Source organism: Podarcis raffonei, chromosome 5 (genome assembly GCF_027172205.1).
Source record: "Podarcis raffonei isolate rPodRaf1 chromosome 5, rPodRaf1.pri, whole genome shotgun sequence".
Classification (NCBI taxonomy): domain Eukaryota; kingdom Metazoa; phylum Chordata; class Lepidosauria; order Squamata; family Lacertidae; genus Podarcis; species Podarcis raffonei.
The window spans coordinates 15,182,125-15,466,690 of record NC_070606.1 but is presented as its reverse complement, the minus strand read 5'-3'; the positions used below and the strand labels follow the sequence as shown (position 1 = coordinate 15,466,690).

Sequence of the window (284,566 nt, the reverse complement as noted above, 5' to 3'; positions counted from 1 at the left end):
GTTTGCTTGTTCGATTAATATCTCATCTTTTATTTATTTAATATCCCAACTTTTTCTTCCCCTTCTATCCATCCTAGTTTTCCTTCCACCCCTTTTGTAGCAGTATATTGGATGTTGCTTGTAGTATGTCTTTAAAGTTTCTTAAAACAACAACCACACACGACTCACTATGTAAAAAGCATCAGGGATTTCAGGGTCTCCTGAAATGTTTTAGGTTTACTTTTTAGGTGCCAGGCAAAGTTCATCCTGTTCCCACAGTGGTTTTTAGGATCTTTTTATTGGCCTTAGGTGCTGTCCTTATCAGGCTGCTTCTTTTGCCGTTTTATCTTCTGTAGTTTTTATGAGTCTTTTTTATGATATATGTTGTTTATTATGTTTTAATACGGGGTTGTTCTGCAAGTCACTTTGCAGGCACTTGTCAAAAGGCTGGATATAAATCCTATAAGCAAGCAAAGAAGCAAATGAACGGGCAAACCAACAAACCAACAAACCAACCATGGCCTCCAAAATGGAATAGCAAATCCCAGATTCTTGGTTTACATTGGTGGCACTAAACTCCAAAGCTTGAGACTTATCTCAGTTCTCATGGCTGTATAATGTCCGCTTCTGATATACATGTCTGAAATAAAAACTGAAAAAGTGTCCAAGATCGATCAATATTTAGCTAAAGGAACTAGAATTTAGGGGCACGGAGAACCAAGAAGGTAGCTCTTCTCCACGTTCCCCCACGTTGAAAGGGTTAATTGGGAATTATTTCCCCAAAGGACTTCCAATTATAAGTCTCCTCCTTGCCAGCCTGCCACCCTCTACTGAGCTCAGGGAATCAAAGGCTGGTTATCGTGAATATTGAGCTGCTATAACCTCTGTCCCCTTTTATTAAAGTGGCACTGCCATGAATTTCTCAGTTAATCACATGTTGGCTTGCAGAGGTCAGGGAACTAAAGCAGAGCAGAGGAAGGCAAAATGGTATTATGCAAATGGACTCGGACGGGAGTCCACACAGGAAGAAGGGGATAAAGCAAATAACTCTTCGAGGGAGAGGCGTGAATCTCTGGCACAGGTTTGCTCAACTTCTTCCCGTTGGGAAGAGCAAGATCAGGGGTGAAACCAGGGCTTTGGGGACTTAGGGGAAGGCAAGAGAAGACATCCATTGGCATCCTGCGTTTTTTGATGCTCAGGCTATGCCCATCTGCGAGAATAGAATGGCAGGCAGAGAGCTTTGTGGGCTGAACAGCTTGCTGGAGGGTGCAGGATAAAACTCCTGTGCTGTTGAGGGAAGCTTTTAATGTTTAATAGATTATTGTATTTTAATATTCTGTTGGAAGCCGCCCAGAGTGGCTGGGGAAACCCAGCCAGATGGGCGGGGTATAAATTATTATTATTATTATTATTATTATTATTATTATTATTATTATTTTCAGCTGCTTACACTTTGCACAGAGGGACTTGAAGGCTATGTCTTCATCAGCTTGAATACAGTATCCCGTAACACATACCCACTGGAATTGTGGGGTGTGTTTGTGTGTGTTGAGGTTCCAGTTTTCAGCCTTTTGCCTCCCCACCCCTTCATAGTTATGGGGCAGCAAGCTGGCCAGTTTTTTCAAAAAGCCATCTCAACGTCATGTACACGAAGAGCGTCGTGTGCAAAGAGTGAAGTCCGAGACGTGGGGTTTTGTGACAAAATAAATTGCAATAATGAATACATTTCTGTCATGCCTCCCCCTCAGAAGTCTTCCCCCCTAAACTTAACTTCAGCTGTTGTAGCCTTTCCAAGCTCCAGCCCCCTGATCACTTGACTTGCGCCGTTTCTGTCTGTCTGACATGCTTTCCCCCCCAGATTGGATTGCCAGAACTCTGTACAATATTCCAAGTGTAGCAACACCATGCATAAAGACACGACGATGGTCTTATCAGCAGGAACGGAATAATAATAATAATAATAATAATAATAATAATAATAATTTATTATTTGTACCCCGCCCATCTGGCTGGGTTTCCCCAGCCACTCTGGGCGGCTTCCACAGAGACCAAAAATACACTAAAATGTCACACATTAAAAACATCCCTGAACAGGGCTGCCTTAAGATGTCTTCTGAATGTCAGGTAGTTGTTTATCGCTTTGACATCTGATGGGAGGGCGTTCCACAGGGCGGGCACCACTACCCAGAAGGCCCTCTGCCTGGTTCCCTGTAGCTTTGCTTCTCACAATGAGGGAACCGCCAGAAGGCCCTCGGCGCTGGACCTCAGCGTCCAGGCAGAACGATGGGGGTGGAGACGCTCCTTCAGGTATACTGGGCCGAGGCCGTTTAGGGCTTTAAAGGTCAACACCAACACTTTGAATTGTGCTCGGAAACGTACTGAAACGTACAATACTTGTATTGAATCTCATTTTGTTGTCCATTCATCCAGTTTGGAGAGATTCCCTTTGAAGTTCTTCAGTGTCTGCTTGGGCACCCATCATCCTGAATTATTGGGCGCCATTTGCATATTTGGCCATTTCACTGTGCACCAAACATCTCCAGATCATTAATAATCACGTCGAAAGCATTGGTTCCAAAAGATGCTCTGGGGACCACGCCACTTTTGACTTCCCTTCCTTGTGAGAAATTCCTTTTTTTATGTTCTCTGCTTCTTGTTCTTTAAGGTTTTTATTTATTTAAGCTGTTAGTTGCTTTTATCTGCCAAAGGCAACCCAAAGTGACTTACAACCAACCCAACCTAAATCGAAAAGAGGACTCACCATGACTTTTGGCCATAGACTTCTTTGGAGATCCAAATATTTTCCTGCTTGCTCACACTTCCATGACCCAAAGGAGAAATATTAAATGACATCTTCTTCTATTCCCTCAAGCTCCTGACATCCATCTTGCACAGTCTTCTTAGCATCTTCATAATAATTATTTTTATTGAATATTTTCACCGCCCTTGATCTGCAGATCACAGGTGGTATACAATATAAAAACACAAAAATGCATATTATAAAAACAAATGAAGACAATATCCACCCCCCTAGTTTAAAAGGCAATAGATTAATTATCCAAAGGCCTGGAAGAAGAAGAATTTTTTGCTTGTGATGCATACCCACCTTCATTTTTTCTGATGAAAATAGGGATGTCCTATTCAATAACAATGGGATGCGGGTGGCGCTGTGGGTTAAACCACAGAGCCTAGGACTTGCCGATCAGAAATTCGGTGGTCCGAATCCCCGCGACGGGGTGAGCTCCCGTTGCTCAGTCCCAGCTCCTGCCAACCTAGCAGTTCGAAAGCACCTCAAAGTGCAAGTAGATAAATAGGTACCACTCCGGCAGGAAGGTAAACGGCATTTCCGTGCACTGCTCTGGTTTGCCAGAAGCGGCTTAGTCATGCTGGCCACATGACCCAGAAGCTGTATGCCGGCTCCCTCGGCCAATAAAGCGAGATGAGCGCCATAACCCCAGAGTCAGACACGACTGGACCTAATGGTCAGGGGTCCCTTTACCTTTACCTATTCAATAATAACAATAACAACACCCCTCCCATCTGCATTAAACTTTAGGAAACCTTTCTATAAAGGGCTGCCTTCAGATGTCTTCTATCTATAGCGATAAAAAAAAAACCTGGGGTATGGATTTATTCCGCTGCCCAGCTCATTGAGGTGCCTCTCCCCACTGGTCTCTCCAGTCAACAAAAGGAGGAGTCTCCAGACAAGTTAAAGAAGCAAACAGCAGTCAGTAGACCTGATCTTTATTGGTTGCAACAAGCTTCAAACACACAAAGAGTAGGAACCCTGAGCATGGGGTTGTGTGAACTTTTAAGACCTCTCCCCATTTCCCATAATACATTCTCCAACAGCATCATCAATGCATCACAAATGAAATATACTCAGAGTCGAGAGTGGATTTCATGCCCTTTATTCAGCTCATAGTGGTGAGGAGGAATGGAAGTTCCCCCAGAATGTCTGCTTTATATACATCATTTACATAATGGGCCCCATGTGATTGGCTAATTCCGGGATTCTCCTGTAGGCCAATCAGGTTGCGGATTAGGTTGTGGATTCACTTCCACCTGGAGCTGGATTGGGTGGCTCCTGTGGACCAATCAGACTGCTGCATTCTGGATCCTATTGTTCTAGGGCCAATCAGACTGCTGCATTCTGAATCTGATTGTTCTAGGACCAATCAGACTGCTGCATTTTGGATCCTATTCAACTCAGTACATAACAAGAAATATGTCACAAAATAGGAGTGTCTGGCCTGTAGAAACATGAACCCATCACCCACCCCTGTCAATAACCCCAGTTCCCAACACCTTTTAACTACCCTCTTCCCCAAAGAACAATAAAAGTACTTTCACATCCCCCTAGCTACGAGGCTTTCCTGCACTTCTCTTTTGAAAGTATCAGGATTCAATCCACCATCCTGATGGATTTCTGTCTGGGGTACATGCTGCCCTTGATCGCCTCCTGCCTCCTATTGTGAGGCTAACTTCACACCTTATGGAGGGGCAAGGAGTACATGATTTCATGCTTAAGGGATTATGGAGGCAGTGGGAGCCCTGGATTCTGTAAATCTGGGACTTTCCCTGGAAAATAGGAACCCTTGGAGCAGGCTTCGTCAACCTCGGCCCTCCAGATGTTTTGAGACTACCATTCCCATCATCCCTGACCGCTGGTCCTGCTAGCTAGGGAACATGGGAATTGTAGGCCAAAAACATCTGGAGGGCCGAGGTTGAGAAAGCCTGCTTTGGAGGGTTTGGCAAAGCCATAACTTCCTTACCCCAATTCCCTCTCCCCCTGGTGTCCCCATCTTTCAAAGCTAGATACTTACATGTGGTACTGGGAGTGGAAAGTATTGCATTGCGATCACTGGATCATGCTCTCCCTTCTTGGGTCACACTTCTCACTGGCTCTGTGCCCTCCTTAGTGCTTTTGCCTGGCTGGAATTGGTGATAATGCCTCTTGTTTCCTTGGACGTAGAGAGGTACGTGTGGAAAGATTTTGTGTGGCTGGAAAAAGCATGCTGTCCAAAGGTGAGAGTCGTCTCCGTTGTCTCACACCCTTTTGCCTCTGGGCCTGCCCACCACTTCTGTGTGGCCCTCGGAAGACTCCCCATGAGGAAATGTGGCCCTCGGGCTGACAGAGTTTCTCCAGCTCTGCCCCAGCCCTGTTTTCCTTTGGTGACTGATAAGAGATATCGGGGCTATTTCACAATTATGAAGCTCAACATAAAAAAACACGAAGATCATGGCCACTGGTCCCATCACCTCCTGGCAAATAGAAGGGGAGGAAATGGAGGCAGTGAGAGATTTCACTTTCTTGGGCTCCATGATCACTGCAGATGGTGACAGCAGCCACGAAATTAAAAGACGCCTGCTTCTTGGAAGAAAAGCAATGACAAACCTAGACAGCATCTTAGAAAGCAGAGACATCACCTTGCCAACAAAGGTCCATATAGTTAAAGCTATGGTTTTCCTAGTAGTGCTGTATGGAAGTTAGAGGTGGACCATAAAGAAGGCTGATCACCGAAGAAATGATGCTTTTGAATTCTGGTGCTGGAGGAGACTCTTGAGAGTCCCATGGACTGCAAGAAGATCAAACCTCTCCATTCTGAAGGAAATCAGCCCTGAGTGCTCACTGGAAGGACAGATCCTGAAGCTGAGACTCCAGTACTTTGGCCACCTCATGAGAAGAGAAGACTCCCTGGAAAAGACCCTGATGTTGGGAAAGATGGAGGGCACAAGGAGAAGGGGACGACAGAGGACGAGATGGTTGGATACTGTTCTCGAAGCTACCAGCATGAGTTTGACCAAACTGCGGGAGGCAGTGGAAGACAGGAGTGCCTGGCGTGCTCTGGTCCATGGGGTCACGAAGAGTCGGACATGACTAAACGACTAACTAACAAAAATAGCACTTCTGACTTCTTAGTGCTTTGCCAGCACACCAGGAAAAAGAGTCAAGACAACCAAACGTGGATAAATAGGTTATATATGTTACACAGAACAACTTGAGGATCTGCAAAACAAAGTAACTAGTCAGCTTCAACCAATGGAACCTAATCAAATCAAGTCTGGGCAGGTGTTCATTAAGTGATGGGGGTAATTTCTATCTCCATCACCTGGGCAAGTTATCAGCTGTGTGCATGCAGCAAAGTTTATTGTGATTTCTGCCTCACCACTGTGTGGACCTTGGGTGTAAGAGGCAAAAGGCACCCCCCCAGGACCCGCAGGCCATGCCTGACAACAGGGATGCCCACCACACAACGCTGCCTCAGGTAAGTGTTCCATTCTTTCTGAAATCTTTTCAAATGCCCAGACTGCATGCCAGCTAACCAAACTTAAAGAACACCACTCAACAGCGTGGAGCAGGCAAAAAAAGAGAAGGCCTGGAGCCAATTAAGGTCTCCCCCCCCAAACAAAATCCTACTCAGACCCTGGAAAACAAACAACTAGCCTGTAGGCCCACACTGCAAAAGACGAATAAAGAAGAGGGAGGGAAATATTTTATTATTTATTAAATTTCTATACCACCCTTCTCCCAAAGATCACAGGGTGGTTCACAGCATAAAAATACAAAATGAAAACAGGCCGGGGAAGAGATCCTGTGCTTTTTGTTTGCGTTAAAACATGATTCTGTGTCGATATAGAGATCGCTCTTCTGCATTAGGAAGCTACTGGCAGAACCTCTGGTTAAAAGTGTGGTCTTGCAGACATATCAAGTTCACTTTTGGTGGTTACTGCGTGCTCTTGTGTATAACAAATATTTGTGCAAGCTATGTGAACAATGAGGCAGGGCTCTGCAAACTCCACTTTAGGCAGGAAGTTAACACTAGATACGCATTCATCCAGGGATACGGGTGGCGCTGAGGGTTAAACCACAGAGCCTAGGACTTGCAGATCAGAAGGTCGGCGGTTTGAATCCCTGCGACGGGGTGAGCTCCCATTGCTCGGTCCCTGCTCCTGCCAACCTAGCAGTTTGAAAGCACGTCAAAGTGCAAGTAGATAAATAGGTACCGCTCCTGCGGGAAGGTAAACGGCGTTTCCCTGCGCTGCTCTGGTTCGCCAGAAGCGGCTTAGCCATGCTGGCCACATGACCCGGAAGCTGTACGCCGGCTCCCTCGGTCAATAAAGCGAGATGAGCGCTGCAACCCCAGAGTCGGTCACAACTGGAACTAATGGTCAGGGGTCCCTTTACCTTTACCCATTCATCCTGCTAGGAAAGCCCACCAGAACAAAGATCTTCAAGCATTTCTGGTTCTGCATTTCCATTCCGGAGCAATGTAATAAAGCATCTTACTAAATCAGCAAGTTATTACAGTAGCACGGAGTACAAAACGAACGCTTGGATTTATTTACAATCTTCTTCCAGGATAGGAAGGGTGTGGCAAATTTGTTCATGGGTTGAATGGCTCCATCTGGTACACAGGCTGAGACCCTACCTGCCTGCAGACTGTCTTACCAGAGTGGTGCACGCTCTAGTTATCTCCTGCTTGGACTACTGCAATGAGCTCTATGTGGGGCTACCCTTGAAGGTGACTTGGAAACTGCAGTTAATCCAGAATGCGGCAGCTAGACTGGTGACTGGGAGTGACCGCCGAGACCATATAACACTGGTCCTGAAAGACCTACATTGGCTCCCAGTACGTTTCCAAGCACAATTCAAAGTGTTGGTGATGACCTTTAAAGCCCTAAACGGCCTCGGCTCAGTATACCTGAAAGAGCGTCTCCAACCCCATTGTTCTGCCCAGACACTGAGGAACAGCGCCGAGGGCCTTCTGGTGGTTCCCTCACTGCGAGAAGCCAAGTTACAGGGAACCAGGCAGAGGGCCTTCTCGATAGTGGCTCCCGCCCTGTGGAACGCCCTCCCACCAGATGCCAAGGAAATAAACAACTACCTGACTTTTAGAAGATATCTGAAGGCAACGCAGTTTAGGGAAGTTTTTAATGTTTGATGTTTTCTCGTGTTTTTAATATTCTGTTGGGAGCTGCCCAGAGTGGCTGGGGAAACCCAGCCAGATGATGGGGTATAAATAATAAATTATTAGTATTATTATTGAGTCTGCCCCTCACAACGGTCTCGTGAAGGGCTCAATCAATGTCGCTCCTAAGCTTTGGTAGGAAAAGTAAGGTAGAAGGCTTTGCAAAGAGTCTAAAAGTGAAACGAGAAGCCGAATGGGGTTCTGCCAGGTGGTAGAGTGGTGAGATGTTGAGGAGAGAATAAGCACAGCGGGGCCCTCCAGAACAGGCCATCTAATTAACTGCTTGCTCTCATTTTATTTCCTTCAATCTTTCCACTCCTGCATCATTTGTTCCCTTGTTTAAGTGAAACAGCAAGATACTTCTCAAAATTTTAATTCTGAAGTGCTGCAGTTGAGTCCTGTTGGGCGGGATGTCCTGGGGGCTTTGTTCTTGATGGTGTTGAGAGAGCCGGCGTTCCTGGGGTTATCGAAACTCAACAGGTTTGGGGGAAATGGAAGAACTAGGATATCTGCAAGGGACCCGAAAGGGCATTTGTGCCGCTCACAACCATGACGTTATTTGCCCTCACCCCTGGCCCTGTCAGACTTTGAATGATGTTGCCTTTCCATAGCTGGGTTGCTGCGATGGTGGTCGCCATTTTTCTTCGCTACCGAGGCCTTGTATCGAGGGCAGAAATCCAGCTTTTTCGGAGGGGAAGCTGAAATCGTAGGAAAACAAAATCTCTTGGATTTCTGCCTATGCTCACATCTACACCAGAGATTGAAAGCCCATTGTTCTCCAGCTAGATAGCTCAGCTGGTTAGAGCATGGTGCTGGTAATGCCAAGGTTGCAGGTTCAATCTCTGTATGGGACAGCTGCATATTCCTGCACTGCAGGAGGCTGGACTTAGATGATCCACAGGGTCACTTCCAACTCTACGATTCTATGATTCGGAGAATCCTGGGAGCTGTAGTTTGTTAAAAGTGCTGGGAATCAAAGCTCTGCAAGGGACACACTACAGTTTCCAGGGTTCTTTGGGGGAAGTTGTGTGTTTTCATGTAGCTCAGGCTTCCTCAAACTTGCCCCTCCAGGTGTTTTTGGCCTACAACTCCCATGACCCCTAGCTAGCAGGACCAGTGGTCAGGGATGATGAGAGTTGTAGTCCAAAAACATCTGGAGGACCAAGTCTGGATCTAATCCAACCTCCTACAATGCAGAAATACACAGCTGTCCCAAACAGGGATGAAACCTGCAGCTTTGGCACCATGCTCTAACCAACTGAGTTATCCAGGCTCATGGACTAAACAGAAATGTGGGGGAGCCCTTTGAATGTTCTTTGAACGATGGGCAGTGGGTTCAAGACTCTTCAGGACCTGCAAATAAAGGGAACTTGAAATGGCTACCAAACCAGCATGTTTCAACCAGAGTGAACATTTCACTATGGTAAAGGATGCGAGAGAGGTTATCTTGGCCTAGCAAGATCGCCCCACCTCAAATTATTAGTGCCTTAGCTTAATTTTCTGTTTTCAGGTAGGAAGTCTCTTCCATCCCTACCTGGGACCGTCTGCATACAAGGCAAATGTTCTATATACCCTCCAACATTTCTCAGATGAAAATAGGGATGTCCCATTCCATAATGATAATTTTACTATTTATACCCCACACATCTTACCAGGTTGGGGTCATGGGAGTTGTAGTCCCAAAACATCTGGAGGGCCAAGTTTGGGGGTGCCTGGATAGGTGATCTTCAGGGTCCCTTCCAATTCTACAATTTCTAGGCACAAGTCCTTTCTGTTTGCCCCACTGCAGAAAACCTGATTGATGTTCTGATTCATTTTTTAAAAAATATAATTTTATTTTTATTTTTTCAAATTAACAGCAATAACAATCAAATACAAATACATATAGTTGTTTGGACTCCCCTCCTCTCCTTCCTTGGTTCCCTATACAAGCATTTGCAAAAGTGCATCTCTTCCTTAACTCCTTTATTACACTTTATACTTCTTCCAAAGTCACCTTTTAACTTTTGTTGTTTAGTCGTTTAGTCGTGTTCGACTCTTCTTGACCCCATGGACCAGAGCACGCCAGGCACTCCTGTCTTCCACTGCCTCCCGCAGCTTGGTCAAACTCATGTTCGTAGCTTCGAGAACACTGTCCAACCATCTCGTCTTCTGTCGTCCCCTTCTCCTTGTGCCCTCCATCTTTCCCAACACCAGAGTCTTTTCCAGGGAGTCTTCTCTTCTCATCAGGTGGCCAAAGTATTGGAGTCTCAGCTTCAGGATCTGTCCTCCCAGTGAGCACTCAGGACTGATTTCCTTAAGAATGGATAGGCTTGATCTTCTTGCAGTCCATGGGACTCTCAAGAGTCTCCTCCAGCACCATAATTCAAAAGCATCAATTCTTCGGCGATCAGCCTTCTTTATGGTCCAGCTCTCACTTCCATACATCACTACTTGGAAAACCATAGCTTTTACTATACGGACCTTTGTTGGCAAGGTGATGTCTCTGCTTTTTAAGACGCTGTCTAGGTTTGCCATCGCCTTTCTCCCAAGGAGCAGGCGTCTTTTAATTTCGTGACTGCTGTCACCATCTGCAGTGATCATGGAGCCCAAGAAAGTAAAATCTCTCACTGCCTCCATTTCTACAGTGGTACCTCGGGTTAAGGACTTAATTCGTTCCGGAGGTCCGTTCTTAACCTGAAACTGTTCTTAACCTGAAGCACCACTTTAGCTAATGGGGCCTCCTGCTGCCGCCACGCCGCTGAAGCACGATTTCTGTTTTCATCCTGAAGCAAAGTTCTTAACCCAAGGTACTATTTCTGGGTTAGCGGAGTCTGTAACCTGAAACGTATGTAACCTGAAGTGTATGTAACCCGAGGTACCACAGTACTTGCTTTTAAATTAGCCCTGCTAATGTATTTAATTGTTTTCAATAATTTTTTAAATAATCCACATATCTCCCCCATTCTTTGCTGAAAGTTCTTTCTTCGTGATTTCTCAATCTTCCCGTGAGTTTTGCCATTTCCGCATAGTCCATTAGCTTTACTTGCCATTCTTCCTTTGTTGGGGCAGTACCCTCCTTCCACCTCTGGGCAAATAGCATTCTGGAGGCTGTGGTTACTTACATAAACAATTTTGCCTGGTCTTTCGGTATATGCATTCTGATTCAGCAGCAAACTGCGGGTTTTCCTGAGTTGGTTGAAAGAACCTCTTGGACCTGGGACTCAAACTCACGGGACAAAAGAGTTTGTGTGAGCCTTCAGTGCAGGCAGTTCTGAGCTTGTGGCCCAATGGTCTGACTCAGTATGAGACAGCTTCCTTTGTATGTATTTTCTGCCATGCTTGGTGAATGGTGCATGTCTTAAGCCAGGGGTCAGCAAACTTTTTCAGCAGGGGGCCGGTCCACTGTCCCTCAGACCTTGTGGGGCGGCCAGACTATTTTTTTTTTAAAGAACCAATTCCTATGCCCCACAAATAACCCAGAGATGCGTTTTAAATAAAAGGACACATTCTACTCATGTAAAAACACCAGGCAGGCCCCACAAATAACCCAGAGATGCATTTTAAATAAAAGGACACATTCTACAGTGGTACCTCGGGTTAAGTACTTAATTCGTTCCGGAGGTCTGTACTTAACCTGAAACTGTTCTTAACACGAAGCACCACTTTAGCTAATGGGGCCTCCCGCTGCCACTGCGCCGGTGGAGCCTGATTTCTGTTCTTATCCTGAAGCAAAGTTCTTAACCTGAAGCACTATTTCTGGGTTAGCGGAGTGTGTAACCTGAAGCGTATGTAACCTGAAGCGTATGTAACCCGAGGTACCACTGTACTCATGTAAAAACACCAGGCAGGCCCCACAAATAACCCAGAGATGCATTTTAAATAAAAGGACACATTCTCCTCATGTAAAAACACGCTGATTCCTGGACCATTTGCGGGCCGGATTTAGAAGGCGATTGGGCCGGATCCGGCCCCCGGGCCTTAGTTTGCCTACCCATGTCTTAAGCAAACTTAACAGGTCAAAACAAAAAATTTTTTTCCTTCCAGTAGCACCTTAAAGACCAACTAAGTTAGTTCTTGGTATGAGCTTTCGTGTGCATGCACACTTCTTCAGATACACTGAAACAGAAGTTGCCAGATCCTTCTATATAGTGAGAAGGTGGGGAGGGGTATTACTCAGAAGGGTGGTGGGAATGGGTGATTGGCAGATAGCTGTGATGAGATAAGAATCCAAGAACTAACTTAGTTGGTCTTTAAGGTGCTACTGGAAGGAAATTTTTTTTTTTGTTTTGACTATGGCAAAACCAACACGGCTACCTATCTGTAACTGGAACTATGGAAGGCACCACATTGAGCCGCATGAAATGGAAGTCCATCAACCTCACCATGGATTCTTATCTCATTATACATGACAAAGCCATTTTTCACCTTCTCACCCCTTGCTTTTTCCTGTAAGACCTATTGCAGTCGTTAAGAGTCGTCAACAGGCTCATCACAGCTATCTGCCAATCACCCATTCCCACCACCCTTCTGAGTAATACCCCTCCCCACCTTCTCACTATATAGAAGGATCTGGCAACTTCTGTTTCAGTGTATCTGAAGAAGTGTGCATGCACACGAAAGCTCATACCAAGAACTAACTTAGTTGGTCTTTAAGGTGCTACTGGAAGGAAAAAAAATTTTTGTTTTGACTATGGCAGACCAACACGGCTACCTATCTGTAACTGAAACTTAACAGGTGTTATACGGCGACGCATCGTGATAGTGAAGCTGCAAGGAATGAACTCGTGGAAGAGGAATGACTCTGTGCATCACGGATATTTTGAAATACCAGATTCAAGATGGAGCTTGAATTGGTGGCAGTAGTTTAATTGCAGCTGGGGGGCAGGGCGGCAGGCTGACATTTTTTATTTACTTTTGTTATTCTCAGGACTTTCAATATTGTGCTCCTTCAATGGAACTTTCTCCCTTTCCTCGCCTCCTGTCTTCTCCTCTGCCTTCTACTTTTCTGTCTTGAGTTTGCTGCTTCTTGATTAAAATGTTGACTTTAACTTGGAATTAACCTGATTAATGTAATTGAAAGTAAAAGTCCGCTGCTCAGCACTTTGGGTGATGAGTGGAGATGGATTGAGAAAGAAAGCTTTCAGATTGAATATACTTCTCTCCCCTGGCTGTTAATTGTCCGTTTACTGGTACCTGCCTCACTGACCGTCACTGTTTAGTCCAGTTAATGATGATACACAGTCCATACTTTCCAGAGATAATTAAAAAACATTTCAGCACATAACGGTACTGCAGGGAGTTTTCCTCTCAGTCACAGGGAAAAAAAGACCTCAAGAGGGGAGCGGTGCGCTGGGAGGGGAACATGCGCTGTCGCAATCTCTGTAGAGTTTCACCCTTTGGGAAAGAAAGAAGCATCAACTTTAAGTGCTGTTGCTAATATCTGTGCAGGTGTCTGTCTTAAGGAAGAGACAGGTAAGGAATCCGCTCTGGGGAGAAATGAGAGAGAAGTAAAAACAAATTAATGTATGGTGGAGAGCCCCTCTTCCTATCGTTGATACCAGGCACCCCCAAACTCGGCCCTCAAGATGTTTTGGGACTACAGTTCCCATCATTCCTGACCATTGGTCATGTTACCTAGGGATTATGGGAGTTGTAGTGTACTGGGGGTGCCTTTTGGGGTTAGGGGTGAGAGTCTTGCTATAGGGCAGGAGGGGAGAAGCTACTGTTGGGCTGCAGCTCCCATCAGCTCCATCCAGCATGGGTGAAAATCATAGCTGTCACCTTACAGATTTGAAAATAAGGGGCCAGCAGCCTCGGAAATAAGGGACCAGCAGCCAAAATAAGGGATTTTCCGGGCACAGGTATATTCAACTTCTGAGCCCCTCTGAGCCAAAGGCAGAAAGCCCAGCCAGCAGCCAAACGAAGCCTCATCAATAAGGGACAGCAGTGGGACATGGCGCTGGGATAAGGGACTGTCCCGGCAAATAAGGGACGCTTGACAGCTATGGGGAGAGTTGATATTCAGCAGTATCTGGAGGGCTACAGCCTCCCTGCTTCAGCTGTAGGATGTGAGAGTCCTTGGTGGAACTCTTGGAAAGCCCAGCTGGTGCGGGGATTGGATGGCTTCTTCCAGTTTCCTAAGAAGAGAGCTTTCCCTTGTTGCAGGAACCCCCCCCCAACCATTCAGTTTGTACAAACACGATACGCGCACACACTCACGACATACGCGATGTTTCTGTTATAAATTCATAGTAAATCAACTGTACATCGGATTTACACCGGTCCACTTTTATTTTACTCCATGAAGGAAGGATTATCAAAGGGGGATGGTTTGATACAGGATGGCCATAATCCCTTAACTATACCATAATAATAATAATAATAATAATAATAATAATAATAATAATTTATTATTTATACCCCGCCCATCTGGCTGAGTTTCCCCAGCCACTCTGGGCGGCTCCCAATCAGTGTTAAAAACAGTACAGCGTTACATATTAAAAACTTCCCTGAACAGGGCTGCCTTAAGATGTCTTCTGAATGACAGGTAATTATTTATCTCTTTGACATCTGATGGGAGGGCGTTCCACAGGGCGGGCGCCACTACCGAGAAGGCCCTCTGTCTGGTTCCCTGTAGCCTCACTTCTCGCAATGAGGGAACCGCCAGAAGGCCCTCGGCGCTGGACCTCAGTGTCCGGGCTGAACGATGGGGGTGGAGACGCTCCTTCAGGTATACAGGACCGAGGCCGTTTAGGGCTTTAAAGGTCAGCACCAACACTTTGAATCGTGCTCGGAAACGTACTGGGAGCCAATGCAGATCTCTCAGAACCGGTGTTATGTGGTCCTGGCGGCCACTCCCAGTCACCAGTCTAGCTGCTGCATTCTGGATTAATTGCAGTTTCCGGGTCACCTTCAAAGGTAGCCCCACGTAGAGCGCGTTGCAGTAGTCCAAGCGTGAGATAACTAGAGCATGCACCACTCTGGCGAGACAGTCCGCAGGCAGGTAGGGTCTCAGTCTGCGTACCAGGTGGAGCTGGTAGACAGCTGCCCTGGACACAGAGTTAACCTGCGCCTCCATGGACAGCTGTGAGTCCAAAATGACTCCCAGGCTGCGCACCTGGTCCTTCAGGGGCACAGTTACCCCATTCAAGACCAGGGAATCCCCCACACCAACCCGCTCCCTGTCCCCCAAAATCAGTACTTCTGTCTTGTCAGGATTCAACCTCAATCTGTTAGCCGCCATCCATCCACATACACAGAGCCCTACCCAGTTGGCATGGCAACCTTGATGGTCCCAGACAGAAGACCATCCAGGTCACAAAGGACTTGCATATGGGAGTGGATTCAACATGGACTGGAACAAAGGACAATGATCTGATCTTCCCTGGGGGGGGGGGGCAGGAAACTGCCAGCTCCCTTTTGTCCTTTGGAAATGACTCATGGGGAGGGGGAGAGGAGCAACCAGCCAGTGACAAGATACTCAGGTTACCTCCACAACTCCTCCCTCAACTCCTCCTTTTTTGTGATGTAGTTGTGATGTACTCTTAGGGGTGTAGTTTGGGGGATTAGTAACTAATAAAAGTTGGCGTCTTCTTTTGTTCTGGACTTCCATTTTGCTTCATCTTGTTGTAGGTGGGAGTCCTGTCGCGACAGTATTCAATAAAGGCCAAGCCTACAGGCTGCTGTTTTGCTCCAGGTTACCCTGGTTGGTGTCTTTGTTTTTGTCCAAGGGAGCCCTCGGATTTTTCTGTTAACACCCTCTTCCTCCTTAGCCACCCCAACACAGCGCTGCAATGAGGAAGAAACCCCCTCCACCCTTCTGCTGACCGACAAAACGTTTGTGAGAAGTGTGAGTGCAAGCGATGTGTCATGCAGTCCTTGGAGGGAACCCTCAGTGCCAGAAAAGGTTAACTACTTCTGTGCTCTCCCCATCTCATCCCCTATCTGATCACCATTGGTCTATTTGCATAAAATGCCATTTGCGTGAATCTGCAACATTTAAGGAGATGACAAAGGAGAGCCAGAGGCCTGACATGATGGTTACAAAGGAAAATAAGTACTGGATGATGAAAATCTGGTCTGAATTGGAGATTGAAGAATGGAGAGGTCTCCTTATGTGGAGATCTGAAGACCTATGGATTACAAATTTGATTAAGGTGGAAGTTGGAGCTTTCGGGACATTTGGACTTAAAAGGAGTAAGAAACAAGATTTGGGCTCCACTTTTAAGTATGGAGGTCTGGCTGGAAGAAACATGGACCCTACTGGGACAGAGCTTCTCCGAGATCTGGTGTTTAATACTAAGGACTACCAAAAAAACCGGCAGAGAGGAATTGAGAGAGAATTAAGAGCCTCGGACGTGAGGTCTCCAGGCTGATAGTAGACTAAGACTGATGGACATTTGTTGGGGATCGAAACCGGGAAAGGGTGGGGTGGGGTTTGGGAATCCAAAGGGTGTACAATTATAATCTGTTTTTTTATTTTGTTTTGTTATTAGTATGAAAATTGGGGAATTCGTGGAAGGGAATTTGGGTCGACTTTAGAAAAAAGTTTTAAGAATGAGCACTGATGTACAAATATTGATGTTTATAAGTTAAAATTGGTTTTTCTAAAATGAATTAAATATAAAAAGGTCAAAAATTGGGGATAAGAACTTGTTGAACTAACAATTTGAATTGGAATATAAGAAGGGGAGGTGTGGGGAAGTCAGGGAAATATGTTATTGAAAATACGGATTGTAAACTTTATGTGTTTTTAACTTTTTTGTTTTTTCTTTTGTGATTTTTTAATGTATTAAGGTGGAAAATCTCAATAAATATCTTTTTTAAAAAAAAAATTAAGGAGGTGCGAGCATCTAAAACAGGGTCTCCAGCTGTTTTTGGACTACAGTTCCCATCATCCCCGATCACTGGTTCTGCTAGCTAGGGATGATGGGAGTTGTAGTCTAACAACAACTGGAGAACCAAGTTTGGGAAACCCTGATCTAAAAGGATTGATGCATTAAAGAGCTACAAGTGTTTTCCATAACTGCAGAATGAGGCTCACGACTAGGAAAAAGTATATACAGTGGTACCTCAGGTTAAGTATTTAATTCATTCATTTATTTAATCAATTACATTATTTCCCTCCCTTTATTCCCCCCCTCAACCCTCCCTCTCCCCCCAAAGGACTTCTCTCAGCTCCCCTCCCTGATTTTTTTTACATATCTTGTTTTCTGCACGTTATAAAATTGTACATACTCTTACTTTATCTATCATATGTTCAACTAATAAATTTGTGAAGGTTTATTCGAAACCTGCCAAAGCATCCAGTTCGTTTTGTTGTCTTTTTAAATACAGTGGTACCTCGGGTTAAGTACTTAATTGGTTCCAAAGGTCCGTTCTTAACCTGAAACTGTTCTTAACCTGAAGCACACACTTTAGCTAATGGGGCCTCCCGCTGCTACTGCGCCGCCGGAGCACGATTTCTGTTCTCATCCTGAAGCAAATTCTTAACCCGAGGTAATATTTCTGGGTTAGCGGAGTCTGTAACCTGAAGCATATGTAACCTGAAGCATATGTAACCCGAGGTACCACTGTAATTGCATCCCTGAGTCCGTCTTCTGGAAAATAGGCTTTCACCATATCTTTCTTTTTCTCAGTATGCCATGCAAACTTTATTGAAAGGTGAGCATGATCTTTGAATACGAGGCATATGTAACAAGCATTAAAAACTGAAATTAAAATAAAGGCAACCACCTTTTTGATATGGACGTAGTGGCAGAGATACGGGGGGCATATGGGGAACTGCAACTTTTAATGGCATCTTTGTGATCAGGTTTGTTCACAGGAACCTGAAAATGAACAGACACCAGATAATCTAAAACAGCTCTATTTCGTGCAGACTAAAGATGGCTGCTTACAGTATACATCACATCAGCCACAGACAGGAAAACTTGTTGGGAGCAAAAAGAGAGTCTTAGTATTGCTTAGGAAAGCACTCCCAGGCAAGGAGAACAGCCCAGGGTTCGAGTTGGCAAAGTTAGCTCAGTGGGCCGCAGTCGCACTGAGCAAAGAGTCTCAGCTGCTGTCACATATAACTACCTCAAGCTGAGGGACTGGCCCATTGACTTTTAATGGATCCACAGTACAGAATTGCAAGCTGAATTTTGGTTCTGCCTCATACATTCTTAGCAAATGCATGAGTTAAGTTCCAGCAGTAAAGCCTTCATTGCTGATGATAATGGACAAAGTGTGAAGAAGCCAGCTGGAGCTACTCATTTCAGGTGCACTGTTTTGTGACACTGCAACCCTGTGGGAGGCAAGGAGGGAATTATCTTTTTGGCTGGTGACAGGGTAGCACCACTGGAAGGTTTCCTGAATGTCCCGGAAGGAAATCGACCCCAAACCTGTCTTTTCCCATCCCTGGGGTTCACAGGGACCAACCAAATTGGCATCTGCAGGAGATTGGTCTCTTCATTTGTTGTCGTTTAGTCGTGTCTGACTCTTCGTGACCCCATGGACCAGAGCAAGCCAGGCACTTCTGTCTTCATTTTTCAATGCTGCCCATCTGGTGATGTCCATGTGTAGAGTCGTCTCTTGTGTTGTTGGAAAAGTGTGTTTGTGATGACCAGCTTGTTCTCTTGACAGAACTCTATTAGCCTTTGTCCTGCTTCGTTTTGATCTCCAAGGCCAAACTTGCCAGTTGTTCCTTTTATCTCTTGCCTCCCTACTTTAGCATTCCAATCCCCTATAATGAGAAGAACATCCTTCTTTGGTGTCACTTCTATAAGGTGTTGTAAGTCTTCATAGACTTGGTCAATTTCAGTTTCTTCAGCACCAGTAGTTGGTGCATAAACTTGGATTACTGTGATGTTAAAAGGTCTGCCTTGGATTCGTATCGAGATCATTCTATCATTTTTGAGATTGCATCCCAGTACAGCTCTCGCCACTCTTTTGTTGACTATGAGGGCCACTCCATTTCTTTTACGGGATTCTTGCCCACAGTAGTAGATATACTATTCATGGTCTCTTCATGGTGTCCTACAACTCTTGAAAACATAAAAGGACCCTAGTGACCACCAAGAATGGCAAGGCTGGCCAATAAAACTATATTTAGTTTTATAGTTTCAGCTAGAGGTGTACATTAACCCTGAGTGGGGGCTGAATAAGGCAAATTGAGATGATTTGGGGCTCCCCCTCTCAAATCAAAGTACAATGTCAACAACCCCCTTTCTGAGTCGAAGCAGGGACAAAGTCTTTATCTGTTGCTCTATGTCTGTACTTTTCTGCGTTGAACAGTTCTATATTTTCCTGTATTGCTATATTTCTCTATGTCTATGGGCTTTGCAAAATTCAGCTTTGAAATAAGTGGAGCACTGACATTGTCTGTATTATAAATTTTTTAATTAAAGCACAGCAGCGTTTTGTTTTTTTTAAAAAGTAGAAGCTTAATTTAAGTTTATTTTAAAATTCCAGGTTACTCTGCTCTAACAACAACAACAAAATCAAACACAAGGTCTAACACAGAACACACCGGGACGCGGGTGGCACTGTGGGTAAAACCACAGTGCCTATGACTTGCTGATCGTATGGTCGGCGGTTCGAATCCCCGCGGCGGGGTGAGATCCCGTCTTTCGGTCCCAGCTCCTGCCCACCTAGCAGTTCAAAACCACGTCAAAGTGCAAGTAGATAAATAGGTACCACTCCGGCGGGAAGGTAAACGGCGTTTCCGTGTGCTGCGCTGGTGCAGGCTCGCCAGAGCAGCGATGTCACACTGGCCACATGACCCGGAAGTGTCTGTGGACGGCGCCGGCTTCCGGCCTCTAGAGTGAGATGAGCGCACAAACCTAGAGTCTGACAAGACTGGCCCGTACGGGCAGGGGTACCTTTACCTTTACCTTTAACACAGAACACAAATAAGTAGTGGAGAGGGAAGACTGATGTAAAGCTGCAAATTTTAAAATAAATATGGGGAAGAATCAATTATCTCTTCATTATTGTAAAGCAGGGAAGGGCAAAAGACAGCACCCCCATACACAAAGTATTAGGAAAGCTAATCTCTTTTACTTTACTTTCCCCCACAAAAAGCAGCTGGATCTATTTGTCTTCAATTTGGCAGGCTTAATCCACTCTGACGGCGGCTCCTATGCCTGTAAATTTCATCCACTTTGGCCACGATGGGGGGAATTATAGCCAATGTTAGCTTCCCTATTATAGTAAATGGGGACCAGAGAGAATTGTTTTCCACAGAGGAGCTTGGAACCCAAATTACAGATCAAAGCAAAGTGAGTATAAAGTGATCTGGGAACAGATTGGAATGTTTTTAAAAATGCACAGATACAAGGTGAATCTTGGGACCTGTACACCACCCTAGTTTCATCTCTCACAACTGCAGTCCATTTTGTCATGCAGTGACAAGTTTTCCAAGTCGTGGGTAACCATGTCAAAAGAAGGCTACTGTAGAATGAATTTACTAGAACTAGGATACACAACTTTCTTCTACTACCAGCTCTACTAACAGTGTGCAAAGTAGTGAAAGCTGAAGTAGAGGCTTTTATGAAAGGTGATTGACCTCCAATTTTTCAATATTTTCTAGCTCATTGACACTAAATTACTTATTAGATAAGCATGGACAACAAGCCAAATGTCGAAATATGAACAACAAACCACAAGACACAAAATCTGATTAGGATAAAACATGCTCTTTACATCATAGGCAACTAGAACTAGAGCCAATCTGTTTCAAGGGGAAAAAAATTGGGATACAGTTCTAAATTTACAAACTTAGGAGCAAGAAGGGCCATGGATATTCAATAATTTACCAACTAGTTTAATGTATATAAACCTAAAGGAGAGCTTCAATTAAATGAAATGTATCATAACACTCCAGGCTCTAAAGGCTAACTCAAAATCAACTTTACTCTGTTATGTAAAATAATAAAAACAAGAAGTCGACCCTCAGCTTATCATAAATCTTCCAGTTGCAGCAAGGATGTGTACTGCTCATTGTTCAAAACCAACAGAAATATCTTGTAGATCATGCGTAGGCAAACTAAGGCCCGGGGGCCGGATCCGGCCCAATCGCCTTCTAAATCCAGCCCGTGGATAGTCCGGGAATCAGCGTGTCTTTACATGAGTAAAATGTGTCGTTTTATTTAAAATGCATCTCTGGGTTACTTGTGGGGCATAGGAATTTGTTCATTTCCCCCCCAAAAATATAGTCTGGCTTCCCACAAAGTCTGAGGGACAGTGGACCAGCCCCCTGCTGAAAAACTTTGCTGACCCCTGGTATAGATGGTATACAGTTACATTTTATTGCAATAGTTTTTTTTATTGGTTTGAGCTGGTAGGGTGGCTTTGATTCTTAGCAAATGCACTTTTCCAAGCCATGCAGTCATGCATATCCATTGACAATCTGTAAGTCGCATAACGTCTTACAGGCCTGATAGGGTCACGTGCTGCTTTTCAGCCAGGTGTCAAAATACCTGGATAGTAGCAAAATCCGTTCTAGGATTGTTTTTATGAAAACCAACATGCAGCATTTGCTCCCCGCACACCATACGCTGAAAATACAAAATCCATTTCTGCGGAAAGTCCAGATTTAGTAGATCTGAATTTCATCTTTGTCATTATTTAAAAGCTGAGACCTGAGATGTACCGTATTTTTCGCTCTATAGGACGCACCCTTTCCCCTCCAAAAATTAAAGGGAAATGTGTGTGCGTCCTATGGAGGCAGGCTCCTTGGCTTCAGCGATAGCAATGCGAAGCCTCTGAAGCACAGAGGGAGGGCTCCCTCCGCGCTCTGGAGGCTTCGCGTTGCTTTTGCTGAAGCCTGGAGAGCGAGAGGGATTGGTGCGCACTGACCCCTCTCGCTCTCCAGGCTTCAGGGATAGCCGCCTGAAGCCTTCGGAGCACAGGCGAGTTCCCGCTACGCTCCGCAGGCTTCAGGTTCCTTTTGCTGAGGCCGGGAGAGCAAGACTCTCCTGGCTTCAGCAGAGAGGGAGAGCTGTGCAGTGCCCCTTCAGCCAAGCGGGAGGAGAAATGGGAGGGGCTCCGTTTCTCCTGCCGCTTTGCTGAAGGGGCGCTGAGCAGAGAGGGGGAGATTTTTTTTCTTCTTGTTCTCCCCCTCTAAAACAAGGTGTGTCCTATGGTCGGGTGCGTCCTATTGAGCGAAAAATACATTAAGTCTGAAAATTCGGAGCTTGCCTCTGCAATATGAATATTACTGCTTTCATCGCTGCTCCAATATTAAATACTGAAGCCTCAGTGATTCCCCCCTCCTCAGATTCAAAATGTGATAATTGAAAAGGAAATGTTGCATTTGAAGTGGACAGAGGGAAAAATGAACACGTGAGAGTGCTGGCTGCCATTTCTTCCGAGAGATCCTAAAGATTACTGGTTCACCCACTTACTAGACCAACTAGAGCTATGATCTTTGTAAGTGTCTTTCCTGGGATTTCATACCAGCTGTTTCTGTTTCTGTCGGTGTTTGTTAGCTGCCTGGGTTCCTAATTCTGCTTCAGCTACAATTGCCAGACGAAAAGGAGATTCAGGCAGCAATTGTATTCCAGAAATATAGCAGACTCAGAAGCAATTGTTATTACAATTGCGGTGGCAGTAGTGGCATTGCTTTTGTTTGTTACTGTGGTATGTATTTTTGTGTTTTTCTATTGCAAACTGCCCTATGATCCTTAGATGAAGTGTCAAAATTTAATTAATTAGTAATACAAATAATAATTGCAACAACATTTGTAAATGACCATTGTTTTCTCAGGCTGCGTGACGCCACCACTGCCACCAGTTCAGGTTCAAGACCAGTTCAGGTTCAAGACCATGAAGAATTAATATTACTATTACTTCTGCCCCACCCTTCCTCCCAAAGGAGTCCAGGGTGGCAAACAACAAAGCAGGAAAACAATACAATAAAATGTGAAATAGATTTTTTAAAAAACAACCTTTGGAAATTTATGCAGCGCATCTTGGACTCCGGTAGGATTCCAAGCTGCACAACCTAATTAACAAGGAGGCCTCTGTGTCTGAGCACTGCTCCTTGCGATGAGCATGTTCATGCCCCTGTGAAATAGTGTGGCTGATAGCTGGGAATTACCTGGGGTGTGTTGAAAAGTTGGTTTGGACCAGCCTTCTGCAACATGAGCTTTAGACTACAACTCCCATCATCCCCGACCAGTGGCCATGTTGGCTGGGGCTGATGGAACTTGTAGTCCAACAACATTTTGGAGGGCACCAGGTTGGGGAAAGCTGGTTTAGATGCTCTTCACCTACTCCTGCCTATCTGTAAGTAACCCACAATGGCCAGGGAGGGCAGGGAGAACTTCTGTAGATCAGCCCTGGTCTCAACGTGCGACCCTTCAGCTTCCATTTAATTCTGCAGACTTCTTTCTGCATTCCCTTTGCCTGCATGCTGTGGGACAATGAGCAGTAAAGGTGACAAGTCCACACTGAGACAGTGACGTGTCCCCCTTGCTGTTACATATAATTAATAAATAAAGCACAGGGGGAGTTCTTACCATGTTGGCTGCTATGACAGGGGCTGTCTACAGTGCACTTAAGCATTAAATGACCAATTTCTGTCAGACTAACTTCCCAAGCCTTCTCTCTCTCTCTCTCTCTCTCTCTCTCTCTCTCTCTGCTCCTTCTCCTTTCCCCGTTTGCTTTCTCACTTACAGAGCAAGTCTCCTCGCTCTCTGCACTTGGAGTTTTTCAGCAACTGATGGTTCCTGGTTCATTTCTGTGGAATTAATTGGTCCCTGAATGAATTGTTTTGACAGGGCAATTTATCATGTGTTTGGGTTGACAGTGCTGTATACCGGAGGGGTTCCTGGAGGGGAAGAGGGGGAGATGGGCAGGGCAGTGGATGCCTGTGCCAGGAGTTTGCAAAGAAAGGAAGGCAAGGGAGGAGCAGGAAGAGGAAGAGGAGGAGGAGGAGGAGAGAAAGGAGGAAAGGCGACAACCGGGAGGCAGTTAAAAATAGAAAGAGCCACATTCCGTTCACCATCTCTTCCCCCACCCCACTCCATCATGTTGAACAGAGGAGAGTGTCCTGGTTATTCTCTCACCCTCTTGGCAAATGCAGACACTTCTCTTGCCAAGTTCCAGATTCAAACATGGACGGGACCCACAAGAGCCGGCAAAAGTTTTCTTGGCTGTCCGGGATATATGTAGTTCTTTCTGGGCCCAATGTTTGAGTGGGCTCTTAGCATTCAAGTCACCAAGCCCAATCACGAAGCCCTAAACCCTACAGTGGCAGCCTTGGATTAGCACACGACTGAGTTACTTCTCATTTTAGAGGAATGTGACAAATTTGACAGCTGTTATTTGAGTTTGTTTGGCATGATAATCAGGGGCTTAGCAGTGCCAAGAGCATAAACAGTCAGATGTACCATTTTTAGCATGCAAAACTTGTGATTTATCCAGATTTGGCTTTTTCTGTTACCTAATGTTTGGATTCTCAATATTCTAAAATCTGTGGACTTACTGATCATCCAGCCTTATTGCCGATTGACAGACAGACATATTGACGCAACGAATACTTGTCATTGACTGCAACTTCCCACCATCTGGATGAGGGCATGTTTTGCTGACTAATGTACAGAGTTTATTTTATCTTCCTTCATTTGTCTGCATTGACATTCAGCAGCAAGCACTGCATGATGCTGTCAGATTTCATCCTCGTCCCCATGGTGGAAAACAAGACTAAGAAAAAAGCAGTATGACTAACGATACTGATTACAGGGCGACGATCAAGCGCCCTTTGCAATAAACCTTGCATCTTCCTCCTCTTTTGAAAAAAAAAAAATTAGGTGCAAGGGATTGAGTAAATTCTCAAACTTCAAACAAAAAGCTGTCTGCTATTTCACTGTTCAAGGAAGATGTTGCAGTGCGGTGGATGGCATTCAATGTTGTTTGTTGTTGTTTAGTCGTTTAGTTGTGTCCGACTCTTCGTGACCCCATGGACCAGAGCACATCAGGCACTTCTGTCTTCCACTGCCTCCCGCAGTTTGGTCAAACTCATGCTGGTAGCTTCGAGAACACTGTCCAACCATCTCATCTTCTGTCGTCCCCTTCTCCTTGTGCCCTCCATCTTCCCAACATCAGGGTCTTTTCCAGGGAGTCTTCTCTTCTCATGAGCTGGCCAAAGTATTGGAGCCTCAGCTTCATGATCTGTCCTTCCAGTGAGCACTCAGGGCTGATTTCCTTCAGGATGGATAGGTTTGATCTTCTTGCAGTCCATGGGACTCTCAAGAGTTTCCTCCAACACCATAATTCAAAAGCATCAATTCTTCGGTGATCAGCCTTCTTTATGGTCCAGCTCTCAATTCCATACATCACTACTGGGAAAACCTTAGCTTTAACTATACGGACCTTCAATATACGGTATTCAATGTTAGTCATCTGCTAGTAGACCCATGTAACAAGTCCACTAATTTCAGTGAGTCTACTCTGTAGGCTTTAGGGCTCATAATCCACACTTCTGCTGGTTCCATTCTTAGAAAGCACGTGTCTAAGTGGTTTTTCATTTCTGCCCCACTTTCCCTGGGAAAACCTGCCATTTATCACTGACTCAGAACAAACTTCAATCCACAGAAAAACCAATGGATGCTTGTTCCATTTCAGCGGTAAGCATGGGGGTTACTCCAGGGGAAAGCGGTGGGCCAAGTGGAAGTGTGGACATGCCCTAGTGGGTATCGTGAAGACACAGGTGGCTCTTGGACTACTGCAATGCGCTCTACGTGGGGCTACCTTTGAAGGTGACCCAGAAACTACAACTAATCCAGAATGCGGCAGCTAGACTGGTGACTGGGGGCGGCCGCCAAGACCACATAACACCGGTCTTGAAAGACCTACATTGGCTCCCAGTACGTTTCCGAGCACAATTCAGAGTGTTGGTGTTGACCTTTAAAGCCCTAAACGGCCTCGGCCCAGTATACCTGAAGGAGCGTCTCCACCCCCATCGTTCTGCCCAGACACTGAGGTCCAGCACCGAGGGCCTTCTGGCGGTTCCGTCATTGCGAGAAGCAAAGCTACAGTGAACCAGGCAGAGGTCCTTCTCAGTAGTGGTGCCTGCCCTGTGGAACGCCCTCCCATCAGCTACCTGACATTCAGAAGACATCTTAAGGCAGCCCTGTTCAGGGAAATTTTTAATGTATGACATATTAGTGTATTTTTGGTCTTTGTGGAAGCCACCCAGAGTGGCTGGGGAAACGCAGCCAGATGGGCGGGGTACAAATAATAAATTATTATTATTATTATTATTATTATTATTATTATTATTATTAACCACTGAGCCTCTTGGGCCTGCCGATCAGAAGGTTGGCGGTTTGAATCCCTGTGATGGGGTGAGCTCCCATTGCTCTGTCCCAGTTCCTGTCAATCTAGCAGTTCGAAAGCACACCAGTACAAGTAGATAAATAGGTACCACTATGGCAGGAATGTAAACGGCGTGGTCTCTGGTTTCCATCATGGTGTTCCGTTGTGCCAGAAGTGGTGCATTCATGCTGGCCACATGACCCGGAAAGCTGTCTGTGGACAAACGCCGGCTCCCTTGGCCTGAAAGCGAGATGAGCGCCACAACCCCATAGTCGATTTTGACTGGACTTAACCATCCAGGGGTACTTTACCTTTACCTTCACCTTTTTCCTTCCTCCGCTTCAAATTGGATATGGTGGTTGTACACACTATTTGATCACCAAATGGAAAATTATATTCTATCCCCTTCCAACAATCCCCCCTGGAATGAGGTAGGGATAGCTCAGTTGGTAGAGAATGAGACTGTTAATCTCAAGGTTGTGAGTTTGAGCCTCACCTTGGGCGAAAGATTCCTGCATTGCATGGAGTTGGACTAGATGACCCTTGTAGTCCCTTCCAACTAAGGCAATTCAGAGGTGTGAAGGGCAGCTCCCGAGAGGAGTGCTGAGGCCATTTCTGTGAGACAAGCGACAGCGGCTGAAGGTGAAAGAGGCCAGCTTTGCCTTCAGCTAGAAGTCCTCATTGGAGAACCTTTGGCCACGTCTTTATTAGTAGACTTCAGGTGGATTTCAGTATTACCATGATTACTATGCTGGAGATGTAAATATTATTCTTTCCCACTGATACTTAGTCTCTCGTGTTAAAGGTAAAGGTACCCCTGCCCGTACGGGCCAGACTTGACAGACTCTGGGGTTGTGCGCCCATCTCACTCAAGAGGCCGGGGGCCAGCGCTGTCCGGAGACACTTCCGGGTCACGTGGCCAGCGTGACAAGCTGCATCTGGCGAGCCAGCGCAGCACACGGAAACGCCGTTTACCTTCCCGCCAGTAAGCGGTCCCTATTTATCTACTTGCACCCGGGGGTGCTTTCGAACTGCTAGGTTGGCAGGCGCTGGGACCGAGCAGCGGGAGCGCACCCCGCCGCGGGGATTCGAACCGCCGACCCTTCGATCGGCAAGCCCTAGGCGCTGAGGCTTTTACCCACAGCGCCACCCGCGTCCCCATGTCTCTCGTGTTACCTTCTTTTAAATTAGCATGATATGGCTTAGAACACGAGAAGGCATTCACATATTCTGGAAATACTCAAAACTTGCATGTCCTGGCAAAATTGTCTTTCATAGAAGACCACAAGTATAACTTTTTTGAATGCTTGTAAAATCATTTAACCCATTCAACATCATTTGGATTTTTGATATAATTTTTTAGCATTTGCTTTTAAGTCAGATAGAATGTGTGTTTTAGGGGATGCGGGTGGCGCAGTGGTCTAAACCACTGAGCCTCTTGGGCTTGCCAATTAGAAGGTCAGCAGTTCGAATCCCCACGATGGTGTGAACTCCCGTTGCTCAGTCCCAGCTCCTGCCCACCTAGTAGTTTGAAAGCACGCCCAAAAGCGCAAGTCGATAAATAGGTACCACTGTGGTGGGAAGGTAAACGGCGTTTCAGTGCGCTGCTCTGGTTTCGGTGTTCCGTTGCGCCGGAAGCAGCTTAGTCATGCTGTCCACATGACCCGGAAAAACTGTCTGCGGACAAACGCTGGCTCCCTCGGCCTGTAAAGCGAGATGAGCGCCGCAACCCCAGAGTCGTCTGTGACTGGACTGAACTGTCAGGGGTCCGTTACCTTTTTAGGATGCGCATTTATCCCTATGAGATTGCTTTTGTTTTCACTGTGATCAGATGGAATCACAGTGGATCTCGCTTGCTGGATTTCATTGTATTGTTGTGAGCTGGTTTCTTTGGGGGGTGGTTTAGGCTGTATGTCTGAGTCCCTTCTCATTCCTGGATCCAGCAAAGGTTAAAATCCAATGGAGGATTCAACTGCTGGAATAGCCAGACCAGCTTCTTGGAAATGGCCCCCAAGTATGGGTCATAAATATAAGAAAGAAAGCTGCCCGAGGGGAAAGCCGAAGTTGAGTGTATGTGAAATATACTCGGAGTCGAGAGTGGATTTCATGCTCTTTATTCAGCTCATAGTGGTGAGGAGGAATGGAAGTTCCCCCACAATATCTGCTTTATATACATTATTTACACAATGGGCTGCACGTGATTGGCTGATTCCAGAATTCTCCTATAGGCCAATCAGGTTGTGGATTCGCTTCCACCTGGAGCTGGATTGGGTGGCTCCTGCGGACCAATCATACTGCTGCATTGTTCTAGGACCAATCAGACTGCTGCATTCTGAATCCTATTGTTCTAGGACCAGTCAGACTGCTGCATTTTGGTTCCTATTGTTCTAGGACCAATCAGACTGCTGCATTTTGGATCCTATTGTTCTAGGACCAATCAGACTGCTGCATTTTGGATCCTATTGTTCTAGGACCAATCAGACTGCTGCATTTTGGTTCCTATTGTTCTAGGACCAGTCAGACTGCTGCATTTTGGTTCCTATTGTTCTAGGACCAATCAGACTGCTGCATTTGGATCCTATTCAACTCGGTACATAACAGTATGAGAGCAGGAGGAATCCTGAGGGCGAGAGCCATGCCTGATTTCTGCTTGAATCCAAGGCTGTGGCTTTGGGAGAAGCAAGACCTTCTGGGCTGTTAATGCTGTGAGCCCCTCCATCTTAGGCTCATGTTGTGATTTGTGTAAATGAACCATACATCATAAAGACACCAGTGTCTCTGCTGTCCCTCTTTCCAAGGAAACTGGATAGGTGCCTGTAACCCTGGAATCTCTCATCTCTCAGAGACTGGGGTGGCGTGCAACAGTATTTTATGATATTGTTTCAAGTTCCCTGTTTTTAACACAGACACACACACCCTTGCCCAAATAAATTCTGTTTTAGGGTGACTCATAAATATAGTTAAGAAACCCCACGGTTCTGGTCAGGACTGATGGTTTTGAACATGTTATGTCTGAGGAAATACGATAGCAAATCTTCGAATATCTCAAGCGCTGTCACATGGAAGAGGGAACAAGCTTGTTTTCTCCTGCTCTGGAGGGTGGGACTCAAACCAATGGCTTCAAGTTACAAGAAAGGAGATTCCGACTAAACACCAGGAAGGACTTTCTGACAGTAAGAGCTGTTCAACAGCGGAATGGTCTCCCTCAGAAGGTGGTGAACTCTCTCCTTCGCTGGAGGTTTTTAAGGAGAGGTTGGGTGGTCACCTGCCATAGATGCTTTAGCTGAGATCCCTGCACTGCAGGGGGTTGGAATGGATGACCCTCAGGGTCCCTTCTAACTCTACTAATCCATGATTCTACGATGCGTTCTGGGTAAAAATGGAGGAAGCTTGCAAATCTTGACAAAAGCTCTGCTGCCCTCTCTGGTGACTTTGTCTCCTGCAGCGAGACGGGGAGGGGCAGAGCTTTTTAAGGTAAAGTAACTGGAACCTCTAGGGACACGGGTGGCGCTGTGGTCTAAACCACAGAGCCTAGGGCTTGCCGATCAGAAGGTCGGCGGTTCGAATCCCAATGACGGGGCGAGCTCCCGTTGTTCAGTCCCAGCTCCTGCCAACCTAGCAGTTTGAAAGCACGTCAAAGTGCAAGTAGATAAATAGGCACCGCTCCGGCGGGAAGGTAAACGGCGTTTCCATGCGCTGCTCTGGTTTCTCCAGAAGCGGCTTAGTCATGCTGGCCACGTGACCCGGAAAAACTGTCTGCGGACAAACGCTGGCTCCCTCGGCCTATAATAATAATAATAATAATAATAATTAATAATAATTTATTATTTATACCCCGCCCATCTGGCTGGGCCTCCCCAGCCACTCTGGGCGGCTTCCATAGAAACCAAAAATACAGTAAAATATCACACGTTAAAAACTTCCCTTAAGATGTCTTCTGAATGTCAGGTAGTTGTTTATCGCTTTGACATCTGCTGGAAGGGCGTTCCACAGGGCAGGCGTCACTACCGAGAAGGCCCTCTGCCTGGTTCCCTGTAGCTTTGCTTCTCGCAATGAGGGAACCACCAGAAGGCCCTCGGCGCTGGACCTCAGCGTCCGGGTAGAATGATGGGGGTGGAGACACTCCTTCAGGTATACTGGACCGAGGCCAGTATAGAGCGAGATGAGCGCCGCAACCCCAGAGTTGTCCACGACTGGACCTAAAAGTCAGGGGTACCTTTGCCTTTGCCTTAACTGGAACCTCTGCCGCTTCATAGGAAAGGAGGAACCTGTCAGTTTCAGTATCTCTTAAGTTTCCCATTTTTGCCATGTTAAGTTGAGTTAACATTAAATAACCCTGGAACACGAACCTGTAAAGCAGCTTGGTCAGTATAATGCTGACTGCACAAGTGAACCTCACTTTATATTCTTGGTCAGAGAAGAGCTTTTGGAGGAAATGGCACTTGGTTAATATTCTATCTGAGCATTGTGAGCTTGAGAAATTCACCGCCTGAGCTTGGGCAGCCTCTCCAGGTGGAGGCAAGAGGAGTTCCCCGAGTGCAGCGTGCATATTATTGCTTTGGGTTTTCTGCACAAATTCTCCACGCCCCCCAAAGCAGGAGAAGCATAGCTGTCAACTGTCCCTTATTTGGTGGGAAAGTCCCTTATCCCAGTGTCGTGTCCCCGCTGCTGTCCCTTATTGATTATGTCCCTTAAATTTCCCAGGTTTCAAAGGAAGCAGCTCCTCTCCCTCCCTCCCTGCCGGCCAGGGAGGAGGGAGGCTCCAACTGTGTTGCTTGGCTGCGTTGCTCACCCAATAAGGAGTCTAAGAATGACTGAGGGGTGGAGCTTGCATGCCTTGTGCCGATCAAATCGGCCGCGTTGCCTGGTGACTCGCCTTTGCTCAGTGCTTCCCAGCGGAGAGGTGATGGTGGTTTTCCTTGCTGCATCCCCTTTGCCGGGCTGCTGCGCTGTGGGAACCACCGCTTGAGGCTTCGTTTGGCAGCTGGTTGACTAAAATCCCTTATTTTGGCTGCTGATCCCTTATTTTTGAGGCTGCTGGTCCCTTATTTTCAAATCTGTAAGTTGACAGCTATGAGGAGAAGTTTCCTTATCAGATGGAAGGATGGACTCATTTGCCTAAGAGGGAAATTCAAGAGTGGCTGTGGGATCAGTCAAACAGGGAATGTTCTCCTCCCCACCCCCAACACTGAGGTGTCCCGTTGGACCAATACTTTCAGGTTGCTTTGCGCTTGATGTGTTCCCAACACACAGAGAGAAAATTATAGTTGTGAAGCATCGCTGTGAAGAACGGCTGCACCATGACTTGGTCTTCACAGGAACATACTGCCAAGGCACAGTGATGGCCACCTTTCAGTCCTTAGGTGCCCCTGGGTCTATGCCCCTCTGGCTTTGGTTGCCACCTACTTTTTGTGGAGCTGTGTTGTCTTGTTCCATTTCCACCTGCAACCTTCTGGAATTCATCGGGATGGACAAATCTGTCAATTTCAGTTTCTTTCAGTTTCTCATTTTCCAAATCTTCAGTTTAGCCAAGCCCATTTCTGCATCAGTTTGCAGTTTTTGTCTTTCCCGTAATATATGCATTACCCCTCATATCAAGGCTTTTTTAAACCTGGCACTCACCAGAACTCTGGCACCTCTCAGGTGGGCGCCATTGCCATTATAAGAGAACAAGGGAGAAGTTCAGGGTGAGCTCCGGCACTTCTTTTTCTATAAAAATGGCGCTGCCTTATATAAAGCATTTTCCACATTATTTTCTGTAAATAGGTGTGTGCATGCGCACTATTTGGCTGAAGAACTGCACTTCACAATTTGGAGAAGGGCGAATTTTGCAGCATAGCTGCGTTTCAGTTTTCATATTGATTTGGGCAGAACAGATGAGGCAGGTTCATGTTAAACTGTGAAGTGTACAGTTCTTTTTTTACCCCTGCCTATGTGGTAACTTTGGCCACCTCATGAGAAGAGAAGACTCCCTGGAAAAGACCCTGATGTTGGGAAAGATGGAGGGCACAAGGAGAAGGGGACGACAGAGGACGAGATGGTTGGACAGTGTTCTCGAAGCTACCAGCATGAGTTTGACCAAACTGCGGGAGGCAGTGGAAGACAGGAGTGCCTGGCGTGCTCTGGTCCAGGGGGTCACGAAGAGTCGGACACGACTAAACAACAACAACAACATGTGGTAACATTATTGCTGCTCTCCAGTACTGTAAAAAGGACATGTTCATCTTCCTCAGCTGTGTTGTGACCAATGAGTTGGCTTTGAAAAGGATGCCGTGATGCAGAAGGTTCTGTTTCCTTGCCGCTCAGAAAAGCCAAGCGGAATAGGATCAGGCTGCCTATTGCATCCAAACTGCACTGCGATCTGCAACACCTCTGTCCTCCCACCCATCCTCGCATGAGGAGGACAGATTCTGTTAAGGGAGTCCCCGGGACCAGAGGGCTGCACTGCGTGACTGGCAAGCATCTTCTGATATGCCTAAACGAGGCCAGCCAATCGGAGGAACCCATTCTGCTGCTCTTGTCATCTGGCTTTGCTTGCAAAATATGCATTTGATTGGCAGGTGCATCAAAGTTCACAGTTTACTGGGTTTTGCAGAAGAGCCGGATCTGCCAATTTAGACAGGGGAGTGACACAAAACTTTCCATCTAAACGGACTAATTTCACCACAGGGAATTTCCCAGCAGGGCATGCCAAGGCGGGTGCAACCCAGCCTTATTTTTTAACAAGGAGTGAATGACAAATGCAAACGACAGTCTGGGCCTGACGGAACATCAGCATTTGACACTTTACACAGGGAGCGTGAAATAAACAATAGGCAGAGAAATTGAATTAGAATCGGCTGAGCATCCGTGGTACTGGTGGGGGTAGGGGGAAGAGAAGGAAGAAATTAAGGGGAGAGGGGGAATGGGGAAAGGTGGATGAAGCTGCCACCATTTTGATCTGTACTGCTGGGACTTTCTGTGATTCCACCTTGAATTTCCACTCTAACACAGGTATGGCTGCCCAATATTCCTTTGTTTTATTAACCGAAAAAAGGGGGTGGAGGAAAGAAAGGGTGCTTCTGGCCCTTAAAGTTATAAGGGTACTTGAAAAAGGAAGACAATTTGTCCCTTTACCCTTTGTTTTTCCTGCTGTTACATCTAAATTTGAAAGCACACACCCTGCACTCTGATAGGCCCTCAGGAAGGCTTGTAACACTATAAAGGAGAAATAATACAGACTCTCCAAGTGTCCCCATTTTCCAGGGACAGTCCCAGATTTACAGAAGCCATCCCAGTTTCTGATTTGATAGTGGAATGTCCTACTTTTCCTTAGGATGTCCCTATTTCCATCAGGGAAATGTTGGAGGGTATGCACCCCCCAGTCAAGGAAATAAGTAACTATACAATCTTTAGAAGACATCTGAAGGCAGCCGTGTATAGGGAAGTTTTGTAATGTTTTATACGGCTTCGGCCCAGTATACCTGAAGGAGTGTCTCCACCCCCATCGTTCAGCCTGGACACTGAGGTCCAGCTCCGAGGGCTTTCTGGCGGTTCCCTCACTGAGAGAAGTGAGGTTACAGGGAACCAGGCAGAGGGCCTTCTCGGTGGTGGCGCCCGCCCTGTGGAATGCCCTCTCATCAGATGTCAAAGAAATAACTACCTGACCTTTAGAAGACATCTGAAGGCAGCCCTTTTTAGGGAAGATTTTAATGTTTGAAGTTTTATTCTATTCTTAGTGTTCTGTTGGGAGCCACCCAGAGTGGCTGGGGAAACCCAGCCAGATGGGCAGGGTATAAATAATAAAATTATTATTATTATTATTATTATTATTATTTATTATTATTGATAATGGAAGCCACCCAGAGTGGCTGGGGTAGCCCAGTCAGATGAGCAGGGTATATTAATATTAATATTAATATCAACATTATTAATAATTTAATAGGGTGTTCCTATTTTCATCAGAGAAATGTTGGAGGGTATGAAGTCATAGAACTATGCTCTGTGATCAACTTTTCAGGCAAAAGGTGAATTGGGCCTCCCTGAACAGACTAAGCATAGCGACAGATAATGTATTCCCTGAGGCAAGGATGGGGAACTTGTGGCTTTTTGGACGACCCTGAACTACAACTCCCATCATCCTTAAACATTCGCTGTGCTGGCAGGGGCTGATGGGAGCTGGAGTCCAACAATGACACGAAGGTCACAGGTTCCCCATCCTTGCTCTGCTGCATATCTCTGCCCATGCCACCTACTAGACCAAGAGGTCTAGGTGAGAAATCCGCATGTCTCTCAGGCCAACACTGAAAAGACAAGCAGCAAGTACCGTATTTTTCGCTCTATAAGACGCACCCTTTCCCCTCCAAAAATTAAGGGGAAATGTGTGTGCATCCTATGGAGTGAATGCAGGCTCCTTGGCTTCAGGGATAGCAACGCAAAGCCTCTGAAGCGCAGAGGGAGGGCTCCCTCCGCACTCTGGAGGCTTCGCGTTGCTTTCGCTGAAGCCTGGAGAGCGAGAGGGGTCGGTGCGCACTGACCCCTCTCACTCTCCAGGCTTCAGGGATAGCCGCCTGAAGCCTTCGGAGCACAGGTGAGTTCCCGCTGCGCTCCGCAGGCTTCAGGTTCCTTTTGCTGAGGCCGGGAGAGCAAGACTCTCCTGGCTTCAGCAGAGAGGGAGAGCTGCACAGCGCCCCTTCAGCCAAGCGGGAGGAGAAATGGGAGGGGCTCCGTTTCTCCTGCCACTTTGCTGAAGGGGCGCTGAGCAGAGAGGGGGAGAATTTTTGTTTCTTGTTCTCCCCCTCTAAAACAAGGTGCGTCCTATGGTCAGGTGTGTCCTGTAGAGCGAAAAATACGGTAAGTGGGAAGGATTTTCTGCCTCTGTGGATTCCCAATAGCAGCATCACTTCTTTGGAGTACTTTGCTAAGGCTGGCCTTTACTTAGCACCCTGAAAACATTATAATGGCTTTAACTACCTGGAGCGAGATGAAAGCCAGCATGGGCTGCCAAATATACTGATGTCATTGGGAGATAACTGGGTTAAAGTCAACAAACGAAAGCACCCATCAAATCAGCCCAACAAACAGCTGCTCCTCATACTGAGCCATGGCTGAAGCGCTGGAATTTTACGCCTATTAAACTGCTCATACCAAGCAAATTTGGGTTGGCTGAGTACAACCAAAGCCCTGATTAGCCAATCTATTAATTTAGGGGTTAACCATACAACAAGCCACCAGCTGCTTTTGCTGTGTTGGTTTTTCATGAACTCCCAAACTTTGATTTCTGATTTGCTGCCACGTTTCCCAGATTCAAACAGCTACCCTTCTTCCTTCCTTCCAGGTGAGGACCCTGGCATTCCTTCCTTTTGCCATGAAATTGCCTTGGGTCTGTTGGCTTAGCATTCAGTCCTGCCTGGATCCTCAGTGATAGTTCCAAACCCTCCAAGTGTCCCTATTTTCCAGGGACAGTCCTGGATTTAAAGAAGCTGTCCCGGTTTCTGATTTGATCCCAGAATGTCCCGCTTTTCCTTAGGACATCCCTAGTTTTATCAGAGAAATATTGGAGGGTGCGGTAGGACACCCCAATTTTTACTGGAGAAATGTTAGAGGGTATGGAGTTATGCAACCTGCAAGCCAAGGAGTCCTTTAGATGACATCTGAAGGCAGCCCTGTATAGGGAAATTTGTTTAATGTTTTGTTATGTACCGTATTTTTTGCTCTATAAGACTCACTTTTTCCCTCCTAAAAAGTAAGGGGAAATGTGTGTGCTTCTTATGGAGCGAATGCAGGCTGCGCAGCTATCCCAGAACTGCAAGAGGGATCGCTGCTTTCGCTGCACAACGATCCCTCTTGCTGTTCTGGCTTCTGGGATTCAGAATATTTTTTTTCTTGTTTTCCTCCTCCAAAATCTGGGTGCGTCTTGTGATCTGGTGCGTCTTATAGAGTGAAAAATATGGTATTTGTATATGTTGGAAGCTGCCCAGAGTGGCTGGGGCAACCCAGTCAAATGGGCAGGGTATAAATAATAAAATGATGGTGATAATTGTTGTTATTGTTGTTATGGAATAGGACATCCCTATTTTCATTGGAGAAATGTTGGAGGGTCTGTAGTTCTGTTTCTGTCCTGATGCCTTATGGACTTGCGATCTTGAGTGATGGGCATTCATCCTCATCCAGCATCAATTCAAGGAAGGTCTTAGGATATGCGGCTACTTTTTATTTGCTGTATTTATTATGTCCTGCCATGTGACACTCAGGAAGCATGCAGTGTGAGGACATGATCTTTTGTAGCCATGCCTGTGTGAGATTTTACTGTTTGGCTGGGGATACACATCCTCTAGACCACTGACAGGTGGCCCTGAAAATGCCCTGTAAGTATACAAGACAACCTAGAGAATTCAGGACTTTCTCCCCAGCCAGTTTGGAACATCAGGCTAACAACTTATGCCAAAAGGTGGCTGATGGAAGCCAATATTTAACAGTGTTGCCACAGTTTTAGTTAATCAGAGAAGGGATGGAAATCCCCATAAAGGAGAATGGAAATTAGAGCTGAATGCTTTAATCAATGCATCCATGTAATTACTGGCAAAATTCATCTGGAACTTATCTTGTGATTCAGCAAATAGGGGTTATGCCAACTTTTGCAAAGTAGATTCCATGCTCAGTGCATTTTAAACCATTTAATTTCCCAAATAAGAAAGAATTTGTTGATATCGTATAGTGAAGCGAAAGCATTGCCTTAACTAAATTGGTTAATAAGGACGGTTGGACTTCAGTGCTTATATATATTTATTTTCCTTGGTTCATTAATTCATTTGTAAGGTAAAGTGAGGTGGTTAATCAACAAAAAACCAAACAAAGCCCTTGACAGCTCTAGTTTCAATATTTACTGCTTGTGTGAACACTTTCCCCCTCTAAGTGTTAAAGGTTAAGATCAGGCTCTCGTCAAGATTGAATTTTAATGAATGCAGAATCTTGTTTCCAATCTACTACTGTTCAGTGGAACAATTGGATTCTCAACAACTGCAATTCATACTATTTTAAAATAATGGGTGCAACATCATGCTGTTAGTTTGTGAGGGAAGGAATGCAAAAATTAATTTTATCTGTATCCAGTACTTCACATGGAGAGCTTTAGATGTGGTGGTAACATCTTTGATAGCTATGGTGGAGTGCCATTACCGTCTAAATTTCTTAATTACATTTTTGCACCACAGTTTCTGAAATGAATGCAGGGTAGCATGTTCTCTTGCCTCTGTTTCCTCACTACACTCCAATTGCATTAGACAGTCATTCACCAGGTGAGTTTAATGGCTACCAAGGGATCAGGGCCATAGGCACAGAGGGGCTATCCAGGTTTCTTGCCTCCAGAGGGGCGCCATTGAAGCTCCCTGCCTGTGTGTATGCAAATGTGTGTATGGTGTGTGCGTGAAACTGGGTCTTTGACCCGGGTGAAATAAAGCCTAGTTTTCTCCCCTGTCAGGGATTTGCATCTGGGTGTCCCTATATCAGACTGGTTCTTTACAAATGTGACCCATTGTAGCTTATAGCCTCCATGGGGGCTGGAATGCTAATGTGGTCGTAGAGAATCCTAGACCCAACAGTTTCCCAGATTTGGCCATTAGAATCCTTTGCTTTTGAGGGACGCGGGTGGCACTGTGGGTTAAACCACAGAGCCTAGGGCTAGCCAATCAGAAGGTCGGCGGTTCAAATCCCTGCGACGGGGTGAGCTCCTGTTGCTTGGTCCCTGCTCCTGCCAACCTAGCAGTTCGAAAACACGTCAAAGTGCAAGTAGATAAATAGGTACCGCTCCGGTGGGAAGGTAAACGGCGTTTTCGTGCGCTGCTCTGGTTCGCCAGAAGCGGCTTAGTCATGCTGGCCACATGACTCGGAAGCTGTACACTGGCTCCCTCGGCCAATAAAGCGAGATGAGCACCGCAACCCTAGAGTCGGCCATGACTAGACCTAATGGTCAGGGGTCTCTTTACCTTTACCTTTATCCTTTGCTTTGTTGGTGGCTTTGGAGAGAGGAAGTCAATGTGGACCCTCTAGATCAGCCTTTCTCAACTTTGGGTCCCCAGATGTTTTTGGCCTACAACTCCCATCATCCCTAGCTAGCAAGGCCAGAGCTCAGGGATGATGGGAGTTGTAGTCCAACAACATCTGGGGACCCAAGGTTGAGAAACACTGCTCTAGTTGTTGTTGGGCTACAATGCCCATTCCTTGCCCCCTGCCATGGTGGCAGAGGCTGTTGGCAATGGCACGCCAACAACATTTGCAGAGCACTACACTGCTTGCCCCCCAGCCTAGGTGATCTCTAGAATGAGATACTGATTAGCAAGGTTGCCTCTATATACGAACTTTCTCACTACCTTTCAGAGGCTTGCTTCCTGGTTAAGGATGGCTAGGGTGTTGAGCCAAAATGAGTGCAAAGCAAGGGGCAGAAACTCTGGGCTTAATTTTCCTAAACACGGCATGGAGCTCATTTCCAGGTCTGTACTGTGGCAGGAATAGTGGCAACAAAGGCCTTTTTGTTGCATTTGCACGACAGTGCTGCGGACCCTCCAAGTCTCCCTATTTTCCAGGGACAGTCCCAGATTTACAGAAGCCATCCCGGTTTCTGATTTGATCCTGGAAAGTCCCAGTTTTTCTTAGGATGTCCCTATTTTCACCAGATAACTGTTGGAAGGTGTGGAGTTGTGCAACCACCAAGCCAAGAGGGTAAGTCACTATACAAACTTTAGACTCCCTCCTTTTCTTCCGAGCCCTGCCTTTGGTCCACCAATATTCCAGTCCTCTCTCCTTTGAAACTTTCACGAAGCATCTAAAATAGCACAAATAGCACTGCCGTAAATATATATATATATATTACCGCTTAGACCTTCTAGAGTTGGGCCGCCCACCCACTCAAATTTGTGGTTAAAACTATGGTTTGTTTTCAACTCAGAATAGACCCTTTAAAATTAATGAACCCAAGCTAGTCATGTCCATTAACTTCAGTGGGTCTACTCAGAGTAAGGGCTTTCCCCCCAGCTGGAACTCAGGTAGGCACCATTGCCTCTCAGGTAGGCACCATTGCCATTATAAGAGAACAAGAGAGGGGTTCATGGTAAGTTCCGGCACCTCCTTTTCTGGAAAAATAGCACTGCTCAGAAAAGACTGGCGTTGACTATCACCCTTGTATTCTCTTGTGCCAATTTACAGTTCAGGTAGGGATCAAGCCAGGCTACCCTGACCAAGTGCTGGCTGGTCCTTGTGGTTATTGTAGAGTCCAAAACATACAGAGGACACCAGGTTGGGGATATCCCTTAACTTGGATATCTCAGAGCTGCCTCAATTTAAAAATAAAAGGCCGGGTTGGGAGGAAGTGCGCAAACAGAGATAAGCAAGCTATGGGTCCCTATGTCACAGGCTGACATAAAAAAGAAATTGGTTGGTTTTTGGCAGATAAGAAATAAAAACAAAGAAAGGAAGAATGGCCAGGTGGAGATGCAACAGCTTGGAGGGTGACATGGACAGAAGGTCCTAGCAGTCGTGGCTCCTCCTTTCTTAGTTTCATCGCTCTGCACCCTAAAGTGTGTGGAAACAAAATGGGCAGAAACTTGTGTGGGTAGGATCCAAATTAGGTTAGTTCCAAGCAGGTCTTTTCCCCCAGCAGGAGCTCACTGGAGCTCTGGCACCTTTCAGGTGGGCACCATTGCCATTCTGAGATAACGGAGGGTCCATGGCACCTCTTTTTCTAGAAATATAGTACTGGTTCCAAGTTGCTATGTAACTCACATTTGTCTTTCCAGCACTGTGGTCTAAACCATAGAGCCTAGGGCCTGCTGATCAGAAGGTCGGCGGTTCGAATCCCCGCAATGGGGTGAGCTCCCGTTGCTCAGTCCCAGCTCCTGCCAACCTAGCAGTTTGTAAGCATGTCAAGTGCAAGTAGATAAATAGGTACCGTTCTGGCGGGAAGGTAAACGGCGTTTCCGTGCACTGCTCTGGTCCGCCAGAAGCGGCTTAGTCATGCTGGCCACATGACCCGGAAGCTGTACGCCGGCTCCCTCGGCCAATAAAGCGAGATAAGCGCCGCAACCCCAGAGTTGTCCGCCACTGGACCTAACGGTCAGGGGTCCCTTTACCTTTACCTTATCCCCAAGACAAACCAAGCCACCACGTGTGAGTGCTCTTACCATGAATGATTTTAGACAGTTCAGTGAGAGAAAATACTTCACATTTTCTTTAAAGGAAGACTCAAGAGGAGATAAAAGAGTGTCATTTTTTGGTTTTTTTGTTTTGTTTTTTGACAGTTTAATAGCTTCACATTGGTCTGTGATTAGTTCAGAATCTTTTCCTCTGTATTTTAATTGTCACTGTCCATGGGTGAGAGAACATGCAACAGCCCTGTCTCTGCACGAGGGCTCATCACCACTAAAGACACTATTCTTTTAAAGAACACTTACAGATCACCCAAGGTGTCTGTTGCAACAGAAAATGTCTTGCTCCTCCCATCCCTACCATAAACTCCCCCCGCCCTCCTGCTTTCCCCGTTTTGCGGCTGAGCCATTCCTGGCTGTCGTAAAGAAGGCTGTGGTTCATATTCCCTGTGGACTATGTCAGTGGCAAGAGCTTCTGGGATCCTTTCCCCCAACACAGAAACGTAGATGCGGTCAAGGTTGTTCCTTTTTCTACCTGGGATGAATTTAGGGAGGAGATGCAGCTGAAGAGGCCAGTTAAATGAAAGAACAACATGACAAGACGGACGAGAGGGAGATAACAGAGGGTAATATTGGTTGCCAACCCGAAACATCCCCCGAGATTTCTCTCCAAAGGTGTCCAAATACTCAGGCGATACTAGCAAGCAAAGAATCACAACACCCCACCAGGTTAGGGTGTTTTCTTTTTATTCCTATTGTACAGCTGGGGAAACAGAAAGCACGAGGTGGCACAGCATGCCCAAATAAGGTCCCAAGGGGGGAAAAACCCCTCCAAAGTCTTCAATTCACCTATTTGCATTGGCCATCAGACAGCCCTCTGTGGAAGGGGAGCAAAACCATAGGGAGAGCAATGGAGAAATATACCATGGCAGCAAAAGTAGAGGAATCAGGACACATGGGCAGAAATGCAAAAGATGCTAACATTTTTTTTCATTTTTTTTCTTTTGCATAGAGATTATTTTCCCCCATTCAGTTTTTTTTGTGTGTTTTTCTTTCCCTGCCTTTTCAATTTTTTTGTTTAGGTTTTTTTTTTTATTAAAAAAAGAGAGTAGTGGTAAAGTAAACCACTTTTTTTTTGGGGGGGGGGGCTGCTGGAGGTTGCCAGGGAAAAGGCCTTGTCAGGCTTGTTTGTTCCCACAGAGTCCGAGTTTGTGCTGTGCTTTATTGAACACAGAGCTTTGTTTTCAGTGAGCACAATGCGATTCGAACAGTACAGACGGTGCGTTCTTTTATCTACACGATGAGGTGAGCCTGTTTCAATCACTAGCATGATGAAGATGAGAGAATGGGCTTATATACAAGAGGAATTGCCTTCACATTACAAACATCATCTTCCTACAAAGCAGCAAATTTCCCCCCGCAAATAACAAAATATTAAATAATTTTTGCATTTCCCGCATAGTCCAGTCCAGTTGAATCTATATGAATATTGATGGTTGTCTTCCGTAGAATATCATCACATAAATCCCCCTTGTCGGTTACTAAACTTAACTATAATACTGCATTACAATGCAACCCACCAACTGTAACTCAAAACAGCAGGGGCCAACACAAGAAATTCTTTGGCAAATGTAATACACATTTGCAGGTGGCTCTTCAGAAGACAAGGTGGCAAGACTAACACTCAGCCTAGAAGTCCTTTGCATAGGACGTTCCAAATAGAATTGCTTACTCTCTTTATGATCATGCCAGGCCAAATCAAAATCAATGTAACATTATCTATGTCAGCGGGCCCCAAATCAAGCCAGTGGTTATGGACAGACCCATATTCCCCTTCTTTTCTACCAGTGTAAGTAAAAGACCATGAATGATAGGTCAGACTATTCTCAGTTGCATCTTCCTTTATTTGTGTTTTCCTGAACCAGATAATTTTAAGTAGGTGAGATGTGTCAGTGTTCTTATACTCTCTCTTTTCTCGGATAGCCAAAGTTGGGGCTTCAAGGACCTAACAAGTTTTCAGTTGACCCAGCTAGCTATTTTCCTTCCCAGACATTCTGGGGGCACATTTAACACTAGTCAAATGGGCAATCTTACATGTGCCGTTCCCCAAACAGAGTCATAAATACAGGCATGAACAATTGGTGTGTGTGTGTGTGTGTGTGTGTGTGTTTAAACTGTTGAGCGATGTAGGGACCCTAGCTGGATAAAGCTGAATTTGGGATGAGGTTTGAGGAAGCACTGAAACAGTTTCTGTTTGCCCAATATTTCTTTGTGTGCACTGGATGAGATAAAAAAGCAGGTATATTTACAGAATGATTTCCTGCTACAACCTTATAATTTGGGGGTGTTAATGGCATACAGTATATAGCACAAATGTGGATATAGGTAACTTCTGTAGGCCTGGAACATAAAAGCTTGTTTTGTGAGTGTCTGTGACAAGCAAACAATTGTTTGAATAATCTCAGACAAATATAGGTGAATTAAAAGAGAGTTGGTCAATTCACCTGGGGCAAGCAGGTTACAGAGAAAAATGGAAAGGCGCCATTGGAATTCTTGGCGATCAACATGCTTTGTTGATCCCTATAGAAGGGGTTTATAAAGTATTGCCCCAAATACAGAGATCTCTTATTTCCCCTTGGATATGGCAATTTGGAAAAGGAAAAAGAAAACAGGGCTAAAAACCACCTGCTTTACACTAGTTTGAAATTTGGTCCGCACTCTGCCTCCTGGAGATGTAAACTGGAGGAGGATGTTGTGTTCGCCCCATGAATGCTTTCCCTTTTCCCTGTTGATAACTGCTCACCACACACCAGATTTATGAAATATAAAATGTGAGCAAATTTTGTTCTGCCATCTTCTGCTTAAATGTCACCCTTCGATGCAACATCTAACCCTGCTGCAAATTCCACATGCAAAAATAATGTCTGTAAACCATCAGTTAATGCAGATGTGCCTTTCTGCATGAAATGGCTCCAATCTGCATGTTTATTTTGATCCTGGCATTTTGAGAGTTTGCATAATTTGGGAATTTTTTAACCATAGGATATTTCATGGTGTGGTCGCAAGAGGAGACGAGCGCTGCTTACGGAACTTAAAGCGGATGCCAAGATAAGAGGATGGAGAGTGATGCAGGATCCCACCTCTCTGCTGCAGCAACCTTTTATAGAACGGTAACTGCGTGTTTTCATCTATGGGTCCGCAAAGACAGGAAATTAGCCTTAAAAAAAAAAAAGAGTGAACTTCTTAGAAATCCAAATTCTGCTCAGTTTTTAGGCATGCAGAAACAAGGAAATGAACAGCCCCAGGAACAGGGAAGTTGCTGTGCTGACTGATGTAAGACTCAGTTAAAACAAGCTTGAGGTTCAAGGATAAAACACCTGCTTTTTGCTGTATGCCACTATTTCAGAGTACCACAGCTCCATGAAGAGAAGATACCCCCCCCCTTACCCCAGACCTCTAGTCCATATTGGTATAGCAGAAATGGAAGGACAGAGAACCAGAAAACATTCCCAGTTAGTCTGGAATTGTTTTTGTCCAGTGTCACATGCCCGAAATGTTTCTACCCCTTCAGCAGTGATTAATGAAATGTGGCACACCAGTCGCTGGGGGATTTAAGCTTTTTCCTTCATAAATCTTGCTGGAGTTGTGTATTAGGTGAACAAGTTCCCCCACAGAATACACTTGCACTCCTCGCCGCCATGCATGTAACAACTCCGGCGCGTAACAGAAAAAGAATGAAACCTAGGAGTGGAAAGGGAGAACTATTCTTCATGTCTGCCATTCAGGCTGGGGAGCTATTTCAGCTTGTTTTTGCCAGGACTTTTTGATTTTTAGAAAACGGGGGGGGGGGGGATTTGTTCATTTCCCTCCCCTCCTTTTTTTGTTTTTGTTTTTTTACAGACCTTCAGGACAAAGCATTAAAAACAGTTATATTTATATATCTATTTATATAGTTCTTCATTTTGCCAGCGGGTTGACATCGCTCCATCCTCCTGTCTGACTTGACTGTAGGTGTGTGTGTGCATGTGTGTGAGAGACTTGCCGTCCCAACTCCAGCCCGTAAGGTTATGACATCGGATGCGGTCGTTCTTCGGATGGAACGGTAAGGAAACCAAGGCCTTATTCAACCAACCTATGGAGGAAATGGGAGGGAAACGGGTCACACAAAACAACCCTTGTCGGACACACAGAGAGGATGACACTGGTCTTTTCCCCCTTTGCTAGACCAAGCCAGAGTTGGTCCTCTCTGGCTTCCGGGAACCGTCGCTTATCATGCGGAGATGTTTTTCACGGACGATCTCTTGGGGGAGAACAATGAGTTGGTACGCAGCATTCTCTCCTTCGTTACCTTCTGTCCATACAACTCCCAAAAGACGACAGTGCAGGCTATATATTGCTCAGATTCCCCTCAGGCTTAAGAGGTTTGGGAAGCCTCGCATGGAAGGCTAGAGAGCCGAGGAACAATTTGTGTGGGGTGGTCTGAAGTACTGCAGTGGCAATAGCGACAGGAGCAGGAGCGCTGGCCGCAGGCCTGCTTTTGCCATCAATCCAGTGAAGTAGCTTGGTTGGCTTACAAGGGGCGTGAAGTTCTCAAAAATGTGCGGTATTCCAGTACGTTTCTGCAGTCTGAAAGAGGGCGGAGGGGGCAGAAGGGGCAGGCGAGGGACACGGAGAAAGTTTTCTTCATCCTTCCGAGTGGCGCAGAATGTTCATCAGACAGGTACAATATGGAGGCCTAGGCTGTCGCCCTGCAGTTTCATGTGGTTTCCATGGTAACTAGTGGCGGTCATAGGCAGCGGCAGCAGTGGGAGGTGCGGAGCCCCGGGATGTGGCACTATAATAATAAGGGGAACCTGAAAGTTAACACAGGAGAAGAATGGACTGATTGAAAGGACATACAGTAAAATAAAATAAGAAAAGAAAGGAAGAGAAAGAGAGAGAGAGAGCGAAAGAGAGAGGCATATTAAAAGGAACTAGAGACAGAAACCCGATGATGGGGACTCATTAGTGGCCAATATAAAGAACAGGGAACCTGCATTTGCTAAATTACCGTATTTTTCGCTCTATAAGACGCACCAGACCACAAGACGCACCTAGTTTTTGGAGGAGGAAAACAAGAAAAAAGATATTCTGAATCTCAGAAGCCAGAACAGCAAGAGGGATCGCTGCGCAGTGAAAGCAGCAATCCCTCTTGCTGTTCTGGCTTCTGGGATAGCTGCTCAGCCAACTCCCAGAGGCCGAGGTACCTTTGGCCTCCCAGTAAAATATTTGAGGGGGTCGGTCCGAGTTGATGGACATTGCCATTCAAATGGTATGTGTCTTGTGACTGATTAGGTGGGGCTTACCTGGGCCCCATAATATTTTATTCTGCCTAGATTCCTCGTGTAGCAATTGCCACTTGCCTGCATTCATAGGAATATTTCCCAAAAAGCACCTCATGGATGCTAAATGTCAGATTTGGAACCCTCTCTGCTGATCCACCACAATTACAATTCAGAATGTTTTGTAAGGAATGTTAGGGTGCTGAAAACTTTGCTCGCTTTGTGAGCTTACTGATGATACCTAAGAGCTTTCAAGCTTCCAAAATATCTGGGTTGCCTGCTCCACTCCAGGGAGGGGAAGTACTGATCTGGTTTTTTTTAATTAAAGAAATGGTACATAGCCTTCTTTGTATCGTGTCAAATATTCAGCCCTGCTAAATATTCAGGGGTGTTGAAAATCAGGGGAGGAAAAGGGGTGGGCCTTTAAAACAAAGCTGCGAAGCAGACAGCGATTAAACTGATGGGAAAACTGGAGTTTGTAAAAAAGGGCTGTTACTGCTGCTAAGGCCGATTTTTGCAACAACAAAACCAGAAGAGCACAAACCTGCAGCATGTGGTGCAATGGATCAGTGTGTCTGGCTGTTAGCCCATCCAGGGATGGGTGTGAGCAGAAGATTGCAGGGGGTTGGACTAGATGACCCTTGGGCTCCCACCCAACTCTAGAATTCTATGCTTCTATGTATAGGACATGTCTGCACCTGCCAGTTTTGTGTTACAAGTACTGAGAAGTGGAGCGCAGCGTCTTGCTTAAGCAGTCAATTTTAGGGGACTTGAGGTGAAGGTGTAGGAAGGGCCTGAACCAGCAAAAGTATGGAATTGTTTCTAGTCCCTCTGCCTAATAATAATAATAATAATAATAATAATAATAATAATAATAATAAATTTATACCCCGCCCATCTGGCTGGGCTTCCCCAGCTACTCCGGGCGGCTTCCCAAAAAAATATTAAAATACTGTAATACATCAAATATTAAAAGCTTCCCTAAACAGGGCTTCCTTCAGATGTCTTCTAAAAGTCTGGTAGTTGTTGTTCTCTTTGACATCTGGTGGGAGGGCGTTCTTATGTTGCCCATTAGTTTGTTACTTATGTTGCTATCTTATGTTGCCCATTAGTAAACTGGACTAGATATGCCTTTGCTCTGATGCAGCAGGACTGTTCTTATGTTCTTACGATGTGTGCAGAGGAACTGGTCAGATTCTCAGGGTGGTGCGTGTAGGACCAGAGAAAGGAAAGGGTGCTCAGTAACAGCCAAATCAACTAGGTAAGACACCCGTGGCTTTTTGGAGAAATACCCTCGCAGGTGGAAGATATCCTTCTCTTTGAGTTTCTTTACACAGTCAGTAAACAACTGCTTTTAACGCACTTCAATTTCTGATGCGTTTACATGATCAAGGGGCTAATCAGATGCAGAAAAGAGATGGAAGCTAATGAAAAGAGCCCCGTGAGAATTAAAGACTCTTGTCTCAAATCTGTTTCATATTAGGATAAATGGCTCTGTAAATAGCTGTGAGGCCTTCATCTCAGGCATGCAGAGATGGGGATACTTTGGAATTCGCTGTGAGTACACAGGGGAGCTCACGTGGGAAAGTGGGTGGGAGAAAACCCTCTGGGGTTCTGTGCTTACACAGGAGGGACTCAATAATATTTATTTTGCCCGTGCATGAATGCTTCTATAAAATGCCCAAATAGAATGATGTACTGAGAGGGAATGTTGTAGGTCATCTTGGGTCTAGGGCTAGCTACCGTATTTTTCACTCTATAAGACGCACCAGACCATAAGATGCACCTAGTTTTTGGAGGAGGAAAACAAGGAAAAAAATATTCTGAATCCCAGAAGCCAGAACAGCAAGAGGGATCGCTCCGCAGTGAAATCAGCAATCCCTCTTGCTGTTCTGGCTTCCTGCATTTGCTCCATAAGACGCACACACATTTCCCCTTACTTTTTAGGAGAGAAAAAGTGAGTCTTATAGAGCAAAAAATGGGGTAATCCTCATCTGGTCTGACTCCTGAGTCTTCCAGTAGCAGTCTGTGGGAGGGCTAGACTGGCGCATGCAGCCATCACCCTGACCTGCCTAAGTAAATTGCAGCGATGCTGGAGTCTGAAGCTACTCATCCTATCTTCTATTATAACAGACCCTCCAAGTGTTCCTAATTTCCAGGGACAGTCCCGGATTTACAGAAGTTGTCCCAGTTTCTGATTTGATCTCAGAATGTCCCATTTTTCCTTAGGATGCCCCTATTTTCATCAGAGACATGTTGGAGGGTATGGAGTTATGCAACCCCCGAGCCAAGGAAATAAGTGTACGACCTTGGACATATGAAGGCAGCCCTATATAGGGAAGTTTTTAAATGTTTAGTGTTTTATTATGTTTTTATAGATGTTTGAAGCCGCCCAGTGTGGCTGGGGAAACCCAGTCAGATGGGTGATATACTACTACTACTGTTGTTGTTATTTGAATAGGACATCCCTATTTTCATTGGAGAAATGTTGGAGGGTATGTTATTCTGGTGGTCCAGAAGGCCACACCCTGTCCAGTCAAATTGGCCAACTTTTGCAACAGGAGTTTCCATAGCCTCTTTTTTCACATGCCTTTCATAAAATGGGGGTGGGGTGGGGGGGAGAAACAGCTGGAGACATAGCTGTTAGGAAAACTGAAAGTTGCAAGATGGCTGCACACATTCTTTTCTGTTGATATCTCTGTTGTTTTCTGGTCAGTTAGGTTTTGCAGGTTTCTGAAATGCTACAAAACCCTACAGAACCAGTTTACCAGAACCACTTCCAGAATCAGCACACTCTGTGGGACTACAATCTGTTTCTAGCTAGTTTGGTCCTGTTAAAACTGAGGTAGGTGGCTGTCTGAACACCACTACCTGCCATTTTCAAGTTTTGAAAAGCTTTAGTAACTTAGTAATAGTAAAGGTAAAGGTACCCCTGCCCATACGGGCCAGTCTTGACAGACTCTAGGGTTGTGCGCCCATCTCACTCTATAGGCCGGGGGCCAGTGCTGTCTGCAGACACTTCCGGGTCACGTGGCCAGCGTGACAAGCTGCATATGGCGAGCCAGCGCAGCACACGGAACGCCGTTTACCTTCCCGCTAGTAAGCGGTCCCTGTTTATCTACTTGCACCTGGGGGTGCTTTCGAACTGCTAGGTTGGCAGGCGCTGGGACCGAGCAACGGGAGTGCACCCCGCCGCGGGGATTTGAACCGCCGACCTTTCGATCGGCAAGTCCTAGGCGCTGAGGCTTTATCCCATAGTGAGATATTAACGATCCTGGAATAAACTATGACTGTTACTAAGTTGAGGGATGCGGGTGGCGCTGTGGTCTAAACCATAGAGCCTAGGGCTTGCTGATCAGAAGGTCGGTGGTTCAAATCCCCATGATGGGGTGAGCTCCCGTTGCTCGGTCCCTGCTCCTGCCAACCTAACAGTTTGGGAGCACCTCAAAGTGCAAGTAAATAAATAGGTACTGCTCTGGCAGGAAGGTAAGCGGCATTTCTGTGCGCTGCTCTGGTTTGCCAGAAGCGGCTTAGTCATGCTGGCCACATGACCCGGAAGCTGTACGCCGGCTCCCTCGGCCAGTAAAGCGAGATGAGCGCCGCAACCCCAGAGTCGTCTGTTACTGGACCCTAATGGTCAGGGGTCCCTTTACCTTTACCTTATTACTAAGTTACTAAAGCTTTTTAAGCCATTGTGTCCCATTTCTTTTCCATACTATCAAACACTGCCCATTGTCTTATAGGGTTTTCTGTTAATTGATTTTGCCAACGGTTATGTTCTTTATAACCTTACCGTTCGCTGCTTAGAAACTCTGGTGTTAAGCAATGTATATACCTTGCTCAAATAAATAAATAAATAGCCTTGCAAAACAGAGAAGTGGGCAGGGGCGTGGAGTGGGGGAAATAACTAAAGGCGCCTCATTTGTATAAATGATCAGGTCATCCTCAAATTATTAACTGCCAGGAACAATGAACTGAGCTGATGGGCTAAATGATGAAGTCATTTGGAAGTGGGAATGTACCCTCCCCGCCCCCCCTCCCCCGCCCCCCTGGTGAAATAGAAACAAATAAGGGAAAGAAAACAAGGAGACAAACAGAAGGAGAGCGCAAGAGATGGAAGGGGATGCAAGAGAGATACTCACTTAGTAACGCAGGGTTGCTGAACCTCCAGGCCTCGTTGTAGGTTGTGTACTGAGGGTGGCTGTAAGGGTTTCCTGAGAATTCACTCCCTAGAAAAGAGTAAAGGAGGAGTGAGTCATTCATTAAGTATGTTGCACGCCGAAGGTGAAGGAGCAAAATTGCGACAATGCCTAACAGGGGAGGGGGGGGTCGTGAAGCCACACTTGTGAGTTTTCTCCTTGTTACCCGTGTTTCCTTGTGCTTTCTCCATCTCCCGACTTTCATAATAATAATAATAATAATAATAATAATAATAATAATAATAATAAAAAAAATTTATTATTTATACCCCGCCCATCTGGCTGGGCTTCCCCCAGCCACTCTGGGCGGCTTCCAAAAAAAATATATTAAAATACTGTAATACATCAAACATTAAAAGCTTCCCTAAACAGGGCTGCCTTCAGATGTCTTCTAAAAGTCTGGTAGTTGTTGTTCTCTTTGACATCTGGTGGGAGGGCGTTCCACAGGGAGGGCGCCACTACTGAGAAGGCCCTCTGCCTGGTTCCCTGTAACTTGGCTTCTCGCAGTGAGGGAACCGCCAGAAGGCCCTCGGTGCTGGACCTCAGTGTCCGGGCAGAACGATGGGGGTGGAGACGCTCCTTCAGGTATACTGGACCGAGGCCACTTAGGGCTTTAAAGGTCAGCACCAACACTTTGAATTGTGCTAGGAAACGTACTGGGATTTCGTACCATGATTTCGGCTTTGCCTGTGTGGACTAACGCAATGCAGGCGTTAAACGTCTTCTATTTGTGACCTGCTGTTTCGGAGGATTTGGTCTGCCTGTCCTACGAACGCAAATTGTGAGCTGGTGCAGTGGCGTAGCGTGGGGGGTGCAGGGGGGGCCGGCCGCACCAGGCGCAACATATGGGGGGGGGTGCGCTCGCACTCGCAGCTCTCTGCCCCTACTAAAATCCACGGGTTAGGGGGCGCAAATTACTTGCCTTGCCCCGGGTGCTGACAACCCACGCCATGCCACTGAGCTGGCGGGAAGGGGTGGTTTCAAAGGGGTGTGTGCAAAGCTGCCCTTCCACTTGCCCAAGGGGACGTCTTCCTGCTTTCCTCTCCCCCTGCAGCCACCAGCACACCCTCAAAATCTGCTCCAAGCAGTTGGGAGAACCCTCTGGAGCAGATTTTGGGGATGTGTGGAAAGAGAAGAAGAAGAAGAAGAAGGGGCAGTCCTTCTGTGTGAGTGGAATGCGGCTCATACAGTGTTAGATACAACCTCAAGGTGTTCTTAATATATAAAATACTGTATTTTTTGCTCTATAAGACGCACCAGACCACAAGACACACCTAGTTTCCGGAGGAGGAATACAAGAAAAAAAATATTCTGAATCTCAGAAGCCAGAACAGCAAGAGGGATTGCTGCGCAGTGAAAGCAGCAATCCCTCTTGCTGTTCTGGCTTCTGGGATAGCTGCGCAGCCTACATTCGCTCCATAAGACACACACACATTTCCCCTTACTTTTTAGGAAGGAAAAAGTGAGTCTTATAGAGCAAAAAATATGGTATGTTGTATTTTCTAGGAAAGCTCAATCTCACCTAGGGATGGATGAATTCATTAGTTTTGATTTCTCTCATTTTCCCAGTCTTAAGTACTGTTCACCACATTTCTGAATTAATTTGTGGAGTGTCGTTGTTGTTTCAAAACCAGCCTTTCACAGTGCACATTTCTCCTTGTAGACACATTTATGCAAACAGTTCCCCCTAAAGTTATGCATTTTGTATATTGTTTTCACTAATACGTGCATTTTTTTTTGCCCACTTTCCTCTAGGGGGTTGGTTACATGACCCTCAGGGTCCCGTCCAAGTTTACATTTCTATGATTCTAATATACCATATTTTTTGCTCTATAAGACTCACTTTTTCCCTCCTAAAAAGTAAGGGGAAATGTGTGTGCGTCTTATGGAGCAAATGCAGGAAGCCAGAACAGCAAGAGGGATTGCTGATTTCACTGAGGAGCGATCCCTCTTGCTGTTCTGGCTTCTGGGATTCAGAATATTTTTTTTCTTGTATTCCTCCTCCAAAAACTAGGTGTGTCTTGTGGTCTGGTGCGTCTTAATAGAGCGAAAAATATGGTACATTTTTTTCCTGTTGGATAATTGCATCACAAAATTCGTAGAAGTGCAAATTTCGAATGTGCAAATTTTGTGTTTCGGCTTACGCATCGTTTCAGGGAGCGCAAATTGGGCGGCTTTGCAAGTGAAGGAAAATTGTGCAGAATTTCTTCCCCCACTCCTGCAAGGAAAGCATGTGCAGGGACTTGTCCAAGTCCGAGAGGAGTTTCTTCACAAAGCCCTATCTGTGTCTGTAAAAAGAAGTCTCAGCTGCTCCCCCTTCTCCCATCTGTATTGTCACCCTAAACTGTTTACAGTGAATCTGAAGTGCAGGTTAAGTAGAGGAGAAAGAGCATCTCTCTCTCTCTTTCTCTCTCTCCAGAGCAGTCAAGGGGATCCAGGGAGGGAGAAGCAGTGAGTGTGAAAGGTGTTTATTGACGAGGAGTGAAAGGAAACGTGCTGCAGGATAATGAGCTTTTGAGCTCAACTGTGACCAAGAGGAACTGAGCTATCTCCTTCCCCGATCACTAATGAAACACATGTAATTTCCTCATCAGCACTGGATTCTGTTTAACTGCTCCCTTTACAGCAGACCCTGGCTGTGACCTGCTCTCTCGGCTGGTCCCAAAGCTTTTCTGCCAAAGCCTAGGATGTTCTGTAAACGTTGCCAAGGAGTCAAAAGGCAAGCGGAGGCCAGGCTTTTGAGTCTACGGAGGAAAAGGGTCCCTGGACATTACAGGCCTGCCCTGAGGAACTGCCACCCCAGATCGCCAGGAAGGGCTGTCATTCAAGTGGCAAAGCATCATCTGTTTTGCATGCAGACGTTCCCTGCTTAAAAACTCAGCATCTCCAGCTAAGCAGGGGAGAGAAGTGTCTCTGAAATCCAGGAGACCTGCTGCCAGACAGTGTAGAAAAATGATGAGCTAGATGGTTCAATGGTCTGATCAGATGATCATCAGGGTCCCTTCCTACAATACTATGAGTCTGAGAGTCTAAAGCATCTTCTTACTCCATTTTCAAGCAGCAGGAGCTATCCCTTTCACTAGCTTCATAGGACTTTGCTGGTCAATGTGTCCCCGTTCCTCAGTGGAACTGGGGAACCAGGCCTGGGTGGCTTCTCCCCGCTCCAGAAACAGGCTTACATAATATCTCTAGGACAGCGATAGCAACTGAGGGTAAATGTCAGAAATAGAAATTTATCTCCTGGAGACGGGGAGTGCCACCCAGGTGCCAGTCATTCAGAAGGAAGGACTTTCCCCAAGTATCTCCTCAAAATTTAATACCCCTAAAGTCTCGCCAGAGTGGTTCATGCTCTAGTTATCTCCCACTTGGACTACTGCAATGCGCTCTACGTGGGGCTACCTTTGGAGGTGACCCGGAAACTGCAATTAATCCAGAATGCGGCAGCTAGACTGGCGACTGAGAGTGGCCGCCGAGACCATATAACATTGGCTTCCAGTATGTTTCAGAGCACAATTCAAAATGTTGGTGCTGACTTTTAAAGCCCTAAATGACCTCAGTCCTGTATACCTGAAGGAGCGTCTCCACCCACACCGTTCAGCCCGGACACTGAAGTCCAGCACTGAGGGCCTTCTGGCGGTTCCCTCCCTGCGAGAAGTGAGATTGCAGGGAACCAGGCAGAGGGCCTTCTCAGTAGTGGTGCCTGCCCTCCCATCAGATGTCAAGGAAATAAACAGCTATCTGACTTTTAGAGGACATCTGAAGGCAACCCTGTTTAGGGAAGTTTTTAATGTTTGATGTTTTCTCGTGCTTTTAATATTCTGTTGGAAGCTGCTCAGAGTGGTTGGGGAAACCCAGCCAGATGGGTGGGGTATAAATAATAAATTATTATCATTTAAAAGACTCCTCTTCTTCACATGTACCTTAAGAATCTCTTTCAGTAAAAATAATAATAATAATCAGCATCTAGACAAGTTGCCATCCAACCTGTTGATGGTTTGCTGCTTTCCCATGATTTAAACTGTTTCCCATGGGAACAGTTGTGGACCACCGGGATTAAATTTACGGCATGTAATGCCTTAAGAGAGAATATTATGAAAATGATATACAGGTGGTACATGACCCCAGTCAAGCTTGCAAAAATCTATCATTTGCCCGATAATAAATGTTGGAAATGTAAGGAGAATGAAGGTACATTCTTTCACCTTTGGTGGACGTGCCCTAGGATTAAGGCTTTCTGGGAAATGATATATAATGAATTGAAAAAGGTATTTAAATATACCTTCTTGAAGAAACCAGAGGCCTTTCTCTTGGGCATGGCCGGCCAAGTGGTGCCAAAGAAGGAGAGAACTTTTTTTATGTATACTACAACAGCAGCAAGAATACTCATCGCAAAGTATTGGAAGACGCAAGATCTACCCACTCTGGAAGAATGGCAGATGAAACTGATTGACTGTATGGGATTGGCAGAAATGACGAGCAGAATCCGTGACCAGGGAGAAGAGTCGGCAGAAGAAGATTGGAAAAAATTTAAGGACTATTTACAGAAATATTGTAAAATTAAGGAATGTTGAATGATGTTGGATTGAAATTGAGTGGTTTCTAGCTGTAATGATATAAAGGAACATGGAAGAAAAAAAGGGTTTGGATAGAGAATAAGGTGCTATTATAAGCTGTAATGCTTTAAGTTAAGGATTTGCTGAACAAATAATTTGAAAGGGAATACAAGAAGGGGAGGTATGAGGAGGTCAGAGAAATATGTTACTGAAAAGATTGTATTATGAACTATATGTCTTTTTTAATCTTTTTGTTTGCTTTTTGTTTGTATAAAAAATTGAAAATCTTAATAAATATCCTTTTAAAAAAATAAATCCTCACTTTGTTCAAGCCAACGTGAATGCTTAATGCAAAACACGTAGGTTTCGTATTCAGGACTGGCAGCTCCTCAGTATTTCCAAGCTGTTTCAGTTTTGATCCATGTACATGCCCACAAGATGCTCTCCTGCCAGCAATAATGCCGGGATGCGCCTGTGTTTTGTTGTGTGTTCCCCACTTCCCTAAACAGTGGGATGTTCCAGGGCATCACTCAATCACTCTACAGATGTGGTTTCCTTTGGGTGAGAGAGCTTATACACACACACACAAACACACACACACACACACACAAACACACACACAGGCAAAAAAACAGTGGAGGGAAACAGCAGCAAGCACTCCGATGAGCAGCAGATCTACTACCCAATACCAGATCCCCAGAGAAAGCCCTGAACCTTCAAAGTTCCTTCAGCCAACACTTAGTCATCAGAGGTATTCTTACCCCAGTCTCCTCCCTTTAGTTTGCAGGGTGGAGAGGAGGCCATTATCCTGTTCAAGCACACTGAGATTGCCATCTACCTCCCAATCATTAGCTCCCATCAGCCAACGATTCTGAGCTATTAGTAGCAATCTAGCTTGGCCAGCAATGCAATAGTGTTTGGAAGTGTGTGCACATAGCTATACGTCTAACTGGCACACATATTAATCCTTTCCGTGTTGCAGTTTTGTTCCCTGCGAATGCAAAAAGGGGAGCTGGCCGTTTAAAAAATAAATTCATGAACTCTGATTCACTGAAAGGAGATGCAAGGTATGTTGATTATTTGCGATAAAACGTGCAAGCTCTCTGTATGCCTTAGGCTCACGCTGAGACCCATCAGGTGATTAGATAAAAAGTAGTTCTCATACAGAATTACTGTTGGTGCAGAATGCAATGGCCAGGTTGCTGACTGAGTCTAGACTGTCTGAGCACATGAAACCAATGCTGGCTTGACTATAAGGTAAAGGGACCCCTGACCGTTAGGGTCCAGTCGTGACCGACTCTGGGGTTGCGGCACTCATCTCGCTTTATTGGCCGAGGGAGCCGGTGTACAGCTTCCGGGCCATATGGCCAGCATGACTTAGCCGCTTCTGGCGAACCAGAGCAGCGCACGGAAACGCCGTTTACCTTCCCACCAGAGTGGTACCTATTTATCTACTTGCACTTTGCTTTCAAACTGCTAGGTTGGCAGGAGCAGGGACCGAGCAACGGGAGCTCACCCCATCACAGGGATTCGAACCACCGACCTGCTGATAGGCAAGTCCTAGGTTCTGTGGTTTAACCCACAGCGCCACCCTACTAATTAGTTCCTGGCCCAATTCAAGTGCTGGTTTTGACCTATAATGCTGATGCAGCCCAGGACCCCAATACTTTAAGGACTGCCACTCCTGAAAACAAAAGTCAAAATCACTAAGAGACAGATCTAACTTGGCTGCCCACCAGAATATAATTGATAGGGCCAAGCAGACCTCTCTTGGAAGGCTGTTCCAAATTTTGGGTACCATCACTGAAAAGGCCCAAATTTTTGTGCCCATCTGTTATACATCCAAGAGCAGAGAGAAAAGTGTCTTAGCGTAGCAGACTCATTCGGCGCAGGATGCGGTTCCTGAGATATTCTGGTCTCAGGTCATTTAGAGGCCAAAAAGTAGAATCAAGCCTGAAAAGGTTGGAGAAATAATGATTTGACTTACTGGCTCCACTCAGAACATTTGCAGCAGCTGCCATGTTTTCTACCAATTGAAATTTCCCAACTGTTTTCAGTATCATCCAAGAAAACTCTGAGCTGGTTGACGAACAAACCCTCAAGCACCTTGCCCAAATATGACAAATTTGAAAATAAAAGCAATAGACTGTTCTTCTATCTAACTGAAACAGTTGCAAATGTGTCAAAGCAAGAAGAACTTACCAGGCACCATTCCTGCAAGAGTTGAGGTTGGGTAGCTGCCCTGTCCGGTTGGTGGAACATGGGGTGGGTAGCCGGGCAAGGTTGTGCTTGCCATGTCACGACCTAGCAAGGAGAAAAAGCAGGGAGAGTCAATTTCAGTACAGTAGCTCAGGGTGTGAACTGTAAGGAAGGAAGCTCCTAGTTCACAGAGTGCACCTCAGCTGCGAGCTAACTAGGTGGCATTTGGGTGTAGCAGGTTGTTTGGCAGATAAACATTCTTCTTACATCTACAAAGGCATCTGTACCGTCCTTAACAGAAGTTACAACGGCGCCTGTGGTGTTCAAAACAAACAAACCAAACCCTATGCGCTTTATTCAGTGATGCAGCTAGAATTGTATGCATGCTAGGTAAAGGTAAAGGGACCCCTGACCATTAGGTCCAGTCGTGACCAACTCTGGGGTTGCGGCGCTCATCTCGCTTTATTGGTCGAGGGAGCCGGCGTACAGCTTCCAGGTCATGTGGCCAGCATGACTAAGCTGCTTCTGACAAACCAGAGCAGTACACAGAAACGTCGTTTACCTTCCCGCCGGAGTTGTACCTATTTATCTACTTGCACTTTGACGTGCTTTCGAACTGCTAGGTTGGCAGGAGCAGGGACCGAGCAACGGGAGCTCACCCTGTCATGGGGATTCGAACCGCCAACCTTCTGATCGGCAAGCTCAAGGGGCTCAGTGGTTTAACCCACCGCGCCACCCGCGTCCCTTGTATGCATGGGTTAGCATGTATGCATGCTAACCTAGAAGTAAATCTGATTCAGTTCAATAGGGGCAGGGACAGAATTGGGCAACCATGCAGCCCTATCCTATGCAAGGAAGTTGCACTGAATTCAAAGTGATTTTGTGCCAGGTAAACGTACCTAGCATTGCAACCCAAGTCTCAATTCCACAGCTTTATGCAAGGATTAATAGGTATGGATTGTAATATAATTTGCAAAGCTAACAAGTCTTTAATTATAGAGGTTAGCTCAGTTGATCGAGCATGGGACTCTTAATCTAAGGGTCCTAGGTTTGAGCCCCATGTTGGGCAGAAGATTCCTGCATTACAGCGGGTTGAACTAGATGACCGTTGTGCTCCCTTCCAACTCTACAGTTGTATGAGCATCTCTACCCCCATCGTTCAGCCCGGACACTGAGATCCAGTGCCGAGAGCCTTCTGGCGGTTCCCTCATTGCAAGAAGTGAGGTTACAGGGAACCAGACAGAGGGCCTTCTCAGTAGTGGCGCCCGCCCTGTGGAACACCCTCCCATCAGATGTCAAAGAAATAAACAACTATTTGACGTTTAGAAGACATCTGAAGGCAGCCCTGTTTAGGGAAGTTTTTAATACTTAATGCTGTATTGTTTCCGACACTCAATTGGGAGCTGCCCAGAGTGGCTGGGGAAACTCAGCCAGATGGGCGGGGTATAAATAATAAATTATAATAATATTATTATGATTCTATGCTATGCAGCCCCTGGGAATTCAGCCCCATGTAATCCAGCTTCCTTTATTTGCAGCTTTGCTTTTGTACGATTGCCCCCATAACAACACAAACGCTAATAATGAAATACGTAACAACTATAACAGCAAGTGTTCTTGACAGAGATGGGGGAGCTTTCAAAAGATTAACTTGGAAACTATCAGGAATAAAACTCTCTGAGGATTGGAGCCTTTTTATCTGCCCCTGTACAAACTAAAAGAGCAGCTTGAGAAATTGCCGGACCAGTCGGAGCCAATTTCCCCCTCACCTCCAAACTAGCAAAGGTAAAGGTACCCCTGCCCGTACGGGCCAGTCTTGCCAGACTCTAGGGTTGTGAGCTCATCTCACTCTATAGGCCGGGAGCCGGCGCTGTCCGCAGACACTTCCGGGTCACGTGGCCAGCGTGACGAAGCTGCATCTGGCGAGCCAGCGCAGCACACGGAACGCCGTTTACCTTCCCACTGGTAAGCGGTCCCTATTTATCTACTTGCACCCGGGGGTGCTTTCGAACTGGCAGGCGCTGGGACCGAACGACGGGAGCGCACCCCGCCGCGGGGATTCAAACCGCCGACCATGCGATCGGCAAGTCCTAGGCGCTGAGGTTTTACCCACAGCGCCACCTGCGTCCTCCAAACTAACTGAGCTCAAAAAGTGGATGTGCTGGAGAGCCTCCCACTCCCAGGAGTGTTTTGCAGGAGATGTGCTCACCCCTCACCCCGACATAGCTCCATTACATTAAACAGGAGAGATCTGATCCACCAATTCTTCCCCGGCTCAGATTTTAATCCAAGGGAGAGAAGAATTCTTAAGCTTGTAATGTTTGCCTCTCTTTAGTTAGTTGCACTGTAACAAGGAGAACTTCACCCAAATCTTTGGTTCTTTCAGGAAACATGGTTGCTGCAGTTCTTCTGCTCAGTATTAGGGCATTTCTACATTTGGTCCAGGCATGTAGAAGCTGCCCAGCATGAGCCATTCAATTTCTCCTCTACAGTTTGCATTTCTGTGATTTAAAATCAGCTCATAAGATGCTAAGGCCATCTATTGAAGGGGAAATGAGTTTTAAGTAAATGAAAACCACTGTTCCCCTACAGCTGCTAGGACAGAGGGTTTTTTTGCTCAGTCAGAGATGCAGAGAAGAAATTTAATGATCACAGGATTGTTGCAGTAGCTTCCTTGGGAATACATAGAAACAAAAATACATAAGCACAATAATGATGCAGGCACAGAGTTGACAGTTGCAAGTGACAACTTTTTGGGTTGTGAGTTGTTATTGTTCCCAGTTCTTTTGTGGATGCATGCATCCACCTGAAGCTATGGAAGAAATTATTTCCATTAAAAAAGCAGAAACAAAACCCTATGAGGGTGCATGGAGGATGCCTTATTTTTAAGACTAACTTGCGTGGGTCAGGAAGAAAGGTGATGACATGTTCACAGATACAGAAGATCAGAGTTTTGTACTCTGTTCAGCTACATTCAGAATTGCTAATGTGGATTAGAATGTCCATCCACAGTCATGGACTGATAGGGTAGAAGCTCACATGGGCCAGCTAGAGCATTCAGGTGTAACTAAGCATATTAGTGGAGTCACAGGACTCGCTGGTTTTGTTTTTAATACAGTACACATAAAGTGATTTGCAGCATGTGTCCGAAAAAAATCTGAAGCCCAGCCAAGAAAGATGTCTCTAGCAACAAATTCTGAAGTGGCAAAGTTCCTGCTTTGTAGGCTAAACCAATGAAAGAAGAAACAAGTTATTTAAGAGATGGTTTTGAGCAAAACCAGATTGAAGCCAAAGTTGAGGCTCGAGGAAACTTGCCAAGATTGCTCTGGTATGGAAAATAAGTTTAAAATACGTTGGGTGAGACTTTTATCCTGAAGATGAACTATCCATTCATTTGTTTTTCTCATCGGCACACAAGGCCCATCTTCAGAAACAGCTGCAGGCAAGCTTTTGTTTATTTCCAGAAGGAATTGTCCCATTAGGAGCAGAATTAAGTCCAGAATTAAGTATTACTGCTCCTTCTCCTTGCTGGCTTTACTGCAATACCACTAGACACATGTGTCTACTCTGGGCAGGAGGAAGCCTACCCAACTGCAGGGATTCTGAGTGAAAGAAATAGTAATAGACTGCCTAAATTTTTTATGGGAAACATTCAGTAGAGACCAGCTCTTTCCTCCAACCAAAGCTCTGGCACGACTTTCTTTCAGTGGTACATCTTCAAGGATAAGAGAACCCACAAATCACAGCCTTCATTTAAAAAGATCATCTCAAAGATAAGGCTAAAGAGATGCTAAAAGGACACAAAACAAAGAACTGAGTTAAAACTAGTATGACTTAATCATAGGGTACAGAGGGCCTTTAAAAAGCTCTGATAAACATCTGCTCTTTTTCTTACAAAAGGGACCCTTGGTGAGGGTGGTTTTTCTTTTTTTTTTGGAAAACCATTATTTCCACCCTAATCTTTTAGCACACAGTCTTCACCCTTTGTCGCATGCTTTCCAAACACTTTTGTTATCTTGTTCACTTCAGTGTCCAGTTTGTGCATGGCTTTATTAAACAAACAAACAAAAACTGAAGGGATGTCTCTAGCAACACAGCCCAGACCCTCCAAATGTCCCTATTTTCCAAGGACAGTCCAGAATTTACAGAAACCACCCCAATTTCTGATTTGATCTCAGAATGTCCCACCTTTCCTTAGGCTGTCCCTATTTTCATTGGATAAATGTTGGAGGGCATGGAGTTATGTGACCCCCGAACCAAGGAGATACATCTTTTAGAAGATATCTGAAGGCAGCACTGTACAGAAAGAAGTTTTCTAGTGTTTAATGTTTTATTATGTTTTATATATGCTGGGAGCTGCCCAGAGTGGCTGGGGCAACGCAGTCATGTGGGTGGGGTGGAAATATTATTATTATGATGATGATGGAATAGGACATTTATCAGAGAAATGTTGGAGGGTATGACACCCCAGTCCACTGGGATTCAACCAGTTGCATTGGGCAGAGGTTTGAGTTCAGGTGGAAAAGAGTAAGGAGCGATCCAGAGCAGGAAGCAACTTGTGTTGAACTTCCAAAAACACGTGCTTAGGTTTTGGCTCCCCGATGCACCTTTGCTCAGTTTTAGACAGGGCTGCATTTAGACCATACCATGCTGGCTGAAGGGATGCGGGTGGTGCTGTGGGTTAAACCACAGAGCCTAGGACTTGCCAATCAGAAGGTCGGCGGTTCGAATCCCCGCGACGGGGTGAGCTCCCGTTGCTCAGTCCCTGCTCCTGCCAACCTAGCAGTTCGAAAGCACGTCAAAGTGCAAGTAGATAAATAGGTACCGCTCTGGTGGGAAGGTAAACGGCATTTCCGTGCGCTGCTCTAGTTTGCCAGAAGCGGCTTAGTCATGCTGGCCACATGACCCGGAAGCTGTACTTCGGCTCCCTCGGCCAGTAAAGCGAGATGAGCACCACAACCCCAGAGTTGGTCACGACTGGACCTAATGGTCAGGGGTCCCTTTACCTTTACCTTTAATGCTGGCTGAAAGGCAAGAAGTTGACTTTGGGGAGGGGGGAGGTAGACCACTGGGAAATGGCAGCAACATGAGTGTGAAAGAGAAATGCCTTGTGCTGCGTCTAAAGGCCAACCTTGTTTGCACAGCCCTCGGGCACACCAGTTTCCACAGCTCCTTCCTTCCTTGCTTGCTTTATTTCTTTTTTAAAAAAGCATTGAATCCCCCCCCCCTGCTCTAATCCCTTCTAAACCACAGCATTTTTCAGGTGCTCTGTGTAAGTGAAACTATAATCTCTGGTAAAACAGACTGCTTAAACTGCTGTAGCATTAGGCCAATCGAGTCCAGAGACCCTGGATTTCCCATCTGCCCAGACACCAGCGAGAGGATTTCAGTCTGAAAGGCTGGCTAAAGCCCCAGCAATGGGAAAGAGCAGGACCAAGTCTTACTTTGCAAAGCTGCGGAGGGTTAAGAGACCAAAAGCTATTTGTCCTAGCATTTTGAAGCTATTCAAGACTGATCTTCCTTGTCAGGTTTTCAGGAAAAGATCAACCCATCCCATCCTTTTCCCCCTTCTAGTATTTATCAAGGTGTGGAAGGGAAGATATTTCACACCTCTCAAAGGCTTAAAGAGTGAAGGAACCTGGAAGAGGAGTATGGAGCAATAACAAACTGGGGGGGGGGAGAATATCGCTGGCTCTTGTAATCAGCACATTCCTGTTTGATCAGGCAAATGTTCGACTAGCACTCGACCACTGAAAATGCCAGGTGGGCCATTAACATGCCAAATTTTTGCTGGAATATCAACTGGTCATCCCAGGAAAATCTTGGTTTCTCTGAAATTTCGATAGAGAAATTTCTAGTCTTCTTGCCAACAGAGATTTAAATGTTAAGAAGATGGGGGAGGAGTAAGATGGAAATCTGCTCCCATTTCTTAGTACTTTAGCCATTGAGATTTCTGCCAGCACCATCACGGTGTCACACCACACTTGGAATGCTGTGTACAATTGCAGAGGTTGTTGGGACTTCCTCCGCTGCCTTTCCATCAGGCAATGATAGGCTGGCCCTTGATCAAAGGTAGGGTGAAAATTTTGTTATAGAAATAATAAAATTTCGGATGGGCAGCCAGCAAAACACTTGTACTTTTCTTCAAGTAGTTTGGGAAACTGAGGTGTCATTATTCACAATCTATTACAAGTGTATAATTTGCCTAAAATATGTTGGGACTGTCTAAAAAAATAAAAAAGAGCTATAGGATAGGTTTCATGTTCAACCTGGAGATGACATGAGACCTTTTCAGCAACCTGAAGTTTCTTGGTGCCTTTTTTTTTAACAGACCACCAAACTAGGCCTTCTGTCATGCTGGATGACAGATATAAACAGGTCCTTGTTTCCCACTAAGATCCCTATATCCTTTTCACAGGTACTGCTAGTAAGCCCCAGGTGTCTCCCATCTTAAATTTGTGCATCTGGTTCTTCCTCCCTAAGTGCAGAACCTTACATTTTATGGAAATTCATTTTGTTAGTTTGGGCCCAGTTCTCCAATCTGTTAAGGTCATTTTGAATTCTGATTCTGTCTTCTGCAACATTATCTACCCCTCCCAGTCACTTGCAAATTTGATGAGCATCCACTCAATTCCTTCATCCATGTTGTTTATAAAGACCAGGCTTCCTCAACCTCGGCCCTTCAGATGTTTTGAGACTACAGTTCCCACCATCCCTGACCACTGGTCCTGCTAGCTAGGGATCATGGGAGTTGTAGGCCAAAACATCTGGAGGGCTGCAGGTTGGGGGTGCCTGGTTTAGGGAATCAGAGGGCTGGATGGGTTGGGGAAAGGAGGCTATTATTACAGTAGTACCTTGCTTCTCAAACACCTTGGTTCCCAAATGCCAAAAACCCAGAAATAAGTGCTCCAGTTTTTTTAACATTTTTCGACTGTCGGCTATTCTTTCCGGGGTGCCTGCACCAATCAGAAGCTGCACCTTGGTTTTCAAACATATCAGAAGTCAAACGGGCTTCCGGAATGGATCAAGGCAGCCCTGTTTAGGGAAGCTTTTAATGTCTGATGTATTACAGTATTTTAATATTTTTTTGGAAACCACCCAGAGTGGCTGGGGAAGCCCAGCCAGATGGGCGGGGTATAAATAATAAATTATTATTATTATTATATATTATTAAGTTTGGTGCTTTTGTTTTTGCTATTTATTCTGCGTTTTTGCTTTTGAGGCTTTTTAGGTTAATTTGTTTTTGAGACTGTGTGGAACCCAGTCCACTTACTGATGGACTGACTGTGTGACTGCAGAAATGGATAAAAGCCCCCCATCCAGACAATGACTACAATTCCCACCATCCCTGACCACTGGTCCTGCTAGCTAGGGATCATGGGAGTTGTAGGCCAAAAACATCTGGAGGACCAAGGTTGAGGAAGCCTGATAAAGACGTTGAACAACAACAGACCCAGGACAGAACCCTGCAGCACCCCACTTGTCACTTTTTCCCAGGATGCTGAGGAACAATGAATGAGCACTATTTGTGTTTGGTCAGTCAACTAACAACAAATCCACCTAACAGTTACCTCATCCAGCCCACATTTTACCAGATTTGACACAAGAATAACATGGGTGACTTTGTCAAAAGTCTTACTGCAATCAAGATGCACTATATCCACAGCATTCCCCTGATCCACCAAGCTTGTAACTCCATCAAAAAAACAAACAAATGAGATTCACCAATGGAAAATATAATAAAGTTTTGCTTCATGGTAGTAGAGATGCTTGAGGAATTTGTTCTATGCCAATTCCAGTATGAACTAACTTGATCCACACACCCCAGAGTAACAGATAAGCATGGGATGCTGTTCTGTCTCAAAAAATGTAGCAAAATGCCAATAAAAATTCATATTTAAGAACTGGTTTCACCTTTTCTTCCCTCTCTCTTGTTCTTGATATTCATTCTATTGCCATTGTGTTAGTTCTCTTTGTGCAGCATGGCAAAAGTCCCTCCGTCCCTCCCTCTGCATCCCCTTGACCAAAACTATTGTCCATATTCTGGTCGTCTACCACCTTTGAAACTACAATAGGCTTCTCTTTAAGTTGCCATCATCACAGCTCAAACCCAGCACCTCTTTGCAAAACTCTGCTGTCAAAACCATTCACTGCTCTTGTCATTCAAACCATATATTCTAACCCTGTGCCGGATTCTGGTTCCTTTCCGCAACACAGCACAAACCTTTACCTTTTTAAAATAAGGGTAGCCAGTGTGATGCTTCCCCCTTTAAAATGCATGCAAGCTTCAGCCAGAAAAGGATTAGGCCCATTTTGGTGACAAGTGGACTTTTAAAAAATTTACAGTTGTTTGTCCTTTCCATGGGACGCGGGTGGCGCTGTGGGTTAAACCACAGAGCCTAGGACTTGCTGATCAGAAGGTCGGCGGGTCGAATCCCTGCGATGGGGTGAGCGCCCGTTGCTCGGTCCCTGCTCCTGCCAACCTAGCAGTTCGAAAGCACGTCAAAGTGCAAGTAGATAAATAGGTACCGCTCCAGCGGGAAGGTAAACGGTGTTTCCGTGCGCTGCTCTGGTTCGCCAGAAGTGGCTTTGTCATGCTGGCCACATGACCCAGAAGCTGTACGCCGGCTCCCTCAGCCAATAAAGCCTTTCCATGTGCACACTAGCCTGTATTTCTGTGCTGTACTCAAGCAGACAAAACCCAGCAGACTGGTGGATCTCTCAAATCCACATAAGGGTTGCACACATTTTTCTTATGTGCACAGGGAATTCAACATATGGTGGATCACATAGTAGGGAAGAGAAAGAAGTTGAGCCATGCTTGTTTACTGAGCTGCCAGGAGGCTGGCAGAATCTTCCCTAATGCCCACCCCTTCAAGAAACCTTGAATGATTCCACTTCAATTTTGTTTAAGCTCTTGGCCTTGGTAGGTCTGGATATCACACACTGTCTCTTGCCTTGTCATTTCCCCCCCAGAAAACTTTGCCCATCCCTATCATAAACACACCATGAATCATTCATCTTTAACAGATTATGCAAATTGGGGGGACATAAAATCAATAATAATCAATAACTGCAGCCACTTAATTGCCAGCAAAGACATTTTTAAGAATGAGCATTATCTGCAGCCTTTTCTTGGGTAATGGCACCATTAATCCAAACGTTGGATCCTGGCCTAAATGTAGCAACATCCCTCCTCCGCCGTTTCCCTCCCTGTCCTTCCCCACACCTCTGAGTGTGCGTTCTTAATTTCCAGGCTTTGCATTTCCTCTCATTACTGCTGGCACGCAACTCCGAATGTTAATGGTTCTTGCTTTTTTTGTTACTCTGTGCCTGATTGAAAAGTCGCATACAGATTGAGATGTTAGTGTTAAACTGCCACCTGGGAACATCAAGCTGGGTCTGAAATGAACTTTTCTCCCTCGTAGAACCAGATGGATCAGCCAGGAGTGTTCCCGTGTGGGCCTGAGACTGTTCCAGGGCAATGGAGTGGGGGGAGGAAGAGAAACACTTCGACTCCAGCTTAGGGGGTTCTTTGGCAAGAATCGACATCCTCTGCTTTTCTCAATCCCATTGGCTCACACCCTGTCTTCCAAACCATGGCTGCTCCTCAATATCCTTGAAAGTGCTCCGTCTATCATTCTATCAACACCGCTTCCATGACACATATTAATAAAACGGGATGGGAAGAGGACCTGCAAGTACCATATTTTTCCATGTATAACACGCCCCCATATATAAGACGACCCCTATTTTTTGGAACCCCAAATTAAGGAAATGGGGGGGGGGATTGCCCAGAGTTGAGTTTTTTTGAGGGGGTTGCCCACAATCGCTCACCTGCCTGACCGCCACTGCCAATCGCATGCCTCGCCAAAGCCACCAATCGTCTGCCCGCTCGCCGCCAGCAGCTGCCAATTGCCTACCCAATTGGTGCAGCAGCAGCCAATCGCCGGCAGGCCTTGCCGCAGCCACCAATCACCTGCCCAATTGCCGCCACCACAGCCAATCATCAGCAGGCCTTGCTCCAGCCAACAATCGCCCACCCAATCGCTGCTGACAATCTCTTGCTCACGGCTGCCACCAATAGCACCTCCCCCTTCTGCACTATCAGTGTATAAGATGACCCCCAATCTTAAACACTTTTTAATAATAAAAAAGCATTGTCTTATACACGGAAAAATACGGTAACTCCCATGCCTGGAATGTTACATGGGGAGGATTTGCATATGTAGCTAGCCAGTGCTTTTTTTGCTGAAAAAAAATGTTTAGTGGTACTCTGATTTCCCTATTCATATTTAAATACTGCCCCTCAATGAGGCCAAACTTAGATTCACAAAATGTTCAGGGGTATGCGTACTCCTGCATACACCCAGGGGGAAAAGCACTATGGGTAGCTTGGGAATGATTTGTGGGATCTTTCCTACGCTGATAATCCAAAGCATGTGAAATAAATAATAATAAAATAATAATTCTATTATTTGTATCCTGCCCATCTGATTGGGTTACCCCAGCCACTCTGGGTGGCCTCCAATGTATATGAAAACATGATAAAACATTACACATTAGAAAGCTTCCCTATACAGGGCTGCCTTCAGATGTCTTCTAAAAGTTATATACTGTAGTTACTCATCTCCTTGACATCTGAAGGGAGGGTGTTCCACAGGGTGGGTGCTACTACAGAGAAGGCCCTCTGCCTGGTTCCCTGTAGCTTCACTTCCCACAACGAGGGAACCACAAGAAGGTCTTTGGTGCTAGATCTCAATGTCTGGGCTGAATGATGGGGGTGGAGATGTTCCTTCAGGTAAGCTGGGCCTATACTCTCCTAGATATACAAAAATCTAGATCTCTGTCATGACCGTGGAGTCAGGCTCCTCTTCTTTGGGGACTTAGGCTAGGGATTCAGAGTGGGAGAAGGAATCGCCTTAAGTCCCGATACACGTACTGCAACAGAAGCAAATGGAAGTCCATTGAACCAGAACCTCTCTGGCCCAAGGAGGTTCAGTTGCCCATCACTGAGTTAAGGATTCCAGCTCAGATGCTCTACCAAAATCATAGCTTCCCCTTTTCTGTCAGAATCAATGGCTGCCCAAGCAGGCTGGGGTGTTTAAATGAAGAGGCTACCATTACAGAAGGCAGAGCTAAACACTGGGAAAGAGTTGCAATTCCTATTTAAGCCTCTCTCTTAGGACAACAACTGCTGAAACAATATCTGCGCTCTGCTCTGAGCCCTGGAAAGGTGCTGTCCAGGGTACCATTGAAGCCTTGCCTCCCTACTGCTGAGGCTATTGCTATCTCATCTAGATTAGGAATATATTCTCCATTTATCCTGCTTTGGGGATTGCTGAGAGGCCTCCTGAGGGAGAATCCAAATGGATGCCTCTTTTCTGAAGCAGCGAGGGAGACATCTGATGACACAGCACTGGAGTCATCTGGCCTAATCAATGTTGCTGAGAGGTGTCCTTCCTTCCAGTCAATTTATTTAGCACTTCCAAAGGCAAAAGAGTGGATGTGCTTTTCCAGTAGCTTCAATGCACAAAATATGGAATACTCAGAACCGCCATACCTTAAGGACTGCCTCTTTCCATATGAACCTACCTGGACCCTGAGATCATCTTCTGAGGCCCTCCTTTGTGTACCTCCTCCTTGAAAGGTCTGGAGGGTGGGAACATGAGAACGGGGCCTTCTCTGTAGTGGCTCCCCATCTGTGGAATGCTGTCCCCAGGGAAGTTTGCCTGGCACCTTCATTATACACCTTTAGGCACCAGGCAAAAACGTTCCTTTTTAACCAGGCCTTTGGTTGATCCGATTTACATCTTATGCCCTTTTAAAATGTGGTTTTTTTGGGGGGGCTATTGGGCTGTTGTTTTTATTTTTATTAGGTATTTTGTGGTTTTATGTCTTGATTTTATTCTGTGAACTGCCCTGAGACCCCCTGGGTATAGGGTGGTATATAAATTCAATATATAATATAAATACTATAGCCATGTCCATGCATTGGCCATTTAGTATTGTATCATCACATTCCTGGCTTGTATTTAGGTAAATATTCAATCAAACAAGAAAAAATAACTAGATTTCTTTTCTATTTCGGCAGCATTTCCATGAGCCTTGCCTAGGTCTTTTTATCATGCCTTGCCGAGAATTCTTCAGCAGCTCAGGATGAGAACCCAACGGAAGTGAGCTTGAAAGAAGCTGTGTGGCCTGTCACCATGTTTGGTCAGCCAGACTGGCTCTCCTGACAGTAATAACATGGGGTTTTGCATCTGAACACAAAAAAAGAAACTACTGCGTTTCCTTCCCTTTTTCCTTCTCCTCAAACAGCTATTCATCTCTAACACCAGGTACAATTCGTAAAGACAGACGTTTCAGCTACAAGGAAAAGAAACAAACGAAAGCAAATCTTATCGGCTATTTTGAGGTGTTTCTAAGGAAAAACTTTCAAAACCAAGCCTTTTCTTTTATTCTGAGGGCAAATACGATCTGAGCTTTTGCTTCTTACCTCAAGTAGCCTAGTTGCAAATCCAGAGATGGATGTGCAGCCTTTAAACATTAATTTGTTGTTTGGAAGGAATGTCCCCCTCCCCCCAATCGTTTACTATCCTAAAAAGGATTCTCTGATTTAGTGGGTGGTTTTTAAAAACAAACACCATCTTAAACGGCATCCAACCTTTTTTCTCACACAGGTGAGAAAGCCTCTTCCAAGGCTGTGTTGCCTTGTAGATCATGTGCATAAAGGTAAAGGGACCCCTGACTGTTAGGTCGAGTCGTGACCGACTCTGGGGTTGCGGAGCTCATCTCACTTTATTGGCCGAGGAAGCTGGCGTACAGCTTCCGGGTCATGTGGCCAGCATGACTAAGCCGCTTCTGGCGAATCAGAGCAGCACATGGAAACGCCGTTTACCTTCCCGCCGGAGCGGTACCTATTTATCTACTTGCACTTTGACGTGCTTTCGAACTGCTAGGTTGGCAGGAGCAGGGACCAAGCAATGGGAGCTCACCCCGTTGCGGGGATTCGAACTTCCGACCTTCTGATCGGCAAGTCCTAGGCTCTGTGGTTTAACCCACAGCTCCACCCGCGTCCCTAGATCATGTGCATACAAGCTTCTAAAAGCAAAGTACGCTTCTTGCTTCAGAATTATTGTTTTTACCCATATAGAAATCAGTGCAAAATAAATGCAAATGTTAATAAATAAGTTGGCTTAAAGTCATACAGTTAATTAACCAAGCTATCTTTGATTGGGTGGCAACCATTCCTTTATATTCTCAGAGGCTCAGCACAGCAGAGGATTCTGTTCTCCATTCCCTCCTGCTTTTCATCTGCCTTCTCCCCTGGCTGCTATAGCAAGTAGGGTCCCTGGTGTTCCAAGCAGTTAGCTGGGGGAAAGAACCGGATGGAAAATGGGTAAGAGAAATCTCTCATTGCATGCGGGAATGTAAAGGTATGGCATCAATCTCTGGACTGCAGCCTGGCCACCCTGATCTTTATCACTAGAGTCTTCTCCCTGGTACTTTTAACACCATGCTCCAGGGTCTCTATAAAACCAGAGACTTCTTGGGAGAACATTGGAAATGCTTCTGAATCAGGATACATTTTGATTTCATTTTATTTTACATTTGTCCTGATAACCACAAGGCCTAAAAGCACTGCTCTTCGGGGGGGGGGGGGGAGAGAAGCCAAACTGAGCTTCTTGTGTTTCTGAATAAATTGTTTCTATGAAAATAGCCATGTTCTGAGTTCTGCGGCCAGATCAAACATTGGGATTTTGACCGTAAAATGCTCATGATGAGCACAGGCTGATTTTCGTTTTGAAATATTGCAGTCTTTCTTGACTGAATCTTCTACTAAATTTCAGTTTCTAGATGCTTAAGCAGCAAGACCTTAATGCAAAATAACAAGTGTAAAACCACTTTTTTAAAAAAAAACCCAAACAAATTAATCTTTCAAATAAAAAGTTCTTTCTTTTCATAACAACTGTGCGTGAGGGTAAAGGAGAAACTGATGGAACAAAAAATCGTCCAAAACCGCATAGGATGTGAGCATATGGGTGCATATGGGCTTTTTCAGTGACCTGTCCATTCATTCTGTAGCCTGAGGTCTCAGCAGCTATTTTTCAGAAGGCAATGGTTTATCTCACTTTCTCAGCCCTTGCCGGTCCCTCCTCTCCCACATCTCGTGCCTTAGTTTACAAGAACATCAACGTCTTCCCTTACCCAGCTACTTCACAGATTCTGGTGAAATCCAAGGGTGAAATCGCAATCTGACCAATGAGACAAATGTTGCTATGAGTATTCGCATGCACCCCATCCTTACAGCTTGCAAAGGGGTTCAACTATAGGCTAGCCTCTGAGTAAAACAAAAGGAACAATCTTTAATCCTTGGAGTCTTTTCAAGCACTAGACCAGCTCCTTGCAAGCATTTTCACACAGGACAATCGTCAACTATGTGGGGACCAGCCCAATCAACCCCATATTACACTGGTACCTTGATTTATGAACTTCATCCATTCCGGAAGTCTGTTCTTAAACCAAGGCATGCTTTCCCATAGCAGCAGGGGACTCAATTTACAAATGGAACACACTCGACAGGAAGTGAAACATGTTCTGCTTCCAAGGCAAAGTTCACAAACCAAAACACCTACTTCCAGGTTTGCAGCATTCTTAATCCAAGTTGTTCATAAACTAAGCTGTTCTTAAACCAAGGTACCACTGTATACACTTATTAACACTTGTTGAAGCTTACCATAGACATAAATGCCAGAGCTACCCCAAGCCTGCCCAATGCTGGCCTCCCAGGGAGCGGGTGGTGCTGTGGTCTAAACCACTGAACCTCTTGGGCTTGCTGATCAGAAGGTTGGCAGTTCGAATCCGCAAGACTGAGGTGAGCTCCCATTGCTCTGTCCCAGTTCCTGCCAACCTAGCAGTTTGAAAGCACACTAGTGCAAGTAGATAAATAGGTACTGCTGTGGCGGGAAGGTAAATGGCATTTCTGTGCACTCTAGTTTCTGTCATGGTGTCCCGTTATGCCAGAAGCGGCTTAGTCATGCTGGCCACATGACCCGGAAAGCTGTCTGTGGACAAACGCCGGCTCCTCCGGCCGGAAAGCGAGAGAAGCACTGCAACGCCATAGTCGCCTTTGACTGGACTTAACCTTCCAGGGGTCCTTTACCTTTATACCTATACTTCCATATTACAGCCAATTTAGTTACTGTGGAGATTCTCGTAAGAGTTCTAAACATAGCAGCTGAGGAAAACCTGGGCTAGTTACAAGCAGGTTACGAGATAAAGAGTTAACTCTATCCATATCGGAATGCCTCCCCTCATTTTAAAGTAACTTTAACAGAATATTGCACAACTCTAGGTCTATTCACTCATTCACAGGGAAGTTTTTAATGTGTGACATTTTAGTGTATTTTTCATCTTTGTTGGAAGCCACCCAGAGTGGCTGGGGAAACCCAGCCAGATGGGCGGGGTACAAATAATAAATTATTATTATTATTATTATTATTATTATTATTATTATTATTATTATTATGACATTTTAATGTATTTTTAATCTTTGTTGGAAGCTGCCCAGAGTGGCTGGGGAAACCCAGCCAGATGGGTGGGGTACAAAAAATAAATTATTATTATTATTATTACTCTTATTACTATTATTATTATTTGGCTATGTGCAAATGAAGAGATGGAGCAAGTTAGAGAAATTGTGCTCTTTGACCCCTGCCCTATACACATTCACCTGAATGTGTGAACAGAGTCTATGCACCAACCAACTCTATGTACCTAGGCTCAGACTATGGATTGGAGAGCCGGCAAAACACATAGAGAAATGGTGCTGTATCTATACTATCCACACATATTGTTTCCGTTTGTTGTGTACAAACAGTCCATCTATCCATGTATGAATGAATGAGTGGACAACACTAACTCTGTGTTAGATAATAATCAATGTTATACAGTGGTACCTCGGGTTAAGTACTTAATTCATTCCGGAGGTCCGTACTCAACCTGAAACTGTTCTTAACCTGAAGCACCACTTTAGCTAATGGGGCCGCCGCACCGCCAGAGCACGATTTCTGTTCTCATCCTGAAGCAAAGTTCTTAACCTGAAGCACTATTTCTGGGTTAGCGGAGTCTGTAACCTGAAGCGTATGTAACCTGAAGTGTATGTAACCTGAGGTACCACTGTATTTTCATTCTGCTTTTCAGACAAGTACTCTCTCCCAAGGTGGCTCGCAAGGGTTAAAAATTCTCATCCTGCTTCCCAGAGGCACCTGGTTGGCCACTGGGGAAAACAGGATGCTGAACTCAAAAGGCCTTTTATCCAGCAGGACTCTTACTCTTCTTACATTTAGCACAGTGCTGGCAGCAGGCACTGAACATAATATTAAAACAAGGTACAGGCCCTGCTTCCAGACTTACAAACTAAAAATATCAGGAACACAAGGGAGAGCGGAGGTAAAGAAAAGAAAAGAAGGGAGAGGAGGAAGATGAGCTTGACAATGCCGGGATGAAGTTGTGAGTTGTAAACAGACAGAATGGAGACAGTATGTGAGTGAATCTAGCACAACGTGACACCACTGCATACCTAAAGGTAAAGGTAAAGGGACCCCAGACCATTAGGTCCAGTTGTGGCCAACTCTGGGGTTGCGGCGCTCATCTCGCTTTATTGGTCGAGGGAGCCAGCGTACAGCTTCCGGGTCATGTGGCCAGCATGACTAAGCTGCTTCTGGCGAACCAGAGCAGCGCACGGAAACACCGTTTACCTTCCTGCCAGAGTGGTGCCTATTTACCTACTTGCACATTTTTATGTGCTTTCGAACTGCTAGATTGGCAGGAGCAGGGACCGAGCAACAGGAGCTCACCCCATCACGGGGATTTGAACCGCCAACCTTCTGATCGGCAAGCTCTGTGGTTTAACCCACAGCAGCTCCAAAATGTAAAGCAGTGGATTGGGTCCCCTACTGTAATGCAGTTTTGTGGAAGCGAGGACCATCAGTGGTAGAGCATCTGCTCTGCATGCAGAATATAATAATAATAATAATAATAATAATAATAATAATAATAATAATAATAATACCCCGCCCATCTGGCTAGGCTTCCCCAGCCACTCAGGACAGCTCCCAACATAATATTAAAAACACGAGAAAACATCAAACATTAAAAACTTCCCTAAACAGGGTTGCCTTCAGATGTCTTCTAAAAGTCAGGTAGTTTATTTCCTTGACATCTGATGGGAGGGCATTCCACAGGGAGGGCGCCACTACCGAGAAGGCCCTCTGCCTGGTACCTGTAACCTCACTTCTCGCACAAAGGGAACCACCAGAAGGCCCTCGGAGCTGGACCTCAGTGTCTGGGCTGAGCGAAGGGTGGAGACGCTTCTTTAGGGATACTGGGCCAAGGCCGTTTAAGGCTTTAAAGGTCAGCACCAACACTCTGAATTGTGCTTGGAAACATACTGGGAGCCAATGTAGGTCTTTCAGGATCAGTGTTATATGGTCCCACTGGCCACTCCCAGTCACCAGTCCAGCTGCCGCATTCTGGATTAATTGCAGTTTCCGAGTCACCTTCAAAGGTAGCCCCATGTAGAGCGCATTGCAGTAGTCCAAGCGGGAGATAACTAGAGCATGCACCACTCTGGCGAGACAGTCTACAGGCAGGTAGGGTCTCAGCCTGTGGACCAGATGGAGCTGGTAGATAGTTGCCCAGGACACAGAGTTGACCTGCGCCTCCATGGACAGTTGCGAGTCTATGGGCACATACTGGATTCAATCCCTGATATCTCTTGGTAGGGATGGGAATTGTCCCCTGCCTAAAATCCTGGTCAGGGTAGACCATGCATAGGCAACCTTTGGTCCTCCAGATGTTTTGGCCTACAACTCCCATGATCCCTTGCTAACAGGACCAGTGGTCAGGGATGATGGGAACTGTAGTCCAAAACATCTGAAGGTTGCCTATGGGGTAGACATTGCTAAGCCAAATGAACCAATGGTCTGACTTGGTTCAAGTTTAGGAAGCAAACTTAAAACAGGGATCCAATGAGATTATAGAAATCAATCAAATATCTTTAGAAGCCTGAGAGAAAAAGCAGACATAATCCAGCCCCTAAAAGAGAGTAATGACGGTGCCAGGTAAACTATTCAATTTCATGGCGATATGAACTACTGCTGGTGGTTTGTTGGTTTGTTTTTAAGTGAGGGACACCCCCAGTTCACTTGAATAATCAAGATTAACCATAGATAAACACACACAGGACCCTCGTTACAAGGCGTGACATCTAACATGAGAAACAAGAGTACAGGTTCTTGGTAAGGAAAAATACCCGCCCCCAAACCCATTGAAACACACCTAAAATGTAAGTGGATTGGGGTGGGGTGGGGGAACCACAAACAGCAAGTATTTAAATCATTCAAAGTATAAAAACACTTGGTATTGTGAAATCTAAAAAAATACGAGGGAAAAACAGGAACGGCGGGCCATTTCTTAAGCGACTCTAGTCGTAAAATTCTGTCCCTTCTCCAGTCATGATCACTAAGGCAGAAGACCAAACAAACATCACTAACCTTTACTACACCATTAGAACGCAGGGCAGTCCATCAAATAATGTTTGTAAGAATACATATGTTCAGCCCATCACATGGTAGAAAATATGATCATGTTGTAATTAAGCTGGTCATCTATATTCACCCTTTCTCAGACAAAGGCAAGTTTGTGAGAGTCTGTCCTTTACAATGCAGCATGGGAAATGATCTTCATAAACCAAAACAGGCCCTCTTTTTCCAAGTTTAAAAAGCAAGCGGTGTTGCTCATTATTTACTCATTACAAATAGGGATATTGGTGTTAGGAGGTTACCTGAGGTTCGGGGTCTGTTATAGGTGAAATATTGTTTCTGCCTCCCACAGTGACACCCCCCCCCACACTTTTATAGCAGGAGGTACCAAGCCGTGCAAGTATTTGTCTAAAAGAGCAGGATTTTGGCTAGAAGGGATAAGTGGTTTGAGACGATGCGAGTCAAATTCAGCTCAGCATCCACAAGGTTAAAGGTCCGGCTGTCATGCATAAAGTATACTTTTGGCACTTTCCTCACCACACAAGATGCAAAAGTCCACTCCTATGTACAGCTAGTCAACATGAAAGGAGAAATTGTGGGTGGGTTTGTAATGAGCTGCTGTCAGCTTCCTGATGACACCTGAATACAATCCAGGTGGTGGAGTAGCTTCTTTGCATTGCAATCTGGATCAGCGAGTCCACTCACCTTCCCTGGTGAGGCAGCATTATAATAATAATAATAATAATAATGATAATAATAATAATAATAATAATTTATTATTTATACCCCGCCCATCTGGCTGGGCCTCCCCAGCCACTCTGGGCGGCTTCCATAGAAACCAAAAATACAGTAAAATATCACACGTTAAAAACTTCCCTAAACAGGGCTGCCTTAAGATGTCTTCTGAATGTCAGGTAGTTGTTTATCGCTTTGACATCTGCTGGAAGGGCGTTCCACAGGGCGGGCGTCATGTGGCATCACACAGGCCCCACAAGGGGGCTCAGGTCGCTGGGATCCTGCCTGAACAGGTGAGGGGGCAGAAAGCACCCCTGCACCTATCAGGAGCTGGATTCAAGCCTGCCTGCATGACTGGCCAATGGTAGGCAGGCTTGGGGGACGTGGGTGGCACTGTGGGTTAAACCACTGAGCCTAGGACTTGCCGACCGGTCGGCGGTTCGAATCCCTGCAATGGGGTGAGCTCCCATTGCTCAGTCCCAGCTCCTGCCAACCTAGCAGTTTGAAAACACATCAAAGTGCAAGTAGATAAATACTCCGGCGGAAAGGTAAATAGCATTTCTGTGCGCTGCTCTGGCTCGCCAGAAGCGGCTTAGTCATGCTGCCCACATGACTCAGAAGCTGTACGCCGGCTCCCTCGATCCAGTAAAGCGAGATGAGCGCCGCAACCCCAGAGTCGGCCACCACTGGACCTAATGGTCAGGGGTCCCTTTACCTTTACCTTAGGCAGGCTTGGACACAGGGCTGGCCTTGGGGGCAGACCTAATGAAGCAACCACCTGGTTTTCCTTGTTGGATTGACCCAGCAGGCGGACTGGAACTTAATGGTCACCCTATGCCTATGCTAAACCTCTTTCATTTACAGAAAGGTAGCCGTGTTGGTCTGCCATAGTCAAAACAAAATTCATTTGTATTCAATAAAGCTGTGGCCTTATTCAATCCAAAGTCAAGTGTGTGCTGTCCTTATTCTATATGCAGTCGGTTGGGGTGATGGGAGGCACAAAGCCTTGGCATGCAATTGTCTGGGTTAACAATCCTTTTTGAGACGGAGATGCTAAGGGACATTAGTCCTCTTGTAACCTGAGGACCCAAGTTCTGCTTGAGGTCCCAGTCTCTGAAGCAGCAGCAGCAGCTTTGCGAGTTGGGTTTGCTCCTGAATCCAGCTTTCACATCAGGATATTGAAGTAGCATCCATGGCCTTTTACAGTCGTTTGGCCATTTTCATTCGAGTTCTGGTAACATCGTATTTGGACGATGACACCAATGTGCCCTGTGTAGGGCTGCTTTGGAAGACCATGCAGAACATGTATCCAGCCCAGATCATTAACTGTCAGTGGGCATCAACAGCACCCAACGCCTGTTATCTGGTGACTGGCTATTGTCTAGGCAAGACGCAAGGTGCCAATTCTTACCTTGGAACTTGAATACTTCTGGAAGCATGTGCTTCAATATGTCCTCCACCCTTCTAACAAATATACCTAGATCTAATTAGATGCTGCCACCAAATGCCTGGCTATCATAACCAGTAGTCCCAGGGTATGCTCCGTACCTGGATGGGAGAGGTGACTGCCTAGGGACCACCTGTGCACCGTCTTGGCTTCCATGATGGAAGGAATGCGGGGATATCAATGGAAGAAAATACAACAGTGGCCACAAAAATACAGGGCTCTCTCAGTTACAGCACACCTGCCCTCGTTCCCCAAGACACAGCCTTCTGATGCTTTGTTAAGACTATGGTTTCAAAAGGCCTTTTGGACGAGCTATGGTTTGGCAAGTTTTAGCTCAGTGTGGGCTAGCTGGATTTTATTGCTGAGTTTTGTGCTTTTTTAAAAAGTTTATAAAGTGTTCAAATGACTTCATTTGGTATTTCAACGTTTAGTTATTTATTCTGTGAGTCTAGGGGGCCAAAGGGGACACGGGTGGCGCTGTGGGTTAAACCACAGAGCCTAGGACTTGCCGATCAGAAGGTCGGCGGTTCGAATCCCCGCGACGGGGTGACCTCCCGTTGCTTGGTCCCTGCCCCTGCCAACCAAGCAGTTCGAAAGCACGTCAAGTGCCAGTAGATAAATAGGTACCGCTCCGGTGGGAAGGTAAATGGCATTTCCTTGCGCTGCTCTCGTTCGCCAGAAGCGGCTTAGTCATGCTGGCCACATGACCCGGAAGCTGTACGCCGGCTCCCTCGGCCAGTAAAGCGAGATGAGCGCCGCAACCCCAGAGTCGGCCACGACTGGACCTGATGGTCAGGGGTCCCTTTACCTTTTAGGGGGCCAAAAGGCAGGACAGGGGTGAATCAAGTAAACTGGTTCAACTGGTTCAGAGTCCTGCCTCCCTTCTTCCCATCTTTTTCAAGGTCCCTTTCCTTGGCTCTCTGTTTTGGGAGCACGCCATGGTTTTGGGAAAAACAGAAGCGGGGTAATGACAATAGGAAAGAAAAAGCTTTTGACTCCGGCCTCTGCGCTCGTAACTTACCAGTCACTACAGGGTATGTCTGGGGTCCTGACACGTTGTTCCCCAGGTCTGGGTTAGCAGAGCTGGATAGACTTGACTTGACTTCATCAAGACCAGGGGTCAGAGCTGGGAGGGAGTACTCATTACCCTAGGGAAGAGAGAAAAGAAAGCTCTCTATTGAAGGGCTGGAAGGAAGGGAACAGTGGGCAGATGGGAGGAGGGGGTGACAGTTAGGAAGAGGTGCAACGCGGTCCCTGCACAGATGGGAGCAAAGAAGGAGGGCACAAAGCAGAGGAAGGGCAAGCTCTGGCCAGCACCCCCCCCGCAAGCCCACCTCCTCTTGCCTATGAATTTCCTTTTCCCTTATTGGCCAGATTCTGTTGGGTTTCCCCAGCAGATGCTACAAGATGGAGGTTTGGCTGGGAGAACCCCCTTCATTCTTTGAAAGGCAGATTCAGAAAACTTGACTGTTCTCTCTGTAGAGTGTGGAAAGGCGACTGCAGAGTGTGGAAAAAAGGTTCTGCTAGGGGCAGAAAATGTCCTCTGGGGGTGTTTGCATTGTGACAAAGGGTGGGATTTGCTTGCTGATCAGCTTGTCCCCACAGTCGTTCTTGAGCTCGCTCTCTCTCTCTCTCTCTCTCTCTCTCTCTCTCTCTCTCTCTTTCTTATTTATTTATTTATTTATTTTAAAAGAGCTTCTTTCTTGCTTCCCCCAACCCTTGTGCATTGGGGTATGAAATTGGGGTGGGGGCAGGCCACATGGCTAACAGAAGGGTGGGAGGGGGAAAACTCATTGCATTTGAAAAGGGTGTCCTGTCCAAAAGGCAGTGGTAATTGCCTTTTTATTGTGGCAGCCTCCAAACCAGACACAGGAACCAGAGAGACTACAGGAGGAAGAAAAAAAAGCAGGAAAAGTTGTTCTGATTAATATTAGGTTAAATTAAAACTGATTTTCTGCTCTTTTTGCTTTGTTTTTTCCCTGTCCCCGCTTTCCATGCCAGCTCCCAGAGAGCTGCCCTCCTCCTGCCGCCCTCCCTGGCCAGCCGCGATTGCCTAGTCATTTCCAATTCCTTCTTGTATTGATCTTCCTGTAGAAATCAGTTTTGTAATTAGCTGCAAATTAGGCTTTCTGCTGGGGGTGAGGCTGCCCCCTGATTTATCACTGGAGTAATTCGCTGTGATCGGAGAGAAATTAAAATGAACTCAATTAGGCTTTGGATTTGCTTTATGGGCCCCATTCAGAGTTTCTGGGGGAAGAATGACTGTGCTGGTGTTTAATAGTCTAATGAAAGTAAATAAAGGTTATTCATTGTAATAAACTCAGGGACTCGGGGATAGCAGGAGCCTAAAGCCAACCTCTCCTTCACTTTCCATTGTTGGTTTACCGCTTGGGGTGATTTAAAAAAGACTTTTGATCTTTGTGTTAAAGGCAAACCACTTGGGGAATAAAAGGCAAGCCTGGGGGAGGCAGGTAAAGATGAAGGAGGGACAGGGCTTTCCAAAGCAGCGCTTGGGCTTGGCATCAAGCAAAGGGAAAAACGCTCCATTCATTCCGCATAAGTCCTTAGCTTCTGCTGGCTGGGCTGAACTGAAAGAGGAGTTCCTGCTGAACTATATCAAATCTGCATCCTCACAGGTTGTGTCCTGTCTCTGACAAGGGCACAACAACCACCACCATCATCAGTTGGAAGATGGCACAAGGAAGCTCTGTTTGGCCGTTAGGAAACTCAAAAGAAGAATTCTGTGTAAACTGAAGGGTCTGTTAAATCAAAGGTGAGCATTTTAGTCAGTGACTCGGCTTCCTCAACCCTCCTTGTCTAAAGTTTGACATTATTATTTTTTAAAACAACAACAACAACACATCTCTCGTTTTTGCAACCCAACAGTCCTGTATTACTATGCACAGGAACAGAATGAGAATTTACAGGTCCTCTGATAACTGTTCTACAATATTAAAATAGAACTTGGGAGCCCATTTTTTCTTTTCTCGGAGGATAAAAATAAAATGATGCTACAGATTGCATCATGATTTTACAATAAATGTTTCATCTATTCATTATTTATTTTGTGTGTGTGTGTGTGTGTGTGTGTGTGTGTGTGTGTGTATGAGAGAGAGAGAGAGAGAGAGAGAGAGAGAGAGAGAGAGAGAGAGAGAGAAAGAAAGAGAGAGAACACTTCCCAGGAAATACTTATTGAAGGGTGGTATACAAATCAATTAAATATTTTTTTTAAACAAACCCACTCAAAGGACTAGCCTTTTAGAAAACATCTATCTAAAGCTCTGTGCAAGAGATACTGTTTTTACACTCAGCTGTGACATCTTCTATTGGAGTTCCTACTCGGGGAAGGGAATTAACTGTCTGTGACCTTAATGAGAACAAAAATTACACTGATGTCTTATAGGTAATGTGCACAGAATCTGGTCCACTGAATCTTCCAAAGTAGCCTTCATTTGTGTATCCCAGATGGAAAAATATAGACTACTGCTGTCTTTAGGACACAACTGTTGAGCACAAACAAGAGTGCACGTGTACATATTTTGGGTGCGTCCTTACACGATCAAATAACCAAAGGGAAGGCGTGTGTGTTCACACAAATGCCTAAATGGTGTGTTTGAGTGGCTGTGATTGTCTGAAGAGCGTTGCAGGAAGTGTGCAGTTCCCAAAGTGATGTAAGCGTGGATGTGAGTTACAGGCTGCCTTCAACATTATCATCCAAGGTGCCTCAAGGTGTACAAACAATACTGTCGAAAAGCAGTATGTGTGTCTGTTTCCAAAAGGAGGCATGAAAAGAACCAATCTATTGGGAGGGAGGGGAGCTACAGAAGACACAAGACTTCTCTAGCAAATGTGCCTGCATGCTAGTATTTCTGCATCACATTTCCATGTACCTTAAAGGACAAAGTGGGCACGCCAGCACCTTTCAACAGTAAGTTGGAGATGTGCTTTCTGTGTGCTTGGGTGTGTGAGCATGCAGGCAGATTTTGCACAAGTGTGTGGCGCATAGCTGTCAACTGTCCCTTATTTGGCGGGAAAGTCCCTTATCCCAGCGCCGTGTCCCGCTGTTGTCCCTTATTGATGATGTCCCTTAAATTTCCCGGGTTTCCAAGGAAGCAGCTCCTCTCCCTCCCTCCCTGCCGGCCAGGGAGGAGGGAGGCTCCAACTGTGTTGCTTGGCTGCGTTGCTCACCCAAGAAGGAGTCTAAGAATGACTGGGGGGTTGAGCTTGCATGCCTTGTGCCGATCAAATCGGCTGCGGAGAGGTGACGGTAGTTTTCCTTGCTGCATCCCCTTTGCCAGGTTGCTGCGCTGTGGGAACCACTGCTTGAGGCTTTGTTTGGCTGCTGGCTGGGCTTTCTGCCTTTGGCTGGGAGGGGCTCAGAAGTTGAACATAGCTGTGCTCTGAAAATCACTTATTTTGGCTGCTGATCCCTTATTTTTGAGGCTGCTGGTCCCTTATTTTCAAATCTGTAAGTTGACAGCTATGGTGTGGTGACAACTGGGGAAGCAAATGATGCGTGCATGCCATGGACTCAAATGAGTTTTTGTCTGCCTGTCGTTCTTTTGACACAGATGCAGATATGACCAACTTTAAAAGAGTGTGGGGACTCACAAAGAAAAGTATGCCAAGTGGGAGGGTGGGCATGTGAAAATGGATACATCATTTACACCACAAACTCATGTTCGTTTCACGCCAATTTAACTGTCACGGCTTCCCCCACAGAATTCTGGGAACTGTAGTGCGGGGAGGGCATGAGAGCCTTGTTGAAAGGCTGTTCCCCCCTCACGCAGCTACAGTTCCCTGGGGGGAAGGGGTGATTAGGAAACCGATTCGAGGTCTGTAAATGCAGAGTAAGGCAAGTACAAGAAGTACCGTATTTTTTGCTCTATAAGACTCACTTTTTCCCTCCTAAAAAGTAAGGGGAAATGTGTGTGCGTCTTATGGAGCAAATGCAGGCTGCGCAGCTATCCCAGAAGCCAGAACAGCAAGAGGGATTGCTGCTTTCACTGTGCAGCGATCCCTCTTGCTGTTCTGGCTTCTGAGATTCAGATTTTTTTTTCTTGTTTTCCTCCTCCAAAAACTAGGTGCGTCTTGTGGTCTGGTGCGTGTTATAGCGCGAAAAATACGGTAAGGAGGAGTGAAACAGCTTCTGCAGCTGCATGTAGCCCAAATGCTTTTCTCCCCTGCCCCCCCCGCCCAAGCTGGGTCCACACCTGCTCAGATTTGATGTGCTCTGATGCCTGAAAGACATCAGGGTAAGAAGGACGCTCGAAGACCCGATCTAAAGCTTCCAGCTGCTGCTGCGTGAAAGTGTCGGCGCGAAGGTGCTTCCGCAAACTATCCACACTGCTCTGGGAATCGCCGTTGGGGACTGAGCCCTCGGATACTTCTGCGAGACATAGGAAGAGATAACAGGGCATTAGTGAGGGTCGTCTCTCTCTTGCCAAAAGCACCCAATGTCTCCTTCTCAATTCTCTGGGCAAGAGGGTCTGGGAACCTGGCGACGTTCGCTCCAGATCCCAGGCCCGTCTCCCAAGTGTCTTTGTGCGGGCTGTCCACCCCTTTTAGAGGACAACATCGAGGCTTCAGAACCAAGCCCAGTCTGCACAAACTTGTCCTCTGTGCTAGAGATGGCGTTTCACTTGGTGTTTGGGGCTGTTTGCATCAGCCTAGTGCAATCTGGGCTGTGGAGAATTAGGCTTAGTTCCTTAGTCTGATTATTCCTACTCTTTAATATATATAATCACCCAATCTACATACCATGTAGCAAAAAAGAAAGAAAGAAAGAAAGAAAGTGGGGAGGGGAGAGTATAGGACACTTGCTCATACAGGATACAAACAGTTTGTACCTCTTTACAGAAAGGGGTGGCCTTTCAGAGCAATGCTCTCCAGTGCTCTGCATAAGGGCAGTTTTTGTACAATATTCCAAATGCATATAATCACTTAATGAGCCACATTCTGAAAACAACAAAAAACCATCCACTCAAGGCTGCTGGCGCGATTCCCCCACCTCAACCCACATGTCTGCAGTCCTATTAGTCTACACATCTTTCTCTCTCTGTCTGTGACACAAATAGACACACACGCACACTTTGCGTCAGATCAAATTCTCTGGGCAGAGCACACCAAGCTGGGCACTACCTCCTGAACACAAAAGCTCCACTTTACTATGCCCCGGGGCAGAAATTCTCTGTTTCTTAATCCTACTTGTATGTGCACTCTGTCAGGCTAAGGTCTCAAGTTGCTGTTCATATACCACCTTCAACCTATGCTAGACAAATTTGATAGAAAACAGCTTTGTACTACATGTATGCAGCCATATTTAGATTTTTTTTTAGTAGATTTGCATTGCCCATTGCATAACGAGATCTCAAAACAAGCCCCAACATCCCTGTCCCAAGGTAAACAGACCACCAAATAATTACATTTGATTCGTTATTGAGGAATCGCCCATCCCCTTCCCACGTCAGGCTCTGTCTATTGCAATCCTCACCAACTTCTGCATCCGGTTATCAGGCACGGAAGGGTGCGAGTTTGTGCGTGCCTCCCTGCGCAGGGAATAATCTGGGACCTCAGACAGCACACACACACCCCCAATTCCAAGTTGGCTTGCGCTTACAGAGATACAACATCAAATGCCTAGAGATGAATCGCTGTTCAGATTTCAAGTTGTCGTAAAGAACAGCTTTGTTGGACAGATATGACAGGTCTGTGAGGGTGTTGTGGACTTTGCACTGTTCTCTTCCTCCCTGTGACAACCAGGGGGGTCTTCAGCAGCATCTATTCAGCAGCCAAACTATAGAGATTATAGTTTTGTCTCTTGGCTTCCTACCGCAAGGAGCCTGCAGTCCAAAGCTTGCTTCTCCATTGTGGCCTACGGTAGTGGCCACTTCCCTCCTGACTGTTATACATGTCAGTTTAGATGTGATTATACAATATGATATAATCAATACTGCATTATATACAGTAACCTAATACAATATCACTTGTAAGACCATGGACAATATTACATATTGATTAGTGCAAGCTTGCAGCCTCCTGCTTCCTCACCCTCCCCGACATTCTCATTCAGTGTGGGGGGTAGGGAGGAAGCCGGAGCTAAACTACCTTTCCTCATTTCCATAGAGTGGGCTTTGGGGATCACTGACACCCCCCCAAAAAAACGCTCAAAATCCATGGGTTCCACTCATGCCTTTATTCAGTTGTAGACTTCACAGCAGGAGGGTCGGCAGAAGGAATAATGGGCACAAACCAGTCAAAAACAAGCCCTTCTAAGTCCTAGTGATTGCAATGGGAGACATGCAAGCACATGTTTATGCTGGCATCCTTAATTTTTTTTCTAGATTTGCGCCTAAGATCAGAGTTTGTACTTTGGGATGGCTCAGCAACACCATCAAGAAGCTAGAGAAACATTGTTGTTGTTTAGTTGTTTAGTCGTGTCCGACTCTTCGTGACCCCATGGACCAGAGCACGCCAGGCACCTCTGTCCTCCACTGCCTCCCGCAGTTTGGTCAAACTCATGCTGGTAACCTCGAAAACACTATCCAACCATCTCGTCCTCTGTCGTCCCCTTCTCCTTGTGCCCTCAATGTTTCCCAACATCAGGGTCTTTTCCAGGGAGTCTTCTCTTCTCATGAGGTGGCCAAAGTACTGCAGCCTCAGCTTCAGGATCTGTCCTTCCAGTGAGCACTCAGGGCTGATTTCCTTCAGAATGGAGAGGTTTGATCTTCTTGCAGTCCATGGGACTCTCAAGAGTCTCCTCCAGCACCATAATTCAAAAGCATCAATTCTTCGGCGATCAGCCTTCTTTATGGTCCAGCTCTCTCTTCCATACATCACTACTGGGAAAACCATAGCTTTAACTATACGAACCTTTGTTGGCAAGGTGATGTCTCTACTTCTCAAGATGCTGTCTAGGCCTGTCATTGCCCTTCTCCCAAGAAGCAGGCGTCTTTTGACATAGGTCCTCAGAAAAGTTTCAAAGAAAGGTGATTTTTTTTTACCTTTTATGCAGCTCAGTGGGCCATGAAACAGTATATGAAAAAGTCTGAAATGTATCTGTAGGTAGGGACAGGCATCGGACCCTGTGAGGATTTTGGGCTAGGACCTGGTCCAGCAGGGCTGTTCTTATGTTAACGCTTTTAAAAACCTAGACTGGCACATGGTGACTACTAGGCAACTACCGGCATAAATCCCTAAGTCATTTCTGGGTAAATATAATATACCTTTTTTGGTCTGGCTTAAGGGAAATGGCTGATTCTAGGCTGTTGCATGCCTTCTGGTGACAGGTGCAGCAGTGGACAAGCGAAAGGAGAAAGGAGCCTGAAAACAAAGAGTCTCTGGGATGCAGATACATAGGGCTTTCCACACTTCCTCTTCTCCTGCTGCTCCCCCCCCCACCAAACCAGCAGGGGAAACTGCTCTTTAGTGCTCAATCGGAGCAAAGGGCAATTCAGGTTTCCCCTGGACTGCCAGTTGTTCCGATCGATCACTAAAGAGTGGGTTTTCCCTTGGAAACGACCGGGGCAAGTGCAGAGGCAGCATCTTGCATCCAGGATTGGGGGTGGGGGCAGCACGTGTCGTACATGTGTGGCGTCATACGTGTGGCACCAAATTGTCAGGAGGAGGCCAAGCGCTGAGCCCAGAAAGAGCCAACCATTGAACAGTGCTGCCTTTGGCCTCCTCCTCCTCCTTCTCAACATCACAGGGGCCTTGCCAGAAAACACCGAGGGGGCTGAAGACCCCTCTGCCCCTAGGAGTTGGTGCACTTAGGCAAGCAGAAAACCGATAGGACCCGTGCTTTCAAGCCATGCCACAAGGAGAAATGCAGACGACCCCACGGTGTCAGAGGCAATTGGGAGCCAGCCAGGTCCCCGTCCGGGGTGCCTCAATGCCCAAGCTGCTCCTAACCCGAAGGAAAAGCAAGGGGAGGAATGCGGACGATGCTCTAGAAATGAATTAGGCGGCAGTCGAGGAGGAGGAGTGGAAGGGTGGCAATGACAGTTATTGGACAAGCATGAATTTCGCTCCACCTAATCTATACAACGGGGAGAAATAATCTATATAACATTTCAGGTTCAAAAGTCTGTTTGACATTCTGCCTTCTCTTCCCATACATCACACTGCTTCGCCAGAACGGACTGTCTGAAAGCCATGTTTGGGGGGTTTCCCCCTCCCCGCCACACACATGCAGGCCAGAAAAAGCCCGGACGACTGCCATGTGAAACAGCGCACTGGAAAGTCACCAGCTTTGGTCCAAAATCTTCAAGCCCCCTTCCTCTCTCTCCAGAGGACTAAATACAAATGGACAAATCAATGTATTCAAATGCGTACCTCGCCGCCACCCTGTGAGCCAGGAGTAGCTTACATTTATTGAACGGCCTCCACTGTGCGATTGTGGGAGACAGGAGGAGATACAAAGGCAGGAGGGTTATCAGGGCCCAGGGAGCAGAGAGAAGGGCACATCCTAGCACCTCTTCAGGCAAGATCAACATGGGAAGCTGCGGAGGACAGCAGGCGTGAAAGAGCAAAGCCACATTGGGATAGGGAGGAAGCAGTGCCAGATTTAAAGGTAAAGGTAAAGGGACCCCTGACAATTAGGTCCAGTCGTGGCCGACTCTGGGGTTGCGGCGCTCATCTCGCTTTACTGGCCGAGGGAGCCGGCATACAGCTTCTGGGTCATGTGGCCAGCATGACATAGCCACTTCTGGCGAACCAGAGCAGCGCACGGAAACACCGTTTACCTTCCCGCTGGAGTGGTACCTATTTATCTACTTGCACTTTGACGTGCTTTCGAACTGCTAGGTTGGCAGGAGCAGGGACCGAGCAATGGGAGCTCACCCCGTCGCGGGGATTCGAACCGCCGACCCTCTGATCGGCAAGCCCTAGGCTCTGTGGTTTAACCCACAGCGCCACCCGCATCCCTAGTACCAGATTTACGTATAAGCTAAACAAGCTATAGCTTAGGGCCCCACTCTCTTGGGGCCCCCAAAAAAATGTAAAGGAAAAAAACACCTGGATATACATTTCCAAAATATAAGATAAAAAACAAATAATATAAAACCTACAAACAGCAACAGCGTTTTGTAGGCTCCTGTGATGTAAGTCACGGGCCCCTGCTCTCTTAAATATCACTGGTTTGCTCATTTCTATATATAGGGTGCCTTCATTCTGCATCTGCAAATGGCTTTAGATACCTATTAGGTCCATAAATTACCATATGGCATAAAAAGGTAAAGGAGGCCCCTGACCATTAGGTCCAGTCGTGGCCGACTCTGGGGTTGTGGCGCTCATCTCGCTTTACTGGCCGAGGGAGCTGGCATACAGCTTCCGGGTCATGTGGCCAGCATGACCAAGCCGCTTCTGGCGAACCAGAGCAGCGCACGGAAACGCCATTTACCTTCCCGCCGGAGTGGTACCTATTTATCTACTTGAACTTTGACGTGCTTTCGAACTGCTAGGTTGGCAGGAGCTGGGACTGAGCGACGGGAGCTCACACCTTTGCGGGGATTCGAACTGCCGACCTTCTGATTGGCAAGTCCTAGGCTCTGTGGTTTAACCCACAGCGCCACCCGCATCCCTTACCATATAGCATATATTCAACACAAAAAAACAGCGACAATTTGTTGTTGGCAAAGGACAGCTGGACATATAAAGGGCCCCATTACCTTCAGTAGCTATGGGCCTCATCAAACCTAAATCCTGCCCTGGGAGGAAGCCGGCAACTTGAGCACTGTTGTCCAAGGGCATCAGGTAGCAATAAGCAAGGAGTGGGAATCAAGCCATCCTCTGCATGCAGGGATTTTCTCCACCCAGGAGATATTGTCAATCCATATTCCAATTAAGTAGCAGACCTTAGTGCTGGTAGCATTTGCCAACATGTGCAATACAGTTATTTACATGTGTGCATCCCCATCCGATTGGCAACAAGGCTATTGCACCATAAATGAACAAACGCTTGTCTGTCTCTGGAGGCTTCAGAATAACGCCAGTGGAAAGTGGAAAATGGCCAAGAAGCCTAATTCTAGGGCCTTACACGCCTATAGAGCCAGGTCTTTCAGGTAGCACTCATTGAATCATTTACGTCAACCCTAGGTCTTGGGGTCTGATTTGTGCCTGCATTTTTAAATGCTCCACCAATCTGTACCCCAGGATCCTCCCTAGGCTATGGATTTGAACGTAGCAGATTTGGATGAGAGTCATCCACCCGTTTAGCTGCAGGCCCAGCTGATGGCGATGACTTTGTGATGAAAGGGGGTGAATTTGCCACCCAGACAGCACCCACATGTGGGTGACAATCACACATGCTCCAGGTATGTGCAGTCGCAGTCACCATACATGAAGATCTACAAGTCGTTTACATGCTTTGCCCTAAACAACCCATACATGAAATTCAAAACACGAAGTAGGCATTGAATGGTGACTTGGGGCAAGGCTAACAGCAATTATAAAATGGTTTTCTGTCTGTTTTGGTTGCTGTCTCATTCCTTCCTGTCTACTAAAGGTTCTGGGTAACTCAAATGGCACCAGAGATAGAGAAATAACGAACACACAAACACCTACCTACCTTTTATTGTTGTTGTTGTTATATTGCTCCTAAAAGCTTTGGAACCTGAGTGCTAAATCATCTCCATTCTGGGCAGCACAAACTGCGCTGTAATCTAATTAATGCAATCTGCTGCAGCCACTTTTGTATCTACAATTCCACATAGGGCATTCATGCCGGTGTATAAAATGTGCATGTGTACACTGTGACTTTGTTTGCAGGAGCTGAAACCTGAGCTTTCTCAAGCCACTGTAAGCTTCTCTTTCCCTTCATTTATTCAGGGCCCTTCAGATCTTGACAAATCTGTCACTCTAAATTTGCGAGAGATTATGGTGCTCTCCCTCGTACGGCGAGAGGTGATATATGATATCTGCTGCCCCTATTGATTGCCTGATCTGGTGGCAGAGGGCCGGCAAAATGAACTTGAAATGAACATCATGCCTCAACTCATTGTGCGTATAATACACTACTTAATCCCACATTTTTCAGCCGCTATGGAATTCAATTGATCAATCATGTCCCACTGATAGTTCTGTTCTGGGGGTTATTCCCGCTCTGCACACAAACTTAGGACATCAAATGCGACAGGCCCCCATACAAAGAGAGAAGGAGAGAGATGGAGGGAGAGGCAGCCCTACACACAATTATCTGGCTGCAAGCAAGTCTCTGGGAATCCAGTGGGGTTACTGCTGAGTAGACGAGTACAGGATTGCAGCCCCAAAGATCCAACAGACACAGGTGAGAAGATGAGACAGCAAGTAAGGCATGGATGCTGTTCATACTCCACGAGAAAGGAAATTCAGGTTCTACACCAAATAAATTTTCTGCATCAGAATACTAAAATTTATATTCTGCACGGAAAATAAATTATGCTAACCGAGGGAAGCCGGTGCAACACTCTGCAGCTCCCACCCTCTGTTAATGGATAAAGAGCTTGAGGCAGATCTATGAGGCATGGATTCAAATGCTTGGTTAGCCATGGTTTGAAGGCAAGCTTCCTATCTGTGCGTTGGAGCTGCGAGCATGGGAAAGCGAACTTGAAAATTATGAATCCTAAGGGCCCCCAAAATGGCGAACCGTCAGATTCTGAATACTAATAAGCAGCCTTCTGTGGCACAAATCCATCCAGTTTATATCCCGCCTGACAACTGTGACAATTGAGATTCTGTAGTGTCCCAGCTGATGTCACAGAATAAGAGATCTCCCCAACTACTTGTTTTAAAGTTGCCATATTTCAAACCTTACACATTTTTTCCTTCCTCCAGTGTTTAGAACTTCTCTAAGGGCTGAGGCCCATGGCATGTTTCCAGCTGGCTTGGCCTGCTGTCTGAAACAGCAGAAAAGACCCCTGGCATATCAACGTCCTGGGGTCTACAACTGGCCCCAGTTCTGTTCCAGGCCTACCAGACGGTAAGCAAACATATTCTGTGGCTGAGATCCTCACTATGTTGCACTTCGCAGAACACATGAAGGTAAAGCAGCAGCAATTCTGGCAAGTGCAAACTAGCATGGCACTACTCAATTCCGGTCTTAAAAATTGTAAGCATAATGCTAAAGGTAAAGGTACCCCTGCCCGTACGGGCCAGTCTTGACAGACTCTAGGGTTGTGCGCCCATCTCACTCAAGAGGCCAGGGGCCAGCGCTGTCCGGAGACACTTCCGGGTCACGTGGCCAGTGTGACAAAGCTGCATCTGGCGAGCCAGCGCAGCACACAGAAATGCCGTTTACCTTCCCGCCAGTAAGCGGTCCCTATTTATCTACTTGCACCTGGGGGTGCTTTCAAACTGCTAGGTTGGCAGGCGCTGGGACCGAGCAACGGGAGCGCACCCCGCCGCGGGGATTCGAACCGCCGACCTTTCGATCGGCAAGCACTAGGCGCTGAGGCTTTTACCCACAGTGCCACCCGCGTCCCTAAGCATAATGCTAGTAGTCAACAAAAGAGACTTAAAGACTCTCTCAAGGCAAATCTTTTAAAAATGCAGTATAAACACTGACAACTGGGAAACACTGCTAGCACTCCAATTGGATAACAGCCTTTACTAAAGGCGTCATGGGTTTTGAAAACACTCGAACTCAGGATGAAAGGGAGAAACGTGCTAAGAGGAAGGCATGCTTGGTAAACCCTCAGAATGATCAATTACCACCCAGAAACCTATGTCCCCACTGTGGAAGGACGTGTGGATCCAGAATTGGCCTCCACAGTCACTTATGGACTTATGTTTATGGAAGTCAATCTTACTCGGCTACGAGTGTTCCCCCAAGAAGAAGAAGACCCACCAACATTTCTCCAATGAAAGTAGGAACGTCCTATTTCATACCCTCCAATATTTCTCCAGTGAAAATAGGGGTGTCCTAGGGAAAAGCGGGACAGTCTGGGATCCAAAAAGAGACCGGGATGGCTTCTGTAAATCCAGGACTGTCCCTGGAAAACAGGGACACTTGGAGGGTCTGAAACCAGCATGGTTCTACATTTAAACACTCTCCCCTGGGACTAGTGCAGCCTACAGCGCTTCAAAGGGAGAGATTTGTGAGTGGAAGTGGCCTGAGGGAGATCTTCAACCAAGACAAACAGATATCACTGCTCCAAAGCACTCCTTATTTTTTGAAATTAACCAGCTAATATAAGCCCCCGCTTGTCCCAAACTTTCCCTCTCCCTCTACCCCATTCTCTGTTGCTTCCTACCCCCCACCATCAAAGCTCTTTCTCCCTCAGCTGTGCTCCTGTGTCCCAAAGCAGCCAAGGCCAGTCAGCGTCTTTCCGAGATATCCCCCTTGGGGGGGGCTTTCACATCACTGCCAGTTGTTGCCGTTTCAAACTCAATTGTTCTCCTTGGTACTGAGGCAAATGGAGTCATTAATTACCTTCTATCGGCTGGGACGAGTTTAGAAAACGATCAATACACAGCGCTTGTCATTCACAGCAGCTAGCCCCAGTCTGCGCAGAAAGGCCCGGTCCCCCCCCCCCCACAACACGCTTTGGGCCCAACAAGAGGCTGAACAACACCAGCGATTCAAATTCTAGGGACCCTTCCTCAAGCAAACTGTCCAAGGAGTAAGGGGGAAAGGGATTCTTGTCCCAATTTCCCATGTGACCGACCCCAGAAATGCCCCCAGAAAAATAGGCTTCCCACATATTTTTTATCAACACATAAGAAGCAGCTTTACCTAGGTACCAAACCCCACAGAATGTGCTGAAGGGGTATGTACAATCACACACAGTTCCCCTGGCGCGGGTTCCTCTCAAATGCATGGCTCTCAGATCGTATGAGGCGCACCAGGCGTGCATACCCTTCAACATTTCTCCAATGAAAATAGGGACATCCTATTCCATAATCGAAGGGATGTGGGTGGCGCTGTGGCTTAAACCACAGAGTCTAGGACTTGCCGGTCAGAAGGTCGGCGGTTCAAATCCCCACAACTGGGTGAGCTTCCGTTGCTCGGTCCCTGCTCCTGCCAACCTAGCAGTACAAAAGCACGTCAAAGTGCAAGTAGATAAATAGGTGCCGCTCTGGTGGAAAGGTAAACGGCATTTCCGTGCGCTGCTCTGGTTCATCAGAAGCGGCTTAGTCCTGCTGGCCACATGACCCGGAACCTGTACGCCGGCTCCCTTGGCCAATAAATCGAGATGAGCGCCGCAACCCCAGAGTCAGTCACGACTGGACCTAATGGTCAGGGGTCCCTTTACCTTTACACTCCAATTACCTTTACCTTTACCAATTACCTTTACAATCCTTTACACTGATTACAATAATAATAATTTTATTAATTATACCCTGCCCATCTGATTGGACTGCCCCAGCCACTCTGGGCAGCTTCCAACATATATAAAAACATAACAAAACATTAAACATTAAAAAAAGCTTCCCTCTACAGTGGCACCTTGGGTTACAAACACTTCGGGTTACAGACTCTGCTAACCCGGAAGTAGTACCTCGGGTTAAGAACTTTACCTCAGGATGAGAACAGAAATCGTGTGGCAGCGGCTCAGCGGCAGGCCCCATTAGCTAAAGTGGTGCTTCAGGTTAAGAACAGTTTCAGGTTAAGAACGGACCTCCGGAACGAAGTAAGTTCTTAACCAGAGGTACCACTGTACAGGGCTGCCTTCAGATGTCTTCTAAAGATTGTATAGTCACTTATCTCCTTGGCTTGGGGGTTGCATAACTTCATATCCTCTAACATTTCTCTGATGAAAATAGGGACAGCCTAAGGAAAAGCGTGACATTCCAGGATCAAATCAGAAACCAGGATGGCTTCTGAAAATCCGGGACTGTCCCTGGAATATAGGGACACTTGGAGGGTCTGTGAAAGGTCTACCATTTGCTTTAAACTGGTGGGGGTAATCTGATTGCTGACTCAGTCAACAGGGAGGAAGGGGGGGGAAGGATTTTACTTCCTACACTACAGTTGTGGCTTCTTAATGATTTTTTGCCTTCTGCAAAATGCAAGCAAAAATGTTCATCCTTTTTTTTTTGAGGATCAAATGACCTCAGAAAACCCAGGGGAGAATCCGAAACCCCCTTTGGAAACGACAAGGTTGGTGCTGATGAAGACGATCCTTTGTTGGAATTATCCAACTCTTCACGAGCTTTTAAAAATTATTTTTGAAGGCACGATTCACAATGTAGACTAGAAATACGTACAGCTACGCGCCCAGGATCGAGGGTGTCATTCGCGGAGGATATAAATGTCAAATATTCCCCAAATTGGAACGCACGCCCTGCATCCACTGATAAGGATTTGATCAGCAGCTGGCAGTGCAAACCTATGCATGTCTACTCAAAAGTAAGCCCCATGGTCTTCAATGAGGCTTTTATTCCCTAGTAAGTGTTTTTAGGCTTTCTTTTGGGGGATTGGCGCATTTTCCACGGTCCGTGGATAAATAAATGCGTACTTAATGAAGCACATGAAATAATGCAAATATGAGCTTGACAAAAGGAGAGCGGCACCATGTAATGAAGTGTATAAGCATCTCAATGAAGATCGTTTGTAAATAATACGCAGACTGCCTATATGTTAAAGACTGCAGAATGAATCTGCAAACTCAGTGCAAGGAGTATTAAAAAAAAGCGCCTGAGGTATGGCTGGCTGGCACAAGGCAGTAAGTTGCTCAGGGGAGCCGCGCCAGAGAAGGAAGTTACAGAATACCAAATGAGAGCCTACTGGCTTCCAAGATCGCCTCATCCCGATCTTGGCTGACCTGAAACACTTCACTTTTTGGCCTGCCATAGCACCACAGAAATCTGACCGGCAGTTCTCTCTGGAGAGAGAAAGGTGATGACACCTCACTGCAGTTTAAGAAGAGATAAATTTGAATTGAGTTCAGCTTTTATTTCTTTAATCGGATTGCAGATTTTTGAACTCAGAATGCCAAGTTTCGACTGAAAATTGAGGCAGGTGAATTCCAATTTTGACGGAGAAGTTTATGAACCTGCAGCTTGAGCCTCGCTGAGAGTCACCCCAGCAGGGCCCGATTCTGCCGTTGCCCTACAGCTGTCGAATAATCTTCCTGACAATGCACCACATTGGAAGAGTTCAGTCAGCAATGTAAAATCTTCTTTAAAAGGGTTTAGGGACTAAGATGAAGCGTTCTTATTGAAATGGATGTTTTGTTTTTAACTTGCTGTTTTGTTCTGTTTATGAATTTTGTAGGCCCCTTCTTACGATTCTAAGAGTCTATGAAACTTGGCGTCATCAACACCACACTTGAAACAACCAAGCTATCCTGAAACTAATGAAACAAACAAATGAATGAATAATAAATTCAAAACTATGTTTAGCTTGTAACATATTGGGTCATGCGAAGGACACCTGGCTTGGTGTGTATGGGGAGGTGGGGGGGTATATTCAGTAAAGTAAGATACTGAGCAGAATACTAAGCTGACAAGCCCCTCCACACCAAAAGTGATCCAACTTATTTCAGGGTTGCTGCTCTGTACGCTTGCATACATTTTGTCCCGAAGTCGTAGAACAGGCCTGGCTGCCTTTCATGAATTTGGGGCACAATTCCACCTGAAAGTTCTCCCACATCAGCCTTTTTCGTGTAATACAGTCAAACCTTGGTTGTCAAACACAATTCATTCCGGAAGCCCATTCGGCTTCTGAAATGTTCGACAACTGAGGCACGGCTTCCGAATGGTTGCAGGAGCCGGTGGCTTCTGAAGGATGCAGGATGTTCAGCTTCCGAAAAACGTTCAAAAACCAGAGCATTTACTTCCGGGTTTTCGGGGTTCGGGAGCCGGAACATTCCAAAAAGGAGGTGTTTGGGAGCAGAGGTTTGACTGTACAGTGGTACCTCGGGTTACATACGCTTCAGGTTACATATGCTTCAGGTTACAGACTCCGCTAACCCAGAAATAGTGCTTCAGGTTAAGAACTTTGCTTCAGGATGAGAACAGAAATCGTGCTCTGGCAGCACGGCGGCAGCAGGAGGCCCCATTAGCTAAAGTGGTGCTTCAGGTTAAGAACAGTTGCAGGTTCAGAACAGACCTCCAGAACGAATTAAGTACTTAACCTGAGGTACCACTGTAATGATAAAAGTTTTTTAAAAAATCAGAAGCATTTTTACTTGATATTATAGGTCAGGACATTAATAGGCAAGATGTTAAATTGTTTTAATATGCAACAACCGCGGCAAGAGTATTGTTAGCCCAGAAATGGAAACAAGAAGTACAGTGGTGCCCCGCAAGACGAATGCCTCGCAAGACGAAAAACCCGCTAGACGAAAGGGTTTTCCGTTTTGGAGGCACTTCGCAAAACGAATTTCCCTATGGGCTTCCTTCGCAAGACGAAAGCCCATAGGGAAATCTCCGGGACAGCGGGGAAGCGCAGCGCGTCTTCCCCACTGTCCTCGGACCTCCTCCGAAGGCTGGCGGCGGGAGGAGGTCTCTCCGCCCCACCGCCAGCCTTCGGAAGGCTCCTCCGAAGGCTGGCGGTGGGGCAGAGAGACCTTCTCCCCGCGCCAGCCTTCGGATGGCTGTCCTGAAGACTTGTGGTGGGAGGAGGGTTTTCCTTCCCACCGCCAACATTCAGAATGCTGTTCTGAATGTTGGCGGTGGGGAGGAAAAACCCTCCTGCCACCGCAAGCCCCGGGAACAGAGGAGAAGCGCTGCGCGCCTTCCCCTCTGTTCCCGTACCTGTCCTGAAGGCTTGCGGTGGGGAGAAAAGCCCTTCTCCGCACTGCCAGCCTGGCAAGCGGTCTCCATAGGAATGCATTAATTGATTTTCAATGCATTCCTATGGGAAACCGTGCTTCGCAAGACGAAAAACTCGCAAGAAGAAAAAACTTGCGGAACGAATTAATTTCGTCTTGCGAGGCACCACTGTAATTCCGACAAAAGAAGAATGGCAGACAAAATTAATGGACTACGCAGAATTGGACAAAATGACAGGAAGGATTCGAAACCTGCGGGACCAGAGCTTTACAGAAGATCGGAAGAAGTAGATGAATTATTTGAAGAGCAACTGTAATCAACAAATTACGCTAGTAGGACTAAGGGGAAATATACGAAGGGTTACAAAGTAGAAAAAGATAGAGATATTGGTTATGAGTTTGAAATGTAATAGGGAAGATAAGAAATGCATACTGAGAGATTAGATTGGAAAATTTTCAGGCAGGATTGATGGAAGTCAAAAAATTGAATAAGATGTAAAAGTATGTTTAATTACTGTCGAAAATGATATGTTCAAAAAACTAATAAAAATCATATATATATATATATATATATATCTATATATATATATATATATATCGTTTTATTATTTGTACCCAGCCACTCTGAGCCGCTTCCAACCTCTATAAAAACATAATTAAAACATTAAGAGCTGGTGTGCTTCCTTTCCTGCCCATAAGATAGGTAAAGGGTAAAGGGACCCCTGACCATTAGATCCAGTCGTGACCGACTCTGGGGTTGTGGCGCGCATCTCGCTTTATTGGCCGAGGGAGCCGGCGTACAGCTTCCGGGTCATGTGGCCAGCATGACTAAGCCGCTTCTGGCGAACCAGAGCAGCGCACGGAAACGCCGTTTACCTTCCCGCCGGAGCGGTACCTATTTATCTACTTGCACTTTGACGTGCTTTCGGACTGCTAGGTTGGCAGGAGCAGGGACCGAGCAACGGGAGCTCACCCCGTCGCGGGGATTCGAACCGCTGACCTTCTGATCGGCAAGTCCTAGGCTCTGTGGTTTAACCCACAGTGCCACCTGCGTCCCTGCCCATAAGATACACAGTGGTATATTGCCGGCCCATGAACGAGAATGCTCCTCTGTCCCACGCCCCACAAAGCTTTCTTCCCCAGTAGTAGCAGCAGCAGGAGAATCAGCAAAGCTGTTTGCCTTTGCCACCTGCAGTAAAATAGGCTCACCCCCTAGGCGTCCATCAAGGTGGAGCTCTGTTGAAAGGAACAGGCATCCCCTGGGGTCAATCGCCCCGCAGGCTTTAGGGTGGAATCCTGTCTGGCTTCCCGGCCCCATTTGTGGCGGTAGGGCCAGCCTCCTGCAGCATCCATCCTCTACCAAAACAGAAGATTTCGTTAGCTTAAAGGACACAAGCGTGGCAAAAGAAAAAAAGGGGGGGGGAGAGAAGGGTGGGTGGGGAAAGGGAGAAAGAAAAAAAAGAGATTACCTTGCATGCAGTTCCTAACTATGCTTGTTTAGAGAAACTGCTTGCATTTATGAAGGCTTTGGTGCGGAAAGCTGGGTTGCAAATGACTGCATCGGAACGACAGTAAAAGCCATTAATTTCCTGTTATGTTATCCGGTGTTGGGGGCTTTATTAATTTAATTTTACACTGTCGAACAACAGCGAGCGCTGACACCACCACACTCAGAGGGCTCTCTCTCTCCCCCCCCCCTTCATAGCTGCGCTGGCCTGACATGCAAATCAACGCTATTATGGGAACCAATGAAGTCTAAGGGGGCTGGCAAAACGCAGCCGTCCCTCCTCCCATGAAACTCACCAGTTGTTTACACACACACACACACACACACACACACACACACACACGGCCAGAAGCAGCCATAATGCACACAGCCAGCCTCGCTATTGTCACATCCTCACTGCCTCCTTACTGGCTTGGCCTCCTCTTCTCCCAAATTTGCTCTGCTCTGCGCAACGCCTGCCTGCTTTCAAAAAGCTCTCTTCTCTCCCATCTAACCTACCACTCCAAATAACAAAATAATAATAATAATAGTAATAATAATAATAATAATAATAATTTATTATTTATACCCCGCCCATCTGGCTGAGTTTCCCCAGCCACTCTGGGCAGCTTCCAATCAAATTTTAAAAACAAAACAGCATTAAATATTAAAAACTTTCCTAAACAGGGCTGCCTTCAGATGTCTTTTAAAGAGAAGATAGCTGCTTATTTCCTTCACATCTGGTGGGAGGGCGTTCCACAGGGCGGGCGCCACTACCAAGAAGGCCCCCTGTCTGGTTCCCTGTAACCTCACTTCTCGCAATGAGGGAACCGCCAAAAGGATCTCAGTGTCTGGGCTGAACGATGGGGGTGGAGACGCTCCTTCAGGTATACAGGTATACAAATCTGCTGCCGCCCCCCGCCACATCCTTCAATTTACTGCACAACTTCATCTCTTCCAGACTACCCATTCATTTCAAAATGCTTTTTCTGAATCATCCGCATCCCAGCAGCAAGAAGCTGATGGCACCTGCCTCCTTCTTGATGTGACACATGCCTTCCTTACAGAGCCCTTGCCTGTGATATGTATGCAAAAGAATTTGAACACCTATGGGAAATGCTAAAAAAGTGCTCTTTGTTTTTGGCACTATCAAGGTTACGTGGTGCTTTGCAGAAAGGCCGGTTCATTTGTGCACTGGCGTTTAGGAGATGTCTTCTTAGTGTAAATATTGCTTAAGGACGACGAGGCAGGAAGGCAAACCCAGCGTAGGACAAAATGCAGTCGTATCATTTGCTGTTATGATGCAACCTAGGATTTTCCTTGGAAAGTTTCCATGTGCAACAGTATGAAGTCAGACAAGTTTCCCTGGGTATCCTATGAACTGGAATTTCACTAGCTCAGATAACAATACTTTGCATATGATTCTGTTCCAAAGAGGGCAAATGTGTGCGTTCACATGAATTAGGGAGCAATCCTCTTTCTGGAAAACATTTTGGCAGAACATGCTCTTGAGAAAGCACTCTGCTTGTTCATTGGGAGTTTGGGCATTACAGTGGTGCCTCGCAAGACGAAATTAATTCATTCCGCAAGTTTTTTCTTCTTGCGAGTTTTTCGTCTTGCAAAGCACGGTTTCCCATAGGAATGCATTGAAAATCAATCAATGCATTCCTATGGAAACCACCTTCAGACCAGGTCCGGGGACAGTCTGTCCCCCGACCTCTTCTGAAGGCTGGGGGGGGGGGACAAGGGCTTTTCTTCCCACCGCCAGCCTTCAGAAGGCTGTTCTGAAGGCTGGCGGTGGGAAGAAAAGCCCTTCTCCCCACCTCCCACCCCGCAAGCTCCGGGGACAGGAGGGCTTTCCTCCCGACCGCCAGCATTTTAAAAGCCCCCAGGACAGCGGAGACTCTTCTGACTCTTCTGAACTCTTCTGAAGGCCGGAGGGGGGCGAAAGGCTTTGCTCCCCACCACCAGCATTTAAAAGAGGTCCCCGGAGATTTCCCTATGGGCTTTCTTCTTGCGAAGCAAGCCCATAGGGAAATTCGTCTTGCAGAACGACTCAAAAACGGAAAACTCTTTCGTCTTGCGAGTTTTTCGTTTTGCGAGGCGTTCGTCTTGCGAGGCACCACTGTAAATGAAATGGTTGCATTCTGTCCTGCACTGTGTTGCCTTCTTCCTGGCCTCTGAATCTCCCCTCTCTGCCCCTGGAACTTTGACTGCATTTTATATTGGGGAATTCTCTTATACAATGCAACTTACACAAGTTCATATCCCTATTCTTCCCATTATAGAACCAAAACTGCTACCAGCCCCAAGCTCCATGTTTTGCACATCAATATTGCAGGTAAGAACGCCTCTTTGCATATAGCGTACCCTCAAGTCCACTGATAGCGGTTTCTCCCACTGTTGCAACCCATTGATCTCTCTCTCTCTCTCATTCTCTGTCATCGACTCCCTTCTCCTTATGTTAATTTCCATCACATTGGGAGGCATCTTTTTGAGATGATCAGTGCTTCAGCATATACATGGTCAGTGGCAATCTCACCCCCTCAACACACACAACACCTGGGACTCAGCTCCATTAGTTTTTTAAAAAAAAGTGTTTTGAATGCGTTATAGACATGCAACACCAGATGGCACTGTAAAGCAAAAAAAATTCTTTAGCAATTTTCCATAGCGGTTCTTTTTATAATGATTTAATTTCTGACTTATTTATAGCGTTTTTTCCCCTGTGTGTAGATCTACCCCTGGACTATTCATCCCTCCTCCCCCAGAAGAGGAAGGCAAGTATTCTCTGGGCTTATACTTACCCAAACCCATTGATGTGGGACATACATCAATACACACACATATTTCTCTCACACACACACTCTTTCACACACACACACACACACACACACACACACACACACTTATGTTTGCTATCTGGTTCTCCTACGACCAGTACATATTTCATCTGCACATTTCATTCAGTCATTAAACAGATATATTTTAAAATGAAATGCCTGTTGAATACACTTTGTTGGGAGTTTGTTTGAGTGTGGGGGTGCACAGAACCACAGACCCACTAGCTGCACCAGTAGAAATTCCTTCCTACAGCTACAAGCTGAGATATCCCACCAAATTATTATTATTATTATTATTATTATTATTATTATTATTATTACCCCGCCCATCTGGCTGGGTTTCCCCAGCCACTCTGGGCGGCTCCCAACAGAATATTAAAAACATGATAAAACATCAAACATTTAAAACTTCCCTAAACAGGGCTGCCTTCAGATGTCTTCTAAACATTAGATAGTTGTTTATTTCTTTGACATCAAATCCCACACCCTCAATCTTTGCCAAAGGCCCGAAACACATCAGGGCCAATTTTACATAACCACTTTTGGGGTTTATTTCCCCTAAAAGAAGAGTCGTCTTTTGTCTGCTTGGACAGAACATGGCTGTATTTTGGATCAGTTGCATGCGTAGGTTCTTGACCATTCGTCATAAGAGAAGCTTCTAGCAGTCACGCAATGAGTTTTCACACATTCAGCCTAGGCAAGTAAAATGTTTGCCCAACTGGAACAAGTGCAGCTGAAATGAATTTGCTCCCCAAAAAGCATCCTCAAAGTCCACACGCGCCCATTGGGATGCTGTGCATTCTGCCCTGCGAAAGCTTGTGTGCATTGGCTACCTTTATGTGGCAAATGATAAAATTTTATTTCTGTAATTTATATCGCACAGCTGGTGTTTTGAAGTGTTTGATCAGCGGCGAACAGCTGTATTTAATATTTGGCAACCGACCCGCAATGGCATATCACAGTGGTTTTGACATTTCAACCTTTAGGCAGCGTTTTCAGACGTTTGCTAAAGAACCTCTTTGTGCCTGCCAGACGGTTTGCAGGCATATTCGAGGCGGGTGCACAGCCAGTTTGCACAAGCCAATGTTAGGCTTCATCATCGCCCATTATTCCCTACGTGCATGTCCTAAAACAAATCCATCACTCCTCAGAAGCTGCTCATTGCAGATGGAGATCTTAAGCAGTAGGCAAACTGCCTTTCAACTCTTCTAACCAAGAAGCCCTGACAAATCTCCAAAGGACTCACGGGTAAATTATGCACGATAGTTATTTGATGGTTCATTTGCAACACTATTTGACGTTAGGTAGTGTTGCGCAGAACCAAAACTGACATGCCTGCTGTGGAAAACCTCCTAGGCTAAGATCTCCATGATAGGCTTGCCTAGTGATATGTCTCTGCCCCCATAATACCCTAGGAGTGTTTTAAAACAGCTGATGTCATTTGATAGGTAACATTCAATGGCAATTAGTATTTTACAGCTGGCATCTTGTGAGATTTCACATTTGGAGTTTTCCGAAACAAACAAAAGCCTAATTTAACCCTTAATCAGCTTTTTAAAATAATAATAATAATAATAATAATAATAATAATAATAATAATAATAATAAAATAATAATAATAATAATAATAATAATAATAATAATAATAATAATAATAATAATAATTATTATTTACTTATACCCTGCCCATCTGGCTGGGTTTCCCCAGCCACTCTGGGCGGCTTCCAACAAAACACTAAAATACAATAACCTATTAAACATAAAAAGCTTCCCTAAACAGGGCTGCCTTTAGATGTCTTCTAAAAGTTTGGTAGTTATTTTTCTCTTTATTTTTCTCTCCCACATCTGGTGGGAGGGCGTTCCACAGGGCGGGGGCCACTACCGAGAAGGCCCTCTGCCTGGTTCCCTGTAACTTGGCTTCTCGCAGCAAGGGAACCGCCAGAAGGCCCTCGGCACTGGACCTCAGTGTCCAGGCAGAATGATGGAGGTGGAGATGCTCCTTCAGGTATACTGGACCGAGGCCGTTTAGGGCTTTAAAGGTCAGCACCAACACTTGGAATTGTGCTCGGAAACATACTGGGAGCCAATGTAGGTCTTTCAAGATAGGCATTATATGGTCTCGGCGGCCGCTCCCAGTCACCAGTCTAGCTGCCGCATTCTGGATTAGTTGTAGTTTCCGGGTCACTTTCAAAGGTAGCCCCACATAGAGCGCATTGCAGTAGTCCAAGTGAGAGATAACCAAATAGTTTATTGAGCTGATCCTCTGGGAATCATTGTTCAGATAGGATAAAGATAAAGGTAAAGGGACCCCTGACCATTAGGTCCAGTCGTGGCCGACTCTGGGGTTGTGGTGCTCATATCACTTTATTGGCCGAGGGAGCCAGCGTACAGCTTCCGGGTCGTGTGGCCAGCATGACTAAGCCGCTTCTGGCGAACCAGAGCAGCGCATGGAAACGCCATTTACCTTCCCACCAGAGCGGTACCTATTTATCTACTTGCACTTTGACGTGCTTTTGAACTGCTAGGTTGGCAGGAGCAGGGACCGAGCAACAGGAGCTCACCCCGTCGCGGGGATTCGAACCGCCGACCTTCTGATCGGCACGCCCTAGGCTCTGTATTTTAACCCACAGCGCCACCTGCGTAAATGATGCAAATCTGTATCCATTGTCCTGATCCCCCAGTCGCAATGCTCCTACCCTTGTTCATCAGGGCCATGGGATGCGCAGGGAGTTTAAACAACAGCAGGAGTTCAAACAGCCCATGACAGGAAGTAATAAGATGCTTCCTGCTTCTTAGGCTGCATACAAATTATAACTTCAAAGCACATTCCCCCCCCTCAAAGAATACTGGGCGCTGTAGTTTGTTAACTGTTGTTGGGAATTATAACTGTCTTTCTACTTTTGATGAGGGTAACCTAAACTTACATAATAAAGGATTTATTATACCTGTGGTTTTCGGCCAGTGTGCCATGGCTGATGGTCGGGGTGCCGTGGGCAACACTGGCCTCCGTCCCTCTTTCCTTCCCTCCATCCTCTGAAGCCTCTTGTGTCTCTGCCTCCCAAAGGCTTGTGTGGCTGTTTGTTGCAGCAACCCTGGCTACAAGCTCCGCAGGTGAATGGTGCCTCTGGAGCTGGCCAGGGGGTGCTGGTTGACAGCAGCTGAGGCAGCCTCGGAAGAAGCAAGCAAGCAAGGGATGGACCCCAGTTCACCAGCCCTTGCTTTTCGGAATGGACAGACAAGTCCTAGCCCTCTGTGGGGCAGTGTGAGAAGGCAGCTCTCTTTGGGGCAGTGGGGGTCAGCTCAGAGGCCAGGGGCAGCAGCAGCAGCTGCCCGGGGGACTTCCAAGGAGAGGGGAGAGGAGAGGAGAAGAGGCTGAGGGAACACTCCCCAAGGGAGGTGTTTGAAAAAGGGCGAGAAGATGTCAGCTCTGCAGGCCAAGGGGTGACATTACTGGGCTCCTGAGCCCCACAGGGGTGCCGCAAAAAGAAGGTAGTTGGCCAAGGGAGCCGTGGACTCAAAAAGGTTGAAAACCTCTGTATTATACATTTGTTGACAGCAGCTAGAATGACTCTTAAGCTTTTCTTGAAAGTTTTATGCAGGGCTAATATTAAAACTCAGCATACTAAGGTTTGGGATATCGCCCTTCTGGGAAAATGAACATACAAATTGAGAATCACCAGAGGCCTATGTAAAACGGATAATTCTGTACCAGTTTTGGTTTGACTTTATCTCCTTGGTAGGTAAGGAGGAATACGGGGAAGAACCGCCACCTGCTTTTGAAGAAAATTACTAATACTTTAACACAGAATGTAAGCTTAAGCTTAATATTGTGATAAGTTTCCCTTGACATGGTAGGGTGTCTGATTTCTTTAGTATTTATGATTATTGAATTCAGCATGTGTGCCTCTTTTACAGTTCTAAGTACTATTTTCCAAGATATCATACGCCTTTGGTTTGTTTAATTTGCTTTATTCAAAGATTTTTTGTTATCATACGTTTCACAGTTTGTTTTTAATACAGTGACTGCTTGCTTGTTAATATACTGTAACTATATTTTTTTGTATATTTGTAACTCTGTGATGGGCAAACTGCAGCAGCTAAAACATTATTCACAGCAGCTGCATCAAGCGTTCACTAAACGAAACACAATTTTTTTGCTACTTTATAACTTCCGTTTAGAGTTCAGCCTAAAGGAAACAAAAAGGTGTGTGTGTGTGTGTGTGTGTGTGTGTGTGTGTGTGTGTGTGTATGCGTATGCATGCTTCAAGGGTTGTGTGGAAAGAGTAAGGGAATTAAAAGCTCACAAGTGGCATTTCTTTATCATAAGTTAGTTCCCCCTAAAGCTGAAACGAACTGGGCATCACATAAGAACCTCTGTGAATTCTGAAGCTGAATATTCCTCAGATACTTAAATATTTGCTGAACAGTAATTGAATATTTGATATCTATATCTGACACCCAGCAATCTCTTATTTCATTATTTGACAGTATTTGAGGGCTGGCACAGAATGGTGTTTCATGTCTGACAGTATTTAAAAATTGGGACACGGTAGTATATTTGACAGTTCACAGCTTCGGAGATTGTCCTGCCAAAAATCAAAACGATCAAGGGATGACAAGAAGATTAAAGCACTCCCCTTTTCAATTTTGGAGGTGTGCTTCTGCGCTCACCACCCAAACCTGAGTTTGGAATTTGAAATTCCAAAACCGAAGGCCGAAAGCATCGCTTGTGCATTTGTGAATGTTCACCTCAGCTCTACTTCCTCATCTTTATAAGTCACTGTGAGCAAGTTGTTCTTTCCTCTGCATCACCACACAGCCTCCCATTTCTCTCCAGCTCAATGTTGGGCGATGTCACCTTGTCTCCTCTGTGAGTTGGAGGAGAATCAAACCCTATGGAAAGCTGGTGGAGGAGCTTTGATGCCTGCCCTGCCGCAGAGCTGATTTGCTCTTCAGTCACCAAGTTAGATTAAAATGCCACCTCGTTTTTTTTGTGTGGTGGGCTGGAGCAGAGCGCCAGTTCTCAGGGTATATATAGACGGGGAGATTATCGCTGGACCTGAGACAACTGCTGAGCAGCTCCTGGAAAAGGAAGCCCCCTGCTGCTGCTTTTTGTAAAGGTTGGGATTTCTGAGCCTGCCGTTGTGGAGAGCTGTCAAGGTCAGCAGGTTTGGGTTCACTGAACGGTCAGGATGGTTTGAATTACTGGTGCTGTCTGCTGATTCCGCCACTGATTGCTCCCTGCTCTGGAGCACCGGCGGTGACAAGATGCCGTCCGTGTCATGCGCCGAGACGGCAGCATGACCCTTGGGGACAGGTTTTCCGTGGTAGGGAGGCTGGGTGCTATGAAAAATCAGGGTGGGGGCAAGGATGGAAAATAGCACCCTGTGCTTTGACTTGGGGTGCGGAGGGTGGCTTTGACTGGGGACCTGAAACGATGCTTTGCTGCTTCCAAATCTCTGCCCCCCACCCTTAAAGAGCCCCTTATTTGATAATAATAATAATAAATAATAATAATAATAATAATAATAATAATAATAATAATAATAATAATATATTATTTGTACCCCGCCCATCTGGCTGGGTTTCCCCAGCCACTCTGGGCGGCTTCCACAGAGACCAAAAATACACTAAAATGTCAGGCTTCATCTTGATCTTATGTGGACAGGAACCACATCTCGAGCTGGAAAGGACGGAGATTACCCATAATTCCTAGAGATAACCAAATCCGAAAGCTACCATATTTTTTGCTCTATAAGACACACTTTTCCCCTCCTAAAAAGTAGGGGGAAATGTGTGTGCGTCTTATGGAGCGAATGCAGGCAGCGCAGCTATCCCAGAAGCCAGAACAGCAAGAGGCATCACTGCGCAGCGCTCCCTCTCGCTGTTCTAGCTTCTGGCTTAGCTGCGCGAAGCCTCCTCAAGGAAGGGAGAGCCTTCATCCCGCTGCCCTGAGAAGGCTTCTCCCTCAGGGCTCGCTGTGCAGAGCTCCCTCTCACTGTTCTGGCTTCTGGGATAGCCCCTCTGTCCCTTCCCCCACCTCCTGGAAAAGCCTGCAAGCGCCGTACACATGCTCCACACGGCTCGTGAAAGGGAGTGCTGAGCAGAGCCTGGGATGCATACAGGCTCTGCTCAGCGCTCCCTTTAAAGAATATTTTTTTCTTGCATTCCCCCTCTAAAAAATAGGTGCGTCTTATGGTCAGGTGCGTCTTATGGAGCGAAAAAGACGGTGCTTTGATGGCTCACCTAGCACTCTGCCAACTTATCTGTCTATCCCTGGATCCTGTCCTGGTCACAGCCCCAAACTATGTGCAATATTGCAGTGCCTAGCAATTCATCCTGAAGCTAGATGATGAGCGTATCCAAGAAGAGAGTCATTGTGGCCAAGACAGGTACACTTTCTACAACTGTAGACTTAGACCAGGGATGTACTTCTAACTCTAGCCTTCCTTTTAACTTATTTTTACCATTAGTTCATTAATTCTTACTCACCCACTCATATGTACATAGTTAAGCCCTCCCTCCCAACACCCTTCGGACATTCTGCTTTTTGGTATGGCTTCTTGCCCTCCAGGTGAGGCCTGGGTGGCAGGTGCCTTGTGATGACTCGAGAGGATAGCTCACCTGCAAGGGCATCGATGCCTAACTCCACCCCTTTGAGCATCTTCCCTCATGGTTTTGCCCCGACTTTGCCACTCCATGGCAGCTTGGCTGCTCCTCTGGGGACTGGGGGAGGGAGGAAAAGTCCAGGTGGCTCTAATAATGTCAGCGATGAGGTCACATGACCACCTTGCGAGCATCAGACCCAAATCGTCTAGGTGTGCAGGCCACAGCAGCAAATATCCACAGGTGGGGGTAAATGCTTAGCCAGGAATCTTTCACAACCGGGGCTCTCTACCACCCGTCCTAGTGCCAGCTGCCAATCTGATCGGATTTTGTTTATTTTACAGACATACAGGGCCAAGTTTGCTCACTGCTCTGTAAGCACCCTGTCTGCTCATAATGCATCGGCCATTTTAGATACAGATAGTCAGATCTACAGACTGTGCAGAGCCTACATGACATACCCTCCAACATTTCTCCAATGAAAAATAGAGACAACTTATTTAATAAAATAATAATAATAATAAATAATAATAATAACAATAATAATATTTATACCCTGCCCATTTGACAGCCACTCTGGGCTGCTTCCAACAGATATAAAGAAATCATAAAACATTAAAAAAATTCCCTATACAGGGCTGCCTTCAGAAGTCTTCTGAAGGTGGTATAGTTACTTATCTCCTTGGCTCACATGACTCCATACCCTCCAACATTTCTCCAATGAAAATAGGGACGTGCCCCATACTCTCCAACATTTCTCTGATGAAAATAGGGAAAGCAGGACTTTCCGGGATGAAATCAGAAACTGGGGCAGCTTCTGTAAATCCAGGGCTGTCCCTGGAAAACAGGGACGCTTGGAGGGTCTGAGAACACACCCACCTGCCCTGTCATTGGCTTAAGGGAGGTCAAGGTCTTAGAGAAGACAAAAAGCCCAGTAAAACAACGCAGGGACCAGGAGTGTTCCAGCAACCAGGGAAGGTGAGAGATTGGTTACATTATCATCAAATAAATGAAGTGTTTAAATTAGACAGTAAAATAGGCTTCCAGGTGGAAAAATCAAAATTAGAGACTGAACTGTTAGAATCCAGTACTAAGAATTTGTCAAAAATGTATGATCTGCTGCTGAAATGGAATACACAAGATGAAATGGTAAAATCAAGTATGATTAAATGGGCTCAGGACATTGGTCATAACATTATGTTCGCTGATTGGGAAAAGTTGTGGACCACCGGGTTGAAGTTTACGGCGTGTAACGCCTTAAGAGAAAATATAATGAAAATGATTTATAGGTGGTACATAACCCCAGTCAAGCTTGCAAAGATCTACCATTTGCCTGATAATAAATGTTGGAAATGTAAAGAAAAGGAAGGTACTTTTTTCCACCTCTGGTGGACGTGCCCGAAGATTAAGGCATTCTGGGAAATGATTTATAATGAACTGAAAAAGGTATTTAAATATACTTTCCCCAAGAAACCAGAGGCCTTTCTCTTGGGTATTGTCGGCCAGGGGGTGTTAAAGACAGATACAATTTTTTTTATGTATGCTACAACAGCAGCTAGAATACTTATTGCAAAGTACTGGAAGACACAGGATCTACCCACACTGGAAGAATGGCAGATGAAGGTGATGGACTACATGGGTTTGGCAGAAATGACGAGCAGAATCCGAGACCAGGGAAGAGAAGCGGCGGAAGAGGAATGGAAGAAGTTTAAGGATTATTTAAAGAAATACTATAAAATTAAAGACAGTTAGAATGATGTTGGGCTCAAAATAAATGGTTACTATTAGTAATGGTTAAGATAGAGAGAATAAGGATGATTAACATAAATTTATAATAAAATAAGGGAAGATTCGCTGAATAACTGTAAGAACTTGGAATACAGAAACGGGAAGCAAGAGGAAGTCGAGGAAGTAAGGTTTAAGAAATTAGGACATGAAATGGTACTTGTTTTTTTGTTCTGTTAATGTTTGTTGTTTGTTTTTCTATGTTTTGTTTGTGTTAATATAAAAATTGTTTAATAAAAAATATTATATAAAAAAAAAAGGAGTGTTCCAGCAACCGTCTCCTCCGCCCCAGTTCTTCACAGCCCCCTCCCCTCCTTCACTTTCTGCCACAACGTGCTGGATGGAGAAGCCTGCCTGGCTCCTAGAGTCTTGCTGGTTTACATTAATGAGATACATAAAGCTTAATCCAGCGGTGGCCTGAGCAGTTCTACAAAAGGAAGTAATAGCAGCCTGCCATGAGCAGTGTCGCTCAGGTAATTGGTTTATCTATCTGGAAGCAGGGGTAGCAATCTCCACCCAGACAGACTAGTAGTAAAGTCTCTTCCTTAAGGCTATTTCCTTTGTCTTTTCAATTGCTTTGCACATCCATGTGAGAGAGGGAGGGAGAGAGAGAGAGAGAGAAAAGAGAGGGGGGGAATGTTAATTTGTGAATTAATGGCTTTTCTCAGCGGAATTGTAAATTCAAATGTCATCTCACATGGTGATACTGCGCCTGGGCTTCTGAGGAAGAAATGATAAACGCCGCCCCCTCTCCCATCCCCCCCTCCCCAACATACACACACAGACACACATTTGGCTCCTCTCCTCAAGAGAGAATCATGTAGGGCAAAACATGCTACTTTTAATTTGCAGTAACAGCACAACAGAGAATGCCGTGGTGGCTGTTTCCCGGCCCTCCTCCTCCTCCTCCTCCTCCCTCACATAACCTGGATGGCTCCCCAATTGTGTCTCCCCTCAGGCCCATTTCAAACATGTCTGAGAGCACAAAATTGTTTCTGCTCTCCCCTTTCCCCTTCCTTCCTTCCTTCTCCTCCACCTCTGCCAACAGCATCATTGGGGAGTGAGGAAGAGGGTCCCCTTTCTAAAGGGTACCGTGCTCCCTTCTCCTTCAGTAGTCAGGTGAATTAATGACCCTGAATTTAAAGTGAGCGCTGATATTCCGGCCTTCTTTGCCTGCCTTGCAGAAAGGGGAGGAAGGCTTCATTGTTCCTGAGCAGGAGGCGGCCAGTGGTGAGGGAGATTCATGGATGGAGATTGAATATGCAATTTTCTTTCACCTTGCCAAGAGCTGCCCCTGGGCTGTGCCTGGCCTAAATTCCCCCCCTCCTTCTATTTTCCCCATCTCTGGCCCTCCTACCTCCCTTTCATTCTTTCCAGAAAATTACCTTCAAAATTGATTTCCACTTTTACAAACAAATATAATGGGAACATGAAAGGGGGGAAAAGGCAAGTCCGTGCTATGATGAATTAAGGCTGTCAGAGGCTCCTCAAGTCATCTCTGCTTTGTTTTACAGGCCAATCGGGATTTTCTTTTGTCAGTGGTAGGTTCTGACAACCACGTCCTGTCCCCACAACTTAACTCAGCATCTTAGCACTGGGAGGGGCTCCCTAGAAATTATCTAGTCTGCCCTCTGCCCAGAGGCAGGTGACCCTGTCACCAAGGCTATAGCCCTGGCAAATACTGCTGCATTCAACAGGACTTACTCCCAGGTAAGCGGGGCTAGCATGGCAGCCTTCGTTATAAATGACTTGGCTCAAAAGAAAGGTCTTGATAGCTCATTCAAATGGGGAAATGTTTTATATTGGAGTATAGAACTTGCGGGGAGGTGCATCACAAAAAGAAAAAGATAAGAAAGACCATTTGTGGGTGATCAGTAGACTAACATATGGCGGTTGGTGCTGTGCTCTAAAACACTGACCCTCTTGGGCTTGCTGATCAGAAGGTCGGCGGTTCAAATCTCCGCAACGGAGTGAGCTCCCATTGCTCTGTCCCAGCTCCTGCCAACTTAGCAGTTCAAAACCATGCCAGTGCAAGGAGATAAGTAGGTACCACTGTGGCGGGAAGGTAAATGGCGTTTCCATCATGGTGCTCCATTGCGCCAGAAGCAGTTCAGCCATGTTGACCACATGACCCAAAAAGCTGTCTGTGGACAAACGCCAGCTCCCTTGGCCTGAAAGCGAGATAAGCGCCGCAACACCATAGTCACCTTTGACTGGACTTAACCGTCCAGGGGTCCTTAACCTTTCACCTTTACCTAATAGATGGTAGGTCTATAAAGAGTTGTCATTCCCAGGTTGCAAACAGCAGAAAGAAACAGAAGGAAGGAGGCACTCCTTCAAATATTCAGGGCCCAACCCGTTAAAAGCTTTAAAGGAAAGCACTGTCAGTCAAGAGGTTAGTAGGACATATATTGCAGATGGATGACTGTGAGAAGCAGCCAGTGTTTTTCCTGCTCCCATACAACTCTCTGAATTTGAATTCAGAGGGAGCTTGAGAACTGTGCCTTCCGCTTGTGACAAAACAATTCTGATGACTCATTTGTCCTGACCTGGGATCAGGTGCCACACGCAAACGTGGAACTTTGGCGTCACAGAATTGGCCTGTGCATCTTCTGAGTCATCCTTCTTTCTCTCCTCCCTCCTCCTCCTCCTTCAGATCGCTTGGAGAAGTTCGTGGTGGGGCATTGACTGACAGGCATCTCTCATTCCTACATCCTAATCTACTTGCTGGAGTGAGAACTTGACCTCTGGGAGCAAAGCTGGGAATAAACTGCCTCTTCAAAGCACAGCTTCATCGGGAGGCTGAAGGAAGCTGTTAAACACAGCAGTCTGCCCTAACTTTTTTGTCACGGTAGAGATTAGCGCAGCCTAGCTATCTGCGGCAGCAGAAGACAGGCAGCAGTAAGGAGGGCGCAGCTGCGTAACTAGAAGGTCACACGGGGTGCCACAACCACATCACAAAACTGCTCTTGTGGAAAAGGCCAGGGGTCAGTGCTTTGCTGCAAGGCCACAGTCCTCCTGCTGATGGCAAAATGTACTGGGTTTCCTCAGTACACAAACTTCTGCTGCTCCTCATCAAGAATACATGTTCAGCTGTGCCAGGAAAGCCCAGAGTTTGGGTGTTCCCAAACCCCTCAGAGCTTAGGGCCGCTGCTCCTTGCCTCTTTCAACAACGCAGGCGATGCTCTCGGCCCCACCATTAGGCAGACTGAGACAACCACCTTAGGCAGCAGATGCTGGGGGTAGGGGCAGCACCAGCTCCCAGTTCTCCCTCCTAAGCCCCCAAACCATTTCTTTTTATTGTCACATCGCCTGTTCTGCCCCACCACAAACCCCAGTTTGGCCTACTGTCTCAGGTACAATGGAGGGTGCTACCCTATTTAACTGCCTCTCCTGTCAGCTAGGGACGCAGGTGGTGCTGTGGGTTAAACCACAGAGCCTAGGACGTGCCAATCAGAAGGTCAGCGGTTCGAATCCTCGTGACGGGGTGAGCTCCCGTTGCTCGGTCCCTGCTCCTGCCAACCTAGCAGTTTGAAAGCACGTTAAAGTGCAAGTAGATAAATAGGTACCGCTCCAGCGGGAAGGTAAACGGAGTTTCCGTGCACTGCTCTGGTTCACCAGAAGTGGCTTAGTCATGCTGGCCACATGACCCGGAAGCTGTCTGCAGACAAACGCCAGCTCCCTTGGCCAATAAAGTGAGATGAGCGCTGCAACCCCAGAGTTGGCCATGACTGGACCTAATGGTCAGGGGTCCCTTTACCTTTACCTGTCAGCTAAGTAGAAGTGTTTGGATTTGATATCCCGCTTTATCACTACCCGAAGGAGTCTCAAAGCGGCTAACATTCTCCTTTCCCTTCCTCCCCCACAACAAACACTCTGTGAGGTGAGTGGGGCTGAGAGACTTCAGAGAAGTGTGAGTGGCCCAAGGTCACCCAGCAGCTGCATGTGGAGGAGCGGGGAATCGAACCTGGTTCACCAGATTATGAGTCCACCGCTCTTAACCACTACACCACACTGGTGTAGTAGGCACCATCTTCTCCTTTCCTTTGTATAGCAAAATGTTTTGGACCAGCCCTCACCTCCTCTGTCTTTTTGTCAGACCAGAGAATTGCTACTGTGGGCGAGAGTGTGGCTGCCTTGGCCGAAAATTTAACGCACTCCCCCCAAGAATCCTGGGGTCTGCAGTTTACCCCTCACAGAGCTACAGTTCCCAGCACCCTTAGCAAACTACATTCCCCGGGATCCTATGAAGGGGATAAATGTGCTTTAAAGGTATCACATGTACACAGCCTGTATCTAGCCCAGCCAAGCAATTCCTTTGCCCTCCCTTAGGGCTATAAACAGCTTCTGCCTTCTTCAGATTTCTCCTCTAACTCCTCCCCATTTTTCTTGAGTTTCAGGGCTTCAGGAGCCAGCAGTTACATAAGAGCATATGGGAAATAATGCACTCTTTAGGGATTCATAGGTAAAGGTAAAGGGACCCCTGACCATTAGGTCCAGTCGCGGACGACTCTGGGGTTGCGGCACTCATCTCACTTTATTGGCCAAGGGAGCCGGTGTACAGCTTCCAGGTCATGTGGCCAGCATGACTAAGCCACTTCTGGCAAACCAGAGCAGCACACGGAAACGCCATTTACCTTCCCGCCAGAGCAGTACCTATTTATCTACTTGCACTTTGACGTGCTTTTGAACTGCTAGGTTGGCAGGAGCAGGGACTGAGCAACGGGAACTCACCCTGTCGCGGGGATTTGAACCGCCGACCTTCTGATCGGCAAGTCCTAGGCTCTGTGGTTTAGACCATAGTGCCACCCGCATCCCTTAGGGATTCATACTAGACTGCAATAATAATAATAATAATTTGTACCCCATCCATCTGACGGGGTTGCCCCAGCCACTCTGGGCGGCTTCCAGCAAATACTTAAAAATAATCAAACAACAAACATTAAAAACCTCCCTATACATGGTTGCCTTCAGATGTCTTCTAAAGGTTCATGCTAGTCACTTTGCCAGAGTTAGATTCAAGGGCGTTCATTTAAGCGTCGAGCAGTTGTATTGTCCCATGTTGTCCATTTGGATCACTTCTTGAGAATATTTCTAGTCTCCTTTTTGGTCCTTAGGAACAAGGTGAAGGGGCTGCCATCAAAGGAGTTGCCACCCTAGTTTCGATAACTTTTATTCCAGTTCACCTGGGAGTCAGACTTCTTCCGCCCTTCCTTCTCTGCATCTCTTAACTCTTACTTCAACGGCTTTGCAAGCAGGCCAAAGTACTCATGCTTGGCGCTTGCAAATAAATAGACAGCTACCTCTTTTACGGATCCTTTTTAGGTCGTGTGCATGGAAGCTATAACTAACACAGTCGGCTCAAATGTCTAAAAGCCAAAGCACATTTGCATAATATGCGATCTGTGGTCTATATTCTAATGACAGGGAACTCTTCATTTTTCAGCTTGTCATAAACCTGGACACTAGAAATGCCATCCGGACACAATGCAGCCCATGTCACCCCCAGCAGCAACACAGACAGGAAGCACGGAATAAAGAAAACCAAATTCCTTTCTGCCTTAGGTGAATAACAAAAACAAAGCAACCTGGATTGAAATATCCACATGGCATGAAAAAGGCTAGTTTTGGTTATGCCATCAAAGCATATCATCCACCCACCAATGCAAGCAAACTGCCTGAAAAAATCAACATCAGGTGGCATAGGTATAACCCTGTGACAGCACTGCAGGGCATGAGACAATATACATAAAAAAAGAACATAAGATTAGACCTGCTGGATCAGACTAAAGGCCCGTCCAAGTCCATCATCCTCTTTTCACAGTGGCCAAACATGTGTGTGAGGAGCCCACAAGAAAGACCAAAGGACCACAGCATTCTGCCCACAAAATCCGCAGAATGTCTAGCTCAGAATCAAAACCAGGAGCCAGTAGCAATCAAACAATATGCTCTGATACATGGGCCCTTGTCAGCACTCTGGCGGAAGCATTCTGCATCGGCTGCAATTTCCAAGCAGTTTATTATTATTATTATTATTATTATTAATACCCCGCCCATCTGGCTGGGTTTCCCCAGCCACTCTGGGCGGCTCCCAACAGAATATTAAAAGCACGATAACATTAAAAATTTCCCTAAACAGGGCTGCCTTGAGATGTCTTCTAAAAGTCAGATAGTTGTTTATTTCCTTGACATCTGATGGGAGGGCGTTCCACAGGGCAGGTGCCACCACTGAGAAGGCCCTCTGCCTGGTTCCCTGTAACCTCACTTCTCACAATGAGGGAACCACCAGAAGACCCTCAGAGCTGGACCTCAGTTTCCGGGCTGGACGATGGGGGTGGAGATGCTCCTTCAGGTATACTGGGCCAAGGCCGTTTAGGGCTTTAAAGGTCAGCACCAACACTTTGAACTGTGCTTGGAAACGTACTGGGAGATCTAGTAGAGTATGCTACAATAGTCTAATCCAGGGCTCACCCACCCCTCCCTTTGTACTGCATTTCGGGACACAGGTCTGCATATCTTCCACTGTTTCTCTGATGAAAATATAGGGATGTCCTATTCAACAATTTAATAATAATAATAATAATAATAATAATAATAATAATAATAATTCACACCCATCTGACTGGGTTGCCTCAGCCACTCTGGGTAGCTTCCAGTGTATATTAAAAAAAACAAAACTGGATATTTTTTTAAAAAACTTCTCTATACTGGGCTGCCTTCAGATGTCTTCTAAAGGCTGTATAGTTACCGTATTTTTTGCACCATAACACTCACTTTTTTCCTCCTAGAAAGTAAGGGGAAATGTCTGCGCGTGTTATGGAGCGAATGCCTGCGGGTGGCGGGGGGGATCTGCTGCAGTTGTGAGCAGAGGATCCATGGTTCCCCTTCCTTCCCTCCTCCGTGGTTACAAAGCATGGATCCACATGGATCCTCAGGTTTTTTTGCATTGGGCTACTCCAAACTCACTGTCAGATCACATGTCTGTGGCCACAGCATGAATCACAAAAATCATATATCCACTATTTCGTTTAGAATATTTTTTTTCTTGTTTTCCTCCTCTAAAAACTACATGCGTGTTATGGTCTGGTGCATGTTATAGAGCGAAAAATACGGTACTTATCTCCTTGGTTCAGGGGTCACAAAACTCCATACCCTTCAACATTTCTTCAGTGAAAATAGGGACATCCTATTCCATACCCTCCAACATTTATCTGATGAAAATAGGGACATCCTAAGGAAAAGCGGGACATTCTGGGATCAAATCAGAAACTGGGATGGCTTCTGTAAATTCCAGACTGTCCTTGGAAAATAGGGACACTTGTAGGGCCTGGGGTGTGTTGCTAGAGACATCCCTTCAGGTTTGTTGTTTTATAAAGCAAGGAACAAACCGGATAACTGAGGTGAGCAAGATAACAAAAGTGTTTGGAAAGCATGCTATGATGAAAGGCTGAAGACTGTCTGCTAAAAGATTAGGGTGGAAATAATGGTTTTCAAAAAAAGAAAAACCACCCTTACCAAGGGTCCCTTTTGCTAAGAAAAAGAGCAGATGATTATCAGAGCTGTACCCTATGATTAAGTCACACTAGTTGTTCCTCCCATAACTCCATACCCTCCAACATTTCTCCGATGGAAATAGGGACGTCCTAAGGAAAAGCGAGACATTCCAGGATGAAATCAGAAACCGAGACGGCTTCTGTAAATCTGGGAGTTTCCCTGCAAAATAGGGACACTTGGACAGTCTGGGCTTTCCAGCTTTGAGTGTTTGTCTTTCCCCAGGGAAAATCATGTTTTACCACTGAATTGGAACAAATGGTTTTCTGTGGTTTACTCCCAGTCTGTGCAAACATTTGAAGGTTGTGTTCTTCCCAAGTACAGTGGTACCTCGGGTTACATACGCTTCAGGTTACATACGCTTCAGGTTACACACTCTGCTAACCCAGAAATAGTGCTTCAGGTTAAGAACTTTGCTTCAGGATAAGAACAGAAATCGGGCTCCGGTGGTGCGGCAGCAGCAGGAGGCCCCATTAGCTAAAGTGGTGCTTCAGGTTGAGAACAGTTTCAGGTTAAGAACGGACCTCCGGAACGAATTAAGTACTTAACCTGAGGTACCACTGTACTGTTCACTGGAAATATACTTTACTTTATACTTTATTGTCACTTGTACAACCAGCCAGGGTGTGAATCACCCCTGAGAATTTTCCCCACTCTCCTGAGGCAACGTTCTTCCGCGATGTCATCCAGCGGATTCACGGACAGCCCATAATATCTTGTGCTGTATTCACCACCCTCTGTAGGCACTTCCTATCAGTTGATGTCAAACCAGCTTACCACACCGTGATGCAGTATGAAAGGACACTTTCTATTGTGGACCGGTAGAAGGAGATCACCAAATGTTGATGGACATCATTCTTTCGCTTACCAAAGGTAGCAGAACCTTCACCCGCTTTCGGCAGGGGTCTCGCTTCCCTCAGGAACTTGACACAGCGCGTTCCCCCGCTTAATCCTTTCCCCACTGAATTGCTCAACTTAATCAAGAGTAAGCTTTGCAAACATTTCTTTTCCCCTTCGCTTTGTCTCAATTACATTTGGCTCGGGGCCAGAAATGGAGGGAATGCTCAAACCACTTATTTCTTGATTTGGGAAGGCAGCAATTATGACATTTGAGATACCAGGCCACTCTAGCATCACGCCTCTCTGAGTTTTAAGTGGGCTTCCGCAAGCTGATGTCTCTGCCGCTCCTGTGTGGGACCCTAATCTAGAGATCTCTTCAATCTATAAATTACAGCCTCTCTTGTTCCTACAGTTACATAGACACAGGCAAGCAAGCACTCTGTCTCAACATATTTTGGCCTACCCTAAAATGGACAATAAGTGTAATTCCCTATTCCTTATTGGGTCGTTGCAGCAAAAACAATTACGAGCGTTGCAGCATCCTCAAGATTGATATATTTACTTGGGGCATCAGTTCTTGTGGGTTGGAGCTGACCTGGACAGATGTGATTGCCTAAATTCAAGGCCAGATCAAAGTAGTTGTGAGTCCTGGTGCTATTCTTAAAATTGGGGGTCCCTTTCCCTAAATAGTAAAGGTAAAGGGACCCCTGACCATTAGGTCCAGTCGTGGCCGACTCTGGAGTTGCGGTGCTCATCTCGCTTTATTGGCCGACGTACAGCTTCCGGGTCATGTGGCCAGCATGACTAAGCCGCTTCTGGCGAACCAGAGCAGCGCACGGAAACGCCGTTTACCTTCCTGCTGGAGCGGTACCTATTTATCTACTTGCACTTTGACGTGCTTTCGAACTGCTAGGTTGGCAGGAGCAGGGACCGAACAACGGGAGCTCACCCCATCGCGGGGATTCGAACCGCCGACCTTCTGATTGGCAAGGCCTAGGCTCTGTGGTTTAACCCACCGTGCCACCCGCGTCCCTAGTTTCCCTAAATAGGAATGCATAAAATAAGGTGACTTGCGTTATCTTAAAACTACAAAAAAACTGTGGACTTCTGTTTCACAAACAACAAAATATTATGCAGACCTTGGTAAACAAAAAGAAAATACTTTGACCATGTGCATTTTCTCATTTTAACTCTTATTCTTTTTGCTCACTTTGGGCCATGCACCAACTCTGAGCCTAGCCTACCCCGCATGGCTGTTGCAAAGAAAGAGGCATGAAATGACTGCAAGTGAAGACTTGTACCAGAGGCATCCAGTTGGGGCGCCTTTAACCAGAGCGATGCATCTCTGCAGTATAAACAGCCATGCCCCTCCGCCCCCTACAGATTAAAACAGCCCTAAAGCTTCAACCAATCTTAATCTGGCCCGGTTACTGCATGTTTTACATGCATAAGTCCCATTCTGCTGAGCTTACTTCCAGGCCTGTAGTCACTGGGGTTGTGGAAAGCCAAGTGATCCACTTTCATTCTTAAAATGAAAGTTGTTACTCCCCACTTGTGGAATGCTCTCTCCAGGAAGGCTTGCCTGGTTCCTTCATTACATATCTTTAGGTGCCCGGTAAAAACATTCTCCTCCTCCCAGGCCTTTGGCTAATTAAACAATCCATGACCTATTAAAGGGGGGGTGCAATTGTTTTTGTTTGTTATTATGGTATGTATTTTTGTGTTTTTATATTGTAAACTGCCTTGTAATCTTCGGATGAATGGTGCTGTGGAAATGTAACAAATAAAAAAATGATAAAACAGTGGGATTTTTTTAAATAAAAAAATTGCAGGTAAAATAGTAAGGAAAAGCATACAGGCTGAATTCATAAAAGCACCGTATGAGGCTAAGTTTAGGATAAGCACAGTAACAACCTTGTGAGCCTATAAGGGGCGTTTTTTGTCTTTTTTTCACACGGGTGTATCTTAACAATTGTTTTTCTTTTCACGTCTTATTTTACCTTGGGCACTTATGATTTTATACTGGGTACAATTTTTTTTTTTTAATTTTTTAATCAATACAGGTCGTACTTTCCCTAATTTTCCCAGCAAAATCTCTGTCCTGCCCAAACTGCAAAGCCAGTGAGAAAACTAATAGGATGTTGTAATATATTGTTTATTTTATTCATAATAATTTAATTGTGTTTAAGCTTATCAGATTATTTTATATCTGTCTATATTTAAGTATGCTCATTTTGCACCAATATGTACCTGGAAGTAAGACCCATTAAAAACAAAGAGATTTACTTCTGAGTAGACATGTACATCATTGTACTGTACATTGACTGTACCATGAATTCTTCAGTTCCCACAGAGCAGGAGATATGCCTAAATCTCTTTGCAATTTTTTTGTATTTTCCATTTGCCATTAGGGTGTGTTCTTTAACACCTACCCAGCCTAACACCTATTAAAAAGGTAAAGGGACCCCTGACCATCAGGTCCAGTCGTGGCCGACTCTGGGGTTGCGGCGCTCATCTCCCTTTATTGGCCAAGGGAGCCGGCGTATAGCTTCCGGGTCATGTGGCCAGCATGACTAAGCCGCTTCTGGTGAACCAGAGCAGCGCACGGAAACACTGTTTACGTTCCTGCTGGAGTGGTACCTATTTATCTACTTGCACTTTGACATGCTTTCAAACTGCTAGGTTGGCAGGAGCAGGGACCGAGCAACAGGAGCTTACCCCGTCATGGGGATTCGAACTGCCGACCTTCTGATCAGCAAGTCCTAGGCTCTGTGGTTTAACTCACAGTGCTACCCACGTCCCTATTAGGCTGTAGCATTTGCAGAGAATAACTTCTAGAGAGAACCTGAGCTTAGATTATCCCCCCACAGGAAAGATGTATTGCAGTTGCTAGAAAGTAAGGAAGGGCAAACAGTGGAGGTTCCAAGGACTAGAAAATGAGGTAGAAGCAGGAACAAAAAATGCGTTAAAGGAGAGGGGTAAATATGGGCTCTTTAGGACCCCAGGGTTTTAGCCTGGCATCTAAGCACAACTCTGACTACACTCATAGGCTAAAAATACTGAAAAGTAGAAGCAGCGAGAGGCAGGCTCGTTTCACAGAAATCGCTTAGATGATTGCCTGCACATTTTGTGTTACAACTTTCTTTCCAGGAGGGCTAGAAACTTCCAAAAGAAAAGAAAAGAAAACTCAGCATCTTGCTGGCAGGCAGTGTGGAGAGTTGGTGTGATGTAGTGGGAGACTAGGGTTCAAATCCCCCCTCGGCCAAGAAACTACTGTATTTTTTGCTCTATAAGACTCACTTTTTCCCTGCTAAAAAGTAAGGGGAAATGTGTGTGCGTCTTATGAAGCGAATGCAGGCTGCGCAGCTATCCCAGAAGCCAGAACAGCAAGAGGGATTGCTGATTTCACTGCGCAGCGATCCCTCTTGCTGTTCTGGCTTCTGAGATTCAGAATATTTTTTTTCTTGTTTTTCTCCTCCAAAAACTAGGTGTGTCTTGTGGTCTGGTGCATCTTATAGAGCGAAAAATATGGCCCAGTTGCTGCCTCTCGGCCTAACCTACTTCACAGGGTTGCTTCCTTGGAGAAAAAGGTGGGATATAAACACAATAAGTAAATAAAATAAAAGCATATGTCACCATAAATATTTTACAATCCTCTAAATGTCTCAATGAGTTTGATGTGGTTTGAGGTAAATAAACATTGAATTGTAGCCTGGCAGCATAAGCCTCTCCAGAGTGGCTGGGGCAACCCAGCCAGATGGACAGGGTATAAATATTATTATTATTATTAGTAGTAGTAGTAGTAGTATTACTTAGAAGTAAGTCCCATTAAGCCCAATGAAGTTTACTTTCAGGTGTTTTCTCTGACCTGGAAACAAGTTCCATTGAATTCTATGGGACTTAGTAGACATACAGTTGTGCTATTAATCTCTTAGGAGTCCATGCAGCCCTTCAAAATTGATTAGAACAACAACAACACAACAGTGTTCATTTATATTGTGCTTTTTGAACGTTCAAAGCACATTGTACGCTCATTCATTTATCTTTACAACCACCACGTAATTCCAGTGTTTTTGTTCTGCAGAAGGGGAACCAGCGACTGCTGAGCATTGATCACAAATCACACCCTCAGCCTCACCACCAGCTCCTATGGTAAGAATCCTGACACCAGCAATTCCTTTGCCCACATCCATTTTTTCTTCTCAGTTTTTTTTCCCAGTTAAAAATTTTATCTGGACGGTATCATTTCACACATGAATATCAAGCTTAAGCCAAGAGTTTTCACTGTGTTTATAAGCACAGAGTTCTCTCCATATCATTGATGCACATGAGTGCGCATATCAGTTCATGCCAACAAACACTGAGCATATACCAGCTGGAAACAAACGGAGACCATCTACATTTTCAGGAAGCGTTATTGGCACCTGGCAACATGGACTGGCATGTGAGGATCAGCGTTTGATGGAACAGTATAGGCAAAAGTCACCATTGCCTACTGAAAGGCTATGAATTAGTTGTGGTGCTGCGCATAAAAACATATCCTTCCGGAAAGAAAGGAAATTATATCTCTACCTCTTTCTGAATGCTTTCCAAAAATCACATTCGTCAGTGTGCTAAGCCTAAAGGGACCCCGACCATTAGGTCCAGTCGCAGACGACTTAAGGGCAGAGACATCAGAGAAGCTAATCTGTAGAAGATCACATAGATCAAATACTTTGCACAACTTAATTCTTTCATTTTGGGCTTGCAAACCATGAGCTAAAGAGATTGGCAAAAAGAGGAGTATATTCCCCCCCCCCCGTTTTTCAATTCTGAATGCATGTTTTATTTGTAGGGTGCCAAAACCCAACAGCTGTTTCTCTCTCTCCTTAAAAATAATTCTCACATTCCTAAACCTTCTCTTACCTGGCCCTGAAAGCCAGGCTTTGTTTCTTGTCTTAAATATTGTTAGGGGGTTGGGTATACAAAGTGGATCTTTCCAGAATCCCCCTTTTGCTGCCTTTGATTAGAAATTCAGGATAAGCCACCTTGGTGTGAGTCCAAGGCTCAATCTAGAAACCGGGAAGGGAGTTTGTGCCTTGGCTCCGGGAACGAAATCGGCTGGCTTTGCCTCCTAACGAGAATTCAGCTGGTCATGAAAGACTTTCTGGGCCAGTCGAGTTGTTGTGGTGATGCTGTTGGTGGGGAACCATCCCTAATCTAAGACTAATCCAATATGCAAAGCACCTGCGAATCCTGGTCCAAAACTGGAGCTTAGGGGGTGGTAAGAGGGAGGTCAAAGAGAATGGGAATGAGAGGGGCAGAGCAAAGGGGGGAGAAAGAAAAAGGAAATAAATGAAGGGAGGATGAACCCCTCCCTCCCCCTACCTTCGTCACGTTTCCTCTTCTCTCCATTCGACCGAGGAATCCCCAGAATCCCATTAATGGAGTAGGAGCCCACCGGATCATTGGAGGCACTGGAGACGGGAGGGGAGGCTGTACTGGGAACTGGACAAAATGAAAAGGCCCATGAGGAAAGCAGAAGGTAGAAAGCTACAGGAGCACACCCTAGCCTCTCCAGAGGTGGCCCTGCTCACCCCGCTAAGGGAGACCCTCCCCTTCGCAAAAAATGCCTTTCAGTAGTCAACATAGCTCGTAAATCCTTTGCAAAACACTTATTTCTGTCACACAACCTATCTCAGTATGTTCAAGGCTGGCTAGAATTCTCCTGGTAAGCTGAAAACCCCAGCTCTGCAATCGAATTTGCCTACAGTGGTACCGCAGGTTACAGACGCTTCAGGTTACAGACTCCGCTAACCCAGAAATACTACCTCGGGTTAAGAACTTTGCTTCAGGATGAGAACAGAAATCGTGCAGTGGCAGCAGGAGGCCCCATTAGCTAAAGTGGTGCTTCAGGTTAAGATCAGTTTCAGGTTAAGAACAGACCTCCGGAACGAATTAAGTACTTAACCCGAGGTACCATTGTATGTCTACTTTGGTTTGTGTTTTACAAGACTCCGTTGTGCGTAGGATTTATTTACTTATTTTCAGAATGGAAATGTGTATAATGCATTTTTAATAATAATAAAAAAATCAAAGCACTGTACAATATATATATCTCCTATAAAAGCCAAAATCATAGATCACTGTCTAACTGTAAAAATAATATATTTTTCCCTCTCTCTCTTTAATTGTCTGCAGAAGCCTGGCAGATTAGAAAAGTTTTCAGGAAATGTATAAAAATTGAAGATGCTTCCTGAATCTTTGTTGGAAGAGCATTCCACATGACTAGGCATGGCGGGTTGGCAGGTGAAAGAGAGAGAATGAATATTTGGATCCGATAGGGAAGATTAGAATTTTGCAACATGAGGGGGACAGTAACTTTTAAAGGAGTTAAATCTGCAGCTGCAGCTCACACAAGAGAAGATATTATTTACAACCAGTGCTTGAGTTACAGAAGGTACACTTGAGGGTTGGGCAGCCCTCTTAACTTTTGTGATGGTGCCTTTGGCAACCGTTTCTAACAGGTATATATGATTTAGTTAAATTTAGGGACTTGGGAACTTGGTTTGTGGATTTCGCTAAAGGACTCTCCAGCTTCCTGACACCCCTCCCCATAATTAAAGCACTATTTATGACCCATTGTCACCCTGCTAGCCTTCTAAAGTGTGTCCTCACTTATACTGTTGGATACTAGAACTGTCGCAAACTAGATGCCAGTCTCATGGTCAATAGAGGGCGGGGACTGTCCAAGCCATTAATGAGCATCGTCCTGCATTTGAGGGGATGTCTGAGCTAGAGAACAGTCTTCCTGCATTTGAAGACATCTTCCATTTGCAGGCCTCTCCATTCTGGGTACCATTTAATGATGGAGAACTATTAGAAGGGAGAGCAGGGTAGCACGAAAGTTGCCCATTGGCAGTTAGTGCCTGGAGAGCAGAGGAAGCAGGCACCCAGATCACCTGGTCCCAATCTTCCTCACTATTTAAATTATAGCAATCCTTCCAAATTTGCATCAATTAGCATGTGCAAATGTTGTGCAAAGTGCCTGTGCTGCCACAAGCTCACCTTTCCCGTCCTCAGAGCAGCTTTGCAACTCTTTTAAATCAGATTTCACGTTACAAAAATAAGGCATATTCATGCTTAGGGAAGTTTGAGTTTACTGCAGGGCAATTGTTGGCCCAACCTGTCATGTCGAAGTTAAAATAATTTTTGAATGACAGTTAAAGAAAGAAACTCTTCTAAGTTCACCAGTTGTATTTCTTAGCCACTGAAATATCTTACCCAAGTCCTCCTGCTTGCTATATTTTTTAGCAGTAAATGAACACCATACTTTTGAACATAGTTTTCTGTGACCGCGAGAGCTGTGAAGTTGCTTGTTTATAACACACACATGCCAGTGGCATGCGGTCAGTGGACTATGGGGACTAGGTTAATCCCCTAAATGTTCCTGGTAAATCGGAGTATTAAAGTATTAAAGCCCGCTGCCTCCTTCCCAAAGACCAGGAAGTTTCTGCTCATCTGGGGAGGGGGCGAGGCACGATGCTTAGATGGGGCCAAGACCCTCCTGCCGCTTTCCTAAAGCCCACCCAGCTTTTGAAAGGAGTACAAAGGCTCCAGCATCACTTCAGAGGCCTGACACCTCATTCCCAAAATCTAGGAAGCTTCTGCCTGGCTTAGGGAGGGAGGCATGAAGCTGGTGCCTCTGACCCTAACTTTCTCCTATGAAAAATTTCCCCACACACCACTGACACATACCCACTATTTTTCAAGAGCCTATTACACTACAGGTAAATATTAGAGTCACAGAATGGCTAACAGTGAAAGTCTTCATGGGAATATGCCCTGCATAGGCACACTCCTTCTAAACAAGCCTGTAATAATAATTGTCAGAGGCTCAGGAGCAGAAGCACAGGGGAGAGAGCAAATAGAGAGCGGAGGAGAGGAATCCGAGGGGAGCGTAGGGGAGTATGACAGTGGCCCGAGAGATTCCATTAGCTTCTCCAGCGAATCAGAAGATTCCCAGAAGGGGGTGCCTTTGGTAAGGGCAAGGGGGGTCCCAGGGGGGACGCACCAGAAGCAAGGGGCCAGCGGGGACTCCCAAGGGAGCAGCGGAGGATCAGGACCAGCTCCCCCACCAGAGCGCAGTGGGGGGGAAGAGTCACATGTGTCAGGACCAGCGTCTCCTCCAGCGGGGAGAGAAGATGAGTCAGGGCTGACCACGCCCCCATCGGGAAGTGGGGGAACGGAGGGAAGGCCAGGTCCAGCTAGCCTCCCCGAAGGAGGGAGCAGTGACACGAGTGTAACGGTCAGAAGGAAAGTGGGAGGCTGCGCGCGCGCCAAGTTCAAATGTGCAGGAGCGCGGGACAGCAGAAAACCCGGATTGGGAGCCAGGTCCTAAAGCCCGAAGGAGGGAGGGGGAAGAGTCAGGGGACTCAGCGTCAGAGGAGTCTAGGAAGGGTGAGACCCCGACTAGCAGGCGGACCCAGAGAAGGAAGGAACAGAGGAAGAGGTGGAGTAAGGCTAGAATCTTAAACCGGTGTCAGGGGGGAGGAGATTCAGATGGAGCTTCGGCGGTCTAACGTTAAAGACGTAGCGTTGCACGCTGCGCGTGTGGAAGTGAAACTGAACTTCAATAAAGACTTTTATACTAAAGAAGGAAGCAGCGTTGGTCTTGTGTGAGCTGGGACCTTGGGCAGCGCTGACAATAATAATAATAATTTATTATTTGTACCCCACCCATCTGGCTGGGTTTCCCCAGCCACTCTGGGCAGCTTCCACAAAGACCAAAAATACACTAAGATGTCACACATTAAAAACTTCCCTGAACTTCCCTGAACAGGGCTGCCTTAAGATGTCTTCTGAATGTCAGGTAGTTGTTTAGTTCTTTTGACATCTGACGGGAGGGCGTTCCACAGGGCGGGTGCCACTACTACTGTACCTTGGTTCTAGAACGTAATCCGTTCCAGGAGTCCATTCGACTCCCAAAACCATTCAAAAACCAAGGTGTGGCTTCTGATTGGCTGCAGGAGCTTCCTGCACTCAAACGGAAGCTGCGCCAGACGTTCAGCTTCCGAAAAACGTCCGCAAACCAGAACTTCTGGGTTTGCAGAGTTTGGGAGCCGATTTGTTCGACAACTAAGCCGTTTGCGAATGAAGGTACCACTGTAATTGGTTACTGGAGCTCCCTGTTGCTGATAAGTGTCACCCAGTTAAACAACACATTTCCCACATGACTGTACAACTAACCAGCAAAATCCCATTTCCCTTCCAGGGTATGTATCTGCATCCCAACACAAGTTAAACAAGTCTCATTAGGAGGGGCGGCCTGTCCTGTTTCAGCACCTGAGGCAAAACGGGAATGTGCAGCCATCTCCCCACATCGCTGTGGCCCACTTTTGCCAGCAACTGAACACTGCAAACCCGTTGCCAAACTCGGAGAGAGTTAGGGCGCACCTCATGGCATTGCTATAATAATAATAATAATAATAATAATAATAATAATAATAATAATAATAATAATAATAATAATAATTATTTATTTATACCCCGCCCATCTGGCTGAGTTTCCCCAGCCACTCTGGGCGGCTTCCAATCGAGTGTTAAAAACAAGACAGCATTAAATATTAAAAACTTCCCTAAACAGGGCTGCCTTCAGATGTCTTCTAAATATCAGATAGCTGTTTATTTCCTTGACATCTGATGGGAGGGCGTTCCACAGGGCGGGCGCCACCACCGAGAAGGCCCTCTGTCTGGTTCCCTGTAACCTCACTTCTCGCCATTAGGGAACCGCCAGAAGGCCCTCAGTGCTGGATCTCAGTGTTCTCCGCCCCATGGCAGGGAAGATGAGCGGCGACACTGTGCACTATGCCATGGGGTGGGCAGGGTGCCAGTTGTACTTCTGCCACCTGAGGGAGATACTTCACTTTGCCCCACAGGCAGGCCGGTTCTGCTCAGTAGACCTATTCAGTTTGCCATACTGATTACAGGCAGCTCTCCATTTAGGATTACGTTCCAAGGCACCTTGTGTTTAAGTGAAACCGCGTATGTTTGAAACACCATTGAAACATTGGCATTGGGGGTTGCCCTGTTATTCAAGGTCTGTTTTACTTTAAAGGGGGGAGCCCAAGAGGGAGTGTAGTTTGAGGAAGAAAGGAAGGGAGAAAGGGGCCCACTGACATCCTCTGCTCAAGGGACCCCAGAAACATCCAGCCTGCCCTGCTGGCAATGCTGAAAATTGATGCTGGTGGAAGGTGAATTGCCATATTAATTTTATAATTTTATAATGAATGATTTTAGAGTGTTGTTTGTGTTGTACTTTTGTATTGTTTTATTGTTGTTAGCCGCCCTGAGCCCGGCTTCGGCTGGGGAGGGCGGGATATAAATAAAATTTATTATTATTATTATTATTATTATTATTATTATTATTAATAATTGAATCACCGAGTTTGGAGGCATCTCTAGGGTCATTTCATCTGTCCCCCTGCTAATAATAATAATAATAATTTTTAATTTATACCCCACCCTCCCCAGCCAAGACCGGGCTCGGGGCGGCTAACACCTGATATAAAAGCAAATTGATTGAAATACAACTTAAAAACAAGATTAAAATACAACATTAAAACATTAAAACACAGCCTCATTTCAATGGAAACTCAAATCAAAAACTTTTTGGGGGATGAAAACGTCTAGTCTTCACCAAGGCTAACTATCCAGACTGGTCCTACATGGGCCAGAAAAAAGCCAGGGAAGTCCTCAAATAGGAGTTCCGTCACAGGAGGAGAAAGGAAAAAAGAAGAGGGGGAGGGAATCAAACTGATTCTAAGCCAAAGGCCAGGAGGAACAACTCTGTCTTACAGCCCTACAGAAAGAAATCAGATCCTGCAGGGCCCTGGTCTCATGAGACAGAGCGTTCCACCAGGCTGGAGTCAGTGTTGAAAAGGCCCTGGCTCTGGTTGAGGCTAATCTGACTTCCTTAGGGGCTGGGACCTCTAGGGTGTTGCTATTTATGGACCTTAAGGTCCTCCGTAGGAAGTTCAGTGCTCCAGCATGCCCGACAGGTGACCATCAGGCCCAGTGTTAAGCAGCTTGTACCATCAGAAAGTTCTTATAATGTGAACCCATTAATTTGAATCCTACTCTCTGCAGCTCCATCCTTCCCTCCAGAGCTCCATCATCCATGAGACGCTATCAAAATATTTTTTAGGTAGCTATCATATTGCCTCTTAGCTGCCCCTTCCAGACTAAACAAAGGCAGTTCCTTCAACCTTTTCCCAAGGATTGCTGTCTAGGCTCTTCTCAATCTTTGTAGCTCTCCTCCAGGAATATTATATGTCAGAGACCGTGCTGAGGAGGGCTGCACAAATGAGGAATAGAGGGAGCCTCCCCCTCCCCCTGCTCCTAACCAGGATCCTGAAGCTGCCCAGAAGCAGTGGAACAGTATAAAATTGGAACAGTGGTTTGCAGAGGGGCACAGTTCTGAAGACAAAAGTTGGGAAGAACTGGGTGGAACAGTATAAAATTGGAACAGTGGTTTGCAGAGGGGCACAGTTCTGAAGACAAAAGTTGGGAAGAACTGGGTGGTGAACAGCTAGGAGAAGAAGAACCAGAAGAGAGAGAGAGAGAGTTAATGGACTCCGGTTTGCTGGAAAATGTCCAGCTGATCAGTCCAAGGTCACATAGATTAGACAAGGTAGCTGCACAGAAGGCACAGCAGTTGCAAGATCAGGTTGCAAGACGAGGAAGTGACTCGGGGGGAAGTGGGTGGAAACCTTAATTGGGAGCACCTTTACTCCGAGAATAGACTCTTTGTTCTTTCGCTGTGATCATTAAAATCTCTTTAAATGGTAAGAGACTATTTTTGCTTTGTTTTGCATATCCACAGCTAAAGGGAGGGAGGAAGCCGCTTCTCCAAAGCCTGACATTACACTTGGTTGATGTCCTCCTTTAACTGCAGTGCCCAGAACTGGACATTTTGCTCCAGTACAAAAGAGTGGTGCCATTGCTTCTCATGAACTGAACAATATACTTCAGCTGATGTAGCATGCAATTGCTTGCATCTTTTTAGCTTCAGCCCCCCATTTTCCTTCAACTTTATCTTTTCTTATGCACCTCCTTCTGCATCACTTTCCTAGTCCCAGTTGCTCTTTTGGGTAGAGTGCCTCAGGCAATAATAACCTTTAGCCTATTCCGCCTGCCTTTCCCCTCTGTGACATCAGGGCACCACGGCCAATCACTGCCGGGCGTCTCATCACCATTGCCATCACCACCATAAAATCCCTTGCCGCTGTGGTTTTTAAATTTCCTGCCCCTGGGGAACCCCTCCTTCCTCAGTTTATCAGCCAAGGAAACCCTAAGCTAGCCACAGAATCTCTGCACATTTTATGGTTCTGGGACATAGAGTAATCTTGGTCTGCAAGGAGTACTCCAGAAGGGGTACTGTTTAAGCTGATATGCAGACACCACTAAGATCTTAAGCAGAAATTAGAAAGTCATTCCTGCAGCACTCCCCACACCAAGAGAATGTACTGGAACACATTGCTCAGGAACATCTTAATGTGCAACCAGCAAAATACACAATATCCTCTAGCTGTGCATTTTGGGACAAGACTGGTGATGGCAGGTTTTGAGCAACTAACCTCCCCTTACTAAATTTCTGATCAAGAAATTCTTGATAAGCTTTCTAATAAGCGCCTTTAATTGATAGACTGGCTTTCTGCTTGCTATTCTATCTGTTAATAAATTATAATTAAACAAAGTCACAAGTTGCACTGCGGTCACCTGCCACCTTTGCAAAGGCGACTGTTTCCCATACCTTAACCATAGAAAATTTAACCATCTAGTAAGCAAAATGACTATTGTCAGAAAGAAAATATAGCTTTAAGGCGCTTTTAGAAATCAATTTGGGGAAAATATGAGCTATTCCCAGATACATCAACAGAACAGTTTAAAACGACTACAAAACCGTCAGTATCAGGATCCAAATATATAAATTAGGGTTGCAATAATTAACCAATTCATTTGCTAGACTAATTTTTATATAATATATAATATATACTATAATTTATATATATATCAATCACTATTTTTAACATCAGTATGTACAAAGACTGCAGGTGGAGAAGTAGCAGGAACCTAACTTCAGAAGAACCAGAAATTCAGCAGGTGCAGGGAACAAGCGTATTCATCCAAGAGGTATAAATCCCAACCTCTTTTGAACAATTAGCTCTTCATCAGGGGCCTGACAGAAAAAGAAATAGGCTACATCTATTACAGTTTCTTAGATGACTAGCTCCAAAATGAGCCACTGACATACGGACTCCCTCCGTGGCAGCTGAGCCTGCAATAGATTTGAGCTAATCCTGATTCTGACAGTCCCCTAGAGAAGAGCTAATTGCTTTTAAAGAAACGTTGGAATCTATACCACTTACTCGGACTAATAAAGGTGTCTCCTTGCACCTGTTGGGTTCCTGCTTGTTTCGCGCTGCCCTTTGGTGTGAGCTAGAGGTGTAGACAGGGACGTGGGTGGCACTGTGGGTTAAACCACAGAGCCTAGGACTTGCCGATCAGAAGGTCGGCGGTTCGAATCCCAGCGACGGGGTGAGCTCCCGTTGCTCGGTCCCTGCTCCTGCCAACCTAGCAGTTCGAAAACACATCAAAGTGCAATAGATAAATAGGTACCGCTCCGGCAGGAAGGTAAACGGCATTTCCGTGCGCTGCTCTGGTTCGCCAGAAGCAGCTTAGTCATGCTGGCCACATGACCCGGAAGCTGTACGCTGGCTCCCTCGGCCAATAAAGCGAGATGAGTGCCGCAACCCCAGAGTCGGTCACAACTGGACCAAATGGTCAGGGGTCCCTTTACCTTTACTTTTAGAGGTGTAGATAGCACATGTACAGTGCCAGATTTACGTATAAGCTAAACAAGCTATAGCTTAGGGCCCTACTCTCTTGGGGATCCCTCAAAAATTTAAAGGAAAAAAAATTGGATGTACATTTCCAAAATATAAGATAAAAAACAAATCAAATAAAACCTACATACAGCAACAGTGTTTTGTGTTGTGTAGGCTCCTGTGGTGTAAGTCATGGTCCCCGCCTGCTAGCTTGCTCCCTAAAATATCACTGGTTTGCTCATTTCTATATAGCATATATTCAACACAAAAAACAGCGACAATTTGTTGTCAACAAAGGACAGCTGGACATATAAAGGGCCCCATTACCTTCAGGGTAAAAGAGTGTTGGGAAATGATCTACAATGAATTGAAAAAATGTTTACAAGGACCTTTCAAAAAACAAACAAACCAGATTCCTTTTTGTTGCAGATCATTCAGAGGGAAATTCCCAGGTGTCAAAAAAGACTATTTATGTATGCTGCTACTGCGGCCCATGTTTTGTTAGCTCAAAAATGGGAAATGAACGAGGTCCCAACTAAAGAAGAATGGCAACTTAAACTGATGGAATACACGCAACTTGCCGATTTAACATATAGAATAAGAGAGCAAGAAGAATGTACATTTAAAGAAGACTGGAAAATGTTTACTGAATATATGGGTGAAAATTGTGTTCATTTCAAAATGTTGGTAGCATTAAGATAAATTCAACAGTGTAAAGAAATTTTGATGGATTTAACAATGGTTTACTGAATGGTTTAGTTCATGTAAATATGCAGGGATGTACGGTATGCAAAATGAACCACAGAAAGAGAAGAAAGGAAGTCATTGATTTAAGGTTGTTTAAATGAGTATTTTGAAATGTAAATTAGAAAATTTAATTTAAAATTATATACAGTATTATATATATTTTTATAGAAAACTTGCAATCTTGGTATTAGCAATGCACTCTAACCAACTGAGCTATCCAGTGCCAAGCTGTTGAGGGGGCCGGTGACACCTTGTGCCCCCCCCCCCAAGTTGGCGCACCTGAACATGCTTGCACCATTTATTTATTTAAAAGAAGTAGTAGTATTTTTATGCAGAACTGTCTTTTTCATTCATACAGGTTAATTTATGAAAATTTCATTGCTTAAAACTGATTGAATAAACAGAATAGTCCGAGTCTCTGTGGAGGTGTTGTGAAAAAAATCACAGCACAGCAGAGCACATGTGTTCTGACCAAAAGTTGAAATGTTATTTTACTCATGGTTTTAAGCACTCCTTATTCTTCTTCACTGTTTCCCATGCTTCAGTAACTGAATCTGCCTACCTTCTTTTTTAGAGGCCAAAGAATGGGGAATTCCACCTCAAAACACCTGGCGTGGAAGTAACCTGAGATCTAACAGATTAATGCGCTGGATTAATCAACTGACGCTGATTAATATAAACCACCCCTTGATAAACTTGTGAGGCGGGAAAGAAGCGGTGACTTTGGGATGGCAAGGCCACTCAGGTGCACCTTTTATCTCCTCTTGCCCCAAATACGGTTCAAACAACAACAGCTCCCCCCCCCCAATGCTCACATGGCAATAGATCTCAGCTTGAAATTGCTCCCCACACCCCCAGCAAACTGGACTGTGGAGAAAGCATTGGCACCATGGAAGCACAGAACAGCCATGTGTGTCCTTGGTAGCTAACACCAGAGGAGATCATGGTGCTATCACCACCTTGTGAGCCAGAAGGCTCCTTCAGACAGAAGCTGGGGCCACCACTTGTTTATGAGAAAGGACCTGCTTCAGTTTCATGAGCATGGGGGTGGAGGAGAAAATGGCGGCAGCTTGGAAAGCCACCTATAATAGATTAAAGAAGGGAAAAACCAAGGAACGCTGCCGTTTCTTTTGGAATCTAGGTGGGTGGGAAAGGAGCCCTGATAAGAACACCAAACCCGCCCCCCATCCCGAGGCCTTGGACAACAAGTAGGGATGGTCATGAAGTATTTATTATTTGATTGATTGATTGATTGATTGTACTCTGGGAGGCTTCCAACAAAGTATAAAGGAACACACCAAAACATCAAACATTAAAAGCTTCCCAAAACAGGGCTGCCTTCAGGTGTCTGTGAAAAGTCATAGGATTGTTTATGTCTTTGGCATCTGGTGGGAGGGCGTTCCACAGGGCAGGGGCCACTACCGAGAAGGCCCTCTGCCTGGTTCCCTGTAACTTGGCTTCTTGCGGTGAGGGAACCGCCAGAAGGCCCTCGGTGCTGGACCTCGGTGTCCGGGCTGAACGATGGGGGTGGAGACACCCCTTCAGGTATACTGGGCCGAGGCCATTTAGGGTTTTAAAGCTCAACACCTAGGAAAGGAGACATACTGGAAAGAAGAGCCCTAGTTATACAACGGTGTGAGTGAGAAATGTATCTTTCTCGATGCTGCAGAATTATTGTAAGTGAGAGTTGCTCCCCCCTCAGTGCCCGTCAAAATCAAGTGTTCCTGTGGAACAAACAAAAATGTCTGCATATCTATGTCCAAAGTCCATTTCGGGGGCCACCAGTCTGTTTAATCTGGCCCCTGTGGCAGTTTAGCTCAACAACTTTGGGGTAATATATATATATATATATATATAAACTTCCCTCCTAAAAAAAAGGTTAACCACTTTGGTTGGCCCTCACGGCCCTTCACTTCATCAAATCTGGCCCCCTTTGAAAAAAGTTTGGACACCACTGTCTGTGAGGATACCCTTCTCCTCGTTGCAGTGACTATAATTTCATTTGCAAAAATTATCTTCCCGCTCTGATTTTAACAACCCTTTGGAGGGCTGCACACAGGACCAGCCTAATTTATTATGTTGCCAGAAGGATGGGAAAGATGTTGCCTCTCCCAATTTCACATACAAAAACTGGGTGAATGCTGTTAATGGGATACTGTCTACCACACATAAGGTAGCAGGCCAAATTGTGGAGCCTCAGGAGGGCAGTGAGGCAACAGAGGGCCAGGGGCTCAGGAAGAAAAACCACGGGTAGCTACTGCTGCCTGTTGTCTGGTCATTGCCTCACCTTGCCTAATGGTAGGACCAGTCATGGCTGCGCGCCCCCCCTTTTCTACTGTGGGTGTACACACCACCCCTTTTTGAGTAAATAATGCAACAGAAAGGCTATTTCTCCCCTAACCCACCCAAAATATGCCATCCTACAGGATTTCGATTGGAGTTAGTGCTACTATATTACTAATAATAAAAATGGAGAGGAGTGTTTATTTATACTTCTGGGAATGCTTGCATAACTCTTTTAATGCAAATACAGTCGTACCTTGGAAGTCGAATAGAATCTGTTCCGGAAGTCTGTTCAACTTCCAAAGCGTTCGGAAACCAAAGTACGGCTTCTGATTGGCTGCAGGAAGCTCCTGCAGCCAATCGGAAGCTGCAGAAGCCGGGCCGGACGTTCGGCTTCCAAAATTAGTTCGTAAACCGGAACAGTCACTTCTGGTTTTTGATCGCCTGGGAGCCAAAATGTTCAAGAACTAAGCTGTTCGAAAACCAAGGTATGACTGTACATTAAAAAGGTAAAGGGACCCCTGACCATTAGGTCCAGTTGTGGCCGACTCTGGGGTTGCGGCGCTCATCTCGCTTTACTGGCCGAGGGAGCCGGCGTACAGCTTCCGGGTCATGTGGCCAGCATGACTAAGCCGCTTCTGGCGAACCAGAGCAGTGCACGGAAACGCTGTTTACCTTCCCGCCGGAGCGGTACCTATTTATCTACTTGCACTTTGACGTGCTTTCGCACTGCTAGGTTGGCAGGAGCAGGGACCGAGCAACGGGAGCTCACCCCGTGGTGGGGATTCAAACTGCTGACCTTCTGATCAGCAAGTCCTAGGCTCTGTGGTTTAACCCACAGCGCCACCCGTGTCCCTGACTGTACGTTACTCGGGCGATAATGTGCCATGGACAGACTTGGGGAACAGTCTGGTGGCCACAGCTGGTTAAATCTTTGGAGCAAAAACCTTCAAGGTGGCTGGATTGAGCTGTACCACCCCTTTATGTGCACAGACTCTGGTGTCTTTTCTTCCAGCTTCCAGACCGTATTACGGAAGATTTGGCTGCTTGGCACAGAAATAGAATCTGCATGCCCATTTCCTCAAAGGCTGTTCCTTCCCTGCACTGCAGTCTAGTTTGCATCCCAGCTTGCAGTGTTTTGGAGGAGACGTTCTAGGAATGTGGCATTGGAAAACAGGACAGCTCCTCCTACATTTGTCCCCTCGCTTCTTTGGCAAACTTACATTATTTGACAGCTGATCTAATTTAAGTACCTTTCACTTCCATGAGACAAAAGTCATATCCCTGGGGAAAAGGCTATTCAATTAATTCTAGCCTCTGCTCAGTCTTCTATCGCTCCCTCGGTGTGCACACACTTATAAAACCTGCGTTGAGCAACACCATTTTTTGTAATGTAAACATGGATATGGGGCACACTGCGTTTTCGATCCTGCAGGAAATGGGCTCTAATCTCTAACTGTGGTTACAAGGGATTTTTCACACATGTTTCTGTGGCGGCGGAAGCAGCTTGCTCCTCCGAAAGGGAAGATTCGTTTGCTGCATAGATGTGCCCCAAGCAATGGGACAGCGAAGCATTCACACAAACATGAGGAGGGCTTTGGAAGAGCAACTGCAAACCGCCACTCAAACATACAACTTCTGTGCCCAAGATCTAAGCCTAGCTAGAGGACAGGCTCGATGCTGCTTTGGCCTTGGGGAGACATTCATGAAAGCTTTGCCTCGCTTAACCTTGTCCTTTTGTTTAACTGTGTGCTGGACCTGTGCATAGATGTCAACCGTCCCTTATTTGGCGGGAAACTCCCTTATCCCAGGGCCGTGTCCCGCTGCTGTCCCTTATTATGATGTCCCTTAAATTTCCTGGGTTTCATGCTCACCCGGCTCGGGAGGGAAGCAGGGTCCTCTGCCGCGAGAGAGTGAGAGAGAACGCGTGCAAGAGCTGCCGCGTCTCCGTCTCTCCCTTTTCCCCCTCAGGGGTGCGTTGTGAGGAGACAGGTGGCGGCGGGCGGGCAGGCAGCCCCTCTCTTGCGAGATTTTGCTGTGCTGCCAGGGGAAGCCAGAGGTGGCAGCGGTGGCTGAGGAGACGGCCTGAGGGGGGAGGAAGAGGAGGGGATGGGGAGGGACGTAGAAGGGCGGTGCTTCAGCAGCCACTGCGGTGCCACAACCGCCTCATGCCGGGCTTGTGGGCGAGAGTCTCTCTCCCTCCCCCCTCTCTCGGGCGGGGAAGGGCTGATGGAACTCCTCACGCCAGGACGACGGCAGCCCCGACGTGCTGCTTAGCATACCCTCCAACCAGCGCAGCATCTTAATGTAGTGATTTCCCCCTCTGCATCCCTTTCATAACTCTATTTTTATAAAACATTTGTCCATCCATAGTTCAAATTTTTACTACAAGTTTTCTGTCAATCCTACCAATGTATGTAAATCTTGACAATAGCTTTTCAACTAAATTATAAACTTTCCCCATTCTTTATTAAAGAGGTCCTCTTCCTGGTTTCTAATTCTGCCTGTAAGCTTTGCCATCTCGACGTCGTCCATCAGTTTTGTCTGCCACTCTTCTTTGGTGGGAGTTGTAGACCCTTAGGGTCATCTAGTCCAACCCCCTGCAAAACACAGTCAGTGGCAGCAAAAGCAACATGGCTCCATCAGTGCCGGATTTATGTACAGTGGTACCCCGCTAGACGAATGCCCCGCTAAACGAAAAATGCGCAAGACGAAAGGGCTTTCCGACATTTTTTCTGCTTCGCAAGACATTTTTTTCTATGGGGCTTACTCGCAAAACGAATTTTTTTCCGTGGTCTCCCTTTTTTTTTTGCCTTTTCTGAAAGGCGCTAAGCTCCTTATCTCTAAATTGCCGCTTATCCGCTAATCCGCTAAGCGCTAAAAGCCGCTAAGCCGCTTATCAGCTGTTTTACCGCTTATCAGCTGATCGGCTGATAGCGGAGCTCCGCAAGACGAAAATCCCTGCAAGACGAAGGCTCCCGCAGAACGGATTATTTTCATCTTGCGGGGCACCACTGTATAAGCTAAGCAAAATCCCTTATTTTGGCTGCTGATCCCTTATTTTTGAGGCTGCTGGTCCCTTATTTTCAAATCTGTAAGTTGACAGCTATGGACCTGTGTATGAGACCACTCAATTCCTGACATTACTTTCTCCCTCCCTCCCCCCGCTGCCCCGCCATCCCCACCTCTCTGGTTTCATCTTACCTATAGTATGTCCAGGTGCAGTGACTCCAGTCGCACTCCCATCTGGTGTTGGGTGGAATGGCTGTTGCACTTTGGTTCGGATGATCCTGCCAAAACAAAACAAACAAACATACTAGCTGTTAACTCAGTCTCTTTTGGTTTCTAATTCCCCCCCCCCGTCATAAGCTCATTTGCCACATTTCCATGACAGTTTTCAAATTCCGATTAAAAGTCCTCACAAAAATGTGAAAAACATATTTGAGCGAGCGCTTCTCTTAGCATTCATATTTTTGAATGCAATTTTGCAAAATATGCATATTCTTTTGAAAACAGTTTCTCCTAATACATGCATTTTTGGCATGTTTTGGTTTTTTTGGTAGTAGAACTGTACGGGATAATTCAGAGAAGTGCAGATTTCCAAAGGTGGTTGTGTTTCAATTTGCATATTGCTTCTGAAAGTTCAAATTAGTTAATTAAAATATGCACCTTTTCTCCCCACCCCCAGTCTGAACCTGAAGGATGGAGACTGCAAGTGAAAACTCAGGCATGTAGAATGTATGTTTTGAATTACAGTGGTGCCTCGCAAGACGAACGCCTCGCAAAACGAAAAACTCGCAAGACGAAAGAGTTTTCCGTTTTGGAGGTGCTTCGCAAAACGAATTTCCCTATGGGCTTGCTTCGCAAGAAGAAAGCCCATAGGGAAATCTCCGCCGGCCTTCAGAAGAGGTCCTGGACCTCTTCTGAAGGCCGGCGGGGGGCAAAAGTCTTTGCTCCCCTCTGCCTGCCTTCCCGGGATAGCAGAGAAGCGCAGCACGTTTCTCCGCTATCCTGATGGCTTTTGAAGGCAGGCGGGGGGGAGCAAAGACTTTGGCCCACCGCCGGCCTTCAGAAGAGGTCCTGGACCTCTTCTGAAGGCCGGCGGGGGGCAAAAGTCTTTGCTCCCCCCGCCTGCCTTCCCGGGACAGCGGAGACTTCTCCGCTGTCCCAGGGCGATCTGAAAATGCTGGCGGGCGGCAGCGAAGGCTGCGCTGCCGCCCGCCAGCATTTTCAGATCGCCCCGGGACAGCGGAGAAGTCTCCGCTGTCCGGGGGCTTTTAAAATGCTGGCGGGCGGCAGCGCAGCGTTCGCTGCCGCCCGCCAGCATTTTCAGATCGCCCCGGGACAGCGGAGAAGTCCTTGCCCCCCCCCAGCCTTCAGAAGAGGTCGGGGGACAGACTGTCCCCGGACCTGGTCTGAAGGCGGTTTCCCTAGGAACGCATTGATTGATTTTCAATGCATTCCTATGGGAAACCGTGCTTCGCAAGACGAAAAACTCGCAAGAAGAAAAAACTTGCGGAACGAATTAATTTCGTCTTGCGAGGCACCACTGTATTATTATTAGTAGTAGTAGTATGAAAATACACTTTGTTTGCCAGTGACCAAGAGCCACTCAGCTCAATGCATTATGGGAGTTGGTTTACATCTCACTTCTTAACAAAGTAACTGTTTAGGGCTATAATTTGATTCTTACAAGAGAAAGAAGTGGGTTGGAGTAAACTGCCCTTAAGGATGGTCTAAGAAGTTTAGCAATATGTAGAGAATTTTTTTAAAGACATATAGTCTTTGCTATTTTCTATGAGGATCCCTTTTATTGGTGAAAGGATTATCAACATCGGGTGATATTGCAATTAAGTTATACTCAGAGTAGCCCCCTGACGTTAATGAGCCTAAGTTAGCGCCATTAACTTCAACATACCTAAGGTAAAAGTAAAGGGACCCCTGACCATTAGGTCCAGTCGTGACCGACTATGGGGTTGCGGCGTTCATCTGGCTTTATTGGCCGAGGGAGCCGGCGTACAGCTTCCGGGTCATGTGGCCAGCATGACTAAGCCGCTTCTGGCAAACCAGAGCAGCGCATGGAAATGCCATTTAACTTCCCGCTGGAGCGGTACCTATTTATCTACTTGCACTTTGACGTGCTTTCGAACTGCTAGGTTGGCAGGAGCAGGGACCGAGCAACGGGAGCTCACCCCGTCGCAGGGATTTGAACTGCCGACCTTCTGATCGGCAAGTCCTAGGCTCTGTGGTTTAACCCACAGCGCCACCTGCGTCCCTCAACATACCTACTCTTGAGTAAAATTTAGTTGAATACCACCCATTGTTCTTAACATCTTCCTTTATATACAGAACCATACAGAGTAACTTAAGCAAAAGGTAAGTCTTGCACCAAGTCTTACAAGATAAATATTGAGATTAGGGATGGGACAAGAGAACAGGCGCAGAGGGAAAGAAAAGAAGAGACAAATGTAACTATCTGTGTATGTGTTCAGATGTAGTTATGCTTACATAGGCTCAGGGCCAGCCCTACCATTAGATAGTGATAATACCCACCTCTGGTGGCAGGTGCTGGGCACCATTAATGGTGTCCCACATGAGTGTTCCTCCTGAGTCTCCAACATGGCCTATTCCTCACTCATATGTGGCCTTTTGCCCTAAGTAGTGGTAGAGGACACTATCCCCTTCACCACAGTAATATTCAACTAGCAGTTCAGCTGGCTTCTGCATATGGAATGGGAGTGGAGGCGCCATCTTGTATTTTGCTTCAGGCAACAAAATGCCTCGAGAGATGGCTCTGCTTAGACTTCATTATGGTTGGGAAGGTTGATGAAGGCTGCAATCGTAGGAGTATTTACCAGGAATCCCTAGCAAATTCCATTGAACTTGGAAGGGCTTCCTTATGAGTAAACATGCTTAGGGACTGGATGAAGAACAGGCCATGGGCTTTAACAAAGCTTTCAGAATGTCAAGAGTATTTGTAGCTGGCCAGAAAGTACGAAACTAGACATGAGGCTGGAAAATCCACAGTTTTTAAAAATGCAAAAGCTATTGTGGGGAAGGTGGGTTTTGTAATTGGGACTGTGGTGCTGGTAAAAGGGTAAAGGGACCCCTGACCATTAGGTCCAGTCGTGGCCAACTCTGGGGTTGCGGTGCTCATCTCGCTTTATTGGCCAAGGGAGCCGGCGTACAGCTTCCGGGTCATGTGGCCAGCATGACTAAGCCGCTTCTGGCAAACCAGAGCAGTGCACAGAAACGCCATTTACCTTCCTGCTGGAGCGGTACCTATTGATCTACTTGCACTTTGACATGCTTTCGAACTGCTAGGTTGGCAGGAGCAGGGACCGAGCAATGGGAGCTCACCCCGTCGCGGGGATTCGAACTGCTGACCTTCTGATCGGCAAGTCCTAGGCTCTGTGGTTTGTGGTTAACTCTCTCTCTCTCTCTGTCACACACACACACACACAGAGAGAGAGAGAGAGAGAGAGAGAGAGAGAGAGAGCGAGGGAGGGAATGAGAGATTTCCTAACAAAAAAATCACATACTCTCCAAAGCAGCAGGGGAAAAAACACAGGTGCCATATTTATTATATATTCTTGCCCGAGGGGGAAATAGGAACTTCAGGGCATGATTTTAATTGGGAAATAGCATAAAAGAAAACAGTTAACCCTTCGCTCCTTCAGAGTCGCATCCAATCTGATTCAGAGAGCCAGACAGACACCCTGGTAGTTATTACATTTTTTAAAAAAACACACAGGAGATCTGATGACAAATCTCCCAACAAAGTAAAGGTGGCAGCCCACAGAAGCACGGGTTATCTTACAGCTCTTTCTCCCAAAGGACTAGTGTCCAGGTACTTTGATATACTCTGCCATGGGGCTTGTATCCCGGGGACTACACAGTCTTGAGAACCAGTCTCTGAGACCCCTTCCATAGTTGTGAATCTGAGTAGTGTCTTCAAGACATAAACAAAATAAAATGAAGTGTATAGTTTGCCTATCTGCTCATGTAAGACTTTCCGTCTTGACAATTCAATACTGTACTCATGAGCATTCAACTCTAGAGCTCCTTTTCAGGAGAGGAGAAAGGAAAGTCTCCCTCTTCCTGCCTCCACATTTCCAAGAATAATATTTTCTCATTAGCTGCCACCGGAATACATAATTCTGATCGGATCAGGAAAGAGTGCGACTTTGGTGCCAGAAGTGAAACTTGCAGCTTTGTGCCACCATGAAGGAAGTGGACAAAAAAATGATCCAAGTTGTGCAGGCTGACAAGGTCAACAGAGCTCCCTGACCCAATAATACAGAGATGGTTTAACCTCTTTGTTGAACATAGATCTTGTAGACATTGTACATTTTCTCAACACTTAAGAGTTCTGCTGTGTGGGATTAGGCTTCACAGGAAGCAAAAAAAGAGAGAAAAGCGGACTTTAGGGGGAAATGTGGAACAAATAGAATAGTATCGTGCTGGGGCTCTAGCAGACACAGACCCTCAAAGTGTCCCTATTTTCCAGGGATAGTCCCAGATTTACAGACGCCATCCTGGTTTGTGATTTGATCTCCGAATGTCCTGCTTTTCCTTAGGATGTCGCTATTTTCACTGGGGAAATGTTGGAGGGTATGGAGTTATGAGACCCCTGTGCCAAGGAGATAAGTAACTGTACAACCTTTAGAAGACATCCTCTATAGAGAAGGGTTTTTTATGTTCAGTGTTCTGTTTTGTTTTTCTATACGTTGGAAGCTGCCAAAAGGGCAACCCAGTCAGATGGGTGGGGCAAATAATAATAATAATAATAATAATAATAATAATAATAATAAGGCATCCCTATTTTCATCAGTGAAATGTTGGAGGGTGTGGGACTGTAGAAAGGCTCATCCCTTAAGAACGATGCTTTATATGTTCTAGATCCTTAAACTACGCGGTAGAAAAGTTGACAATGAGCACACAGAAGAACAACGAAAGACATTTAGAAGACTAAAGGGGGAAAGACAGCATATGCAAGAGCCTTTACATAATGAAAGACACAATATATAGGCTTCAATATATACGTTGATCCTAGAAGTCGCCTACCCGAGTTGCGTGAATTTAGAGTATTTTGTATGATAGCAGAAAACAGACACAGCAAGCTTATCAGAAAATAGGTAGAACTCTGATAATCATACCAGAATCTAGAATCTAAAGGAAGGACAGGGTAGGTTATATTGTGTTGCAGACCCTTCCAAGTTTTCCAGGGGCAGTCCCAGATTTACAGAAGCCACCCCAGTTTCTGATTTGATCCCAGAACATCCCACTTTTTCATAGGAGATCCCTATTTTCATCCCGGTGGAGTATCGGGTCAGGTTGAAGGTGCTGGTTTTGACCTTTAAAGCCCATGGTGGCTTAGGGCCCTCGTATTTATGGGACCGCCTCTCCTGGTATGCCCCGCAGAGGACCTTAAGGTCCATGAATAATCATAGTTTAGAGGCCCTGGGCTGTAGGAAGTCAGATTATCCTCCACCAGGGCCAGGGTCTTCTCAGTGATGGCTCCGACCTGGTGGAATGCTCTGTTTGCATGAGGCCAGGGCCCTGCAGGATTTAACTTCCTTCCACAGGACCTGTAAGACAGAGCTATTCTGCCTGGCTTTCAATCTGAACTTAGCCTGATCTTTTATTCCCCTTCCTTCCCTCCCCCTCCCCCTTTTTATGAAGATTACCCACTCTGGGATTCCACAGCTAATTCTCCCCTGGTTTCCTCGCTGGCCCAAATAGGACTAATTTAGCCAGCTAGCCCTGGTGATCATCTAATGTTTATTGGATGGATTCCCCCCCCCCAAAAAAAAATTTGATTTTTGAATTCTGAATTTATTTATTTATGTTTTATACTGTATTTTATGCTGTTTTTCGTTGCATCAATTAAGTGTTTTAAATTTGTTGTTAGCCACCCTGAGCCCGGTTTTCTGAACTGGGAAGGGGGGGGGTATAAATAAAAAAATATTATTGTTATTATTATCATAGAAATGTTGGAGTGTATTGAGTTATGTGACCTCCAAGCCAAGGAGATAAGTAACTATACAACCTTTAGAAGCCATCTGAAGGCAGCCCTGTATAGGAAAGCTGTTTTTTTAAGGTTTAATGTTTTGTTATGTTTTTATATATGCTGGAAGCAGCCCAGAGTGGCTGAGGCAATACAGTCAGATGGGTGGGGTATAAATATATTACTACTACTACTACTATCATCATGGAATAGGATAGACCTATTTTTATTGGATAAATGTTGGAGGGTATGGTGCTGTTCTATGATGATGATGAGGAGGATGATAATAATAATAATAATAATAATAATAATAAATAATAATAATAATAATTTATTTATACCCCACCCATCTGGCTGGGCTTCCCCAGCCACTCTGGGCGGCTTCCAACAGAATATTAAAATACAATAGTCTTTTAACATTAAAAGCTTCCCTAAACAGGGCTTCCTTCAGATGTCTTCTAAAAGTCTGGTAGTTGTTGTTCTCTTTGACATCTGGTGGGAGGGCATTCCACAGGGCGGGTGCCGCTACCGAGAAGGCCCTCTGCCTGGTTCCCTGCTTCTCGCAGTGAGGGAACTGCCAGAAGGCCCTCGGCGCTGGACCTCAGTGTCCGGGTAGAATGATGGGGGTGGAGACGCTCCTTCAGATATACTGGGCCGAGGCCGTTTAGTAAACCAACAAAGTGCCCTTGTGAGTTTTCCAAAGTTACGTGGTTGATCACTATTGGACACAGGCGGCTAAACTAGATGAGCCTTTGCCTGGCATGGTTTGGGGAGGGGAGCGGCAGTATAGCTGCCATGACCTGTATGTTGTGGTTTTGAAGTACCAAGAAGCACACTTTGGAGGAGATAAGTTCTAGAGCTGCCCGGCAATTGAAGACAGAAAGGGGCAGATATTACAAGTGTTCCTTCCTTGCTCCCACAAAGCACCCTGAAGTGATGCTTGCGTGAGCATATTGATCCCACCTCTTCGCTCACCCCCCCCCCCTGCAGCAGCCCCAGGAAGCAGGTGATGGGGTGCAGGCAAAGGCATGGAAATAGAAAGCTATAAATTATTTGTGACAGGAAAGCAATAGTGCCGGAGTGCTACGCACAAGTCCTGTGTCACTATTAGATTCCTTTTAGCCCGATGACACTCTAAGAGAGGTTAAGTGTCTGGTGGAATCCTATACGTGGGGAGCAGGGGCAGCCTGGGAGCAGAACGCTCTGCAGAGAGGGGTTATATCAATTCTCCAGGCCAATAATATTCCTTTCATTGATCACAGCCCAAAGTTCAAAAATCTCATTACAGCTTGGCAGACCTGGAACTTTTCAAAAATCAATAGAGTGATATAATGTATGTATACTTAGTAGAAATGTATCTATTCATCAGTCCGTCCGTCCAAAATCCGCCCGAGGGGTTCCGAATGAAGCCTACGCATTGTATCATGTTCGGCTACGTAGCCGTGTATTCGCTGTAATAAATGAGACCCGAAGTCTCCCTGGCAACCTCGGGTGACACACAATGAAGGGAATTTCCTGCTTTTGGTGTCATCATGGCAGGTTCTATTCATACTGCGGTTCAGCAGAGCTGCCCTCGCTCGACTTAGGGATTTGCACAGCTCTTTTGCTCCCAACAACTCAACTGTGAGCTTCTCTGAAATGTGTCCTGGACTAACTCAGGAAGAACAGAAGTTCTAAGTCCCTCTTTGAAGCTTCTGCACAACTGCATGAGCTGTGATTCACATCTGAAGGTAAAGGGACCCCTGACCATTAGGTCCAGTTGTGACCGACTCTGGGGTTGTGGCACTCATCTCGCTTTATTGGCTGAGGGAGCTGGCGTACAGCTTCCAGGTCATGTGGCCAGCATGACTAAGCCGCTTCTGGCGAACCAGAGCAGAGCACGGAAACACCGTTTACCTTCCCGCCAGAGTGGTACCTATTTATCTACTTGCATTTTGACGTGTTTTCAAACTGCTAGGTTGGCAGGAGCAGGGACCGAGGAACGGGAGCTCACCCTGTCACGGGGATTCGAACCGCCGACCTTCTGATCGGCAAGTCCTAGGCTCTGTGGTTTAACCCACAGCGCCACCCATGTCCCATGATTCGCATCTAGGACCTGCAATTTGCGTAACTGTTAAAAGGTTCCTGAAAATTTGATTCTGCTCAATTGCTGGAGGGCAGATACCTACTCTATGGTAACCCTTTGCCAACACCTCCCCCCCCCAGATGGACTTAGTAGATGTGTGTTTTGGGCACACATCCCCAAAACTGTTGAAAGGAAAAAGACATCCAACTAAAGATTCTTAAACTATATTGCTCTGGGGCCTGTCATTTTCCCATTTAGAAAAATACGGGCAGGTGACTGCTACAGGGGGCTCTCTGCACTTCACAAGTTTTACAACACATCAGCACAGTGTTGTTGTTTTTAAACCCTAAGAAAAATGTTTGGTATATTGGTGTAATAATAATAATAATAATAATAATAATAATAATAATAATAATTTATACCCCACCCATCTGGCTGAGTTTCCCCAGCCACTCTGGGCGGCTCCCAATCAAGTGTTAAAAACAATACTGCATTAAATATTAAAAACCTCCCTAAACAGTGCTGCCTTCAGATGGCTTTTAAAGAGAAGATAGCTGCTTTGTTCCTTCACATCTGAAGGGAGGGTGTTCCACAGGGTGGGCGCCACTACAGAGAAGGCCCTCTGTCTGGTTCCCTGTATCCTCACTTCTCGCAGTGAGGGAACCGCCAGAAGGCCCTTGAAGGAGGACCTCAGTGTCCAAGCACTGAAGAGGAAGGAACTGTATCACTTACTCAATATTGATGTTATATATAGCTGGAATCAAAATTTCCAGTTTTGCCATGAACATCCGCCACACAGGGTAGGATGAGAAGGTGAGCAAAAAGATCAAGTGATATATATACAGTACTGATATAATCCCCTGTGGATTATAACTAGATAATGGAAGCAAGTAATTCAACAAAAATCCATTGCAGATTAAAATACACCCTTACTTGTTTGGTGTGGACAGTTGTTTGCTGATTTTCCCCACCAAAAATTAAAAAATAATAATAGACGTTTTAAAGTCAGGTAATATGATGCCTTTTCTTTTCAAATATAAATGTCATTTCATGTGCCCAAATCAATTACTTCACGCATAGCCATGGATAATGTAATCATTTCTGAAATCTATGTATACTACATCATAAATGACAAAACCAAATATTAGTTTGCAACAGATTAGATGCAGCTCAAGATCCAGTGGCAGACCAGAAGTGGAACCTGCTTATCAATAAAATATCTGCAAAAAAACTTAAATTATAGCATTTATTCACACTGAGTAAAATAACTTAATTATCAGTACACTTTTCTCAACACCACTTCTCTGTATCCTACTAGTTAAGTCAGTCTTATCGTCTACTGTATTCCATCTGCCACATACATTGGAGCCAATCACCTATACAAGGGTTGTCTGTTATTTTCCTTTTATTGGCTATCTCAATTTGAGCACCTATTAGCAGACTGCACCAATTGCTGCCTATAATCGTCCCCCAAAAGGAGACATTGTGAGGCAAGTGAGAGTACGAAGGACTAATTCAAATGAAGTATTTCCAGAGATCCTCAATTGCCCAGCACATAAACCACATGTGGAAGTCATTCTCGTGAACAGCATGCTACTATGTATAAGGGTTTTTGCATCTACTTAGCCTTTTCTTGAACCAAGTTATCTGGTTGAGGAAAATATCAAACTTTCCAGCCCCACAAAACTCCTTGTCAGGTAGAATGACCCAAAGGAGTGCACCTAGGACTTTCTACACACAAGTAGCCCCTCCAACAGTGAGCTACAGGCACTACCCAATTTCTCTTCCACAAGAATACCTTGCATTAGTACATTGAGCAAAGTTACAATGAAATGAATCTTCAACCTTCTAGATTTCAGCAGCGGTAGTGTGTTTGAGAACAGGGACATTTGCAGGGAAACCAAAATGCTTGTTTACAAAGCTGTTGTACTACCAACCTTACTGTATGCTTGTGAAACATGGACCACTTAAAAATGCCGTCTCCAACTCCTACAAAGATTCCATCAACAGTGTCTCAAAAAAAATTTGCACTTCACTTGGAAAGACAGGTGAACTAATGCCAGTGTACTGGAAGAAGCAAAGATCACCAGTGTCGAAGCAATGATTCTTCAACATCAACTTTGTTGGACTGGTCATGTTGTGTGGATGCCTGATGATCGTCTTCCAAAGCAACTACTCTATTTTGAATTTACAAATGGAAAGTGTAATGCTGGTGGTCAACGAAAGAGATTTAAAGACTCTCTCAAGGCAAATCTCAGAAAATGTAGTATAAACACCGACAACTGGGAAACATTGGCCTGCGAGAACTCCAATTGGAGAACAGCCTTTACCAAAGGTGTCATGGGCTTTGAACACACTCAAACTCAGGACGAAAGGGAGAAACGTGCTAAGAGGAAGGCACGCTTGGCAAATACACACCGTGATCAACTCCTGCCTGGAAACCTATGTCCCCACTGTGGAACGACGTGTGGATCCAGAATTGGCCTCCACAGTCACTTATGGACTCACTGTTAAGATCGTGTCCATGGAAGACAATCTTACTCGGCTACGAGTGATCGAAGAAGACGATGACGACCTAAAATTCTGGAGCACCCCTCAACCTCTCTCGCTCCATTCTACAGCATTATTTTGGCGGCCCCCGCAGCACGGCGCCCAGGGTGACTGCAGAGGCCGTGCTTACCTATAACTGCCTTTTCTGGATGCAGACAATGTCAGATCTTCAGGGACCCTTCCAACTCTACAGTTTGATGCGAAAATCTAGACAGAAAAGTTATTGAGCTTTTTTTCAGTTGTTGAGCAAAATCACAAAGGAATTGGAATTTTTGAGCTACCATATTTTTCGCTCTATAAGACGCACCAGACCACAAGACGCACCTAGTTTTTGGAGGAGGAAAACAAGAAAAAAAAATATTCTGAATCTCAGAAGCCAGAACAGCAAGAGGGATCGCTGTGCAGTGAAAGCAGCAATCCCTCTTGCTGTTCTGGCTTCTGGGATAGCTGCGCAGCCTGCATTCACTCCAAAAGACGCACACACATTTCCCCTTACTTTTTAGGAGGGAAAAAGTGAGTCTTATAGAGCAAAAAATACGGTATTTCTGAGGGAAATTGGCAAAAGCGACTGCCATAAGTCCAGATTTCCACAGACATTTTGCTGATTTCTGCCCAGACACTGCTTGTGGTTCAAATATTACAGATATGTCTGGGAAATTCCAGAAGTATGGCAACCCTAGTTAGCATTTCTGGATTTCAGCATGAGCTGTAAGCTGTGTGGGTTACTACCTGTCCAAATATGGTGTGCCTTGAAGACAATGGAATATTTCTGTTTACAGATCTCTCACACACACAAATATATAACACACACCCCTCGGGCAAATTGTGAGTACACAAGCCTTTTTAATTTTTGCCTTTCATATTATCCTCAAGAGTTACCTCACACCTAAGACTACGCTGCATTTGTGTATATGCAGCTAGGAGAACACAGCCTTGGGAAAATATCTCTCCTTATTTCTATGTATGTGCAGGACATTGTGTGTGTAAGAAAGAATTATGAAATACTAAGTGAATGTGCCGTCTATCCCATTGATTTTTCAGACTCCAACTTGTCTTTCATCTCTTTCCTTTTGTTATCCTGGGGGCATGGCAGCAAGCCCCTATTTTAAATACCTTTGCTTCCTCCCATCTCCTCCTCCCCCTCTCCTCCAAAAAAGTGTCAATATTTTATTTGGATTTTTAACTTCACTCCATAACAGTTGCTTGACCTCCTGACTCGTACGAGTCACATAAATTCTGAGACTTTATTCAGGAGCCATGTTCCTGCTATTGAATAAGCAATTTGGGAGGATGAATTAATGACTTGTGCTGTTGCTGGAAAGTCCCTGAAGAAATATTAAAATTGCTTGCAGACTGAATCAATACTCACTGAACACTGAGAATGAGGACTTGGGTTGTTTTTATGGCACAACAAACAGAAGCATTGGGGAAAGGAAAGGAGGTCCCTGAATACCCCACAAGCACATTCACTTCTTCCCTCAACCTTCTTCAATATCAGCTGATTCACGCTAAGACCAAAGGTCCTGTGTGCTGGATTTGAAACCCAGGACAATAATCCCTTCCTCTTTCCACAGCTGACGTCTCTTGCAATTGAAGGTCCATTTTCTTAATGGAGGCAGGGGGCTGTACAGGATCTCCCTGACACTGACGCTGCTCAACCCCTGGAGCCCTTCCGGAGTTTGCTCTTAGGAAGTGGGAATATTTAAACTGTCTGTATGTGACAGGTGCAGAAGGCTAGAAGCAGGTGGATCCCATTCTGAAGATCAAGGAGGGCTGCCTTGGGCCTGTTGAAGGAAGCACTTCTGGGCATGCCTACTGATTTGTAGCATTCTACAAGGCTGGAAGGGACGCGGGTGGTGCTGTGGGTTAAGCCACAGAACCTAGGGCTTGCCGATCAGAAGGTTGGCGGTTTGAATCCCCGTGACGGGGTGAGCTCCCGTTGCTCGGTCCCTGCTCCTGCCAACCTAGCAGTTCGAAAGCACGTCAAAGTGCAAGTAGATAAATAGGTACCACTCTGGCAGGAAGGTAAACGGCATTTCCGTGTGCTGCTCTGGTTTGCCAGAAGCGGCTTTGTCATGCTGGCCACATGACCCGGAAGCTGTACGCCGGCTCCCTCGGCCAATAAAGTGAGATGAGCACCACAACCCCAGAGTTGGCCATGACTGGACCTAATGGTCAGGGGTCCCTTTACCTTTACCTTTACAAGGATCTAGGCAAGGCATAAAAGCATAGGAACCTGCCCTACACAGAGTCAAACTATTGGTCCAAGCTGGGATGTGCTTAGCAGCTAGGAGAAACTATATTTATTAGATATTGTTCTTCCTTCCTCACGTTTGTGAGTTCTGTAGAGCGCTACCCCTTTGCAGCTTAAAAGGGAACCTTAGATATGGTACTTTCAGCCTTCCGGTTTAAGTAATCCAGAATGAGAAAACAACGCCACTCTCTGCTCAGGCTAACGGTGACCTTTGGGACAGTAAGTTACAGCTGCCTGAGTCAGTAATCGAGTTACCAAGACATACTTAAGCCTAGCTTAAAAGTCTGACTTGCAGATGTTCTTGCATTGTACGCATGGTGGAGAAGAGCAGAAAGAGCGTGCGCCCAGGCAAGGAGAAAAAATCGACAGCTTCACCCTATTCCTGTTCGGGTACAAAGGGAAATGACCTCACAGAGTCCTCTCTAGCAAGTTGAAACCCAAAAGCAGCTTGGCACACCCACAGCTCTGTCCTCCAAACATGACAACATTTCCTACTCACTGCCTCCCCGTCCCCCGTCCCCGCATTATGCTGCCTGAGAGTCCTGTCTCCTCCTGTCTAAAAGTAGGGCCGGCCCAAAGGGCAGCATCTTACCCACAACTTGGGATTTAGCCTAGTATAAGACAACTTGGGATTTAGCCTAGTATAATGCCAGTTTAATATGCCCATAGGAAAGCAAGATTTGCTTTCCTATGGGCATATTAAACTGGCATAGCCTTGGCACGATCTCCCTACCAACAGTGGTGTTGCAATGGGGGGGCATGGGGGCAGTACGCCCCAGGTTCCATGTCTGCGGGGGTGACAAGAAGTCAATCCACAGGGGCTCGCAGCGGCGCAAGCAGCCATTGCGCCACTGCCGCCGCCTTTGGCAGATCCTCCATTTGCGGCTGTGGCTGTGAGCAGAGGATCCCAGCGCAGGCAGCAATCTGCTAAGTGAAGCGCATTTGCAGTGTCGCACGCATGCACTGTGCGTAGCAATGCCACATGTGCTGTATAGCGGTTTGCGCCCTACTTAGTGACGCCCGCCCCGGTGTCCCTACGCCTTCCTTCACCCCTGCCCACCAAAACAGAGTTAACAGGCGTGAAGAATAAATGTTGCCATAAGCATGCAGTACACATAGCCCACTAAAATCCCCTTGATTCCTATAGGGGTTGCACAGAACTAATAGAGAGAGCTGGACTGCCTTGAACAATCATCATCTCTAAGTCAGTTCTCCAGTAAAATGGCAATATAACAGTGGCCTACATTCCAGGGTCGTTGGGAGGTTGGTGGGACTGCAGCAGACCCTCCAAGCGTCCCTATTTTCCAGGGACATCCCTGATTTACAGAAGCCATCCCAGTTTCTGACTTGATCCCAGAATGTCACACTTTCCCTTAAGAGGTAAAGGGACCCCTGACCATTAGGTCCAGTCGTGGCCGACTCTGGGGTTGCGACGCTCATCTCGCTTTACTGGCCGTGGGAGCCGGCGTACAGCTTCCGGGTCATGTGGCCAGCATGACTAAGCCGCTTCTGGCGAACCAGAGCAGCGCACGGAAACACCATTTACCTTCCTGCCAGAGCGGTACCTATTTATCTACTTGCACTTTGACGTGTTTTCGAACTGCTAGGTTGGCAGGAGCAGGGATCGAGCAACAGGAGCTCACCCCGTCGCGGGGATTCGAACCGCTGACCTTCTGATCGGCAAGTTCTAGGCTTTGTGGTTTAACCCACAGTGCCACCCACATCCCCCTTAGGATGTCCCTATTTTCATTGGGGAAATGTGGGAGGGTATGGAATTTTCCAACACCAGAGCCATCTGAAGGCAACCCGGTATAGGGAAGGTTTTATTTAATGTTTAATGTTTTAGTATGTTTTTATATATGTTGGAAGTTGCTCAGAGTGGCTGGGACAACCCAGTAAGATGTGCGGGGTATAAATAGTAAAATTATCGTTATGAAATGGGACGTCCCTGTTTTCATCGGAGAAATGTTGGAGGGTATGCTGTAGCACATTGTATATGTTGAAAAGTTATATATAAATGTAATTCAGTCTAACCAATGTCCTGGCCTGGGGCTCCAGCCATCTCGATGCAACATTTGATTCCCCATCCTGACTTGTGTGTTGAGGTCACTTTCCAATCTGTTAGTGAATAAAGGCACACTTTCTCTAGTCCCAATGCATGTTGTTTGTGACTGTTGTCCTCGAATTCCTTGGCAAATTTGTACTATGGCTGTGTCCTCAAGGAGAGGTTGGGGTGTCCCCTCCCCCCCTTTTTCTTTTAGTCTTGTCTGCCTAGGCAGCCGTTACTGTATGTTAATACCTATGGTTTCACTGCTGCATGCCTATGTGCCAGTTTCATTGATCCTATCAATATTATTTTGTAATTCCCTCTTCAACATTGACTTAGCAAGCGGTCCCAGAGCTCCTGTGTATTGAATAATGATGTCAGGGTTTTGTAATAGCCTCTTGTCAGCACAGGGAGTGCATTTGCCTTTCCTGTGTCTACAGCTGCGATAATTTTATTTTGTGATGCTCGTTGTGTTCCAGAAATTGTACTACAGTGGCTTTGTATCGCAACCCATGCTACCTTCTCTGCCGGGGGTGGGAGACCATGCTGGAAAACGCATGCTCACATTTACAAACAGCACAGCATCGAGAGATGTGGGCATCTTTTTCTGTAATCTGTATTCGTATTTTAAACCCCTGCCCCCCACCCCAGACGCAAACACGCATAAATGAGACACTTAGGCCTAGCCAAACACTGCACTGCTAACTAATTGTGTACATTTTTATCACTTAGTCTTGTGTACCTATGTTATCATGCTTCCTGTGTGAAAAGGTATACGTCCATGTTGACATTCTGATACTGAGAGCCTCTAAAAACTGACGCTAGCAAATGACTTAGTAATAAACCAAGTACTGCCCTGGTAACCTGCAGCCTCTGTGATATACTAAGTTTGCAACCAGATAACTACACTTCGGTGAGGCTGAACTAAGTCCCATCCATCTTTTTTATTTAAAAAAGTGAAATACTTGGGTATAAATATGACAGCTAAGAATGTGAACTTATTTAAAGATAATTATGAAAAAACTTGGACAGAAGTGAAAAAAGATTTGGAGATCTGGTCAAACTTGAAGCTTTCCTTGTTAGGCCGAATTGCAGTTATAAAAATGAATGTATTGCCAAGAATGTTGTTTTTGTTTCAAGCATTACAAATAATGGATAAAATGGACTGTTTCAAGAAGTGGCAGAAAGACATATCTAAATTTGTCTGGCAGGGCAAGAAGCCCAGAATTAAATTTAAGATATTAACGGATTCAAAGGAAAGAGGGGGGTTTGCCCTGCCAGACTTTAAACTGTACTATGAAGCGGCAGCTTTCTGCTGGCTAAAAGATTGGCTGCTTCTTGAAAACACAGACATTTTGGATTTGGAAGGTTTTAACAATATTTTTGGATGGCATGCATATTTGTGGTATGACAAGGTTAAAGCACATAAAAGTTTTAAAAACCATATTGTCAGAAAAGCACTATTAAATGTCTGGGTCAGATATAAAGATTTGCTGGAAAACAAAACCCCAAGGTGGTTGTCGCCAATGGAAGCTAAGGCAGTTAAAAAGTTAAATATGGAGTCGAAGTGGCCAAGATATTGGGAAATTCTGGAAAAGGAAGGGGACAAACTGAGATTGCAGAGTTTTGAGAAATTAAAAGACAAGGTGAGAGACTGGTTGCACTATCACCAAATAAATGAAGTGTTTAAATTGGACAGTAAAATTGGCTTCCAGGTGGAAAAATCAAAATTGGAGACTGAATTGTTAGAATCCAGTACTAAGAATCTGTCAAAAATGTACAATTTGCTGCTGAAATGGAATACACAAGATGAAACGGTTAAATCAACTATGATTAAATGGGCTCAGGACATTGGTCATAATATTTTGTTTGCTGACTGGGAAAAGTTGTGGACCACCGGGATGAAATTCACGGCATGTAATGCCTTAAGAGAAAATATTATGAAAATGATTTATAGGTGGTACATAACCCCAGTCAAGCTTGCAAAGATTTACCATTTGCCTGATAATAAATGTTGGAAATGTAAAGAAAAGGAAGGTACATTTTTTCACCTTTGGTGGACGTGCCCGAAGATTAAGGCATTCTGGGAAATGATCTATAATGAACTTAAAAAGGTATTTAAATATACCTTCACTAAGAAACCAGAGGCCTTTCTCTTGGGCATTGTCGGCCAAGGGGTGTTAAAGACGGATATAACTTTCTTTATGTATGCTACAACAGCAGCTAGAATACTCATTGCAAAGTACTGGAAGACACAAGATCTACCCACACTGGAAGAATGGCAGATGAAGGTGATCGACTACATGGGCTTGGCAGAAATGACGAGCAGAATCCGAAACCAGGGAAGTGAAGCGGCGGAAGAAGAATGGAAAAAAATTAAGGACTATATAAAGAAATATCACAAAGTTAATGAAAGTTAGAATGATGATGGATTGGAAAGTAAATGGTTACTATTAGTAATGGATAAGATAAGGAGAATAAGGAAGATTAGCTTAAATTTAAAGTAAAATAAGGGAAGATTTGCTGAGTAATTGATCAGAATTTGGAATACAGAAAAGGGAGGCATGAGGAAGTCGAGGAAGAAAGGTTTAAGAAATTAGGATATGAAATGGTACTTGTTTTCTTTTTTCTTCTTTTTTCTTTTTTTTTTGTTTTATTTTTGTTATTGTTTGTTTATGTATTTGTTGTTGTCATGTATTACGTATTGTTTGTGTGATTATAAAAACTGTTTAATAAAAAATATTTTAAAAAAAATAAAAAAAAATAAAAACTGACGCTAGCAAATGACTTAGTAATAAACCAAGCACTGCCCTGGTAACCTGCAGCCTCTGTGATATACTAAGTTTGCAACCAGATAACTCACACTTCGGTGAGGCTGAACTAAGTCCCATCCAAACAGCCAAGCTTAACATTTGCTAAAAAGACTACAATTACTGCCAGATGAAAGTGAAGATGCACATGCAGATGAATGAATGAATTAGTATTTATCACTGCAAAAGAATACGACTGCCCTTGGACTATGGTAAACAGTGATGATTGCACCAGCTGGTACAGGGACAGGGGTGACGCTGTGGTCTAAACCACAGAGCCTCTTGGGCTGGCTTGCCAATTGCAAGGTTGGTGGTTCGAAGTGTCGGTGCTGACCTTTAAAGCCCTAAACGGCCTTGCTCCAGTATACCTGAAGGAGCGTCTCCACCTCCATCGTTCTGCCCAGACACTGAGGTCCAGTGCCGAGGGCCTTCTGGCGGTTCCCTCACTGCGAGAAGCAAAGCTACAGGGAACCAGGCAGAGGGCCTTCTCGGTAGTGGCACCCGCCCTGTGGAACGCCCTCCCATCAGATGTCAAAGAGAACAACAACTACCAAACTTTTAGAAGACATCTAAAGGCAGCCCTGTTTAGGGAAGCTTTTAATGTTTGATAGGTTATTGTGTTTTAGTGTTTTGTTGGAAGCCGCCCAGAGTGGCTGGGGGGACGCAGCCAGATGGGTGGGGTATAATAATAATAATAATAATAATAATAATAATAATAATAATAATTTCCTCTCACCTACACAAACCTTTTGGTTTTAGAAGCAGAACCCCCACCTACCCACACAAAGCAGACACAGGAGAAACAAACATGGCAGCTGCTGTTCTGCCCGAACATGCTTGAAGCTAATCCTTCCATTGTCACCAGCTGTTTACTTCTAAAGAGAATCTTCCAACCTGCACAATCCTCAGTCACAAAGGTCAACGCATATACCTGGTTGGTACCCAACTGTAATGTCGGAAAGATGCCTTTGTCACCAGAAGAAATTGAGTTTTCATAATAGAGCGCTCCACACCACCTCCTGGTTATCTTTGCTGCCTCTCTGTTCTTTGCCACTCATCTTTCCCTGACCGCTGCATTTTCCTTCCTAAATCCTGTGTGTGACCTTGAACACACATAATGCGACCAAGAAGTCTTCTCTCTCTCTCTCCCCCCCCCCGCTTGCCCATCATCCTCGCCTCCTCATTCTCCTCCCTCACCTTCCACTTAGAGGTGGCAACTTCTAAGGGAAAACTGGGAAGGGGGAGAGAAGGAGGGTGGCTTTGAAATAATTGGAGGCTGTTAAATGGAGGAGCCCAGCATATCACTCTGGTAATGGAAATAAATTCTGTTGTATTTGCATTTTAATTTTCCACATAAACAAAGGCTCAGAGTGCGCCTTCTTCAGCAGAATTGGCGGCCGGGATTTAATTAGAAATGAAAAGTTTATAGGGTCCTCTTTAATGCGATTAATGCACAGTTAACATTTATCACACGCATATGCTGGAGTTGCCTTTTCAGAGCAGCCATAGGCCATGAAATGAGTTTCTTTTCACTATTTTGAGAACTTGGGAGTGAGGATGCCCACCACACCAAGGCGCACCCGCCTGCCAGCTTGGAGGCCCCCAGAGACTCTAGTTTGCTGCAATATCTTTGAGGGTGGGGAGATAGATGGCCAGGAATGGTCCAGCATCTCAAGCTAGCAGACAGTAGCAGCCTGTAACTCAAAGGGCCTTTGAGGAAAACAACCATTAAATCAGCTTGATCCTTCTCTCTCTCCTGGGCCTTCTTTTATAACCAGACAGTTCACGTTCTTAAAATGTACACAGGTTTAAATGAATTTGCCATGCAAACAGTGCCCTGGCCACAAAGCTGTGGACATCTGACAACAATAGAATGAAGGCTGCGTATTCCTATCCCTGCCCTGTGGATCTAGACACAGGGGGAAAAACTTGTCAGGAAAACACGCTGTAAACGTCATAATGGGAAATCACATTACCAAAAGACGGAACTCCTCAGCGCCATCTGGTGTCACAGTGTTATAACGCATTTAGAACACACTTTTTAAAAAAAATGTAGCTGAGTCGCAAGCAGACTTCTGTGCTTGTTAAACTAGAGGGCAAGGCCCAAATCAGAGACAGGAACTAAAATGAATTTGCCTCCCAAAAGACTCCTGATGGCTCCCTTTGCAGAATTTGTAGGATTACTCTGGATATTTGAGTACTTGCCAAACAGCTGATGTTTGTTACCCAGTTATATTTGATGCAAATAGCTGATATATTTGATAGCATGTGAACTATCAAATATTTTCAGCTACAACATATTGTCACTTACATTTGATCCCAATATGTTTCCAAGCACAATTCAAAGTATTAGTGCTGACTTTTAAAGTCCTAAACAGCCTCGGTCCAGTATACCTGAAGGAGCATCTCCACCCCCATCGCTCAGCCCGGACACCAAGGTCCCACTCCAAGGGTCTTCTGGTGGTTCCCTCACTGTGAGAAGGGAAGTTACAGGGAACCAGGTAGAGGGCCTTCTCAGCAGTGGCACCCTCCCTGTGGAAAGCCCTCACATTAGATGTCAAGGAGATAAATAACTATACAACCTTTAGAAGACATCTGACGGTAGCCCTGTATAGGGAAGCCTTTCAATGTGTAATCTTTGGTTATGTTTTATATATGTTGGAAGCCACCCAGAGTTGCTGTGGCAACCCAGTCAGATGGGTGGGGTGATAAATAATAATAATAATAATAATAATAATAATAATAATAATAATAATAATAATAGATTACTCTGGACATTTGAGTACTTGCCAAACAGTTGATGTTTGTTACCCAGTTATATTTGATGCAAACAGCTGATATATTTTAAAAAATTCCTTCCAGTAGCACCTTAGAGACCAAGTAAGTTTGTTATTGGTATGAACTTTCATGTGCATGCACACTTCTTCAGATACACTGAAACAGAAGTCACCAGACCCTCATATATAGTGAGAGGGTGGGGAGGGGTATTGCTCAGAAGGGTGGTGGGAATGGGTGATTGTATGATAGGTGTGGTAAACCTGTTGACGACTGTTATTGACTACAATTGGTCTTACAGGAAAAAGCAAGGGGTGAGATGGCTAAAAATAGCTCTGTCATGTATAATGAGATAAGAATCCAGCAATGGGCACCCACATGGACCCGCAGTATTTTTTATTTTGTTTCAACTACGGCAGACCAACACGGCTACCTACCTGTAGCTGATATATTTGATAGCATCAAATATTGTCAGCTATGTTATTCAGTTGGTGTGTGTAAAGGGAATTGGGGGTTGCTTGTGCGTAAAGGGTGCTGCAGCTCTAGACAGCGTTGCCTGGATAAACCTTTCCCTGGCTGGACAGCCCTTTCTCCATGACTGTCTCAGTCACTGGCAGAATCCGTCAGTGGGCGTTTTCTGAACTTCTTCCAACATAAAAATTCCTTCACTCCAAGTCTCCGCCTAGCCTCTCTGCGCGGAAGTCTCCTGCGCAGAGTGGGCGTGCCCAACGGAGGTCCTGGGCTCTCCCTGCTGCTCTCTGTGGAAGAGTCTCGGAGCCCTCCCTCCGCAGCCTCCTCTTTCTTCCTGGTGTCCCTCCTATTTCCTTCCTCCAAGGAAGCGCTCTCTCTCTCCCTGCTGGTTCCTTCTCCTGCATCGTCAGGGAGCCTTACCTCCACCCTAGGCTCTGATGGCAGTTCCCTGACAGTGTGCAATGATTTAGAGCCATGGGGACCTCAAAAGCAATGTGGTCCAGCTCCCTTCTGGTACAAGAAGTCCGGTACTACAGTTTCCCTAATAAGAAGCAGCCATTCAGCCTCTGCATGGAAACCTCCAATGAAGGAAATTTGACCAACTACTTAAGCTGCCTGTTGCATTGTCAAACAGCTCATAACCATCAGGAAGCTCCCCTTTTCTTGTAATCTGAAGTCATTTTCTTGGTTTCTATCCTCTGGAGCAATAGGGGAAAAACCCCACTGTATCAATTATGTGACAGCTCTTAAAGTATTTGAAAATAGCTAGCATAGCACCTCTTAGTAGTCTATTCTTCACAGAAAACATCCCTTGCTCCTTCAAAAAACAACCCATGTCCAGAAAGCATGGAGGCACAGTGTAGAGCCAAGGGTGGCATAGGTCCAGAGACCAGCTCCTCCTCCTCCTGCCCTGGAGAGGACCACTGGTGGCACCAGGAGGAGGCAGAGGAGGAGCTGCTGGCTATGGGAGCCATGTGACCTCAGGGTTCAGCTCTGCCCCTGGCTCCTCCTGGCATCCTGACATCACACAGGCGACGTTGACTCTCGCAAGCTGCCGCCTCTGCCTAAGATGGTTGGATGACACCTTTTACATCTCCTTCCAGCAACTCCTGCAGTCTATCTGGTGCCAAACACATTGCTCTGCTTTCCTTTGGACCACCTCAGCTAGGCCAAGAGGCAGGAGGACCAGCTTGGCCCAGCCTGGGGCTGTGGGTGTCATGCAGCAGGCATGGCCCTGGCACTGAAATTTGTGGGTGTGCAGCCCATTCAAAGGGAATTTTTGTGGGTGCTCAAGCACCTAGGGCCCCAGGGAGTTGGCACCCATGCCAAGAGGGGAATCTTATCATTTGGGCAGCCCAGGAGCTCCATACCCATTGCCCAGGTTTGCGCCCCGGAGAGGTCACTTCAGCGCTGCTGACACAGAGATTTGACTTCACCCCAGAAGCACACTCCATTGGAGGCAAACAGATCCCAACAGTTGTTATCATACTCTTGAGGAACACTGGTCTGCAAAGGAAGCCCTGTATCCTGGTTGTAGAATCCCTGCAGACTGCATTGGCATTTTGGGACATGTTCTGGTTTCACAATCAGTTTAAATAGGAGCACTACTGAGTGTCAACATCATCCGTTATGAACTGAAAGTGTGAAACCAAAGACACTCAATATTCCCTTGTGACTACACGTTGCAAGGAAACAGCAGGCTTGCTACTTCACCATCATATGTACTTCATGCATCTGATCAAGTGGGGTCTAGTTCACAAAAACTGTCTCAGTCAATTTGTCAGGTGCCACAAGATTCTTTGCTGATTTTCCTGCTACAGGCACACAGCTATGTCCCTAATATTTCACGACCAACGGTTTATGGGATTTCATACCCCAAAGCTGCCAAAATCAAAACAAGCAAGCGATATCAGCAAGTCAAAATCATTCAGGTGCACATGTTGAGGCAAAAGATTCACATTCAAAACACAAGTCTGAATTGGGCAAAATGGACAGCTGGGCAGATGTTCCTAGCCCAGAGATGGAAAGAAGATAAAGTCCCTACCAGAGAGGAATGGCAAATTTAGTTGATAGACTATGCTGAAATGGCAAAACTGACCAGAAGGTTCAGGAACCAGGAAGACTAAAACTTTAATAAGGAATGGGAAAATTTTATATTTACCGTATTTTTTGCTCTATAAGACTCACTTTTTCCCTCCTAAAAAGTAAGGGCAAATGTGTGTGTGTCTTATGGAGTGAATGCAGGCTGCGCAGCTATCCCAGAAGCCAGAACAGCAAGAGGGATTGCTGCTTTCACTGCGCAGCGATCCCTCTTGATGTTCTGGCTTCTGAGATTCAGAATATTTTTTTTCTTTTTTTCCTCCTCCAAAAACTAGGTGCGTCTTATGGTCTGGTGCGTCTTATAGAGCAAAAAATGCGGTGCCTTGAAGACCACTGTAAGCAGCTGAAAATGCTTGTAATGTAACGAGAACTACGGACACAATGGAGGGATAAAAATTTGGTTATTAAAGAAAGATGCAGTAGGAAAGGTTTAACAACAGAAGGTGGGAAGTCCAGAGATTCGTGGAAATCTCGTAATTTTGGATGTGTTGTGGTATGATTATAAATTTAAATATGTAAAACCAAATATATTTTTTTAAAAAAATGAATCGGGCAAAATTGGAAATGTTGGGGGATGTTGGATACTTGAATCTTTGCAGGATCTAACTTCCCACTTGCTCCCCCCTCCACTTCAAAGTTCCAAACTCTCAGCCCGAGCCTCCCTCGGCCTGTGCAGGTGGTTTAAAGAACAAACCACACATTAGATGACAACCTGGGTAATGAAGTCCCACGGCTCCTTCTCATTTTCAAAGCACCTGTCTCCTGCCTGGTTGTGTGCGCACTGAAGTGAAGAATGGAAGGGAAGAGAGAGTAGAAGCATTCACCTGTCTGCCTTTCCTCTGAAACTCAACCTTAACCAAGCTTCCTTCCTTTCCAGCAGGATTCCCAGACCCATGTTTGCAAGGTAAACACTGGGTGGGTGGGTGAGTGGGGTGGGTGCTCTATGACCAGCCCTGCACCCCCTAATAATCTGCTGCCCTCTGGTGCTACGGATGGTTCTGCCCCATTGCCGCTGTCGAAGTAAGATTCAGCTATGGTATCATCCTGCTCAGATTCCGCACATGGAATGGGGAACGCCTGTGTGCCGCCTTGCCCTCTATCTCAAGCAGCAAACTGCCTTGCAACTGTGCTAGTACGAACCAAGTTTTGGCACTCTGATCAGCGTTCGTAATTTGGGGCTGAATTATTTGGTGAAAACAATAATGTAGCCGATATGCGCTTATTATTCCCACTATCTCCCGTTTTATAGCTGAAGGAGAGAAGCAATGGCTTCTCTAAACGATTCCAATGGCTCTGAAGAACATCTGCCGAGACTGAAGGAGTCTAGCTACATTCATTGTCGGTACATTATGCCGTCCTCAGAAGTTCTCCGATATATATTCACTAGTAAATCAATTAACTGTGGGATTAGCCAACAGTCCATGTAAGTTATGGGCTTCATTTTCCTCTTTTGGAAAAGTGCCTTGTACAGTTGGTACAAAAGCTGATCCCACATAACCCTCACCTTCCCAACCTTGCAAGCTTTTAAAAATAATTTGTGTCCTCAGGTGCCCCTTTCTTAAGCAGTCTATCATCATCAGGCTGGTCTCCCTGTTCTTGCATCCCTCTCTATGCAGGCACATTTCCCTCAGCAGATGTTTTTAAAGTGTGTGTGAGTTTTAATTTGTTTTAGTCTATTCTATTGCAGTTTTAGCTTCCTGCTTGTTCTAAATCATGGCTGTAAGTTTTTAGTGATAAGTTTATTGTTTTATCTTTTCTGTAAACCACTTTGAATTTGGTGGGGGTTTTTCCCTACAATCAGGTGATGTACCGTATTTTTTTGCTCTATACGACTCACTTTTTCCCTCCTAAAAAGTAAGGGGAAATGTGTGTGCGTCTTATGGAGCGAATGCAGGCTGTGCAGCTGTCCCAGAAGCCAGAACAGCAAGAGGGATCGCTGCTTTCGCTGTGCAGCAATCCCTCTTGTTGTTCTGGCTTCTGAGATTCAGAATATTTTTTTTCTTGTTTTCCTCCTCCAAAAACTAGGTGCGTCTTATGGTCTGGTGCATCTTATGGGGCAAAAAATACGGGGTCTGGTGCGTCTTATAGGGCGAAAAATACAGTATGCGTTTTGTGAAATAAATATCCCACATCCACTTTCCAATGCTATAAGCACTTTCGGTGGCAAGGTTTCAATTTTTTTACAAAAAGCCCCTTTGAAATTATATGTTGGACATTGTCTACCTCCTTGCAATATTGTTTTATATCAGCCACGAGAAAGGAGGGAGCAAGAGGCTGGATTCAGTTATTTCCCCCCTCTCCCTCTGTTTTCAAGGTAAGCAGGGACAACCTTTGTTCTTTGAGAAAGAGAGGTAATGATGGTAATGGACACTGATGGACCAGATGATTACCAGTTCATCAGCCATGCCGTGGAGCCTTCAAGATATGAACTGCAGCTAAAACAAGATGATCCTTCTCCACTGATCATCTCCAGCATTAGATAATAAATAAATTATTATTATTATACCCCGCCTATCTTGCTGGGTTTCCCTAGCCACTCTGGGCAGCTACCAGCACATATAGAAACGTTATAAAACATCAACCATTAAAAACTTCCTGATACAGGGCTGCTTTCAGATGGCTTCTAAAAGAATCCTGTTAAAGGGATCCAGGGATTCTGTCTGATGCCCGGACGTGGGCTAGGGCCATGCCACAGCCCCAATGGAGACCCCTCGAGGTGTCCCTATTTGATGCAAGTCATAGGGCTCCCCTATTGGTGATCTACCCTTAGTTAGACTCCCTGCAGATGGGCGGGAGTCGAGATATAGGCGGGCTTCACCCAATGCCTAAGCCAAACTGCTCACATCTGTAACCAATGAAGTTGTGGCCTGTTTGAACCCATAAGCCAAAATCCACTTGTCTGTGTGTTTATTTATCCACTAGGGAACTGTGGGTCATGGGGCCTTGGCATCTCCTTGACATCTGATTGGAGGGTGTTCCACAGGGTGGGTGCCACTACCGAGAAGGCCCTCTGCCTGGTTCCCTGTAACTTCACTTCTCGCAGTGAGGGAACTGCCAGAAGGCCCTCAGAAGTGGACCTCAGTGTCTGGGCTGAATGATGGGGGTGGAGACGCTCAATGAGAGGCCGCAGTGAACGGGAAACTCTGGCAGAAATGTACCTTCATAAGGTTAGGCCATATAAGCAACAGAAAGCAGGTGTGTGACTACCAGGTTCTACATTTGAGTGTGTGAACAGCAAGGCCAGCATGAGACAGTTTGACACATGAGACGAACCACAAAATGGTGTCCCCCCTAGCCGCCAAGGAAGAAAGGATGAGTGAAGATCTACATCAGGAACAAGGTGGGGGATAAAGATTCACATCGGGATCTGCTGCCCCTGTGAATCCTGCCGCCTGAGGCAGTCGCTTCCTCTTGCCTCATGCATGGGCCGGCCCTGGTGAACAGCCCTACATTCAATAGTCAGTGAAAACATTTGGATCTTAGGCTAACTGAGGAGTCATTGGAACCTTTCATGGGAAGAAGAGAAGTATTTGACGAGCTGGATTAGAGAAAAAAGAGAATTCACTGGGAAACGGAATGTCTTTTAGACAGGCAAGTGTGTCGCAAAATGTTGAAAACTCTTACATTGGGCCAAACCTGATGTGAATAGAAATGTCTTCAGGTAAATGATGGAGGGTTTTTTTTCCTGATGAAACGAGCAGTTAGAATCTCATGTGCGCCCCTTGAAGGAAGAGTGGGGTATCAGTACGCTAAATAATAAAGTCTGTACATAAAACCAACTTTTAAAACATAAACCAAATTCAGCCATTTGTCATCTCAACAGTTTCAGCCTTTGAAAGTCAGCACCTCTAAATATACCTCAGTGCTGTTATTTGTTCTACAACTTTTGACATGCTTTGTTTCCCCAGCCGTGGCAGATGCTCTTTTTGCCACCAGCTGACCACAAGTCATGCAACATTACCCAATTTCAAGGAAGTGCAAAAAAGCAAAAAAGGAGAGCAAATTGAGAAGTTTTGAGCAAGGAAACTTCAACCAACCAACACAAATGAACAAACATTTCGAGCAAGAAGCTTGCAACGACAGAGGCAGGTTCAAGTCTGAGAGTAGAAAGAACCACCACTGACTCTTCATTTACCGTATTTTTCGCTCTATAAGACGCACCAGACCACAAGACGCACCTAGTTTTTGGAGGAGGAAAACAAGGAAAAAAATATTCTGAATCTCAGAAGCCAGAACAGCAAGAGGGATTGGTGCGCAGTGAAAGCAGCAATCCCTCTTGCTGTTCTGGCTTCTGGGATAGCTGCACAGCCTGCATTCGCTCCATAAGACGCACACACATTTCCTAAGAGGGAAAAAGTGAGTCTTATAGAGCAAAAAATACGGTACATTTTGGTCAAAAAACAGAAGCAAATCCAGTCACCTAAGCAGCAGCCTTGAGCTTCACACAGGCAAAATGCACATGGCTTATCCCAGCATCCAGAAACAATCTTCTGAATCAACACGTTCCAAGATTGTCACCAGAACAAAAACCATCCTCATCAGCTGTTGCTCCTGCATCATTGACATTTGCCCAGGTGTTTTTAGCTCAAAATGCCAACCCAGAGCACCAGTAAGTAAGTAAACGAATGAATAAATGAAGTGTGTGGCAAAAGCTTTCATATTTTTATTAACAGGCTCTGCATCGAAATATGGCGAACCAAATGCCATGTTTATTGTGGCACGAGATACAATAAATGGGTTAGCCTTCACATATGACTATTGGCTATTTTTGCTATTTTTGCATCTTGAATGTTTCAACTTTCGAATTCCCAAAAGTGAGGGGTGTTAGAAAAAAATTCTAACATGACTTGGGAATTCCAAATATATTTGGGCTAAGTGAAAATAATTTTGTTTTGCTTGGTAAGTAAAATGCATTTTAAATTGCATAGAAATCATGAAAAGTGATTGCCAAGATTTTGAGTTATTATTACTATTAGGCATTACCTGACATTTTCAGAAAGTAAAATTAAAACCCTTTAGTTTTCCAAAAGCAGTTTATGTGCTCCTTCATAAAATGTACTTACCAAGCTAAGTGTTGCCTAGTCACAAAAATAGTATCAGATTTAGAATTCATAGACTTGGAAGGGACCCTGTAGATCATCTAGTCCAACCCCTTGCAATATGCAGTTGTCCCAAACAGGCATCGAACTTGCAACCTTGGCATTATCAACACCATGCTCTAACCAACTGAGCTATTTTATTTTTTAAGACTTCTCACTGAAGAAATTTGCAAAAATTAAGTTTCACCGCCTAAAATGACATGCCCTACTAATGCAGCCTTCAACAAACTGGTTCCCTGCAGATATTTTGGGCTAACTCAGAAGGCCCTCTGGACTGTGGAACGACAGAGACAGTAGCTCAACAAATGACTTCTTTGCTGGCGCCGTATAAAGGAATAGATATGTTTGTAACCTGATATGAATTCCTGGGCCACTGTATTTTTCTTGCAGGTGTATTTGAATTCTACCATCAGGTACAATGGAAAGAGATCTAATTCTCAGCTGCTTTGCTCCCAGCTCCCTCCCTCCCCACACAGAGCATGTTAAACATGAAGTATAACATGAACATTCTCAGATCTGAACAGCTATTCTCAATCACCGAATCAACAGTGGGGTCAGAAGGGAGCTCCGGAGCCAGGGAATATTAGGTAACAGCGCTGAGGCCCCGATCAGCCACCATTTCTTCTGTTGCCACCCGAGGCAGAGCTACAATCGCTAAGGGCAAAGAGGGTGGGTTAGGATTTCGAAAGGGAAACGGCCCAAGAGGCGGGCAAAATGGGAGGATTTGAAGAAAGGTCTCATTAATAAACCAGGGCAGCAGGCAGCAAAAAGAGGAGAGATGAAATATAATGCGGAGAAATGCGCCCAGGGTGACTTTGCAAACCCTCACTACTTTGCCTGCATGCAAGTATCAGCAAAGAGTCATATCTTATGCCAAAAAGCAAGGACACACAGAGAAACCTTTTGCTCCTCTGCAACATTCCAGTTACACTAGGAGGTGAGGTCCCCGTCTAGACACAAGCCCTGCTCTGTGCTTGCCAGATGCCGTTTGTCATTGTTGCTGCCGTATCAAGGCATTGCTCTCTTGCTAGGAAGAAGGGGAGAAACTAAGACCAGGCCACTTACAGAACGTTCACTACTTTACTAATACGTGCAAACGAAGAAAGCAAAAACCAGGGTATACCGTGTGCTCTAAACGTTTTGTTCTCCTCTACAGCTTGTTGACTTCTACATCCAAGTGCTAACATCGTATCTTCCAATATTTCACAGATGACAACGTGGTAGGGGCTTTTGTTTTCCTTTCTTTCGCAATTTAACTTCCTTTCTTTTTTCCTGCCTCTGAAGCCAAGTGCCAACCTTTCTTAAAGCGATTAAGGCTGAAGCAAGCACATCCCCTTCTCCCAGATAAATAGTTCACTGTTACTTCTGGTTCTGAATCTGTTCTGATCTGGCGCCAGATCAAGGTCTCAGTTGCATCCCATACGACTTTTTTTTTTAAAATGGTCTCCTCCCACTCCCTCTTTCAACCTTTTATTTGGGGCAGAAGGGCAGAGGGAGGGGACCACAAATGAACCTTTGCAGAGAGAAAAATGTATTCTATTGCATACTGCAACACACACTTGTGAATAGATACATACAGGCTACAAATAAGCAGTTAATAAGCAACTTCGTAGCAGGAAAAATTCTCAAGGTCTCCTGTAAATGGGGGAAGAAGATGTTTGGGGCCAACCAACAGGAAAAGGATAATAAATAACATAGAAGTATCATAAAACTTCAACAGAACCCAACAGAACTTCGGTTGCCCTCACAACTCTTTCACCCTCATTGTATAAGCTTGGAGATCAGAATAAGGTAAAGGTACCCCTGCCCGTAGGGGCCAGTCTTGCCAGACTCTAGGGTTGTGCACTCATCTCACTCTATAGGCCGGGAGCCAGCGCTGTCCGCAGACACTTCCGGGTCACGTGGCCAGCGTGACAAGCTGCATCTGGCGAACCAGCGCAGCACACGGAACGCCGTTTACCTTCCCGCTGGTAAGCGGTCCCTATTTATCTACTTGCACCCAGAGGTGCTTTCGAACTGCTAGGTTGGCAGGCGCTGGGACCGAGCAACGGGAGCGCACCCCACCGCGGGGATTTGAACCACCGACCTTTTGATCGGCAAGCCCTAGGCACTGAGGCTTTTACCCACAGCGCCACCCGCGTCCCTATGGATCAGAATACATGCCTTCAAAACCTTCCTCAGAAGAACACACCTTGTCTGTGAAGCCTTCCTGCAGCTCAGTCCAAGTTGTGGGATAACCAGCTTTGTATAGCCAACACGCTTAAGTCTAATTAATGCACGAAGGAGTTAATACTGTAGATTAAGCTGTCCTACCAGGCTTAGTTAAATCACTTCCCATCACCTGGGAGGAACTAGACTTTGTTCTCCTCTACTCTACTTGAGAAGCTCCATGTGTGAAGAGGTTTGAGCTGATTGCCCCAGCTCAGTCTGACTGGCTCTCACCTGTGCCCCTACAGCAATAATTTAGGAACTTTCACGGCTTTAGAAATAAGCCAAGTTTTAATTCCTGTGCATTCTAATTGAGGTAAGGGAAAGCACATGAATCTGACCTTTGGAGCCTGTAAATAAGCAATTTTTAAACTTACCAAATATGTGGTCTTTTCCTATGCTGAAGGAGGAGGGAAGCTTTGGAAATAAACTTTTTAAGGGAACATTTTGGAACTCACTTTAAAGGGCAGTTTTTAAGGCTTTCCAGCCTATATTTCCATGCTTTTCTTTGCTGCATGTTTTGTGATTCTAAATCTCTGTTGGGCTTCTCTCACCAAAGAGTACTTTCCCCAAACTTTAGCTTTGGGCATCCAGGAATTCTCCTTTTTACACCTGTTTTTCCCTTGAACAAGGGAGTTGAAGTTCTTCCCCTGCACTGATGGTGCACTAGCACTACATAAATAATAGCTAATAATGATAGCTAATAATCAATTGGTCCAATAAAGGATATATCACCACAGCTCTTGTTCTGGGAGGATGCAGGAATACAATACCCCTAAACATTTTGTGAATCTTTGTACTTTTGTCCATTTACTGTATTTATTTTTCCCTGATTTGAACTATAAAACGGTGATTTTCTTGAGTCAAAATGAGAGTACCCCTAAACAGTTTTTTAAGGACAAAAGCACTGCATATCTCCATATCACAGCCTTGGAGCCTAATGTTGCTATTACCGTATTTTTCGCTCTATAAAACGCACCAGACCACAAGACGCACCTAGTTTTTGGAGGAGGAAAACAAGAAAAAAAATATTCTGAATCTCAGAAGCCAGAACAGCAAGAGGGATCGCTGCACAGTGAAAGCAGCAATCCCTCTTCCTTTTCTGGCTTCTGGGATAGCTGCGCAGCCTCCATAAGACGCACACACATTTCCCCTTACTTTTTAGGAGGGGAAAAGTGAGTCTTATAGAGCAAAAAATAAGGTAAATACATTAACAGCAATCCTGTGTGTTCATCCATTTCAATGGCAGCTCAGACGCTGCAGAAATTCTGCTGCCCATCTCTTGGCAAGAGCAGGTTATGGAAAAATACATTAAATCCTTCCTCAATTGCACTGACTGCCAATCAGCTTCTAGGCCTAATTCTAGTAATTTCCTATGAAACTGGGGGAAAGTTCTCTGTCACTTCAGAAGCCTTTTCTCCCAAGTTATCTGCCTGTGCCCTGGTATCAGCCAGGGAGAATCTTCTCTGGGCACTCTCTATGTCAGGTGATGGGAATCTTTGACCCTCTAGAGCAGGGGTCAGCAAACTTTTTCAGCAGGGGGCCGGTCCACTGTCCCTCAGACCTTGTTGGGGGCCGGACTATATTTGGGGGGCGATGAACGAATTCCTATGCTCCACAAATAACCCAGAGGTGCATTTTAAATAAAAGCACACATTCCACTCATGTAAAAACATGCCGATTCCCAGACCGTCGGCGTACCACATTTAGAAGGCGATTGGGCCGGATCCAGCCCCCAGGCCTTAGTTTGCCTACCCATGCTCTAGAGAGTGCTGAACTACAACTCCCATCATCCCTGGCCATGGGCCATGTTTTCTGAGGCTGATGGGAGTGGTGGTTCGGCAACATCTGCAGGGGCAAAGTTTCCCTGTAAGTAAGATCCGTGGAACTTCACACTACTGCTGTAACGCAGTCTTCTCTGTTGCCGGAGAACCGCCTTAGTGACATCTTTGCACAACCTCTGGAGCCACTCTAAGGCCTGCCTTGGTTCTCAAGCTTTAAAAACTTGAAAGAACGACAATAAGGTTAGCTAGATGTAGGTCAGGTGTGCGCCCCAAAGTGCACATTGGAATGAAGGCGCTGTGCTGTGGTAGGTTTCGTTTACTGCATACTTTGATGTGCTCATCGCGCTTTATTGGCCGAGGGAGCCAGCATTCAGCTTCTGGGTCATGTAGCCAGCATGACTAAGCCGCTTCTGGCGAACCAGAGCAGCGCATGGAAATGCCAGTTACCTTCCCGCCGGAGCGGTACCTATTTATCTACTTGCACTTCGACATGCTTTCGAACTGCTAGGTTGGCAGGAGCTGGGACCGAGCAACGGGAGCTCACCCCGTCGCGAGGATTCGAACCGCTGACCTCCTGATCGACAAGTCCTAGGCTCTGTGGTTTAACTCACAATGCAAAGAGCATTAGTGGACAGTGCAGCAAACAGGGGTGCTGAGTGCCCTTTGTCCAAATGGAAAAATACATGTTTGGAAAAATGCTGTATAGTCCCACTAGAAAATCAAGCCAACTTGAAACTGGGATTGCCTTGGATGTGAAGTGCAGATGTTCACAAAACGATTCTCTTTGGGACCGCCATTGTAGCATTTGCTTTTTCATCCCACACGCCTTCCACTGTTCCTCCTGCTTCCACGTAAGAGGACAAATACAGGTACTGTTCTCCTATTCCCATGCCTTCCTTCCCCTGCCATGACTCCCAGCAGTGAATCCGCCCCCCCAGCCTCCTTCGTTGGTCCACCAGCATCAAACTATCCCTGTTGTCCATTTCCCAGCAACAAGAGCTCTTGTTACAAAGTTATTGATTGGTTTTCCTACAGACAGATGGGCTTGTCAAGGTCCTCCCCCCCCCTTCCTTTTCCCTACCCTCCTCGCGGAATCCACCTCTGTATGGGCTTATTGTTGCCTCTCGGGGGGATAGGATTGCATAGGGGGACCACCCTGTGAGCACCGTCCCTCACACACAGACCGCAGACTGTAATAAATAGAGCCGGGCTGAGCGATAATAAAAGCAATTGAGTGGGCATAAGACTTATATCTCCTCATATTTGAAGTGATTGTTTTATTGAGTTCCCGGTACGGTTAGGATGCTATTTATTTATTTATATGTTTACGGGGGTTTTTACAGCGCAGCCAAGCGCCCTTCCCCGTTTTCTTGGGTGGGTGGGTGGGTGGACGGACCCACACCCGGGGAAAAGCTGTGGAAGGAAAGGGCGACAGGCCTTTTGGAAAAACGAGCCCTTTAAGAAGAATGGTTCTCAGGCACCGGTCGTCCTCTTGCTTTCTCTCTGCTGCCGTAGTGCTAGCTGTGATTCTCGCAGGGACAGACCGATGGTTAAAGAAGCATAAAGTCTGTGCTCAGGAGAGGGAGGGGCCTTGCTGCATAGAGAAATCTAGCTTAATATTAATGATAATGATCACATTCACCCGGTGCTATACCAGCTGCACTGGCTCCCGGTGGAGTACAGGATCAGGTTTAAGGTGCTGGTTTTAACCTTTAAAGCCCTATACGGCCTAGGACCCTCGTACCTACGGGACCGCCTCTCCTGGTATGTCCCACAAAGGAACTTACGGTTTTCAAACAAAAACATCCTGCAGGTCCCAGGCCACAGAGACGTTAGGCTGGCCTCAACCAGAGCCAGGGCTTTTTCAGCTGTGGCTCCGATCTGGTGGAACGCTCTGTCACAAGAGTCTAGGGCCCTGCGGGACTTGACATCTTTCCACAGGGCCTGCAAGACAGAGCTGTTCCACCAGGCCTTTGGTCAGGGCGCAGCCTGACTCCCTCCTTTGGCAATCTTCACAGAACTTTAGCCTAATGGTTGCTATCAATTTGATTTGAATTAATTTTATAATGAAATGATTTTAGAATGTTGTACTATTTTATTGTTGTTAGCCGCCCTGAGCCCGGCTTTGGCTGGGGAGGGTGGGATAATAATAATAATAATAATAATAATAATAATAATAATAATAATAATACATTCTAGTATTGGATATGCATTTCCATGGAAAAGAACACAATGTTTGCAAAAGAGGATATCATTGAAATGGCAGGACATTTGTGGAGCGGAATGGGTAGCTTTGCCCCCACCTTTTAAAAACCACATGGGGACCTATATGAAAAGGCAATTTCAAACACACCTTTTTTAAAAACAACAACAACACCTGATGTGCACCTATGGAATGATGGGATGTAAATATTAGGGGAGCGCACCAGCCACAAGATTCAACTTGCATCTGCATCTGTCGCTTTGGAAAGCAGGCTGATCTGTTTTAGAACCACTCTCTTTGCCATTCAAATTGTGGGACAAAATTGCATGTGTTTAAAAATGAAGGTCTGTTTCCTCCAGATTTGCTATAATAGGGAGTCTAAAAATGGCTATAACCTTTTTTTCCCCCTTTCCCGCAGAAGTGGATAAAATTTACAGGCGCAGCACTCCCTCTAGAGTAGATTAAGCCTGTCAAAATGTAGATAGATAGATAGATCCAGGAGGTTTTTGAAGCAGGGCACCTTTGGAGTTTATTTTTTAAAACAAAGGAAAAGTCTTCTCCCCCCCCCCCAAAAAAAAAAATTCCTGCGAAAATTGGATGCCATTTGCAGGCACGGTTACCCTTTCTGAGGGGATGAAGCCTGCCAAATTTCAGAATGGCGGCCGTGGTGGTTCTCCCACAAGGGCAGATTTTACTGTTTTGACATAGGTACATTAGGACTCTTAGTGGTGGAAAAAATATTGTGGATCCCCAAGAAATACTGAGGCGGGGGACATATTGCCATCCCAGCAAGGACCCTGTTACCCAAAGGATCACCGGCAGAGGAGTTTAGGGAATATAAACCTCTTCTCCCTTGGAGAGACATCTCTCTCTGTTGACTTGAGGGGGTGGGGGAGTGTGAAAATAGTATAAATCACACCCACCCACCACAAGGACCCTGTTACTCCAAGCTCATTGGTGGACAGTGCCTTGTGGTCAGTGGACATGGGGGACTCGGCTAGTCTCCTAAATGTATCCCTGGTGTCCCCTTCCCAAAGTCCGGGAAGCTTCTACCCAGTTTTGGGAGGGAGACACGATGCTCACGCGCATGACATCACAACGTTGGGACGTCACACATGTCAGCGCTCCCCCCCCCCCGCCCTTGCAAGCTGGCGCCTCTGGCCTTGATCTTCCCTACAACAACAAAAAATACCACATGTCACTGTTGGTGGAGGTGGTCATAATAATAATAATAATAATAATAATAATAATAATAATAATAATTTATTTATACCCCACCCATCTGTCTGGGTTTCCCCAGCCATTCTGGGTGGCTCCCAACAGAATATTCAAAACAGAATAAAACATCAAACATGAAAAACTTCCCTATCCAGGGCTGCCTTCAGATCTCTTCTAAAAGTCAGAGAGTTGTTTATTTCCTCGACATCTGATGGGACGGCGTTCCACAGGGTGGGTGCCACCACCGAGAAGGCCCTCTGCCTGGTTCTCCCTTCCCACCACCCTCAATGATTATTGGGGTTATAATGGAGATATCTCCACTGACTTGCATGGGGAAAGACTTATATCTACATGAAAAACAAAGAGTTTTTAATCCCTCCCCCAAATCTGCATGATTAGAATGTCCTGGGAAAATAAATCACTCTGGTTTAAAGCTAGACCTGTATGTCAAAATGAAAGATTCCGCTCCTTTGGAGCTCTGGGTGTTTCCCCAGTCAGCTTGGTCTCATTTCTCAGGTGGGGGCCACAGGGGAATGGGGGTGTGTGTTTTGGGACATCTGAAGTCATGAGGTAGCTTAGGGAGTCCCTAATCTTGTGGTGCTGTGGGTTAAACCACAGAGCCTAGGACTTGCCAATCAGAAGGTAGGTGGTTTGAATCCCCGCGATGGGGTGAGCTGCTGTTGCTCGGTCCCTGCTCCTGCCAACCTAGCAGTTCAAAAGCACGTCAAAGTGCAAGTAGATAAATAGGTACCGCTCTGGCGGGAAGGTAAACGGCGTTTCCGTGTGCTTCTGGTTCACCAGAAGCGGCTTAGTCATGCTGCCCACATGACCCGGAAGCTGTACGCCAGCTCCCTCAGCCAATAAAGCGAGATGAGCGCCGCAACCCCAGAGTCAGCCACAACTGGACCTAATGGTCAGGGGTCCCTTTACCTTTAATCTACTTCACAGTGTACCTTGTTAACCGCGCGATCATCTGACGAGGAAATGGGAGAACCGTCCCCCAATCATTCCAATTCACCTTATTCTATGAGGAGGGCACAAAGCTGATGGACAACCCCTGTCAATATCCCAGTTGCCACAACCAGTATATGTGGGGTGAGGGGACAGGACACAACAATTGATCTTTGTACTTGCTTTGGAAAGTATGACTCAGTGATCACAACAGCCGCTGCCACCGACTTTTAAATCCTGAGACGCCAGCAGCAAAACCAAACTAACATATCGTACGTTGACAACATTTTGTCGCCCACATAATATCTATCACATGGCAGAGGTTGCCTTTCTCGGAGCACTGTGGGATGGAAAGAACTCTAGGATCCATTTCCTTGATTCTCACTGCCAGCTTAAAAAACCGTAGCATCTTTGTCATCAGTGAAATCAGAAGCTAACTAAGCCATTTAGCATGCTCACAAACAAATGCAGTGAAATATTGCAGTGTGGAATATTTTTGTTCAGGATTCCAGCTACTCCATCTCCTAATAATAAATAATAATAATAATAATAATAATAATTTTTTTTATTTATACCCCGCCCTCCCCAGCCAGAGCCGGGCTCAGGGCGGCTAACCCCAATAAAATTACAATAAAACATAATGGGGGGGGGGACAAACAAACAAACACCAGTTTATTAAAATACGGGTTAAAATACAATTTAAAATGCAGCCTCATTTTAATAGTAGCCCATAAATCAAAACCATAAGGGGAGGGAAACATAAGGGTCAGACTGAGTCCAAACCAAAGGCCAGGCGGAACAGCTCTGTCTTGCAGGCCCTGCAGAAAGATGTCAAGTCCCGCAGGGCCCTGGTCTCTTGTGAAAGAGTGTTCCACCAAGTCGGGGCCAGTACTGAAAAGTCCCTGGCCCTAGTTGAGACCAGTCTAACCACCTTGCGGCTTGGGACCTCCAAAGTGTTGTCATTTGTGGACCTTAAGGTCCTCCATGGGACGTGGGTGGCGCTGTGGGTAAAACCTCAGCGCCTAGGACTTGCCGATCGTATGGTCGGCGGTTCGAATCCCCGTGGCGGGGTGAGCTCCCGTCTTTCGGTCCCAGCTCCTGCCCACCTAGCAGTTCAAAAGCACCCCTAAGTGCAAGTAGATAAATAGGTACCGCTTTATAGCGGGAAGGTAAACGGCGTTTCCGTGTGCTGCGCTGGTGCCGGCTCGCTAGAGCAGCTTCGTCACGTTGGCCACGTGACCCGGAAGTGTCTCCGGTCAGCGCTGGCCCCCGGCCTCTTAAGTGAGATGGGCGCACAACCCTAGAGTCAGACACGACTGGCCCGTACGGGCAGGGGTACCTTTACCTTTAAGGTCCTCCGCGGGGCATACCAGGAGAGGCAGTCCCGTAGGTACGAGGGTCCTAGGCTGTATAGGGCTTTAAAGGTCAAAACCAGCACCTTAAACCTGACCCTGTACTCCACCGGGAGCCAGTGCAGTTGGTATAGCACCGGGTGAATGTGATCATATGGCATTCCATTCCCACAGCCCTCACTTTCTTTTTGGGGAGAGGGTGCCCCCAATTCCCTCCTTCCGCTGTGTTTCATAAATTTTGAGGTTCCCCAAGCATGCTGATACCTCATTCTTGTGCGTGCTTGACATTTTGGGTACCTAAGGTTCAGTACTTGGATTATTTAGATCACTATTAATGTGCTTGTGCGCATGTGTTTCAAACTGACATGCAATGGTGAATAGACAGCATGGGATTCTGATCCATGATATCACAGACACTGTCCAGTAGGTAGGAACTTTAGAATTGCCATGCCATATCTGACCAGGTTCTGCCTAGACAGCACTCTTGCTTCCAACCGTGGCCATCAAGATGCCTCTGGAAGTTCACAAGTTCACGCAGGAGATGGCTATTCCATACCTGGTAGCTGGAGATAAACTGTCTGTGTGCATAGGGGTTATACTGAGCAAATAACTGTTGGGTTTTCTGCATGAATTTTTCTAATCCCTTTTTATTAAAGCCCTCTCTAATCTATCAACAGATCTTGTGGCAATGAATTGCATAAGTTAATTATGCATTGCATGGAGAAGTCTCTCCTCTTGACAGTCCTGAACTACTGCCAGTTAGGTGACCTTGAGAGTTAGTGTTATGAGAGGGGGCGGGATAGATAGATAGATGATAGATAGATATAGATAGATAGATAGATAGATAGATAGATAGATAGATGATAGATAGATAGATAGATAGATAGATAGATAGATAGATAGATGATAGATCTATCATCTATCTATCATCTCCCTAGCCCTTCTGATTTTCACCGTAATAATAATATAAATATTATTATTATTATTATTATTATTATTATTATTATTATTATTCTGCCAGCTACTCTGGGCAGCTCCCAAAAGAATATTAAAAACACAATAAAACATCAAACATGAAAAACTTCCCTAAACAGGGCTGGCTTCAGATGTCTTCTAAAAGTCAGATAGTTGTTTATTTCCTTGACATCTGATGGGAGGGCGTTCCACAGGGCGGGTGCCACTACCGAGAAGGCCCTCTGCCTGGTTCCCTGCAACCTCACTTCTCACAGGGAGGGAACCACCAGAAGGTCCTCGGAGCTGGACCTCAGTGTCCGGGCAGAATGATGGGGGTGGAGACGCTCCTTCAGGTATACTGGGCCGAGGCCGTTTAGGGCTTTAAAGGTCAGCACCAACACTTTGATTGATTGAAATATACTGGGAGCCAATGTAGGTCTTCCAGGACCGGTGTTATATGGTCTCATCGGCCACTCCCAGTCACCATTCTAGCTGCCGCATTCTAGATTAATTGTAGTTTCCGGGTCACCTTCAAAGGTAAATTTAAAAATCCCCCCCCCCCATGTTCTCCATTGCCCTTTTCTATACATTTTCCATTTCCGTATTTCCTTTTTGAGATGGGACATCCAAAACAACACACAATGTTCTGAGTGTGGTCACTCCAATTATTTTCATAAATCATATTATGCTGCCTGCCTCTTTCAATCCTTCCTTAACCTGAAAGGGTTGGATTTAAATCAGGAAGCAATAAAAAGCAGAGAATAAGCAGAAGTCAAGGCAAATCCTGAGCGATAGCAAGAGTGCTCAGGAGGTGCCCATTTCAGTTCCACAAAACTACATGCCCTCCAACATTTCTCTGATGAAATAAGGATATCCCATTTCATTATTATTATTAATATTATTATTATTACCCCACCCATCTGAATGGGTTACCTCAGCCACTCTGAGCAGCTTCCTACATATATGACAACATAATAAAGCATTAAAAATTAAAATTTCCCCTACACAGGGCTGCCTTCAGATGTCATCTAAAGGTTGTATAGTTCCTTATCTCCTTGGCTCAGGGGTCACATAACTCCATACCCTCCAACATTGCTCTGATGAAAATAGGGACGTCCTAAGGAAAAGCGGTGCATTCTAGGATCAATTTGCAAACCAGGTCGGCTTCTGTAAATCCAGAACTGTCCCTGGAAAATAGGGACACTTAGAGGCTCTGAAACTATGCATTCCTTTGCCAGTGCAGGTTGGTTGTGCTACGGGGAGATGAACATGCAATGGAGGAATTAAATATAAAATCTGGCTTGCGGTAAATACTTTGTAGAAAGTGGGATATATAACCACCTTCTCTGTTTCTGATGTTCAAAGTGTGAGGACCCTTCCTTTTGTAGCCATCATGGCAACACCTCTGTGCAAGAGAGGGGGAACAGCTGGCTTGGGGAGAAACCCAAAATTTGCTGAAGTGCATTTTTCTAAATAGAAAAATCTCTGAGCTAAAACAGCCCAATGAGTACTGAGCATGTTCAGCAGCCACCAAATGCTGTCTGGCTCGGGGAGACTCAGAAGAACAAGGGAGAAGGGACTGGGATGGAATATTCTGGAAAGTGGCATGGCTAATTGGCTGGAACACTGAACATTCCACACTGCAACATTTTGTTGCAGGTCCAGTAGTAGTAGTAGTAGTAATAATAATAATAATAATAATAATAATAATAATAATAATAATATAAAGTGTGGGTTAAACCACAGAGCCTAGGACTTGCTGATCAGAAGGTCAGCGGTTCGAATCCCCGCGACAGGGTGAGCTCCCGTTGCTCGGTCCCTGCTCCTGCCAACCTAGCAGTTCAAAAGCAAGTAGATAAATAGGTACCACTCTGGTGGGAAGGTAAATGGCATTTCCATGCGCTGCTCTGGTTTGCCAGAAGCGGCTTAGTCATGCTGGCCACATGACCCGGAAACTGTACGCCGGCTCCCTCGGCCGATAAAGCGAGATGAGCACTGCAACCCCAGAGTTGGCCACGACTGGACCTAATGGTCAGGGGTCCCTTTACCTTAATGTGTACAAATTGTAATGGGGTGATAGGATGCAAGCAGATGCCAAACTATAACTTGCTGACATATTGTATTCTCTAGACTTCTTACTGTAACTCTCAAATGCAAAGATTCCAGGAAAATGTGTAACTGGGGATTTTCCACGTGGACTAAACGGGATGGGGATTAAATGAAAGTATACAAAAGTGTGCCAATTCAGCTTCGGGTGTTTAACGAAAGAAATTAAAGGCCACACCTAGATGGTATTCTCAGCTGAGCTTTCTCACATGGTATTCTCAGCTTTCTGTGCACTAGAAAGACAGGAAATTGAAAAATGAGGAAAATAAACCAGGTGACCAGCAGTCAGTCTCCCGTCATCAGGGGTCTTGAAATAAGGTCCTTTGACACAGCTAGGAGTCACCCCAAGGAGTTGTCCCAGGACGTGATCCATCTCACTCCTTGTAACAGCATCCCACTCAATCTCTTTAAAAATGCACATGTAGTTAAAAGCTCAGAGGAAAAGAGCGGTTGTGTCCTTAGCATGACCCACCTTCATGGCTCTGTTGGAACATCATTCTTGTTGGTCTTCCTGCTCCTGTTTTTCAGCCCCACTAGTCTGTTCTAAGGGACTTGGGTGGCACTGTGGGTTAAACCACAGAACCTAGGACTTGCCGATCAGAAGGTCGGCGGTTCGAATCCCCGTGACGGGGTGAGCTCCCGTTGCTCGGTCCCTGCTCCTGCCAACCTAGCAGTTCGAAAGCATGTCAAAGTGCAAGTAGATAAATAGGTACCACTCCGGCAGGAAGGTAAACGGCGTTTCCGTGCACTGCTCTGGTTCCCCAGAAGAGGCTTAGTCATGCTGGCCTCATGACCCAGAAGCTGTACGCCAGCTCCCTTGGCCAATAAAGTGAGATGAGCGCCGCAACCCCAGCGTCAGTCACGACTGGACCTAATGGTCAGGGGTCCCTTTACCTTTTTAGTCTGTTCTAAATGCTGCTGCTGTTCGTTCTCATCACTGATTTCCCCGTCTTCATCTTCACTTTAAGCTCCTTCTACTCACTTTCAAATGCCCCCCAATGGTCCTGCTCCGCTCTCTCCCTATCCTTCTCAAGGGACTCGCAGAAGAGGGGCCAAACGTCTAATTGAACCAAAAGTTATATCTTCCCCACTATTTCCAGTGCTCAGGGCAACGAGTGCTGTCGCTTATGCAGTGAAAAGCCACCATCCATGAAGGGGAAGGAGGGAGGTATCAGCAGGCTCAGGGGAGTCCCGAAGTTTGCAGAAGTAGGAGGAGAAAATAAAAAAATATTTAGCAGGGAAATGGCAGGGAACCCCAAGAATGGCATTGGCCCAGTATACCTGAAGGAGTGTCTCTACCCCCATCGTCCAGCCCAGACACTGAGGTCCAGCTCCAAGGGCCTTCTGGCTGTTCCCTCACTGCAAGAAGCGAGGTTACAGGGAACCAGGCAGAGGGCCTTCTTGGTAGTGGCACCCGCCCTGTGGAATGCCCTCCCTTCAGATGTCAAGGAAATAAACAACTATCTGACTTTTAGAAGACATCTGAAGGCAGCCCTGTTTAGGGACGTTTTTAATGTTGGATGTTTTATCATGTTTTTAATATTCTGTTGGTAGCCTCCCAGAGTGGCTGGGGAAACCCAGCTAGATGGGCGGGGCAGAAATAATCAATTATTATTATTATAGAACAATCCCAACGGGAGACTAAGGACTCACCCGTATTGTCCTTTAATGCAAGTTTCCTGTACCACCATTAATGCTCCATTGTCCGTATGACGTCCTCCTTCAAATCTCTGCCTTCCCACAATTCCCCTTCTCTCAGTTCTGACTTTCTCATACCAGGGATACTCCAAAAAGAAGACAGCATGAGGAAATCTGGGCCGAGGGAAGTGTGGGAAGACGGTGATTTTGAGGAGAATGTCATATGCCCCATGGAGAATTAATAGCGACACAAGAAGCTTAATATCCTCCTTAAACAACAGCATGGAAGAGCCCTGAGCAACTACAGGGAGGGGACAGAATATCAGGTGGGAGGGGATATGGAATGGAATATCCTGAAAAGGAGCATCCCATACTGCAACATTTTGTTGCAGGACTAGTTCTCTCTGTTCCCCGGGCTTTTTCAGGCAGTATCTTACCACCCATATGCCTTTAAATATAAGAAGCGACCCCCTTTCTCTTTTATTGCATCCAAGCACTACTCATCCATTCATCTGGACTTTTCCTGGTTTCCATTTTCCTTTCTATCCTCTGGTCCTAACTTCTGGCTGCAAACTTTCAGACAGGGTTCGATTATTTCTCATTTTATTTCTTCTACAGTGCCTAGCGATTTCAGGTTCTCCGTTTGTAACATCGTCATTATTGAAGTGCGAACACTTTCGCTTTAAAATACCGGGATATTTAGAAAGGAGGGTTTTTTAATCCAGTCTTATTATCCTTTCATTTTGATTCACCCCTGTGCACCAAACGCCATCCCGGAGTTGCTAAGGTTAGTAGTGTTCTGTATCTTTGTGCTGTATTAATTAAAGGCTATCGTTTCAGCTGATCATGAGAAGAAGCTGAAGGAAACCACTGAGATGCACTAGCTCAGAATTTCCTCACGTCTTTCATCCTGCCTGTGAACACAGCGCTTCTCCCTTTCCTGATCCTGAAATCTTAAATCCGGGAAATGAAACCTACAGAGCCCTAAGAACAAGCCCCCTGCTGGGTAAAGAAGAGTAAAGCACTTGACCCTGAAATTCTGGTATTTCAAATTAATTGATGTAAAGCTTAATTCAGGTGCTGCTTAACGCTCTTTCTGCAGCTAGGAAGCTCTGCCCATATATAGCGCAGCCTGCAGCTTGCAAATCCGCATTAGGGCTTGCTGGGGAAATGACACAGGGGTTTAGAAGTTTTTCTGGCTGGGGGAAAACACACATTTGGGGCTGATATCGCTTGGCTTTATTTCTTGACCCTGGACTCTCCCCCCCCCCCTGCACTCCTTTCCTTGACAATCACGTTATGCCCCAGATTCTAGATTCCCTCCATATAACCATTTGCTCCCTGTAGTCTTGAAAATGGAGGAATCCCAGATTTGTCACAGCCTGATCCTATGCACCTTTACAGAACCGTAAATCTGGTATGTGCTCAATGGAACTAAGTCACAAACAAATGTCAATAGTAAACAGAGGCGGTTTTAGGGTGGCACAACGGGTGTGAGGCTCATTGGGTGCCGCACTGCAGGGGGCGCCAAAACAATGCTGTCGAACATGGCGCGAGAGGCGGTGTGTGTGTTTGTCAGATTTCGGTAGTGCACGGGGCGCCGCTGAAATTTGAGAGCTCCAAGTCCACCACTGATAGTAAATGTGCATAGTACACAACGGGGAGCAAGCCCTACTGATCACTGAGATCAATGGGAATCCTGCAATCCTATGCATGACAGATGCTCCACAGAACTATCTCCCATGGTTTTAACCTTTAAAGCCCTATACGGCTTTAAAGGTCCCAGGCCACAGAGAGGTTAGGCTGGCCTCAACTAGAGCCAGGGCTTTTTCGGCTGTGGCTCTGATCTGGTAGAACGTTCTGTCACAAGAGACTAGGGCCCTGTGGGACTTGACATCTTTCCGCAGGGCCTGCAAGACAGAGCTGTTCCACCAGGCCTTTGGTCAGGGCGCAGCCTGACTCCCTCCTTTGGCAATCTTCACAGAACTTTAGCCTAATGGTTGCCATCAATTTGATTTTAATTAATTTTTATAATGAAATGTTTTTAGAATGTTGCACTATTTTGTTATTGTTAGCCGCCCTGAGCCCGGCTTCGGCTGGGGAGGGCGGGATATAAATAAATCATTATTATTATTATTATTATTATTATTATTATTATTATTATTATTATTATTATTTTCCCTGAGCATGTTAACACCACTCTTCTCTTTATGGAGAACGGCGCAAGCCAAAAACTCAGGATTACGCATTATATATAACCGAACGACGTAGAAAAGCTGCCCCAGTTTCCCAAACTTCCTGTGCTTTTATCTTTGCTCGTTATGCGCATCCTGCACCTCTCACATCATATGCTGCACTGATTTCTGGGCGCATCACTTCACAATCAACATATACTTTGCAGGAACAGAAAGAAAAATGTGCCTCATGTACGAGGATCTCTGTTTACAAATTACTGCATCCCGTAGTAAACAGACAACTGAAGCCAACTCAAATACACTGGCCTGTGTATCATATGACAATCTGCCAATGACCGTACGTGGAGGAAAAAAGAAAGGCCGGTATTGATTTATCGATTGGGAATATTTATACCCCGCCTTCGAACTGGGGTCTTCAAAGGCAGCTCACATCATCCACACATGAAACAAAATTTTAAAAGGCAAAAAACCCAGCAATTAATATACAATAAAACATCAGCGGGTGGTGAGAACAAGACTAAAACCCACAGCCAACGGAAGGCTAAGAAACAGCAGTATCTGTTCAGGTGCAAAGGGAAAATAAAAATGGCTTTGCCTGGCACTTTGAGCTTTAACTGAGTTGTGGTGCCACACTAGAGAAGGCCCAATCCCAGTCACCACCCACCATTCATCCGACAGCAGCAACACTCACGAAAGGGCTCTCCAGATCATTTGTTTACATAGGGCAGGGCGATGTGAGAGCAGCAGACCCTTTGCCTATCCCAAAAAATACACCATGGAGCTTGAATAATTCACACTTTAAATCAGAAAAGAAGAATGCTTCTTCCCATATCCTCCAACATTTCTCCCATGAAAATAGGGATGTACTAAATATTATTATTATTATTATTATTATTATTATTATTATTATTATTATTTTACTATTTATACTCTGCCCATCTGACTGGGCAACTTCCAACATACAGTTGTACCTTGGAAGTCGAATGGAATCTGTTCCGGAAGTCTGTTCAACTTCCAAAGCACGGCTTCTGATTGGCTGCAGGAAGCTCCTGCAGCCAATCGGAAGCCGCGGAAGCCCCGTCGGACATTCTGGTTCCAAAGAACATTCGCAAACCGGAACACTCACTTCTGGGTTTGCGGTGTTTGGGAGCCAAAACGTCCGAGTACCAAGGCATTTGGGATCCAAGGTACGACTGCATATTAAAACATAATTAAACATTAAAAAATACTTCCCCATATAGGGCTACCTTCAGACGTCTTCTAAAGGTTGCATAGTTACTTTTCTCCTTGGCTTGGGGCGGTGGGGTCGCATAACTCCATGCCCTCCAATGAAAATAGCGACATCTTATATACTCTCACAACCAATTGCTCTGCTTCTACCTAGTCTACCTGCAATCACAGCACCCAGAGCTCCCTAGCGACCTTCCAGGAACCTTAGGGTCATAGGATTTCTAGCTGTTTCACTCACGAACCCAAATGGGATCTGGGCCACTAATGCAGGTTTCCTCAAGCTCAGCCCTCCAGATGTTTTGAGACCACAATTCCCATCATCCCTGACCACTGGTCCTGCTAGCTAGGGATCATGGGAGTTGTAGGCCAAAAACATCTGGAGGGCCAAGTTTGAGGAAGGCTGCACTAATGGACTATTCTCTCCTCTGCCTCAACAACTCCCATCTGATATATATGTGGATGTCAGGCCTATGGCAACCAAATTTCCTTGGCTGCCTAGAGTCGCTCATGGCACATATCATGGCAATAAGATATTTCATAGTATTTTGATAACAAAAATAAAACCAGGCAGCCATGTTGACCCATCCCACCTCTGCTTTCCGTCAAACGCTTGAGGAAGTGCTCTGCAGATCCTGAAAGCTAGCTCCCTGCTCTGTGATTTTCAGTTGCTCCTAAAAAATGTCACTGGTACTATTTAGATAAAAGCTACATTACCACGGGAACTTCTGCAAACATTGTGACCGACTAAGCCCGCCGTCCGAAACATATTTACCCGGAAATAAGTCCCAATGAATCTACCACTCAATTGAATCCAAGGAGACTCTACTTCTGAATAGGCACACAGAGGATTGTGCTGTAAAGCTGCAATCCTGTTCTAGCCTTTACCCAAGAGAAAGCCCTGTTGGCTTACTTTTGAGTAGACACGAAGAGAGTTCCGCTGTAAGGCTCTATCCAGAAATGCAATAGAGAAACAGCATTGAAAGCCAATAACATAATTTCCCATACTGTGTGATGCACTTATCTGAGAGTTGAAAACAACGCATCTGCAATCTATCACAGCAAGTAAACAGCACAGCCTGTGTGCTCAGACTTTTGTGCCACAATCTAAAGAGCAATCAGCGAGCCCTTTCCCTCTCTGCAGAGAGAGGGAAAAAGTTGCTCTTTCTGTCTGGCACCAGGCCAAGCAAGAGGAAGCATAACCTCCCCTTAGGTGACATGCAACTGCAGCACAAGCTGCAGCGCACCTCAGAAACATGGTCCTATAAAGAGGGACAGCAGTCTGGCTTACAAACCAGAAGCCCGCACTCTCTATGGCTATGGCGAAACAGCAAGTCGAGTGGGGCACACAATCTGTCACTAGCAAGATGGTGCAGATTCTACAAGAAATAAGACATTGCCAATTGACTCTGGCTTGGCCTGCTCTTGTGCTTATAGAGGGGATCTCATCATCCGAAAGCAGCCAGTAAAGTTTTTCCACGACACGGCACTCAACACTACCCCCTGCTACTTGCTGCGGGTAAAACTGATGGTCAAGTCACCGGGGTGGGGTTCAAAAGTTGGCAACTCTCCTTACGGGAATACTTCGGTCTCTGGAAATTGCCCGACAGTTTCAAATCAGAGCACAAGCGGGATAAGAGGAGACAGTTGTGTGGGTGTCGTGGGATTTGTTTTAAGGAAGGCAGTAAAACCATGTGAAATGAGCCCCAGTCAAATGAAATTCGAGAGAAAAACAGCCAGCTATGCATATTTCCTGCGCAGAACAAATGGTAGAATTAGGAAAGTTTCTCCCTTTTAAAATGTAGAACAGAACTACATGTTTCATTCACTTTCAATCTACACAACTGAAGTCCAGTTACACTTCTCTCTCTTGCACAGGATTGTGCCCCATTGAACTTAAGTTTATTTTTACCAATTAATTAATATATGGACATGTCTTTGCTGCTTGTTCAGAGACAGCTGCCCATTTCAGGAACTGATTCCCTCCCCTCATCTGATCGCTACAGCCTCTGTCATAGGTTTAAGTCATCAGCCTATGTCCAAGTCTCTCTTCTTTCTTTCTTTCTTTCTTTCTTTCTTTCTTTCTTTCTTTCTTTCACTGGCTTGAGAAAGGTTTCATACCAGTTACTACTTTCAAAGCTGAGATATCTGTGTTTTCCACGCTCCCCTTTTCTTATACCAGGGTCAATGATACCGGGGTCACTTGCTCCTCATCAAAGCAGCGCATCGAGACCTGAAGTAACAAACCTTCCATAGGTTCTCATCTATCTATCTCTTGATTTATGGCCCGCCTCATCTCAAAAGTAACAAAAGCTGAAGAAGACACAGGCACACACATAACAAAACAGAAATAAATTCCCGGTTGTTTTTCAGCACTGATCGGCAGTAAATTTATAATGCAGGTATACAGTCATATTGTGGGGAAAGAAGAGGAGGAGGGGGAATAAGAAAACATTTTTATTCTTTGGTGTACTGTATAGGTGAGCAGAAAGGATAGGATACTTTGGTTGCAAATTTTAAAGTTGGGACTGCTCTTCTATTTCGCCGTACCACGGTATACCCCATATATTCCTTATATTCCAACATATAAAAAGGGATATTAAAATTATATTATGATTATTCAAGGATCTATGTATCCGAAATTTGACTGTGCCGTTTCTGAAAAGAGAAAAAATAGACTCCAGCTGAATCAGCTCTAAAGGCTTCTTACAAAGTATCTTCCGTTTTGCACATGAAAAAGAAACTAAAATTTTCTGCCTTTATGCCTGTCATTCTGTAGCACTTGCTCTTGGAACACAGAAGTGATCAAACGAGGCAAGGTATAAATATAAAGTAAAATAAACAAACGCCGCACAAAATGGCACGGTTCTTATAGTTTCAAGACACCAGATCTGAAACCTGTTCCTGAGGGATCACTTCCGAATATTTGCGTTTGCAAACGTAAACACTCATTTCCCACATGAGAGTTAAGAAATTTAGTGGGAGCAACGGAAGGCAGTTCCGTCGCAAACGATTGCGCAAATATGAATTTGCAGGCCACATCGGCAAGGCGTTGGCAAACCATTAGCAAAATAATGACATGGTTTTGCGTCATCATTTTTTAACATGCATGTGAACTAGAAATCGCCTGTTTATCTGCCTGCCCAATATTTGTGAATATCGGACAAGCGTTTGCATTTGGATTTTTGACTAAACCTTCCTTTCTGCACTCTTGTAAAGATCAGAGATTTCCCCACAGAAGTTTGCGGGAGGAAATACTGCTCAGTGGAAAAAATATCAGGCTTTTTTTGGGGGGGGGTCTAATTTCTCCCTCCCGTATTTCTCAATTCCAGGGTTCCTCACTTCTTTCTGCCATTGCTCATGGCCTTAAATTGAGTCATTTTTTGCGTGCCTCAAATTCCAAGAACAAATCCCCCCTTGACTAATGAGTGAAAGGAAGAATGGGTGGGGAGGGCATGAAAGGCTGATGTTTTTAAAAAATCTGCACCAAGATAACTTTTAATTATTAGGGGAACAAAAAGGGCACCTTCTTCAAAACTGAATTTCAGAAAGTTGAGAGATCTCTCAGGACCCAATGGGTGCAATCATATTTACCATATTTCTGGGGAATATTTGCCAAGAGTATGATCAGACCTTACGATAACAAATGCTGCACATTTAACTTCGTTTCTGGGGCAGACCGAGCAAACTAAGGTGTCCCAGTTAAATGGATACCAAGTGGATCTAAGAAGTCCCTGAGTCTCAAGATGATGCCCTGGGCTGGTGCGTACACAACCATTTGTGGAATTTACTCATTCTATTCCCACATGCCTAACATCAGCTGCTGCAGTTGCCCCTGGAAGGTCCTTGCTCTTCTGGTAAGTTGCCATCTAGTCAATATTTAAAGGTAAACTCAGAGCTACCTAAACTCGGAACTGACCTTTTCGTTCAGCAACCAGGGGGTGAAATCTAATAGTCCTGATCCAGAAAAGTAGCCAAAGGAGAAGACCGTGTGCATATTGTACACAAAGATAAACAGTGCACAAATGTGGGGCTTGGGATGGGGGGTTGCTACGGCTAAGAAACCAGATTCTGTGTGTTCTACGGGGTGTGGTCTTTAAACACCACCGCCCATCGCTTTTTGCACATCACATCCTCATGCAAAAACTGCCTGATTCCCTAAAGACAGTTCCCACCACCACCCAACTAGGATGGTTGCCTGATAGTTACATGTGTCAGAGCCACCAAGAGCAGGTTTTCTGCGCTAGCCAAGAAAAGTGTGCTGCTCTCAGGAGGGAACAAACCCCGAATAAAATGAAACTCTCTCCCGGCAATTTTGAGGTGCTGAGTTATTCTCTCTCCTGACTGCCCTTCTACAGATGCTTCCAAAAAGGTGTCTGAATGTCAAAGTGTTATTATTTCAGTCCCGAACAGAGACGGTAGGATCTGGGATTTTTCAAAAGGAGGGTGTATAATTAGCCAATCAGTATTATGTTACTCTGTTCATAACTTAATAACCATTTTAATACAGATGGCACACACAGGGACAATTTCCTGGGATAGCCTTGCAGTATATTACAGAGAGACAGTGTGTTTGGGGGGAGCTTTTTTAGCCAAGGTACATTCTCCAAGTTAATTTTACCTGCTGTTTCGAGATGATTTGGGATAATTCCATATCATTTTCAAAAATATTAGAAGCCATTGATCGAAGATGCCAACTTGGGGGAAAAATGCCTCCTGGCCATTAGAACTTTGACAAATCTTCTATGGAAACCACATAAATTAAAAAAGCATTTCCCCCCCATTCCTATTGGTGAGAACGACTTCTTTTTTAAAAAAATGTAATTGGCTGCATTTTCTATGTATTTCATGATTAACTATTTAGCCAAGCAGCTGTAGAGATGGATGCTAGACCGTTGTGTCCATCTGGATACAAGTGTCTCTGTGGGGCGACTTTCTGTATTACTTTTTCCTACATGGAGATTCATATCTCTGATATTTGCAGCAGCTGCCCCATTCTGCAGTTTGTGGCAGAAAATACTCTTGCATCTCAATCTGTATGTTTCGAAACACATCCATTTAGAGTTTTCTTTTCCTTACATGCATTCTTAACATGCTGGGTATAAGGGAGCCACAAATACAGGTAAGTCTAAAAATCAGCTCAGATATGTAGCCGGCATTAATTCCTTTGTAACAGATGACAACAGAACGTTGAAGTCCTTCAATCCTACTTTCCCTTTTCAAGCACAACCAATAGTGTGTGTGCCTATCTAAATCACAGTCTCCAGATCACCTCGCCCAGGATTTTTGTCTTCCCAACGTCAGCACATGGAATAGTGGAGTGTCTCTCTTTGAAGGAGGGTATTTACGGTTTTCAGTGTGTATTCTGCCTTTTGCAGGTGTGCAAATTGTCCTACTGTATTGTGTTTGAAAGCACAGGGGATATATTGCTCTCTAGTTGATTCTGCTACATTGTTGTCTCAACACCAGCACTGGATCTTAACACAGGGGTATCTGTCTTCTATTTATTTAGTTATCTATAGGTAGAAAGACAGGTAGACAACCTGCTTTGGAAGAAGGCACAGTGAAACGTACAAGGCTGGCATTACTCTCTGACCACTTTTGTACGGCACACACTCACACAAATGGGGCGCCACCCCTATGAATATATCTAGAAACTTGGGAAGGAAAGAAAGAAAGGTGCACATCAGCAAGGAACACGAAATAAGATGTTTAGAAAGCTGCCAAACTAAAATCGAGATAGCGAAAAATACGCGTGAGACGCACACAGAGCGCAGGCAGAGGCGCCTGCGCGCAGGCAGGCACACAACTGTTTGTAACCCTTGACCTAAGCGAATCTTCCTTTCAGAAGTTTCTCCAACTCCCGAGGGGCTCGAAAAGGTGCGAGGGCTCTTTCTTCCTCCAAAAGGAAGCCCGGGGGAGGGGGAAAGAAAGGCCTCTTATTTGAGGGGGAGGAAAAGAAGTAGTAGTAGTAGTAGAAGTTAAGACTGTTTGTTTAAGACAAATCACCATTTGGTATTTGAACGGCACGGCAATCGTCTGCACAATATAGGAGCTTTTCATGTTTTTAGAGGTTTAACCGGAGAGAAAATGCCCGACTTTCCCAGGGAGGCAAATATACTATGAGCGCGTCCATCTCCTCTTTTCCCCAACAAACCCGACGCCAATTGCGCGCCGAAACAACTGTTGGGGGGTTGCGCCGTGGACCCGGCTCCCTGCTCCCCCTACCCGCGTCGCCACCCTACATTTCGTTAGCCCCATAACCATCTCCTTTCGAAAATCTGCCCCGGCGAACCAAGACAAGCCGTCGGAGCCCCACGGGCACGCCCTAAGGCAGATACAGAAGCGGCCCAGAAGCTCGCCCGCGCGCCCGGAAACTGGAGTGGCTCCATTAGTTAGGATGGAAACCTCTTTTTTTGTCCTTTCAGACGAAGTGTGAGCAAGGGAGAGACAGGCACACACACACAGAGAGGGAGAGGACTCAGAGAAGAAGAGAGGAAGCTTCTGTTGGGGTGGGCAGGGGTCTTCAGGGCCTCTAGGGACAAGGGCGGGGTGGGGGGAGAAGGCGGGCTGGGTGTCCCGCGAGGAAAGCAACCCGGTGGCGCTCAGAGGCTGGGGGGCGCAGGAGGCGCTGGTGTGTGCGACTCACCGGTTGATGGAGGACACGCTGGGGACGGTGTCGTTGTCGCAGATGCCCTCGGCCAGTAGCCGGTCCCGGATCTCCCAAGCGAACATGGTGGGGTTTTGCCTCTTGTACTCGGCGATTTTATCCACTACTTTGGGGGTCGCCACTTTGGGCTTAGAGCCTCCGATCACGCCCGGCTTGATGCTCCCCGTCTCGTAGTACCTGCAAGCGCAGAGCGAGGTTCAAAGCTGAGCCCCCGAGCTTGCAGGGAAGCCTCCATCCACGCACCCCGCGCCCACCGCCGCTCCAGAACACGTGCACACAAACCAACGGGTTGGGGAGGCGATTTTTGGACCCCGCATTCCCGCCCCCGCCCCTGCGAGGATCTGCAAGGGAAACCCCACTCTCGCATCCCGTCCTGGGGCTGCAGGGTCCGCCTTGCCTGGAGTCAGCCCTCGGAAACACCCCCACCCCATTTTCCACAGGCCCTTGGCGCGCGTAACGCCTGGTTCGGCGGGGCAGGACGATGCAGAAGCCGGGGGCACCCTGGCCACAACACTCCCCCCTCCCCCCTGCCCATGCCAACCTACAACCAGGAGAAGTTAGCTAGACACACTTAGCCATGGGGGAAGGGGAAACGGAGAGTTGGTTTTTTTAAAGGGGGATTTCCTCGACTCCGATTTCCTCCCCAGCGCTTGGTCCCGGGTCTCCCCCACCCCCTAAAAAACCCAGACGCATCTTTTTTCCTCTGTCTCTCTCTCTCTGTCTCTCTCTCTCTCTCTCTTTCTCTCTCTCTCTCTCTGCCCTTCGCCGGGCAATTGCTAATCCCTTTGCAAATCCTTTGCAAAGAAAGCGGGATGATAGTGGAAAATCTACATTTTTTTGGATCCCCCCTCCAGCCCCCTCCCTGGCATGCACTCGGCTCAGCTGCCCCCCCCCCCCGTCTTCTCCCCCTCTGAGCTGAGCTCTGCTGTAGGGCGGTGACATCTACTTGGCGGGGGGGGGGGGAGAGAAGGAAGAAAAAAAGAGAGAGAGGAGAAGAGAGAGAGAGAGGCAGCCTGCCGGCCTGCTGGTTCCTGCTGACCTGGGGGTGGAGAGAAAGTAGGGCCCGGCCTGTCTTAGCTGGGAGGAGGAGGAGGCGGGGAGGGGAGACTTGCAGGTTGGTCTCACAGCAAATTGGGTTGCAATCGCTTTGTTTCTTTGCTTGGTGGGCTTTTCCCCCTCTTTCCGAACCCACAGCAGGTCCCTGTTTTAAGATAGTGCCAGACAAAAGAAAGCAAGAGAGGAGCGTGGGTGCTGGGTGGCTGGGTGGCGGGTGCGCAGCGCCGACGAGCCGGGCCTCCCTTCGCCCCCGGGGTCCAGGGCTCCGCTTCCAGGTCCGCACCGAGACTCTGCCAAGGGGCAACCGAGGCGCCTCTCTCTCTCTCCCCCTCCCCGCCCCTGGCGGCGCTTGCCCTCCCCACGCGCGCCCGGGCCTTACCTGCCCAGAATCTTGCTGACGCAGCCGTGGCTGACCCGCAGCTGCCGGGAGATGTCGCAGGGTCGCACCCCCTGGTGAGCCAGCTCCACGATCCTTTGCCTCACCACGTCCGGCAGGGGCCTGCCGTTCACAAACACCCCCCCGAGCTGGTTGACACCCCCGTGCCCTGCTGGGGAGAGAGAAGAAACACGCACACACCAGCGAAGACCCACGCACACCGGGGGTGGGGAAGGGAGGGCAGGAGAGGGGAGGGAAAGGAGGGGAAAGGGAGAAAAACATTAGTCGGGGCAGTTAAGCCGGACAAGTCGCCAATGACAGGGGAAGGGGTGAGGTGGGGTGGGAAGGCAGGCAGGCAGGCAGGATTCGACCCCCGCGGGGAAGGGAGCCTTCTCCTGGCGCTCAACGGGGCTGGGTGCTCCCCTGGGGGGTTTTTAAGGGTCTTTCCCAACCTAGGGAGGGTGGCAGGTGATTGACCTGGCCGTTCCCACCGGAAACCAAAGTCTCTGCTCAGGAGGAAGGTCTCCTCAAATTCTCCCCTCCTTTTCTCTCTCTTTTCTTCCCTCAGTTTATATTTCCACTCGGCTCTGCCCAAGTTTCCAAACAGGCCGGGCTCGATCCTCTGACACGGGCGAAATCCTACTCCTTTCTCAGGGGCCGCTCAATTGTTTCATAGCAAAATTATCGCTAAATTTGCTACATAGACGCTGGTATAAAAACAGAACGAAGGAGTCCGTCTCTTTTCTTCTCCCTCCCTCACTAACATTTTATATCTTTCCTTTTTCTTTCTTTGCTTTTCAGCATAATTTCTCCCATTATACGGAATTATTTTTCAGGGGAATAATAATTTACACCAGCTTCGGGTGCGCTTTGTTTTTATTTTACTTAAGCCATCTATCTTTTTATATATTCCTCTTTATCCTCCCCGCCTCAGACAATCTCCCAGACCTGAGCTGCCTTTGCAGCAGTCTAATAATTTATAATTTAGCTAAATCCAGCGGGGCAGGAATCTATCCCTGCTGTCCTCGAAAAGAGAAGCAGGAATTTCACGGAGTGGATTTTAATCCAGCGCTTGCCACAATAATCTGTGGGGGTTTGGATGTTTTGGACAGCGCCAAAAGGCTCTAAGAGAATCCCCCCCCGTGTTGTTGTTTATTAGCCTTTCCCCGCGGTCCCTTCTCCCTTGCGCCTCGATCCGCAACTCACTTAAGCCGAAATATTTCCCTTTCGGGCGCTCCAGCCCAGGCGGAACCTGCCGTGGACTAGGGAGTTGCTTGACGCCCCCTCTCCGGTGTTTAACTGGAATAGGTACCGGAGCGATGTTAAGTGTCAAAAGGTCCCTGGAGTGATTACACCCACAAGGTGAATAGAGCGCTGCATTTAACTCGCACAAAACGGACCTAACCTTTGCTTCTGCCTGGGCGAGGTAGGAAGGAAAGGAAAAACAGAGAGATCTTAAGTCTTTGGGTGTTTTTTCCTCCCCAAGCTTACTGAAAAATGATCTGTTTGTATTTTTGCCGAGCTCCCACCCTCCTCGGTACTCAGTGACACTGACTTATTGGCTCTGAACTTAGTGGAAACTCTCATTGCCCCTGCGATCGATCCCAGTCCTTTCTCGCAAATAGAGTTTTTTCACCTCCTTCCAGGGTGCTCAGCTATGAGCAGCTTCTAAAGCCCGCTTACATCCTATTTATTGGCGGGGAGGTTGCACAGAAATGCACTCCACGCCGCCGCTCCCCAACCACTGCCACGGCTTTGTTTTCGTGAAATTAAGAGGGGATTTCAGGTCGTCTTCCTGCAACCGCCCCAGCCCCCCAACCTCCTGAGCATCCACCGCACACTTTTCACTGTCTCCCTTTATTTTTTAATTTTTGCAGGTGGAATGGCGTTGACCAGCCTCTCTTTCTCACTCTATATCTGTTTGTTTCCTTCATTTGTCTGGGTCACCTTCTGCAGATGTTGCCTCTAAAGTTACCAAGCAGGCAATTTCTGCAGCACCTCATTCCTGAATAATTCAGGGCACCTTTGATAACTCGCATTACAGAGTATTAAAAGGCAACAGATGCAAAAAAGATTAAGGGATTAATAATTCAGATTATTGCACCTGCGTCTCCCCAGCCACACACCAGCCCAAGTTCTGAATTCACTTCCTTCGGGCTTAGAGCCTGTCTTCTTTTTCTTTCCTACGGCTGTTTCTCGCTTTTCGGGCTCCGGCCGTTCCTTTGTAACGCAGGGCGCTCGTTGAATGGCGCACGCTTCTACCCGGAGCAAGTCAGAAGAGGTTGTGGGGGTACGAAATTTACCCCGTTTCCAAGAAACAAACAAACAAAAAACCTCTCGCATTTGCAGGAGGGAATTAAACCTTCCGATGAGCCACGCTGTTTAATTTTAAACGGTTCTAGATATACCTAATGTGGGATTCGGCCTGTTAAAACATTCCTACATCAAACTGCAGCTGGAATCGTTTCAGTTTTGCTTTTATAAGAGGCAGGTGATTGACACCAAATGTCAAAAAATGCGAAAAATATAGACAAGGTCGGTTTTGGTTTTTTTAAAGGTATTTATTGGTTGGAACATCGGTCCTTTTCGCCCGATTTCCTGGTCCCAAAATACGTTTTAACTCCTAACACATTATTTCCCCCTCCTTTGTGTCTTTTTAAGCGTGATTTTTGTGTAGGGCATATGCTTGAAAGTTAAGGATGTCAAAAGTTAGGGATTGCTGTTAATTATTCATTTACTGACTCTCTCGGTCTCCCCTCTCTGGTTTCAACTGAATGTTGTCGCTTTTTGTTTTGTTTTAAACAGAATTGTTTCTCCGCAATTTCCTTTTAAATAAAAAGTGTTAGGCGAGGCGGTGGTGAGCCGCGACAATAAGAAGAAAGAGCCAGGTTGATTTCTGGGTTTTGCTCCTCGTGAAATGGATTGAGAGAGAAACAATTCCGGGATCCTCTGCCCCTCCGCGTCAGAAATGGATGCATTTAAAAGACAGGCCGAGGATTTGGGGCGGCGGGGGGGGGGCGGAATGTGGCAAACGGAAAGCTCAAGGCACAAAACTTCAGAGAAGGCAAAGCGAATCGAACGGAAAGGCCTTTAAAATCCTTATTTTAAAGGAAACGCTCTCAGCTTACGCCGAGGCTGGCTTTTCCTCTCCTGACCCCCGTTTAATAATTACAAATCAGATAATGTAAAATCTAAGGGGAAAGGCAGTGTATAGATTTATACCGACGTCTTATAAGCACACTATATTATGTTCCTATCCAATTATAATTTCATTATATTCTACGGGCTTTTCTCCTGCCTAACTGAAACCCTAGGTTGCATTTTTAAAGTCCAGAACTCCTCCGAACTATTTCAAAGATTTGGCTCTATGGAAAGGGAGTTGGGGGCCTTCACTCCGCTAAGCAGCGTCGCCAGGAGTGTGGGGTGAGGGGGTCCCTTCTGAAACCTCTCCCCGCCCCCCTCCCCCCCGCAGTCCACTAGAAAGTGGAAGGACTGCGGAGGGAGAGGAGAGGAGGCGGCGGCGGCGCCGAGGGCTGCTGCCGGTACTCACGGTGCATCGCGGAGAAGGGGTCTGCCTTGCAGTGCATATCCATGGGGAGGCAGAGGAAGGGGAAGAAGTCGGCTGACGCCGCCGTGTCGCCGCGCAGAGTCAACTTCGGCACTTGGGGGAGAATCGGGCCGGAGGCGCGGCGGAGCGGACGGGGAGCCGGCTCGGCGCGCCGACGGGGAGCCGGGCGACGGCCTGGACGAGGAGCAGAAGATGGAGAAGCCGAAGCGGCGGCGGCGGCGGTGGTGGCGCCGCCCCCCGGGTCGCCCTTCTTCCCTCGCTGCCGGTCCTGGGCCGGCGGAGGGCCAAGGGAACTTTCCTTCCTCGGCGGCGCTCACGATCCCCACCCGGAGCAAGGACAGGTGCACGGCATGGCGGGGGCCCCGTCGGGCCGGCGCAGCGCAGCAGCGTCGCGCTCGGCTCTCCAAGTCGCCGGCGCCGCGGAGTTCGCTTCTGCCAAGTTCGTTCGACGGCACGGCGGCAAATCCGGGGAGCGATGGGCCGGTGGGTCACCCAGGCAAGCGCTTCTTCTCTCCGCCGTCGAGGATCTGCTTCTGACTCCGCTGCTCCGGGTTCCCTAGGCGGAGGGCGAAGGAGGAAACCCGGCTCCTCCTGGTCCTTCCAGACTTTTCCCCCCCTGGCTCGCTCGCTCGCTCCCTCCTTCCTTGTCGCCTCCCTCCCTCTCCTCTCTCTCTCTCCTCCCCCCGTCTCCTTTTTTTTTTCTTTTTTGCACAAGGTGGGATGTGCTTGCCACGAGCTTTGCCTGGAGAATGGAGCTGCCGTCGCCGGTGTGCGCCTCTCTAAAAGCGGCAAACCCCCCTCCAGATCTCACCCCGGACTCCCCCCCTCTCCGTACACACACACACACATACACTCGCTATCCCTCTCCCTCGCACACACCTCCGCCCCCTCCCCTCTCGCTCTCGCCCTCCCTTTTTCGCCGGGCACACACACACACACACACACAGAGAGAGAGAGAGAGAGAGAGAGAGAGAGAGAGAGAGATGGATGGCTTGTCAGACAAAGGCAATAGATTCCAACACTCTCCGATTCGCCAACACGCAGCGCCGGAGACCCGGCGAGGAAGGTCCGGCGCTCTGTCACCGCCAAAGCGAAAAACGCACCCCCTCAAAAAAATAAATACGTACCAACAAATAAATATATCTGTGTGTGGGTGCCGGCGCGGGGGAGGGGAGCAGATCCAGGAGACCAGGGAGAGGGGAGAGGACCAAAACCGCCGAGGTATAGGGAAGGCGCGGAGTGGTTGATTGGTTGGTTGGGCGATCGGGGGATCCGGGAAGGGCCACGAAACTCGCAGGGGGCATCAACTGTTGGGTAGCACCGTGGCAAGTCCGCGGGCGCAGAGAGTCCTCGCGGCTTTGTTTTCTTCCCTCTCCCACGCCATGGGATGATGAAGGGGTCTACTTTTGTATTTTACGCGCGTTGGAAGCCTGCCGATGTAGATGTAAATGTGGGCCCCCCCCCGAAAACACTTCCCCCGCCGCCATTATTTGTTTTAATGTGGGAGGCCTTCCGCCTCCAGAAATCTCAGCTGCTGGAGCAGAATCGAAGGCGAGGATCGACTTTTGCGCGCGCGCCTAGGCGCGCGCCCTCCCTCCCGGTTTGCCCCTCAGTCAAACGCAGGCGAAAGGGTCGGATCTGGAGACGCGGGGGCCGCCCGGGCAGCGAAGCGGCCTCGGCTTAAATCGCTGGAAGTCGGCGCGCTCCCCCTCGAGTCGCCTGGAGGTCGGGGCTGCGGCCAGCAAAGCCAGCAGGCACTTGTCCACCCCAATCCCCCACCCGCAGACATGAGCGATTGGGGACGAGGCCCTCGAGGTCCCGGGGATTAATCTGGGCATCGGGAGGGTCGTGTGAACCAGCTGTGTGAAGGGCCTGCGGGGAATTCAGTTTAAAAACGCCTCGAACTCTGGCGTAAGAAAAATCTGGCATAGGGAGGAGATGGAAAACACTTTTTTGGGGTAGCTGCCAGTCATTTTCCAGTCCCAACCACGTTTACTCGGAGGCAAGCCCCACTGATTCCAATGGGGCTTGCTTCCAAGTAAATATGTTGGGTATTTCCGCCTTCGTGGGGCTTGTTTCAAACGTCCCAGATTTTTGTTCCTCTGCCCCCATTTTCATTTCGATCCATTAGAAACAGAATTTTAAAACCGCGCGCGTGTGTGTTATGACTTAATGTGCCTGTTTCCAATTTTTCCTCTCCCGTTTTCATTTTAAACTTTTGATTTTTCTTTATTATTATTTTTTGTACGATATGGATTTAAAAAACTGGCAAAAACTGAAAGAGGTGGCATCAGAAAACACGCGCAGGAAGCTGACGAAAGAGAGTCGGGAACCAACCTGAGATTAATAAACAGACAGATGTGAATATTAGCTCGGGTTTTTGTTGCCTTCCTCGGCTTGTATCATTAGGCGAAGCGCCGCTCCGTCTTCCTCTGCCTTCTTTGATCCATCCTTCCCACCTCTCCGCTTATCTGTCACAAACTAACCTCTTTGTTTAATAACCAGTTAAGCCAAGGATCTCCTTGATGAAATATTTTCCTCCATCTCATAAATCAAATTGGCACTTAAGCTGATGTTCTCTCCCTTTTTCTCTTCGTCTCCTTTCCCGCTCTGTGTTTACAAAAGCGCCTCTCTCTTTATTTTTCTGGACATTTTCGGCCCGCTTGTGTGTTCGGCGGCTTAAATTATTATTCTTTTTCAAAAACAAAATCGCTGGACGGGTTTTCTGAGGACTCTCCTCTCGCCCGCGTCACACAGCAGAGAAAGTGCCCGCGCCAAATTCTCGTCCTTCTGCTTCACTGAATCAGAGATCGGTTTGCCACGGGCCTATTCTAGGAAATGGTTCGAGGGGAGTTCTAATATGTGCACAACGCTCTTGTGATCGATGGGAATAAGTAGGCTTAAAATTCGAATAACTGGGCCGTGGGAGTCGTTGGTTAATTATGGCCATATCCAATATAATATTTTTGGAGTTCGCGTATAATTTTTGTAACGATAATGCAATATATTATTTTATTACGCACGCTGTCTCTCCTCGCTACCCCACGGCCGGGTCTCTTTGTTGCGCACCTCCCTGCTCTGGATATTGTGCTGTTCGCCGCCCCCCACTCCACCTCGATCCCAGACTGAATTTCCTCCCCCCACCTCAGACTTTTCCCAACTCCTTTGAGGAGAGCAGCCGAAGCTGTAGATCAAAGAAGGAATGTCTCCCTCGCCGCTCCCGACCAGGGTGGAGTTGGAGCCTGGGTGATGGCAGAGGTAGGCTGTGCTAGTGTGCCTGGGACCCTGCTCAGAATACAGGTGGAAAACATGATTTGCTCTGAAGCAAATCCGGAACGAATACAGAGAAAGGGGAAGGCGGCGAAATCCCCTTTCTCGGTTGCGCCTGTAGATGGCGCTCCGCGGTTTGCTTTCTGCGCAGCTTCCATCGCCAGACCTAGGGAAAAGTTTCAAAGTAACCGGATTTTAACTTAATCTCTCCCCTCCCCCTCCCCCTCCCCCCAGGAGTTGCTGCACACACACACAAACACACACACACACACGCCCGCCTGTATTGGGAAGGGATCCAGAAAAGGCGCAGAGAAATTTATTTAAATTATACCGAATCCACACACACCTTTTTACTGGAAATAAAACCAGGTAGTTCCTGGTATTTCCATGCTATTTCTTCCAGACATATGGAAGACATATTTCATCTGCAAGAAGCAGGCCCAGAGTCCACAACCCATAAACCCCACTTCGGACATCAACTCACAGCGGTGACTTAGGCCCAGCCGACCCATTTTGGACCCCCCCGCTCTTTCCTTCGCAGCCCCCCCCCCGGTGCATCTGTTCCTAGGAGGCTATTGTTTGCCTCTCCCCGCAGCCCTCTCGCCGCCCTCCCCGCCTCGTCATTAGCGCACAGGGGAGTTCATTCTGTCTTCCAGCAGGTTTATAGGCTGACCCTATATTTAAGGAGACAATAGTTCTGATTGTGGGAACGAGGCAGTGGAAGCGGGGGGAGGGCCTGTTCCTTATCGAGGTTATACAGGAGGAGGAGGAGGGAGAAAAGCCTCTCCCACCCAGAGCCCAATGCTTGGGTGGAGAGTGGGCAGGTGCAAGAATGCAAACCTAGAGAAAAGGCGTCCACACGTTGCCTTCTCCAGGGAGTGACGGGCTCCCCAACAAGAGAGAAGCGAAGCGGCTGCAAGAAGGTCAAGATCCCATTGAAGTATCGGATATAGAATGTTGTTTAACTGCAGCCGTAGGTCTTATAAAACATCCCAGCGCAAGAACCATATTATATATGTATATATGTATATATTTACGGCCCTGAAAACAAACAGATCGCTACGGTTGCTATCTTTATCTGTGAATAGGTATATCAGTTGTGCTCTCCGGGCACCCAAAGAGTTGTTAGAGAGAGCCTCTAATCTCACGGCACATCCGAAGTGTCACCCCTTGTCCCTCTCCGAGCAAGACTTCCTGGAGGAATTGCTTTGTCAACAATCAAATCCACACAACAATTCCTATCAGCCTGAGGGGGTTGAGGGGTTGGTTGTTCCTCAAGTAAGATCCCTGAAACCGTTTCCCCTTCTTCCTTCCCCAAACAGATGGAAGGACTGGATTTCAATAACTATAAAGAACCCCCCCTCCCCTCCCTTCCACCCCCCCTCTCTCCCCACCTCTGTTATCTTTGGGAAAACTCCCCAAGTCAGGCTTGGCTGCTTCTCCCCGTTTTTACTTTAAATGAATCTTCTTTCTCCTTTTTCAAAGAGGGTCTCCTGTCCCCGCTATTCATCGCTCACCTCCCAACTCGGGACATTTACACTTCAAAAGAGGCGACCGCTCCTCTGCGGAAATTTGGAAGGGGGGAAAAAACAACCCACAAACTTTTGGAGGAGTAGCGGAGGAGATAGTGATCTTTGCATTTACTTCATTAGCTCCTCTCCTCCCCCGGCTCCTTAGCTGATCAAGTCAAACCTATTGATCGCATCCGAGCCCCTGCAACACACCGAGGCTCCCAGAAGGTCACCTCAGAGACCTCACCCACTCCCTGGGAGTCTTCACACAATGAAGTTTATCTTAACCTAGGGAGCTCTAGATAGTATTTTTGCGCCTCGACCCCCATTGCCTTCTTGACGCTAGAGGATACAAAACCACGCCGCCACCACTAACAAGTAACTGCTACCAATTTCCCTCCTCGTTTCTTTGGGGCGCAAATATTTTCCTGCCAAACCAGATTGGACTCCGTCTGCTCCCTCTACCACGGCGAGGTCCTGGCTGCCTGCAAACAGGCCTTACTGACAGGCAGAGAGACCTCGTTGCCCTTTCGGGAAGGATTTAGTCTACAAAATGCGCACGCCGGGCGTTTTCCAGTTCCGGGTTTGATTCAATAAACCAAAACTCTTGCTCATTTCTTCTTGCTAAAAGGAGACCGCGTTGGGCAGTCATCTAAGGGGAGAAAGCCTCGATTATCTTATATGCATGAGATAAGACTATCATTCATGGGAGAGGGGCTGTACACAAGCGGGCACACACGCGCCCCAAATGCACGGCGCGGCAGGTAGGGGTAATCAGAGTTAAAAACAGCAGCAGCAGCAGCAGCAGCGACAGGGCCATACCCGGAGCCGTTGCGGATTTAAAACGGGCTCCGTTTCCGCACATTTAATATGTCCCGCACGCCGAGCTTTAAAAAAAGCTCACTTGCCGCTTGTGGAAACACTGGAGCAAATACACAGAGAAGCCCTGGATGTTGAGAAGTTGCTTTGCATTGCTCCGAGGCGCCCACTCCCCAACTCCGGGGCGCTTAAGCAAAGGGCGCTTGGTGGTGGATCGGGCCCTCCGCGGAGACTTGGCGCTGCCCTCCGCTTCCTGGTCCGTCTCTCTCCCCAGCACCCCTCCCGGTGCCCGGATCCTCCGTCTCTCCCCCCCCCTGCCCCTGTGGTCACGTTGGAGGATGAGGAGGGGTTGGCGTGGCTTTTTTTTGAGAGAGAGAGAGAGCTTCTGGTACAATATGGAGCACCATGGGCTGCAATTTCACACTCCACGGCACATTTCCCCTAAAGCTACTTTCTTCTTTCCCAGCCAAGACCCCCTCATTTCCCTCCTCTCTCTCCCCCACCCCACCCCTTTCTCTTTTGTGACTCCTGGGTGGGTTCCATGTCTGGGGGACTTGACGGATACAGTCAGGCTAGGCTTAGCGTGGGCACCTTGGCACCGGGCAGAGAGGGAAATGAATGGACAGGGTGGAGGGAGAGGCAGGCGCGGGAAAAGGGGGGGCGAGTATTGCGGGCCTCCTGCTGCTCCGGCTGTTGTTGGCTCTTCCCCCACCCTCCAGCCTTTCTTTCTTTCCCCCCTTTGCTACATTTGTTTGCCCTCAAAGCTAAGAAGCCCACGTGCGCCGCTCTTTATTCGGCAACCGGCACTTTAACCTCTCCTCTTTACAACGGAGCGTTGGCCACAAAACCCAGACAAGCCGGAGACCTTTTTACAGCCTCGGCTTGAGAGAAGGGGGAGGCCAGCTCAGGAGTGTGTGTTTTCTGCAGCGGGGCTGGCCAGCTCAGGGTTTAAGCTCAGAGTTTAAACTCAAGGGTTAAACCCAGCAACTAACGCCCCCCTCCAAAACAAGGCGGAAAAGATGCACCCATGCGCGAGTGCTTCCTTCCTTGCTTGCTTGCTTGCTGCAAGCAACGTCCTTTGCAGTTGCATGCATCAAAAAAGCAGGTGGGCGTCCTTAGGGGAGCTGCAAATATGGGGAAGCAAGCGAGCCCCTTGTGCGGGGAACTGGGGTGAGGAGAGAGGAGGCTTGCTTTTGGTAAACAACCGCTTGGCGAGGCTTTTGGCGCAGACGGACAAGCTCCCCCACCCCCCGCAGCCCGCAAATGCAAGGCGGCTGTAATTTGGTGGCCTCGCCCCTCTCGCCTAGAAAATGCCCATCTCCATTCCTTTATTTGGTGATGGCGAAAACGGCTGGGAATGCAGCGGGCAAGCTGGGCAGGAGACGTTACCTGGTTCTCCTAGACAGCCTTAGATCTTAAGGCGCTTGAGGGGGGTCTGGTTCTGTCCTGGCTTCCCTCTCGCAAACAGGCTTTCTCGGGGATTCCCGCCCCCACCCCCGCCAGAGATATTTTTGTCTTCTCTAATTTCTCCATAAAACTCCCGATGAGTGAATTAGGCGCTTATTAAAGTCTCCTTTTAATCAGCAGTAATGGGAGATTTCCTCTCCCCCCCCCCAGCTCCGTCCTCTCTCCTCCTCCCTCCGTCCAAGGTTGGCTTGCCTTGGGGCCTTTTGCAAATGTTAGGATTTACAGTGATCACAGACAAAAACATTTATATAACCCCCTAACTATAATGCACCCATAAAAACGGGGACATAGGTGGAAACTGCTGCGGCTCAGCGAAAACCCTGGCGCTTGCCCATTAAGTCCCTGGAAAGGGTAATTCCAGTAGAGGCAGGGCCAAAGTGAAATGATGAGAGCTTGCAATTCACAAAGCCCTACAGGAGAGGATTAGAAGGGGGAGCACTATATTCCCATCACCTCAAATCCATGAAAAAGGGGGAGCACTTCTCCCTCCCGCCCACCAAACAAACAACAATTCAGTTCCTAGAAGGCCGAGAGGGCAAGGAGTTTATTTGTACACCCTCTAGCTAATGAGAAAGTAGAATCTTCCCATTTTCTTTCTCTTTCTATATACATATATATATATTCTATATATATATTCTATATATATCCATATATTCTATATTATATATTTCCATGTTACGGCCATTGTTTCCATGTTACTGGCCAGTTCCCGCATGAAATTATTTCTGTCGATAGAATAAAGGCACCTGCGATGTTGTTATTAATTTTCTGGTGTTCTTTCCAAGACTGTGACATTATTTTTTAAGTGTTATTGCCTATGTATATTATCTGAATAACTTACGAATACTTCAAACGGCGCATCGTTACTTTTAGCAATTTCTGTTTGCTGAATAAAGGCGCTTTCTCTCCCGGGAAACAAAACGATGGTGAGACAAAGTTAACCTCCACACGACAATCTATGTGTGGACGCCACTATGCCACCCAGAATTTGGAAATGTGGCTGTCTCCTCATTCCTTGGTAAACCAGGAGGATAGCGATTTAATGCTGAGTTTGTCTGGAGGGAGAAGGGAGATAAAAACCCCCCAAAAGGGGCAGCGGCTCGCTCCCCGCCTCTGACCCTAAACCTTCCGCTTTCAGGTGGGGAGTCAGCCTCAGCCAGGGCCTTGGGAGGGCGAATACCAGGGAAAGTTTCTTCGTTTGCAAGAGAACAATTTCCATCTTTTTCCTATAAGGGGGGGGAGGAGGGGTGTTCTTGTTGTTCCCTTCTTTCCCTCACCGTTTAATACTTCTTTGTAAAATCTGAAAGCAGGTAATCCTCAAATCTGAAGTCTAATTAAAAAGTGTGTCGGTCCAAGTCACTCGACTTTGGCAGGAATTGCTAATGGTGTGTGCGTGTGCGTGCGTGTGCGTGCGTACGCAGGGATCGGGAGGAGGAAGGGGTGAGGGGAATTATTGAACGAGAGTCCCCGAAAGGGACAAATTAAGGGGAGGGGGAGGGGGAAAGGGAGAGGAGAACGAGGCGGACGAACGAACGACCAGGGGGAAAACCACACACACAAACCCAAAGACCTCTCTGTGCCATTAAACAAATGCAGGGGGTTTTAAAGTTATCTGAGACCATAGTCCAATAAAAGTATAGCCGCTTCGGGAAGCTTTTGGCTGGAGAAGCAGATCTAAATCCAAGATCAAAATTAATAACAACAATAATTGAAATGGTGTAAAAAGAAAGGGGGGGGAGGAGAAGAGAAACTGAACATTTAAGGGCAACGTTAAATAGGGCATATGAGAATTGTGAACGGCTCCAAAAGCTGAGCAGCCAAACCTTCTTAGAGAGAAAGAACTCCTTTCGTTGTTCCGAACAAACAGCCCCAAAAGACCCCAGCCCAAAGCGATGCGAAGGGAGCCCCAGGTGAACACCAGGGAGGAAAGGGAGCCTTGCGGGGCGCAGGGAAGGGAGGAGACACTCGGGTTCCTCCGCTCCACGTTCAGCCGGCACCGGCTGGGAAAAGGATGGGCTCATGGGGGAGGTCCGTGCTGCAACGAAGGGGCCAGAGAGGCAGAAGCAAAAGGGGCTCCCCAGTCCTTGAACTGCGGCCTGGCCGGGGCTCTCCAGCATCGCCTCTCTCCCCGGCCCACCCAAGCTGCCTCCCCGATTTCTCCGACCCCGAGGTTTGCAAAGACGCCTCTCCCTAACCCACCCCTCACCGCTGGCCAGTCTTTCCTCTGCGTGTGATCCTGACCTAATGGATTTCGCTGCAGCCCTTTCCACGCGGCGGCGGCGAAGTTCAGGATTTCCTCTCTGCAAACTTTTCTCAATATAGCCGCCCTTGGATGCTGCTGAGGCGGTTAGTTAATTTTGGACACATTTTTCCCTGAGAGAGAGAGAGAGAGAGAATAAAACTCCAACGATTTCTCTCTGCCCACCATGCCAACAAACTTCTCCAACTTTTCAGAAGATCGCGCGTCTTCTTCTGCTCAGAAGCAGCCCGTGGCACCTGCGCTAATCCTTCGCGTACATTTTCAGGTAAGGCGGCGGTAGTTCGTGGGGAGGAAGCGGAGAAAAGTCCCGAATGGATTCTAATTTCAGGAGTCCTGGCGCTGCTCTAACTTTCAGTGCATAATCCAGTCAAAATGTGCGTGTATTTCACAGGGTGGAGGGGGAGCGACCGAGCGGCCCACGACAGCTCACCTTTTGCCCGACCAGGCAAAAGCCCCAACCGACAAGAAGGGCTGCAATAGCCTTTCGCGATAGGCCAAGCCATCCTTCTGAATATATTAGTTAATAAAACGGATTAGCAGAGCTCCGGGGCGCCTGCCTGCCCTCTTCGCGCGCGCCTCTGTGTGGGGTTCAGAAAAGGACAAAGGAAGAGGTATTTTAATATATACATATATATAATAAACATATATATAGCAGTATATGTAGGAGTTTTCTTCTGGGCCTAGGTGATAATGGTAACATTGCGCTAAAGCTCGAGGGGAACCAACAGAGCAATCACGGCTTTGAGGGTTGCAAATCTCGTTTACCCCACTTCTAAAATGGGCAGGATTTTTAAAAGGGGAGAGGACAGAGGCTCCAGTTCAGGAGCTCCAGCAAAGTCTGCTTTTTCCACACCGTGGAGTCCCTCCGCACAGGGGACCGTGGACACCCCCCGCCACACACGCACACCGCAGGACCGGGAAGGCCCCGCAAACCCATCGGGGCTGGCGTTTTTACGCGAAGGCTTACGCGGCACTTCTGTTCGTCCCCAAATCCGGGGGAAGAAGCAGAGTTTCTGTTCTGTTAATTTCACTGTGCTCCGCAGCTCCCCCCCCCATACAAAAAAATCTTCCATTTTTCATCCCTAAAGGAGCAGGAGTGTGTGGGGGGGGGGGAGTTTCCCAGACGTCAATCTTGCCTCCTTGCCATGCTTTCTAGGGCAAATTGCAGGGAGTTTGGAGAGGTGGGAAGCGGCGCGGTGGGTTGCGTTGGGGGGGGGGTTAAAGTGAGGAAGAAGAGAACTAGCAAGCTGCAAAGGTTGCTGTTGCGATTTGCTGTTTTTTGGGGGGTTCTGATTTAGCAAAGCTACCCAAGCCAGAGTCCTCGCCCGGCTGCTTTCTAAAAGGGACCAGCGGGGCGACAGGAGGGATTTCTGTCTCTCTCTCTTCCTAGCTCTCAGTCCTGGTTCGTGAGAAACAAAGCAAAGCCTAGGAAAACGGATGGTGCTCTAGCTGCGGGAAGAGAGAGGAAGGACGGCGAAGAGGCCTAAGAGGGACCTACCGGGCCGTCTCGGTTGGTGAAGGAAGCCTCTCCCAGGAAGAAGGGTAGGTACTAGGGGTGGGTGGGGTGAGAGGGGGATCCGGAGGGCGGGCGGGCAGTCGGTGACCACCTGACCACCCCTTCCCTAAAGTCTGCGACCCCTCTTGGGAGAAGGTCTCACTAAAATCCGTGGGAGGGGCGGTGGGCCTTGGGAAGGACGGAATCCCTGCCTTCGGGTGGAATAGAGAATGCCATTTCCAAAGAGAGAGTGTGTGTGTAAGGGGGAATACACGTGTTTCCGCGCGCGCGCACCTCGATATTGCCTAGATGTGCACCTTAGACGCCATTGTTTTAGGCCAATTTGTTAGGGTTCCTCCGCCGCTTCCCCTCCTTGCGTGGCACTTGGCCCATTAATTAAGCCGATACTCGGATTTAGGCAGATTTCTGTGTGCGCAACCAGTACGGAATTGAATGGCTTCGCAGCCTGATCCCGAACGGAAGTTCCCATCCCCTTCCGTGGGCTTGACTTCCGAGCAAGTGTGCAAATTCATTACTGTGATTAATTCTGCCACTCTTTTTTAAAAGGCAGCTCCGCTGTGTAGTGTGGAAGGGGATATCGAGGCCTCACAACCCACCCGCTACATGCTGGTTCAAACCCTCAAAGTGGCATACGAAAACAGCGGGCTTAGGATCCAGTGGAACATTAGAACCAACGTGGTTGTTTAGGAATTTGGGAAGAGGGAGTTGTGGATACGAAGTGGCCTCTCTGGATAAACCGGAAGGAAGAGGGAGGGTAGGAGAGAGAGATAGAATCCCAGTTTGCACCAGTGTTTCCCAGTTTCACACTGCTGTTGTTGCTTGTTGCTTTGACTCTGCCCAGGAACGGCCTCATATTGTGTTTAATTTTGCAACTGTCTGGCGGAGAAGTTGTGGCAGGCTCTGATTCTGCAAGTTTGAACTTCAGGAAGGAGTAAGAACGGGGGCGGGGGGGGGGGAGAGAGAGAGAGAGATAGGAGGAGATTTCGAGCAGCCTGATCCCATTAGCTCCGTCCTTGGGTTGCAAATTTATACGGTCTAGGAGGTGAACAGATGGACTATCAATTTAATTCCATCTTCAACACCATCAGAGATTGATTTTCTACTCGCTTTTAATTTTGCTATAATTAATTAGATCATTACAACTGTTTTCTATTGATCTTCCTATTTAAACCTCAGATGCAAAGGGACTTGGGCAGATCTTTTAGAGCCACAGAAGGGAAATAGAACAGAGGGGACTTCGAACGGGGGGAGGGAAGGGAGAAGAGGGATTTTCTACCGAGAATCATTGCGTGGGAGACTGGAAAATTGGCTGGGCCTTCTCTCGTATGTGGCAGGTGTGAAACACACGATTAATACGCAGCAGTACACTTAACGCGTATTAAGTGTTTGATGTGCTCCTGACTTTATTTGATCAGTGATCATGCATCCTAAGGCCCGCATCGAACCAGAAAAAGTTCATTCATTTTGAGGTTCCCCTACAAATCGCCTCCTTCGCAAACTCACATGCCATCAGTTATAGATTCCCTAACGCATATTGCATGTTTTAATTGAATGCATTTCATCTTCCTTATATTGCCGGATATGTTTACAGAATCTCTCTCTATAGAAGCGCTTCCTAGATTTAGAGAAACGTCGTTGGAATAACTAGCGAAAATAGACTCTTTTAAAAAGACTCCTGGTTTGTTTTCTTTTAAAAGACTCAGTTGGGTTGGTTCTGTTGAGTCCAGCAAGGACTTCAATGGCCCAGCAGCAGCGACTCCTGCCCCCCCCACCTCACTCATAATTAGTCAATAAGTCTTGAAGCCTCTCTGTGTCAGCGATTGCGGGACCAGGAGCCCAGACTGTGAGCCCAGGCAGGGATCAGACTGAAGCAGCATTTGGAGATCGGTTTGTGAACCCTCAACCCATCCCCAAGGCACAGAAAGCTCTTCAAAGATTTAATCCGGGTGTGCACGTGGCAGCTATAGGGTGAGCTCCTCAGTTTCCAAAGCTCTACTCACTTAGCCCCCACCGCCACCCCCACTCTTAAGGGGACGCCCTGCGCTCCCCGGACAGCTAGATCCACAACGGAGGGAGCGAAAGTACCTGCGCGGGACATTAACAGGAGGAGAGCGCCATAACTTAGCTTGTATTTTGGTTTTTGGCAGACCCCGCGCACAGGCGAGCCGACCACGGCAAGAGTGGGGCCAGTTTGGCCCCAAATCCAAAACCTTCGACACTGGCTTAAATTTCCCCATTTGACACCAAAACTTCATTCCTTCCGTTCAAACGGAGCGCACGCCAATTTCAGCTGGGAGGGAAGTCGTGATAAGCACCAGGGGGATTTGGGTGGGGGCCATCGAGGCAAAGCAGCCACTGGGGAGGGGAGGGGGGGAAAGGTTAATTGGAGAAGAGCGGCGCCACAGGGAACCAACCAGGGAAGAGGAAGTTTCCAAAGGCCCATTTCATTGGGTAAAGGTCCTGGTTGCGCTCGGGGGCCGCCGAAGGGAAGGCTCCGCAGTACCAGATTTCAGACGCGGCTCGCCGCACACCTGTAGGCTCCCTGGAGCCAAGCTAGTCTCTCTATATCTGATGGGGGGGTTCCCTTCACCTGCTGCTGACACCGGGGTGCTGGTGGGGTGGGGAAAGATCTCTGCCTGCCTGCCTGCCTTGTGAATATTCAGCGGGGCCCAGGGGCCCTAGCCAACCGCCTCTTTTCCCCACCCCTCCTGCCTTTACCTGCTCTCCCGCCGGAGCTGTGAGCCATGCCTGCCTTGCCTAATGGTGCGTCTCCCTGCCTGGGCCGCTTGGCTCAGCCCAGCAGATCGGCCGCGGCCTTTTCGCGTTCGCTGCTCCTCTGCCGAGCGCTTCGCTGGGCCGTCTTGCCGGCTACCCGCCCCCCCCCCCAGCCCCACTTTGGAGATCTGGGAGCAACCACCCAAAGCTAAACGGTTTAGATAACGAGAGAACGAGAAAGGGAGGGAAGGAGAGGAAGAAGGAAAGAGAGGGGGAGGGAGAGGGGCTCCTCTACTCACCCCCCCTTTTCCGGGGAATTAAAATAAATAAATAAATAAACCTTGGGAGAAGGAGATGCCGCTCCACAGATCCTCAGCTAGCTTAAAAAAAAGGAGGGGAGAAAAATTGCCAGCACAAGCACACTTTGTCTCGCGTTCTTAAGATGACAAGAGGCGCTCCTCTGCGCTAGCCCTCGGGGTCCGGTCGCAAGTGGAGAGGGGCGAGGGCATGTACAGAGTGCTTGGGACCCCCAGGGGGTCGTTGCTGAGGCTTGGCGATGGGAACCTCATTTCCCTACCCTGCCTATTATTATTATTATTATTATTATTATTATTATTATTATTATTATTATTATCCGGCCCGCCTGGCTTCCATCACATATAAAAACATAATAAAACATTACAAACTTCCCGATACAGGGCTGCCATTAAAGACCGTCTGGCTAACAGTCACCACCTTTGGATAGCCTCACCAGATATCCCTTAGGATCATTGGGGAGGAGTGAGGGATGGGGACCCCGTGGGTCATCCAGCCCAACCCTCCTGCTCCCTTCAGGAAATCCAGAGTTGGAGAAGCGCCCTTCGTGTCCTCCTCACCCCCCTCTCCCCGCGCGCAAAGAAGCCCTGTTATCCAGCTTCTGCTTGGAAAACCTCCAAGGTGGGTGAACCCAACACAAACCCAACCTTGGGTAATCAAGGACTTCCCCTCCGTGGTCCAGCAGGTAATCTGCAGGATGGCGGCGAGACCGCGCGCTTCTGGCCGACGATCGCTGCCAAAATGCCTCGCAAGTCGGAGGGTTTTGGTGCGCAGCATCAGTCCGCTACGCCGCCGCGGGTGGTGAGGCCTAGCTCCAGAGAGTAAGGTGCTAACTCACTTTGTCGGCAGCGGAGAGGGAGGGGGCCGGCTGCCATTGTTTAAAGATCTCAAGAGCCACTTTAAGGAAGGTATGGGGTGTGTGGACCCGGCAGCTAGAGCCTTGCCCTGACTCGCCTGTAGACCCATTGCTCCCAGTGATCAGTCTGAAGAGTTGGCAACCACAGTCAGCCATCTAAGCTCTGCTTCCTCACCCGAAATGCCAAGATAAATCGAGGTCGGATTCAGACGAGATCTTGAACTCGGGTTCCCCACCCCCATCGGCAGTGGTGCCAACTTGAATAAAATATTGGGGGGGGGGAGGTAAGCCCCTCTCCGCATAATCGATCACATGACGCGGTACACACACACACACCATTTGAATGGCAATGCCCATCAATTTGGGACGGAGGGGGAGCGCGGACTCCCCCTCAAAGATTTTATCGGGGGGCAGCGGAAGACCCCTCGGCCCCTAGGAATTGTCTCCTATGTACTTTGGAATCTCGCTAAGGAGAGAGTGTGGCCCACGGGCGTAGCCAAGGGAGGGGCATCTGCCCCCTCCCAAATCAATAAAAATTCATAAATATACATAGCTAGCTGAGGTTCTGTCCCCCCCCCACAACGAAAGGCCTGCCCCGTCTAACAAAAAGCCTGGCTACGCCCATGGCGTGCCCCCCCCCCGAGCCCCTGAGATCCTCCCTCCTTGCGGTCTCATGGCCGGTCAGCTTCACCGGCGCTCCGAAGCTTGTTTGTTGGGCAAATCCTGTCTCTTCCTTCCCCAGTTCAGGATTGCGAGAGCAGGCGCGGCGCGGCGGCGGCGGCAGCAGATGCGCCTGGGAGCCCATTCTTCCTCGCCTTTCCCCCCGCCGCCTCCCCGCCCCCCATTGATTGAAAGTCTCTCAACTCCAACAAGGTACCCTAGGAAAAATGAACCATTCGCTCATCGATTCTTCATTAAAATTACATTTCTGCATTTGCTAAATTGGTTTTAAAATGCTTCCCCTGTTATTATGGTCTTGTCAAAACCGACGCCGGGCTGGACAAACAGTGTTTTAAAAGCCTGGGGGGTTTCTTCCCGGAACTATGAGGAGCTCCTGGGAAAGAGGGGTGGGGGCCAGGGGGCCAATTTTTTTGGGGGGGAACGCTAGGAGGTGGGTGGGGACACCGAAGGGAAAGAGGTCGAGAAGACACCTCCAGTGCCACCATCCACCAACAGACCAAGTTGGGGGGGGGGAATTTGCATCGAGTGGGGAGACGGGACGCAAACGTGGAATATAGCCGAACCGCTTTGTTAATAATTGTAGGAATGTCCGTTTGTTGAGTGACCCATCGCCAAAGGAACTTTCAAACAAGCGCAGGCATGAGCTTGCCTCCAGACAGTGGTGATCTTCTCCCCTGGTTCTTCCCCTCCCTCTCCGAGTCTGTGGGCGCATCTCTGCCAGGGAGAGGATTGGCAATATAAACACACCCCTCCTCCCCAAGAAAGGTCCTTGGAGTCCACAGCTAAGCGCCCAAGCCCACCTCGGAGCACACCCACCCCGCCACTGCAGCGTGTCCCCCTCCCCATCTGCCACTCTCACTGGCGTTTTATATGTGGGGAGAAAGAACCCTGGCAGGGACAATTGGGTGGGTGGGTGGGTTGCTGGGGGGAGCGCTGCCTCTCGAAGCTGCTGTCTCTGGCGAAGAGCAGAGGAGCAGAAACGTCTTCCTGATGTGTTTATCTCCTAATCAGTTCATTAGTTATAAACAACATGACATTAGAAGTTAGGAAGCATTTGATATTAATTTTTATTTAACTAGTTGATGTTTAATCCGTCACGCCAGGCTGCCTAGGAGTTAGAGGGAGAGAGGGAGAGAGAGGGGGGGAGAACTGCCTGACACCAGCCAGTTAGACTTAGAACTTCGTATGCCACCGTCGTGGTCTTGTGGGGGGGGGCAAAGAAGAAGGAGTGGGTGGAAGGAAAGAGGAAGGGGGAGGAGAAAGGGGGCAGAGGGAAACAGAAAGAAAGAGGGGGGGGAAAGGAAGGCTAGAAACTGAAATAGAGGGACCCCCCCAAAAAAAGACTGTAAGAGGATGAGGGGGAGCAGAGGACGTGTAGGGCACCACCACGATGGGATTCGTGGAAAGAGGTTGGGGAGGCTTTGCGTCCCATCCTAAGAAGGACAGCCTCTTCAACTTCTGCGCCACCCTACAGCCTATGCAGGCTTACTCTGAAGTGGCGAGGAAATACCCCCGCAACCCAGTTAAACCAAGCGGGGCTCAATTAGGATCGACCTGCGCGGTTCTGAACCCCATCCACAACTCGATTCATTTCAGCCGTCTTGGTTTTCAGCAGGATTTCTCCAGCTCCGACCTCGGTCTGCGCAACTCTGTTGTGGATCGGCCCCTTTGGAGAACTTGGATTCTCCCAGAAAGCCAAGGTCGGGGGAGCCCTGCGCTGCGCTGCTTGGGTGGCTGCTTTGCCAAGCTCACTGAGCCGCGCAAACGCAGCGCCATCCCTCGTTCAGAGTCGCTGCTTGGAATTAATCCATTGCGGGCTGCAGGAGTAAAGCACCTCGAAAGAGGTGGGTTATTTTGGTGGCTCACATCCCGCTCCTTCTGCGTTTCAGGCAGTGCCTGTTCCGGATCCTATAAGCACCAGGTAGTGCGCACCCCTTCATTGCCAAGTAGGCAGTGACCAAAAAATTGCCTTGCCCGGGATCAGCCGGAGAAATAAAGCCAAGCAGGCAAAGGAGCGCCCCTGCTTCGGGAAATGGAATAAAAAGCGCCTGGCGTCGGGTGTGAGCGCAGGAGAAACCATCCAACTTCCTGGAGACTTCCAGGGGAGCCAATACTAGTCTTCATTATACAAATAGAAACTAACCCCACTCCCACCCATCATACACACGACATTCTTGTAATTTCAACTGCAACGACGAAGTAGAAAATTACTCCTCTTAATTGAAATGTTTAAACTTTTAAAAACATATGGATAAGATATAGACACAGAATGTCATTTGGGGTTGGTTTGCTGCGCGTTTTTGCACAGACGCATCTCTCCGGGGACCTCTTGCGATGCATCTCTCCCCGCCCCCTCTGCTCAACATAAAACATCGGCGATCTCTTTGAAATATATATCTGCTATTAATCACTCGCCCCATCTATCTGCAGTGTAAAGGAAATAGCTCACATTCCCAAGAAAATTGCCCGTTGTGCCTCGGTTAATAGTTAACTCCGGAGGAGAAAAGTTCCCAGGGAAATGAGGAACGCGAGAGTAAGGGGGGGCGGGGGGCGGGGAATGAAAAGGTGAGCAGGCAGCGTCACTCCTTTAAAAAATGGGGTTTGATCCGCCATAGACACCCCCGTCTTTTTCCTCTTTCTGGGAGGAATCCGGGTCGATTTCCAACTTGTAACCCACAAGTCCCGAAAAGGGGACTATTGCGCGGGGTGTGGTTGGACGGGGGTACTGTCCCACCGGGTAATGCAGGGAGGTGAACATGGATAGGGGGCGCGGAGGGGGCGAAGTGAAGTCGGAGCAACAAGCCTGCTAGCCCGATCCGCAAACCATTTAGGCCTGAGTGGAAAGGGGGTCCACGCGCGCGGGCCAGCCTCAGGCAGACAACCCAATAACGGGCCAGGACCGGGAGTGCTTGGGCTACTAGCCCCCTTTGGTGGAAGGAGGTCTCCAGCGCTCCCCCGAGGCGGATTAGAGAACCTCCTGGAGTAGTCAGGATTAGTTTAGAACCGCTTTTCTCGCCATCTCGGTGAAAAACCGGATCATCAAGGCTGGAGCTAAGAGGCGGAGTGGAATGGTTGTGAGTGGCCACATTCAGGCTCGCTCTCTAGCGCGGTTAGAGTAGCACTCGGAGACGGTGGTGTAGATATACTGAGGGATGGAAGGTTTGAAACGCACTGGGAAATCGGACTATACTTAAATTGTCTCACAGGCCTGCGCACCGGCGCGCCTGCCCGCGCTTTGCACCCCCAGAGGCTCTCCGCTTGGATCCCGCCTTCTCGGTTCAGTGGAGAGGCGCTGGGCGAGAGGGTCTTTTCCGCGGTGGCGCCCTGTCTCCCAAAATCTCCTTTTCCGCCCATTTGATTTTCCCGTGCTTATATATATATATATCCGCTGAATTCGGGTTCGAGTGAGCTGTCTGAGTGCTTTTTAGCGCCGCTTTATAAGTATCTTATTCTTATCCTGTCGCATTTGCCGTTTTCAAAATTTTGGTCGGTTTTGGAGAGCGTTTTGCTGAAATGAAAACTCTGAACAAGAGCCAGCGCAGAGCTAATAAAGTTAAGCAAAAAAGCAAATATAATGATGCATCTCGCTCGCTAGTCGGGACCAGGCGGGGAAGGAAGAGCTCAAGGATCCTGCACTTCAGGGGGTTGGACTAGATGATCCTCAGGAACCCTTCCAATTTCACAATTCTATGGTGATGATTTGGTTCCCGCACATTTGAGAACTGCGTCAATTTCCAGCGCTCCCTGGTCTTCCTTCTTCCCTTCCTGAGCGGCCGCGATCTAAACGTGTGTTCAGAAGTGGCGCCCAAGACACGGGCTTAGCTGCATTCGTGTGCACGTGTGAATCCCACCTGGGCGCGCGCGAGAGCCTATCCGCCACAACACTGATAGTAGTCGATGTTGGTTCGCCAACCCTCCAGCTCACCTGTCCGCCACCCAGAGTCGCTCCACAACTTTCTCCTCGTGCTTGGAGAGGGAGGAAGGAGCGCTTTCTTGGCCAGTCGTCGGGAGACGGGGCAAGCACAGCTAGCCCCATCCTTTACCCGTTTATTGGCGAGTAAGACTCCCTACCCCGTTTTGTGGGACTTGCCCCCAGGCCAAGCGCGCAGAGGGCTGTAGCCTCAAGCCCGATTCTTAATCCGCAGGAGTGGAAAAAGGAAAGCCGGTTTTCTTTAGGGAGTTTATTAAAGTGTTTATATTTCACTAAATAAAACAGGGGAGTAAGCAAGAAAGGGCGAGAATTGCATCCTGAGCAACTTGAATTCAAAGCCCGCCTTTTAAGGCGCCTGCCTCGATTCCCCGACTGGCGGGAGCTCTCTGGATGCCAGAGTCGGAGAGAGCCGTGGGTTTGGCAGATGGTCCCGTTGACCAGAAAGGAAACGGAGAGAGAGAGAGAGAGAGAGAGAGAGAGAGAGAGAGAGAGAGAGAAGGGGCTTGCTCGACAGCAGGCAGGAAGATGACGACGGCAACTTAACAAACATTAACCAAACTTTTTTAAAGCGCAAGTCTGTAACCACGAATGAGAAAACCAGAGGGCTCGTGGGTTGCCAAAAGGGAGAGAGATAAAGGCTTCGGTTCCATTTCCCGTTCTTGTTTCTTTCTTCGCGTCGCCACCGGGACTTGAAAATCACCATTATTCTTGTTCTTCCACAGAATTTATAGTGTGAAGAAGACAAGAGCGCTTCACGGTCCTTAGGAGAACCTTGCGCGACAGGTCACTGGTAACAGCAGATTTTAAGAGGGGTCGGTGGGCAGAAAACCAGCTGACCCTTCAAGGGTCTTGACTTGGCTAGGAAGGCTCTGGGGGGACTGAGTTGTGGTGGGTGACAAATCGGAGCTGCCCCACTCTTCCCGGAAAAGGGGATCCCGTTCTGGCAGCCGCCTTTCTTACTGCCTTCCTGCACGACGCAGGCGGTTTCCCCCAAATGAATTCTCTCTACTGGAGAGAAATGGTCAGTCAAATTAAAAGACCATCCCAGGCAATCGGCATTGAAAAAGATTTATGCGCCTTGCAATCCTGAATCCTTAATAGTAAATCCCACCGAGTCCAACGGGACTTAGTTTACTTGGGGCCTGCAGTCTTAATCTGCCAATAATTAATTCTCGGCACACTTACTTTGGAGTAAATCTAACTGAACCTTATTGGAACTCAGTAAACCTGTGGCGTTGTCAAAACTATTATTATTATTATTATTATTAGTAGTAGTAGTAGTAGTAGTAGTAGTAATAGTATGACACCCTATGTCCGCAAGTCTCAGGGCGGTTACAACATAAAAACACAATATAAAAACACAAAACACATAATAAATACAACCCCCTCAACAATGCTCTTCTCAGATTAACATACCCAATCAAACACGTTTTATGTGATTATATCTTTATTGATATGCTACTTCTTGGGCGGCATGGCTCACTCAAGGTGCTTCACAATATCATGAAAGCACCACAAGTGTGTGTGTGTGTTTATGCACACACAAAAAACCCTATCTGAAAAAGGCAGCAACAGTAGCAATCATTTAAAAGACCAATTGGACAAGAAAAAGCTATAGTTAGGAAAAGGCGCGTTTTAATTTAATACTTTAAAAGGTGGTGTTTTTTTTTTAACTAGTCGAAAATCTGCAACATAGCGGTCATCTGCGCCCCGGAAAGCAGAGCGCTCCATAGTCTAGGGGCCCACCACGAAAAGGGACCTGACTCTTGCCAGCTGCAGTCTCAGTGCCCGGGCAGGTTGTAAACGTGGAATCCTTGAAATCAAGTTAAAACTTATCCGTCTCAATTTTAGATTTAACATTTAACTCAAATCCAACTCTTCTCTAGGTTTTCAACTTTCTGAACTTCTAAAAAAAAAGGACAGAGTACCTCAGGATGGCAGCAAAGCTGTGTAAAAGTGAAGGCGGCTTAGAACAGTTCTGGGTGTGTATTGGAACTAGAATTGTGTTAGCACCACTGTGACTTCCCTAAATATGTTTATGTGGACTTATGGCCCAAAGTGTTCAGCAGGAGCAAGAGAACTGAGAATCGTTGGCCTTTATCCGTTTATTCGATTGGAATCGAGTTGCTTCTATCAAATATACCTGCTGCGCGCAGAAGCGTTTACACCGTTCCCTCTTGAAAATAACTCTAATATCAATTCCAACAAGAACCGCACTCTCTGCCCCTGTTACCTGCTCCCATTTCAGAGCCCACAGTGCGGAATAGACTCCTTCCCTCATCTACAATCAGACCCTCAATATGTGGGGAATAAATATTAGCCTATGAAAGACCTTGAGGTGTGCTTAGGGGTAGAAGGAACGCGCTGAGAAGTCTTTAAAGAACTTCAAACTCGACTATTCCGGGTGAACTGGGCTGCTGATTCAAAACTTCAGCCTCCAGATAGAAATGATCTTGGGTGGATCCGTGGCCAGGCAATTCGCTCACCCTCGCGTGGTGACACTGGCTCTGGGTACTTCCACAAAACGTGGGCGCCCATCACCCGGACTGAAGCCCCTCGGCTCAGGTGCCAGAGCTCCTTCCACGATCTGCTCGCGTGGTCCCCGAGGTGCCTCAGGGTCCGTGCGTGATTTTTCCACGCACCACCACAGTCTCACAGAGCTGTGTTTCCTATCAGCCCGGCAGGTCTCCGACTTCTTTCGCTTTGCCCTTTCGCTCCTTTCCGGGACTGAGGTGGTTCTCCTCTCGCATAGGGAGGGGGCTTCCTAGTCGTCGAAGTGGGCAGGGGTCGTATTACTACTTCCACCACTGCCATCGTAGGAGTCTCCTCCTAGTGGTCGAGGTGCCTGTAGCCCCCACCTAGTATTTTTTTGGGGGGGCAGGCTTTATGTTAGGGGGCAGAACTGAGTTATCTGCGACGCAATTGGTCAGTTAGTTAAGTACAGTGGTACCTCGGGTTACGGAGGCTTCAGGTTCCAGACGCTTCAGGTTCCAGACTCCGTTAACTCAGAAATAGTACCTCGGGTTAAGAACTTTGCTTCAGGATGAGAACAGAAACCGTGCTCCGGCGGCGCGGCAGCAGCGGGAGGCCCCATTAGCTAAAGTGGTGCTTCAGGTTAAGAACAGTTTCAGGTTAAGAACGGACCTCCGGAACGAATTAAGTTCTTAACCCGAGGTACCACTGTATTTTTATTTACCTACTTGATTGGGGGGGCAGCTGCCCTCTGCACCCCCTGGCAACGCCCGTGCCCCTATCCACTAAAATGTTTTTGGGGGACTGCCCCCAAGTTCATTCAAATGGTGCACGTGGGCCGTGTCTTGTGAACAATTACGCGGGGCGTAATTACCTGTCCTCTCCAATATTTTATTCAAGTTGGCACCTTTGACTACCGTATATGTTACATGGGCAGAGCTCGTCTTATTATTACTACAGTGGTACCTCAGGTCACATACGCTTCAGGTTACAGACTCCGCCAACCCAGAAATAGTGCTTCAGGTTAAGAACTTTGCTTCGGGATAAGAACAGAAATCGTGCTCCGGCGGCGCGGCGGCAGCGGGAGGCCCCATTAGCTAAAGTGGTGCTTCAGGTTAAGAACAGTTTCAGGTTAAGAACGGACCTCCGGAACGAATTAAGTACTTAACCCGAGGTACCACTGTATTATTGTTATTTCCCCATCACCACTACGTATGTTTAGATATCGCCCAGCCCTTTCAGAAGTCCTGCTTAGGCTCAAAAATGGTACTTCCTTCTTCCTTCGTGGTTCTGACCTGCGGAGGTTGCGGGGACAGAAGCCACCTCGCTCCTAGCAGCTCTTCTCTTTTCCCTGCTGGGCTTCTGCATCTCGCTCTCTTCTCCCATAGGGCCACTTCGGCCTGAAAGCAGATCTCGCAGAGACGAAGCGCCGTCGGGTTGTTTTCCCTAGAGCCAGCGAGGAGGCGGCAGGCGAACCCCCATCCCTCCCTCCACTTCTCGTTCACTTTCTGTCTGGATGTGAGAACAGGAAACGGACCAGGGAATTCGCCCCCCACCCAACCGCCCAGCCGAGATCTGCCCCCGGGACACGATCCAGAATGCCCGTGCTCACTCCGCGCCCCAAATCTCTCTTCCAAGGAGATAGCGCCTCCCCTTTCTCTCCCTTCTCCTCCTGGGCTTCTGCTGGCAGCCGGGCACAAATAAACTTAGTTTAGTTTCCCTTCATTTCTAAACGGAGAATTGCTGGGGGTTCATTTGCTCTTATTTATCCTCGCAAATCCTTCCCCTTTCAATCCCAGATCCCTGCATTGGATGGGAACGCGGCGGTCGGAATTACGCACCAGCGAGAGGAAATTATTTTGTACACACTCAAATGGCCTGATCTTCCTTCTGGCTTTTTTATATAGTTCAGGACCTGGCCTTGAAAACGCGTACCTCTCTAACCCTGGCCTAAATTAAAGGGTTGATCTGCTTTTCGACTGGTTCCTAACCCAGCATAAAGGGACAGGGGATGGCTCTTCCTGAAAGTCTCTCTCTCTCTCTCTCTCTCTCTCTCTCTCTCTCTCTCTCTCTCTCTCTGTCTTCTGGTGGCTTTCCTGGGTTAAAGTAGATCAGGCCGAAATCCATCTGAAAGTCCAGAGACTCCTGCCCTTGAAATCCGTGGGGGATCAGAACTGTTGCTGCTTCCGCCAGGATTATAAAAGACCCTTCTGTTTCCTGGCAAAGGCAGGAGAGGCCAGCTGCACTTTTAGTGCAGTTTGAAAATCTTCAAGATGTTATTTGAAGCAGGTGCCCACCTTGGAAGAACTGCTAAAGTTTGACAGAAAAAAGAAATATTGAGTGACTTCAGTACTCTCGTTGAAACTAATGGACCTAAATTAGCAAAGTTCATTAATTTCAATGGGTCTACTCTGAGTAAAATTTAGCTGACTGCCACCCATTGTGTGCATAAATATTGATTCTGCTTCCCCGCCGCTCTCTTCGCTGCTGTTGTCGTGAGATTATTTTGGTCGGGTCAAAATCCGCTTCCTCACCCCCCAGCCCAGCCCCACATGATGACGATGACTCGGGGGCTGGTAACAGGATGTGTTGGCAACCGAGCTCCCCGCCCCTCTTAACAATTTCTTGCGCGAGTTTGTCTCTCACGAAGTTCAACAGGACTTTCCCCCGAATAAGTGCGCAGACTTTGTGCGCAAGGACGCAGCGGATCCGTTCGGTCGATTTGCAAGCGAGGAAACGGAGTCCTCAAGGACAGGAGGCGCGGAGCCTCGCATCCCTCCTCCGAGAGAGAGGAGGGCTGGAAGGAGCTGTCTGGCCCGCGGGCGACTCGCCAAAGTCCGGCTCAAACCTTTGCGGGCAAGAGAGGATCAGTTGTGAAATCCAGGCCGGGGAGCTGGAGAGGAGGAGGGGGTGGAGGAAGCCTAAACCGCTTTCGGATCCTTTTAAACTCTCCGAGCCAGTTGAAAAGCGTCAGGCTCGCCCAGGGAACCTAACCACGCACCCCTCCTGGAATTGAAAAGTGAATGTTCCAGGGCTGTGGGAGGAGAGTTCTTGGAGGCTAAGGTTCGCCCTATTTCTTGGAAGAATCGGAGCGGGGCGGCGGGCTCCTCCTCTCCAACTCTCTAGTCCGAAAAACGCCCGCACTCTATTATTATTATTATTATTATTATTATTATTATTATTATTATTATTTGCAAAGGGGCCAAGTGCTGCTCCACCACGCCGGTACGTTCATGTAAGAGATGGGTTACCCATTCCTCCTTCCAACCCATTCTGAAAACGCTAGGAACCTCTCTCTCCAAGAAAATGCGAGGAAAGGGCCCGGAAAACCCCCTCGGTCCCACCCCCCGTTTCCTTCCTTTTTGCGTGTGCAACAAATGGGGGTGGTCCGACTTCGTGTCTGTGGCCAAAACTGGCTGCACGCTCAGTAAAGCCTCGGACAATCCTGTATTCTCAGAGACTGACTCTATAGCAGAAAAGGGGATTAAAAACAATCCGTGCCAAAGTCCGCCTTCTTATTTCAATGCCTGGACGTGCTGCAGACGCCTGTCAACCTGCAAAAGGCGACATCCCCCGTACATTTAGGCCTCTGGCTGAACATAAGAAGCAAAGGCGTTAAGAGAGTCAAGATCAGGTCCGATTTTAGGCTTGTATACTCGGAAGTGCGTCCCCAAAGAGCAGGTGTTAGCCCAATGCCTTTAAGATCAGGCGGTTGGGATTCCACGCCATATGTCTTCATTCAGGTTTGGTACCTGCCTAAAAAGCAGAGACACACACACAAACATCACACGATCGCCTTTTTGCATACTAGTCAGCCTCTATGGCTATTTAGCAGCTGTTCTGGGGAGGCGTGCAATGCTACATCCACCCTAATATGCCCTCTGGTGAGCAGAGGTGAGCCATCCACTCGCTTGCTTTTTTTTGCGTGAAAACCGCCGAGCGCCGTCGTTTCTTGCTCGGCTTTTGCCCTTGTGGAAGTTGCACCGCGGCTCATCTTCTTTTCAGGCTTTCCCGACCTTTCACCGACCAAAACTGACTCTAGTTCCCAAGCGGTCGGGCCACAACCAACCCACAAAGACTCTTTGCTGTCCGACAGACTGAAGCAGTTCGGGCAGGTACCTTCAGACTCCTTGGGAAGGCCCTGTCTTCCCTCTCTGTCTGTACTTTCCCGATCGACCCTCTTTCCCGTCTAATTCCCATCGCTTCCCTCTCTGACCTGACTTGTCTGTTCAGACGTTTGCACAGCGCCCTAGTGGTTTGGCGCACAAGAACTCGGAGTCAACGATTCCCCAGCTCTGGCCGCTATGCCTAAAGTTGGTTGCAAATCCAGAACGACTTTCTCATCGCAGCCCCAGAGTCCGTTTCCCTTTGAGGGCTGTTTCCTTCACAGCCAAGTATTAATTTGGCGGCCCCACGTCGATTCCCCGAAGGCTCCGAGCCTAAGGGCCGCTTGCGAGGAAGTTAAGTCTTACAGCACCCAGGAAACACTTGGCTTCCGAGTCAGCGAGCTTAGCGCGCGGTTGCAAAAGGATGAAGGCCGGGCGAGGTTTCGCTTGACACCCTGTGCGCGCGCGCACCTGTGCGCGTGGATTCGTGTTGGCCTCGTTCAGTCGCGGTGCGGGCGAGGGAAATAAAAATAAAAAGCGATTGAGTCCCCACTCCTCCCACCGCATTGCTTTGTCAACCTGGATGCAAACCGGTTTATGCTTCAGATGAGTTGGACATAACCCGAGGTCAATTCGCAGCCAAGCTTGAAGCGCTACTTAGTCGGCCGGTTTGGCTTCGCCCGCCGTGTGGTCAGTGGTGGTCTGAAAGGCACAACGGCGAGCCTCCCCCCCCAAATCAGGGGTGTTAAATAGGCAGCGGAAGTCAGTCTAGAGAGAAGTCCCAGTTCGCTTCACCCGGGGCAGATTTGTGTTGCTGAATGGGTCCCCCCCAACTGAAGTCGCCTCTCCCCCCCAGCACTCCCGCGTCAGATAGGTATTTTTAAGAATTCGGAGGCGTGTGAACGTTTCCCATCCTATGGCGGCACCCTCTAAAACCCGTGGCTTTTAAATAAGTTCAAGGGAGGGGGGAAAGTTACGGCTTATTCTGCGCCCTCCCCGTTTCCTTTTTGTTTCAAATGTCCAAACTGAAGCTCCAGAGGCGATTCCGATCCAATAACAGTCTTAGCGCTCGGGATTTACTTCCAGGGGTAAGCTGTGTGAGCTCTATTAATAATCATAAAAATCCTGCTAACCCTCTTTTTAAAATTAATAACTCTGTAATTATAATAATTTTATGTGCTTTTTTTATAAGAAGAGGTTAATGTTGTCACAGTGTGGGGACAGGAAGGGGGAAGTCAAGCGCGATACCGCTGCTTAAACTGACACCTTCCTATTTTATTAGGAGACATTATTATTATTAGACATCTGCAGGTAGAGAATTAAAATTAAAATCGCTTTCAACAATTCAATACACTTTTTATCAGCCATCTATCTGAAAATCAGGAACATTCATCATCGGAGGCATTCTCCCTGAAAACAAGAACCCATTCAAATTTTATACAAATTATCATATTTATCATAGTCTGAAAATCTGGAGTAACGTCTCCACAAACTGTCTGCCAACTCCCTGGGGAACTGAATCGCACTTCGGAGCAGCTAAAAGAGATTCTCTCTCCCTGTCTCTTCCACCCTCCTCCTCTCTCCCTTAACCCCTTTCCTGATTCCTGATACAGAAACGGAAGATGAAGATGAAGAAGAGGAGGACACGGAAATAATAGTATGGAAAAAATAGATTTCTCTCTCCCTCCGCGCCCCCCCCCGTCACACATACACACAAAGAGGCAGCCACACTTCGCAAGATAAGTAGGTTTCCTCTGACGCAAAGGTTATAGGCGGTCAGGCTGGTACGCTGCATGCCTGAATTCGAGGCACTAAGTCCCAGCTTATTGTTTTCGGAACCATTTCCCAGGTGCCAAGGTAGCTTACTTTCAAGTAACCGTTTAGTGCTGGCCAATATGCACCCCCTCTAAGCCCATGCGCAGTAGTCAATCCTGGGAACTGAGGGCAAAGCCCTCTCCCATCTCCCGTCTCCAATCACCTTCTTATTTGGGCGACTTGAAATGGGAAGGGGCAACACCCGTAGATCTGCAACAAATTATACATTTTTCACATCCCAACATTTTCTGCGAGGAATCGGGGGGATAAAAGAAGGCTGCTTGCCACATATTTGCAGGCTCGGACTAAGGTCTCTCTCCACGGCCCCTGCTCCCCCTGCAACAAGGCGATCATCCATTGAAAGTGAAGCTGGACAATGGATGGTGTTGCTAAGTTATTATCCCCCGAGTGTGTGTGTGAATAACAGTTGAGCAGACTGGATTTTTGGAGAGAGTTTAAGAATAGCATACACCGACCAGGCAAGTCCCTCTCTCGAAGGAAGGGACGGTAGAATTGCACATCACATAATCGCCTTCGTTTTCCACTTTGGAATGACTTGACAGTCAATCCAGAATACACACATCCCCTTTCACATCCCATGGCTCGTATGTAGGTCGACACACATGTAGCTAGACCGTGCTCATCTGCGCTGGAAGAGTTCTCTGTAGCTATCCCCATAGCCGAGGCGACCCGGGACCTCACTTTGCTACTCCGCCTTTGACTGGCAGTGCTTGGGAGAGCGCCAAGTGCGCTACTTTGAACCCACCCATTTAGCCACAAAGGGGCACCAAATGCAGTGAATCTTAGAGGCAGCGACATCAACCCGCGTCAATGGCAGGACAGCTGGAGTCCACACGTTGCCTACTCCCGGTGAAACATACACGCGCTGCAGGCTCCTTCGAGAGCTTCCCTGATGAGCCTCGCAGCCAACCAACGCATGGGGAAACTCCAGGGTTCCATCACCCAGTGTAGGGAAAATGTGAACGTGTGAACGGGACTATATACCCGCGCAAACGCGAGCTCATTAAGATGCGCGCAAATCGCGTCTGCTTTCTTCTTGGGCAGGCCCTGGAGAGTAGAAGTCCACACGCCAGCATCGGACCTCTGCGCACCGTTTTTCAGGATCACACTTCCAAGAGGCTGACGGAGGAAGAAGGCTCGTTCACTTCTCTGACTTAAGTCGTACAATGCACAAAACGCACACCATTCTCTAGTCTTGGCAGCGTTCGGCTGGAACCCAATTCTGGCCTCTCATGAAGGAGGATCCTGCGCAGGTCCAAAGCCTGCATCTGTTACTAAAGTAACAGAAGCTGCTAGATTGTGAGCGATCTGACTTAATGGCCTTTCCCATCTCCTCCCCACAACATGACCCCCTCCCTGTTGGAACCAGGTTTCTCCTCCCCTCCAGGCCCATCTCCTTTAGCCCCCCAAGTCACCCCAGGCCTGGAAACTGTACTTAAAAAAAAAAAAAATCCAAGTGAACGAGGAGAACATGCAGAAAACAGCAGTGTGTAGGGTTGTCTCTTGTAACTTACGCATCCTCTCTATGCCAAGGGAAAAGGAAATGAGTGGGGCTGGTGATGTAAACCTTCCAGAAGCTTCCCAGTCACCTATCTCCACCGTAGGAGGCAACTCCTATGTGCTGAGGTCCCTTCGCCCCCCTACAAAATATTTGAGGGGACCTGCCGCCCCAAAATTGATGGGCATTTTCATTCAAATAGCGTGCGCTGCGTCTTGTGATCGATTATGAGGGGCTGGGCGTGACCCAATATTTTATTCAAGTTGGCACCCCTGATCCCCACAATTTCACGCTACCTTGGGGGCACCTGCGGGTTGTGCGCGTTCCCTCCACGTCGCTGTGATGAGAGGCGCGCGTCCCTCTCTACGATGGAGATTTTTAACATAATTTCTTTCCTTTTCTCTTTTAACAAAGAGTTTCTGGACCTGTTCAGCAGGAACCCTCATATTGCGGCCTTTTTACACTGGAAAGGCGAGAGAGATCTGCAGAACTCCCTGCGCATTGATGTACTACTTTCACGCCGCTTTGGAAAGCAATTCCGCTCTCCTCCAGTTTTGGTTTTAGCCCCAGATGAATTGCGAAGCAATGGATCGGAATCCAGAATTGCAAGACTTTACGGCGCTGCTAAGGAAATCTGCCTGATCTTCGGCAAGAGGGAGGTGTTCGGCCGCAGGGGGAACCTCAGAGCACTCCAGATTTTTCTGGATTCCGAATGTCCTCGCGACCCTACGCTCCAGAACTCCGCGCCGCCCTCCTTTGATCTGGAACCCTCCCGGCGCCTCCCTGGTCCAAGTTAGAGACCTGCGTTCCATCCTCAGGCGCCGCACCGCGGAGGGAGCCCCACAGCCGAGCGTCTCTCCCGTTCTCCTCCCCACGTGCCAAGTGGCCCCTGGACTTCACACCCTTCAGGCAGGAGCAGCGGCGGCCACGTCCCCGCAAAAAAGTAGTTCCAGCACAATGTTTGTTAACTAGGTTATCTAGGCCATAGAAGATTTTAATGTTGAATTTTATAGCTTTACCACGCTCTACCGTCCTTGTGAATATTGTAATATTGCATTTTTTACAAGTTACTCTTCTGTTAATGTTCCAGCTAGTAACTTTTATAATCCTCCTCAATGAAATTTTTTTGTATTCTTCCGCACCGTTAACCTCAATGGCGGCACCTCAGCCCCTGGCAGGAGGCAGAGAGATGAAATGAATTCCTCTTTAATCAGAAATAATAATAATAATAAAAACACACACAAGGCTCCCTCTGCCTCTTTTATTTCAGCTTCGCTTGGAAACGGGGTGGGGTGGGGGTGGGGCTGAGGAATCCCCCCCAGTTCCCCCCCCAAGGCTTCAGGGATGGGGAAGAGAGAAAGAAAGAAAGTGCGTGGGTGTCTCTCCGTCTCCGTCTATTTCTACGCCTATATTTCTTTTCTTATGCAGTCTGTTGGCAATGTCTTGGTTGAATGGGAATGGGAGAGAGAGAGAGAGAGAGAGAGAGAGAGAGAGAGAGATATTTCCCCCATCACTTGAGCACCCTGCTTTGTATCTGCTGGGTGCTAAGTCTGCAGGCCCCAATCATCCCTCGCCATCGAGGTGCCTCTCATTAGAAAGGTAAAGGTACCCCTGCTCGTACAGGCCAGTCTTGACAGACTCTGGGGTTGTGCGCCCATCTCACTTAAGAGGCCGGGGGCCAGCGCTGTCCGGAGACACTTCCGGGTCACGTGGCCAGCGTGACAAAGCTGCATCTGGCGAGGCAGAGCCGCACACGGAAACGCCGTTTACCTTCCCGCCAGTAAGCGGTCCCTATTTATCTACTTGCACCTGGGGGTGCTTTTGAACTGCTAGGTTGGCAGGCGCTGGGACCGAGCAACGGGAGCGCACCCCGCCACGGGGATTTGAACCGCCGACCATTCGATCGGCAAGCCCTAGGCGCTGAGGCTTTTACCGACAGCGCCACCCGCGTCCCGTGCCTCTCATTATCCCTTCTGTAAACCACTGGAGGCAGGCTTTTAATGCCTTCCTTGAGGACGGAACTGGCCACTATAGGCTGCAGGCTTTAGTTTAGACCTCACGTTAAAGATTTGGGGGCAGGTTCTGTAGGGATGTGCGTACACAGCCGGACAAGATGACAAGAATCCGCCGGCAGCATACGAATCAATCTGGCTAACCTGATTCAAAAATACACACTCACACCCCGCTCACACACAAAAACAACTCACACTACAGCCAACCAGTGACAACCAACCACACCCTAAGCCACCCTCAACCTCTCTCGCCACCAAGGAAATACAACAAGTGAATAGTAAGAGAACCCATACAAGTAATGCTGACACAACCCGCCCCCTTCTCAAACTTGACATGAGCCAACAGTGTGACGCGGCAGCTAAAAAAGCCAATGCAATTCTGGGCTGCATCAATAGGAGTATAGCATCTAGATCAAGGGAAGTAATAGTGCCACTGTATTCTGCTCTGGTCAGACCTCACCTGGAGTACTGTGTCCAGTTCTGGGCACCACAGTTCAAGAAGGACACTGACAAACTGGAACGTGTCCAGAGGAGGGCAACCAAAATGGTCAAAGGCCTGGAAACGATGCCTTATGAGGAACGGCTAAGGGAGCTGGGCATGTTTAGCTTGGAGAAGAGGAGGTTAAGGGGTGATATGATAGCCATGTTCAAATATATAAAAGGATGTCACATAGAGGAGGGAGAAAGGTTGTTTTCTGCTGCTCCAGAGAAGCGGACACGGAGCAATGGATCCAAACTGCAGGAAAGAAGATTCCACCTAAACATTAGGAAGAACTTCCTGACAGTAAGAGCTGTTCGACAGTGGAATTTGCTGCCAAGGAGTGTGGTGGAGTCTCCTTCTTTGGAGGTCTTTAAGCAAAGGCTTGACAACCATATGTCAGGAGTGCTCTGATGGTGTTTCCTGCTTGGCAGGGGGTTGGACTCGATGGCCCTTGTGGTCTCTTCCAACTCTATGATTCTATGATTCTATGATTCTATTCTAGAAGAATAGAAACACAACCTCCCAACCCCACCCCACTCACCATTCCCCCTCTCGCTCTCCTTCCTTCCTTCCTTCCTTCCTTCCTTCCTTTCTAACTGTTTAAACCAATTCATGAACCAAGAACCTGTACATTGACCACTAATAATGAAATATATGTTGTAGATATTTTTTTCCACATTTGTTATGCTATTTTTGCGATATGCAAATGACATGAGAAAACTCGGTATACAGTGGTACCTCTAGATGCGAACGGGATCCGTTCCGGAGCCCCGTTCCCATCTAGAAGCAAACGTAACTAGCGACGGCACGCCTGCGCACGCACGCATCGCTTTTTGCTGCTTCTGCACATGCGCGTGACGTCATTTTGAGCGTCTGCGCATGCGTAAGCGGCGAAACCTAGAAGTAACTCGCTCCGTTACTTCCGGGTTGCCGTGGAGCGCAACTTGAACGCGGTCATCCCAAAGCACATTCAACCCGAGGTATGACTGTACTTGTTTGTACAACATTATTCTTGTTTATAAAACCCAATTAGAAGGAAGAAAGAAACTAGGATCTATTTCATAGATATTATCTTTAGTTACATTGGTGAGTTCAGCAGAGTACAACCCTTCAACAGCAAATATAAGGGAGCTGTTGATAAGCTAGCTTTAGCCTTTTAATGTAAGTAATCCAGGATGTTTTACTGCAGACCGGGTTCCCTGGTATTTTCCCCTTTCCCCCCTCTAAAACAACAAACACGCAAAACAGTCTTCGTATGAGTAAAGATAGATTTACTCACTCAGTTTCACAGCAGCGGTCTTCAGGCAGGCTGAAAATGTACTTCATAGAATGATCATAGAGTTGTAGAGTTTGAAAGGACCCTGAAAATAAAAGGTAAAGGTAAACGACCCTGGGCGGTTAAGTCCAGTCAAAGGCGTCTATGGGGTTGCGGCGCTCATCTTGCTTTCAAGCCAAGGGAGCCAACGTTTGTCCTCAGACAGCTTACCGGGTCATGTGGCCAGCATGACTAAGCTGCTTCTAGCGAACCAGAGCAGCGCACGGAAATGCCGTTTACCTTCCTGCCAGAGTGGTACCTATTTATGTACTTGCACTTTGACGTGCTTTCAAACTGCTAGGTTGGCAGGAGCAGGGACCGAGCAACGGGAGCTCACCCCACAGCGGGGATTCGAACTGCCGACCTTCTGATCGGCAAGCCCTAGGCTCTGTGGTTTAGACCACAGTGCCACCCGCGTCCCTTATATACCTGATTATACCTGAGTATAATCTAAGCCCAACTCCCTGCAATCGAACCTGCAACCTTGGCATTATCCGCAGCATGCAGATATATATTATAGTTTAGATTAGGGCTGGAGTCTGAGCTGTGACTTGACACATGTCCTACCACTCTAGTCACTGATGAAGCATCAATGAGAAGAGATCAGATAGCAGGGATCAGAGAAAGAAAGCAGGCCAGGGATATGACCAGCCTTATATAGGTTGTGAGCAATAGAAAGTTGTGATGCCCCTGAAACACAGAAGCACAGCCTCGCAGCCACCAGTATGCCTGGGAGCCATGGGAGCAGCATTTTGCAGTTTGCCTGAGGTGCAAAAATGCCTTGGACTGGCCCTGGTCTGAAGTGTTGAGGAGCAACTCAGCTTGTATCGAAGGCTGCATTCTATTGAATGTCTCCCTGAAAAAGAGATGATAGAATCACCTCCAAGCTTCCTAGACTGCCTTTTAACCTGTGCTGACATTCCCTCAGGTGCTAGACTGGCACTTTTAGGGTTTCTGATGTCATTTCCTCCTCCTCTTGCATCCTTACCTTGGGAATTATTTTCTATATTATTTATTAAATTTGTTGGTTGCTTTATCTTGCCCCAGGCAACCCAAAGCAACATACAACCAAACTAACTAACTAACTAACTAACTAACTAACTAACTAACTAACTAACCTACCCTGCACCCCCCCATAGATATATTAAAAACTAAGGGCAGGGAACAGAAATAAATTAGAAACATCTCATCTTGTGTGTGCCTTTTATGCTGAGAACAAAGAGCATCCAAAATGCTACCAAACCCTTTGTCATGTAAATGCAAAACTGATAACAACACCAACAACCTAACAGGCTGCATGTAACTATATAAATTCTGAAATATACTCAGAGTCGCAAAGTGAAGTGATTTCATGCTCTTTATTCAGCTCATAGTGGTGAGGAGGAATGAATGAAAGTCCCCTCAAAGTATCTGCTTTATATACATTATTTACACAATGGGCTGCACATGATTGGCTAATTCCGGAATTCTACTGTAAGCCAATCAGGTTGTGGATTCACTTCTATCTGGAGCATGATTGGGTGGTTCCTGCCAACCAATCATACTGCTGCATTGATCTAGGACCAATCAGACTGCTGCATTCTGAATCCTATTGTTCTAGGACCAATCAGACTTCTGCCTTTTGGATCCTATTGTTCTAGGACCAATCAGACTGCTGCAGTTTGGATCCTATTCAACTCAGTACATAACAAATTCTTTTTCAAATGCGATTCAAACATATCATATCAAACTATATGGTTCTATAGACCAACTTACCATATAAACGAAACATATTGTGAGAAATTAAAGTCCAGCAGGCCTTCTGGCAGTTCCCTCCCTGTGAGAAGTGAAGTTACAGGGAACCAGGCAGAGGGCCTTCTTGGTAGTGGCGCCTGCCCTGTGTAACACCCTCAGATGTCAAAGAAATAAACAACTATCTGACTTTTAGAAGACATCTGAAGGCAGCCCTGTTTAGGGAAGCTTTTAATATTTGATGAATTATTGTATTTTAATATTTTGCTGGAAGCTGCCCAGAGTGGCTGGGAAATAAATTATTATTATTATTATTATTATTATTATTATTATTATTATTATTATTATCCTTTAAGAAACAACTTAGTTTTCTTTTTTTCCAGAGTCAGAGACTCTGTGTCATTACATCGAAGAGTCAAGTGTTCTCTAGTAATAATTTAGTGTTCAGTTTAAGCTTCTGCTGATGCATTTGAACTCCAAATGTCGTCTGTATCCACACATTGATTATGGTATATCTCCAAACTCCAAACCTCCCTCTTCCCTCATCCACACTATCTTTTGAACCATTGTTTAGTTTTGCAACCCTGTGCGTTGTTTCCTGGGTTAAACCATGTTGAAACTTGCTTGTAAGTTAAAAGGTGCAGGATAATGCAATTAATTTTGTTTCATACTCCCCAGTTCTGTGACTGGTAGGAATTAACCAAGGCAATATTACATGGCCAAGTCTTTCCTGAGCACAGAGTATCGGCGAATGGTGTGGTCTTCTGTAATATCTGTTTCATTGCAGGGCTATTGCTAGAGCACCCTCTCAGCATTTAGGGCAGCCTTGCAGTCTTCACACCAAAGCTCTTTCCAAAAACAGACATTGTCTTTTCTCTCTGCCAGAATCGAAACTGCTTCTCCATTTCCCCGTGTTTTGGAACACAGATATTTCCAGACGAAATCCTGGTCTCAGACCCGGCAAGTAGGTGTGACCAGCAAGTCCACACACTTGGAGGGAGCTGATGTTTAACTTAATGAGCCATCAGTAGTGTTTGTGGATGATCAAACTACATCAAGCCTACTGGGAGAGCTCCTTTCCATTAAACAGTATGTCTGTTCAGGCTTATTATTATTATTATTTTCCAGGGGGAGGTGGGGAGGTGAGCTCACACACTGCTATGCTGGGGTATACATCAAACCAGACTTTTTCAAAAGGGAGGGAGGATGCCATACTTCCTCTCTGTCTCCATCTACCATACTTGGAAGTTCTCGGGCTTTTGCACAATTGACAACAGGGGGAACATCTGATGTTCTGGGCAGAACGAGGTTGGGGCATCTGTGGAAAGATGACGTGGATTTGAATCTTCATGTCATCTAAACAGGGAAAACCTCACCCTGTTGCCACTATATTTACTGCCGGCTGTAAGCACAATACTGCATTTTATTATGGCATTATTTTTAGGGCTGTCAACCACTTCCATAACTTCTCCTTCCTTTAAACCAATTTATTGACTGATTAATTAATCACATGTAAATTTTGTTCCACATGACCAACAGCTGCATTTCTGAGATATCGAAGGAAACGTGAGACTGCTTGAAACATTGTAGGTTCTTGTTCAGGCTTCTCCTTTTTGTGGAGTTCCTCAAAATTCATCTCTTGGTTCCCTGCTCTTCTTGGTCCCTACATGACCTTATCAAATCACATGACTTTCGCTGCTACATATATACTGGACAGCTATCTCCCAACTCCATCCAAGGCGATCTCTCTAATTGTATTTCTGCATTGGATTGAGTTTAAAAAGGTAAAGGTAAAGGGACCCCTGTGGCCAGCATGACTAAGCCACTTCTGGCAAACCAGAGCAGTGCACAGAAACACCGTTTACCTTCCCACCGGAGCGGTACCTATTTATCTACTTGCACTTTGAGGTGCTTTCGAACTGCTAGGTTGGCAGGAGCAGGGACCGAGCAACGGGAACTCACCCCATCGCGGGGATTCGAACCACCGACCTTCTGATCGGCAAGTCCTAGGTTCTGTGGTTTAACCCACAGCGCCACCCGTGTCCCTCGGATTGAGTTTAAGGAACCTTTTAAAAATCCTTCTCATGTAGTACGGTACTACCCCATTCTTGGGGGTGGGGGCATTCAAAAGTTATAAATGTGTTCACAGGGGACTTTGGGATCTGTCCCCCCCCCAAGTGTAGATCAGCACTTAGGACTTTAAAAATATTTCTATGCACATGGGAGCACAGCAGCATTTTTTAAAAGGGCATTTTAAATTGTTAGCACAGAATCAGTGCACAGCAAGGTTTCTCAACCCCAAAAGGTGAACAAAAATACTACAGAAAACTGTGCACAGAAGTGTGGAATGTTTAATACATGCAAACCAACAACTCATGTTTTGCCAGAGAGACGCATGAAGGGCCAGAGGCTCACAGAGTTTTCCTGTCAACTTGCTAGAGAGAACTCTGTGAGATCATTTCCCTTCGTAACCCAACAGGAATAGGGTTCTCTCTGCCTGGAAACACACTTTTTACACTTTTCCCCACCACACCTGCAATGTGACAACATCTGTGAGTCTGAGCTTCCACTCAGACTCCATTTTTAATCTAGACGTAATACGTCTTAGTAACTTAATTGCCATTTTAAAGCCTGCCCACATCAAGCTACTGTATCTGTTATTCTTTAAGATGCTTTTGGAATGATTAAATGGCATTTTTTACCTTTTCTCAAAACTGTTTGTGTGTGATTATTATTTAAAGGGGGAGAAAAGGGAGGTAAAACAGGAAAATCCAGTCTGCCTTAAAGCACTGTGTATTACAAATACTAAAAGTCTAACACTAGCCTATTTAAGCTTCCCTTTTAAGGAACTGCATGCTGCTGAACTCACAAACGTGAAGAAGGAAGGATAATATCTAATAAATACATCCTCTCCTAGCATCTAATTGAATCCTGACAAGAATTGTATATATTAGTGAAAGTAACAAGCAAATATTTGCTATATTAGGGGGAATGGCTTTCAAAAATGGACGCATTATGCAAAATGAAAAAGAACAAATGTTGTTATGCAGATTTTTGAAATTAAGATTTGCAAACTGATGCAGAAATGGGTTGAATTGAACGTAAGACTGAAAACACGATAAACAGCAGTGTGAAAGCCTAGTTCTTATGTACGAGGCTAACCAGGGACAAGTAGCAGGCTGAGCTACTGTCCCTTTATGCTCAACTTTCTTCAAAAAGAAGAAGAAAAGTGCAGTGTTGACATTCACCCCTATGGAGAAATTAAAAGTGTAAAATTTGTTCTCTCCCACCAATACTAGGTGTCCTGGCAACCGCTGGAATTTGGGTTTGTTTGGTTGCTTAAGGCTTTGCATCTCATAAACTGCTCAAATGGTTCTGTTGACCCTTTCATTACAGCGCAAGGCAAGGGAAAATGCCACCTGTCAGGCTGTTAGCCACAGTTTCGTGTGCAAAGTTGCATGTGCATTGAGATTTGCAAAGTTGAAAGAGCTCCCTCCTTTGCAAACACAAACAAGCCGTTTCCTCAGCTCGGTTGATAAAGATCTGGTACCTCATTTAAGACCATGTTAGCTGATGGTCATGGATAATTTGTTTGAGTCTCACAGCTCAAAGGTTAATTTAATAAAAGGATCAGCTCACATTCTGAGTCATGATTGATACATAGATAGATTCACTGTTTTGAAGCCTATCAGCCAATGAAGTCCACAGGTCTTCCTTTTAGTGTGTCCTTTTATCTATTACGTAAATAAATATGTCTCAAATGCTATAAATATTGTGGTGATGCAAACCAACTTAATTGACACAGCCAGTTTTTTTTAAAAAAACTAACATACATAGGCATACCATCAACACCATTATTAATTTCCTAAATCAAGAGATCCGCACAGAGTATTTGCAATGTCTTCAGCCAAGAATATCCTTTCACAAGGAAGCTGTAGTCCAAATGCAAATTTTAACAGACTTTAAAAAGTGTGCTTAAGCTGACCACTTTTATTTTATAGGAAAAGCAGCCATGCAGTGCCACAATCTGGATCATTTGACATCCGATGATATTTTATTTCAATATTTGATATCTGACAGTATTTAATAGTTGCCAGACCACAAAATTTCATTTTTTTGAGTGTATCTAACATCTGACATCTCATGAGATTTCATATCTGATGCTTGCCAAAATCAAAACAATCAAGAAATGCCGACGAAACCAAAATACTCAAAGTATAACATTTAAAGCTAAGCGCCATTTCAAAATGCTAAATTTCACATTCAAAATGTGAACGATGAAACTGGGAGCTGGGTATTTGTGGGCATTTGTGTCCAACTCAAGTTTCGAGATCGCTTCTGTGCATTAAGACCAGTTCATGGCAACTTACAGCAGGTTCCAGTCCATGGCGGAGATGTTATTGTTATTGCTGTATATTATATATTGATTTTTACCCTCTACTTTTCCCCTGACAGGGACTCAAGGCGGCAAGTTTATGTGCTTGCCACAACACAAGCCGAATTTAGCCTGAATCGGCTTTTAAGATCTTTTAAAAATGTTTTAGTTGATTTAAGAAGGGTGTAATATAAATTTAATAAATAACTAAATGAAAGCGATGGTTGTAAGAGAGATGAGCAGTGGATGCCACTGGTCTGATTGCTCATTGACTCTCTTGCCTGGCAAGCTAAACTAATAATAATAATAATAATAATAATAATAATAATAATAATAATATATTTATATCCCACACATCTGGCTGGGTTTCCTCAGCCACTCTGGGTGGCTGCCAACAGATTAAAAACAGAATAAAACATAAAACATGAAAAACTTCCCTATACAGGGCTGCCTTCAGATGTCTTCTAAAAGTCAGATAGTTATTTATGTTATGTTATGTTATGTTAGGGACGCAGGTGGCGCTGTGGGTAAAACCTCAGCGCCTAGGACTTGCCGATCGAAAGGTCAGCGGTTCGAATCCCCGCGGCGGGGTGCGCTCCCGTTGCTCGGTCCCAGCGCCTGCCAACCTAGCAGTTCGAAAGCACCCCCGGGGGCAAGTAGATAAATAGGGACCGCTTACTAGCGGGAAGGTAAACGCCGTTTCCGTGTGCTGCGCTGGCTCGCCAGATGCAGCTTTGTCACGCTGGCCACGTGACCCGGAAGTGTCTTCGGACAGCGCTGGCCCCCGGCCTCTTAAGCGAGATGGGCGCGCAACCCCAGAGTCGGACACGACTGGCCCATACGGGCAGGGGTACCTTTACCTTTATGTTATGTTATGTTGTTATGTTATGTTATGTTATGTTGTTATGTTATGTTATGTTATGTTATGTTATGTTATGTTATGTTATGTTATGTTGTTATGACATCTAATGGGAGGGTGTTCCACAGGGCGGGTGCCACTACTGAGAAGGCCCTCCGCCTGGTTCCCTGTAACCTCACTTCTCACAGGGAGGGAACTGCCAGAAGGCCATCGGAGCTGGGCCTCAGTGTCCAATGAAGAAGGAGAGCTGAGTCTGGTGATAATAGCAGTGAGGAGGTGGACTCACTGCTGGATGAGGGTCCATTTCTGCCATAGCTTTGGGTAGTTTCATGGATTTCAACTAGAGTACAGTGTCAGTATAATTTGGATGTGCTATGGTATACCTGTTTCCTGGGGTTCTGAAACCCACAGCAAGAGCATATACCAGCATGAGGCTCTCTCCATCCTTAATGAAGGAAGTGCTGGTTTATCATATTTCTTTCTCTAAAGTCAGTGGCGTAGCATGGGTTGACAGTTCCTGGGGCCATGGAGAGGGGTGGGTGGGAGGGAAATGGACAGAGTATACATGTGCATTTGACTGCCTAATGGGCATCACCCAGGAGAATGCAGCTGCAGAGATAAGAATAGAAGAGTCATTCTGTTGTTTAGAGAGGTCACTTACTGGTTCGCATGGAGAAGTTCTTTTCAATGGAGCCCAGTGATGGAAGCACACAGCTGCATCGAGGCAGCACTGGGTGTTGAAATTTTGCACCCCCTAACAAACTTGATGGCAAAAAGTGAGGAGGAATTAAAGAAACTTTTATTGAGGGTGAAAGAGGAGAGCACAAAATATGGTCTGAAGCTCAACATCAAAAAAACGAAGATCATGGCCACTGGTCCCGTCACCTCCTGGCAAATAGAAGGGGAAGAAATGGAGGCAGTGAGAGATTTTACTTTCTTGGGCTCCATGATCACTGCAGATGGTGACAGCAGCCACGAAATTAAAAGACGCCTGCTTCTTGGGAGAAAAGCAATGACAAACCTAGACAGCATCTTAAAAAGCAGAGACATCACCTTGCCGACAAAGGGCCGTATAGTTAAAGCCATGGTTTTCCCAGTAGTGATGTATGGAAGTGAGAGCTGGACCATAAAGAACGCTGATCGCCGAAGAATTGATGCTTTTGAATTGTGGTGCTGGAGGAGATTCTTGAGAGTCCCATGGACTGCAAGAAGATCAAACCTCTCCATTCTGAAGGAAATCAGCCCTGAGTGCTCACTGGAAGGACAGATCCTGAAGCTGAGGCTCCAATACTTTGGCCACCTCATGAGAAGAGAAGACTCCCTGGAAAAGACCCTGATGTTGGGAAAGATGGAGGGCACAAGGAGAAGGGGACGACAGAGGACGAGATGGTTGGACAGTATTCTCGAAGCTACCAGCATGAGTTTGACCAAACTGCGGGAGGCAGTGGAAGACAGGAGTGCCTGGTGTGCTCTGGTCCATGGGGTCACGAAGAGTCGGACACGACTAAACGACAACAAACAATTTTGCACCCGGGACGACCACCTCTGTGGCCCTCCCACGCTACCCCGCTGTCTAAAGGCACCCCATTTTTGAACGTGGCATTTTCATCCAAAGTATATTTTCCCCCGTGCAAAAGGGAAGGTACTCCTGCTGCATGCAAGATTATAAAAAAGAAGGAAACGAGAAGATAAAAACAAGAAGTAAAAGGGGCATGTTACACTAAACGCAATGAACATGATTTTAAAATCATAATGAGAGTGAGTTTATGGAACTAGGTGGGAGGCTTACAGAAGTGGGATCGTTGCATTTTGGAGGGCTTGGGGAAACGCTTCGTATTCCTATGCATTCCAGCCACACTGGCAGGCTACAGCCTTGGCAGGCAAACGGCTTGTTAATGACGCAGAATGTTCTGAGAACGGTTCCTTGGTTCGGAGTCCAAGGAATGTGAATCTCTGGAATGTGAAAATCGTTAATGGGGTGTCCTGCCCCTCCCTGCCAGCTAAGAATGATGCAAGCTAAGCCCCCCCCACTTCCTCTCCCCTGTACAGTATTAAAACTCTAGCGAGAGGGATAGTGGAGAGGGAATGCTGATCAGAGCTCCAGGATATTCCCCTTCCCAGAGAGGGGGAGCGATGATGTCATTTGCCAGAGCTTCAGGATAACTAACGGGACTCTCTTTGCTCTGGCAAGTGATGGAGATGGTGATAATGAGATTGTGTGCACTTCTAATTAAAAAGCTAAAGGTTGCATTTCAGCTGGCTGGAGATCTTTTGATAAAGCTCAGTGTGTTTTACAAGCCAAACTTACTTTAGAAGCATCTATTCTATGACTGCCTGGTGACCCTAATAAATCGGTCACTAAGCTACCTACTGAAGCCCCATGGCAGGGTACACTTATACATATGTATGAATCAACACAGATACCTGCAGTTTCGGACTAGGCTTGAAGATGCAGTGGAACCTCAGGTTGCGAACATGATCCGTGCGGGAGGCACGTTCGCAACATGCAGTGTTTGCAACCCGCAGCACTGCATCTGCGCATGCGCAATATATAATAATAATAATTTATTATTTATACCCCGCCCATCTGGCTGGTTTTCCCCAGCCACTCTGGGCGGCTTCCAACAAAACACTAAAATACAATAACCTATTGAACATCAAAAGCTTCCCTAAAGCGCAAAACGCGATTTAGTGCTTCTGCGCATTCGCAAGTGCTGAAACCTGGAAGTAACCCGTTCGGGAACTTCTGGGTTTCAGCGCTTCCGTAACCTGAAAATGTGTAACCCGAAGTGTCTGTAACCCGAGGTACCACTGTATGTTGTTATGGGGATGGGCTCCTGTCCTCCCAAAAGCTAGAACAGTAAATAATAATAATAATAATAATAATAATAATAATAATAATAATAATAATTTTATTATTTATACCCTGCCCATCTGGCTGGGCTTCCCCAGACACTCTGGGCGGCTCCCAACAGAACACTAAAAGCAGAATAAAACGTCAAACATTAAAAACTTCCCTATACAGGGCTGCCTTCAGATGTCTTCTAAAAGTCAGATAGTTGTTTATTTCCTTGACATCTGGTGGGAGGGCGTTCCACCGGGCGGGCACCACCACTGAGAAGGCCCTCTCCCTGGATCCCTGTAACCTCACTTCTCACAGTGAGGGAACCGCCAGAAGGCCCTCGGAGCTGGACCTCAGTGTCTGGGCTGAACGATGGGAGTGGAGAAGCTCCTTCAGGTATACTGAAGTGCACTATTTTGCTCTGAATTGGAAGGCAAGAGGGTTCCCCCTTCCCTTTGGTGCTTTAGTAATTTTAATTTGTGGCTCCTCTCTGGAAATAAGATGTCAAGATGGAGGATTTGTTGCTTGGAGAAGTTCTGTGTTGGGCGGGAGGGCAGGCTGTGTGCCTGAGTCCTCCTAATTCTTGGAGGTAGCATGGCTTCGATTGCTGGAATAGCCAGCCCAGCCTGATGATGGCTTTCTAAGTATAGGTCCTTAAGAGAACAAAGGGAGCGGGCTCTGTGCCAGAGGACAAATAGGTGGGCCTCCCTTGCTGAACTGTCTGTGAGTTATAAAGACAAAAGGCCAGTGTGGAGAGTTAAGTTATGTAAGGTGGAAGCTGGAAGCAAAGCAGTAGCCCGGAAGGCAGAGAGAGCCATACCTGATTCCTGCTGGAATCTAAGGCTGTGGCTATGGGAGAAGTAAGACCGTCTTGGCGGTGTTAATGCTGTAAGACCCTCCACAGCAGGCTCAGGTTGTATATATGTGTAAATAAACAATATATTCTAAAGACACCACAGTCTCCCCTGTGCCTCATTTTCCAGAAGGAAACACAAACTCTGGATCCCCGGGAATCTCGCACTGCTCAGAGATTCGGGTAGCGTGCAACCAGATTTATTTCTGCAGAGATGTTTCCTGAACAGTATAATTAGCCGTTAAAAGAAACAGGCTTAACAAAGAGACTGATGGATGGATAGACCAGCCAACCAAAATATGGAGCTTTGTTAATCTACAAGTTTATTAAACTTGCAAGTGACACCTTGGAAGATTTCAGCTGCTAGCTAATTAAAACTGGAGTTTACAAACAAGGCTGCGGTGTGTGTGTGTGACAAATCTATTCTCCCTTAATTTGTGGCGTTACACTGCATCTTCGTGGTTTTTGTTTTAACATTATCTGAATGAAGTTAAAAGCGAAATACAGTGGTACCTCAGGTTACAGACGCTTCAGGTTACAGACTCCGCTAACCCAGAAATAGTAGCTCGGGTTAAGAACTTTGCTTCAGGATGAGAACAGAAATTGTGCGGTGGCGGTGCGGTGGCAGCGGGAGGCCCCATTAGCTAAAGTGGTACCTCAGGCTAAGAACAGTTTCAGGTTAAGAACGGACCTCCAGAACTAATTAAGTTCTTAACCCGAGGCACCACTGTAGCGGGTCCATGTCATTGGGTCTCTGGGGATTTGGGGGACAAAGATGATGTGTATTATAATCAACAGTAATTGCTCGTTCTAAGATGGGCGCATTAAGGCCAAGAGGAGGAACCATTGATCTGATTCATGATTTTTCATTATCATTGCCAGTGAGAGCCAGTGTGGTGTAGTGGTTAAGAGCAGTAGTCTCATAATCTGGGGAACCGGGTTTGCGTCTCCGCTCCTCCACATGCAGCTGCTGGGTGACCTTGGGCTAGTCACACTTCTTTGAAGTCTCTCAGCCCCACTCACCTCACAGAGTGTTTGTTGTGGGGGAGGAAGGGTAAGGAGAATGTTAGCCGCTTTGAGACTCCTTAGGGGAGTGAAAGGCGGGATATCAAATCCAAACTCCTCTTCTTCTTCTTCCATGAGAATGAGCCACCACAGATGAATCTACACAGCCTGACATTCATTCTCAACTCTCTTTCACACAGTATTTTTCAAGGATGAAAATTCACGGTGGAGAACCATCAAGTGTTCAGTACTGAAGCGAACCTGTCCTGCGTTGGCCATCCTGGGGCACAATTTGTCAGGAAGTTCTGCCTTGCCTTTGCTCAGCTCCTGTTTGTTTCGATACGGCTGGCTGAGAAAAGCATCTTGCAGGATTATGCCCATGGGCTAATCTGAACTGCGCTATGCTATCTCGCAATCTGGACCTGGGCAAGCTCCCAACAAACTGAAAGGACCCATCAGGTTATCTTGTTCTTCCCCTGCTAGTATCCTGTTCTTTACATTCTGTGCTTGACTGCTTTGTCCAGTTGAGTTTGAAATGGCTTAACTAATGATGCTTCCAATTGCTACTCTTTGTACTCCAATAGTTGCTTATCTCTGATATATGGCTTGCATATTCCACCCTTCCTTGGAGCAACTGAGAGCACCACATGGGCCTCTCTCATTGGCCCTATTGGCTGGGCGAGATCCACTTGCCTTCACAAATGGAGGTGTGCTTTCAGGTGATTTCAGGCTACTTTCTGGGCCCTAAAGCTCAAGGCTCCCATCGTTTTACTTTGTCTAAGCAATCCTGGCTCTATCGCATGAGCCTCCACTGGCCGTAATAAACTAGTATCTTGCAGACACTCATAATTTCTGCTTTGCTCCTTCCAATACAACCATCTCCCTTCCAATACAACCATCTGTAGTCCCCTTCTCCTTGTGCCCTCCATCTTTCCCAACATCAGGGTCTTTTCCAAGGAGTCTTCCCTTCTCAGGAGGTGGCCAAAGTATTGGAGCCTCAGCTTCACAATCTGTCCTTCCAGTGAGCACTCAGGGCTGATTTCCTCCAGAATGGATAGGTTTGATCTTCTTGCAGTCCATGGGACTCTCAAGAGTCTCCTCCAGCACCATAATTCAAAAAGCATATATATATACATTGTAGATTATCATATATTTATTTTCCAATAATGAAAGGTGGCAATAATAATGCACTTTTTAGGTCTTTTGCACTGTGGTTATATTTTGTGACAGTTTTTACCTCATTTTATTCTGCTGCTGGTTTTATTTAATTTTAGATTGTCCGTCTGTCTTATGTCCTACTTTTATAACTTTTCCATCTTTTTGCTGATAAGCTACCAAAAGAACATTTGTATATAAATAGCGTTAGATTAGTAAATTCGGGTGGGCAACCCGTGACTTAAAGGGGGAAATAATATTTTCTGTTTGTGAAACTTTGGAAACCACTAGCTGCCTTGATGGCTTTAGATCATTCATCAATATCAGGAGGGCCAAATTAAATGGGTCAATGCAGGGAATCTGTCATTAGACCTCCCACATAAAATTTCCTATTAATTAATAGGAACAGGACCACCAGTGCTGTAGGATTGCCTTTGCACCTCTCTCCTGATTAAATCAACTCCTCCACCCAGTTATTTGGTCCTCAGAAGAAAATCTACAAGTTCCCATTAGTTTCCCCCAGTGGGGCAAATAACAGCTTTAGAGATGGTGTATGAGTTTAATTGGGGAAATGGTATGAGGAGGAAGGATTAAACTCTCCCTCTGTGAGCCAGCTTGGTGTAGTGGTTAAGAGCGATAGACTCGTAATCTGGGGAACCGGGTTCGCGTCTCCGCTCCTCCACATGCAGCTGCTGGGTGACCTTGGGCCAGTCACATTTCTCTGAAGTCTCTCAGCCCCACTCACCTCACAGGGTTTTTGTTGTGGGGGAGGAAGGGAAAGGAGAATGTTAGCCGCTTTGAGACTCCTTTGGGTAGTGATAAGGCAGGATATCAAATCCAAACTCCTCCTCCTCTGTGTCCTGGTCCTTTCACCTACTGATTTTTTTATTTTTTAACTCAAAGATCCTAATGACAGATCTCTTCGTATGGCCCTGATCATGATCTGTGATCGTGAGGGCTCTGCAGACAAGTCAAAGGACAAGGATCACATCCACTAATGCAGGAAATACCAGCAGCTTAGGGCAAATGAACATTTGCATATGCAGCTGTTGAACTGTGTTTATATGACTGCAATGCTTCACCTAGCAGTCGCTATAAAATGCACGAAAAGGAGACAGCATCTTTGAATCGAGAAAAACAGTGCACCACTCATGCTATGCTTTCTCTTGGGATACATTCTAGATCATGGGTAAGCAAACTAAGGCCTGGGGGCAGATCCAGCCCAATCGCCTTCTCAATCCGGCCCATGGACGGTCCGGGAATCAGCGTGTTTTTACATGAGTAGAATGTGTGCTTTTATTTAAAATGCATCTCTGGGTTATTTGTGGGGCATAGGAATTCGTTCATCCCCCCCCAAATATAGCCCAGCCTCCCAGAAGGTCTGACGGACAGTGGACTGGTCCCCTGCTGAAAACGTTTGCTGACCCCTGCTCTAGATTCTGGGTGAGAGTAGCATCTGGAAAGTGAGGTGTGTTCTTCTCCTGATACTTCTGTTAACAATGAACAAATCAAACACTGGCTAGAATTCACACACCATGATTAGTTAGTACCACTTTCAGATTTCAAAATGCAGAAGTCCAAAATTTGGAATTTTGAAACCACAACATATACATTATTGATTTACTTATTATATTTCTACACCACCCTTCCTCCAAGGATCACAAGAGCGGCTTAAAATATAAAACCCACAACAATGCATTTCTGTTTGACAGGATAGTAGTATTGGCAGGGCTGGATTTAGGTTTGATGAGGCCCTAAGCTACTGAAGGTAATGGGGCCCTTTATATGTCCGGCTGTCCTTTGCCAACAACAAATTGTCACTGTTTTTTGTGTTGAATAAATGCTATATGGTAATTTAAGGACCTAACAGGTATCTAAAGCCATTTGCACATAACAAAATATGTATTTTACCAAAGTAATCGTTGAACTAAAATACAATTAAGAAGTATATTAACAGTGAAATACAATTAAGAAGAAGTATAGTTTTGGGTACTGCAAGAAGATCAAACCTATCAATTCTTAAGGAAATCAGCCCTGAGTGCTCACTGGAAGGACAGATTGTGAAGCTGAGACTCCAATACTTTGGCCACCTCAGAAGAAGAGAAGACTCCCTGGAAAAGACCCTGATGTTGGAAAAGATGGAGGGCACAAGAAGAAGGGGATGATAGAGGATGAGATGGTTGGACAGTGTTCTCGAAGCTACCAGCATGAGTTTGACCAAACTGCGGGAGGCAGTGGAAGACAGGAGTGCCTGGCGTGCTCCGGTCCATGGGGTCACGAAGAGTCGGACATGACTAAACAACTAAACAACAACAATATTTTTGGGTGGCCCCCGAGAGAGAGGGGCCCTAAGCTATAGCTTGTTTAGCTTATACATATGCCCAGCATTGAGTATTGGGGTGGGGTGGCAAGTTAAGAAGAGACCACAGCTGACCTAGAGGCAGAACATCAAGGCCAGCTTCCAAAACTCTGGCCTCCAATACTTGCCAATTTACTGCGGGTGTTCATCTGAAAAAGTTGCACTGCATTTCTTGTGCTCCTCCTTGGCTATGTTACCACTAGGTTCTTCATAGGCAGTAACACTGCATGCTCCTCCTGCCTGGCCTTGGGTGGAGTGATGCCTGCCAACTTTGCAGGTGAGTGTTATGAGAACCCAAGAAGGAAGGCCGCTGGAAGATGGCCTTTACCTGGGTTTGGCACCTGCCCCTTGGCTTCCTTCCCCCTGCCTGCCCTGCAATCCCATCCCAGATTCCACTTATCAATACGCAGCGCATGAGGAAAGAGTTAAATGCTTCTTCATAGCTGCCTCCCCAGCCAGCTTTGTGTATTTAAAGTGAATAAAGGTTTAATTACTAAATGATGACAGTGTCATATGGTTTTGGTGATGGTGCGTAGCATCCGCTGCATGCAGAAGAGGGGAGGCTGCTAGTGGCAGTGGAGAAAGCTTAAAATGCCAAAGACAGTAAAACATCTGTAATTTGCAATTCACTGGTGTTCACTGATTGCTCATGGATTAAAGATTAAAATCTATTCTCTGGCAGATGGGTGCAAGAGAGGAGATTCTTACGAGCACATTTTGCATCTGTATTTCATTCTGCTCCCTTTGCAAGGATTGTGGATGGCGAGGAAGCGAAGGCAGAGCAGGGGGCTGGCAGGCATTGGGGCGGGGGGGGGGGGAGTCGCAGGATGGGCAAGCTCTCCTGCATGGCAGGAGCAACGAGAAAATCAGGATTGGCAGAGGCAAAGGCAATGTGGGATTGCCCAAGAAGAAAAGCTGAGACTGGCTCAGGGAAATTTGGGGTACAGGGTTGGGACTGGTTGACCAGCAGAAGAACAGTCCTGCAGAATAAGTGCCATAACATGTGTGACCAGATGCAAAAGAATATAAAGGTCTGTTAATCTGAACAGGGACCCAGGTGGTGCTGTGGGTTAAACTACAGAGCCTAGGACTTGACGATCAGAAGGTCAGCGGTTCAAATCCCTGCGAAAGGGTGAGCTCCCGTTGCTCGGTCCCTGCTCCTGCCAACCTAGCAGTTCGAAAGCATGTCAAAGTACAAGTAGATAAATAGGTACCGCTCCGGCGGGAAGGTAAACGGCATTTCCGTGCGCTGCTCTGGTTCGCCAGAAGCGGCTTAGTCATGCTGGCCACATGACCCGGAAGCTGTATGCTGGCTGCCTCGGCCAATAAAGCGAGATGAGCGCCGCAACCCCAGAGTCGGTCACGACTGGACCTAATGGTCAGGGGTCCCTTTACCTTTACCTTTAATCTGAATAGTTGTGCCAAAGGTTCAGCAGATGCAGCTTTCCTCTTTCCTCTGTGTGATCAGCTGCACCTGGCAAAAATGACTCCTTGCACAACGGTTAAATGAACAGCCAGCCCTTACAGATGGCTCCTGTACATAGATTTTTCTTTTAGGAAGGGCTGTTGCATTGCAGAGCACAATAGTCATAGGGCCATAGAACCAAGAAAGGAACATGACATGCTGTGGACATATGTGGGCTGTGCTGTAGAGCATGTGGCAGAATAGAACTATTTCTGTCCTTACTGTTGATGGACTACAGTGGTACCTCTGGTTACGAACTTAATTCGTTCTGGAGGTCCGTTCTTAACCTGAAACCGTTCTTAACCTGAGGTACCATTTAGCTAATGGGGCCTCCTGCTGCTGATGCACCGCCAGCGCACGATTTCTGTTCTCATCCTGAGGTAAAGTTCTTAACCCGAGGTACTACTTCTGGGTTAGTGGAGTCTGTAACCTGAGGTGTTTGTAACCTGAGGTACAACTGTACTGATGTGCCCTAATGGGAGGAGAAGGAGAAGGCCCTGAGAGCTGATTGCCATCTGGGAGGTCATTTCTGGAAGAATAGACACATGGTACAGTGGTGCCTCGCAAGACGAAAATAATCTGTTCCGCGAGTCTCTTCGTCTAGCGGTTTTTTCATCTTGCGAAGCAACCCTATTAGCGGCTTAGCGGATTAGCGCTATTAGCGGTTTAGCGGCTATTAAAGGCTTAGCGGCTTAGCGGCTAAAAGGCTATTAGCAGCTTAGCAGCTTAGAAAAAAAGGGGGGAAGCAGAAAAAAATCGCAAAACTTGCAAGACGTTTTCGTCTTGCGAAGCAAGCCCATAGGGAAAATCGTCTTGCGAAGCAACTCAAAAACGGAAAACCCTTTCGTCTAGCGGGTTTTTCATCTTGCGAGGCATTCGTCTTGTGGGGCACCACTGTATATACATGTTTCAGGTACGCAGGTGGCGCTGTGGGTTAAACCACAGAGCCTAGGACTTGCCAATCAAAAGGTCGGTGGTTCGAATCCCTGCGACGGGGTGAGCTCCCATAGCTCGGTCCCAGCTCCTGCCAACCTAGCAGTTCAAAAGCATGCCAAAGTGCAAGTAGATAAATAGGTACAGCTCCAGTGGGAAGGTAAATGGTGTTTCCCTGCGCTGCTCTGGTTCGTCAGAAGCGGCTTAGTCATGCTGGCCACATGACCCGGAAGCTGTACACCAGCTCCCCCGGCCAATAAAGCGAGATGAGCGCCGCAACCCCAGAGTCGGTCATGACTGGACCTAATGGTCGGCGCCCCTTTACCTTTACCTATATACATGTTTCTATGAATATATGAATCTTAGGTTAGCAGGCCCTGCATAGGACCTGCAAACGAAACTCACTGACTCATCCGTTGGGGCAAATCATGGCCAACCCCCTGCAGTTCTATGGTGGAAAGCAGTTATATGGTGAACCCCTCACCTCAGGAAGTGGGGTTGGTTAGGTCAGTGGCATAGCATGGTGGGGGGGCCACAGGGGTGGTTGCCCCGGGCACAAAATTCTTAGGGGGTGCAAAATGTCAACACCTGGTGCTGCCTCAGTACAGCTGCACACTTCTGTTGCTGGGCTCCATTGAAAGCGGCTTCTCCATGCAAACCAGGAAGTGACCTCTCCAGACAATAAAACAACTCTTCTTACCTCTGTGGCTGTGACCTCCAGGCTGACCAGTAGGAAACTGAATGCGCATGCATACTCCATCTGTTTCCTTCCCTCCCACTCCCCTCCTTGTGACCCCGAGCACTGGCAACCCACGCTACATCACTGGGTCAAGTTGTCTTTATCCCATGTTGGCCATAGGTGGGAGCTATTATTCTGAAGGAAACTGGTGGGACTGAAATCCTGGGAGGACTTGAAAATCCAATCAAGTTTTTGAGAGATTAAAAAGCAGACAGCATTTGATCAACTTAGTCACTGCCCCTCTGTTTTCCTTAACATTTATCCTTCATATTTTAAAATGGCCGCTGGGGTCATTAGAAGTCTAGTACCAGGTACCTGTGGACTCTCTCTCTCTCTCTCTCTCTCTCTCTCTCTCTCTCTACATATATATATATGTGTGTGTGTGTCAATAAACAGCAGAGAAGATACGAATAAAACAGAGCACATAGCACATAATATAATATGTTAAGTATACTATTAAACATAGAATTAACAATGTAAAATATATGAAAAAATGGGAAATATAAAATATTTATATCAAAATGGTAAAAATCAAGGCAAGGTGTTAATAATTTTAAAGTTAGGACAATATTTTGCACCAACAAGCTATTGCTGCTGCCCCATACTAGCTACCTTGGCTGTAATCTCAAGAAACTGGTCAACCAAAAGATAGTCAATATAAAAGAGTTCATATCTTCCTGATATACTTTGTGAAATTGGATTAACAAAATGGCGGCAGATATCACAGTGGAAGGAACAATACAATAAAGCATGCATTCGCAATATGGTACCTTGCTGTATTTACCCGTCAGTACTGCAGATAGGAGCACATTAAACTTAGCCTGGGTAAATGCTTTCCCAAATTTTTGGATAGTTAGATTGGTCAGATGTCAGCAGGAAGAAGAGCCAGGTGTCTGTGGACAGCACCTCCAGCAATCTGTGTGTGCTGCTAATCTCTGTGCTGACTGCATCCCTAGCTATCAATAGCTCTGCCTCTCCATACAAAAAGGCCTAAAGCCCTACAACCTGTTAAGGCAGGTGTGTCCAATTGTTCTACGGCAGGAATGGCTAACCCTGTAGTTCTCTGAAGGCTGCTGGACTCCAACTCCCATTAACCCCAGTCAGCATGGTCAGAATGATGGGAGTTGGAGTCCAGCAATGTTTGGAGGTTCCTTTATTCCTGTACTATTGCTTTTAGGACGAGGGTTCTTTTTTTTTTAAAAAAAAAGTTGGTTAACTTGTTTACTTATTCTACCACCGCAGCAAAAATTCTGTACGCACAGAAATGGAAAGAAGTTGTTCCAACGAAAGAGGAGTGGACTTTGAAATTATTGGACAATGTGGAGATGGCGAAATGGGCTTGCAAAGATTTACCATTTGCCTGACAACAAATGTTGGAAATGTAAGGAAAAGGAAGGTACATTTTTTCACCTCTGGTGGACGTGCCCGAAGATTAAGGCATTCTGGGAAATGATCTATAATGAACTGAAAAAGGTATTTAAATATACTTTTCCCAAGAAACCAGAGGCCTTTCTCTTGGGTATTGTCGGCCAGGGGGTGTCAAAGATAGATACAACTTTCTTTATGTACGCCACAACAGCAGCTAGAATACTCATTGCGAAGTACTGGAAGACGCAAGATTTACCCACACTGGAAGAATGGCAGATGAAGGTGATAGACTACATGGGCTTGGCAGAAATGACGAGCAGAATCCGAAACCAGGGAAGAGAAGCAGCGCAAGAAGAATGGAAAAAGTTCAAGGACTATTTAAAGAAATATTATAAAATTAATGAAAGTTAGAATGATGTTGGATTGGAAAGCAAATGGTTACTATTAGCAATGGTTAAGACAAGGAGAATAAGGAAAATTAGTTCAAATTTTAATTAAAATAAGGGAAGATTTGCTGAGTAATTGATAAGAACTTGGAATACAGAAAAGGGAGGCATGAGGAAGTCGGGGAAGTAAGGTATAAGAAACTAAGATACGAAATGGTACATGTTTTTTGTTCTGTTTTTGTTTTTGTTTTTTTGTTTTGTTTGGTTATGTATTTGTTATATGTCTGTGCTGTTATAAAAATCTGTAATAAAAATTATTAAAAAAAAAAAAAAGAGATGGCGAAATGGAGACCCGAAAGAAGAAAACGTTTGCAAAAGAATGAAGACCCTTTTTGGATTATTTCAGAGAATATTACAGTCAAATGAAATCGCAGGCATGACTTGAAATTAGGAAAGGAATTATTAGCAAAGGAATGCTAAAGGAAACTAATCTAAGATATATGCTTTAGAGAAATATTACATGTATGGCAGTAGATGAATGATTAAAGATAGAAAGTCAAAATCGTATGGGAATATTCTACTGAAATTGAATTGAACTTGTTAAATTCTTTGAAAACTATTTTTTATTAAAAATAAATTTAAAAAGCTTATTTCCTCCTACTGTTAACCCTAAATCCATCTCCTTGTAATTTAAATGCTTGCTTTTGTCCTAACCATAACACATATGGTGAATTATTGTTCCCCTTTCCCTACCCCAACAGTCGTCTAAATATCTGAAAAATATTTGGATGCCTCCCCCACCCCCTGACCCCATCCTGCTGCTCTTTTCACTTAGCTGAATGTATCTAGTGGCTCCATGAGATGACGTAAGCCTCACAGGCAAACAATACAAGTAGAAATAATGTTTGCAGACATCCATCATTTTTACAACTTCGGCTAATCAGACTCCATCCCTTTAATGCCCGCAATGAGCTCTCTCTTCCTCTCTCTCTCTCCTCTCTCATTCTGTTGCTCTCAACGAGGGTTTCTCAAGTGTGTAAAACATTAAAAGAAAAATGGATAATAAAGCTGCAGATGGACAGCCTGATCCCGAGCAGGGGCTGAGCGAATGCGGTTCCTGCTGACTCTGTCTCTCTCTGGCTCTAATGTGTTCCAGAGCAGGTTCAATGGTATAAAAGAAATAATGTCAGTCTCGGAGGCCTTACCAATCACAGGGTTCACCGTATCACTGCACAGATTGTTCGTGCCAGTTTTTTGGTGCTGCTGACCTGGTGGCAGGAGTGAAGAGGGGCACATGGCCAGATGTTGGGTCCAGCTACCAGGTATCTCCATGGAATGGGACACGGGTGGCGCTGTGGTCTAAACCACTGAGCCTCTTGGGCTTGCCGATCGGAAGGTCGGCGGTTTGAATCCCCACGACGAGGTGAGCTCCCGTTGCTCTGTCCCAGCTCCTGCCAACCTAGCAGTTCGAAAGCATGCCAGTGCAAGTAGATAAATAGGTACTGCTCTGGAGGGAAGGTAAACAACTTTTCCATGCGCTCTGGCTTACATCACGGTGTTCTGTTGTACCAGAAGCAGTCTAGTCCTGCTGGCCACATGACCTGGAAAGCTTTCTGTGGACAAACACCGGCTCCCTTGGCCTGAAAGCGAGTTGAGTACCACAACCCCATAGTCGCCTTTGACTGGACTTAACCATCCAGGGGTCCTTCAGAGGTGTAGGAAAGGGGGACGGGCCGTCCCAGGTGCCATCATGGAGGGGGGTGACAAATTATCAAGGAACAATTACTGTCCTACTAGGGCAGTCCATAAAAAACTTTTTTTAAAAATGCCTGCTCCAAAGGTCTTATCTTACTACACTAGGGATTATATAGCTACATATGAAATTTCATGCATATCAGTTAATATCTTGACCCTCCTCCATGAAAATAGCTGTTTATTTGGCCGTTTCCCTATGTCGTAAAGGCTGAAATTTCAACAAAGCACGTGCCTTTGCTAGACTCTTTTTGGGCACCTGCTAAAAGCATTCTTCTTTAGGCAAGCATACCTAGATGCTTAGGAAGTCGAGGTAATTTTAATCTTAACATTTTAGCTTTTTTTTGTTTTAAAGTAGGATTGTTAATTTTTCTTGATTTTATTGCTGTGGTGTTTTTGGTTTTGGTAAACCACTTTGCAGGTTTTTAAAAAATAAAAGTTATTAAATAAATAAACAATAAATATAAATAAAATAACACAAGCCAAAACAGAATCCATCCTGTAGATTTAAGCATCTGTCCATAGTCGCCTGCTTGTTATCAGAGGCTCAGAATCCACATTCCTTTGTAAGAAAATATGAAATAACATAAAACCATTTTTGCAGGCAAAAAACAACAACAACAAAAAAAACACAACCAGAGTTTGTGTGTGTGTGACAAGAAATGTTCTGTGCCGGGTACCACCTGACCTTCTTATGCCTCTGAGGTCCTTTGTTGTTGTTTAGTTGTTTAGTCGTGTCCGACTCTTCGTGACCCTATGGACCAGAGCACGCCAGGCACTTCTGTCTTCCACTGCCTCCCCCAGTTTGGTCAAACTCATGCTGGTAGCTTCGAGAACACTATCCAACCATCTCATCCTCTGTCGTCCCCTTCTCCTTGTGCCCTCCATCTTTCCCAACATCAGGGTCTTTTCCAGGGAGTCTTCTCTTCTCATGAGGTGGCCAAAGTCTTGGAGCTTCAGCTTCAGGATCTGTCCTTCCAGTGAGCACTCAGGGCTGATTTCCTTAAGAATGGATACGTTTGATCTTCTTGCAGTCCATGGGACTCTCAAGAGTCTCCTCCAGCACCATAATTCAAAAGCATCAATTCTTCGGCGATCAGCCTTCTTTATGGTCCAGCTCTTACTTCCTTTACTTTTTTAAAAAAATCTCCATGGAGCAGGTAGTGTTCTAATGCAGCTAACCTATCTCTGGCACCCTAAAAGTCTGTCATGTCCAGGCAGTGATGTAGTGTGCAAGGTGGGGGGGGGGATAGAGTGCACAGAGGCAGGTGCCCCCAGGTGCATTTTTTTTGGGGTGTGTGTGCAAAATTTCAACATCCGGTGCTGCCTCAGTACAGCTGCCATTATAGCTTCCATGGTTGGGCTCTCTTGAAAATGGCTTGTCCATGCAAACCAGGAAGTGACCTCTCCAGGCAATGGAGCCACTCAAGTCTTTTGTGGCCCAGCCAATGGGGAGACGAGATTCTGTCAGATGTATCAGGCTAGAAACCTGCATCAAACAGTTTCAACTCAGCGAGGCAGCTATTAGGATAGCTGGTTGCAATGGATCTAAGAAGTGTTGAAAATGTAAAGAAACAGAGGGTACATTCTATCACATGTGGTGGGAATGTAAGAAGAATTTTTTAAAAATGGGAAATGATTTATAATGAAATGAAAAAAAATGTTTAGAGTGACCTTTGTTAAAAAACCAGAAGCCTTTTTATTAGGTATTGTAGAAAAAAATTATTTATGTATGCTGTGATGGCCGCCCAGATACTGTTAGCCCAAAGATGGAAAGAGGAAGCAGTCCTGACCAAAGAAGATCGGCAAACCAAGTTAATGGACTATGCTGAAATGGCGAAACTAACTGGAAAGCTCAGAAATCAAGATGACAAAGAAATTTTTTTAAAATGGGAAATGTTTATTATGTATTTGCAAAAGTATTGTAAACAGGTTAACACATTGGCAGGATTTTAAAAACACTTTTAGAAACAGTTCAGGAAATCTGAGGTAAAAATAGTAATAATTTGGAGTAAAAATGATATGCAGCTGAAAAAAAATTTAAGGAAACAGGGGTGGAGGCAGAGTGAAGTCACGGGGTTCGGATAATCCCATTTTATGGATCTGACATTGTTTTTGTGTACAATTTCTTTTGTTTGTGGTTGTTATTGTATTTGTTACTGTGGTTTTCTTGTTGAAAATTTATACACACAGTGGTACCTCGGGTTAAGTACTTAATTCGTTCCAGAGGTCTGTTCTTAATCTGAAACTGTTCTTAACCTGAAGCACCACTTTAGCTAATGGGGCCTCCTGCTGCCGCTGCGCCGCGGAGCATGATTTCTGTTCTTATCCTGAAGCAAAGTTCTTAACCCGAGGTACTATTTGTGGGTTAGCGGAGTCTGTAAGCTGAACCGTATGTAACCTGAAGCGTATGTAACCTGAGGTACCACTGTACACACACACACACACACACAGTCATACCTCAGGATAAATATGCTTCAGGTTGAGCGCTTTCAGGTTGCGCTCTGCTGCGACCCAGAAGTAACGGAGTGCGTTACGTCTGGGTTTTGCCACTTGCGCACGCGCAGACGGTCAAAATGACGTCACGCGCATGCGCAGAAGCGGTGAAAGGTGACCCGCGCATGCTCAGGTGTGCTGTTGCATCTTACGTTCTGTTCGGGATGCGAATGGGGCTCCAGAACGGATCCCGTTCGCATCCCGAGGTACCACTGTGTGTGTGTATATATATATATATATATATATATATATATACACATGAACTGGTGCATGTAGAAAGCCTTGCAGCTGGAATGGATTGTTGGGGCAGTGGGACGGCAATGGCCTTTGGTGTGGAGCGGCTGGGCCAAAGGGATGAAGCAGGTCCCTCAGCAAACCCTAGGGAAGGATCCGGTGGTGCAAAAGGGTGTGCCTCCCCAGTCACCCACTAGCACCTTGAAAATATAAGGCAGTACATTGCTGACGTTCATTCGAATGCAAAATGGAGGCAACCATTCAGGGGGCGATTTTAATAAATTTCTTCAAAAAGCTGAGCGGACAGACTGGGATTTCCTGAGCAGGTCCCGATTTAGGTTCGATGAGGCCCTAAGCTACTGAAGGTAATGGGGCCCTTTATATGTCCAGCTGTCCTTTGTCAACAACAAATTGTCACTATTTTTGTGTTGAATATATGCTATACAGTGGTACCTCGGGTTACATACGCTTCAGGTTACAGACTCCGCTAACCCAGAAATAGTACCTCGGGTTAAGAACTTTGCTTCAGGATGAGAACAGAAATCGTGCTCCGGCGGTGTGGCAGCAGCAGTAGGCCCCATTAGCTAAAGTGGTACCTCAGGTTAAGAACAGTTTCAGGTTAAGAACGGACCTCCGGAACGAATTAAGTACTTAACCAGAGGTACCACTGTATAGGTACCACTGTATGGTAATTTATGGACCTAATAGGTATCTAAAGCCATTTGCACATGTTGCCATGCAACTAGTCCCTGCAAAATGTAGGCACCCTATATATAGAAATGAGCAAACCAGTGAAATTTTAGGGAGCAAGCTAGCAGGCGGGGACCATGACTTACATCATAGGAGCCTACACAACACAAAACACTGTTGCTGTATGTAGGTTTTATTTGATTTCTTTTTTAATCTTATATTTTGGAAATGTACAACCAGTTCCCCCCCCTTAATTTTTTTGGGGCCCCCAAGAGAGCGGGGCCCTAAGCTATAGCTTGTTTAGCTTATACGTAAATCCGGAACTGTTCCAAGAGCATATAAACTGTTTGAGACGATAATCAATAATCGTGCTTGATTCAGCCCACTCTTATGACGGATGGATGGATTCAAATTCTGCGACACCTTCACGGGAACTAGGAGTAGATTTCAAGAGATTGGGTATGGGTTGGTGGGCAGGAGGAGAAAGAGCTATTGGAAGAAGGGAGCAGGACCCAGAGAGACCCTGGCAGATTAAGACAAGTGAGGTGTCCCCTGTCAACGGTGTTTTCTTCAGAGCCGAGAGAAAACAAGTCTATCCCTGTATATGTTACTCCGAGCAAAAAAGGATGAGACAGAACAGGAGAAAGATCAATGAGAAGAAGGGGACAGTGTGGCAGATTTAATTAATTACTGTATATTAAAATGTTTGTTTACAGAAATGAACAGCTACAAGAGGTCTGATGTTAATTAATTTACAACATTTTTCTCCTGGTCCCTGTGCTGTGCCAGCAATCGTGGAGGTAGCACGGGAGCAGGTAAGCTTTTCAAGCAGCCTCTTCGGGAAGAAGGGGGAAGTTGACCAAGGGCCAGATCAGTGACCTCCAAGAACCACACAGCAGTGCAGTGGACTCTGAAGGGAACGGGGAAAGAGTCACCTCACTTAAGGGGCCATCAAGGTGCTCTGGTTGCATCTTATGCATAAGAGGAGTCGGGAGGTGACACCTCCCACCTCAAAGCTTCATCTCCTCCATCTACAGCCAGACTCTTGGGTTGGGGCAATGAGAGCAATTGCCCCAGGCCTCACATATGGATTGGGTCATGTCAACATAGACAGTAATATGTTTTACAGCAGGCATGGACAAACTTGGCCCTCCAGATGTTTTGGGACTACAGCTCCCATCATCCCTAGCTAACAGGACCAGTGGTCAGAGATGATGGGAGTTGTAGTCCCAAAACATCTGGAGGGCCGAGTTTGCCTATGCCTGTTTTAAAGTTTAAAATAACCAGATCTTTGACTATCTAAGGATAGATGTGGGTGGCGCTGTGGTCTAAACCACTGAGCCTCTTGAGCTTGCCAATCGGAAGGTCAGAGGTTCAAATCCCTGCGACGGGGTGAGCTCCCGTTGCTCTGTCCCAGCTCCTGCCAACCTAGCAGTTTGAAAGCATGCCAGTGCAAGTAGATAGATAGGTACCACTGTGGTGGGAAGGTAAACAGAGTTTTCTTGCGCTCTGGTTTCTGTCACGGTGTTCCGTTGCACCAGAAGCGGTTTAGAGTCATGCTGGCCACATGACTCGGAAAGCTGCCTGTGGAGAAACGCCGGCTCCCTCGGCCTGAAAGCGAGATGAGCATCGCAACCCCATAGTCACCTTTGACTGGACTTAACCACCCAGGGGTCCTTCACCTTTACCTATCTAAGACATGGGCCAGAAATGGTGACCTTCCAATTGTTGCAGGCCCTGTGGCCCTCGGGACTCCAACTCCCATCAGCCTCAGTCAGCATGGCCAATGGTCAGGGATGTTGGGAGTTGTAGAGTAGCAGCAACTTGAACACTACAGGTTCCTCACCCCTGTTCTGAGGCAAAAAACCCTGTGGGTTTTTTGTTTGTTTTTTACTTCTTAAAACCATGGGACACAGCAATGCCGGCTTGTTCCATCTTACTTCTGCCTGGGGATGAATAAATCAATTAATTTAAGTTCCCTTCAGTTTTTTATTTTCCCAATCTTAAATTGCATTGGCCACATTTCCACCTCAGTCTTCAACTTTTTTAAAAAAAAGTTATCACAAAATGTCATCGGTATTTTAGTACAGAGTTCTCCTAGTGTACACATTTTTGCCTGCAATTTCACATAATCCGTACATTTCCTCCCAAGTCGTTTCCCCCTAATACAATGCATTTAGTTTCATGAATCTATACATTTTAGGTTTGCTTTCCCATAATATGTGCATTTTGTCCACTGTTTTCAGTTGGAAAATTCCATCACAAATTTCTGATAAGGCCCAATTTCAAAGAATAGACGTCCTTTGGTTTGTGTATTGTTTTTGGGAAGTGCAGATACAGTAGGCTCACACCAAAAATGCGAACCAAACCAAATTTCTCCTTGGTCCTTGCTTCTTCCCATCTTCTTGCTTCTTCCCATCTGTTGCTTCGGCTTCAGATGAAATTATTTGCTATGAAGTTTTAATGTTGGCCAGTTTAAACGGGATTTTGTCACTTTTGCCATTTGACCGTTTGCAATTTAGCCTAGCTACTGCCTTAGATACAAGTGGCATTTAACAGCTGTAATGTTCTCTGATGCTGACCTCTTTAATCTGTAGCGGTGACCGCAGATCATAACAGTAATTGAATTATAATCTGGATAAGAGAATGAAAGGCCTTCAGATCTATGACACAACAGAACAGAAAGGACAGCTAAGGACCAAAGGAAAGCCCCACGCTACTCTTAACCTATAAATGACATTTCATCAGTCGAGGATTTGCTGAAGATTTTATTCTCTAGGACTGGCCTGTTCAAAGCCTAAGCAGACTGAATTCCCGTTTGCTGCTTGTCAGGATTTGGAGAAGGCTTTCGTTGTGTTGCTTTGGAGTTGTGTAGTTTCACGAATACCCTCGCAAATAGCATGTCTCAACAAAGCTGATTTATCTTCAGGATTATGCTGGTCACATTGTTAGTTGATGTCTCTTAGGGGTTAGGGGGTGCATATGAGGTGTGTGGGGACACGGGTGGCACTGTGGTCCAAATCACAGAGCCTCTTGGGCTTGCCGATCAGAAGGTTGCGGTTCGAATCCCCGTGACAGAGTGAGCTCCCGTTGCTCAGTCCCAGCTCCTGTCAACCTAGCAGTTCGAAAGCACACCAGTTCAAGTAGATAAGTAGGCACCGCTGTGGCAGGAAGGTAAACAGCGTTTCCATGCACTCTGGTTTCCGTCACGGTGTTCCATTGTGCCAGAAGCGGTTTAGTCCTGCTGGCCACAGGACCCAGAAAACTGTCTGTGGACAAATGCTGGCTCCCTTGGCCTGAAAGCGAGATGAGCGCCACACCCCAAAGTTGCCTTTGACTGGACTTAACCATCCAGAGGTCCTTTACCTTTGCCTTTTACCTTATGAGTTGTGCACACCTGTAACAGTATGTAACTTAAATATTTGCATTAATTTATACCCAGCTTTTCTTCCAAGGTGGAGCTCAAGGCAACATGTACATGGTCTCCCACCTGGGCACTGACTCAAGCCTGCGTAGTGTCAGAGGGGCTGCATCATGTACCCTAGGGGCATGGGGGGCAGCTGCCCTGGCAATTGCCCTGGCACATTTTTCTGGGGTGCATGTTGCTTATGCTGCCCTCCCCGAACCAGGCCTGTGTTGCCTTGCAAAGTAGCTCGGGGAGGGTGGCGTGAGAAGGACAGCATGTGTCCTTCGACCCCAGCCTCACCCCTGAAGGCCAGGAATCGAAGGGCATATGACTGTTGTGCCTTCTCACATCGTCCTCCCTGGATCCCAAAGATATGCCCAAAGAATGAAAACGTATGAATTAGGGTCATGGTTAATTGCACTAGGAACTCCTTGAAAGTATCAAATTCTCTTTTTGTAGCAATAGGATTTTTTTTAATGGTATGCTGATTAGTGGTGACAATTCATATGTACAGTGGTACCTCGGGTTACAGACGCTTCAGGTTACAGACGCTTCAGGTTACAGACTCTGCTAACCCAGAAATAGTACCTCAGGTTAAGAACTTTGCTTCAGGATGAGAACAGAAATCGTGCTCCGGTGGCGCGGCAGCAGAAGGAGGCCCCATTAGCTAAAGCGGTGCTTCAGCTTAAGAACAATTTCAGGTTAAGAACGGACCTCTGGAACGAATTAAGTTCTTAACCCAAGGTACCACTGTATAACTAAACAGCATGAAAACTCCTTGAGTGGGATTTGAAAGGTCCCACAAAATAAATGCAGGGACTCATAAGTCTGAGGGACTAGTTGGGATCTGACTTCATTGGGATCTGACTGTATTGGGAACTGAAGACAGGAACCAGAGAGGAGCTGCATAAAGCACAAAGTGCAAATGCCAGCATACACTCTGTATCAAATGCTTCATTCTTCACCATTTTGGACATCATGCAAAATATAGTTTGAAGTGATAAGAATGAGCCACAGCAAGCCTCAGGTCTGCACGTTTTCCCCTCCCCTCTTGTTCCTCCAGTGTGCCCACAGTGAGGAATTTAGAAGCTTTCACTTCTTATTCCAATTAACCACAGTTTAGCATGTCACCTGAACCCTAAACTGTGGCTCATGTTAACCAGGATTTGTTTAAGTGAGTCGGCTTGATAACCCATGGTCTGAAGTTGACTTGCTTTAATGAAATCATTAAGATTAACACATTTTGTCAGGTTTGGATGGCACAACAAGCTGTAATTAATTTAAAGCAGAAATGGAAGCTTCTGAATTCCTCCTTGTCAGAGGAGAGGGCAGAGGAGCATATGAGCTGGAGGCTTGTGGCAGCTTGTTTTCATCACGCTAAACCATGGTTTAGTGTGATGTCCAAACAAGGCCTTTGTCTCTTTGCTGCTGTGTGCTGACAACAATGTAAAAGAAAATGCTGCATGCATGCCATAGTTAATGTAAAAGGAAGATTTTGGAATATAATACATAAATTAATTGAATAACAGCAGCAGCAGCAACAACAACATCAAATAATCTTGCTTGCTTATCAGTCTAGTGCTATATATGTATATACCGCTCACTTCATTACCCAGATTTAGGTTTGTAAAGATGTCCAGAACTATCCCATTTTAACAGACATACGGCAATACATCCATGCAGGGCACAGCAGAACAACTTCAGTAGCAATTGACTAATTCTCCAATAGACTTGCTACTGAAATTTGGGAGAGACTCCCCGCCCCTGGCCAGAAATTAGTTTTAATGTTGAAATCCCGGCACTTAAAGATATTACTCTGAACATTTTGGTGCTCATACAGGAATCTGCTATGCCTTCAGTTCATCTTGTAGTTCAATGAATTTGTTGTTCAATGAATCATAATTGTTCTGCACCAGGCAATTTCCAATATTCTTGCACACACTTTATGTATTTTTGTGACATCTGTATCATGTAATTGTTCCATACTATCTTGTCAAATCAGTTGAATCCTGTAGGGTTTTAGCCAGTTTTTACCAAGCCCTCCTGTATAATTTCACCAGGTCTGGAACCTTTTTCCTGATATGGTTGCATGTAACAGAAATCTACTATAATCTCTGTAATTGCCACCCAGTAAACTCATTTATGAAAATGTTCTTGGGTAACATCTGATAAATGCAATTCATAACCTTCAGTGACCTTTTCTTCTCTTGGCTGAATATTTCCTACCCGGTGTGCCCTGAGCATACAAGGAAATCTTTAAATTTTGGGCATATTGTTTCTTTAATACACATTTGGATGGTAAATGTCTGATAGAAGCACTGATGACTTTTGGTAACCTTGGAGAGAATGGTCACATTATCATTTCAGAGCCAAGTTAATTTTTCTCATTATCATGGAAAAACATGTCAAATTTCAGAGCACTTGCTCAACAGGAAACCTGGACATCATAGCGACGTTTTCCAAATCGAGTGCTTAAAAATGTTTCTTGGGTAAAACCCTGACTCGTTGGCCAAGCCTCTGTTAATTTGGTTCTACACTGCCTCATTCATTTTTTCCAGTTAATTTTCTCTTTAGGCCCATAAGAATTAGGCAGGCTGAGATGCACCATGTTGGATTTCTGTTTTAATACAAGGCTGCTATGGCTATGGGAGAAGCTATAACATCTTGGGGTTTCAGTGCCTCCTGGCTCAGGCTGTATGTAAAAGGTAAAGGAAAAGGGGCCCCTGACCATTAGGTCCAGTCGTGACCGACTCTGGGGTTGTGGCGCTCATCTCGCTTTATTGGCCGAGGGAGCCGGCGTACAGCTTCCGGGTCATGTGGCCAGCATGACTAAGCCACTTCTGGCGAACCAGAGCAGCACACAGAAACGCCGTTTACCTTCTTGCTGAAGTGGTACCTATTTATCTACATGCACTTTGACGTGCTTTCGAACTGCTAGGTTGGCAGGAGCTGGGACCGAGCAACGGGAGCTCACCCCGTCACGGGTATTTGAACCGCTGACCTTCTGATCGTCAAGTCCTAGGCTCTGTGGTTTAACCCACAGCACCACCCGCGTCCCTCTCAGGCTGTATATACGTATGTGCAAATAAACCACATATCATAAAGACACCACAGTCTCCCCTGTGCTTCATTTCCAAAGGAAACATGAACCTCGGGTAAGCGCCTAGAATCTCGCACTGCTTGGAAATTGGGGTGGTTTGTAATAATACAATGCCACATTTTAGCCACTTAAGAAACAATAAAACACAATGGGTCTCAAAAATGCTAGGACAGAAATCACAAAAACACTATGATGAGTGTATGGCTTGGTACTGTGTGATCTGTGAGCGAGTGATACATTACAATTCAAAAACAAATGTCTAGTGTGGACCGGCCCGATGGGTGCTGTCCCCCTCCATTCCTGACTCGTCCTGTTTTTAATTCTGAATGTTTAAATTGCTGTCATCTGCCCAGGCACCTTCTGGTGAAGGGTGGGAATATTATTAGTACTACTAGTAAATTTCTTTAATCTCCCTATGGATCTCCCATAATCACTTCTTGAGTGAGATTGGCATCAGCTTTGGCTATCTTTCGACAGTAATTGAAGCATTTTTATTCCCCATATTTTTTAGTGGGGAGGAATGGGATATACATATTTTGTTTTGGTCCTAACTGCTGGATTTTGTTGAGGTAGGATCTGAGTGTTGTTGCTGGCTGCTGTTTCATACTGTGTTTTATTCTAAGTTGCGTTTAACTGTGCTATAGTTCTATAGTTCCACTATTGTTACTCACTAACATGGTGAGAGGTGGGACATACACACCCACACATACACATACTTTTTCATATTTTTGTTCTCCACAAATATGGCTTACTGTTCGCATTTTGTACCACTTCAGTAAGGATGATTCAGTGCTGTTTGAAAATCTGACAGCACAGATAGGGTCATAATATTTTGCTGCACCAGGGCATATAATCTGCAACAGCACCAAAGGCAGTGAAGGTATTAGACAGGAATGTAAATTCAGACCTTCTGAAGCCTTTGTTACATCCTTATCATTGCCGAGGGGAGTCTCAAAATTATAGATCTCTGGAGGCAAAGTAGTTCCTCTCTAGATTTGGGACATCTCAGTTTGTGTTCGGAGATGTGTACATTTTCAGATTTTGTGAATTTGAACACTGGATGCGGGTGGTGCTGTGGTCTAAACCACTGAGCCTCTTGGGCTTGCTGATCAGAAGGTCGGCGGTTCAAATCCACGCAACGGGGTGAGTGCCTGTTGCTCGACTCCAGCTACTGCCAACCTAGCAGTTTGAAAGCACGTCAAAAAAGTGCACGTACATAAATAGGTACCGCTCTGGCAGGAAGGTAAACGGCGTTTCCGTGTGCTGCTCTGGTTTCGCAGTTCCATTGCGCCAGAAGTGGCTTAGTCATGCTGGCCACATGACCTGGAAAAACTGTCTGTGGACAAATGCCGGCTCGCTCGGCCTGTAAAGCAAGATGAGCGCCGGAACCCCAGAGTCATCTGCAACTGGACTTAACTGTCAGGGGTCCTTTAGTAAAGGTAAAGGTATCCCTGACTGTTAGGTCCAGTCACGGATGACTCTGGGGTTGCTCGCTCATCTCGCTCTATAGGCCGAGGGAGCCGGCGTTTGTCCATAGACAGCTTTCGGGTCATGTGGCCAGCATGACTAAGCCGCTTCTGGCAAACCAGAGCAGTAAATGGACAAAGGGCCGCCATTGGGGATAGCAACGGAACTGATGATTCACTGTTCTAGAGAAGGAACAATTTAAAAACATTTTTTTTTAGTTTCTTCTACCATTAGATTCACAAAATGTTTAGGGGTATGCGTCCCCCTAGGAAAAAAGCACTGGGCTATACTATATATATCTGTCATCCTCATAATTTAGTCATAGTTTGATGCCAGAACTAAAGCTTCAGACACAAGTGTGGATGTTTAAAACTCCAAGTTAAACTTTTAAAATTTCAGCATTCAAATGCAGGATAGTCATCCAATTTCTAATTGTCACACTTTCATTTTATTGCCCACTTTGCATTCTTAACCTCTCACTCTAATCTGGAATTAACCAGGTAACATAAAATATAAACAAGAGCCAAACTGATATTATGCAACAATAATGGCATTTCATGACTTAATAGCATTCAGCTGGCATTTGCAAAAATCAGATATCAGAATGTCAAATATAGGGATTATCGCCTTGTTCTCATAAACTTGGATAAGTGTTCTGCAGGGTCCTCTTTTTCCAGTACATGTCCTCTTTTCCATGGGTGTGTAAAATGAGAGTCGTCATAGTGATCCATAGCTAAGAGTAAGGTAAAGGGACCCCTGACCATTAGGTCCAGTCGTGACTGACTCTGGGGTTGCGGCGCTCATCTCGCTTTACTGGCTGAGGGAGTCAGCGTACAGCTTCCAGGTCATGTGGCCAGCATGACTAAGCCGCTTCTGGCAAACCAGAGCAGTGCACGGAAACACCATTTACATTTCCGCCGGAGCGGTACCTATTTATCTACCTGCACTTTGACGTGCTTTCGAACTGCTAGGTTGGCAGGAGCAGGGACTGAGCAACGGGAGCTCACCCCATCGTGGGGATTTGAACCACCGACCTTCTGAGTCCTAGGCTCTGTGGTTTAGCCCACAGCACTACCTGTGTCCCTTTATAGCTAAGAGTAGAAGTCGGCAAATGTGTCCTCTTTTTTGTTCTTCAAAATATGGCAACCCTATGCAGCTAGCTACCTGTCAGAACAAGTACATTTAAATTAAAGTTTCTGGTAGGGGTGAAAAGTGAGCTGGCAATTTTACGCAAACATGTTTACTTTGGAATAAGCACCACTTTGTTATCTACCGTATTTTTCGCTCTATAACATGCACCAGACCATAACACGCATGTAGTTTTTAGAGGAGGAAAACAAGAAAAAAAATATTCTAAATGAAATAGTGGATATATGATTTTTGTGGTTCATGCTGTGGCCACAGACATGTGATCTGACAGTGAGTTTGGAGTAGCCCAATGCAAAAATCCTGAGGATCCATGTGGATCCATGCTTTGTAACCACAGAGGAGGGAAGGAAGGGGAACCATGGATCCTCTGCTCATGACTGCAGCAGATCCCCCCCGCCATCCGTAGGCATTCGCTCCATAACACGCACAGACATTTCCCCTTACTTTCTAGGAGGAAAAAAGTGAGTGTTATGGTGCAAAAAATACGATATATCTATATCTCAATATCGCCTGTAAACAAGTATATGCATGGTGACCACTATCAGCCCTGGTTCGTCTCAGTGCATCTTACTAGCCTAGATACTGATGCCAGGCCTGTGCGCCACACCTGCTTCTCCCCCCATCAACTGTTGCTTTCTGAGTATCCATTGGAGTGGGGCAAGAGGCTTGGATTGTAGGGCACTGGAATTTGACCGCAAGATCCAACCCTACTTGCACCATTGCCAACACAGATCCTTCTCCCCCTATCCCACCCCCAGCAAAATAGGATGGCTGTGCAGTCTCATGATCTTCAATTTGAGCTTTGGATTCCAGCTCTAGATTCACTGCACAACGGAGCCACATTGCTACTTCCCAACCAGTGGAGTGACCCCAAATGTGAATATCGATCTGCGTGTCGCATTGTGTGCATGCAAGGGCAAATACACGCAAGGGAGATGTGGTGGTGGTAGGGGCTTCCATTTCCTTTCTCCCGCCATTCAACCCCCGCTTCGCTCCCCCACCCCCCGCAAACACTACAAAGCAGATCATTGTGGACATGTGTCTCTCTTCCTGCGCACTGAGTTTGATATTGCGGTGAAATGAGCAGTGGCAAAGCTGCTGCGTCGAAATGTGTTTTGAAGAATCAGCGAATGCATCTGAACAGCCCCCTTCCCCACCCCGCACTAACAAATGAAGCTCCCTCTGCCGTCAAAGTAAGATTGATCGCTCCTCTGGCATTTCATATTCAGTGTTCTGAATATGGAGGGAGGGAGGGGTGTGCGTTCCCCAGGGATGCCAACCTTGCTACTTTGCCGCTCGTCTCTAGAGAGCCGCTGAAGGCATGGCAGTAGAGGCTCAGTGGAGAACTCTTCCTCTTCTGACTTCATCAACATTTAGTCTCTCATTTCAGATCTTGGCAGATGGAATTCTGTCTGCCAGCCAGGATGGATGACCTAGCCGCGCCTCCTTCTTGGCTCCTCATCAGAGGCACTGAAATTGTTTTCAAAATTAAAATAAAAACAGTCCAATTTTTATGGACACTGGAACCTGTGATATATTTTACTTAAGAATTTTGCAGAGGGAAGAAAAAAAAGAGATACAACCCTCAGAAATAAACAAAAATCCCAAAGCTGATTTTTTTCAATTTGGTCTGAAGAGGAGCTGTCTGGCCTGCCAAGAACTGGGGTCTGCTGAACAAATGAGAGGCAGGACCAGACAATTTCCCTTTCTGTTTCACTCCTGCTCTCCCTTTCTTCTCCTCCTTCTTCTAAAAAATAAAATAAAATAGAATATTAAGGCTATGGGAATGAGGAAGTGATTGAGGAACAGCTTGCTAGGAGAACAGGCCAAGCTTATACTGGTGCGTTGGTCTGATCTGCAAATGATGTTAAATTTCTTCCAAGCACATGTGTGGTCTTGTTTACTTTATGGGAGCACCCCCATGCAATATGTACTTTTTAATGCAGGAAAAATGCCCCCAATTCTTCAGCAAGTCTTCTGATCTCTTCCTGTACATCTGCCCCATCACATTTAATCAAAATACCACTAGGACTGTATGCCCTGATGCATCATGGACCTCCAGGGCTTTGTATGCAGACTAGAGCTTTTGCTCAGAGAGGATCACAAGCCAGTTCTACAAGATTCCACTGGAGGGGATGTATACCCAGGGTTTTGGACTTGGATGGGCAGCACTGCTGAGCCACAAGGAGAGAGAGTGGATAACCATAAACCATTCTTGTCACAATGAATGGGGACCAGTGGAGAACCTACATTTTGTGGTCCTTGAAGCTTCAACTGTTATGGGGGCCCCTTTGCAACCAGCAACGAGGTCTGGGTAACCATTGCTATCTTCTTCAATGCATACCACCCAACATTTATCCGATGAAAATAGGGACGTCCTATTCCATAATAATAATTTTATTACTTATACCCCATCCATCTGACCGGGTTGCCCCAGCCACATTAAAAAACTTCCCTGTACAGGACTGCCTTCAGATGGTTTGGGGGGTCGGGTAGCTCTATAACCTCCAACATTTCTCCAATGAAAATAGGGACATCCTAAGGGCACAAGGAGAAGGGGACGGCAGAGGATGAGATGGTTGGACAGTGTTCTTGAAGCTACCAGCATGAGATTGGCCAAACTGCGGGAGGCAGTGGAAGACAGAAGTGCCTGGCGTGCTCTGGTCCATGGGGTCACGAAGAGTCGGACACGACTAAACGACTAAACAACAAAGGAAAAATGGGACATTCCAGGATCAAATCAGAAACCAGGGCAGCTTCTGTAAATCTGGGATAGTCCCTGGAAAATGCAGGCACTTGGAGGGTCTGTCAATGGGGTTGTTCCTCCTTTACAACATCTGTGCTACTGACTCTCAAACTTTGGGATTGTTGAAATACATACCACAACAAACTAATACATTTGAGCTCCGTGACTCAAATTGGGTCTACTACACCCAAATTTTTAAGCAATGTGGACTAAAGTTGGAGATTTAGCTTCATTAGTTCCATAGCAGACCTGCCCCTGACTGGGATATTAATACTGTGATCGTCTGAATTGTTTCTTGTGGGTAAGTATTGATTTCCTGTAACCAAGAGCACTGCTAACCACTGTTGATAGGCAAGGACTGCCTCAGGAGTGCTTCCTAACAATCTGGCCACAGCACATGGGGGCAGTTTCATGTGGCTAAAGAATGTCATGTGAGCATGCTGATCTTACATGTATCACTGAGACCTGGAGAGAGAGAGAGAGAGAGAGAGAGAGAGAGAGAGAGAGAGAGGGAACCTCAGTGCTTTGCAGGACTGGAAGATCTATTAGGACCAGCCAACTCTCAGGGGCAGATGGATCTGAAAGGCATTCTGATTATACTTTGGGAGTTTCCTGCTGATATGGCTGCTGGTCTTATCAATTCCCTAGCCACCCTCTGGAACCAGGAGGTGATATGGGACGTTTCCATGATTGCTTGCAGAGACACCCTCTTCCACTGAATGAGCCCACTTTCTCAAGTCAGTGGAATGACTGGGATTGGGGAAATGGCTAAACTTAAGGTGGAGGAAAACGAGGGTGTCCAGGAAAACTTTGTTGTGTTCTGCTTTTATAACAATTCTGTCTTGTTTCCAAATCTGTCCTCTAAAATATCAGCATATGGATGTGGGTTTCCACCCCTAAAACATTGACAAGTATCAGAATAATTAGTTAATTAACATATTATATATCAATTAATAAATCAATTATAATTTAATTACTCATGACTATTACTGTGTGAGGGACACGGGTGGTGCTGTGGTCTAAACCACAGAGCCTAGGGCTTGCTGATCAGAAGGTCAGCGGTTCAAATCCCCGCAACGGGGTGAGCTCCCATTGCTCAGTCCCTGCTCCTGCCAACCTAGCAGTTTGAAAGCACGTCAAAGTGCAAGTAGATAAATAGGTACCACTCCGGCGGGAAGGTAAGCGGCGTTTCTGTGCGCTGCTCTGGTTCGCCAGAAGCGGCTTAGTCATGCTGGCCACGACCCGTAAGCTGTACACCGGCTCTCTCGGCCAATAAAGCGAGATGAGCGCCGCAACCCCAGAGTCGGCCACGACTGGACCTATTGGTCAGGGGTCCCTTTACCTTTATTACTGTGTGGGTATCAGGGTAGGGGAACCTTAAACCTGGGGGTCAAAAGCAGGCCTCCAGGTACCTCTGTTTGACTCTTGGAGTTCTCCTCAGGTCATGCCTCTACCGAAGCTGCGCACTCTCCTTGAGGGCTATTGTTTGGGTGGGATGTGACCTTGAACCATGTGAATATCCCTTGCTTGCCTGAAGGGAGGGGGGGAGATGTGGTATGTGTGCATAAAAACTTCTGACTCTTTTTTTTTTATTAAATGTATTTTTATTAAAGATTTTCTTGGCTTACAAAAGTATGTGCAATCTCTCTCTCTTTTTTTTCTTCAAGTAACATTTTTTACAGATCAGTTTCATTTGTTGAGACATTTGGAAGAAAAGGGGGAAACAGGTGGAGGGGGAAAAGGTGAGTGGGGGTGGGGTCGGGTGGTGATGTTTCTATTTTCCTTAATATATGTGGGGTTTTGCATCAACGTCGCTTCTGCAGGTTCTCTGCTATTCACTTGTGTTTCTTTGTTGGTGAGATAGGTTGGGGTTGGCCTAGGGTGTGGTTGTTTGTTTATGATTGGCTGTGGTGATCTTTGGGGGTGGGTGGGTGTTTTGGATCAGGTTCGCCATATTGATTTGTATGCTGTTGGTGGATTTTTGTCATTATCTTGTTGGGCTGTGTATGTGATAAAGGGGAGCCATACCGGGGTGAAGGCATCTTCTTCTATTTGTCCCTGTGTCAGTTTCAGTTTATTGGTTAATTTTTCTAGTAAGGCTGTTTCCCATACTATTTGGTACCATTGGTCCATGCTTACTCATGAGAGATCTCTCCAGTGTCTGGTTATGATGTTTCTGGCTGCTGAAAGTAGGTGGGTTATGAGTTCTTTGTGGTGTAGATGGGCATTATTATCTTGGAAGATGTTTAGTAGGGCCAATTCTGGGGTGATTTCTAGTACTTGCTTAGTTATTTTACATATTTATTGTATGGCTGTTGTATAGATGTTCACCTGCATCTAAACACTCCAGCCCACCTCTGCATAGGGGATGCCTTTTCAACACATCACTGGGCAATTTAAGTTCCTTTTACTCGAGGTCACCAACAATTACAGATCCACACCTTTCATTAGTTTCATTTGCCCTAGTAATGATATAAAGATTTCTGAGCGTTTTTACAGATCACATAACAAATGGAAAACATTATGGGTGCTTGATTGTAAAATAGCCCCCCCTCCCCCTCTGAACTATAGTAGGTTCCAAAAAAGATACTGGACACCCAGAACCCATATATTGGGTGCAATTGAGCTAGGCATCAGCACTTTTGGGTTTCATTGATCTCACTGGGGAAGTTAACCACTTGTTTAACTTGAGGGAAACCTATAGATGATGATGATAATAGCTTCTCTAGGGAGAGAGTTCCGCTACAGTACATTAGTAATAGTAACAATAATAATTTCATTTATGCATTTCTTCCTATGGGGTATCTCAAAATAATTTACAGTTCAGTGCAAAGATATATACAGTGGTACCTCGGTTTACGAACTTAATCCGTTCCTGAAGTCCATTCTTAAACCGAAACTGTTCTCAAACCGAGGAGCGCTTTCCCTAATGAGGCCTCCCATCGCCGGTGCCCTTCCACCGTTTGGATTCCATTCGTAGACTGAGGTAAAGTTTGAAAACCGGGACATAACTTTTGGTTTTGTGGAGTTTGTAAACCGAATCGTTTGTTAACAGGACTGTTCTTAAACCAAGGTGCCACTGTAAAAACAGTTAAAACAGTTGCATACCCTGGGAAATTGGATCCTACACAGCAGGCGAGGAGGAAGAGAGGCTGTGACCATTGAGGTTCAGCCCTGTGTGACCCACTAGCTCTGATGGGTGGGGTACAAATAATAAATTATTATGATTATTATACCCTGGGAAATTGGATTGTACACAGCGGGCGAGAAGGAAGAGAGGCTGCGACCATCGAGGTTCAGCCCTGTGTGACCCACTAGCTCTGAGGGGCAGACAGAGGGCAGGGCTGCCCTGGGTGGGAAGAAAGGGGGAGCACAAGGACTCTTGATTTTAAAATACAGTGGTACCTCGGGTTAAGAACTTAATTCGTTCTGGAGGTCCATTCTTAACCTGAAACTGTTCTTAACTGTTCTTAACCTGAGGTACCACTTTTGCTAATGAGGCCTCCTGCTGCTGCTGCCGCCGCACGATTTCTGTTCTCATCCTGAAGCAAAGTTCTTAACCCGAGGTACTATTTCTGGGTTAGCGGAGTCTGTAACCTGAAGTGTCTGTAACCTGAAGCATCTGTAACCCGAGGTACCACTTGCCGCTTTCTATAATTTATTTATTGGGGTTTGTGTGTAGGCTGTTGTTGTTGTTGTAAATCTACCAAAGAATAAAATCAAATCAGAATTATGGGGTTTTCTTAAGATGGTGTAGGGCATGCATGCTGTGTCCCATTGGTGTTTTGGTGGCGGCACTCGCCCTTCTGATAGGTAATGCTCTGCCCCCCCCCCCCAAAAATGGGATTTTTTTTTGCGGAGGTTCAGTTGGTGGGGGGAGTGAGAAATGTCCCTATTTTCACCTGAGAAATGTTGGAGTGTATGTGATTCTCCTCTCTGAAGGCTGCCTCTTTTCCTTCCTTCCTTCCTTCCTTCCTTCCTTCCTTCCTTCCTTCCTTCCTTCCTTCCTTCCTTCCTCCCTTCCTTCCCTCCCTCCCTCCCTCTCCCCCACATTGTTAGTGTCACACAGTACACATTTCAGTGGCGCCAGGGCTATGTATATTCCTTGGATGATGGGCAAGATGGAGGGGAGATTCTGAGCTCCAGAGGAGGGATCTACCCTTGTTTGATGGGTTTAAAGAAGGAGGTAATTTCCGTGTAACAAAAAAGCCAGGAGAATCCAAGAGGCTGGTAGGGGCAGGGTGGAGGGTGGCGAGGAGAGCCCGAGAAGCGTGTGCATATGTGTGTTTTTCTATCAAAGCTGGTGGAAATTGTAACAGACAGATCAAGTGTCTTCCAGTTTCTGTGTCAGGGAGTTTTGCTGATTCCTTGAACCATGCAAGAGAGGGGTCAGGCAGAGAAAGGAGGGGGGGGGCGGAATGACCAATTCAATAGTGCTCTGACATTATCACTGATCTACTTAGGTTCACTGGTTTTTACCTCCAGGAGATGCAGAGGGTACTCGGAGGCTCATAAGGTGTTCTCAACCTGCAGGAGGGGAAGGGTAGCAGGGAATGGTGCATGCAGAAGCTTTGAGACCACCCAAAAAGAAGGACCAGGGACAGAAACACCTAAAAATAATGGCCTGTAGAAGAGGGAATCTGGAATCCGTTTGTGTGCTCTGGTGGTGCGAAGAGATTTCGGAAGAAGAAGCATTGAGTGCCCAAACTGATCAAAGCAATTTTGGGCATTTAGGGTGCTGGACTTTTGTTGTTTTGGGACTGCGGTTGTTACGTAGCTCTTTCTGAACCTTTGCAAATTTTGCAGAATCGGTATCCTTTGTAAGCGGTCTGTGTGCCAGGCATTCTGAGATGCCCACATCGCAGCCAAACAGGGAAAAAGGAAAGTCCTGGAGTTAATACGCGGATGGCTTTTATTTTGTAAAACTTTATTTTGTAAAAGCTGGACCATAAAGAAGGCTGATCACCAAAGAATTAATGCTTTTGAATTATGGTGCTGGAGGAGACTCTTGAGAGTCCCATGGACTGCAAGAAGATCAAACCTATCCATTCTTAGGGAAATCAGCCCTGAGTGCTCACTGGAAGGACAGATCCTGAAGCTGAGGCTCCAATACTTTGGCCACCTCATGAGAAGAGAAGACTCCCTGGAAAAGTCCCTGATGTTGGGAAAGATGGAGGGCACAAGGAGAAGGGGACGACAGAGGATGAGATGGTTGGATAGTGTTCTCGAAGCCACCGGCATGAGTTTGCCCAAACTGCGGGAGGCAGTGGAAGACAGAAGTGCCTGGCGTGCTCTGGTCCAGGGGGTACGAAGAGTCGGATACGGCTAAACGACTAAACAACAACAACAAACCAGAACAAAGGGAACCAAAGAAAACCTTAGCGACTTAACATTGCTCATTATGGGCAACGAGAGCAGTAAAGAAGAAACTATTTAGCCTGTGGCTCTCTGGCTTATGCGTTGTCCTCTCTTTAGGTGCAGTTTTGGGTGTGTCCTTCAGATGGAGTGTGGGAGGCTAAGACGAGGCAGGAGAAGAGAGATTGAGCTATGGCTCTCTCTGCAAAGCTGGCTCTACAGTTAGGGCTGTTTTTCTGCTGCCTCTGCTGCTCCTTGCCCTCTTAAGTCTCCTGCTGGTCTCTCTAGAGCAGCAGTTCTCAACCTGTGGGTTCCCAGATGTTGTTGGACTACAACTCCCATCATCCCTGAGCTCTGGCCTTGCTAGCTAGGGATGATGGGAGTTGTAGTTCAACAACATCTGGGGACTCACAGGTTGAGAAAGGCTGCTCTAGAGCTTCCTCCCATTGGTTCTACAACTCTGCGAGTCCTAAAGAGAGGAAGAAAGTTGTTTGAACTGATTTGCAGATGCAAACCAGAACACAGCTATCCTTTGAAATTCACGCTTCCCTGAATTTTGCAATGCTGTTCTTTTTAAAAAATAAATAAATAAAGGGATGCGGGTGGTGCTGTGGGTTAAACCACAGAGCCTAGGACTTGCCGATCAGAAGGTTGGCGGTTCAAATCCCCGCAACGGGGTGATCTCCTGTTGCTCGGTCCCTGCTCAGTCCCAGTTCGAAAGCACATCAAAGTGCAAGTAGATAAATAGGTACCTCTCCGGCGGGAAGGTAAACGGCATTTCCGTGCACTGCTCTGGTTCTCCAGAAGCGGCTTAGTCATGCTGGCCACATGACCCGGAAGCTGTACGCTGCTGGCTCCCTCGGCCAGTAAAGTGAGATGAGCGCCGCAACCCCAGAGTCGGCCATGACTGGACCTAATGGTCAGGGGGTCCCTTTACCTTTACCTTTAAAGTGTACTAAAATGCATATATTAGGGGAACATGCATATAAAAATGCATATATTAGAATAAATTTGCACACAAATATTTGTGAATTTTTTTATGTGGGCTTGAAGAAAAAAAAGAAAGATTAATTGCAAGTGAAAGTGGAAATTCAACTTAACTCAACTTAACATTGGAAAAATGAGAACCTGAGAGAACTGACTGATTTCCCCATTGTTAGCCAATCCTTGTTTGAGCCACTGCTGGCTCCTCACCAGAGTTTATGATTCAAGTGGTCAAAGGGGAGACTGACATCACTTCCTGGGCCATACATGGAGGGCCTTGATGCTTTCCTACTGCCTTGTGTGAGTATTGGGCCTTGGGACAGTTTCTGTTTGCTGTCATACATGTAAAAGGCAGTGGATGCCTCGAGGCTGCTGCTATTGCTGGCTGGGATTCAGTTGCATAACGGCAAAATCTGGTTGCACAATTAGTTGATGGGAAGGTATTTCCCTAAAGATTGGACTCTTTGTGATAAGAGTGACAGCAAAATGGACTGGAAAGGGTGAGATAATGCTTGCTGTGATGTAACACTGTCTAACCTCCCCCAGAAACAAATCAGAATAAATGCTCCTTAAGTAGCCAATGTTGCCTAATCTCCCTGCAAATATTTCAGGATGAGTGCTTGAAAAACAGGCTGTCTGGAAGTACCTATTGTGCTTGCTTACCTGTGGTAGCTTCAGGAATCTTGTTGGCAGGACCGGCCCCCTCATGAGGCAAGGTGAGGCAACTGCCTCAGGTGGCAGGATCCACAGGGGCAGCAGATCCCAATGCAGATCTCTGTCCCCCACCCCCCTTGTTCCTGATGTGGGGAGGGATGCCATTTTGTGTTTCGCCTAGGTGCCAAAGCGTCTTGGGCCAGCCCTGCGTGTAGGTAGCACTCTACATGATGATATAACCACCAGGAATTCTGCCCTGAATGCTTGCTGAACTTCTTGCTTCAGCCCCATCTTGATGAACTTTGTTATTGTTGCTGTGTCCTGAACAGCTACCTTTGAAATGAGACTGTGGGAGAGAGTCCTGTCCTCTTATTTGTGTATAGGAGTTCTTGCACTGTTCTTTCAGTGTGCAGTCACTGGAGTCATATCACTGTGTTCTTTTGGGATACAATTTCCCATAATTATTTGCAAGCCCTCCACAAGGTGTTGTTGTCTCCTCATCTTCTGATCTTTTGCAAGGATAGCTGCTTCTTCAAAGGATGAAATGTGGCTGCATCTTTCAGGGCTCCCAGCTTCCTGCATCCATCCAAATCACTTCCTGTGGGCACCATTTCTGGTACTCATCATATGGTAGAAGTACATTATCTCAAGGTGTTGGTGCCTACCTTTAAAGCCCTAAACGGCCTCTGCCCAGTATACCTGAAGGAGCATCTCCACTCCCCTCGTTCTGCCCGGACACTGAGGTCCAGCGCCGAGGGCCTTCTGGTGATTCCCTCGCTGCGAAAAGCCAGGTTACAGGAAACCAGGCAGAGGGCCTTCTCGGTAGTGACACCGCCCTGTGGAACACCCTCCCATCAGATGTCAAAGAGAAAAACAACTACCAGACTTTTAGAAGACATCTGAAGGCAGCCCTGTTTAGGGAAACTTTTAATGTTTAATAGACTATTGTATTTTAATATTCTGTTGGAAGCCGCCCAGAGTGGCTGGGGAAACCCAGAGAGATGGGCAGGGTATAAATAATGAATTATTATTATTATTATTATTATTATTATTATTATTATTATTATCAAGGCAGGATATGGTTAACTTGAAAAGGAGTAGAGGGAATTCCTTCATATACATCATATGTGTATGTGTCTAACGTTTGAAAATCTAGTGCCCTGAATTCTTCACAGAAAACATGACCTAAAAAGAAGAAGCTAAGAGTAATTCTTGAAAAATAAAAAGCTGTATTATTGTGTGTGTGTGTGTGTGTGTGTGTGTGTGTGTATAATATCAGCTTCAAGAATACAATTTTTAAAATCACAAAAAACTAGAAGCTGAATATATGACATTTTGCAATGCCTTCTTAAAAATGGGCACTTTTTGCAAGAGATACACAATACATATATAATGAATAAGAGTCGACTTTTAATCCTCCCTAATCTTTGGATTACATACTGTGGTTGGAATCTCACCCTAGCTCTCCGCAGAAGATAGGCAAGAAGGGACACTTGAAAGTCCCAAGTCATTTGTGCCTGTACACATCAACATAAACACTTGGATTCAGGCCAGTGCAAGAGATGGCAAGAACATGGATGTTGCTTATCAGTGAACTAAAGAAAGACTCTTCTGGACTCAGAAGCCACCTGGAATTCTTGCAGAAATGTTGGCTCCAGAAGAACACCCCAACTATGTAAGTGATTGACCAGCTCAGTCTTCCACAGCTCAGTGACTACCACCAGCAGTAATATATGCTTTTTCTGGAATCTGACATTTTTGGGGGGTGGGTGGGTGTCTTTTCTGGATTTAACCCATATCTCCACAGTTCCCCTCTTCTTCTTACAAGCAAACAGTTCAGGTTGGTTGTAGCAACGCTCCGCTTTAAACAGGAGCAACCATCCTTGTTCCTGAGCATTAAGCACCACTCCTTGTGAGAATCGGAGATGAGTTGAGCAAGGGTTTTGCAAAACGAAAGTAGCTGCTCCTGAGAACAGCCCTTGTGGCTGAAATTAGAAAAGGGTGTGTTTTGAGCTAGGTTGAGGGAGGGGTGTGTGCCCTGACCTCTCCTCCTAGACCTGTGTGTCCCCATCTGAAGGTCTGGCATATCCACTCTCGCTACTTAATGATAGTGACATTACCCATCCGCCCAACATCATGGGGCCTTTGTCTTCATTCAAGCAGAAATGAAGTTCTCCTGGGCGCACTTATCAATCACTGCAGAGCTCCAGCTGTTCAGGAGGGTTTGGATCGACTTCAGCAGCCGCGCTTACAAATTGTCTCTGAATAGCACCGAGCTGAGACCCCCCTTTTTGTCATTGTCTTCCGACAAATGTTTTTCTGTGGCAGCTTTTTGCAGACATTGCCGGCTGCCTTCTGCTGCGGTGATTGAAAACAGGGCTGCTTTGCATTCTCCTGCTGGAGCCTGGGGTTCAGGGAGTTCTCCCCAAGTGCCACTCTGCCTGCACGTTGTGCCAAAGACAATTACATGCATAGTTTTGCTGATTGCATTAAAATCATTAGAATGAAAGATTCTGAAAATTGTACATTACAGGGAGAAATTAGAAAAAGCTTCTGAGACAGACAATGCAGTCCCCAAAGTGAGCGCCACACAATTAGCTCAAATTGTGTTACATACACACAGCTTAAGAGAAGTTCCTATAACAAATGACCTTATTGTTGTTCCCTTTCTGCCCTCTGCTTTCTTTTCATTCCTCTTTGTCCCTCTTGCCCCGTCATTGTCTTATGCTTATTCCCCCTTCCTCTCTAGCCTCAGTGCAAAAGCGTGAAAACAACAACTTCCTTTCCCCCCCTCAATGCACAGTGGATTTTGAAACTGTGGATAATTTGAAATTCTAAATTTTGAATCCTGGATCAGTTTTATCCAGCTCTTGCTCCAAGGGCCCTTTAACTTTTGAGCAACTATGCTGGGTGGGTTATACTGAGGAGGCAGGGAATGTAGCCCAGGCCACCATGCCAAGTCGAATTTTGAACCTGGGCATTCCATATCCTAGGGTGGCGCTGTGGTCTAAACCACAGAGTCTAGGGCTTGCCGATCAGAATGTCAGCGGTTCAAATCACCACGACGGGGTGAGCTCCCGTTGCTCAGTCCCAGCTCCTGCCAACCTAGAAGTTCGAAAGCACGTCAAAGTACAAGTAGATAAATAGGTACTGCAACAGCGGGAACGTAAACGGCATTTCCATGCACTGCTCTGGTTTGCCAGAAGCGGCTTAGTCATGCTGGCCACATGACCCAGAAACTGTACACCAGCTCCCTCGGCCAATAAAGTGAGATGAGTGCCACAACCCCAGAGTAGTCTGTGACTGGACCTAACGGTCAGGGGTCCCTTTACCTTTATTCCATATCCTAAGCTCAACACTCCACTCACAACACACCTTTTTTCTTAATACAGTGGTACCTCAGGTTACATACACTTCAGGTTACATACGCTTCAGGTTACACACTCCGCTAACCCAGAAATAGTGCTTCAGGTTAAGAACTTTGCTTCAGGATAAGAACAGAAATCGTGCTCCGGCGGCGCGGCAGCAGCAGGAGGCCCCATTAGCTAAAGTGGTACTTCAGGTTAAGAACCGTTTCAGGTTAAGAATGGACCTCCGGAACAAATTAAGTACTTAACCTGAGGTACCACTGTAAAGTAATTTAGAGGAGGAGATGTTATGCAACACTAAAAAGATGAACAATTTGTAATCCCTAAATGTCAATATTTGCTTTCTGAGTGGCATAAAAAGTTATGTTTCGAAGACTGTTTGGGTACCTCCACTCTTCTGGTAGGAGTCATTAGCTTTCTGTCAGTTGCATTGCTGTTTCTACATGAGCAAAGTCCCCCTCCCCTCTCCCCCCTCCCCCAACCTTCTGTTCTCTTTATATGGTGTTGTAATTAATGATGGCAATAGTTTGGAGACAGTCTGTCCGGCTTTAGAAATACTGTTCTTTAGTTCAAGACCCACCAGACCCACTCTGTAGCATTTTGCAGCTGCTTTAACCCAGTCCAGTTTGGACACATTGGCCCAGTTTGATTTGGGGTTTGGACAAACGGGTTGCACGGCCCTAGCCTCTAGGCTGCAGCTTGCCCACTTGTGTACTGAATGAAGTCTCTGATCAGTCCGAAAGTAATTTGGGCATGGATAACCGAAGCCAGGCCCATCTTCTGTAGGAAGGGCCCCAGCTGGAAAATGGCACTACTGACCATTGTTACCATTTGTAACCAGGGAAAGTGAGAGATCAGGAAATGTTGCCGAGATGAGACCTGCTGCTTCACGAGAAGCACAATCCCAGGTTGAAAAGTTGTCTGAAGTATCTAGGTGACAAGGACCATAAACTGTAGCTCAGTGGTACGACATCCGCTCTGCAGATCTCAGATTCTTCTCTCCCCCCCGCCCCCGTAAATAAATTTCATTAGTTTTTCACAGTTACATTTTCACAAATAAAAGCAGTAATTAACTCACATTTCTATCAGATCTAAATTTATACAAATACCTTTTCACAAAACTTCTCTTTGAGATTCTTTAAATCTCTGGACATACCCTCTTCTGGTTCCTTATACAGTGGTAATTCAGGTTACAAACTCTTCAGGTTACAGACTCCGCTAACCCAGAAATAGTACCTTGGGTTAAGAACTTTGCTTCAGGATGAGAACAGAAATCGCGCAGCAGCGGCGCGGCAGCAGTGGGAGGCCCCGTTAGCTAAAGTGATGCTTCATGTTAAGAACATTTTCAGGTTAAGAATGGATCTCCAGAACTAATTAAGTTCTTAACCTGAGGTACCACTGTATTAACCAAGTTCTTCTGCATATCCATTCTTAAACCTATTCAATTATTATTTTCCTTAATTTTATCTAATTTTCTGCTAGTTGCAAGCATTTACTGAAAACCCTGCCAGTGTATCAACCTGTTTACAGTATTTTTGCACATAAACAATAAACAATTCCCATTCTTTTTTAAACTTCTCGTTGTCATCGTCCCAGATTCAATCCTGGGGCATCAAGTAGGAAAGGAAGCAAATCCTGCCTGCTGCCCTGGAGAACCACTGCCATGGACCAAAGTCTTGAATGGATCTACGACAGCTTTCTATGTTCCTGATTTTTATTTTTATTATTATTATTATTACTATGGAAAGGCAGAATACTTAAATAGGCAAGTAACTACAATAATCATGCAGCTGCATCCTCATCTTTTTCAGAAATTGAGTTGAGATGTGTTTGGTGCCTCGGAGGCCCAGAAAATGTTCAGTCTTCTCAGAGGTTTGCTATGTATTTGAGCCCAGCTGCAATATGATGTACATATATTTCGGATGGTCTCATCCCCGATATGGATTACTGGAGAGTTAAAGAAGAGACTGTGGATTCAGGGCAAAATCTTTTGCAACCATAGCACTTTTTGACTGTTTCAGCAGCTGCTGACCTCCGTCTCAAGTCCATTCAACAGGGAACCTGTATTATTTTCATTAGTTATTCAACCCCCAATTAGTTAAAATGGTTTTTTTTAGCAGAATTACAGATATTGGAGATGCAGTAGCTTGTGGACAACTCTGTAGATGGCCTATTGAGTGTTTTTGGAAAGATGCTATTGACTTAATTTGGTCTTTGAAGTTAGTATTTACATTCAATTACTTTATTCTGGATGACATCCCAGCAATTTGGAAGCCATCAAAAACTGCTGTGCTTTGAATGGCTAGAATGCCATTAGTGGCACAGTGAAATGGCCTGCAATTTTGGAAGTCAGGATCTCACCAAAAATAGAACACTGGATCGAAGACTTTTTAAACCAGCCATATCCCCTTCAGATGTTTTGGATTCCAACTATGCTGGTTGGGGCTGATGAGGGTTACAATCCGAAACATTTGGAGGTACTAGGTTGGAGAAGACCTAAAATAAAAATAAAACAATGAATATGTATAATCAGTGGGGCAATACAGAGAAAGTTGACTGAATATGAAAACCTTTTCTATATGTCTTCTTCATCTGTGTCTATTTTTGGTAGGCTTTCACCAATGCACAAACTACTCTCCTCCCCCTTATTTGAGGGATGGTGGTGAAGGTCAGGACTACAAATTACCAATAGGTTGCAGGATCCAGATGTGCTGATCCTCCCTCACTGTGTGTATCACAGTCATACCACAAGTCTTTTTTTTTGGCATGGTTTAGGAAAGCATGGTGCTGGAGGAGACTCTTGAGAGTCCCATGGACTACAAGAAGATCAAACTTATCCATTCTGAAGGAAATCAGCCCTGAGTGCTCACTGGAAGGACAGATCCTAAAGCTGAGGCTCCAATACTTTGGCCACCTCATGAGAAGAGAAGACTCCCTGGAAAAGACCCTGATGGAGGGCACAAGGAGAAGGGGACGACAGAAGACGAGATGGTTGGATAGTGTTCTTGAGGCTACCACCATGAGTTTAACCAAACTGCGGGAGGCAGTGGAGGACAGAGGTGCCTGGCGTGCTCTGGTCCATGGGGTCACGAAGAGTCGGACACGACTAAACGACTAAACAACAACAACAAAAGGAAAGCATAGACCCTGTTCCCTCACATGCATGGACTTAGATGAGTCAATCCCAGGACAGCCCTCATCGCTCCCATGATGTAAGAGCCAATGGCTGTAGAACAAGGGAGCAACTCTTTAAGCTCACAAGGTGCTCCTCAGAGGAGATGGGGCCAACAGAAGGATGCATCTTCAGATGGCCTCAGGAGCTCTATGCTTGTGCTGAAGCAACAATTCCTTTTCCAAGGATGACAGCACTCCAGCCAGCTTTCAGAGAGGGATCTGTCCAAGGTGCTGATCCCTTCTGCTTTGTCCTCTGTGTGTACCTCACTTTCCCTTAAAATAAAGTCTATATCGTTATGGGACAAAAAATAAACTAAATTATTCTGTCATGCATTCACACATTATTATTATTATTATTTTAATTTCAGGCGTTCTTTTTGCAAGGCTGCATTTCTTATATAGGACCTTTCACCTAGCAGCCTCCCCTCAGCTTTCTGCAGACAGATAAAAGCATGGTTGTTTCAATTGGCCGTTGAAAACTAATAACTGCTCTATCCTGTTCTATTTTGATTGCTTTGCTGCTTTCAGTTTGTAATATATATTTATTGTTGCTTTTATTATTACAAACCAACCTAATAATTTAAATAATGGTATATTTAACTAATGGTATATTGAAAAATAATTTCAGTAGGGACAAATGTAAGGTTCTAACAACAACAATTTTATTACTTGTATGTCACCCATCTGACTGGGTTGCCCCATCCACTCTGGGTGGCTCCCTATACTTAGGCAGGAAGAACCAGCTGCATAAATATAAGATGGAAGACCTGGCTTGCCAGTGGTACATGTGAAAAGGATCTAGGGGTCTTAGTAGACCACAAGTTTACCATGAGTCAATAGTGTGATGCAACAGCAAAGAAAACTAACGTTGTTCTAGGCTGCACCAACAGAAGTCTAGTGTCCCAACAGAGGGAAGTCCTAGTTCTGCTCTATTCTGCCTTGGTCAGACCACACCTGGAGCGCTGTGTCCAATTCTGGGCAGCATAATTTAAGAAAGTTATTGAGTAGCTGGAATGTGTGCTGAGGAGGGCAACCAAGATTATCAAGAGTCTGGAAACAAACCAGTTATGAGGACTGGTTAAGGGACTTGGGTGTGTTTAGCCTGGAAAAGAGGTGATTGAGAAGTGATATGATGTTGTTGTTGTTTAGTCGTTTAGTCGTGTCCGACTCTTCATGACCCCATGGACCAGAGCACACCAGGCACTCCTGTCTTCCACTGCCTCCCACAGTTTGGTCAGACTCATGCTGGTAGCTTCGAGAACACTGTCCAACCATCTCGTCCTCTGTCGTCCCCTTCTCCTTGTGTCCTCCATCTTTCCCAACATCAGGGTCTTTTCCAGGAATTCTTCTCTTCTCATGAGGTGGCCAAAGTATTTGAGCCTCAGCTTCAGGATCTGTCCTTCCAGTGAGCACTCAGGGCTGATTTCCTTCAGAATGGATACGTTTGATCTTCTTGCAGCCCATGGGACTCTCAAGAGTCTCCTCCAGGACCATAATTCAAAAGCATCAATTCTTCGGCGATCAGCCTTCTTTATGGTCAGGCTCTCACTTCCATACATCACTACTGGGAAAACCATAAGAGATATGATAGTTATCTTTAAATATCTAAAGGGCTATCACATGGGGGATAGAGCAAGCTTGTTTTCTCCTGCTCTAGAGGCTAGGACTCAAACCATTTGATTCAAGTTACAAGAAAGTCGATTCTGAGTAAACATCAAGAAGGACTTTCTGACAGTGTTCAACAGTGGAACAAACTCCTACAAGAGGTGGTGGGCTCTCCTTCCTTGGAGGTTTTTAAGCAGAGGTTGAATGGCCACCTGTCATGTATATTCTAGTTGAAATTCCTGCATTGCAGAGGGTTGGACTAGGTGATCCTTGGTGTCCCCTCCAACCCTCCAATTCTATGATTCTATGGTGTAGATTTTTAATAATTGTTTCCATTTCACAAATACAATGTTTGATAAAACAAAACAAAACATTGTGCATTCATCTTACTGCGTGATCATCCATAAATAACGCGTCTTTAAAAATTACAAGGTTCCTAATTATTTTCGTGGTGCAACATTGTGTTGTGTTTAATTGCAGTAAATGATAAAGAGATACCATTTTTCAATAAATTGGTTCCTTGGTTGTCTTCCCTCCCGTACTCAGACTATGTTTGTGAGTTTTACCATCTGGACTTCTTCCCATTTTCTGACTATCCAGTCGTCCAATGTTGGTGCAGTGATAGCTTTCCATTTGCTGCTAATTGCGATACGAGCAGCAGTCAAAAGGTGTATTATCATTTGTCTTTCCTCAAACAATACCAGATCTTTAGCATGGCCCAATAGATTAACTAATGGGTTGAGTGGCAAGTCATATCCCATGGTAATTTCAATTTCATGTGTTAATGCAGTCCAAAAAACTATTATCTGAGGAGAAGGCCAAAATAAGTGAAAAATACCTCCATTACTTGTTTTGCCCCTCCAACAAAGTTTATTAGAGCCTATGTAGATATGATTGAGCCTTAGAGGAGTCAGGTACCACAAGAAAATTAATTATAATCTTTTGCTTTTTAACAAGAGCTAATTGTTTGCTGTGAGATTTGTGCCCACAGCAATTTCAAAGTTATTTCCTGCCATAGTTATTTCCAGCTTGGGGTTTCTGCTCCATTTAGGCTGGTAAACATTGACCGAATCATTTAAATTCATAAGGATTTGATATAATTTACCCAATAACTTTGGGGTATGATCCATAAATATTTTAAAATAAACAAATCCCAGATATTTAATTGGTGGCATCCTTCTAGGGGAGCCACAATAATGCTGAAGAAATTTCTTTGTTTGCTTCGTATAGAAAACCACAGCCTTTCTAAATTTTAAAAACTGTGTTAATTGGAATACATACAGAGTTCGCTTGTGGCCTCTGTATGGTGTGCAGCCTCTGAGGTGCTGGTTGTACCATTTTGAGGATGGTGCAGAGGTAGAGAGGTGTGGTCAAGCTATCTTCCAGAATCCCTAGTAGCCAACAGGGCCAGCTAATAATGATAATAATGATAATGATAATATTTTTGTACCTTGCCCATCTGGCTGGGATGCCCAACCACTATGAACAACTTCCAGTACAGTGGCACCTTGGTTCTCGAACGTAATCCATTCAGGAAGTTTGTTTGACTTCTGAAACATTTGAAAACCAAGGCGCGGCTTCTGATTGGCGCAGGTGCCCTGGAAACAATAGCTGACAGAGGCATCAGACATTTGGCTTCCGAAAAACTTTCAAAAAACGGAACACTTACTTCCAGGTTTTTGGCGTACCAAATGTTCACGTACCAAGGCGTTTGAGAACCAAAACATAATAAAACATAAATCATTAAAAAACTTCAGATGTCTTCAGATGTCTTCTAAAGGTTGAATAGTTATTTATCTCGACATCTGGTGGGAGAGTGTTCTACAGGGTGTGGAAAAGAATGGGAAACATTGCAAACAAGAGGAATACAACTGCATCTCCCACTGAAAGCACTAGGAAGCTTATATGATGTGCTCTTTTTTAGTTGCACATCATAGTACTAGGCTAGTGAGAGAAGTACTCCTCCTCTTAGCCCAGCAAAGGGATGAGGAGGAAAACCCTCCACTAACCTTGAAAAGAAGGTTCTTCTCCCTTTGGTGGGACACTGTTGCAATAAGGTCTTGGGGTTCAGGCAACAGGAAGGAACACTTCTTTCTGTTTCTTGATCTCTAAGACCTTCTGCCAATGGCATTGTGCCAAAGGGAGAAGAAGCTTCTTTGCACAGTAAGTCAGTGAAGAGATCATGTTGTTGTTGTTTAGTTGTTTAGTCGTGTCCGACTCTTCGTGACCCCATGGACCAGAGCCCACCAGGCACTCCTGTCTTCCACTGCCTCCTGCAGTTTGGTCAGACTCATGTTTGTAGCTTTGAGAACACTGTCCAACCATCTCGTCCTCTGTCGTCCCCTTCTCCTTGTGCCCTCCATCTTTCCCAACATCAGGGTCTTTTCCAGGGAGTCTTCTCTTCTCAGGAGGTGGCCAAAGTATTGGAGCCTCAACTTCACAATCTGTCCTTCCAGTGAGCACTCAGGGCTGATTTCCTTAAGAATGGAGAGGTTTGATCTTCTTGCAGTCCATGGGACTCTCAAGAGTCTCCTCCAGCACCATCATTCAAAAGCATCAATTCTTTGGCGATCTGCCTTCTTTATGGTCCAGCTCTCACTTCCATACATCACTACTGGGAAAACCATGGCTTTAACTATATGGACCTTTGTTGGCAAGGTGGAAGAGATCATAGTCTCATAGAATTGTGAAGTTGGAAAGGACCACAAGGGTCGTCTAGTCCAACCCCCGCAATGCAAGAATCTTTGGCCCAATGTGGGGCTCAAACCCACAACCCTGAGATTAAGTCTTATGCTCTATTGATTGAGCTATGGAACTGCCTGACTGGGTACAGGTGACGGGCCACCAGAAGTGGCTGTGCAGCCAGATATGGCTCATGGGTCACCCCTGACATATTGTTTTATAGGTATAATTCAAAATATGGGTTTTACATTTTTATTTATTATCACTATAGCCTTCTTTATATGGGGAGCTCAGAGCTCCTCCATCCAGATCTCTGAAGAGGTTTTAAACTCTTCATGCTCCTTCTTCTAGTCCTGATGGGTCCATGCTCCTCTAATTGATTTTATTTAAGTGTTTTTATACTACCTTTCAGGAAAAAGCCCCTCTCAAGGTGGTTCCTGTAGCTAAAATGGTAAAAACAATTTAAAAACATAAGTTCAACACAACACAACAACACAACACAACACAACATAGATACAAGTCAGAGCAGTTAAAATTGGAGAATAGCTGTTACCAAAGGTGTCATGGACTTTGAAGACGCTCAAACTCAGGATGAAAGGGAGAAATGTGCTAAGAGGAAGGCATGTTTGGCAAACCCTCACAGTGAAACCTATGTCCCCGCTGTGGAAGGATGTGTGGATCCAGAATTGGCCTCCACAGTCACTTACGGACTCACTGCTAAGACTGTGTTCATGGAAGACAATCTTGCTTGGCTAAGAGTGATTGCCAAAGAAGAAGATGACGACAAGTCATAGCAGTTAAAATTGTGGACTAACAACTTTGTTCAGTTACAAGGAGTTTAGAATGGCTAAGCGTGTCACAGGCAGTGTCAACAGTGAGGGTGGGTTCTGTTCACCCTCTGCCCCTTGCCTTTGCCCGGTGTGTGTGTGCATGTGCTGGTGCCCTGAGTGCTGGCAAATGACGCAATGCCACTGGTCAGGCTACAAACCTTTCCATGGATGCTCTTGTTGAAAGTCTTCATATGCATTCTGAATAGGAAGGTGGAAAGAATTAAGCATTGCTGATTAGTCCAAGGGAAGTCCTACCATAATGAAATCACAGATCACCATCTCTGGGACCACCTAGTCTACAGGAGCTTATTTTCTTTCTATCATATTCAAGAAACTTAGGGGGGGGGCATACATGGGAGTTTTCTGTTTTACCTTCCCAGCACTGATTTTAGGGATAATGACTGACCAAACGTCATTTCATGAGTACCATGACAAAGTGTGGATTTAAATCTAGGTCTTTATTGTTCTAATCTAGCAATCTGTCCAGTGCACCATACAGGCTCTCCTGCAGACCTGAATGAAGAACTATCCTGCAAACTCCTGCAAGATCCCCAAAACAATATAACGAAAAACTAATGGCAGACAGCATGAAAGGCCACTGATGACTGAATATGCTCAGTAGGTTACAATATACCCCATCAATCATCTGGCAGAGATTATCGACCTAGGTCAGAAGTGGGGGCTTCCGTGTCAGACTGGCTGAAGCCCCCAAAACAGATAACATCCAATATGCAGAAAGCTGAATTCTTCCACCATAATGGAAGGATGGAGACATGGCAGGAACTGATGTTCAGGGAATTAATACCAAGATGGTAATATAAAAGGAGGACCTGGATGATCACAGATACGTCATCTGTGGCTCTGTGACCATGGCTGATCCACTGTGGCTGGCAAATAGCTTGTTAATAATAATAATAATAATAATAATAATAATAATAATAATACCACCCCACCCATCTGGCTGGGTTTCCCCAGCTACTCCTTCAAGTTCAG

At 46.3% G+C, this 284,566-nt stretch overlaps 1 protein-coding gene and 1 long non-coding RNA gene across 26 annotated transcripts; one reads left to right on the top strand and one right to left on the bottom strand.

Annotated features, from left to right (window-relative positions):
• Window positions 1-41,062: 41,062 nt before the first annotated feature.
• PAX2 (paired box 2) lies at window positions 41,063-195,062 on the bottom strand. Of its 24 annotated transcripts, none has more exons than XM_053387947.1 (12): window positions 194,733-195,062; window positions 191,186-191,354; window positions 190,790-190,951; window positions 189,730-189,927; window positions 137,268-137,353; window positions 122,533-122,652; window positions 97,264-97,410; window positions 82,573-82,748; window positions 78,381-78,507; window positions 56,633-56,734; window positions 49,821-49,907; window positions 41,063-44,489 (listed from the first exon to the last, which is right to left on the bottom strand). In XM_053387947.1, the coding sequence occupies exons 1-12, from the start codon at window positions 194,773-194,775 to the stop codon at window positions 44,299-44,301; spliced, it is 1,608 nt and encodes a 535-aa protein (XP_053243922.1). In that variant the 5' UTR covers window positions 194,776-195,062; the 3' UTR covers window positions 41,063-44,298. The 24 variants fall into 24 exon arrangements, with proteins under 24 accessions (XP_053243922.1, XP_053243912.1, XP_053243914.1 ...); XM_053387937.1 differs by having other exon boundaries at window positions 191,186-191,351; window positions 194,733-194,862; XM_053387938.1 differs by having other exon boundaries at window positions 44,399-45,191; window positions 194,733-194,862.
• An 8,284-nt stretch (window positions 195,063-203,346) lies between these two features.
• Window positions 203,347-225,252, top strand: LOC128413673 (uncharacterized). Of its 2 annotated transcripts, XR_008330398.1 has the most exons (5): window positions 203,347-204,342; window positions 205,468-205,619; window positions 210,222-210,352; window positions 222,283-222,326; window positions 224,418-225,252. It is a non-coding gene; the product is annotated as an uncharacterized LOC128413673 (long non-coding RNA). The 2 variants fall into 2 exon arrangements; XR_008330397.1 differs by lacking the exon at window positions 210,222-210,352 and having other exon boundaries at window positions 203,357-204,342.
• Window positions 225,253-284,566: the final 59,314 nt, after the last annotated feature.

Coding starts and splice junctions, on each gene's coding strand:
- PAX2 (XM_053387947.1), bottom strand. CDS start 194,775: ATGGATATGCACTGCAAGGCAGACCCCTTCTCCGCGATGCACC. Junction 97,411..122,532: donor GAAGAGGAAACGTGACGAAG/GTAGGGGGAGGG, acceptor CTGTTTTGGTAG/AGGATGGATGCTGCAGGAGG. Junction 49,908..56,632: donor TCTTGCAGGAATGGTGCCTG/GTAAGTTCTTCT, acceptor ACTCTTTTCTAG/GGAGTGAATTCTCAGGAAAC.